Below are 288,358 nucleotides of genomic sequence, written 5' to 3' on the forward strand. Positions count from 1 at the left end.
CTTTCATTTATTGTTAAACAACCTTGTTAAATCATGAATTAACTGTAATTAACCACATTTTGGACAATTAAGCTTAATTTCTTTAGCTATAGCCAGGCCTGTTTAATACCACATCTGTAGAGTACTATTAATATAACCTATCTTATGATAAAAAATCTCAATTAGGATAAAAAGATCTCAAAAACAATACATCATACCTTGATCTAAAGAAATTAAAGCAAAGATGAGAAACAAAGTTACTGACATCAGTCAGTCTGGAAAGGGTTACATTTCTAAAGATTTATGACTTCAGCAAACCACAGCAGGAACCCATATAAAACTTGAGAACTCATCTAGATATTTACAAAAGAACCTAGAGCAACATCTAAGGCACTGCAGGGCTCCTCTGTCCCAGTTAAGGTCAGAGTTCATGATTCAAAAGTCAGTCAGCAAAAATAGCATTCATTGGAGAAGTCTGAGGTTAAAACCACTACTGGTCTGAAAGAACAAAAAGGTCCATCTCACATCTTGATGATCCTCAAGACTTTTGGCAAAATATTCTGCCTCCTGACGAGATAAAAGTGAAAACTTTGTTTCAAGGGGTGCTTCCTTTGACAGCTGGTGTAAAACTAAAACAGTTTCAGAAAAAAGAACATCAAAACCAAAATCAAACATGGTGGTGGTAGTGGTCTGATGGTCTGGGCCTTCTTTGCTGCATCAGATCCTGGTCGACTTGCAGTGACTGATATACAGGTCCTTCTCAAAATATTAGCATATTGTGATAAAGTTCATTATTTTCCATAATGTCATGATGAAAATTTAACATTCATATATTTTAGATTCATTACACACTAACTGAAATATTTCAGGTCTTTTATTGTCTTAATACGGATGATTTTGGCATACAGCTCATGAAAACCCAAAATTCCTATCTCACAAAATTAGCATATTATTAAAAGGGTCTCTAAACGAGCTATGAACCTCATCATCTGAATCGAGTTAACTCTAAACACCTGCAAAAGATTCCTGAGGCCTTTAAAACTCCCAGCCTGGTTCATCACTCAAAACCCCAATCATGGGTAAGACTGCCGACCTGACTGCTGTCCAGAAGGCCACTATTGACACCCTCAAGCAAGAGGGTAAGACACAGAAAGAAATTTCTGAACGAATAGGCTGTTCCCAGAGTGCTGTATCAAGGCACCTCAGTGGGAAGTCTGTGGGAAGGAAAAAGTGTGGCTGAAAACGCTGCACAACGAGAAGAGGTGACCGGACCCTGAGGAAGATTGTGGAGAAGGGCCGATTCCAGAGCTTGGGGCACCTGCGGAAGCAGTGGACTGAGTCTGGACTAGAAACATCCAGAGCCACCGTGCACAGGCGTGTGCAGGAAATGGGCTACAGGAGCCGCATTCCCCAGGTAAAGCCACTTTTGAACCAGAAACAGCAGCAGAAGCGCCTGACCTGGGCTACAGAGAAGCAGCACTGGACTGTTGCTCAGTGGTCCAAAGTACTTTTGTCGGATGAAAGCAAGTTCTGCATGTCATTCGGAAATCAAGGTGCCAGAGTCTGGAAGAAGACTGGGGAGAAGGAAATGCCAAAATGCCAGAAGTCCAGTGTCAAGTACCCACAGTCAGTGATGGTCTGGGTTGCTGTGTCAGCTGCTGGTGTTGGTCCACTGTGTTTTATCAAGGGCAGGGTCAATGCAGCTAGCTATCAGGAGATTTTGGAGCACTTCATGCTTCCATCTGCTGAAAAGCTTTATGGAGATGAAGATTTCCTTTTTCAGCACGACCTGGCACCTGCTCACAGTGCCAAAACCACTGGTAAACGGTTTACTGACCATGGTATCACTGTGCTCAATTGGCCTGCCAACTCTCCTGACCTGAACCCCATAGAGAATCTGTGGGATATTGTGAAGAGAACGTTGAGAGACTCAAGACCCAACACTCTGGATGAGCTAAAGGCCGCTATCGAAGCATCCTGGGCCTCCATAAGACCTCAGCAGTGCCACAGGCTGATTGCCTCCATGCCACGCCGCATTGAAGCAGTCATTTCTGCAAAAGGATTCCCGACCAAGTATTGAGTGCATAACTGTAGATGATTATTTGAAGGTTGATGTTTTTTGTATTAAAAACACTTTTCTTTTATTGGTTGGATGAAATATGCTAATTTTGTGAGATAGGAATTTTGGGTTTTCATGAGCTGTATGCCAAAATCATCCGTATTAAGACAATAAAAGACCTGAAATATTTCAGTTAGTGTGCAATGAAACTAAACTATATGAATGTTAAATTTTCATCATGACATTATGGAAAATAATGAACTTTATCACAATATGCTAATATTTTGAGAAGGACCTGCAATAATGAATTCTGCACTCTACCAGAAGATTTTAGAACCTCTAGGTTTTAAAGCACACTAGTAGGTTCAGCTCAGAATGGCTCACAAATGAAGGGTTTGGAGTGATCTAGTCAAAATATTGACTTAAATCTAACTGAGGTGCTGCAACATGACCTTAAAAAGGCTCTTCATGCTTGAAAAGCCTTGAATATGCCTGAATTAAAACAGTACTAAAAATGACTTGGCCAAACATTCTTTACATGGAAGTAAAAGGCTTATTGTCAGTTATGACAGTAGCTTGATGGCAATTGTTATTGGGCTCAAGGTTTTTTATTTACTCAGGTTATCCGTGCCTGATGATAAAATTAGTTTAATGATCTGAAACATTTAGGTGTAACAAAAATACAAAACCAGAGAAAAACATATAAGGGGGCAAATAATTTTTCACAACACTGTAATTCCCAAGAACCTATTTAGAACATTCGGCATTCATTTCAACTCTGGTCCAAAAAAAATATGAGGTACAGAGTAGGGTAAAGCAAATTGGTTCTGTATTATGACGGTAAATTTTATATTAAATTTTAACCATTCCTGTTGCTCTTGTTCACAGTGATCAACTGATTGCAGAACACCTGTGACACCTTCAACCCAAGGTTAATAAATCTGGAAAATTTAGTCACCGATTTTTGAGTATTGCTTTCTAAACAATGTTTCTTTTTTGCAGTTTTGCACAAAACTTTATTAATATCCCAGTCTAACCTATTTGAATGATATTATTAATGATTAAAAGTGAAAACTCTGCCTTCTTTGACAAAATTACAAACTAATAAGCACTTCTTCAGGTCTGATCAGTGTGAGAGTATTATCACTTACTGTCCAGTGAACTAGTGAGCTCTCAGTAAAGTCAGAGAAGGCACAAGGTGCTGATGTATGTGTTTCACTGAACTCCTGCTGTTGCTGAAGTAATTACCAAATGACAAGAGAGTTGATGTTAATTAATTTATAGTTTAAGGCCTGACAAAGGCTGATAAGACACCGACTGGAAAACACAGAGGTAATGGTGCTAATTAGTTTGTAAGCAGTTAATCAGCTAACACAGTGTGTGTGTAGGGTCGGGGGCTGAGGAGGACTTCAGGATGTTATCTTACAATAAGGTAATGGTTTTTCAAACATTCTGCAAGTCAAGGCAAAGTGAATCTAGTCTTTGACGTACAGCTGCAGTGCACCTCGGCTGTGATGATGAATGCCCCGATGCTGACCTCATATTAAACTTCCAAGATCACCGGCCAGAGACGGAGGCTTAAGTGCACTTGTTGGCCTTCATAGAAGAATGAAGATGCTAATGTCTGTCGGGTAAAAGCTTTGTGAAGGGTAAAAATAAACCGCACCCTATCTGCTGTTTACTTTTGGCTAAAATGAACTGAGCTTCCAGAAAGTATTATCGATCCCTGATCAATAACTGCTTCAAGTCCAGATATGCTTTTGTTTTTTATTCCTGCTCTACTACAGGATGATAGATGGTAATATTGGGCAAAAAGAGACTAGTAAAACTTCGTCCAGTCATCAGATCAGTGATTCAACGAGATGTCCATTAGCAAAGTTCTCAAAGATTTCAAGCTGTCAGAAAAGCCGGATGAGGTGTGTTTTTTCATTTATTTACTTTATTTTTTCAAATTGTTTTTCCCTAACGAGTGATTTCCAAATGTATTATTACATTATTATTACAACATTACTGCATAAAAGTAATTATATAAAAACTGTTTAACCTGAGGTTGTATGTACATCAGATGTCAGGCACACACAAAACCTAAGAACTAAAATCTGCTAGAATAATTCTGGGGCAGGTTTTGTTGATGTTTACTGCTTTACAACTTTTCAGCTGAGGTCTGGCGTGCATTACAAAGCTGAAAAAAATAACTGATATATGTTGAATTTTTGTGACGCTGCAAGGATATGTGCCTATAGACAATGGATGCATATGGAACATTTTCACATTTTGTCGTGTTACATCAACAAACTACAATACATTTTATTAGAGCTTAATGTAAGATAACCACCCTTTAAAATAATTAATTAGAGTCCACCTGTATGTAATTTAATCTCAGTTTAAATACAGTTGTTCAGTAAAAGGCTCTGAGGTTTTCACAAAGGTGAATTGGCCTTTTGAGATTTTTACATGAATTATCAAATTCAATTAGACAAATGCAATAATTAGGCATAAGGGATCACAGTTTTTCTTCACTTATTCTTTAAGTAGAAATAACGTAGTAACCAGTGCTGTTAACAGAAAAAACTCAGTATATTTTGCATTTTGTTGTATTGTTTACGTTAATGTCTTGAGTGGTCACTAGATGGCAGCACTGCATCAAGCGCAACTATTGCACACCAGCTGCAGGCGCACCTGATTTAGAAAATGTATACAGATGTTTTGAGCTCACTGATTCTAAATTATTTTCATACCAAGCACAGAGGTTTCAGCTCCCACTCTTATTGGACCTTATAAGCCCTCTGGGTGCATAGACCTAAAGAGTTTGTTTTAACTGAAACCCTGCTGCTGCCTGAACATTGTAGCAGTAATAAAAACATTTTTTTTTTTTTTACGTCAAGTAAAGTTCATTATTCAAAGCAACCTGCCCTCAGCAAAGCACTGAGTAACATTACCTCTGGGTCTCAGAGTTGAACCTCAGTGATGAAAATGCCCCAGGTCATGACTTTAACATCCCAAACTGGAGGCTCATAGTGTTTCCAACCATCTTTTAGCAGCTCTCCAGTGGCTAACCAGTCTGCCTAAAGAGCCATTAATGCCTCCTGAAGTGAACAGAATGGATCTGATGTTTGGTGTTTTGGTTGGAGGCAAAGCCATCTCCTTAATGACCTGACTCTCCCTTGGGCTCACAGCTCATGGCTTATAGATCACACCAGCTGTGTTGACTCAACTGTAAATATAATGTCGCTCATAAACACCACAGGAATATTATGACTTGCGTTTGTGTTTTCACGTGAAATATTGATGCATGAGGGTCAGCACTGGGTCTAAATTGTGTTGTTTTGATCTGAGAGTGGGGAAAAATAGATTACTGTGTTGTTATGGAAAAATAACTACCAAGTTGATGTATTCTAAAGTTCAAATGGTAATGAAGGTAATACCCAGATAGAGCAAATCTGAGATAAATGTTTTTTTACTCAGAGAAAATTATACTTTGGGTTCATAAGTCTCACCTCCCCATTGGACTCTGCTTAGGTTCATTGTGCTCAGAGAACTGTGGTTGCCACTTTATCTTATTTTAATGGCAGCATCTGTCCTTGTGTTGCATTATGGATCAGTATTCAGGGTAAGACTGAAGACTTTATGAAAATATGCATTATATGATCGAGACCAGGGAATGTCATCTGCTGATTTTAACATTAGGGGTTTCTTTTGTAATTGATTCAAATCCCAAAGGTGGTAAAATGAATGTTTGGATTTTATTTACTTATTCCTAATGTCAAGGTGTTCTCAACCATAAACCAGTAATCCAGTATATTAATGCTGTACAAGATCTGATCATACAGTGAAAAGGTTAAGCCTTGCACTGGTTGAGACTGACTTTTTGGTTAATTGTAGTCTCGTTTGCAAACTTAGAAAACATTAAAGATACATGTCAATTCTGACACAAAAAAGGCAAGGACACATGAACACATTAAATATAAATCATTTTATAATATACAAATTGTACAGATGTCAGGAACAGTAGGAATTTTGACTTACTCAGAATAGGAAAGATAAAGAATACTTTTTCTACATCAATGCAAGTGACAACGGCACATGATCGAAGATACTTAACATTCAAGATGGCAGCTGAGGTGATACAAAAATACATCAGAGAGAAAGAAAATCTAACAATACATTTTCCAGAGGCTGTGAGCAAAGCTAAAGTGACAACACAGGAAAAAAAGTGACTGCATCCTATTGTGTCATGTTCTGTCGTTTCTGCTTTGTCTGTTTCATATCTTTGTTGCACACAGGAAATGAACCATTGCATTTTTTTATAGCATTACGAAGAGCGATTGCACCAGCGCCACTAATCAAGCTCAGATACATTTATGTTGATATAAAACAGCAAGCTGTATATTTCTCACAGGTACTATAAGTGGAGGAGAGGACAGATGTATATTTAAGTCTAACATTAGTCAAAGGTCACTTCCTTTTCACGCATGGCAGAGTTAACATGGTTCAGCATCGTTTAACTGATTAAATGTCAGATTCTGTCTTGCTTTTCTCTCCCTGCCTGTGTTAACATAACACCAGGCAAAAATAATAAAAGAAAAATCCCAATTACCTATAGTCCCTTAAACATATTAATGCCAGAGATCAGACTGTGCAGCAACCCGTACAGTAAGTGCTTATCGAAGAGAGACGGCACCCTGAAGGGCTCAGGTACAGGATGAGCGGAAACAGGGTCGGATCTTCTGCCAAGGTTTCTGTTGTCCGGGCAGTCCAGCCGGAATGAAAGACGATCATATAACTTAGGCTTACCACATTATCTAATTTGTTGTTCAGGATATATTTCAGTATTGTAATATGACCTGTCTTGTACTCACAGAAAGCCAAATGGGAGTGTTTAAGTCACAGCTTTCAGATTGTAAAACAAAACATAAGAATGCAGGAGCACTGAAATAAATTTACAGCAGTTTAACTCTCAACATTTTTTAAGTATTAAATGTCATGAATAAATTAATTATACAGAGTAATATATCTGAAGCATTTCCTTTTGATGATTATGGCTTAACGCTAAAGAGAACCTGAAATTCAGTTTTTCAGAAATAAAAAATATTGCATTAGACACCAGTGGTTTCCAACTCCATTCCTGCAACTTTTAGATGTGCACCTGGCACACCTGAATGAAAGGACTGAATTAAATCCTCAGCATGTATTTAAGCTGTACAGAGCCCCACCAATAATCTAATTATTTGATTTATGTGTGAATCAAAGGCAAATTCCAAAGTTGCAGGACACAGGCCTCAATGACTGGAGTTTGCCACATCTAAAAAGGAATTTTAATGCTGAAGTCATGTATTATCACCATGTCATGGCCTAGATAATCATGGCAAAGACTGCTACCTTGATGGTTGAACAGCAGTTACTCTCTTTGCAACCTCTGCAAAGAGAGTAAGGTAATTTCTAAAGAAACTGATGTGTCAAATATTTTTATTGGAAAGGTGAGTGGATGGAAAAGTGGGAAGTTTTTACAATCAGTGAATATTTAGGGAACCATGCTGTCTGCTGATGTTGGTCCACAGTTTTTTGTTTAACATAAGTGCATCTGTTTATCAGGAATTTAAAAAGCACTTAGAGATTACAGAGGTTTCAGCCTTCATGCTTTATGGAGATGTTGCTTTCACGTTCCAGCAGAACTTGGCTCCTTCCCACACTGCCAAAAAGTACCAAAGATCTGCTTTGATGACCTTGGTGTCTACTGAGCTTTATTGTCCAGCAATGTGTTGTGACTTGAACCCGATGGAGAATCTATTGGCTATTTTCACAAGGAAGATAACAGACACTAGACCCAGCAAAGCAGACCAGCTGAAGGCAGCTATGAAATAAACCTAGGCTTCCTTAATTCCTCGGCAAAGCCACAGACTGATCACCTCCATTTCACAGTGCAATGATGCAGGAATCGAGGCAAAAAGAGCTCTGACCAAGTATTCATATGGACTTACTTTTTACAAACCAGATTAAGTATCAAAAATCCTCTTTTAATTGGTCTTATGTAAAATTTTAATTTCCATTGTATAAGCCATAATCATCAAGGTGAACAGAAATAAAAGCATAAAATGTATCACTCTGTGGGTAATAAATCTTGATGAATTAAATTAATGAAATAAATTAACTTTTTGATTATAGTTTAATTTAACGAGATGCACCTTTAAGTCACGTATGGAAGATAGGGAGAGCTCAAAGTTCTTTTGACTTTGTCTTCACTAATTCATGTTTGTCATATTCAGAATAAATGGACTTGGGAGTGTCTATTAAATCCAATAAAGTAGCCATTCATCATGATATGATCTTGCAATATCCTGCTTTTACAGCTGAGAAAAATCCATTCTCACTCAGAAACCTTTGACCTAGGCTGCCATTAGAGATGACTTTGTGGCCACAGTTCTGGTCTCCGTCATATTGGAGCACCAGAGGACAGGGAGCATATGTTTCCAGAGGTTGCACTTGCAGCTTCCCTTTAGCTGAAGGCCAACATCAACCCTGAGGAGGTAGCTCAAAGCACCAGTCCGCAATCCATTTTGCAAGCTTTAGCAGAACAAGCGGAGGCAACATGAAGCCTTTTTTACTTAAAAACCAAACATTCACAATCAAAAACATGTTCAAGAAAGAGATGTCAAAAATTAATACAAAATATAATACCTTCATATGAACATTTTTATCCCATCACTCTGAATTCTAGGAATAAGATCCTCAAAACACCAATTGAAGCAAAACTTTTCTGTTTGACTATAACAAACATATAACACTTAAATTACCAAAAACATTTCTAATAGCAGATTCTGGGCCATTTACAGTATAGTAATAAGGCTAAACTGGTCACAGTTTTATATTCTACTCTACACAAAACATTTGCCATTTTACATTAAAAAGAATCTCACTGGAGGCAGGACAGTGTTTAAAATTGAGGAGTTTCTTCTCCAGAGAAGAAAAAGTTTTCTTAACCACTTATCATTTATAATCACAACACGAAAGTAACAATCGTGACAAATTATACGAGGGCAGCAGGTACTTTTATTAGCCAAATGCTAACAGTTGACAAAAACTGGTATCACGATGAGATGTGAGTAATTTTCTGAATCAAGCTTATCCTCTCCGGTGCAAACGGATCCCCATGACATCCTAGTTAAACGTGAAACTTGACATGTTGAGGTGTTTTGTTGTCAATAACTCCCCCAATATGTGACCCCCGCTCGCATTATAAATGCATGATTACTGACAGATCCCCCACTGACAAAATCCATTAGCAATCCACAGAGAGCCCCGCTCTGTAAACGTCGCCTCCCTCTTTCTCTTGTTCCACCCCTAAAATGGAAAGCCACGCAGTGCCACGAAACAGCACATTATGACTAAATTAATGTCAGAAACTGTGTCCAGTAAAAGGCGAATAAAGAGCTGGGGATAAAGCAATGAAAGAAACGTCTGCGGTGAATGTTGCTGTTGCTTTAAATGAACCAATTCGTTTCTGTTATTTGAGTCTTTTAGGCTCTGTGTGGTTCCTTTTTTTTTACTACCACCTATTTCTTTGTCTCACTTTCTCCTTCACAATCTTCACTTACCACTTAACAGAACAAAGACAAGCCCTGACCACACATCGCATAACCTTGTTTCTGTACAGAAATCCTTACTCCTGCATGTAAAGCTAACAGCGTAAACCTCAATACTGATCCTGTCCTTGAGGTGCAAACATTCAGCTGAATTTCACATCCCGGTCTTACCGGGCTTGGGAATATTCTGGGGAACATTCTGTTTGCAAGGTAAGATTAGCACACCACACCAAAGAGTGATTATCGGCTCTCTTTGAAGCACTTGCTGGCTTAGAGCTCAGCGTAAACAATGATCTCCTCAGCCTTCTTTGGATTGCCTGTCGCAACAAATGCCTTTCCCATCACCTCTACCAGCGCTTTCCTATGAATTCCCTCTGCATCCCGGATCAGAGCGTAACAAGGAATGCTGATACAGGCTTGGGTGAACATTTTCTGGGAACTCGCTGCCTTTTATGGTATCTTCAGCGTGGAGAAGGCAGACATGTGTCTTGCCACAGTTTCAGAGCCAACTACGTAAACTAAAATAAGGTGGTGCTTTTTTAATGAAGAAATGGACACGACCAGAAAAGCTCACCAAGCTTTTCTGTCTCCATCAAGATGTCATGGTCTACATTGCTTTCACTGCTTTTTACCTCTTTAAAAGACATGGGCACACTAGAAAGTGGTGTGGAAAAACACATTTCCTCAAATTATAAATATTAAGATATTTTTCATATCTTATCTAATTGTAAGTAAACTATACTAGTTTCAGAAGGCAAATGAACATGGTAAATAGAATGTAACTTGCCATCTAAAATGACAATACAGGTCCTTCTCAAAATATTAGCATATTGTGATAAAGTTCATTATTTTCCATAATGTCATGATGAAAATTTAACATTCATATATTTTAGATTCATTACACACTAACTGAAATATTTCAGGTCTTTTCTTGTCTTAATACGGATGATTTTGGCATACAGCTCATGAAAACCCAAAATTCCTATCTCACAAAATTAGCATATCATTAAAAGGGTCTCTAAACGAGCTATGAACCTAATCATCTGAATCAACGAGTTAACTCTAAACACCTGCAAAAGATTCCTGAGGCCTTTAAAACTCCCAGCCTGGTTCATCACTCAAAACCCCAATCATGGGTAAGACTGCCGACCTGACTGCTGTCCAGAAGGCCACTATTGACACCCTCAAGCAAGAGGGTAAGACACAGAAAGAAATTTCTGAACGAATAGGCTGTTCCCAGAGTGCTGTATCAAGGCACCTCAGTGGGAAGTCTGTGGGAAGGAAAAAGTGTGGCAGAAAACGCTGCACAACGAGAAGAGGTGACCAGACCCTGAGGAAGATTGTGGAGAAGGGCCAATTCCAGACCTTGGGGGACCTGCGGAAGCAGTGGACTGAGTCTGGACTAGAAACATCCAGAGCCACCGTGCACAGGCGTGTGCAGGAAATGGGCTACAGGTGCCGCATTCCCCAGACCTGGGCTACAGAGAAGCAGCACTGGACTGTTGCTCAGTGGTCCAAAGTACTTTTTTCGGATGAAAGCAAATTCTGCATGTCATTCGGAAATCAAGGTGCCAGAGTCTGGAGGAAGACTGGGGAGAAGGAAATGCCAAAATGCCAGAAGTCCAGTGTCAAGTACCCACAGTCAGTGATGGTCTGGGGTGCCGTGTCAGCTGCTGGTGTTGGTCCACTGTGTTTTATCAAGGGCAGGGTCAATGCAGCTAGCTATCAGGAGATTTTGGAGCACTTCATGCTTCCATCTGCTGAAAAGCTTTATGGAGATGAAGATTTCATTTTTCAGCACGACCTGGCACCTGCTCACAGTGCCAAAACCACTGGTAAATGGTTTACTGACCATGGTATCACTGTGCTCAATTGGCCTGCCAACTCTCCTGACCTGAACCCCATAGATAATCTGTGGGATATTGTGAAGAGAACGTTGAGAGACTCAAGACCCAACACTCTGGATGAGCTAAAGGCCGCTATCGAAGCATCCTGGGCCTCCATAAGACCTCAGCAGTGCCACAGGCTGATTGCCTCCATGCCACGCCGCATTGAAGCAGTCATTTCTGCCAAAGGATTCCCGACCAAGTATTGAGTGCATAACTGTACATGATTATTTGAAGGTTGACGTTTTTTGTATTAAAAACACTTTTCTTTTATTGGTCGGATGAAATATGCTAATTTTGTGAGATAGGAATTTTGGGTTTTCGTGAGCTGTATGCCAAAATCATCCGTATTAAGACAATAAAAGACCTGAAATATTTCAGTTAGTGTGCAATGAATCTAAAATATATGAATGTTAAATTTTCATCATTACATTATGGAAAATAATGAACTTTATCACAATATGCTAATATTTTGAGAAGGACCTGTAAATTTGCAGCTTCATCCAAAGATGTCAGTGAACACTAATGTGAGTGTATGGTGAGTGAGTAAACGAGTGAACATTACAAAACAGCTGTGGTTTAACTGCCACACTTACTGGAGTCGTGACCAAGTCTTTTTGAGTTTTTTTCTCCTTACTGCTTTCTCTCTGATTCTCTGTGAGTCCTCTGCCTATCTCCATCCAGTGTTTCCAGTAGCTCCACATTGGCTTACCTACAGAAGCCTCCCCCTTTGTTAAATACATTCAGTATACATGGTTATACAGTAGGACTGATGTCATGATCTTCATTCATAGCTACACTGTTGCAGGTTTTTGGGGATCATATGGGGGTTTGGAGGATGTCACAGCAATGGGAAGATATCTCCCCTTTAATTTGGATTCAGGATAAGATCACAAACCAGTTTTTGAGATTGGGAATTTAAGAGGTAGGGTGGGGAAAAAGCTCGACTTAAACTGCATGGTGCTACTCCTGAGCCTCCTCTGGATTTGGGTGTGTGGTTGTTGGATCTGCCACAGTCTCCTTGGCGACAACCTCCACCGGTTCTTCAGTTTTGATTGTATTCTCCCCAGCATAATCTCTCTTTTCATCTGTCTCTATCCCATTTTCCATCACACATTCAACTTTCGAAGTGCCCTCAAGCTCCTTTTCTTTGGTATCACTTTGTGTCTCAACAGTCACAACTGTTTCAGCGACCTTCTCAACCTCCTCCTTTCCCAAAGACTCTGCGATTTTTTTGGATCCCTCTACATCTGGATCTTTCTTTTCTCTTTCTGCAGAGCAGTTTTCTTCTCCTTTGTCTTCACTTTTGTCTAGTCCATCTTTCTTTATGACCTTCTCGACGCTGATTACCATCCCTGCATCAACCTCTTTATCTTCCTCACACCTTATCTTCCTGTCTTTCTTGAATTCACCTGCAGCTTCTACCTGTGCAGCATTTGTGCTTTCACTCACAGTTTTATCCTCTTCCTTCTCAGCTTTTTCTTTGTCATCAGCAATCTTGAGATCTTCAGATTCCTTCTCAATCATTGTATTTTTCTTTTTGTTCTTTGCCACATCTTTGATGCAGTTCTTGTTGGGCTTGCTTCGGGCCTTGAAGATTAGTTTCTGAAACATTTATTGCATGTTAGTTATACAATATTTACGGCCACAAAGCAGTACACACAGACTTAATTAAGAATGGATCATAACAAACCTAATATTGGGATGGAATAACTTGGTAATTTAAACAAAACAGAGCAGGAAATTGGTGGCCATGTTGGGTGGGGGTTGGTATGGGCTGATTATTGGTGGCCAGGTGGATATTAGTTTGAACAAAGTCAATTAAATGCTATTCCAACTAACAAAGTAATGTGAAAAAATTCACACAAGCCATTACATATTCTTCTTCTTTATTAGGAAATGTTCACATGCTGATGTATTTTTTTTATTTATCTCTGAGAAAGAAAGTGGTTCAGATGTACTTAAACAACAAAAATCAACCTTAAGTTACCCATTAAACTATAAATACCAACAAAGATATATTTTCTAATTGGGGGAAAAGTAAGGACAAACCATCCCTCATAGCTGGTCTTACTTCCTTTGGCTGAAATAATTTCAGTGAGACAGTTCCTACAATCATCTACCAGTCTTTGACATCGGCCCGAGAAACGATTGCATCACTCTTCACTTTCAGCTGTGAGATGTTTGGTGGGTTTCCTTCATTATCTGATATTTGTCCACATTCTCTGTGGCAAACTCCAATCTGGCCTTTGTGTTTTTCTAAGAGAGCAAAGGCAAACCTCCCATGAAAGTTAAACTTGTGCCATCTCTTTCTGATTGTATAGGCATGCACAAAAGTGTGTAGGTCCTGTGTTGACATTTTAGAATTTTTAGAGACTTCCTAAAGTATCTTGTAAAGTATCTGCTTTCAGGTAGCACGTGCATGGATGAACAGACCTGGGCATGATGGCAGTTGTTTTGAATGTCCTGACAGGGGAATGGCTGACTTCAGTCCTGCTCTACAAATCCACTACCAGACTCATAAACTGCTGCAATCCTCTTTCTGAAGGCCTTAGACAGGTCTTTCCATCTTACCATGGTGTTTACTGTCACTTCAACTGTCAGGAGTATTGCAAACTAAATGTCAGAGGTTTCAATGGAAAAAATGGCCTTCAAAATGCGTAGTAAGAATTTTCTGTTCTTGTGCACCTGATACAATACATGTGGGTGTGATTTTGAAGTGAGAAAAGTGAGAAATGTTGGAGTGTCCTAATTTATTGCTCACCAGAAATAGCTTTTTTAAATTGCAGTTTACTTAAAAAGGTATTTTCTTCAGTTTTAATCGTTTGGTTATATTACTTGTTTGTTTTTTTTCCCAGTAAACATGTATTAAATATCCATATGTTCAAATATTTTAGCAAAACACACAGGTCCTATTTTTTCACATGATTGTAAAGATTTCAACATACAGCAAAGGCAGAAAGACAAGCAAAGAAATGATTTTATTTGCTGTAAGTATTTTACAGGTCTTAGATCCTACAAGCAAAGCTTTCATGAGGCACATTTAAACTAAGGTCACAGAAAACATGAACATGGATTCATTCCACTGCAGAAACAGGTGAGCTTTAGATGTTATCACAGCTTTTTGGAGTCGGCAAAAAAAAGTAATAACACCAAGTGGTTCCCAAAATAACTCATTTCTCAGCTGCTGGAGCGTTCCTCGTATCTAAAACAGAAATGTGCTGGTTCACTTTGTTCACACTGTGTGTGTTTATTTACATTAATCAAAAACAGCTGCTGTGTTGAAGCTGGAAAAAACAGTTATGCTGGTTTTAGAAGGTGATTAATGTACAGGAGGACTGGTAGTAGAACCTTTAACAGGTGAGGGCTCTGCAATCTCTAGTTCTAGAGCCAGATGTAGAGCTCCAAAGCTTTGGCTTAGCTAAGAGAGAAATAAACAAAGGTTATGATGTAAAGACAAGTTCATGTGACGGTATTTCAGTGAGTCAACTGATATCAGAGGTTGATGGAATGGGTATAATGACATTTAATGCAATATCAGTAGGGTGTTGTGCCCTCCTGGGCCTGGATTTGCTAGGGAACCAAATTATTCAGCCATTGTATATTCTCTTGTGGTAACTTATTCCACAGCTGTTTCAACTGGCCTTCAGATTTAAGCATATCAGGGCTGTGTTGGAAGTGTGAAATGTTTTCATGGATGTGCAATTAACTGGGGACCTTATTTTAAGGATCACATGTACCTTCTGTTGACCCTCCAGAGCACGGTCTTAGGAGAGGAGAGATATGGAAAAGGATGTCACGTTCCATGAGCTTTGCTGTCATTGTCTGTCCAAAGCAGTCCAAAATCATGATCCTAGGAACAATATCAGTGCATCTCTCCATAACATTGGTTAGACTGGTTGTCCCCCCTCTGCCTTGCTGCAGATTTTGTAACGCTTTCAGTATAACATGACAGTCCTCCCTTGGGGCCCCCTCAGTTGAGCAACCAAAAACTTCATGATATGTGCAGTTACCCTCATATAACCATTGATACCAACATGAGGGTACTGTGCCATCTGGTTGCTCCACATGCTAACCAGCAGAAAGATCTGAACACTTGGCCTCATGAAAACATGCAACCCCTTTCAATCTTCATAAAGAGCTGGTAGGGCCATCTAAATCTTTGAAGTAACTTTTGCTGTCCTTTGCACATTGCCTTTTTGCTGACTGTTTTGTGCTCTGGTATCTGCCACTGCTTATGTTCTTGGATGCATGTTGCTCCTTGTAAATCAAATCATTTACATATCCACCTCATACACCTCATACAAATATGACCTTACCTTCTGGGTGCCTAACTTTTTTTTTGTCAGTGAGTTTAACTTTTAAAATATGGTAATATCATCAAGTTTGATAGAAAATCAATCTAAATGAGGTTTAAAGGCTCTAGTCAAATTTGATTTAGTTATGGAAAGAGTAAGGTGATTCTTTTGATCGTGAAGGTTGCAAAAATTTTACAAATACACAGAAGAATCTTAGATTTTGTACCTTAGATTCCCTCTTCTTCCGGCTCATGACTGGTCTCTGCAGGAAAACAATCTGTTTGGTGGACAAACTTCCGTCACTGAAGGATATGGATAAGAAGGAAACAAAAAAGGAAGGAAGTAGAAATGATCAGTGCCTTAAATCAAACATCTTCTGCATGATTTACAGATTTTAAACCTTTGGGTGTTCATTTTTTGTAAGACTCTTTGTAATTTATTCTTGTTTTGTTACTGAAAATGTTTATCTAAGCCTCCAAGATAAATGCAGGCCTGTGACAACACATTTTGGCCATCCATCAAGATAGTCAATTGACTGCTCATGCTTCACACTTTTATCTGACAGATTAAAGACAAAAAGCTCAGATTTGTAGCCCAACCTCTTCACCACTGTCATCTGTCAGTGTCGCTTCCCCCCTTTATTGTACTTCATGTTTTAATGCATGAAAGCGGAGAGTGCAACTTCTGAGCATCTTCTTCTCTTTGTTGTTCCCCTAAAACGTAATCCTCCACCCTCTTTTCCTGTCACAGTCCTGCATTCTGAGAGGGATAATCTTCACAAATACTCCTGCTGAATGATTAATCATGGCAGCAAATGCAGATTTTATTTCTGAGTGGGCTTTCTTTGTCTCTCACACTCGTTCTCACTCTTCTGTTTGATCATCCTTGTCATGACTAGTCCTTTTTTCTAATTTTTGCTCAAAAAGTAAATGCCAGCTCAAGTTTGAACGTATGCCTTCAAAGTTGGACTTTTTTGTGACAGTTTCATTGTTTATTATGTTGGCCATTACTACTATCTGATGAAGGTTTAGTAACACATACAGTGCTTGAGCCTTGATAATTGTTTTTGTGACCCTTTGATGTGTCATCTTGTCAAATTTTTTATATTAGGCAAAAATAACCTAATTGAATACAAAATGTTGTTTATTAAGGGCATAAAGCTATCCAAACCAACTTGGCCCGATTTTGAAAAGCAATTGCCCACTTAACATAATCGAATATTTCACCTTGGTGACAGCAAATGCTGTCAAGGTTTTGCTTAAATGGAAATAAGTGTTTTACAATGATGTGGAGGAATCTACATCCACTCTTTGTCGTATTGTTTAAATCCAGCCACATTAGAGGGCTTTCAAGCATGAACAGCCCATTTGATGTCATGCCACAGGACTTAATTGGGATTCAAGTCCAAACCTTGACTAGGCCACTCCAAAACCCTAACTTAGTATTTTTTTGAGCCATTCAGAGGTACATTTGCTTATGTGCTTTGTCTTGCTGCATAACCCAAGTCTGTTTAAGTCATACAGGTCCTGAGGTAGCAAAGCAACACCAGACCGTCACACTATCACTACCATTCCTGACTGCTGGTAAGATGTTCATTTACTGCAATAGTGTGCCAGTTTTATAAAGTGTGCATCCCATAGAATGTAATGGGATGTACACCTTCAAATAGGTTCCATTATGGTCTCATGAATTCAGAAAAAAGTAAAAAAAAAAAAAAAACAATGCCTTGGAAAAAAAATGTGCTAATGTGCATTTATTTTCAGCATGGGTTATTGCCTTTGTCTTAGTGTCTTTCTTATTGTTGAATCTTCAACACTGGCTTTAACTGGGACAGCTAAGGCCTGCAGGCCGTTACATGTTGTTACGGGTTTGTTTGTGACCTCCTAAACAAGCGGCAGTGAGCTCTTGGAGGAAATCAGGTAGACTGGTCACTGTTGGGAAGGTTCATTGTTGTTTAATGTTTTCTCTTGTGGATAATGGCTCTCACTGTGGTTAACTGGAGTTAGCCGTGGAAAAGCCTTGGAAATGAATTTGTAACACTTCACATACTGATAGATGTCAGTAATTTTGTTCCTCAGCTGTTGTTGAATTTCTTTAGAGCAGGACATGATTCAATAATTTTTTCAGTTTTTTTAGCCCACCTCATTGTTGCCCAACAGATTCTTTTTAACTCCTTGTAGACCATTGTTGCGAATTTGGCTCAAAACACCTCACAGCTTGGATGGCCTATGTACTGTATGTGCCAAAAAAGGTCAAACTGAAGAAATCTGTACTTTTTCACAGTCCTGTACTGAGTGGGGACAAATTGGATCATTTCTAAAGCTAAGAAGCCTGCTGATCGTTGCACTGGATGAAAGATGGCAGGTTTTACGATTGCTGCAGATTTCTTTAAACCTTCAACAAATCTTCCTCCTCTCAACATGAAATGGACTCACAGAGGGCTCACTATCTAAACCATCCAAAGCCTTTTTCCATTACCTCCTTCCTTCCACCGTTTATCCATAAACTATTTTCTAGGCTGTCAAGGATGCTGGATGGATTTGCAGTGAATCAAAGCTGATAACTAAAGGGTAAAAAGACCCCTGGCCATTAAACTAGAATGGAGTGAGATGGAATTACAGGCCCTTACTATACCTAATCTTGGCTGTCATTGTCAGCTGCTGTTACAACTTAATGTTGCATAGAATAGCCACAGACTGTGGCCGTTTCTGGGTTGTAAATGTGCCTGTTGATAGTTTAATATGTTACAGAAAAAACACACAACCAACCTTATAAAAGACACTTGTAACAAACCTTCTATACAGAAAATATTTTATCCACAAAGCTTATATTAAGAAATAAGGTACATGTTGATGGGAAAGAATCACACCCTAATGAGGTAACGAGCAGGGTGACGCCTCAGTTGCACCTCTAATTACATGACTTCTACCCAGTTCAACCTTTTCTCAAACTCTGTCATGTTCTTTCAACCCCACCCTCAATAATATCCCGCCGGACATCATCTCAGCTCTTCCTCCTCTTAATCACCCTTCATAACTTTTCCTAATCCCTAGCCTCATTCTTCATCTCAATCCACTTCTCTTTGTTCTAGGTTTCATCAAGGGGGTACTAAGTCAGCTCGGGGACTAAGTCAACCCATTTCCTAAAGACTGCACCCCAACTTTGAGCCAAACCTGTGGCATAAAGAGGTTGAACGGTGGGGATGGAAATCAATTTAGATGTACTTTTCACATCCATGTGGATGACTGAGGTGAATGAGAAAAAACTCAGTAAGAAAGAGGGATGAGAAAGATGAGAGGGAAAAATAGTTGTAGAGGCAGATGTGGACAAGTGGGATAAAAAGGGGGCATAGAAGGATGGAAAGGAAGAGGAAGGTAAGAAGGGGTTGTAAAAGTGAATTTGACGTAGCTGATGATGAATGAGTTGAGAAAAGGGATGGGGAGGATGAGGTGAGAAAAATCAGTAAGAAGGGATCAAATATGTTAGGAATAGGTGAGGAGAAAAGATAAGTAGGTAGGAGAAAAGAATGAATGGATGGCTAATCTGGAACACGAGATGAAGTATGCCTGCCAGGTGAATTTAGGTGTAGTTAGGGGGTAGCTTTGCTCCCAAACCCAAGGTAAAACATTAACTTCATTCAAATAACAACTTTGTCTCAACTATTGCTCTTCTTTGTTTACTGGTCCTGAGTAATGCAGAGAAACTCACATTAACTGTAGTTAATGGCACCAAAATGTAATTACTATCTACATTAATTGAATATAGCGAACATGAACGCCTGCTACAAGAATTAATGTTGTGTGAAGAAGCTGCTGAGCTCCCCTTTTGCATTAATTTTAGCCACTGCTGAGATCACTGACACTTATTCAACCTCCTCCAGATGAAGTGCAGCTCTGGAAGCCTCTAAGACTACAAACAGCACACAAAAAATACTTCTAAAAATGAAAAAAACACATCAAAAACAAGTGTAATGACTCCAGCTAATCTGAAAACGATCATCAAGCATTACTTCAGCATGCAGAATATTTTTTTAGGCGCGGAGAGAAACGAGCTCCATCTTGTTCTGTATCTAGGACGAGTGTGATTAATTAACCGTGTTGTGCTTTTGTGTTGAGGCGTTTTGAAAAAGATGAGAGAAGGGGTTGTTGGGGAAAATAACAACAAAGGATGAAAATAAAGAAGTAATTAATCAGTTGTGCTCTAAAAGAGCAGTAAACATGAGCAGCTGAGCAGAGGGTTGGGCAAATAATCCGTCACAGTGCTGATGGAAAAACCGCCTATGTCAAAGCCTTACTAATTTGTTATGGCTGATCTTACATTTTTCTTATTGCTTATAGACAAGACAAAGTTACAACGATAATAGGTGGAAAAACAACTACTTTTTGTAAGCATCTGAGTAAAAGTGACATCTTGTATGTGGTGTTAAAGAGGGGTCACACATGAAAGGTTAGAGACAATATCTGGTATCAGATTCCACCTTAGACGTTCCAGGTCTTTCTTTTTTCTTCAGCAACTCCACAACAAAGGGTGCAAAGTCAAAGGATTGGTGGATTTAAAGGCATGCATACTGGCCTGCACTCAGTCTCCTTCTTAGAGCCTAAATACTTTCAGTAACATGCTTGGTTCCCAGTTTACTAGATTTACAAATGGATATGGGGAGTTACTGAAAGCTCCTCTTGAAACTATTCTCTCAAGTTTTTTGTACAGTATAATATATTTAGTATATTATATTTTCATTGACTCAATGCCTTACTTTTTTTTAGAGGTACCCCCTTTGTTGAATGCGTAAACTCTGACCTATGAATCATTCAGACATAAAAAGAAACTGCTGCTAGAATCTGATGAACCAATGTTGTGTCGACACCTACCAGGCAACTTAGAATCAATGCAAAACTCAATCTCTAGGCCCTACTTGCCACAAAGACATAATGTGCTCACATTTCTTTAGATAAATCTCTGACAAGCATGGTTTGACAGACATAAAATAGGATTTGAGCTTCAACAAGATAAACTCCAAACTTTTAGTTATTTGCTGAAATGTAAAGAATAATTTGTCTTTTATGTCTTTTCCAGGTCTCTTCATTGTGTTTCTTAAAGAGATGACTTTTAGATACTCTGATAATCTATTGTAGACTGTTTTTACAGATTTGACACATTTATTCACTAAGATCACACATACCTTGTCTCTGACAACTACAGCTAAAATCTGCCATTCATTGGTAACAACTGTTTCAGGGTTAAGAAGCGTAGTTTACGAGCAGGCTTGACTTTAGCTTTTGTGCTGTGGCTACAGGAGTTATAGCTGGATACCAACTTTTCAGATCTTTTCTAATATGTTTCCTTGAAAACCACAGCTAGGATGGAGAGGATCTGTGATTATCACTTTCCAAGTCTTGCCACAGATTTTCAACTCAATTTACGTCTGTACTTGGAACATGAAAATGCTGTGATCTAAACCATTCCCTTGTTGCTCTGGCTGCATGTTTATGGTTGCTTTCTTGCTCAAAGGTAAACCCCTGGACTAGTCTAACGTCCTATGAAGTCTCTTTTCTTCTAGTATTCCTCTGTATTTAGCTCGATTAATTTTACAAGTTTTGATTAATGCTTTCTTTGTCCAGCCTTCCAGTTTGGTGGATGGCCATGTTGTAGCAGGTTAGCAGTGGTGCCATACTCTTATTTTCAGATGATGGCTTGAATAGTGCTGCTTGACATGTTTAAAGCTTGGTATATTGTTTTATAACCTAACCCTGATTTAAAGTTGTGGAAAAGGTTAGGGATTATGAGTACCTTTTCAATGCCTTGTCTTGTCTTTAGGGCTAATATGCATTTGCTTCCGTCAACTAGTTTAAATTTGGTCACACTGGGCTAAAACATAAAAGCAGAAAAATTAAAACCTTTTATTACATTTTATTGTTATTGAGTATAAAAGAAGCTTCACGTAATGCTGCCGGCTTTGCGCATGAATTCAGAAAACAAGGAAGTAACTTTTCAGAATAATTATACATTTATTTCTTTATTATTTTTGGTTTACTTTTTAATTAATTCTTTCCAAGGTATTTTCAAAGCTTTCAGTGGTTATTGTTGTGGTTATTGTGTAGCTTAAGTTAATTTATGTGCAATGTGACACTTTGGTATATCTTATCATATTGTCTAATTTTTATATTTGTACAGCTTCATAGGTTTCTGAGGTCAACCTTTGCTGGAAGCTTCCTATTTGTTGCATGAATCATTTTCTTCTTGCTTCAAACTACATGTGTATTTTACTCTTGTTCTTAGTACTCTGCGTATACTGGACTACTTCATTTAATCATCACCATTTTGAGACAAAGTGTGTTGTCCTGTGTCTGACAACAAGCAAGGCCTTTTGACCAAAAGCAGATGTACACTCATATAGCAGCTGGGAGTGATGAGTCAGCGAAGGCTTTGCTGGGGAACCGTTACAGTTCTGTGAAGAGATTTTCCTCTGAACAGAGCTTCTGCTTGTCAACTGACACACAAAGCAGCTGCAGCAACTTCACAGCCCAGACTGACATAGATTTAGGTTAACGGCTCTAGCATTGCAAACAATGTCAGATTTGTCTGAGGAACTGACTTGTGCATATCACAGCTTTAGTTTTTCATAGAAATACTGACAGTTAGGTATAAAAATAGCTTGACATGGAAGGCCTACTTTTCATCTTTTATTTTGTTCTTGCAGTATTTATTGTTTAAGGACTGGGCTAATTATTGTCATAGAAGAAGTCAGAATTTATTTATATTTATGCATCTCAATGTATTTTGTAGATATATTTCATACAGGGTGATACATTTTATGTATTTATTTATTTATATGATATTCGTAATTATGAGCTTATGAAAACCTAAAAATTCAGTATCTAAAGAAATTTGATTACATAGGAACAAATAAAAACAGAAATGTTATTTATGAACATGTTATAAACACATCTTAATCGTGAAGACTACTGACTTGACAGTTGTCCAGCAGACAGACATAGTCTTCAACAAGACTAAGCCATAAAAATATAGTTGCTCAAGAAGTTGTAAAGTGGATTGAATGGTAACAAATATGGCAGAAAAAAACAATGCAGATTTTACTTTGTAGCAGGACTTGGATGATGCCTCCCACAGTGTCAAAAAGACCAAAACCAGCTTCAACCCTTGTTTATTGCAATGAGAAATGCTAAAAACCGGCTATTCTGGGAACCGGATGTGCTTGCAAACAACATGAGGCTCCGTATGCTATTGGTGGAAATCTGACATATTCAACCAAAAAGAATGGGAAGGATTTCGCTGCAAAAAGATGGAGGAGAGTTGTGCAAGTAACGGGATGAACAGAGTAATGCTGAGGAGTGACGTGCGAACGGAGTAGCTGGAAAAATAGAGATAGCGATATTGACTGTGAATTTTGATACTTAGGGAATTAGTGTCTTTCAATTTGTAAGCAGTATGTATTTAAGTGGTTTTTATTTTATATGTAAAGGATGATGCGGAGACTGAATGAATTTTTGAGCTGAAAGATGAAGAGGGAGACTCACACCTGCAAGGTCCCGTTCACCACTGGGCCAGACAGATCAGCTGAACATGTTCCTGTGGCCATTCCCACAGCCACAGATCCTGCCTTACACACCAGGCAGACTGAAATGCAAACACTGCCTTCTGAAAATAAAAGCTATCACACACCATGGAGGGGTGGGCCTGTGATGTGCTCCTCTGTTTAAAACAAAAACTGTTTTTTTTTTCGAGTGGCACAAATAATGTGTGTCTGGTTGTGACCCACTGAGCTTTTAGTAAATAACTGTGAATAGTTGTGCAAACATTAATAAACAAATTGCCAGCAATATAATTTTTCTGATGCAAATATAGATTTTTTTAGCATCTTGTTTTGAGCCATGATATTTTGTAAGTGGTTTTAAATAGTTGCACACAAATGAATAAGGAGTTGCCTTCATTTTTCTGCAAATAATATTATTTGACTGTGTTATTTGCAATATTTGTACATAGTTTTTAGAAATTTACAGTTTATACTTACTTTCTAGATTATAAAAGTGATTTATTATACATGTTTGTGGGTTTCACTCTGAAAAGGTAACATTTTTTCCAACTTGGATCTTATGTTTTGTGTGACTTCAGGTCCAATATCCAATAACAGTATGTCCAAATACAAAAGATAAGTATAGTTTTATACAGCTCAGGTTGTGCTGACAAATATTATACCATATAAGGCAATAGTAATGGTTTGTATTGGAAACTATGAAGGTAAAATTAAAATTAGTCAAAAACGACCACATATATCATGGACCCCACAGGGTTAAGTCAATGGTATCACTGTTCTTGACTGGCCACGAGACTGGCCTGCATTAACTCCATAGAAAATGAATGGGTATTGTCAAGAGGAAGATGAGAGACACCGGTTACATCAATGCACACCAGCTAAAGGCTGATATAAAAGCAACCTGGACTTCTTTAACACTTCACCTCCATGCTACACCACATGAATTTAACTTTTTGTACTGAATTATTGAAGTCAATTAACTTGTCAATTCTTATTATTCATTGAGAGGAAACTGTATGTAACATCTGATGCTTTTATTAAAACTAAGCAAAATTTCAGCTGATATATTTGTTTTGCAGTAAGTAAAATTATTCTACTCAGAACCCTAAATAGATCTTATGTGGGTATAAATTTAAAATATTGAGCTTTTTGTGATTGTAAGAGGAGGTCAGACAAGCTAAACACTCATTGATCAGTTAAACACTATCAAGTATCCTCAACAAAGAGTCCTTGCACTTCTTAGGGTTGCCAACAGATGTCAGTAGAGGTCAAAAATCCTTTGTTAAAAACAGTCTCATTACCTGTTAGTCCTTATTACAGGAGTCGGCAGCACGCAGGTGAGTCTCCATCCATATGTGGCCAGGGACTGAAGTAGAGGAACGTAATCAGTCTTCACCTGTAAACCCTGTGGAGATAACAAGACGTCTGTTACAACCTGCAATTAAAAAAAAAACATCCAAAAACTGGAGCATTATCATCACAGTTCTTCTCCTAAAACCCAAAGCACACAACACAACGTGTTGGATGTGTCCACATTATCTTGAAGGCCGCATTCGTACTATGATTTCAGAGCTATGAGAAACATGAGTATGACATGCAATCAAACTCTGTCAGCAGTGCTTGGGAACAGCTGAAAAAACAGTTCCTATCAGATGTGACAGCTTTAATATACTGAATACGTTCAGTCTGTTTTCAAAGCAAAAAGAATAAACCCTGCAACATAAATCAACCACCGCAGAAACTCCCTGGCTGCCACGAGTCAACATGGAAACCATCTTTATTCATGACAGGCATTTTGTCAGTGCACTGAGTCCTTCAGCAAACAGACTTCTCACATTGTGCTAAACATTTGAATGGTGTTTGCAGTTAAATGAGCCATAGATGCAATGCCTCATACATGTTACAGACTTAAATCAAACATTTTTAATAATTCTTTTGACTTCTGACTGAAAATAATCCCCACAAAAATAGAGCACACAAACCCAATCTGTTAAGACGGGAAGTGTGTGTGGTGTTACGCTGAAAATGAAAAACCGCAATGCGTGTGACTCAGGTTGCCTGCACACACATAGACACATCAAAAAGACCAGATAAATTATATTCTGATTAATGTTAACATTATGGATGATGCAAAACAGTCTTCATTTGAAAGACAAAACTAAAAGGGAAACTGAAGCATTTGGACCAATACATTTCTTTATATATTTCCTAAACCGTTAACACCCAGTGAAGCAATAAGAGTACTGAAATGAGTCATCAAGGCAGCCTAACAAGAGAACCATACACCACAAGAGTCTATTCATAGTCTGTAAAGCAACTGTAACAGGTAAACGATTTGAGAAACTGTCATACTTACACAAGCAAGATTAACAGTGACTATTCTACAATGTGTACAAATCATCATTATTCAAAGCTGCACCTGTCAAGGTTTCCCATAAATGTACTTGTTCACTTCCCCTTACCAGCCTTAGTGTGTTTTAACACAAAAGCAACCACCTCAGATTCCTAAAAATGCCTGGTAACCAACAAGTCAGGTTAATAATGTAGTGATAGACATGTAAGGATATTTAAAATCTAACAACTTGTAGTTGTGCTGCTTAATGATGGTACCTTAGTAACCAGGGAGCAGCGTTCAGATGCTAAAAGCTTTTCAGATGGTGATGTTCTCAACCCATAGTTTAGACTTGGTCTTACATGTTCACCGATATAAAGAGCTATGCTATAAAGGTAAATAAGAATGGTTTAAATACAATTTCCATCTAACTTACAGCTAAACAGCTGGGCATATTTGCAAAAATTAAAAAAAGATGTTTTTGCAAAAACAACAAAAACATTTATGACACTTTATATATCTTATATTATAGATTTATATATCACATGCGTAGCTCAATGAATAGAATACTTAATGGACATGTTTTGAGGTCTCGGCTAAAATAGGCCTGCATTTAGACATCTTATAAATGTCTAAAACCAATTCTAGACATAGAAAAATCAGTTTTAAGGAAAATATACACCATCATTTGTCCAAGATGTCCTAGATGTCTTTGAAGCTTTTGGATATTGTTTAGATGCATTCTTAACTAAAAATGCTCACTGACAAGGAAACAAACAAGTTTCTTGCAGAGAAAGAAAACAGATTATTTATACTTTTTAAAGGTAATTGCTTGAAGGAGCAAACACTTAATGAAGATATGTGAGTGAGGAAGGTGAAGAGACACATTAGCCTAATGAAAAGCTCCCATTATCAACAGCCACACTGGTTATACTGGCAAACAAACCACAGACAACCACTTCTCTAGAGACTGGGGCAGTGTTGCAGCAGCTACAATGCTATTAATTTACACCAATCCACCATCAGCTAAAGCTTTAGTAATTTACATTTCACAATATTTTTTAACAGTTTTTAAATAAACAATTACAAGTCCACACAAAATTACTCTGTTAGAGTAATTAAAATGATGTGCAAACGTTTAAAACCACTATTTATTTATTCACATTTTGTTTTCAAGGAGCCGGACTTTCTTGTAATATTTTAAAGTTCTCTGGGTTTTCTGGGTATTTTTCAATATATTTCTTTGAGACTTGGCTGCTTTTCTACAGCAGATCCAGCTTACAGTTTTGGTAAGAATTTAAAGTCCTTTTCTCAGCACTATGCACCTGTTATATGTTTTATCTATTTTTGACATAAGAACTAGATTTTTACACCTATTAAACACTTAGTGCACTGGTTTGAAAAAGGTCCAGCAAAACAATATCAGAGATGTGTGGTCAGGGATGAAGAATATCACAGGCTTCAAGCAGAAAGAAGATTGGACCAATGGATGTTTGGACAGAGCCAATTAACTAAACACATTCTTCAATAGGTTCAGTTCAGAAACAATCTCAGCATCCTCCTCTCCTGCTCACAGCCAGACAGACATCCAACCCTCCTTTGACCCAAAGCTTCCCTGTCACACCTTAAATGTCTTATCTTCAACCTCAGCCATGGACCCTTCTGCTTCTACGTTTACCTTTAACCCAATCAAAAGATGGTGATGCTCCATTTGCCTCCACCTTCCACTTGTGTGTCTCAAGAAGTCAGCCAAAGAGACAACTGGAAAGATTGAAACAAAATAAAGCTGCAGGTCCAGATCGTGTCAGCCCTAGAGTCTTGAAGGCCTGTGCAAAGCAGCTCTGTGGGATTCTGCAGCACCTCTTCAACCTTAGCCTGGCCCAGAAGAAGGCTCCAGTGTTGTGGAAGACCTCCTGTCTTGTTCTGATGATCTTCATGAGACTACTACAACAACAGGTCAGCCTCTGACCTCTTCAGTCAGAGGCTTCTTCAGATCTGCTGTAAGACAAACCTCTACAGGAGATGCTTCCTGCCCATGGCCATCAGGATCAACAAAGGTAGATGTTTTTCAACATTTTCTGAGGCTTATGTTGGACTCACTCCCAAAAGTCTGCCCTGAGAGTAAATTGAGGAATATTTTTTTGTAAATGTTTTGGAGAAGGTGAGATTTAATAATAGTCTCTGGAGTGTGGCTCTCTCGCTCTCTCTGACTTATTATTCAGGGGACACCTCACTGAATCAGCACTTCAGCAACCAAACCGGGAGTCTCAAAAACAAAGTCATCATATTTTGGCCAATGTTATCTGCATGGCAATGACTGCTCAGAAAGGTGACAGAATACCTGCAGCTTTACCATCTAAAGCTACTTTAAATCTTTTATGAGATTTCTGAAACCTTAATTTGACTTTCTTACTGAGAGTTATTTTTTCTGTCAAAGATGTATAAATAATACACAATAACTTATCTGATGATGAAGTTTATTCCCCTAAATACTTCTCCGATTCACAGACAGGGTAAAACTAAAAATTCAGTAAGGTTTGGAAAAACAAACGTGAGAGATGGTCATTGTCCTATGGCAGAGGGTCAAAGTGTGGTTTCATTTGCACTCTGTGATCCAGCATAACAAAAATATGAGTTGTTTTTCTTTTACTCGCCCTCCACTGGAAGACAGTCACAACAAACCACAATACCTCTCTCTGTGTGTTTTTTCAGACAGTCAGGGGTCAACAGGTTTGCAGACATACAAAGTCCAGTAAAGATGAAGCAAACCGCTTTAAAAAGAGGGCATTCAGATGCTGATCCAGACTGACTGGCTCAACAAGCAGCGTTGTCACAGCAACAAAGGATTCTGCGTTTACTTCTCAAAGGGCAAAAGTAGCCTTTAAGACTTGACAGCTTCCCTTTATGCTGTCAGACACATCATTGATTGAATACAATGATCTTGACATAAGAATAATCTTAAAGCTACTTTGGAATGTTTTGGTATTCAAAACATTCAATTCTGATCTTGAAAACATTCATATTCATTGTTTTTAACATCCCTGTGCAGTTATCAGATCCATCAAAATTCAATATAAAGAGCTTAATTTCAGCATTATGACATAGGCACTACTAAAGCTTTAAGTCTGGCCAAAATACCTCCATCAATTTAAATAACAGACAGATTGTGGAGTAAATGTGCTAGAAAACATCTTCCAGAGTTAGCAATGGTTGCCTCCGAAGAAAACTGTGCAGTCAACATCACCTTGCATCAAAATAACCTCTGAAATCAAAAGCATTTTTTAAGAACTTCAAGATGAGAGATAAAGTTGAAGTAATGATGGATACATGAGGTCTAAGATTGTCCAGCAATCTACATGATTGTCCAGTTTATGTTGCCAACAGTGCAGAGCTTTCTCAATACTGGAAGCAGGTGGGTGTGACTGGAAGTGCACACACTTGAGGTGACTTTTCATCATGAAGTGCAACAAAACAAACACTTTTTTTCAAGGACAGACTGAAATTCTGACGGAAGTACAAGGATGTCCAGCTGAAGACCTCAAAGCAAACATATATGCCCCTGACAAAATGTTGTAGTTATTATTGTATCTGTCCAGGATTTTTTTCTACCTAATCCCTCAGGAGACCTTTCACAAGCTTAAAACCGGATTACTCCAACAATAATAAATCTTAGAGTGCTTCCAGACTTTAGCTTTTACAAGCCATTATCCTGCATCTGAGTCAGGACGAATAGTGTAACAGGATATCACATGATGGGGTAGTTAAGCAAGCAGAGCATCAGCTGGTGGAGTTTTCACAGTTCATTAAGTGCGTCAGTAAAAAGCTTTTATTGTGCACTCTACTAGGAGGAACTATAACAGAAACATTTGATGTAAAATCAAATAAAATGAAAATAAAGAATTAATTTTCCCTCCAGGGCTATTATTGCTCAAAAGTCTGTCTCTTCTTTTGTCTTTCTTTCACTGCCGTGGCTATTTAGAAGAAACACAAACTATTTTTGCATGCTGGACCACATTTACAGCCGTTTATGTAATGGTTCATTCTTGAGGCTTCGATCTCCATTATTGCCATACAAAAACTAATTAAGTTCCTGTTTAATGTCTATCATCTAGATCTATCTGGATCTAATGTATAATGTTCAAAAATTCACCGCTAATCCCCCACTCACCTTAAACAGAAGAGATACAGTGAATATTTCACAGTGCGAACAGTGAAGGACCCATCTCTGATGAATGTTGGTTTTAATCACAAGATAAAAAAAAAAACATGGACCCCTCGTTGGAAGGCTGTGATGGTTTATGACAGCATATCAGGGTCGTGGAAAGACATGAGGGAAAAGTGGACGTTCATTAATTCTGGGGGGTAGGCACACACCTGCATGGTTTGGTCAAGAGAATTTGAAGTTAGACTGACTAGGCTGACTTTATCTTGCTCATACCAGGCTAGCAACTATTCACGCTGCTACCCACAGGGCCGCCCAGCTGGGAAAAAGAATACACAACTCCAAATTGCACCCAGACTCAGTTGTCCAGGCCACTGGGAGACAGAATCAGTTTTTCAGGCCCCAGGATTGCAATTAGCATTGAGGAATGAGCATAAGAAGTAGCATTTACAATTCATAATTAAAGCTGAAGCCATTTCATAAGAAAAATCAACTATGCAATCATAAATGATCACCATCTTTTTTCTTTAATTATGTTTTATTGTTAATTATTTTGTTTTGTGCTGTTGAATCTTAATGTGTGTTATGTTTGCTCTGTTTTGTATTTGTGCTCTAAACGTTTTCAGCATCTTTGTTTTATGTAACCAAAACCCAAACAATGAACTGGCATTACAGTGTTTATTGATACTGGACATAACGTTTGTCTCTGTACAAATTAACTAATAAACTATAATATAATTTGCAAGTATTTCAAATAATTAAAACCCAATTGGGGCTTAAAAACTATACAGTACAGCAGACTTAATGATGTGTGCTGTAGAAATCCTTTCATATCCTCCCATGCTAATGATAAGCTAAAGAAAATGCTGGTTTGTTCTTGTGCACTGCAAGGCTAAAACTGATGTTGTAGACTCACAAATCTCCCTTACGTATTTCTGTAGAATGTGGGAAGGTCAAGAAACATGATTTCAGTCAGTTTAAACATGATTTCTATAGACTATTTAGATGTTTTGCAAGTACACTTAAAAAAAATGCTCAGTGGGTTGAGTTAAAGTTGATATGTGTGGTGCTTTGTGAAAGCTGTCACGAGAAAAGTTTAAATAAATAATAATTCAAAAATTTTTCACTCAGCAGTGAACTTACATGGTCGCAGATTGATATGCATGTTTAGCTTCAATAACTTAATGTAACCAGCAAAAAAACCCAACAACATTTCGAATCATGTTCTGCCCTTTAATAAATTCACGTTCCAAGTTGGTTTTTATAAATAAATTCTAAGAAATGCTTTTCTGCTTCAGTCGAGCTTTGGATCAGATTTAATTGTTCTTCTGATTTATAAATGAGGCTTTTTGATTGTCACAGCACTTTTCAAAAGAAACCATCTAAAACATTTAGAAGGTGAAATCTCTCTTTGTTAGAAGTAACAATGCACATGTATAAAGTGGAAACTGGTGGTTTTTATGAGTCACATACCCAAAAGGTTGGAAATCAATGGTAATTAAACTTTAAATGCATAAAGTTATTTATTCACTTAAGTATAATGGATTGTTGTTTATTGTGTTTTCAAACACCTTATGAAATCTGTCTACCCATCCTGCAGCTACTGCATCCTCTGACAGAAAGGATGTGATCTCTCATTGGCAGGAAGAGTGCGAATTGCTCTCCTTCTATGTAGGTCAGCTTTTCTCTCACCTCGCTCGGGGAGAATAGAGATATGATGAACAGGCAACTCACCAGCTCTCTGCACAACATGATCGGGCCTCAGCGTTCATACACAGAACACAAACAGAATCACACAGGCAGTACATGATTTCATACCCTGAATAACAGCTGAGGTCTTACATTAAGCAAAACAAAACAGCATGCTGCCTTACGTGCAAACACAAACCACTGAAAATCTATTGAACCCAGTGCACTCTGTGGATTTTTTTTTTCTGAACTTGATTTGGAAGAGAAATAAAAACATGTTTGTGTTTACGTGAGGTGTCTTTGTCTATGTCCTAATCACATTTCTTCAAAGATTCCTCTGCTGCCACACTAATACTGTGATGTTGAACCCTAATCCTATTTTAGACATAATTTACTTTGTACAGTCTGAGAAATGCTACTCTTCAAAGCTGCCTGTGCAAGTAAATTCTTGGAATGCGTGACAACAATGCTGGAACTGTTAAGCTCCCTTCACTTGCTTTACTTTTGAACTGCAATTTCTTCAATTTTAACCATGTCAACAATAATTTTCAGGGTGTGTCTCCCTGCAGGGATATAAACATTATTTTAAATCATCCCTTGCAGATTTTCTGGTTTGTCTTTAGGGTTCAGACTTCAAGGTAACCCTGTGACTCTACCAAATGACATTCCTTTAAGTTGTAAGGAGAAGATCTTATGCCATCAGTTTTCTAAAGAAATATAAAGTCTAGATAATACTGAAGCTAGGTTTTCAGGATGAGAACTTAAAACTTCCCATGTTGAAAATTCATGTGATTATAATGAAATCCCAAATCACATAAAGATTTAACATGAAGCCAGAAGTAACGATTGTGCTAATCTCCACAACATTGCTAGGTTAACTCCTCCCCTGTCGGTGCTACTAAACATGCACATGTGATCAACTCTCCTGACAATGTCTCCCACTCATACCCAAGAGCCTACGCTGACCAACTGGCCCCCTATCTTCACTCAAATCTTTAACAAGTCTCTGGAGCTGAGTGAGGTTCCCTGCTACTTCAAAAGTCCCGGTCCCCAGGAAACGCACATTTAAAGGATGAAATAACTACAGACCTGTCACTCTGACGTCTATGGTCATTAAATCCTTTGAGCGACTAGATCCTGTTTATGAACTATAGCTCGGCCTTCATCATCATCAACCCAGACATCCTCCACCACATGCTCACCCAGCTCACAGTGCTGACCTCCACCTGTCAGTGGAACACCCAGCTTCCTGAATCACCACCAGCAGCAGGTGAGACTGGGGAGCATTTTGTCCCTCGAAAGAACCATCAACACCAGCTGATCTCTCCCCACCCTTCTCTCTGTACACATATGATTGCACCTCAGCAAATCCATTTGTACCATACCAAAACGTTATGTGCTCATGTGTTGCAGTATTAGATGACTTACATGCAAGTAGGAGGCAGGTAGAATCATGTAGAGAATAGATACTCTTTGAATGACAGGAACCCATCAAGGAGAGAGTAACAAATGGAAGCCTAAATACGGGAACAATGATTACTGGATCAAGGAAAAGGTGAGTGTAATCAACTGAATGGGGTGCTGCTCTGGTGGGAGCATAAACAGAAAAACAAAGGGAAAAGGGCTAAAATGACTCAGAATGCAAATAATTATGACTGAACAGGACAAAATAATTAAATGTAAAACAACCTTTAAGAATCTGCTCAAAATACTGACCATAATAACACATAACACAAAATCAAAGTACACTGTAAATGACAGATGCAGTTTGTCACTGACCAATGACCTTTTCCCTTTCTAACTGATTTAACTGAGAGGGTCTTTTGCTTTAAGATTTTTACACCCATTTAATTTAGTAGCTAAATTCATTAATGTTATATACAGGAAAGATCTTGTTAAAGTATAGCTCATAATTAATGTAGGTTTTGTAAAATGCACAGTAGTCTTATGTAAGGAATTATTAAACAGTAAAACAACAATGTGATAGGGAATGTTAGATACATTTTTTTGTCAAGGTCTGCAGCTTTACAAATATGCTATTCAGTGTCAAATGAAACTGAACAGATATTTGTTTGTGCAACTCAAACTGAGTCAGTTTCACTGAATCCAGTTAGTAGTACAAGCTTGTAAACAAGATTTTGTATATGACTTTCTGTCAGTGGTGAGCGCTAATGTGCTTCTCTTGGGATTAGGGTGAAGTCATCCTGCAAGATTAATCCTTTATATTGGCAGGGTCAGGTGCTTTAATATTGATTTTTGAACAGTTCTGTTCCTCACTTGTCTTTATTTTTATGACTATTTACATTGCACGTGGATTCTCACTGAAGGCATCAAAACTGTGAATTAATATGGAATTATTTAGCAAACTACAAATTGTAAAATAACTTTAAATATGTTTTAAATTTTAGATTCCTCAAAGTAGCCACTCATCACTTATTGCTTCGATTATTACATTTTTACCTCCGGCCTTGTCCCAATGCACCTCTGGGAAATTCTTTCAAGATTTTTGAAAAACCACCTTAGGTGAAGCTCACTGAGAGAATGCAAATAGTCCAGCGCAGCAATCAAAACAAAGAGTGGCTATTTAAAAAATCAAAAATATGAAAGATGTTTAGAGTTATTTTACACTAGTTTTATTTATGTGTGCTGATTCACAGTTTTGATGCATTTGCTACTGGGACACCTGAATTTCCCTGTTGAGGGATTTGTGTTTAGCCATATCTCTTTTCTGGCCTGAGCCATTAGTGGACCTTATCGCAAGCATTAACTTCATGCTGGCTTTGTTTTACATGCTCCTAGAAAGTGTTCCTATCCAGTGTTTCTGTGTTCTACAATGTTGCTTTCCTTGAATGAGGCATTGACTATGCTGCCATTAGCTTTGTGTACTCATTTCGTTTATTTTTCCCATAGAAAATACTGCTGGCCCAGTGCTTATGTGTCTAGCAGTGTTTTTTTTCCCCGGATGAAGCCATTAACAAAGCTATTACTGCCACTGAATTTGTGCATTCTCTTTGTTTTTTTTTGTTTTTTCATAGAATCTACTCCTTTGGACTGAATATTAATTGGACCCATATGCCTTGTAAAATGGCTTGATATGTCAGTTGGTATGAACTGCCACCATATAAATAAACAGAATTTCCCTGTAGAATGCTGTTTTACCAGGAACAGCTGCAAGTTTACATAAACACAAACATGAAATCTTTGCTTGACATCTTGAAGAGCTTCTTCCACCACTTCTGAATGTTTTCAGTTAATGCAGTCCTCACATTAGTGACCTTTTAAGCAGGAACAACACATGTGAAACTGTTGAGTGTTAAATTTCAACTGATGATGTTTCTCCAAACCCTAAAAAGCAGATGAGGCAGCAATAACAACAGACATTTTGAGAATATGGAAGAATCCCTGCCAAGTCCTTTAAGTAATGCCTAATCATTTGGCATTTCTCTTAAAAAGCAACAAAATAAGCATTAAAAGAAATGCAAAATGTTCCAGAAATGGCGTGCTATTTTTCTACAATGTCATGACAACATGTTGCACCATTACAATAAACTGTGTCTGATGCAACCCTTAGTAAATTATCATACATGATTAATCTCCAAATTTTGTGCTGTGAAAGAGGAACTGTAATAAATTCAAGAAGCAGAGATGAACATAATCCTTTTGGCCCAATCCTTAGGCACTAACTTCTCATTGACCCTTATTAGTAATCTTGTTTTGTAAAACTAAAAAAGTTTCCTTTATTTCCTTAATTTCACAATTCACATAACATTCTGAGTTTTTAACTTTTGCCTAAACAGTAGTTTAAAGTATACATTGAGCTCATATTTTGTTAAATATTCCAGTTCGAGAAGGAACATTTTGTTCGACCATAATCAGATATTTCGGAGGACTGTTTCTGAAGGATTTCTATCATCTTGAGAGATTAGAATAGAGCTTGTAGTCAAATGTGTTTTCAATGATGGATCTGACAAAGCTCAAGTGGATAATGGTACTTTCAAAAAATATTACTAAAAAAGTTGTTTGAAAGGGAAGCTTTTGGGTATGTTGACAACATCAGATTTTCCATGCACATCAGATACACAAAGTAGAAGATTTGTTCATGTTTTTGTAAAAAAAATCTAACACGTTTGGATGTTTTGTGCCTCCAAAGACAGAAATATAACACGTTCCTGTTAATGCACTTTGGCCATTTAGACAAATACATTTCCCTCCATCGACTGATGGTGAGCAGACATATTCATTCCATCCCGGGCTGAAGTCTAAAGGCGAATACATTTTGTGTGGTTATTGCTGCTGTGAAGCTCAGAGATAAGGGAGAGAACATTAGTTTCAGGAAAGCTCCTGTTTCCCTGTATTGATTTTTCCCACAGGACATAAGAGATGAGAAGCCAGGCCTAATTGGAGTTTCTTAGCAGAGCTTCTTGATGAGTTATTCATTTTCTGACACTTCACCATCTTTACTCTGTGATTCCTATTCAGGTCATTTTGCCCAGAAAAGAAAACAGATGCAACTTCACATGATGTTTTTAGGACATAAGGTGAGGAATCTCAGTAGTTTTTCAACAGAAAATCTCCGAAAACATCTCCTTTCATGTTGATTCATTCTAAATAATTGCAAAAGGTGGAACTCTTTATTGTGTTGGTTTATTTAAACTGCTCTTCAAACCATAAATATGTGCTCATGTAAGATAACACTGATATTGAAACAGGATATAAAAAAAGATTTCTAATGTTCTGTTTGTGTCTGTGTTGGGCTATTTATATTGCCTTGGTGGTGCAATTGATGGGCCTATTATTGTCATTGACTGTATTTCCTCTTTAAGAGGTTAACCTCTTTAATGGTGCGTTCACACCGAACGCAGATTCTGCAAATATTTCGCGCCATTTGTGTGCTTTTGCTTGCTTGACATTCCGGGTGAACTCTGCATTGCCATTTGGCAACAAGCGGCAACACTTCGCCGCGTCATCAAATAGGAGGAGCTTCTATCTGCTGCTTGCTGGTTTCAACTGAACATGGGGGACATGGATTTCACGAACCTAATTACAGTGTTTTACCTGTGGAGAGCCGAAAAACGGCGCCAACGTCGACGTCCCTGCGTTCACCAGATTCTTCAGGGACAGGAACAGTTCAGAGATTTCAACCACCTACTCCAGGAGCTGCGACTGGATGACGATCGATTTCAGTGGTACTTCCGTCTATCCAGGACCCAGTTTGAAGATCTGCTGTCCCGCGTTGGGAGACGAATTGGCCTCCGGGACACCAACTACCGGTGCTGTATCCCTGCTGCTGAAGGCCTGTCCATCTGTCTTCGGTGAGTAAATAAATCTCAGCTCAATAAAAAAACAGCCAATTTTTAATGTCCACATCTCCAAAATATAAGATATTTGATCCTAAACATAACCAGGCCAGGTCCTTTCTGTGCTTATCTCAGTAAAAGTAATTAGTTGAATCATAAAACTCTGGCTTGCCGCATGATCTGGTCCTCCATCTTCACTGAAAACCGCTTCTTCTCTGCTGCGGTCTTTCACCCTACGTCACAGCCAGATCCAGTCCCTGATTGATTGAAGCGACACGAATTTAGGAAAAAGATTTTTCAACTCGTCCATCGCTCTCGCTCCTCTCCCGCTTCGCTTGGCGCGCCTTCCGCACCGCATGCTTTGTCTCCTTCGCACTGCCTCGCGCCGCTCCGCTCCTGAACGCGCCTCTACATAGGGATAACATGTAAATCAGCCGTTCCTATCGCAGAATCCGCATTTAGTGTGAACGCACCATAAGGGGTTAACCTCTTAAGCACCCCTTCCCCGGAAACGAGGGAAGCTCCAGGTTCTTTTTTTTTTCTATGTTTATTGCTCAAACTTACCTTACTTAACCATAGATATATGTGTGGTATCCTCTGAGACATCAGACTCTTGGCTAAAAGCTGATATAAACCATTTCTTTGAACACCAAACACAATTAAAACTACAAGCAGTTAAATCAAAAAAATGCAGGAAGTAAAGGCACTCCACAAAATTGATTCACCGGAAGTCTCGGCCTCTGCTGATTGGTGGGATTGATGTGAAAGATGTGGGGATAACTTTATTCTAGTGGCTCTAAGGATGAAAAGGAGGGTCATTTGTGCAATTTGGCCAATTCAAACTTGAGTTATTGGCGTGCGCAATGTAGGTTGTTATTGTAAACACTGAGTATGCTGTAGCGCAAGGTGCAGTCGCTACAGCTGTTACACACCGGACCTTCCTACCTTGGCTGTTTATATGCTGTGGGTATCATTTTGCGTGTTTGAGTGTTTGTTTTTGAAACACAATGTCTTCCCGCACAAAGTTCTAGACCATCGCTGAAGCTATGGACCTAATTACAAAGGACTGCGGTAATGAAGTCTGTGCAGAGGATTTCTCATCTGAAGACAAATACCTTATTTATCCCGACAAGATCAATGATGAGCTGGATTATGCAGTTCTGCCGCTTGAAAGGTATGTAATTTTAGTTTTATTGCGAAGTACTTATAAAGATTGTCTTTTTACACCAGTGCTTCGTGATATTCCATAATAAAAGGATTTATAGGCCACACAGTGGAAGATAGCACTGAAATGCTTGCCACTGTAATTAGCCCCTACACACCCACCCCCACCTGCCGGTAAACAAAGATGTTGTTAACATATACATTCATTCCTAGTTGTCAATAAATAGATGTTATTTTATTTTTAGCGATGCTGTTACATATTTTATTGTGAAGATTGATTTTTATTTTTTTTTTTACACTGGTGCTTCCTCTTCAATAAATGTGCCCAATGTGATTCAACATAGCATTTTCTTGTTCTATTGAAAATTATAAAAAAATAGATGTAGGTAATAAAAACAAAAAAAATCAAAAACAGGCTGTTTTAGACATGTAAAAAGTAGTTTATTACATTTTTCAAGTAAAAACACAAGAAATCTCCACTTTTGCAGACGGTGCTGAATTGTGCCAAAGTGTGCCATATGGTGCCAAAGGTAAAAACGCCTACATATGTCTTTACTAAAACCTCTGCAACTTTGCTTTAGTTTACCTCAGCTGCATGAAACGTTTCACAGGTAATGTCCACAAGTGGATTTAGGGTTTTCCAAAGTTTGTAGCCTTCTTCATTATATTTTTAAAAGGTTTATATACTGTACAATGCAGGAAACATTCTGGCGAGGGAAAGACATTTCTTTTTTTCGTGTGCTATCCTCATTACCTCTGAAACAATAGCTGCTACTGTGATATTTACACTTCTGATTGAATCTCCAGAGTGTTACCTTTAATTTGACACCAAGCCTATTTAAATAGAGTTTGTAATTTCTGAGAAAAACTCAATTACATTTGGCCATGTAATTTTGAGCACAAACTTCACAAACATGCCTTAGGTTAAAGCAGAGAAAGTACAAATGGCTGAGTTCTTATATCCTTAAAGCCTCTCCATTAACAAATGTAGTACGATTTGTTCATAAATGTTTTGGCACTTGTTTCCATTTAAAATGTTAGAAAAGAAGCTTACCAATTGCAATTTATTCTCTTTCCCGTTGTTGCCAATCCATAGTGAACCATAACAACAAAACATTGGATTTATGTGTCCCATTAAAGTCCATCTACTAATGTAGTTTCAGACAAAAGTTTTGAGTTATTCTCTTTATTTTACTTTTCTGCTATTGCTATGATCATGCAACATTTTTCTGTGACTGGAATTCTCATTTTAATTTAAAACTGTTAAAGAGTACAGTCTTATACAGTGCTCATCAAGTCTTTGCTGTTTGGGTTGTATTCTTATGAATCAAATATGTCTGTTTTTTTATTTATTTGGTACAATAATTTTAAATGGATAATACAATTCCAGTGATATGCAGGAATTAATTAAACACCTGTGGATCTGATGCCATTTACAGCTGAAACTGTTTTAAATGCTAATTTCAAACTATAATTTATAACCAGTTTATGAATGAAACAATTATATTTTAATACGTATGTGCCATCTCTGACGAACTGTCTCCGATTAGGAGGTGACAAACTACCACTTGACAACAATATAAATAATTGCACACACTCTCCCCTTCTTCTGTAAGTTTCATACATTGAACCACCTGCGAAACTATTGGTTGCATAAAAGTGAGGAACATCCACAGGAAGAGATGATTTAACTAAAGACGAAGAAGGAAAAAAACAAAAAGATGAAAAGGGTAAAAAACTGACTAATTATTATTCTTTATTTTTTATCTTAATGATTACAGAAATGAAACAATAGGGAAGCTGTAAGGATGCTTTGCATATCAATTTTAGGCAGTTATTGTAGATAATGGAAATGACGTGCAGCCCTGATCAGCCATTGTGAAAGAGCAAGTGTCAATCTGAATTGGCAGCTCGCTCGAGTGGAACGGCTTTTGATAAAGCCTCCAGGAGAGAGGATCTGATTGGATCTTCTGGAACACTGTTGACAGTTTGGCATCATTCCTGGTTGGTGTTTCTGAGGAAACCTAGAAATCTATTGAACTGTAACATTATTACCATTTAGCTCAAATGAAGGGAGGACTGCAGGAGACTTTTTATTGGCACACCATCAGCGCCATGGTGGTCAGTCAGAGAGAGACACATTTTTTGGGGGGACAGAAGTCTGCTTTCACACTTGGACAGCCAGAGGCGACAAAAAAGTCCAAATTCAATTACGGAGATAACATCTCCACACACATGTAGGGACACAAAACCAAAAATCGGACACTCTTGAATAATGGACACAAACACAAGCACACTAAGCTGCAAGGTCCAACATAAAAACACACATGAAAAGATTAAAGGGCGTTAAACGCCCGCTAACCTTCTGTACCCATGAAAAATCAATTTCCAACTTGGAACTTGTTGAGAAGAGACACTTATCGGCCTTTTGATAAGGCCTTGTTTGCCTCCGATAAGATAAACCACCACAACACATTTCCCATAAAGTCAAATTTGCCAGATTTGCCTTCAGGGTTCTGGGTATTAGGTTGACTCATGAACGCTTTGGTGGAGGATGGGTAAAATGTCTGAGAATACGTCAATTTTAATAGTAAAGGGAACTGGGAATTTTGCTATAAAATAGACAACAGTTTAACAATTGCAAATTAAATCAATCCTCTGAAGTCTGAGGCCATGGTTCACAACTGCAATACAGAAGAACTTCAAAAATCCTGGTGTGTTGTTCACAAGCATGTATACAAAAATGAACCAGGCTTCCATCTGTAAAATGAAGGCATCTGTTATCATAAAAAGCTGAGCTGAAAGAAAAAGTTCTCAATTTGTTGGTCCATTTCATTCCAACCAGTACCTGCAGTCACTTGATAAAGTGACTGCAGTGATTTCCCAGGCCCTTGAGAAGACCTAGAACTCGATGTAAAGATAAGGTTTGAAACCCCTTTGACCTGGGATTGCCTTGGGATGCTCCTTAAAGTGGGAAACGTTGATAAGTAAAGCAATATCTGGGTTTCCCCCTGTGACCTGTTACCTTGACAACCTTATCTCAGATAAGTGGAAGACAGTGAATTAGAAGATGGTTGGATACAGGGGTGGATGGAGGTTATTACAGCAAAATAGGCAAGAAAAAATGGAAATTCTTATATTTTTACACTGCAAATAAATCAGAATTTGTAATTTATAATTTTGGGATCTCAGCTTGTTTTTCAGACTAAAAAGTTCCATCTTAAAAAGTTTCTGTTGTTTTTTTTTTGAGATTCAAATCACAACCCCTATAAAATTGTGTATAAGCCTTGCATTTCTACAGCATAGGCAGATATTCTGCCTTAGGTAAATAAGGCTACAGCACTGCCTTCCAATGCATCTGATACTGTAGCATATGTAAATTGATCACCAGATTTTGTTTGGACATTTCAAATAATTCTGGTTTAGGCAGCATTGCAACTGATGGTAAACATACATAATATCAATGGGCCCCACTGTTATTGAATCAATGCAAGTTCTACACATACACATTTGTTCTTAATGCAGGAAATAATTAATTGACCTCTTGGGGTACTAATAGAACATGTACAGAGCAATGACCTTTCATCAGGTATTGATTGGGTTACAAAAAACTGAATGAGGCAAAAGTAACGTATGCCACCCTGATACTGTAGAATGCTGAATTTTGGACCCTTCATCCCAATAGGCAGGTACTGTGCAAAGTAGGAGGTTCTTCAAGCTTAGTCCCATGCAAGATGCATTTTTAGATATCCCTACATAAATTGGTTGGATAAGAGTTGTTTAAAGTCTGTCCGAAGCCATGTAGGGATAATAAACATTTAGCAAACATATACTGATTGGCCCAGATATGCACAAACATTTGATTTCAGACCAAATTAGGCAAAATCGTAGAGTTGACATTTAGGGAAACTTTGATTATTTTCCCCTGGGCTGTGAACAGAGCACTGAAGCAAGAAGCCATAAACTCTGACTGAAAGACAAATAGCTCTACTTACATCAATGATGGTCCACTGTTCCACTACAATGGCATCATATGTTGCCACAGCAGTGTTTGGCTCACCCCCACTCGCCTCTTGGAAAATGAAAACACTTTCCACTGTCTTAGGCAGCAAATCTGCAGAGAAAGTAAAAACAAAATCTATCCTTAGGAAGACTAATAACTGGACAGAGCTGTTTTCTGTACCTTGGCATCCTAACAGGAAGAACATGGTGAGATATCTCCCAGGTACTTTCACAAACCATTGTACAACACAGTCAAAGTTAGGGCCATTCATTTAAGCAATGTGAACTTATGAATTATGCAACAGCACAACATATAACAAAACAAGCATTTCTGTTAGAAGATAAATCAGAAAGGTAGACAGGTTGTGGACCTGATCTAAAGCTGGGTAGAGTTTAGGGCTTGACAGCTACACAGAAGTTAATTAGAGCTCAGGATAATGGTGAGTTCTGCAGTGGATGGGATTTAAAAAAAACATTGTTCTATGTCCTGAGGATTTGGACTAAAAATACTTTCTTCAAAAATGATGAAGAACTTTGACTGGTCAAATAGAGCAACAGATTGAATGAGGTCCCTTAATTTTGGATAAACAAGAAATCATTTCACTATGCTTGCATTAATCACCTTACAAAACCTTAAATATAGAAATTCCTTGTTGAAAGAAAGCCAAATTTATGTTGCAAACCATGTAGGAATAGGTTGCTCTGGTCGGATAAGACAGAAACTGAACTGAACCCTACATGCAAAACTTCATATGTGCAGAACACTAATAATCTGAACACACCATCTTAGTGTTAAACAAAGGTAGTGGAAGCATAATGCAATGGGGATCACATTCTTCAGCAGGGACGAGGAAGCTTGTAAAATGGGGAGATGAAAGGAGCTTATAAATGGGCAGTACCAAAAGGAAACCGGTTAGAGGCTGTTAAAAATTCTGGGGTGGGCGTTCACCTTCAAACTTGACAATGACCTAGATTGTACAAGCTGATCTGTAGAAAAGTAGACACTTTGACCTAAGGCTGTGCAGTAATGAATGACAATATGGCTACAGTTCAGGATCCAGGTGAATCCTGTAGAAGAAAGTAATTTTTAAAGTAATACTTCTGTGTTTTCCAACGACAAGGACAAAAGTCTGATCCTTTGATACATTTAAGTGATGGATGCCACAAATCTAATGAAGTAAGTCCATAAGGGATAAACCATCATTTTGCAGTGCCTGCATTCTTCACCTTAAAAAATGCTCAAATGAGGTTAGCCACACAGCAACATTGACATTGATGCTAAATTCTGTGATAATGACCAACTACATTTTCTAAGCTACTCGATTCTGTTGGACAATCACAGGATTGGCAACCAACACAGAAACACCACTGCGACCTCTGAGAAACCTCTCTTGTTATTCATGTGATGCACTGGTGCACACATGCACGTATGCACACAATTCACAGGCTGAGGTCCGGTCTTCCCAGCTGTCCTCAGTGCTTTCTCGTTATAGCCACGGCATTTACACACTAATACAGTTTGCCAGAGCCCGGGAAACAACATGAGACACTCCACATTTCATTACCAAGCCTTAATAATAGAGGGATGAGAAGTGGCTAGAGAGCTGCAAAGATAGGGAAGTAAGACAGAGGGAGAGACAGAGTGGAGGATGACAGACTCTTTTATTTCCTTCCCTCCCTGAAAACCCATTTAGCACTGGTGCACGCTCAATTGAAAACATCTTTCCACTGGCTCCCTCAAACAAAGGCATTGTCCATGTTCACCTCCTCCTGCCCCCTTTGCCTCTTTTCTCTCCAACATCTTCTTCCCTATCTCAACCGTGTGCCTTCCCTGCCTGGCAGATCTAGTAAAGGGACCGTTTTAGGAAGTGTCAGACGATGAGGCTCAGTATAGGTTCCCTGCCAGCGCAACAGGGATCGCTCAAGTGAGTTCAGCACAAGGTTTCCGTCTTGCTGCTCTGCCCTGTCTCTGGTGATAATGCACACAGACTCTGAGCAGGGGAAAGAGAAGCAGGAGAGTGGAAAAGATGGGAGCAGATTGCTGGGGGCTCACACTCTGTCAAGGGAATCCACCAGGTGCGTGCACAAATAGACATTATCTTGCACCTATTGACTTGTGAGCTGAGCTAAGCAGCCAACGGGCCAACTGAGAATAAGATGTTTACACTTGCAAAAACCACCATTTGCTTTCAATAAAACTGTTCTCCCTCCCCAGTGACTCATATGCTTAAGGTCGCAGGCCAATGCATGCAAATGTGCTGAAAACAGGGAGTAACACTGTTGAACTGGTTGCAGATGCTACAGCAGAGAGTAGAGTGCAGGACAGTGGCAAGGTGACAGTAGCTGATATGTGGCATCAGAAATCAGCAGCCATACTATGCAGAAGAGAATCAGTCACAGATGTGCTGACACATACAGACTGTCTGGATCCTAAAGAGCTAAATGTACAGGGGTTGGATAATGAAACTGAAACACCTGGTTTTAGACCACAATAATTTATTAGTATGGCGTAGGGCCTCCTTTTGCGGCCAATACAGCGTCAATTCGTCTTGGGAATGACATATACAAGTCCTGCATAGTGGTCAGAGGGATTTTAAGCCATTCTTCTTGCAGGATAGTGGCCAGGTCACTACGTGATACTGGTGGAGGAAAACGTTTCCTGACTCGCTCCTCCAAAACACCCCAAAGTGGCTCAATAATATTTAGATCTGGTGACTGTGCAGGCCATGGGAGATGTTCAACTTCACTTTCATGTTCATCAAACCAATCTTTCACCAGTCTTGCTGTGTGTATTGGTGCATTGTCATCCTGATACACGGCACCGCCTTCGGGATACAATGTTTGAACCATTGGATCCACATGGTCCTCAAGAATGGTTCGGTAGTCCTTGGCAGTGACGCGCTCATCTAGCACAAGTATTGGGCCAAGGGAATGCCATGATATGGCAACCCAAACCATCACTGATCCACCCCCATGCTTCACTCTGGGCATGCAACAGTCTGGGTAGTACGCTTCTTTGGGGCTTCTCCACACCGTAACTCTCCCGGATGTGGGGAAAACAGTAAAGGTGGACTCATCAGAGAACAATACATGTTTCACATTGTCCACAGCCCAAGATTTGTGCTCCTTGCACCATTGAAACTGACGTTTGGAATTGGCATGAGTGACCAAGGGTTTGGCTATAGCAGTCTGGCCGTGTATATTGACCCTATGGAGCACCCGACAGACAGTTCTGGTGGAAACAGAAGAGTTGAGGTGCACATTTAATTCTGCCGTGATTTGGGCACCCGTGGTTTTATGTTTTTTGGATACAATCCGGGTTAGCACCCGAACATCCCTTTCAGACAACTTCCTCTTGCGTCCACAGTTAATCTTGTTGGATGTGGTTCGTCCTTCTTGGTGGTATGCTAACATTACCCTGGATACCGTGGCTCTTGATACATCACAAAGACTTGCTGTCTTGTTGACAGATGTGCCAGCAAGACGTGCACCAACAATTTGTTCTCTTTTGAACTCTGGTATGTCATCCATAATGTTGTGTGCATTTCAATATTTTGAGCAAAACTGTGCTCCTACCCTGCTAATTGAACCTTCACACTCTGCTCTTACTGGTGCAATGTGCAATCAATGAATACTGGCTACCAGGCTGATCCAATTTAGCCATGAAACCTCCCACACTAAAATGTTGGTGTTTCAGTTTCATTGTCCAACCCCTGTAGGTGATGCTGGAGAAGTTAGGAATGTGTGTGTTCCAAAGAAGTCGTCGACATGTAAGCAGATATACAGTCATGTTCAGTATATTAGAATGTGTTCCAATGAGGCTTGTTTGTCAGATTAAATGTACCTTTTGAATATAAAGACCTTGACACAGTTATTAAACATGCTGTTCACTGAGCCCACATTTCTGTTTAAAAATGTTTTTTTATTGGTCTGATGTAATATTCTAATCATAAATGTCATGTTTTCCTATAAGCAGACAGTCGTCATAATTAACAGAAATAAATGCTTGAAAACATCAATCTGTGTGTAATTAATCTAAATAATGTGTTTTACTTATTAATTTGAGTTACAGAAATAAAGGAACTTTTCAATAGTATTCTGAGTATAATTGATTTAATATCACTGTACATGGATTGCACATACACAGCCTCAGATTGAGTTATTTAATTGAATGTATGCACATTCTAGTGGCAAAAGTCCTGCATCTCCTTTAATACTGGTGACACAATAGTATCCATCTCCTTTCACTTTTTAAACACTTTTTGACTTAAGTCAAAAATGTAAAAAAAAAATCTAGATATTTAAATAGTTGTTTATACGCAGTCTTGCAAGTGCCATCTTATGTTTTAACATGCAATAATCCGTCCTCATTAATGCAGGTGCACTCAGACTAATATAAGCGTCATCAAATTTTCTGATGAATCAGGAATGTTAAGTTTGCTGTAGAAGAACGACTGCCTGTGGGTGTACCTGTGTCAGACTAATACCTTTGAAAACTGATTGTGACAGCTATCATCATTATTTTAAAGTGAGTTGAATAACATATTTGTGCATATTATTAATGTGTCCACACAGAGTGGCTGCACTTACTACTCTACTCTGCTGGGACTGGTCAAATGTCATGAGAATAATCTACACAGCAGTGCTGATTAGAAATTAATACAGTTTAGTACAGGTTAAAACATCCACAAAACAATGCAAAACCATGATTATAAACACCTAGATATGTGTGTAGATCATTTAATCCCTGTTGTCAGATGTCTTTTTTCCATATTTTATTCTTTGAGTTTGTCTGGTTGCTATCAGATAGACAATACTGCACTCACAAGTGAGAAGCGAACTGCCTCAAGCTTTGGTATCTTCTTATATCTGTTCTTCTACTGAATAAGTAAACAATCCGATCTGAGAACAAACTGTTCAAGTTTTACTGTGGTTTTTTTAACCGTCTTCCACCTTTTAGGATTCTTGCAGTCTTTACCCACAATTGTTTTATCTATCTTTTAATATTCTTTTTCTATTTCAAACAATTGTACAATGTGATGCAGCACAGTGAAGTTTTGTAGTGCATGGGAGTTTTCCCCACGAGGACAATAAAGCACATAATATCTAGTTTTATTAAAATGGCACCTAACCTAAAATCCCAGAGTTTTCAATTCATGGTCTTGTTACTTTTTCCCACAACCTCTTTTCACTGTAGACAAGAACATACACCTTTCAATGGGGGTTAGGTTTGCAAGGTTAAACCTCAATGAACCATTGGACTTCTCAAACAAGGTCTTTTGGACAGATGAAATCAAAGTATGGACGTTAGAGCAAAATGCACAGCACAATGTTTTAAAGAAAATCAAACATAGGATATCAGCACTGGCACCTCAAAGCAAGTGTCAAGCACGGTGGTGGACGGTCAAAATGACCATGTCATATGATGTAAGTCTTTGTCAGTCTCTTGCTTTGAGAGAAAACAACCACTGACAGCATTGATGTTGTAGGTGGTTCTATACCCTGCTGAATCATTAGGCATACTTTGTTTTAGCCATGAGTAGACCTGTGAAACAAGGTGGTAAACTATGTAGTAAAAATTTATTGGGTAAATGTTTTGGGTTTACTGAGTTTCTGGACTCCTGCGGTCACAAGTCTTCTTTTTTTTATGTCTAAAGACCGGTTGGCCTTTGGAAAGCTGGAAAGTAACCCTGCCCCAGGCTGTCTCTGGTGACATGCATGCCAGGCGCTGCCTCAGACAGCTGGAGGCCAGCTGCTGACAGCTTATCTATATTTCAAACAGGCAAGTGGACATGCACAGTCAGGACACAGCGAGGAAGAGGTGAGGGAGTCTAATGTGAGGACTGGATGTGACTCCTCCCTGTGGAGCCTGATGTTAGGCAGCTGGCAGGCTGTCAGGTGGATTTTAGCGCGCGAGGTAAAGCAAAAGAGGCTGGTGCCACAGAAGATGTTTGCTAATGTATTTTCTGATTTACCTTAAACTCAGCAAGACCAGATAAAGACCAAAAGACAAACTTAAAAAAAAATACTGAGCTTAACTGGTTAAAATTTTCTGCCCAACTCATAGAGTATTAGATGATCACAAATGTAGTCATACTCTTGGTCAGATATGCGCCTGCCAAAGTACTGATGCATGACTGAAAGATTACAGCCTGTTCATGAGATTTCCAGTAAGGAAGTGTCAGTTTTTCTGTTTATGCTACAGTTCATTGACAAAACGTGTGACATCCAGAATAAAAATCCACACGCCTTTTCATGAACCAGCCCTGACAGCGAATTACCATAATAGCTCAGTTCCTGCACAATAAATCTGCAGCCAAGGTGGCCCCAGTTATCGCTCTAAGCTGTGAATCTTTGAAAGGTTTTACTCCACTCACATGAGTGAATTTGACTTTCTTCCCTTTCCCAAACAAGCAGATATACATGATTATAACTGAGTGGATAAAATGAAAAGAACTTTAGAATGCATTTGAAATTTAAACAGAGGTTTGGGTTGAGTCAGATTTACAGTAGCCTGCAAAACAGGAAAATAAACTGCACAGCTATAGAAAAACAAAAGTGCATGAATGAAAAACACAAGCCTAAACACAAACACACGAATGGGGGAACACTAATTAGCTAACAATGGAAGTGTGTATCGGTAGATGTTGACAATAAAACAGCCAAACTATAATTATAATTAGGAAGAAAATCGCCATGTTTGCAAAGCAATTGAAACCTCCCTTATTCATCCTTTTCTGGGTTCCTTTTCAGTCTGGAAACATCTGGAAAATTTTGATTTTAGTTGCTTGGTTCTTAAGATAATCTTTACATGATATTCCTTCTGTGTGTGGTGTGTTGAGCGTCAGCTCAGAAGGATCTCGGGACCATTCCGATCTCAAACTGGAATATTCAACATGTTGGATTGTCTTGGCCCGATATCTTACCGTGTGGGGTGTCCCATGAGGACAAAGAGCATGCTGCCTGTTGAATGGGACATATAGCCAATCAAAAAGTAAGGTGAGAGAAACATGGAAGGGAACTACGATACTCTAAACTCACGTTTCATCTCAAGAGGTTTTGTGAGATTTCCTGTCTGACATCTGAATGTTCATGAGTGAAATCTGTTTGTGTGTGGGGTGTTGTGCTTGCCGTGTGGCTGTACACCACAAACCTATTATATCTCCGATTTTTTTATCATCACATGTGGGGTCTCAGGTTTTAAAAATCAGCTGACAATTTTAAAATCTTGCCATGTGAACCAGGCATAAGAGCAGATTAAGGTTGATTTTCTGTTGAAAAGTAAGTTATGTTTCTTTTATGGCGGGTAAATGGCTTCTTACGTTTTTATGCTGCAAACCGCAAGTTTGGGTTTTTATTGAAAAGAGTATATGTAATGTGAGACTATTTCTTCTAGTGATCATCATAACCTTTAATAGATGAGTGGGGTTGTATCTGTGTATTATCCCACTTAGATGTAAAAAATGATGTTCCTATGTGTTTGTTATGCATATATATACAGGGATTGGACAATGAAACTGAAACACCTGTCATTTTAGTGTGGGAGGTTTCATGGCTAAATTGGACCAGCCTGGTAGCCAGTCTTCATTGATTGCACATTGCACCAGTAAGAGCAGAGTGTGAGGGTTCAATTAGCAGGGTAAGAGCACAGTTTGGCTCAAAATATTAAAATGCACACAACAGTATGGGTGACATACCAGAGTTCAAAAGAGGACAAATTGTTGGTGCACGTCTTGCTGGCGCATCTGTGACCAAGACAGCAAGTCTTTGTGATGTATCAAGAGCCACGGTATCCAGGGTAATGTCAGCATACCACCAAGAAGGACGAACCACATCCAACAGGATTAACTGTGGACGCAAGAGGAAGCTGTCTGGTAGGGATGTCCGGGTGCTAACCCGGATTGTCTCCAAAAAACTTAAAACCACGGCTGCCCAAATCACGGCAGAATTAAATGTGCACCTCAACTCTCCTGTTTTCACCAGAACTGTCCGTCGGGAGCTCCACAGGGTCAATATACACGGCCGGGCTGCTATAGCCAAACCTTTGGTCACTCATGCCAATGCCAAACGTCGGTTTCAATGGTGCAAGGAGCGCAAATCTTGGGCTGTGGACAATGTGAAACATGTATTGTTCTCTGATGAGTCCACCTTTACTGTTTTCCCTACATCCGGGAGAGTTACGGTGTGGAGAAGCCCCAAAGAAGCGTACCACCCAGACTGTTGCATGCCCAGAGTGAAGCATGGGAATGGATAAGTGATGGTTAGGGCTGCCATATCATGGCATTCCCTTGGCCCAGTACTTGTGCTAGATGGGCGTGTCACTGCCAAGGACTACCGAACCATTCTTGAGGACCATGTGGATCCAATGGTTCAAACATTGTATCCTGAAGGCGGTGCCGTGTATCAGGATGACAATGCACCAATACACACAGCAAGACTGGTGAAAGATTGGTTTGATGAACATGAAAGTGAAGTTGAACATCTCCCATGGCCTGCACAGTCACCAGATCTAAATATTATTGAGCCACTTTGGGGTGTTTTGGAGGAGCGAGTCAGGAAACGTTTTCCTCCACCAGTATCACGTAGTGACCTGGCCACTATCCTGCAAGAAGAATGGCTTAAAATCCCTCTGACCACTGTGCAGGACTTGTATATGTCATTCCAAAGACGAATTGATGCTGTATTGGCCGGAAAAGGAGGCCCTACACCATACTAATAAATTATTGTGGTCTAAAACCAGGAGTTTCAGTTTCATTGTCCAACCCCTGTTTATATATATACAGGTTACAGAATATGTTGTTTTGGATTTTACACGATGAATTGACTTTCACCATAATGGTGACATAAAAGATCTAAATCCCCATACACCAACACACTCAGGGCTTTGTTCATCTTATTTCAAAAATTGTTAAAGTATGTAATGGTGAAGTTGCTGCTAAACTATTTTAGGTATAACAGATTCAGAATGGTAACAAACACAAATGTCTACAGAGATAAATTATGTATTTACATTTAAGTACTCATCTTATTTAAAGTGTTTTGAATAGGTTACAAACCAATATAGTAAGCGTTTCCAAAATAGTGTAAATGTTTGCTCATCTGTTTTGTAATCATAGATTTTTTTGTCTTGGTACATATTTAGATGCATCTGTATACAAACAATATTTTTTGTGACTGCAGGCTAAATCTCTAATGCATGAATTATGACAGCTGGAAATGTAAGCAGGTCTGGATCTGAAAATTTCAATCTCACTGTCACATCCAGCTCTGCTGAGCGGTCCTTCATCACAAAACCCATTCACATGTGGATGTCCCTCCGTGCTGTCTCATCGAAGCTCACCATGGAAACTCATCTTTAAAAGGATTACAGGTACACGGTGTGTTTTCATCTGTGTGTGTCGTTCTGAATCATGCTGAACAACTGACTGTCAGAAACTGAAGAACAGTACACCTCTATGCAGGAGAAAACATGAGAAATAGAAACAGGAAAATGACTAGTGAGTTTAACAAAAGGCAGATAATCTCTGCACTGCTATTTTGAAATATGAATTATAAAAGAAACACATAAATGTTTTATTAATTTTCAAATTTATCTCTATCTAAATTATTATGGGTGCAGAAGAACTGAAAAATACCTTTTTGTCCACATCAATCACAATGGGATTTTCGCAAAATTGGGACAAAACGTTGCCTTCAAGTTCTATAACTTAGAAATACTTTACCATCAAAATATCAACCAAATTTTAAATGGCTCAATAAAAGCTGCACTTTACCTGAAAAATTTCACATATATATATCTTTTTATGGTTTTTCCAAAATTTGTGTTTAGATTTTATTTTATTTTTAGATTTTAACAGAAAGTTTATTCTGAAGTGTAAAGTCAAATCACTGAAGCATGCAGTGTTCACATCAAAGCTCAAATTTACCACTAAAAGATCCTGCACCGGTACGCAGGAAGAGGGAAGAACGGCTGTCTGCTGTGAAGCCGTCATCCAGAATCAGGAACGGCTGCAAAAATTCACGAGCACACAAAGATCAGATCTGCTACCAATAGGCAGTCTAAAACACGACTTAATCTGTTTATAAATATAGGTTTTTTCCCCTCATTCCAAATTGTTTCTGAACAGTTTGTGCTATGCTGGAGCCTCAATGCTCTTACTTTGCTTCTCTCCCCTCGGAGCTCAAGGCTTTTGTGAACGGCCAGCCTTTAAAACGTGCACTGCTACGTTTAATGCCTGTCTGCCCGCTGCTAAATACCCCAGTTAAAAGCAAAGGGAGAGTAACTAGTTGTGTTTCATGTTATTTTGCTGAATTACAACAACACAGTACAGCTCGAAAACACCGCTTATGACCAGAGATTTCACATACACTACACGAGAGCGCATGCACGCTTACCTATTAATTGTTAAATAAGATTTTTCTCAAGAACTTTAATAATGCTGAAAATCAGCCTCTTATATTATCCATCACCCCTCATGCCACAGTCCAGAGCTGCATATCTTTAAGAGATTTCAAGTGCACTGAAATAGTTGTTACAGTTTAGAATTTATGTATCAAAAGCTTTGAGGTTAAAGGATATTTAATATCAATCAGCCACTAATTTAGTGCCTCTGCATAACAATAGCATGATTCCGAAAATGTTTGAGTGCACAGTTAAACTTGCCATGCCTCCAGCTGGCTCACAGCCAACAATCTTAGCACTTGAAGAGGAAACAAAAAATGAATTTGGTGCATTTAAAACAACTATTTTTTGTTACATTGATAATTGGCGAACATTTTGGGGAAAACCTGGTCTGATCCGTAGAGACGGCATCCATCCCACTTTGGATGGAGTAGCTCTTCTTTCTAGGAATCTGGCTGAATTTATTAGTTCTCTAAAACTCTGACAACCAAGGGTTCAGACCAGGAAGCAGGGTCGTAGTTTAACACTCCTCTCTGCAGCTTCTGTACTGCTACCCACCCATTACCCTATTAGGACAGTGTCTCGCCCACGGCCAAAATTGAATAGATTAAAACATAATCTAAAAGGAAGAAATCAGGAAAATCTCATAAAAATAAACACAACTCAGACTAAAAAAAAAATAAAACAATTAAATGTGGCTTACTGAACATAAGATCTCTCTCTTCAAAGACATTGCTAGTTAGTGACCTGATTTGTGACAATCAGATTGATTTATTTTGCCTCACAGAAACCTGGCTGCAGCAAGAGGATTAAGTTACTATAAATGAGTCAACTCCTACTAATTATTTAAATTTTCACATTCCTCGAAATACTGGGGGAGGAGGAGGAGTAGCAACCATCTTTCAGTCCGATTTATTGATTAGTCCCAGACCAATCAATAGCTACAACTCTTTTGAATATTTAATCCTTAGTTTTCCTCATCCAAATAGCAAAGCACATAAACCACTTCTGTTTGTTGTTTTGTACCATACACCAGGCCCTTACTCTCAATTTTTAGATCAGTTTTCAGACCTTTTATCTGATTTAGTGTTAAATACAGATAAGGTTATTATAGTGGGGGATTTTAACATTCATGTTGACACTGAAAGTCACTCAGTCAGTCATTTTCTACCGCTCATTCCATAGTGGGTCGTAGGGAAGCTGGTGCCTATCTCCAGCAGTCTATGGGCGAGAGGCAGGGTACACCCTGGACAGGGACACTGAAAGTGATAACCTAAATATAGCGTTTAATGCTATCTTACACTCAAAAGGCTTTGCACAAAACATTAACAAACCTACCCACCTTTGTCTTCATTGTCTGGACCTTGTGCTGACATATGACATTGACTGTAAAGACAGAACAATATTTTTTCATAACCCTGTCTTGTCTGGCCATTTTTTAATAACCTTTGAGTTTAATTTAACCGAGTACTCCACACCTGAAAGAAAATTTCATTATAGTAGATCATTATCAGACAATGCTGTAACAACCTTTAAAGAATCTGTTCCACTTTTGATTTCCTTATTATCACAGAAAAGCACAGTGGAGGGCAATAATTTTGTTTCTGCCCCATTCACAAATTGATTCTCTTGTTCATAGTATTACTTCATCATTGCGTGGTGCATCAGACAATGCAGCCCCCTTGAAAAAGAAGGTAATTATTCACAGGAGGCAGGCTCCTTGGTTTAATTTAGATCTGTGTACTTTAAAGCATAATGTTAGAAAATTGGAGAGAAAATGGTGTTCTACACACCAAAAGGATTCCTAATTAATCTGGAAAAATAGCCTACTGTTGTATAAAAAGACACTTAGCCAAGCCAGAACAGCTTATTTCTTATCATTAATAGAAGAAAACAAGAATAATCCTAGGTTTCTCTTTAGTACAGTTGCTAAACTTATACAGAGTCATAGCTCTGTTGAGCCATCCATTCCCTTAGCTCTCAGCAGTCATGACTTTATGGGATTCTTCTTAAATAAAATTGATTCTATTAAAAATAAAATATTTGACATACTCTTGAAGATGATTACTTCATCCTCAGCAAGTGAGACAACATTGGAAATAACTGTAGAACCTGATTTGTGTTTGGACTGTTTTGATCCTGTGGAGCTTCCTGAGTTATCAGAAATATTAGCTTCAACTAAACCTTCAACTTGTATGTTAGACCCAATCCCAACCAAATTATTTAAGGAAGTGTTCCCTCTGATTACCAGCCCCATTTTAGGTATGATTAACCTATCCTTAGTAAATGGATATGTACCACAGGCTTTTAAGGTAGCTGTAATTAAACCTTTACTTAAGAAACCTTCGCTTGATCAAGATGACTTGAAAAATTACAGACCTATATCCAATCTTCCATTCTTATCTAAAATTCTTGAGAAAATAGTTGCTAATCAAATATGTGAGCATTTACACAGCAATGACCTGTTTGAAGAGTTTCAGTCAGGCTTCAGAGCTCATCATAGCACTGAAACAGCTCTGCTGAAAGTCACCAATGATATTCTTATGGCCTCAGATAATGGACTTGTGTCTGTACTTGTCCTCTTAGATCTCAGTGCTGCATTTGATACAGTCGATCATAATATTCTCTTAGAAAGGCTGGAACATGTTGTAGGGATCAGGGGAATAGCACTAGGCTGGTTTAAATCTTATTTGTCTGACAGATTCCAGTTTGTTCATGTAAATTATAAATCATCTTTAAACTCCAGGGTTAATTGTGGAGTACCACAGGGTTCAGTACTTGGGCCAATTCTCTTTACTATATATATGCTTCCAATAGGTCAAATTATAAGGCAGCATAGGATAAATTTTCACTGTTACGCTGATGACACTCAGCTTTACATATCCATAAATCCTGATGAGCCCGACCAGTTAGATAGATTACAAGCATGAAGACAAAAAAACTTGGATGACTTTAATTTTTTTGCTTCTAAATTCAGACAAGACAGAAGTTGTCGTCTTTGGACCGGAGTCTTTAAAAAAAACCGCTTAGTCAATCACTTAACCTGGATGGCATTAAATTGACCTCCGGTAATAAATTAAAAAACCTTGGTGTTATTTTTGACCAGGACATGTCATTTAAATCCCATATTAAACAGGTTTCTAGGGTTTCCTTCTTTCACCTCTGGAACATTGCCAAAATTATAAATATCCTATCTAGGAGTGACCCTGAAAAACTAGTCCATGCATTTGTTACATCAAGGCTGGAATATTGTAATTATTTACTATCAGGATGTCCATAAAATGCATTTAAAAGCCTTCTGCTGATTCAAAATGCTGCAGTAAGAGTTCTGATGAAAATTAAAAAGAGAGATCATATTTCTCCTATTTTAGCTTCCCTTCAGTGGCTCCCTGTTAAATCCAGAATATAATTTAAAATTCTCCTCCTCACATATAAAGCCCTTAATGATCTAGCTCCATCATACATCAGAGATCTGATTGTTCCATATGTTCCTAACAGAGCACTTCATTCTCAGACTGCAGGTTTACTGGTGGTTCCTAGAATCTCTAGAAGTAGAATGGGAGGCAGCCCCTTTAGTTATCGAGCTCCTCTCCTGTGGAACCAGCTCCCGGTTTTGGTCCATGAGGCAGACAACCTGTCTACTTTTAAGGCTAGGCTTAAAACTTTCCTTTTTGATAAAGTTTATAGTTAGAGTGGCTTAGGCTATCTTCCTTATTTTTTACTTCTGCCTTCCTCCCTCCCTGTTGGACGGAGTAAGGGGGAGTCAGATTTAGCCTAGACCGGCTCAGTTATGGTTGAGGTGCAAACACTCCCTCCATTTCTGCTACCTGAATGACCCCTTCTCTTTTCCAATGGTTATAATCAGTCTGACAGAGAGAGGTATCCCGATCCTTGTGTTTTTTAGTATAACAATGGCCATCAGTGGGCTCTAGATGGACAAACTTTATCAGTTTATTATTTTACTTAGTGCCCCTACACATGGCCCGTTCTGGGTTGTCCGGGCTCTGGCACTTGATGGTTTGGTCTGGCCTCCCCATCTGCCCCGCGCCAGCCCCACGCGGTAGGTTGCCTTGAGATGGCATTGTTGTAAATAAGCGCTATATAAATAAATAAACTGAAACTGAAACTATCTCTGTAGTTATGCTGCTATATGCTTAGGCTGCTGGAGGACATAATGACCACTTTCGCCCTCTTCGCTACATTCTCACACTACTCTCTAATTTTGCATTATTTGCTGTTATTTCAGTTTTTAATTTTATGTTCTCTCTCTTTTCTCTTTCTAGAAGCTACACCTGGCCTGACTCTGTGTCTACCTGTGACACCTTTCTGGAGAGGAGCATTGTCCAAGCTTCTGCTAGCAACAACTTAATGCTCACCTTCTACAGATGATCCACTTGGCCCTGTCTTTCAGTGTTTAACCCTTTCTCTCTCCTAGATATAGCAATTGACTGAGCTTTTACTGTATCTAATTATATGTGCTCTCTTTCAGACTCTATCCTTGAAAACTGGCTCAAAGTTTATCTGTTCTTTCTTTCTAGATGAAACGACTAAAGGAGCTACATCCACTAACATTTACTTTTCCTTCCCATAGAAAGTACTCCTGGATCAGTGATTCTGTATTCGTTGCATGTCTCTGCTCTGTTCTCTCAAACCCCCAGTCGGTCGTGGAAGATGGCCGCTCACACTGAGCCTGGTTCTGCTGGAGGTTTCTTCCTGTTAAAAGGGAGTTTTTCCTCTCTGCTGCCGCTACATGTCTTCTCAGCATGAGGGATTGCAGCAAAGTCAACGGCAGTGACTGTCTATTGTCTCTACATGCTCATCCAGGAGGAGTGAATGCTACAAATCCCTGACTGGATGCAATCTGCTGGGTTTCCTTAGATATCAAAACTTTTTATCCAATTTGAATAAATAACTGAATCTGACTGCACTGTTCAATGGTTAGGATTAATTGGAATGTCTGTACTTGACTTTTGTGAAGTGCCTTGAGACAACATGTGTTGTGAATTGGTGCTATATACTGAATTGAATTGTAAATGCCTTTGACAAAGGCTAATAAAAAAGCAGGCCTGCTTGAATTTCAATCTAGTAAGTACATTTTATTTATATAACACATCTTTCAGACTGTTTTCAGAAAGTGCTTCATAGTAACAAAATACAGTTAAAGCACAGTTTAAAAATAAAATAAAAAAAATTTTCTTATAATAAATGAATTAAATAAAATACATTCTTCATAAATGCATTATAACAACAAACACTTGGTCATAGGAGCCCAGGGACCAGTGAGGTTAAAATGCTGAGAGAAATCCCTAAGTGTATACAATATTTGTTGTTATTAAAATATACGTATGTATGTATGTACATATACACTATTGGTCAAAAGTTTTAGAATGCCTTTCTCACTTAATGGGTCTCTTTATTTTTATGACAATTTAAATTGTAGATTCTCCACCGGAGACAACAAACCAGTGAATGAACACACATGATATTATGTAGTAAAGAAAAAGTGTGAAATAAAATTTTTATATTTTAGATTATTACAAAATACTTGGCACATATTTCACATAGAAAATAAAGGTTGAATTTTGAGTTGTGTTATAAAAATCCCTGTTGTGCAGAGAAATCCAGTTGAGCTTTGATGAAAGTATTTTAGAATTTGATTGAGATGATCACATCCAGTTCCGTGCATGAATACATACTACATAAATAATCTTTTTAAATACCAACTTCAGTGCCATTAGGCAGTTGGATTGTATGGTCATATCTTTTTACACAATGTAAAATACAAGGGCTCACCCATTGCCAGTTGACTGGACATGAAATAGACAAAAGACAGAATGGCACCCTAAATGGGAGCCATATCAACTCTTATCTTAAAGCACAACTGGAGGGCTAAATGTGTATCCATGTGTTACATTACAATGTCCTTTATGTAGTTCTATGTCATACATAAAATATGTGTAGTTATTGTTGTTAGGAATGCAGATCTGGCTGCATTTTGGACTTTTTCAACAAAACCCTAATGCCGTACTTTGTCAGTAACTATTCTTTGGTAGCCATTTCCTCACTAAACATAAACACACATCAGCCTCACTTGAATGACATGTTCTCTTGCCTTTCTTTTTTCTACAGTCTCTAAGAGAAATGGGCCTACTGACCTACTAGCAGGGAAGTAGGAAGCCCTTGGATTAAAAATTAAAAGTTTCTTGACATTCTGACCAATCTAAAAATGTGTAAAACATATAAATAAGAAAATGCTTAAATGTATTAGATAGGAATTGTTAGGGCTTTCTATAATTGTGAAACCAGTGATAAATAAACTATTACTTCTTGATATGGGTTTTTTGAGGTTTGCAGATTATGCTGCTGCAATCCAGGTGCTTAAAAAGGCAACTTGACTTCTTCTCTTGTTTCTTAAAGATGTTTCTTGGGTGGGAGGAAAATGTCTTTAAGAGGCAAGAGAAGAAGTTCAATTCTACTTAAGCGTTTAGAAGTGTCATATCCTGGATGACTGAAAATCAACAACAGCATATTGCATTGAAAGGTCTTTTCCAGGACTAGCCAATAGAGGTGGATGGCACTGTAGTTGGATGTTGATGCAAATTTGGTACTATGAAAGTCCAGCCCCTCAGCAGGCATTTAAAATTCAGAAATGGATAGAGGGGCAGATTTCCTAAATACCTGCGCGCATTAAAATATTGTAAATCAGAACATGCCAGGACATCCACAACTTTATCAGTATAGAGGTCCTGTAAAAGAGATCCCCAATAGGAATGCACTTATTTCATGTTGCTATTTATTATGAAAACACAAATTGAACCAGTGGGAAAATATATTTGATGTAGATGGGTGGTCATTGTTGGGAAATATTGCTAAAGCTTTTTCAAGTAAAATGTTTGAAGCATTCTAGTTGTTCCCTCCGGAGCAACCACTTCAAGTGTTCTCAACTCATGACCTATCCTTATCTCAGAGATGCACTATTATAGAACAGTGGCAGTGGGAATAACCAAAGTACACTTTTTAAAAGGACAATGCTCCAAACAGTTTAAATATTTCATTATTTCTAGAGGCTCCCCCTACAGCCATTCGATCTAAGTGTTGAATGGCACAACCCCCAAAGCAGAACCTATTCAGCATATTAGCCACTTTGTCATTTCTGAATTTAGATCATTGCTATGATGGATAAAGGTTATTTTCAGGTTACTTACCAGTAGAACCATACAGAAAGTGACTGCAGTAGTCATAATCAGCTATGTTAAGCTATGTTATTGCACACAAATTGTTCAATCTCATTATCTATCAAAAAGGAGGCAACATAAAGTGTACGATGCAAACAAAAGTGTTTGTCGCAACCAGATCTCGACAACCAATCAGACTGACTTTGTATTTGTCAGCTTCCTGCTGGTTCTGGTTATTTTTGTGTCTCTTTTGACGGAGTCCCCAAACTTGCCTCAGGATCTGCCAGCTTCAGGAGAAGGAGTTTTCATGAGCTCCTAATCAAACAATCAGAACCAGACTTTGGGAAACGTGTAAGTCTTGTCATTGTAAACAGGCAATAACAAATTGGCTTTATTTTTTTGTTTAATAAACACATTCTTCAGACCCGTGAGAGACCGAGAATGTAAGCAAACCATCATAAAATACTACCTGCATAGGTTGTTGTGGCTAAATCTAAAAGGTCCACAAAGACATTGTGAAGAGATAAATGTATGTGAAAGGTCAGAGGTGTATGCACTACACTGCAATAAAAAAAATAAAAAAAAATAAAACTGCTTTACTAACAGTTCAAGTCAGTCATTTTCTACCACTTCTTCCATAGTGGGTCATGGGCACAATCAACCTGGACAGGTCGACTGTGATGGACCCTGACAGTCCATCGCAGGGCAACACAGACATTCACCCCTAAGGGCTATGCAGGGAGATCAATTAACCTAACAGTCATGTTTTCGGCCTGTGGTAGGAAGATGGAATACCCAAGAGAACCTCCGCATGCAAACACTATGCAAAAAGAGCCCCAGCTGGGAGTTGAACCCTGAACCTTCTTGCTGCAAGGCAACAGTGCTACAAACTGATAAAACTAAGGCTGTCTTACTTCACAGCCCTGAAACATATAGTAAAAGGCAGACACCCACGATAAAACATAATATCCAAGAAAGAGGTCAGTCTTAAAAGAGCAAAATGACTCATTAAACATTTCATGTATTTATCAGAGCATGACAAGTTGTTTGTTCTGTGCTGCACATCAAGACTGTCACCGTCTTCTCCCATCCAACTACAAGTCTGCCTGTCCGTGTCCTTTAGACTACCGCTTTGCTGTCAAACATGTCCTTGATGTTCATGAGGCTGAGATGGTCCCCTGAATCATGTCAAGAGCCTCATCATCAATTCACAAACTCATCTGCTAAATATGGAGATGGCACGAATGGATGCCGATTCAAAAGCCTTGAGCTGCTCGGCTTTTTGATGTAATTAGCTGCTAACAACAAATAGGCTTCTGCTTTAATGTCATTCTGCCAGCTGGTCTCTGGAGAGAAAAATCCCAACATTTTAAAAGTGTTTAACTTTCAGCTCTGAAGTTAATCCAGTGGTAAAAGTCAATAAAGCACACACTCTCTGTTGACAATCCAGAGATTTTCTGCATATTTTCACAGCACATGAAATATGCTAAATACTTTAGAGGGCCCTTGTATGTGTAATCATAATACACTTCATTACTCAATTTTTCAGGACATAAAATATGCAAGGAGACAGCAATTTGTTATCAGGTTAATTATCTTTGTTTCAGAGTTGCTGGAGCGTTCACTTTTCCAGATTAATGAATTATGGCTCATTTTTACTCTGTCGGTTTATTTCTCTTCTGTCAGAGTGGAAATTACAGTGCTGCTGGCCTGTTGTAAGAGCAATAGTAGGGTGCCTAACCATCCCCTAAAATGAGGAATTGTCCTTTATTTGGCCCTTAAAACATTAATTTCATTAAGGGTTCCTCAATTTTGGAATAAATTATATCCCAGTTACTTTGGTCAGCATTGGAATCTCGCTATTTTTAAAACACTTATTCATCAAGTTTGGGAAAACAACAAATCTGTTGCAACTGAAAAAACTGTAAATATCCTTGGAACATTAAATTCTCACTGATTCATTCTGGTTCCTATATACATCATAAGCACAGTTTTAACTGTGCCTATGATGCATATAGGCACCTGCAAGAACTTAATATTATTTTTTTATTTTTTATACAATTAAGTTTACCAATCTGAAAACAGATAAAAATAGATACTAGAAATGTTGGGATTTACTTAAGCGGAGTGAATTATTTTAGACTAGGACATTTTTACATTTACTTCATGCTCTGATCCGGTATGGCTCCAGCTGGACTGAGTGACTGAGTGCGAGGACTTAGCCACCAGTGAGAGCTTTTGGATGGGGAGAAGCCCACAGCATCACCTGCTGCTTAGAACAGTGGAAAATAGAGCCTCCAAAAGTAACAGTAACATCAGAAAAAGTTGCCAGAATTGTCATTACTTAACAGCATAATTGCTAAGGTGTCTGAAAGGTTGGTAAATAATGCGACATGGCCCACCTGTGTGTTAGTCCACATCTCTCTTTAAGTTGACTACAGTAGTTAAAACTCTGAAAGAGGAAAAAGGATGTGTGCATCGGTTGGATGACATACAAAATAATAGCAAACTTAGAAAAGAAAATATGCCAGAAGAAGAATGTTTTGTGGAGTTTAGAGCCACATTTAAAATTAAATGTTAGCTGTACGTTTCCTGATTAATGGAGTTGAAATTCACTTTGCTCCATGTTTCTGAGAGTCAGTGTAAATCTGTTTGTAGCCAACAGTTCTCCAGAGTCAGTTGCATTATTCTCCAAAAGGTCTGCAGGTAATTTTCAGAATAATTATCAACCCCATTGACTTTACTTCAACCAAGAACAAAGATTGGTGACAGAAATTTACAGAAATACAGCCGAAAACATCAATTAAGTGGTCATCTACAAAAAGGTAAACTTAAGACTTTTGAGTCTATGTTCAATGAGTTTCATTAACTCTGTTTCCTTTATGCTACTTGTGGGTTCTGCTGTTTAAAAACATTATGACATTCAGGGCCTTTGAGAACTAACTACAAGGCTTTTGTAGAAATAACTGCAATGCATTTGAAAAGACTGAAGATAGCGGCAGAATTAAAAAACATAATTGGAATTTGTAGATAATAAGCATGACTAATACATAAAGACCATTAATATTTGAAATGCCAGGCCCGTAGGACTTCTAAAGTCCTCTTTATAGTATTCTGTGAGGTTAAGATGTCAAGTTTATTTTGTGTATATATACTGGAAAAATTTAAGCGAGAGTTAGATACCCTGAATGACTAAACCACTAATCCAAACAAAGAGGAGACGAATGGTATATCTGTAAGGTTTTTTTTTAATTGACATTTTTAATGACATTTTTGTTTTTTTCTGGAGGTAAACAAGTGTCAGAGAGGATATAATTATTAGTACACAGGGTAAGGTGCATCAGCTCTTGCCTCAGGCTTTAAAATTCATAGCGACTGGTGTGAGCTTAGAATCTGTTTTGACATTTTTCTGGTATTATAGTGAAAGAAAAAATGATAACCTGGTAAATAAATCCTAAAAAACAGCTAGTGTGAGCTTTGAGTGAACTTGCAGAGCCAACCAGAGGTCATGAATGTTTTATGAAAAAAAGGGACATAATGGTGTTGTTTGTTCTGTCGTTATATTACCAATTGTAATTTAGGTTGTAATATCAAATCAAAATCTGTACCGTTCGCATTCCCCAGGTGGAAATATCCGTCAATCAGCGAGGCTCCGTTGTTAAAATGTTGGGTCATGTGATCCAGCCAGTTGGCCTCCACACCTTTGATGCCTTCTTCGTAGCTTTGAACTCGCAGAGGCACTTTGACAGTGTAGTATCTTACTTGGCCCTCTCGGACTGGTGGGTTGTTGTACAAAGCCAGCAGGTCCACTCCTGTTGAAAGACGGCCAAAAAAAAAAACATTGTTACTGAATTAAATCAGGAAGTTTTAGCATTTGTGAAAGTTTTTCTGCCAAAATGGACCACCATTGTACACTTGCCAAAATCCAAAGTATTATCTATGTCTCTGAAAACTTGCACGCTCAAAATCCTACTCTGAATTTCTCAGTAAACGGTTGGTTCCACTACAGCAGAGCTTTGTTACAAAAGTTTTGTTTTTTAATTAGTTCTAATTCAGAGTTTGATATCCAGTGTTCAGTTCAACCACACACTTCTCTATTCTTCTGAGACATTTCTACAATAATTTGGTAATATTCCACTAGGTGCAGGCTCTTTTCTGTCGTCTGAGATAAAACCAGAGGATTTCAGCCAAAACGTGAATAGTCACAAACAACAGAGCCAAGAAAAGTTGGCCACACTGCTTGTAGTAATCAGCCATCAGCTGCTTATATGAGTTTGTGTGTTTCAATCTTTTTGAGTCAACTTAATTCCCCTTTTTTGTGTAAATGATGTTAAATCTGTTGCTGCAATGCAGTGGATAACATTGTATAGGCTATTTAAATAATCAGCACATTTTTATTTAAAAAATCAACCTACACCCATTTAATAAGCCATCAATCACGATATTAAAAACAGAAATGTAGGACATTTGCAAATAAAATGTAAATATTAGTGTAAAAGTAAATAAGATCTTAAGATGTTTATTTACCACATCTTGTAATTCTTGGCCATGGTATCTCACTGATTTCACTGCCTGTGTGTTCCTGGTCCCAATGATTTGACAACTGTCTTGACAAGCAGTTGTGCCTGTTTCCTCAAAGTGCGTAAATGTTTTGCTTACTATCTTTCTGAAGGATTTTTTGTCAATACATTTGGTGGTAAAAATATCTAATCTCAAAATGCTCAATATTGAAGTCCACAAAATATCTTTCCTGTCTCACCTAATGTTTCTGCATTAAATATGATAAAGGTTTACTGTGAACCTGACTGGCTTGTCTACAAAACATAAAACTAACCTTGGTGTTATTATAGTCATCACTTTGAGATCAGAGGTTAATTATCTCATGTTACCAAAACAATAAAACTGTTTTTGATTTGATGATGTAATTGTCTAGTAATCACTTTTATTAAAATAGAGGTCAAGGCAATGCATCTATATAATTTGTAGCTATTGATACTATCTTCCACTTAAACAGTCAAATGTACTATGAGGTTGTGTTTAGGCAACAGACAGTTGAAGTAGAAAAAAAGGGGACATTTTCTGCTCTAATTTGCTATCAGCAATAAACAAGACCACAATATTCACTGTCTAGATGTAAATCCTTTCTAAATGTCATAACAAAAATATTAATAGTTGCTCAAGTCTGAACTGTGTTACTGATTTTGAGAATTATCCATTGGAGTGACTTTATCTGTCATGCTGAGAGGTAAAGTTATTTGGCATTGTCTGCTGAATTATCTAGTAACTTCTGTCTCATCTAGAGAACTTTAGATGAGAAAAAAAAATCCCCTTTTTTGTTAAAATAACAAACAGATGACGCTAAAAGTTTAAAGCTGAAGAAAATCATCTGGTGACTTTTGTATCCAAATGTCACAGAAAATAGTTGATTTCTTAACATTAAAACAACAGAACAAGTATTTAAGGGGAAAAGGGTCATCTATTGATCAAAATGGTCACCATTTTTGATATATCTTTTCAAGAATCAAAAGGGGGGTGAGGGGCGTACATTTCTTTTAAAGTGATCTACAAATATTCGGTGTATCCGGTGAAATATTGGGAGACTTCCATGACATCTTGGGAGCTTAGTGTAAAAACATTTTTCGGCATAATAAAATATTTTAATATAAGGATGGTACTAAATTTTTGAATCAGCAGAAGAACAAAATAATTATTTTAGTCACTTAAAATTGTCCATTATCTTCAGTGATTCATCCAGTGACTTCTATCACAACCTAGGAGTTTAATTTAAAAAAAAAATGTCATGATGTAGGGTTGTTTGGTGTTTGGTTTCGGGTTTCTTCTTATGTTTTTCACAATTAAGGGTTTGACTCATGCTTTTTGTTTTGTCATCTTGTTCATGTTTTGTCAAGTTTGGTTTTCGGATCTGGTTATGCTTTTGCTTCATGTTTTTCTAGTTTGTGTTCAAGAGTCTGTTTTGCTCCAGTCACGTTTTGTTCTGTTAATTAAGTTTATTCAGTTCACCTGCTTCAAGTTAATCTGTCTCCTTGCTCCACCTGGTTTTCACGCCATATATTCACACCTGTTCTGTTTAGTCTTGGCGGAAACATCTTTCACTCTCATGCTCATGTCAAGTTTGATGCTCAAGTCTTATTTTTTGATCGTTTGAAAGTTTGTTTTGTTCCTGCCTCCTGTAGTGAGTGAGTTTTCGTTATTAAATCTTTTTCACCTACCATCACGCTGCCTGCTCGTCTGCATTCTGGGTCCAATTCCAAGTAAACCGTGACAGAACCGTGACACAAAATGTTGCAAATCTTTATGCCAAAAAATTTTTAAAAAACAACATTATTAAAAGGTGCAAAGAAGGTGGAAAACAATCGTCATGTGCCTTTCTTAGAGTCATTCAGAATTCCCCCAGGAGGTTTGGGATAAATGTTTGGTTCCTCCTAACTTGAAGGGCTTCATCTAGAGAAGGCCCTCTCTTTAAAAAAACATCACCTGTTTTAGAAGAATTCAGAATTAGCTGATGTATCTGGCAAATTATCCAGTCACGTCTGTCTCATCTCAAGAGCTTCACATTTCAATGATTTATTCATTTACTTGTGCATATAACATGTTACATAAAAAATATACCAAATGTTTAAGTTAGGTGGAGATAAAAATAGAAACACATTTGTCAAAGTCATCCAGTGTCTTGGGAATTATCTGGTTACTTCCATCAAATGTTGAGTTTCTTATTTCCCAAAAAGATTTCACCAAAATAACTCTAAATCTTAAAGTTTAAATTAGTTGAGGAAAAAAAGAATTACATAATTAAACTTTTTTGCAAAGTGCCTTAAAAAATAAACTAAATTGGATTGGATTGAATTGAACTCTACTAATCTTAGAGTTATTCAAATTTGCCTGATTTATCTGGTTAATCATCTAACGAGTTCTGTCTAATGTGCAGAACCTCATAACTTAAGGAGAAAAGGGTCCTTTCTTTAAAAAATTACATAAATGAAATTAACGAATATCAGAAGAAAAGGTTGATGCTGATAAAATAAATTTGTATGCAAAGCTCTGTAATAAGAAACCTCCACCTGACAGATGTGAAATCAATAGAAGAATGAAATAGAAATTCAGGATGAGTTGTATGATGCCCCAAGCCTGACTCACAAATACAGTGCAAATCTTTTCCAAGGATTTTGCCTTCTCAGAAAGAGACGTGAATTGAATCAAAAGCAATTTGATCATCTTCAGATTACATGTCATCCACCCCTTTTCTTTTAATGTTTTCTATAAATGATGTAACACTGCTGATGCAGAGCTTAAAAGGGACCATTTTATTGTAACCGAGTTAATTCATACTATAACCTTGAATAATGCATTAAAAGCTCTTCAGCTAGCTGTTGTTTACATCAAGAATAGATGTGCATAATGCAGCGAGCCTCAGGAGAGAGAAGCAGGCTAGGAAATTTGACTACAATACGTTTGTTACTGTTCTTCGCTCGAATCATACTAAGTCAAAGTGCAAAAGACTTTTAGTTGTTCTGATGTGAGTGAGAGAAGTATTTGCTCTGCTTAGCTTTAAAAAAGCAAAAAGCGTGAGATGTGAGCAGGGTTTGGATCTGTGAGAAAACATTGCCAATCATGCATGGGAACATTTCCCCTTTTCTTCAGATGCAAATGTCAGACTGTCATTCCCCAAGTGAACCAGATGGATGAGCAGAATGTGTGACTCTGCCGCCCACTCAAACACTTTAACTCACTATCCGGTTTTGGATGGTGGTGTTTGGTAATGGAACCATTGCTCCATCAATTTGGTTCCTCTGTCTGTCCATCCATCAGCCAGCCATCCACCAAGAATGAATCATTTATAACCATTTCTTGTTTGGCTCCACAGACTGATGTGACAGCTGGCCCTCCTAATTCCTTAAATCTTTTTCATTTGCCCCTCTTGAGAAAAATCAGATCAACTGCAACAGGAGAAACCTCACACATCCTTCCCATTATTCTACCAGCACTAACAATGTTACAACCGGGAACAATATGGAAAACAAATCTTAGACAACACCAGTAAATGCCCATTCAGTGTGCCTCTAACTTGCCAGAACTTCCTCAGCCTGACTTGTAGGAACTGCATAATGTTAACTGGTTTACTGCATCTTACGTGTACAACCTAGAGTTGATGTTTCACTGTTATAGTTCACCCACATCCATTAAAATATGGAAATGGCCAACATAATTTGAAAATTAAAATATGTGTTCCAATTAATGATTCTACCTCCTCAGGGGGGGAAGTAGCTATTGGCTGTCCAAAAACATGTTTGAGGTTATCAAATAATTTACTTATTTAGCACTGTGTACATAACTGTAATAGCTGCTTTAGGAGAGACAAAAAAGCAATTACAAAATCACAAAATACAAATTCAGTTTCTTCTGTTGATCCTTGTTTTTTAATATTACAATTCCAAAACAACATTCGGTGTGAATGTCACACCCTTGTTTCCAAGACAGGTGACAACTGCTTAATAATAATTCCACTATTAGTCCTTTATTTTCCTGCTAACAATGCAGCAGCCCTAATCACTATTGCTTGATTTAAGAGGATTTGAAAAACTCTACTATGCTACTAACTGATCAAAAAAACACATTAAATCACAGCTCTAAATTTCTCTTACCGTAGTGTAATTAGATAAGTAACTTTAAAACCAGATTCAGCATGGATAACTGCATTGCTTCTGATTTGACTGCCATGTGATTTAAATTGCAACACAAACCCAAGTAGAAAAGCCACTAAATTAAAACATGCTTTCTCTTTGTCTGCTTCACAATATCATCTGTTTTCTGAGTAATGTCTGAGGGATTTACATGGTCTATTTATGTTACAGCAAGGCAACTGTAATTCAGCCAGAAGGCTAGGTAGCTCATTTTCAGAATATTTGAGCATTTTCAGCAGTTCAGAGGAAATATACGGAAACCACAGGAGGCGGATTGAGTGCCTTGCCGAAAGGCAATTTCAGTAGGACACCATAAGAGGAAAAATACAGAAAAATAAGATAAGACGTCTGCCTTCTGATGTCCATCATATTGGACTGTGAGATAGTAACAGGTCAACCCGCAGCCAGGCTTTTATGTGAAATTCTGCAATAATTCTGATGGAAATCTGGACAGACAGGCATCTGCCATAACTCAACTCAAAAGCATCAATATCAAAGCATTGCTAATATAACAAGAAAACATGCAACAAGGTTTTTCTTTAGGTCGCATAGTGAAAAACAGATGCTAAAGTAACCTAAATTGTGAATAAAAACAAAATGGGATGAAAGGTCAGATTTTTGTATATACATAAAAAAAAAACTTGATTCACAGTCAGAGGTTTTACTACAGAACATTTCTTTCCCCAGACAGAAACTAGGTTCACTTTTTTAATCTATGGCAAATTTGGGATATATAAATTATTTTAAATCCTGTAATTTCCACTGCATCTGCAAGGGAGCAGATACTTTGCTGCATGGAATAACACAAGGCTAAATAATCTTTGATCTTTGAGATAGTACATTAATAGCCAACATAAATCTAAAACAGCCAGTTGCCAAGTTTCTTCCAGAGCCAGTGGGACCTCTTGTGTGAAGGTGGCCTGTATTAAACACAGTTTTGGCTCATAAAAACAACAGTGCTGCATCACTAGGATTCAGGCATTATACCAAGAGCAAGAATTGAAAGAGAGAAGTGTCACATTAAGGTTAAATTACTGTATCTCTCTCTTTTAACAACCTTTCAAACAATTATGGTGGTAGTTTCTTTTCTACGGTGTGAAAAATACTTCTTGTTCAAATCAGTTAATATCTATTGCAGAGACATTAGAGATGCAGATATGCACATTTACATCCTTTGTAACCAAATCCCCTTTACCTTTATACCCAATAATAAAGTCCAGTGCAGTTAACTGCCTGTAGGAGTCACCTAAATTAGTAAACTACTGCAATCCTACAAATATAGTTGGTATTATTCTGAGAAGCAACTAAGAAGCTAATAGAAACTCTGGAGGAGCTGTAGAGATTCACTGCTTAGGTGCGAGAATGTATCACAAGCCATGTATGGGACCCAGTAAACATGATGAAGAATGTGCTACCATTAACGTTGTACATCACCCTGAACACACCATTCCCAATGTGGAACATGGTGGTGGCAACATCATGATATAGGGATGCTTTTCTTCAGCAAGAACCATTCAGAGTTGATGGGAAGAATGTTTAAACAAAATACAGGGGGTTCTTAACTGGGGGAGGTTCATCATCTATCAGGAAACCACCTCTAAATTACAGCATGAGCTGCAATGGAATGGTTTATATTAAAACACATTATTCTGTTAGACATAAATCCAATTGAGAATTGGTTGCAAGGCTGGAAATTGATGTTTATAAGGGCAATTTAGAGAAACCAATTAATCTGGAGTACTCAGAGAGAGCCCACACATGCACAGAGAGAACATGCAAACTCCATACAGAAAGACCCCTGACCAGGAGTTGAACCCAGGACCTTCTTGCAGCAAGGCAACAGTGCTACCAACTCTGTCACCGTGCAGGTTTAAGGGCTCTATGTACTGCATGTTTGGGGTCAAGCTTCATTTCAAGTTTATTACAAATTCTGTTGTTTTCACTTGCCTTTAACAGATAAGACACACAAAACCAATATAAAAAATGATTTAGCTAGAAAAGATATACTAAGGTAGCAGTTCTACAGGCAACTGCATTATCAAATAAGAAAATAAATGTTTTTTTAATTTTTTACATTTTTTTACAAGGACTTTGAAAATATGGTCCTTCAAAATATAGTCCTTCCACTGCTGTGCTGCAGTGTTGATTCACCAAGATAAGATGTCTTCATTCAGTATTCTGACTAGCTGGATGCAGAGATTAATTTGTCTTTTTGTTTTTTTTTTTATTCACTCATCAGTCATTTTATTAGTTAAACCTTGCCAATACCAAGTAGGACCTATTTTTGCCTTCAATTCTTAGTGGCATGGATTCATCAAGATAATTTCACATCTATGATGTGAATATGTTCTATAGGATTAAGACCTGGTGACTGCGGAGGCCATCTGCGTACAGTGACCTCATTGTCATGTGTAAGAAACCAGTTTGAGATGACTGGAACTTTATGACATAAAGCATTGTCTTGGTAGAAGTCATCAGAAAACGGGCACAATGCAGACATGGTCATCAGCCATAATTATGTAGGCTTTTGTGTTTAAACAACAGTAAATTTGTACTAAGAGGATGAAAAGCCTGCCAAGAAAATACCCCCCACCACCATTACACCACCAACAGCCCGAACCGTTAATACAAGGCATAAATGGATCCATTCTTTCATGTTATTTATACCAATTCTAAGGCTACAATCTGAATGTTGCAGCTGAGAGTGAGACTCATACACAAGCATATGCATTTACAACCTGTTATTGTTCAGTTTTGGTGAGCTTGTGTGAATTTAAGCCTACATTTTCTGTTCTTAGCTGTAGACAGTATCACCTGGTATGGTCTTCTGCTGCTGCAGCCCATCTGCTTCAAGGTTTTACATGTTGTGCCTTCAGAGATGGCATACTACATTGCTTTTTATACCAACCATCCATTGTCCACTGATTTGAACAAGGCATTTTGCTCCACATAACTGCTGCTCACTGGATACTTTCTCTTTTTCAGACCATTCTTAGTAAATCTGACAGATAATTGTTTATGATGATCCTAGTTTCTGAAATTGCCCGATCAGCTGACTCCTACAACCATGCCACAATCACTCACTTAAATCCCCTTCCTTACCCATTTTTACCCATTCTGATGCTTGGTTTAAACTTTAGCAAGTCATCTTCACGAGATCTAGATGGCTTAATGCATTGAGTTTCTGCCACATGATTGGTTGAAAATGAATAGGTGTACCTAATAAAGTGATTGCTAAGTGTTAATCCGGTCGATTTTAAAATTAGATCTTTTTATTTGTGTTTTTTGTTGCTGAGTTTTTCTGTTTGCTCAGTTGGATTTAAAAGACATCCACACTTAAACTGTATTTATTTCCTACAGAATCAATGCAAATACATGGATTTTGCTTATTTTGAACTGAGTACTAAAGGTTATTTGGACAGAAAGAAAAATCCTTGTTTTGTTGTGTTTAATCTAATAAACATGGTTTGGAAAGCTCATGTTCTGATTTAATATGATAAAAATCAAAAACATCTTTTCAGAGCACTATTATATTTCTGCATCTCTCTAAGTGCTTTCAGTTGCCAAGTTCTCACCTGATTGCTCAGCATGATCAGCAGAAAATGACAACGTAACATTTTATTTCTTACAGACTATTCTTGCTCATTTAAATTACTTTGATCCCAAACCAAATTTCATGATAAGGAGTCATCGTTTTCCTCAAGTCATCCAAGCATTTGTTTCCAGACTTAGAGGATCTTGCTGAAGCTTAGATCTCAGTGGTGGTGTTTCTTTTTCAGCTGTAATCCATTGCTTTCTGCCATCCTCGGTGCCAGTATTTGCACAATGTTCACCTCAAAGATTAGTGGCTTACTAAGGACAAGCCAGCAGCAGCAGCAGAGACTCCAGGGCATTCACGGCAGACTGGGCATTAGTAGAGAGGGACATGGGATTTTGGCAGGCTCCTTTACCACCCCAACTGGCTGTGAGGCCGGCGCTGCTGGCGCTGTCACAGGGATTCGTGGAGAAGGAGTTGGGGGTAGAGTAAAAAGAACTGTGAAGCTGAGGGAGGTAGAGGACAAGTCTGTGGGGGATTATTTTGCCGCAAACGGCCCAGATGGACCACTGGGTGATGGTGAGCTCCCTGCCATGTTTGTGTTACTGCATGCATATGAACACGAGATGATAAAAACAAAAAAATTACACCGATTTGTTATACAACACCTAATGATTGGTTCTTTTATCTAATAACCTACATGCAGACATACAGGATATATATAGGTCCCAGTGGGACTGCCCATAACGCTGACATGTATCACAAATAGGTTTAGTGACAGTATGGGAGACTGAAGGTGCTGAAAGCAGTGGGTGTCTCCATCTGTTAATCCCAGACACTCAAAGAAAGCTGAAACTATAAATGTGCAGGAATAATAACTCAAAGGAGTGTAGCTGGCTAGCTTTCTGAAGAGACAAATCAAGCAGCTCCTAACAAAAAATAAAACTCCTGGCCTAATCATCTGAGCACAAATCTGTAGCTTCGTTTATAAGACAACTCTCTGTGTGTGACAGAGAGGGAGGATTATGTCCTGAGGCGACACATTGTTGTGTAATTCTAGCAGTCGCAGGAAATGACACCTCTGCAGACGCACAGTTTCAAGAGGAATCTGCAATGGTATTTTTTTAAACAAACAAAAGAACTAAAGTTGCATACTAAAATGTTACAATAACTGAGATCATTTGATGAGTCAATTATTTTTTCATTTTGAATATTTGTGAAGGACTGATAGCTCATACTCAACTCCCCTGGCAAAATGATGTAATCCACAGTAAATGTAGTTGCTCTGAGACCAGCTAAAAGAACTACACATTCCACAAAGTAAAGATTTGTATTTTTTTTTGATCTGGAAATCCTTTATTACTTCATAGTGAGATTCATCTACTGGACATAATCACTGACCCTGTGGTGATGTAACAGATACAATTCTCCTACAGTGAAAGTTGTGGCCTTTAATTATAATTCTTCATGATTTGGCCTTTTTATGGAATTTGTAAGAATTATAATTTGGTCATTTTAATGAACTTTGGAGCTTAGAGCTTTGAAAAAAGCTTTGGTGAAGTTTTACATTTTGACCTTTAATCAAAGTTCCTCATGTGGATTTAATAGTTCTGCCTCGTTTTAAAGAATGTATGTACCCAGCTGACTAAACTATGTACAAATGCTTTATCAACTTTAATTGTGGGCATCCACACAAGTATAATTTGTTTTATATGCTGAGGCTTTGAGAAATAACAGCAACTAAAATAAAAGCACCTGCTCCCTCTTCTGGATCAGTTTAGGCCACCCATCATATGTGGGGCCTATTTCCTCCCCGATACACTACCTGCTGGTGGTTGGTGTCTCTGCCCGCCGGTGTACTTGTGGTTCTCGGTGTCTGTGGCTGGGTGCTTTGGTGATATGTCCCGGGGTCCCGGGTCTCTGGGTCAATGGCTGGATCTGGTTGGGCATAGCCGGGGCTTCTGCACTGTGGCTGCTAGGTGGTTCCCCTGGGACTCTCCCCTGCTCTTCTCTGGGGGGTTGCGGCAGTCCCGGCGGTAGTTCTCCAGGGGTTCCTGTATTCTGGGGGGCCTTTGGATATCTGTGGCTCGGATCTCTTCCGTATCTGCCCCAGGTCTGGGGGCAGTTCTGTGGCTCCTCACACTCACTATTACATATTTTTATGGAGAAAGCTTGTATACACAAGCGTGCTCACACTCAGACCAACATATTCTGATTCTGATTCTGAACAGGTGTTTTGATTCAGGTGTTAACAGATACAAAACGTTTCTATAATGAGCAGCATTTACCAAAAATTACATCTTGCAATGAAAAGAACGGTGTACATTTTGGTAAAAAAGCTGTTAATATGAACGTTTGTCCAGGTGTAGAAGCAAGCAGGATGTTATCTTGTATTCTCTTCATCCTTCTTTCTTTCCTCCCTTCTTTTCTCCTTCTCTCCCCTTTTCCTTTTTGCCCCACCTCTCTCTCTTTCGTGCTTCTTTTTTTTTATCCTTTTCATTTTTGTCTCAGTGTCTGTAACAATTGAAATAATCCTAAACCAGCTTCTAATAAAGTTTATTTTACTTGTGAAAGTAAATCTGTTGGGCTTTTTCTTGGCACTCAGACAACAATTCTGAGCGCTTCTCTGCTGGACAGGACAAGGTTTAAAGAAAAAAAAAAGAGGTTTGTTAACTTAACTATGACCTACACTCACCGGCCACTTTATTAGGTACACCTGTTCAACTGCTTGTTAACAAATTTCTAATCAGCAAATTACATGGCAGCAAGTTAATGCATTTAGGCATGTAGACATAGTCAAGATGATCTGCTGCAGGTCAAACCGAGCATCAGAATGGGGAAGAAAGGTGATTTAAGTGACTTTGAATGTGGCATGGTTGTTGGTGCCAGATCGGTTGGTCTGAGTATTTCAGAAACTGCTGATCAACTGGGATTTTCACACACTACCATCTCTAGGTTTTACAGAGAATGGTCCGAAAAAGAGAAAATATAATAAAACGTTGCCTGGTCTGATGACTCATTTACCTGGTACATAAACTAAGGTTTTGTTGACACCTACCAGGAAATTTCCTCACCAATGGTCCTGGTGCTAAACAGGTACTAGTACTTGCAACACCAGCTGTTGATGTTTTCACCACCGCAAGCTGTTGTTCTGGCACAGATAAACTGGTTGTTCCTTAGCAGCAACTTTGAGCTTGGGCAGATGAAAGATGTTTAATTCATTTGCAGCCTTAAGAGTCTGAAAAAGTGTGGAATTTGCATTTATCATTTCCAGGACTCTAAACAACTTGAATTCCGATTAAACTGAAACTGGAGGTCTGGTTAAAGTGCTAAACAAAGCACATTAAACAAACAGAAAAAAGGTACCAGTGTTCATAAACTAACTTCTAAAGCCACAAGTTCCCAGTCTCTTTTATTAAAACTCTAACCCCCCCCACCTCTTCTTATCTAAGATAAGATAAGATAAGATAAGATAAGATAAGATAAGATAAGATAAGATAAGATAAGATAAGATAAGATAAGATAAGATAAAAAAATTCAGATAGGGATTAATTGTTGCGTTCATTTGCACGCTTATGCACAAACATTGTCACTTTTTATCAATTAGAATACACATTAGATCACGCCTATCTGTTAGATTAAAAGTACCTTTTAAAAATAACATATATACTTATCATTAAGCTCAAATTTCTGAATTAAAAAATTGTTTTACTGATTGATTTAATATTCTAATCCTAAATATCTTTTTTTCATTAGCTATACATTGAATCATGGTAATTAACAGAAATAAATACTTGAAAATATCAGTGTGTATTTAACCTATATAATGTGTTTAACTTCGTGAACTGATATATTCTAATGTATTGAAAGTGACTGTATGTGACTGTATGTCTGCTTAAAACTTACCCAATTAACAATATTGTTAATCCTTCTTAAAGTTTTTTTTTTTTTTTTTCCCTTAATAAACTAAAACTCACCCTTTTCTCTCAAACTGCTGTACAGGCATCAGATATTAGGATTTAGCAGCTTTTACAGACTTGTTCTTATTTTGTCTTCAACATGCCTTTTATCGTCAATATCTTTGTGGATGTTCTTTTCCCTCTGATTTATTTTAATTACATAAATCTACTCATAATAGTCAGATATATGTGTAAAACCACCTAATGACGAGAACTGATGCAAGTTTCAGTTTCCCTTTTGTTTCTCACAGTGTGTGTTTGATATGTGTAAAGCATGTTCACAGTCTCTTTGGCATTAAAGCCCTGGGCCGTTGGGGGGCTGCCACCCACATTGGGAACCCCTACTTTAAAGAATCTGTGCTTAATATAGGATAACCTAGTCCTTATTAACAACTCCTAAAGGGTGAGATAGTTTTAGGTTTTCAAATAGAGCTTATCTTTTTCAAACCTGGTGTCAAAAACACGTGTCATATATAAAATTCGTAAACACAGTTGGACTTATGAGATCATCAAGTGGTGTTGGTAAATCTTGCTCTAAACATATTTGACTCCCATTTTTCCGTGCTGCTGTTACGCATTAGATGCTACAAACAACACTTGCTGGTTAAAACGTCAGTAATAAATTCAGATGGTGATCATAGGGCATCTGTATAAATATTAAAATTAATAATACGATTTTTATGGTTAAAAATATAAAAAGACACATTGTGTCAGGGCTTTGTTAGATTGTTCCAGTTTTTAAAGAGATCATATTCAGATGCTATCCATCTTCTGTAGATGTTTTCTTTGGATCTAATGTGTATTTGTTTGTCATCTACTTGTCTACTTTCCCAATTTTTCTATGGATAACATTCACAAAATGCAGTCATGGTCAGCTATAATGAATAGACTCAAGATGAATAAAAAAGCTCCTAATGGTCAAAGAAAAACATTGAAATTCCTTTAGAGACAAGTTTAAGAAATTATAAGTAAGTGTGACTGCTGGGAAGCAAATAAAATAAAATATCCCTGGTGATTTAAAATTTTGCACAGTAATGTGCATGTATAACACAGTACTTGTGTGTGTAAATGTGAATCGTGTTCTTAAAGTAACAACAGAATAAGTTAAATAAGACTTTTCCATGGTACTATTTAACAACCATTGGTAATATGCACTGACTCCACCAGGACCCGAGTTTCTATGTGTAACTGTAACCATGGTGACCACTCACCATCACCTCTCCGATATCGACCCTTGTCCTTTATGTCTCTGATGATGTCCTTGTTGTTATTGTGGTACAACGAGTCCTCCTCGGTCAGCTCCTCGCTGTTCTCCAGGTCTCCTACTGATAATGGAGATGCTGCTGGTGAGATGCCATCCCTACTGCTCCCTACACCAGATCCCCAGTGATGTTCATTGTTGATCTCGTTTTGATTTTTCTCCCCATCCAGTCCGGATGCTTTCATGTTCCCCTCTTTGTCCATACTGTCACTCTTTGCTTCATGTTCTGCCTGGTTTCTAGGGCTTGAGGGGTTCAAGGGGCTGCAACTACCCAGGGAGCCAAGGACAGAACTGGGGCTGGAGTGGAGAGACAGGGAAGGGGTTTCTGGTTCTCTGATTCGACTGCACGGTGCTCCATATGGTTCCTGGACAAAACCCACAAACATCACCCCCTGGTCAGCGGAGTCCTGCATCTGCTGTTGAGAAGAAGAGCAAAGTAAAAGTTTTAAAAGTTAGAATAATTGACAAAGGTGAATCACAAGTAAACACAAACACAGCTATACACACAGTAAATTGGAAACAAAGCCATCTTGAAGGATTTATAGGTGGGGTAGGTTTCCAAACACACAAAACCGTTGACACCAAAGAGAAATGGTTCAATATGGAAATAATATGGACAACATGTAGACAATTAATAGGAATCCATATAATTCAGAAGTCATAAGTACAGAAACCTGACTATAGGTCCACCTCCCTATGCTTTGGGTCCTAGTAAAACTAAAGCAGAGACAGCAGCTTTTTGGCTGTAGAGTTGTGTCATATTCAGGAATTAATTTTTGTTCTGTAGCAACATGGATGTTGGAAACCCAGCCAACAGCATCGAGTCACAGACTTGGGGCAATCACTCCTGCATGAGCATCTAGTGACAGTGGACAGTCAATTGCATTGAGTCATTAACTTGCAATGCCTCATTCTGAGCATGCATGTAGCGACAGCCGAAAGGAAAAGTTGCTGCAATGTTGTGAATAGACATTGGTGTAACACTTGGTATGGCTGTGTGGGGAGCTATAGAGTGTTTGGATTCAGGTCACCCATGGTAATGTTTTGGGGGACCCTGTTGGCACATCACTATCCTGTGTGCATGTTTTACACTAGGGTTGGCCAGTAGGACAATATATATTGCATATTTCAGTATCCCAAATTAACAGCAGCATTGATTTTGATACAATGTTAATCAAAAACTGTGGTAAATATGATTTTCATTGTTCAACGACTAATTTAAAAGTGTTACTGTTGTTTTTTGTATGAAGGGTGTGCTTCCTGGTAATTCTTCTTCTGCAGCTCCCACTGTGCAGCAGTATTCTTTTCTCTACAGCAGGAATTTGAGTTTATTAAAGTGACTGCGGTAAATGTGATTCAAAGGTGCAATCTGCACTGTGATGATACTTCAGCTTGTTCACAATTACCCTGTTTATTGTTTCAGTTGAATAAAGACTTAAACCTGTCTTTATTACAAAAACGTCTATCAATTGCATTGTCTTATCTTTTTAAGGGGATATGCCTGTCTCATTTGCTATCAGAAAAAAACATCTTGGTTAAATAAAAATAAATATACATCTAAATATGCTAGGTGGTATATACATCTATATATCTACATATAGATAGATCTATCTATATCTATCTATATATGTATACTTCTTCTCTGTTTTTGCCAAGCCTCTCCTACAATGACATAGCTGTTGATTCGATCAGGTAGGCCATGATCCTGACCTGTGCCTCATCCGAATTCAAGCTCCTCTTTTTTCCCTGTTTGTCATGTGGCACTTTGTGTCAGCATTACGGTGCTGCTGCCGATTGAAACGTTAACTGTCAGGGAATGTTAATGATGCCATTCCCCATTTGTGCCTCCTATCTCCGAGCTGAGGTGGCCCCTGTTTCCATCTTGAGCCTCATTGGGGGGAAGAAAATAAAAATCAAATCAAACTGCAGGTTACTCACTATGAAATTGAATTGGAAAACAGTCACACTGTCTCCAGCCATATTGTTTAGCATCATTTAAATGCCATCTGGCTGCATAATATTCCCCATACTGATATGTTCAAATGGAACCGCTGACATAAAAGGGAGCAACTGCTGCATATCATTTTATGGTAATGCAGGCAGTCAGAGGTAGAAATGAATGGCTCTGACTGACTAATGTCAGTGTAGTTGATAGAACAATAGATCCAAGATGATGGGTTGTGATGATTGAATTTATTTTTGGTTCCGTTTTGGTTTTTGTCATCATCATTTCATTAAGTCCTGGCACTTGACAATTCGGAACAATTCAGAACAGATTTATTTTTCATCTTGGCAACACAAGTCAGCAGACAGGACAAGTGTCAAGATGGCAGTTTGACACAAATAAAAGTGAATGAGAAACAAAATGAGACCAAGAAAAAAAATGTCTGCACTACAATACTAAGCAGTCTGATGTAATGGAAGGAATTTCATAGAAATGGATAAATAGCTGGTTGGAAATAGGAGCAGCGATGTTCAGCTAAGTAGAATTACATTAGTGACACAATAAAACATGCATTTTTTAGGGAAAACACTAAGAAAATATCGAGAGAGGCAACAAAAATAGAATAAACAGGAAAGCATAAAGACAAATTAAAAGCAACAAATTAAAACATCTTCATTTGTTTCCTTTCTAAAAACAACTTTAAAGATACCTAAAATCTGTAAATGAATTTTAACAACATAGGTTGGCAATGGCAGATTGAATTTCACAAAAATATGCAATTTTTTGACAAATGTATTTGGTTCATATCCAATGACTGTAAGAAAAAGTGGGTATTTTGGTAGTGGCTGCATTTGATGTTAATCAAATTGCGCACACATGGCATGAAGCACATGTTAACCTGTCACCAACTTCATTGCCTTGAGCTTTGCCCAGATGTTAATTTTGGAGAAACAGTGCATTCATAAATACACTATGTCTCAGTGTGTACTATGATGGAAACAGATAAAAGAGAAGTAATTGTGGAACAGGGGTAGTTGTGGAACACAAGGTAGACCAGCAGAATTGCTAACTTGTGGTATAGCTGTAAGGACAAAAACTGCAAATTAAAGCAGAAAGCAAGTCTAGAAGACTTTATAGTAAGAGATTTGTTTGGAGTAGAAGGTAATTATAGGCTCTCACAGGTTAATGGTTCCTCTATACAGAAAAAAAAAAGGTCTGTGATGTTAGCATGGAGACAAAGACAAAGGTATTAGCCTCCCTGATCCTGAGAAATTCCAGTTCGTCCTTCTTTTCTAAGTTTCTCAAACTCTTTCAGATTTAATGGACCTCTACTACAGACCTCTGTCTTCAGTTCACCCCAGATGTTTTTATTGGGTTTCAAGTCAAGGGTTTGCGCAAGTCAGTCGATAAAATTCACATTGGTCCTTGGGAGGTGGTTCTTCACCAGCAGCAATGTCTATTTAGGGTCATTGTCAGGTTGGCAGACATTGCAACAACTCAGATCTAATTGTCCTGTTTATAGTTTTATTTTTATTTTTTTTTCCAAAATCTTCCAAAATCCTTTTTCATCATAATTTCTTTCACTGTTATTTCTAGTTCAGCATGCACTGAAGCCATGGTCATGTTTACTGTGAGGACGTTGCCCATTGGGTAATTGGCCTCTACCTTCTTTCTCCAAAACAAAGAAATTTGTCTATGGCCAAAGAGTGCTTGTTTTGTCTTATCTAACTTAAGGACATGCTTCTAATATGCATAATATTTTCCCAGACAGTCCTTAGTGTACCTCATTTTGTTTAGAAAGTGCCTCTTCTTCACAAGTGGGGTTTTTGTAGACTTTCAACCTTGTCTTCCATTCCTGTGCTGAACTTTAGTGATTGTCTTCTTTGAGACTATGATTCCTGACTTGACCTAGTCAGTTATTATTGTTTTGGTGTTTTTTATGTGATCTTTATAGGACATCTCTCACCAGTTTTCTTTCCAGGATCTTTGAAATATTTTTCTTCCTAGCTCTGCCAGGATTGTTCAGTGCTGTTTGATTCTCTTTGAATTTCTTACTGAATTTCTTAACTTTTCACTGCAGATCTTGACACTTGGAAATGCTGTGATAACTTTGTTCATCCTTTTCCTGGTTTGTAGGCAAAAATAATTTCTATATTGTTGCACAACAGTAGTGTGCATTATTTCTCAATAAAAAGTCAGTTTTTAAGGGGGCCACTAAGATTGTTGCTAGTAGTTTTTGGTTTTTGTGGAATAACATTTCTGGGTACAAAGTAAAATAATTATAATGTACAAAACAAATGTAAAATGTTTGCACAAGATGTGTTAAAACGTCTTGGCCCTAGCCATTAACTCTTGGGAAATATTTTACCATGATTTGATTTTTGAAGGGGGATTAATGTTAGTTATCTCTGATAACCAATGAGTGTTGTAACTGGAAAATCTGAACTTGTACAAACTCACATATTAACAATAGTCTTTCTATTGTTGTTGTTCTATTGCAAAACCAGTTTGCTCCATATGTTGCTCCATATCTTTCTTAAAGAAGGAAATATAAACTGCCATTGCAAATCCAAACTGTTTATTTGAGCAGGCACTGTAACTTAACTTGAACTGAGGATACAGAAAACAGTTCCACCAGAATTCAGATATCTTTAAAGACTTCCTGTCAATGGAATCTAATTTTAAACAAAACAGCTCTAGAAAAAGAAATGTAATCCCTTGAAATGGTTGAGTGGATCACTAAGTCAGTTAAACAGGAAAATAATGACAGCAAGAAAACAGCATCTACACATAGTGTAGTTCTTTGATTCCTTTGTTTTACCATTAATTAATTTATTTGTTAGTTTGATGTCTTATATCCACCTTTAGAGAGGTGGATGTGGGAGTTAAAAACAGGTATTAATTCTTCTGTCACATTCTGGCTTTAGGGATGTCCCGATGTGATTTCAAGAATGGGATCCTGGTTAAGGCCTTTTTTGAATGAACCATCAATCACAGACCACACTCAACTCCCAATTTCTATATATATTTACTGTCTATGTGGTTTTAAATCAAAATTAATCAGTTTGACAGCAAGGACAAAACGGACTCAATTGAAGTGTCCTATCTTGGTCTAGTAAGTCCAAAGAAGTCTTAAAGTTGAGCAGTTATAGTTCCTGTTTATATTGACAATATTTTGTGAATGTTCATTAGTAATGTTGATAGAACAGGTTCCTGTGCTCATTTGTAGTTTTGACCAATCACATTATTAGTCACATTAGTAAGTTACAGTAATTTTATTAAATATCTAGCAAGCTTTATAAGGAGTTCTTTTGTTTAAGTTAATTATTCCTGCATTTTGTGATGGATTAGTAGCAACACTAATATGGTTTTCCTGATGTTGGGTTAGCTCATACAGTGAAGTAAACTCTAAGGAAAATCATTTTAGGTGGGTTTTATGGATTGAGGTTGATTAAAGTTAGAATTATGGATGAGTCAGTTGTGCAAAAACTGCAAAGGTGTTATATTTGAAATAAGTGTAAAGCAGCTTAAAGGAAGCTAAAAGGATAACATTTTGGGGTAGTAATGACTTTGTTGAAGTTGACTCTTTTGGATAGAAAAATAAATGAAGGGTAAAATTTATAATTTGCATTTTTCAGAGTATTTTATTCTAAATGAACAGATAGGTTTCACTGGCTCAAAGGGGACCATCCTTTGGTCACAAAAATGAGGTTTCGAGGTTGAAATTGCATCATTTCTTTTCATTAACCAAAGTTATGCAGGGTACAAATTTGATGAAAAATATTCAGGGAGTAGCTTACCGTGTACTGCCACTGGAATATCAACAGCCTGTGGTGAAAAACCCATTTCAATTTTGACTTGAGACCACATTTCCTTTTTGCCCCGTAAGTTATTAAAGCAGCACCAGAAGGAGGTGTCTGAAGGTCAGGATGAAAACTCCAGAGACACAGAGGAGGCAGAGATGACAGAAAAAGAAGCTGAAATGATAATGACAGAGACTATGGCAGTAAGGAGGAAAAAGAAAAGAAAATGAGTGGAAGAATAAAAACCATTAGAAAGAAAAAATAAAGAATTCAAGAGAGCAAGCATAGAGGAAAACACTCTTTGTTCCTGACTCTACCACTCAGTAACTCATCCATGTCCACTTCCTTTTTAATAGATTTCTAGCAAGGCTTCCTGTTCCTCTTGCAGCTCAGAAGATTAAAATGATAACCAACAATAATGAGGTCCTACAGGACTGTGGTTGCATGACTATTTGAAGGGCAAAATGTATGTAAAGGTTCAGGAGAAAAGCCTTAAAAGCCCACATCCAGGTCTGTAAAATACAAATCAGGCAGGAGGTCTGAATCATAATAATGAAACATTAGCACAATGAAAAACACAGGCTATGTCATATAATCTGAAGTGCCATTTCCAACAGGCTTTTTGGCAACAGTGTGATCACTAAAGCAACAGCAGCTAAACAGCCAATTCATTATTAAATCACTGAAAGGGGATTGAGATCTATCTCTCCCACTTTATTCTCATCTAGAGTAAAAAACCCCCACAAATATTACATCCATTTTATGTGCTTTAATATGCTTAGCTACATAAAGGGAGTGCATTTTAGCAATATACTGTTTTTTTAAAGCCTTATAACACAATAATGACGCTTATTATCCCATAGAGAGTCTGTTTTAGTGAAAAAACCTTTTTTCTGAGCACTGAAATGCACCTCCATAAGTTAAATATCATAACATAATGCTTCCTATGCAAAAGTGTTGAATCATCTCTCCTTTCTTCATCTTTTACCACTAAAGCACTCAGACCTTCAGTACTGTGCAGCTGTTGCGCACAGTACTGTGATTGCAATTGCATTACTTTCATTTTATGAATTCAGCAGTATTGCAAATCTAAAATTTAAAGAAATATACATCTGTATATATATATATATATATATATATATATATATATATATATACAATACAGTACAGACAAAAAGTTTGGACACACACTCCTTCTCATTCAAAGAGTTCAAAGAGTTGTCTTTATTTTCATGACTATGAATATTGTAGCTTCACAATGAAGGCATCAAAACTATGAATCAACACATGTGGAATTATATACTGAACAAAAAAGTGTGAAACAACTGAAAATATGTCTTATATTCTTGGTTCTTCAAAGTAGCCACCTTTTGCTTTGATTACTGCTCCGCACACTCTTGGCATTCTGTTGATGATCTTCAAGAGGTAGTCACCTGAAATGGTTTTCCAACAGCCTTGAAGGAGTTCCCAGAGATGCTTAGCACTTGTTGGCCCTTTTGCCTTCACTCTGCGGTCCAGTTCACCCCAAACCATCTCGATTGGGTTCAGGTCCAGTGACTGTGGAGGCCAGGTCATCTGGCGCAGCACCCCATCACTCTCCTTCTTGGTCAAATAGCCCTTACACAGCCTGGAGGTGTGTTTGGGGTCATTGTCCTGTTGAGAAATAAATGATGGTCCAACTAAACGCAAACCGGATGGAATAGCATGCCGCTGCAAGATGCTGTGGTAGCCATGCTGGTTCAGTATGCCTTCAATTTTGAATAAATCCCCAACAGTGTCACCAGCAAAGCACCCCCACACCATCACACCTCCTCCTCCATGCTTCACGGTGGGAACCAGGCATGTAGAGTCCATCCGTTCACCTCTTCTGCGCCGCACAAAGACACGGTGGTTGGAACCAAAGATCTCAAACTTGGACTTATCAGACCAAAGCACAGATTTCCACTGGTCTAATGTCCATTCCTTGTGTTTTTTAGCCCAAACAAGTCTCTTCTGCTTGTTGCCTGTCCTCAGCAGTGGTTTCCTAGCAGCTATTTTACCATAAAGGCCTAATTCGCACAGTCTCCTCTTAACAGTTGTTCTAGAGATGTGTCTGCTGCTAGAACTCTGTGTGGCATTGACCTGTTCTCTAATCGGAGCTGCTGTTAACCTGCGATTTCTGAGGCTGGTGACTCGGGTGAACTTATCATCCGCAGCAGAGGTGACTCTTGGTCTTCCTTTCCTGAGGCGGTCCTCATGTGAGCCAGTTTCTTTGTAGCGCTTGATGGTTTTTGCGACTGCACTTGGGGACACTTTCAAAGTTTTCCCAATTGTTTGGACTGACTGACCTTCATTTCTTAAAGTAATGATGGCCACTCGTTTTTCTTTACTTAGCTGTTTTTCTATTCAGTAGGACTATCAGCTGTGTACTGTATCCACCTCCTGCACAACACAACTGATGGTCTCAACCCCATTTATAAGGCTTGAAATCCCACTTATTAAACCTGACAGGCCACACCTGTGAAGTGAAAACCATTTCTGGTGACTACCTCTTGAAGCTCATCAACAGAATACCAAGAGTGTGCGGAGCGTAATCAAAGCAAAAGGTGGCTACTTTGAAGAACCAAGAATATAAGACATATTTTCAGTTGTTTCACACTTTTTTGTTCAGTATATAATTCCACATGTGTTAATTCATAGTTTTGATGCCTTCAGTGTGAAGCTACAATATTCATAGACATGAGAATAAAGACAACTCTTTGAATGAGAAGGTGTGTCATGAAACCTTTGGTCTGTACTGTATATATATATATATATATATATATATATATATATATATATAAAAATTTTTTTTTTAGCTTAAATGTGCCGCTCACACACTATGGTTCATCTTTCACGAAGCCTTGATACTTTTATTTAATTCAAAATTGTTCTTCTCTATGGTAACAATCCTTCCACATTTACAATCAGAGCAAACCATTTGAAAAATAATACAAGTGGAAATGTGACAAACAAAGTTGGGAGAGGATCCAGATTTCTTTTGCCACCACACACAGCGTGGAGGATGGTAAGGAAGGTAAAAAAAAAAATCTATGCTAGCCTGTTGTTTGGGAGGCATGACTGGAAACAGCCTCTTCTGTCCTACTAAGTGTAAGCAACTTTAACTGGAACTGTGTGCTTTGATCAAATGAGATTAAGCTTTACAGCAAAAAAGGCCCAAGATAAATAGATGGAAAAGGACTTCACACTGTTAAGCTTGGTGGAACATATGTTACAGACTTCTTTACCTTCTAAAGGTAATAAGAACCTTGTTGGACTGTGTGGCTCAGCTAGGGAATTAGGAGGTAACATAAGAACTAAACAAATGGTATGGTTCACCAGACTTAACAGTTTTAATGTTGAATGTGAGATATTTTATTACAAAGATAAGTGAAAATCATAGTCTTATCAGGCAACATCAAACCAAAGAGAAACTTCAGGGCCCATGGATGCTACATAAATCAATAAAACAAAACACTTCTACCTTAATGTAGTTAAAACTAACTCAAGCTTCTCTAATGTCCTAAAAAACAAACACACAACAATGGAGCATCATAAACTACTAAAAATACTAAAGGCCAGGAAACTGAAAATGGGTTGTCATCGGGTCTTTCAGCTGGATATCGATCCAAAACATGTCACTGAGTCAATTCAAAAATGGTTCCCTGGGCACAAAACTAAGCTTCATGAACTCTTAAACCTTAATTATCTTTTTTTGTATTTCACATTGCCAATCTTTTCCTACTTTAAGCTAAACAGACTAAACATCTGCTGGTTTTAATCAAACTGGGACATGAACTAACATTGGTGCAATCTGATCAAACCAGAGCAGAAGTATTAAAAAATGTGTCACACATCATATTTTCTGAGTCACACCTGAAAAAGTTAAGGAAAAACGTTGAACTGAGTCCTCTAAAACAGAATATATGTTCATTGTATTTGTATGTTTTCTTGTTTTTCTCCTTTGAATTCCCCTTTTTAATACTATTGCATTGTTTCAAACTGCTTCTAATTATGAAACTGTGAATTAGACCCTAATCAGATAAATTCACAGCTAAAACACTGGAGCTCTGACATGTTGAAAACTGTGATTTATCTTTGAGGCTGATGGCTATTCTAAAAAAAAGGAGGGGGTCTGCATTTAGCCAGATTGGCAACAAAATAAAAGCCTTTAGAGTTCCCCTTTTTATTTATTAGTGACATCTCCTGAAGTACCCACGCTTTACAACCTCCCCCAAGTTTTGTTATGGTTAAAGTGGCAATTACATAAAATAATCATTATATTGTCACTCTTTTAAAATATTGCACTTCACTGGCTGCTTAACCCCTTAGTGTTCACAGATAATTTCACCTTCAGAAGGTTCAGCTGGAAACTATGCGGTAGAATATCTGAAAGATGCTTTAAAACATAGAGCAGGGAAAGAAAGTATTAAAAATATGTCAACATTTTTATCACAAATATATTGGGCCTATTTATATAGACTGCCACTGCCAATAACATCCGAAGCAATCCAGAGAAAACAGCACAGGTTAGTCCATAAACTTGGTAATTTAGCTTTTTCTTGTAATAAAGCAGAATGAGTATTGAAAAAATTTAGAAAATGAGGTGCAAAAAGCCATGAAAAGCCAATAAATCTGTTAGCATTTAGAAAGCAAATTCCCAGTCTGTGCAAATGAATATCATAGTCCATATGACTGACAGACTAAAAAAGGTGACTAATCACCAAGATATACAGGTCCTTCTCAAAATATTAGCATATTGTGATAAAGTTAATTATTTTCCATAATGTCATGATGAAAATTTAACATTCATATATTTTAGATTCATTGCACACTAACTGAAATATTTCAGGTCTTTTATTGTCTTAATACGGATGATTTTGGCATACAGCTCATGAAAACCCAAAATTCCTATCTCACAAAATTAGCATATCATTAAAAGGGTCTCTAAATGAGCTATGAACCTAATCATCTGAATCAACAAGTTAACTCTAAACACCTGCAAAAGATTCCTGAGGCCTTTAAAACTCCCAGCCTGGTTCATCACTCAAAACCCCCATCATGGGTAAGACTGCCGACCTGACTGCTGTCCAGAAGGCCACTATTGACACCCTCAAGCAAGAGGGTAAGACACAGAAAGAAATTTCTGAACAAATAGGCTGTTCCCAGAGTGCTGTATCAAGGCACCTCAGTGGGAAGTCTGTGGGAAGGAAAAGGTGTGGCAGAAAACGCTGCACAACGAGAAGAGGTGACCGGACCCTGAGGAAGATTGTGGAGAAGGGCCGATTCCAGACCTTGGGGGACCTGCGGAAGCAGTGGACTGAGTCTGGAGTAGAAACATCCAGAGCCACCGTGCACAGACATGTGCAGGAAATGGGCTACAGGTGCCGCATTCCCCAGGTCAAGCCACTTTTGAACCAGAAACAGCGGCAGAAGCGCCTGACCTGGGCTACAGAGAAGCAGCACTGGACTGTTGCTCAGTGGTCCAAAGTACTTTTTTCAGATGAAAGCAAATTCTGCATGTCATTCGGAAATCAAGGTGCCAGAGTCTGGAGGAAGACTGGGGAGAAGGAAATGCCAAAATGCCAGAAGTCCAGTGTCAAGTACCCACAGTCAGTGATGGTCTGGGGTGCCGTGTCAGCTGCTGGTGTTGGTCCACTGTGTTTTATCAAGGGCAGGGTCAATGCAGCTAGCTATCAGGAGATTTTGGAGCACTTCATGCTTCCATTTGCTGAAAAGCTTTATGGAGATGAAGATTTCATTTTTCAGCACGACCTGGCACCTGCTCACAGTGCCAAAACCACTGGTAAATGGTGAACTGACCATGGTATCACTGTGCTCAATTGGCCAGCCAACTCTCCTGATCTGAACCCCATAGAGAATCTGTGGGATATTGTGAAGAGAACCTTGAGAGACTCAAGACCCAACACTCTGGATGAGCTAAAGGCCGCTATCGAAGCATCCTGGGCCTCCATAAGACCTCAGCAGTGCCACAGGCTGATTGCCTCCAGGCCACGCCGCATTGAAGCAGTCATTTCTGCAAAAGGATTCCCGACCAAGTATTGAGTGCATAACTGTATATGATTATTTGAAGGTTGACGTTTTTTGTATTAAAAACACTTTTCTTTTATTGGTTGGATGAAATAGGCTAATTTTGTGAGATAGGAATTTTGGGTTTTTATGAGCTGTATGCCAAAATCATCCGTATTAAGACAATAAAAGACCTGAAATATTTCAGTTAGTGTGCAATGAATGTAAAATATATGAATGTTAAATTTTCATCATGACATTATGGAAAATAATGAACTTTATCACAATATGCTAATACTTTGAGAAGGACCTGTACATGAACACTGTTGGGCACATAATCCAGAAGTGGAAGGAAATCCATTCCCTCTCAAACCAGTTACAGCCTGGTAAGATTTCCGACATATGGGTTGAACAATTAATCAGAAGAGTTGTCCAAGAGCCAGTGAGCACTTACAGGCAAGTTTAAAAAGACCAGGAACAAACAAGTCCAGTTTTTCCATGACAACAATAATTGATGCACCCAATCGCAATAGCCTCTTTGCATACTCACAGCACAAGAGTTTAATGTTTGGTTTGCAATCGGACCCAAATGCAGATGGAATTACAGGTGAAGTTGTGAAGAATATTTAATGACATCAAGGGTCTAGTCAATGACCAGGCCTGGATATGATTCAAATTCAAATTGACATGTTTAGTATTTATAGTCTGTATTATTCTACTTTATTACATATAGCTTAATATATGGACTTATTTGTGTTGATTTATTTTCAGGGATGTATTACAATGGTTGTTACCAACATCTGGGGTCAATTTAATCTTTTTAACCCTATTAGAAATTGTCTGTTTAATGAGAAACATGTCAAATGCTCACTTTCCCAGCTGTGTGAATTTGTTCTTCTATGAGTATTCACACAGTGGGACATGCTGGTAAAAGCATTTTTCTTCCCATATTATTTGAGTTTATGGTATAAACATTATGTTTCTTTCCCCTGTTTAGGAGAGAAGATTTTATACATCTCGCACTATCACCATCATCCTTTCTTCTTGCTTCCCGATTTCCAGCTGAGCACAGATTGACAAAACCTTCAGCTTGGCATTTGTAAAGTAGCCCTACCTTCTTGACGTAGCCCTGGATGAGCTCGGGGGTGGGCATCTGCTCAGCAGTCAGGCACTCTTCCAGCAGTAGCTTGTTCGCTGGGCAGACTGGTTGGCTCCTTTCCACCCTGCAGACACCACAGTGGTGGTGGTGGTGGGGGGGGGATCACAATGAGTTTCAGCCTCTCAGTCAACCAGACCACAGGAAAATCCAAAGCAAAAGCATGCACATACATTTACACACATACTAATACATAATTGCAGGCTAGAATTATTGAATTGCAGTCATAATACTGCTCTGAACAGGCATCAAACATACAAAGAAACCCTGTATCAACAAATTGCAGGGCATAAATATGCTTTAATAATGTTATTGCTGCCCTGTGGGAGGTGGGAGGAAAAATACACTTAAGTGAAACAAAGAGCCACACCAATGAAAGAACGATGGAAATTCAATGCAAATACAATATTCCTGCTTTTCCCTCTCAGTTTTCTCTGCTGAGGCCAGAGCAATGTTTTGAAGAAGGGATAGGAGGTAAAATCTATTTATATAATGCTGCATTTTCCTTCTATGTACAGTGGGGGAAATCCCACAGCCAAGCCAGAGGAGAGTAATGCTCTAGCTTCTATCATCCCTGCTTCTCATCCTGTTGACAAGCGAAAAAGCCCCCACGCCCACACTGTCCCTTAGTGTTCAGCAGACCGTGTGTGTGCATACATATGTGTGTGTGCACTCTGCATGGCCTCTGGCTCTACATGGACACCAGATGTGTGAGAGGTTAGGGGATGCATGCATGCAGGCTGGTGTGACTATTAAAGGTCGAACTAGTAGTTTCCTACTGCACGCAAGGACTCCCCCAAGAGAGAACACGTCCCTCTGTCTTTCTCTGTTTCTACCAGTGGTTCCCAAATACTGTACAGCAGGGATTTTTTTCATACTACCTCCCGCATGCATTAACTGCCAACAAATATTGCAATATTTGTGATAAGTAAAAATTTAAATCCTATATGCTGTTGTCTGTACAGAAACTGTCAGCACACAAACCCTAATAGATAGATTTAGAAGGCTGATTTTCTCTACTGAATAATAATAAATCATCTGGATTTATATAATTCAGATGATTGCAGGTAAATCACATCATACTTAAGCAAAACATAATTTTTCCTGGTTATAGTCTTGATTCTCAACGACAATTAACATACAGTAAGGCTCTTAAATGTAAGAAAATAACATAGATGCATCTCTTTTCATTTATGCCTTGGCAAGGAACATAAACTTACTGCTGGAAAAAAAAGAAAATCAATGATACTATGTGTTTTTCACTCATAAATAAGTTTTGCACAGGTTTTTTTTTTTTATATAAAAGCTGTACAAAATTACGATGTGGGTGCTAATGGATCAGTTAGCAGGATTCATGATGCTTAAATCCTATTCAAATATTTAAAAGGGGAGTGGCACGCTGTTTGGTTTAACTGGCATCTTCTCTGGTCAATACAACATCTGAACTGGAATCCAATCAAATTCAGCACTGAGAGTGGAAACACCCAATTCTACCTTATTATTCATATAGACATAACATGCAATGTCAGAGATGTTGCTTTATTCCGCTTCTGTATTCAAGCTTGTTGGAGAAACCAGCAGGCGATCTCAGTTCATTTCCATCCATCCATCTGTCTATCCGTCCGTCCATCCGTCCATCCATCCATCATATTTCGATTATCTGTGTTGACTCAATACCAGGTCCAGCACATATATCCCTTTTCCTAGTGACACTCTTTAGTTCTAGCTGTTGGATCCCAGATTGTTTACGGGACAGAAGGTTTATATACATACAGTCCCTTTAGTGAGTCATGGGTCTGGTTCACTATGGTCTCCACCAAATAGGATGTGCCTTTTAAGGGCTGTAAAAGGAGGTTTCTACATTAACTGCTCGAGTTACCTCAGCGTTAACATCATGTAATTTAATTGAGCTCCCCCGAGAGGATGAAGCTACACACTGTATCTCTAAAGTAGAAAGCACATTGGGACATTTTGCATTGACCAATCAGTTTACGTGTCTGCTTTGCTTTCAGTCTTGAAAAGTAGACTTCAGCCATGGATAGTTTTATCAGAGGCGTCAACACTTTTGAACAGAACAAACTTGATAATTGTTGCATGTGTTGTGCCTCGGAATGTTGACTGCCAATCAGACACCACTGGTGTGGGCATTCATTTTAACAAACCTCATTTATGTTGCCCTTAAGGCTGAGTCCTTCCATCTTACACCAGCTGATTTTAGCTATGCATGTGATCTTAATCTTTTGGTAATGACCCAAATCCCATAGGTATAATAGGTGAGGGTTGGAACATAGATGGATCAGTAAATAAAGAGCTTCACCTCTCCAGACTTCTGGATCCAGGTTTTTTCTTCACCATAAGAGACTAGAGCAGTGGAGATAAAGCTCTGATTGTATCTATGCGCATTGCTCTCCATTCATTCATTGCTTGTGCACAAGACACAAAGATCCTTGAACTACTCTACTTGAGTCAACAATTTATCTCCAACCTGTAGAAAGCAGTTAATTTTTCAGGTTGGGAACCTTGGCCTGACGACACTAAAGGTCTTGGCTTGAAGATCCCATCACAAAGTCTGCAGAAAGTAGAAATCATGTTCGCTTTTATTCTATATAGATCATTTTTAACCACTTTGGATTAAAATGTATACACAATGTATTTATTGAATTTCATTAAACTTAGAAACACACAAGAACATTGACAATTATGTCTCCTTAAACTTGTATAAAATATAAGAAAAAACTAAAAATTAACAGGTGTTATCAGAAACTTTTTACTCCCATTTTTCTCTTCATGGCTGGTTCAACCTCTTATTGGTGAAATTGCCCTTTTCAAGTGCCCCTTTAAAGTCCACTCTGGAAGACTTTTGAGGCACAAATGACTCTTTGATATTGAAAGAAAACTGGCTTTTGTACTCCTCCTTTCAGTTCCCTTTCACGGATTTCCTTGATGAGCTTTTGCTTTCTTTTTTCTCAAAAAGCCTACGTTTGGCTGTACTTGTAAATTTAGGTCTATTCAACCGATTCAGGGAACAGTTTAGTCTCTAATGTCAAGCTGTCAGGGCAATTATTGGTTTTAAAGTTTGACGGTGATTGTGATTGCTCTATTGTCAATTCCAACCAGGAAAATGGACAGTCTCCGTTATAAAGTCTTAATTTTCTAAGAATACTTTGGAACAGTTATTATGATGACCTGAAAAATGGCTACCATTTTTCTTAGTTAGAATTAAATAAACAGCAGAACCTTCATGGCTCAGCCAATAAAGGTTTCTCTATTCCCAGTTGGTCATGAGATAAATCATAGCCACCTGGCTGAGCTGTGCCCGAGGCTCCTTTTGTTTTTAAGAAATAAAGCTGTAGAAGTGACAGAAATGACCTTAGTAATGTACAAACGTGGTTCCATTCTTTAAAATCTAAAAAATACCTTATATAATCAAGTTTATCAATTTATGCTGCATTTTCAGAGAACCTTCAATGGGTAAAATAAAATAAATTACTTTTGTCAAAATAATTAATATTTTTGTAGAGAAAGGAACACTCTAGTTAATCATTTCTAATCTAACAATGATGTAAAAATGATTCAGTCTGGCTCAGGGACTTTTTTAAACCCACAATTGCCACTTAGTCTTAATTCAATTTCCTTTAATGCAATCAATACTTTTACATGGAATAAAGTAGCTAATTAAAAAAAAAGTGGTGATTTTGGACTATATCTAATGGAAGGAAATCTCTGTAGGCTGAACATAAGAGAAATAGAAGAAAGACTTAAATGGAGCATGTGTTCCTGCAGGGAGCCTCCAGGTTAAAAATAGCAGCTGCATCACCTGCAGTCCATCTTCTCCATGTGAAACAATGACTTTTCATGCATCCTGCAGCACCAGCTGTCAACCTCTGAGGCCTCGTGTGGTTAGAAGAGTGTAAATGCCTGTTTGCCTGCCCACGTACCTGAAGCTCCCCTCTGGGCAAGTACACCTGCTCTACTCCCATTTCTCCTGACCCAGATGGGTCGTGTGCTTTGATCTGCCGTGAAACACCTTGTGACGTACTAATCGCTCCCACCGGAGCAACACGTTCACATGAGAAACTAATTGTTACCTGGTAATGGCTTGCTCTGGGATTTGTTCAGCAGTTTGATGGCAACCGTGTTTTTTTAATCGGTGGTTTTAAATTACAGTGTGTTTGAGTATGAAAAGGCATACTGTTGATGGATTATTGTTTTTTTTTATATACTCCAGGCCAACTAACTTTAGAATTAACCAAGAGAGCTTAATCTTTGTGTATACTTTAAACTCTATGGAGAAAGATCCCCAGCCAGGAGTTGGACCCAGGAAACTTCTTGCTGCAAGGTAACAGTGCTACTAACTGCACCACCATGCAGCCATAAGTTATTATTTGAAGAATTTCATCGATGCCTCCTCTGGTATGGTCACTTTTACCACTTTACCATCAACAATTTCCCAGGACTGAAAAATAAAGGGAGCACTAAGGTACATCATGTACATTTAGGTGCACCAATGAGTGCCATTCACAGACATTGAATGCATCATGCTGAAGTGCTCCAAGCTATAATAAACTGTTGGACTTCATCCATCGAGAGTTTTATCAGAAGAATGCTTCTGAAAAGAATAAGATAAGACAACCTTATTGCCCATCACCTTTTTGAGATAGAGATTTGTCTTCTGACAAAACAAGCACCCATACAACTTACACAGATAAAAACAAAAATCTGAAAACATTGTTAAAATAATATAGCTTAATACTGAATGCATTAAAATTATTGTATAATTAAAATCAGTGATCTAATCAGTGTGTGTCTAATTAAATTATTCCTTGTTCAGAATCAACACAGCTGAGGGGATAAATACATTTTTACAAGGGTTTGTTTTTTTTAGTAGGACCATCAGTCTTCTACCGAATGGATAGGCTTGAAAAGAATGGCTTGGCCCCACACTTTAGGGGGCTGGCCACCAATCAGAGATGTTCTGCTAGTAAAGATACCTAGTAAGTTTGAGAGAGATGAGCTCATCTTTAGCTATCAAAGATGATTAGAGAGCTAGAGACACATTAACCCAAAATAAGTAGTAATAACATATAACAGAATTTCAAAAGTTTAGGCAGGCTATATACAAGTATGCAACACAAAAGTCGAAGGCTAAAAAATAAGATTTGGAGTAAATTTAGTAATTTAATCCAATATTTAATCTGTAGAGTAGCTCTCTCTTTCCCTTTCAGTAAATTTCAGGCAGACATTCACTGAAATGCTTTAGATTTATTATCCTGTTACCCATCTCTGGAAATTACTTAAGGAGTGCCTAATTGCACTTTCTATATCCAACAGCTTTTCTTTCATGACAGAAAGAAAGTCAACCCTGGATTAAACCTTTTTGCTCACTGAATTAATAAAAACACACTTTTTTCTCTGGCCTTTCACATACAGAACAAAAATTATGTCAGGTCTATCATCTATTGCTATGACGACAGAGTCAGGGAGCATCTGAACTCATATTTAGCACTCTGCCATTGTGCCACTTTAATAATACAGAACACCTATTCTAATGTCACATTTTCCCAAATTCATGAATACTTTCAACCAAGCGAATCCACTCTAATGGTTTCTGAGTTGTACTTTTTTTATTTTTCTTCTCCTTCGTCTTTTCTCTGAACCAATCTTCTTCTTTCATCCTTCACTTTCCCACTGACGGGGCACACAGAAGCTTTTTGCAATTATCCATAATGATGAATATATGCCATCAGACACTGCCTGCTGAACTGTAACCTCAGAGCATCGTAACCAAATTGAACACTGACAAATTGGACAGCTGACATTTTAAAAATTTCATTCAGTCAAATCTATTCTATCTCCACTGCAAGTTTCTTTTTTTATTATTCCTCTTGGCAGTAGGTTGTTGCAGCGGTCGACCATCATCACGGACAAATGGCCATCAGAGTTTTTTGAGGTTTGTTGATGGTCTCTTTATATTTGCAGGAGACAGCTTCAGTATATTTCCTGCTTTGCATGAACTCTTATGACATCACATTCATCATGCTGAGTTTTTTGTTGACTGAGCTTTCAACACTAGAACACTGCTGGAGTCTTCTCTCTTATCATAGGAAGCAAAATGTTTTATGAACACATTATACAAAAATCCCATCTTTTTCACATTTAAAAATTACATAAATATAGCCTCAAGTGTACAACAACACAAACAAGGTCATTTTTTTTAAACAAAGTCTAAAATGAAAAGCTGTGTTTAAAAAAACTAAATACACCTTTTTTGCTTCTACTGGATTTCATAACAATAGTAGCATCAGTGGGCTACTATTTAAATGCACACAATCAACTAAACACACAATACATAAATAAATGCACACAATCAATTATTAATAATAATACCTGATCATCTGGTGTGACCACATCTGTACCATGTATTTGGCAGTTTGTTTGTCTAAAGCATGTGTGTTAACATAAGCAACTGTTGCTTTTCATAAGTCTGGGAAGGGGTTTAAGGCGATTTCCAAACAATTCGAAGTCTATCATTTTATAGAAAGTATGGCTATTCACAGAAGAGGAATGTTTACGACAGCTAAAATCTTCCTAGGAGTGGACATGCCATCAAATTCAGTCCAAAGTCAGAGATAATACTGCTTGATTCATATACTTGTTTATTATTCAACCCACCGCCCTTACATACAAAGTTAAAATGAACATAGAAAAAGATGAAAGGGCATTTACTCAAAAAACATGAATTAAATTTCTCAAAACATATCAGTGCAACAACAAACTTATTCTGATGTCTCTGACAAGTAAACTAAACCACTTCAGCATTACATTGAATACAAAATATTTGTAAACTGCAGCCCTGCCTTAAAAAAACTACTTGGTCCATTACTGCCACTTTGTGGTAGAGTTAACAGGATATTACTACCAGTGGGCAGAGCAAAAATGTGCTCACAATTTCCCTAATTTTAATGATTGTTTAAATATCCATAATTCATTGTCTATCCTGTGTATTATAGCATCATGTTAGAGAATACAGACGCTGACAAAATAGTTGAAACAGTATTATAATATATATTCAATTTTATATTTCAGTCAGCTATGCATCTGCTTGTTTTTTCTTGCTGTGACCCGCTTCCTCAGCTGCTTCAGTTTTTCATTGCAAGAGATTGTCCAGTGTCAACTTTGTTTGAGATTTTTGTTTGAGCTGATTCCTTAGCCTCTTCAGTCTCTACTTTGTTGCACTGCTAGGTTTGAGATGGTAGTAAAAGCATAGTGACATGTTCTCATTGATAGATTTTCCTTAGTTGTTCTTTCATCGCAAAGATTTTTATGAGATCTTAACAGGAAATAAAGCAAATGCATTTTTTAAACTACTACAGGGATGCTATTATTTAAATCCCTGGAAAACAATATTATTATAACCTAATATTATCTAGACTGTCCTCTTCAGTTTGTTATTCCTGGCTCTGCTAGTCAAACTGAGCAGGTTTAGGCTCCCCCTTCTGTCCACCCCCCTCTTTCATCCCTTGGTGGAGATTTGGATTCCCGTGGGCTGGTGCTGATGTGAGCAGCTGTCTCTGCTGTGACATATACTGGAGATAAAGCCTCTGCCCCGCATTTGGTCGGTTGGAGTCCTCTGCGCTTTTCTCTCAATCTCTGTCTCTCTTTTTTTGGTGATCACATTCATTCTCACACTGTCGTCTTTACTTAGTCTCTCAGTGACTCTCTTGGATTTCTGTTTTCCTTCCCACAGTGTCTTTTTCAAGCAAATAAATAAAGTAGAGATCCAGTTGATTCGGCTGTCGCTTTATTTTTTTTTTTTAGAATCAATGTTTTTGTTATCTATTTTTGTAGGATTGAGAGATGTGGGGATGAGTTTGTGTAACAGTGCATGATGAAAACGATTTCCAGCATAAGAAATGATTACAGACTGATACAGAAACTCAGCAATGAGCTGATAGGGTGTCCTTTGTTTTTATCTATCTATACTTATGTATGGCTTTCTAATATGTGGTGGTATGTTCTTCCGGCATCATAATTACTTAAATTTCACCTGTGTACTATTTATGAAGTTCTTTTGTAGTGGACTTTATTGTGATTACCCAGAGACTGAAATATTCATTTCTGCATTGATCATAGTTAGTGACATTTTAATTAGAGATGAGTTTAGAAAACTGTCGTCAAACAAAATTATTGGAAAGAAGCATACACTCCAAAATTATCTTTTTTGTCAGAAAAAAATTCAAGCTTGTCTTTGTTTTTGTTTTTTGCATACAGTAACTAGAAAAATAAAAATGGGGAACATTGTTAACATACTGTCACTGTCATACCGGCCACTTTATTAGGTAAAGCTGTTAGGTTAATTGTTAACACAAATAAAGATTTAGGTAATTACAATGAATTTAGGCATCCAGACATGACCGAACATTAGAATGGGGAAGAAAAGGGATTTAACTTACTTTGAACATGGCTATCAGTGCCAGACAGCCTAGTGTGAGTATTTCAGAAGCTGCTGATCTGCAGGACATTTCTTGCACTACCATCTTTTGGATTTACAGAGAATCTTCTAACAAAGAGACAATATCCAGTGAGCGACAGTTGTGTGGACATAAATACCTTGTTGATGTCAGAGGGGAATAGACAGTGCTGAGTTTAAAAAACCTCTGTTCATTCATTTATGTGAGAACATAATGTGCTCGCAGGAAAATGCCCCATGTCAAAGCCCAAATGATCTCAAACTGGTATTGTGAATATGCTAGTTCACTGTACACCAATAACCACCACAGTGACCAGATCCTATATCAACATAGCACAACTAAACCTATGCTGTGAAGAATTAGAAAACTTGAATGCGACAGAGTGTCCAACCTAATACTACTAAGTGTATGTAATTAAGTATCAAATGTGTGAGCATTTATACAGCAATGACCTGTTTGAAGAGTTTTAGTCAGGCTTCAGAGCTCATCATAGCACCGAAACAGCTCTGCTGAAAGTCACTAATGATATTCTTATGGCCTCAGATAATGGACTTGTGTCTGTTCTAGTTCTGTTAGATCTCAGTGCTGCATTTAATACAGTCGACCATAATATTCTCTTAAAAAGGCTGGAATATGCTGTAGGGATCAATTCTCTTTACTATATATATGCTTCCAATAGGTCAAATTATCAGGCAGCATGGGATAAATTTTCACTGTTACACTGATGATACTCAGCTTTACTTATCCATAAATCCTGATGAGCCCAACCAGTTAGATAAACTACAAGCATGTCTTGAAGATATAAAAACTTGGATGACTTTAAATTTTTTGCTTCTAAATTCAGACAAGACAGAAGTTGTCGTCTTTGGACCGGGATCTTTAAAAAAGAAACTGCTTAGTCAATCACTTAACCTGGATGGCATTAAATTGACCTCCGGTAATAAAGTAAAAAACCTTGGTGTTATTTTTGACCAGGACATGTCATTTAAATCCTATATTAAACAGGTTTCTAGGATTTCCTTCTTTCACCTCCGGAACATTGCCGAAATTAGAAATATCCTATCCAGGAGTGACGCTGACTAGACCATGCATTTGTTACTTCAAGGCTGGACTATTGTAATTCTTTAATATCAGGATGTCCACAAAATGCAGTTAAAAGCCTTCAGCTGATTCAGAATGCTGCTGCAAGAGTTCTGATGAAAATTAAAAAGAGAGATCATATTTCTCCTATCTTAGCTTCCCTTCATTGGCTCCCTGTTAAATTTAGAATGGAATTTAAAATTCTCCTCCTCACATATAAAGCCCTTAATGATCTAGCTCCATCACACATCAGAGATCTGATGGTTCCATATGTTCCTAACAGGGCACTTCGTTCTCAGACTGCAGGTTTACTGGTGGTTCCTAGAGTCTCTAGAGGTAGAATGGTAGGCAGATCCTTTAGTTATCAGGCTCCTCTCCTGTGGAACCAGCTCCCAGCTTTTGCCCGTGAGGCAGACACCCTGTCTACTTTTAAGGCTAGGCTTAAAACTTTCCTTTTTGATAAAGCTTATAGTTAGAGTGGCTTAGTTTATCAGGGAGGGAGCCTTCCTCCCTCCCTGTTGGTTGGAGTAAGAGGGAGTCAGGTTTAGCCTAAACCGCCTCAGTTATGGTTGAGGTGCAAACACACCCTCCATTTCTGGTACCTGTATGACCCCTTCTCTTTTCCAATGGTTATAATCAGTCTGACAGAGAGATGTATCCCAATCCTTGTGATTTTTAGTTAACAATGACCATCAGTGGGACCCTTTGTGGGGTTCCTTGAGACAACATTGTTGTAAATAAGCACCGTTTAACTAAATAATCTGAACTGAAACTATCTGTGTAGTTATGCTGCTATAGGCTTAGGCTGCTGGAGGACATAATGACCACTTTCACCCTCTTCGCTACATTCTCACACTACTCTCCAATTTTGCATTATTTGCTGTTATTTCAGCTTTTAACCTTGTTCTCTCTATTCTCTTCCTAGAAGCTACACCTGGCCTGACTCTGTGTCTACCTGTGACACCTTTCTGGAGAGGGGAATCGTCCAAGCTTCTGCTGGCAACAACTTAATGCTCACCCTCTACCGATGATCCACATAGCCCTGTCTTTTAGTGTTTAACCCTTTCTCTCTCCTAGACATGGTGATTGACTGAGCTTAACTGTAACAAACTCTATGTGCTCTCTTTCAGACTCTTACCTTGAAAACTGGCTCAGAGTTTATCTGTTCTTTCTTTCTAGGTGAAACGACTAAAGGAGCTACATCCATTAACATTTACTTTTCCTTCCCATAGAAAGTACTCCTGGATCAGTGCTTCTTTATTCTCTTTGTGTCTCTGTTCTCTCAAACCCCCAGTCGGTAGTGGCAGATGGCCGCACACACTGAGCCTGGTTCTGCTGGAGGTTTCTTCCTGTTAAAAGGAAGTTTTTCCTCTCTACTGTCGCTACATGCATGCTCAGTATGGGGGATTGCTGCAAAGTCAACGCCAGTGACTGTCCACTGTCTCTACATGCTCATCCAGGAGGAGTGAAGGCTGCAAGTCACTGACTGGATGCAATCTGCTGGGTAGATAGAAAAACTTTTTATCCAATTTGAATAAAAAGCTAACTCCGACTGCACTGTTCAATGGTTAGGATTAATTGAAATGTATGTACCTGACTGTTGTAAAGTGCCTTGAGATGACATGTGTTGTGAATTAGCGCTATATAAATAAAACTGAATTGAATTGAAAAGTAACCAGTGAGTGTTTATTTAAGTATTTGAAGTTCACTAATGAAACAAGTTAACTTTAATGATCCTTAGTTGTTTGAGATCTTTGTTTTTTGTGTCTGTTTTCTTCATTACTCTGTTGTTCATATTTTCCAGGGGGTTGCAATTTTAGTTAATTCCTTTGCGTATCGGTGTCTTGGTCAATTCTTGTGTTCTTTGTTCATTTAGACGTTTGCAAACCTCACATGACATTGGCAGGTTCAGATGTTTGGTTTATTTCTTTATCTCTTTTTTATGAAAATCATAACAGGCACCAAAGAGTGTTCATTTCATTTTTGTTGCCACTTTCTGTTAACTACTCCTGTCACAGCATGGGGAAAACCCATGAACAAAATACACCACAAAAGTGCAGTTCCCAGGGAAATAGAGTGGAATAGTAGGACTTTTGGTAGCAATAAATTGTACAGTGTTAAAAACATCTACACTAAGCTGTGACAACCAATCCTTCTTTGGACTCCATCATTTAGCCAATCTTTATAACAGAAACACAATCCAAAGGTAAATGGGTCACTGAGAGTTGCCCTTTAGATAAAGTTGCTCTTTCCATGACTGATTTGGAATTTTGATACCTTCAAATATTTTTACGAAACTCTGGATAAAGTTGAATATATTTAGAAAAATTTTAACTCTGATTCTTTAAATTGGAAATACATCTCTTGATTCAGACCCTGTAAAATATTCAGTAAGCTTTTTTTACTTAAACAACTCAAATACTCTGTTCAGTCTCCATGTGTACTATTTTTACATTTTAAAATATAGAAAATTTTCTCTCTTTTCAACCAGTATGTCTTCCACTTCTTTAGGACTTTCCCTACTGTGTCAATTTCATCCAAAGTACATAGCGCACACCCGTCCTCCCATTTTTCCCACTGAATCTTCTTCTCAAGACTGAAAATATAGGATATTTTTACCTGCCATATTTCCTCAAACAAACATAAGAGGTTGTGTGTGGCTTCAGAAATTTCTTCCACTCCTGCTTTAAAATGTTTTTCAATGTGACCTATAGTTTAACATGATCATTGTTTTTAAAAAAAAAGTTGATTTCTTTTTTGCATTTTTAAGGGTTCCCTCTACCCCTCTGCTCCGCAGGGAACCATGAGTCTCCATTGAAACTAGTAACTCTGCCTCTACTAAATTTGTGTGACTCTTGGATTTATACCTTATATTATTACATCATTGTTGCCTTCCCAAACATTGGACCATTAATGAAATTCTAATAAGAACATTTCAAATGGAGAATTAAATAGAAAGTGATGCAGAATTGAGGATTTACGGCCCTAAAACAAGAAGATGTTTTAGCATAGACCTTCAAAAAAACAATACTCTTTGAAATATGATTGTAGCTCTTTCAGTGGTTTTATTATTACAAAAGTAAGATCTAAATTCCTAATTGGCCTAAATCAAGATAATTGCTCTATGTGGATTTTTTGAACAGTAGCTACATTGACACCCTTCATCATTTTTTCCAGACATTTCCATTATTGAAAACTAACATTCCCATAAATAATGTTGATGCCTTAGATGATATTTGAGTTTTTTCCAGAGCCTGTTGACTGACAGTAAGCAGAGCACTTTGTAATGACTCGCAGTACTCAGGTATGGGAAAATTAATGACTAATCACAGAGTTTGACAAACCCAAATTAAGCTGTCATTCGTTGACATGAATAATCTCACACCCAGAAGGATATTTCTCACACTGTTCAACTGCTGTAGGAAATTAAGGAACTACTGTCTGCTGAAGAGTTGAAAACAAGTCCAGATTTCTGCAGCAAACACCAGCAGGGTTGAAGGTTTTTATTTTACTGTGCACTACGAGGGTTTATCTGCAGTTAAGTATTAGCATGCATTTGTTCAGACAAATAATTGCTGGATTACTTCCACTGCTATTAGGTTGTGGTCCTGTTCGTTTTTTATGTTAAACGATTATTGAGTTTCTGTTACTGTTTCCAGAGGATTAACAAGTTTTACATTACTTTATCTTATTTCAAATCCATTACCCTCTTGAATCCTATTTCTGATCCTGCTTTTATTATTATTGTTTTCAGAAAGTAATAAAAGTAATAAATTCCTCCCACAATAAGCCTCTTCATAGTCTTTTGATTTTTTTTTTTCATGATCCTCTTGGTTGCAGCAGAACTGTTAGGGCACAGAGATTTTTATTATTACGCTTTTTACTCTTGGTTTTCATAATATCAGGTATTGGTTTTTCAGTTGTTATTTCCTCTGCCACTGTGGGAGAAAGAGTTGAAGTACTGAATTGCCCATGCAGTTTGGGACCGGTTGGTTTTGTTGTCTTTCCTCAGTAGTGAAGAAGCTGCACAAACAGTTTACTGGCAATCAGGAATGTGGTTTCAGTCCAAGGAATCTAATTGCACTGAATTAAATTACACTAAGGGACATCAAAGTAACATAAAAGCACAGACAGTGAATGGCACATGCATTTTCAAATTTTTTCAAAGAGCAACCACAAACCTCAATGTATTTTATTTAAATATTAAAAATAAGTAACTAATTAAAATGAAGTTGTGGACTTTTTTAAACAAATGTCTTCAAACTTCATACTGGTCTACAATATAAAATGTCCCCTCAAGAATACAATGAAATTTGCGATTGTGCCACCATAAAGTGTGAAAAAGTTAAAACGTAATTGATAGTTTTGCAAAGCAGAGGACTCTACAAAGTTTGCAGAAAATAAGACATCCATCCATTGTCCATACTGTCACCAGTCCATCATAAAGAAAACAGGACATTACCTCAAAATGTTAATTGATTTAACTGTTATATTTCAGCTCCTTAATCAGAATCAGAATCAGAATCAGAAATCAGAATCAGAATCAGAAAAGCTTTATTGCCAAGTACGTTTTTGGACATACAAGGAATTTGTTTTGGCGTAGTCGGTGCAATACAATACAAATTAAACAGTATAAACATATCTACAATATAATATAAATATATGTGCACAGTTTTAAGTGAGTGAGAGTAAGTTAAAGGGCTGCTCAGGTGATAGAGTATTAAATCCAAACAAACAATACCTTTTGCTTTACATGTGAGCATGCAAATGTTTAGGTAGATTCTGATCAAGCAAAATGCAACCTTCCTGCCCTTCAGCAGCACAAGTCTAGCACCTCCCAGGCATCCTGCCCTAAATGAATTACCATCCACATAATTCGTAAAAAAGGAGCCTTAAAGAAAGAGATGGAAGGTGGATGTAGGGATGTAGGGATGGCTCTGTTTCTGTGTCATGCTGCCAATGTTGGCTAACACTGAAAGGGCAGACAAGACAGCTGACTGAGAAGCAAGCAGATGTTCTGTTGCTGTTGTATAGTAACAGTGCGATGCTGTCTGACCTCTGCTATTTTTTCTCCGGGATGAGGACAATCTTTGTTTTCCCTTGTAACTAATAAAGCAGTAATATTTCACATGCACCAGAGCAGTCATTATTCTGAGGCTTATGTCAGACACCATGCAGGCAGCATAACATTTTTGTACCATTTTCGATTTGATTCCCACCAAGTCCTCTGCATAATGACACCAATTAAGGTACATTAGTAATCTCAACATGCTGTCTTAAGTGACTGTAATGGCTTCATTATTTTGTACTTGCAAACGTCTTATTCCCAGGAGTGCAGCTAAGACGTCTGAGGCCCCAGAAATATATTTGCCTCGAGTCCAGACCCAATATTTAGTGCAATACATTCCCCTAATGAGGCTGCTCTGACTTCAGTTTTCACCTTTTGCCTGTCTAATAACAGAGAGGATTTGTGTTATCTCCTGGAAGGTAATATTGTTTTTATTTTGCTTTAAGTTTGAAAATAAATTACACACATTTCTAAATTCCCATTCGGAATGAAAGAGTTACTAGTTTAAACTGAACTATTAGAAACTAAAAAAGTGTTAAATTTTACAAGTGTAACGACTTTTTAAAGAAGGTTTTTTTTCGGTCTGTACAACATGCAGAACAGACATTAATGTAATGTAAGACACAGGGATTTAAGACAATAGAACAGCCACTCTAAACATATAGCCAGAGCTACATTGGAGTGCAGATCAAAGGAAACTAATATGGTTTACATTGCCCTGGTCAAATTCTATACTCAAATCCAATTAAGAATCTGTGGCAAGACCTGAAAATTAATATTCTCAGATGCTCTCCATCCAATTTGAATGAGGTTGCACATTTTCGCAATGACAAGGCAGAAATCCTTTGCATGTTTAAACTGGTAGTACTGGTAGTACTGGTAGTAGTACTACAAAAAAAACCTTAAGCTGGAACTGCAACCACAGGTGGTGCTATAAGGTATTGATTTAGGGGGGCTTGATAGAAAGGCTCCATACACTTTTCAGATTTTTTTTGTAAAAAAAATAGTTTGATATAAAATTATAATTTTACTCTACTTCACAATTAGGTATTCCTTTGTGTTGGTCTTTTGCAAGAAATCCTGATGAAATACATGGAAGACTATGGCTATAACATGAAAACATGGTCAAAAGTATTGTTGTAGAGGACTTTATACCAGGAGGAGATATTATTTAAATGAATTAATGCCAGAAATGTGTCACAATTAACATGTTAAATAATTTCGCCAAGTCATTCATAAAAATAATATTTTATTTATATCTATTGTCTTTTAACAAAATTATTTCCTTTAATATGTTTGAAAATGTCATAGTCGGACAAACTTGTGAGGCCCATGTGCTAAACTATAGTGTTAGTTTGCAACACTGAAATCACGGGTATTTAAAAGTAACAGAACTGTACAATATTAGTAAAATATGGCATTTTTTTAAATATTATTACTAAATATTGTAAAGATATGTTTACTCCAATTAACAGATATTATTCAGATTCTTCTCTTTCTTTCCAGTAATCAAATTGGCAACATCACTGTGCATGAGCTCTACTACTTTGGCCACCAACATCTACCTCAGCTGTGGTACTGATGGCAGAATAAACTCCATCTAAAAGGCCAAATGTATTATTGGAATGCAGAATGTGAATGCATAGAAATATAACAGATGTTAGATACCAAACATGCATCTAAGCATCTTTTGCAATTAAACACATTGATATTATGATGATACAATATTTTGTGCAAATTATCAAAAGAAAGCGGATTGAGTAGCTTTACTCTTGATTCTTATCATGTATCACAAAATGCATTGTTAAAACAAATTAAAACTTAAAATCCCATGCAGAGTTGGTAATTCCAAAGACAAAGGGAAATCCCAGAAAACCCAAACATGTTGCCTGGCTGCTCGCACTCAAAATCCTCTTAACCTCTTTTTTATGTACTAACAGCTATATTGTACAACTCTCAGTTTGAAATTTCAGTAAGCGATTTACGACAGTGAAATTTTGTTGTGTAAAATAAATGCCAGCCAGGTTTAACTTATGTTGAGGGAGCTTCTTTTTTGCCTTTTAGACAAACCAACCTGCTTCTATTTTCCCTTAGAACATTTTATTCAAACAATTAAAGAAAGTACAACACCAAACAAAAAAACAAGATCCAGCAGGATGTAAATTTTGCTATTAAAGCATAAAAAAAACACTCATCCACCACAAAAATATGCAAATAGTCTATTAAGATAAATAGATTTCTGCACAGAAGCTAATGATTTTATTCACTTTTTTCATTATACGTTAATTTCTGTCCTGAGGCAGAACTTATTTAATGGTCAGGAATTGTTATCTTACCCGTCATTGATTCGGACAAGTATTGCCCGGTAGAGCTGGTGCTGCGGGCTGTTGGACTCTGGACCACAGGGATGGATAAACGGATGAAAGGCTGCCAACACAAAACCCTGCTGGTAAAGCTCCTGGAGCTGATCAGGCAACTCCCGTACCGATGAGAGACGCAGCGTTGAGGTCCCACCTGAGAGAAACCAGAGGAAAGAAAGAATTATGGACAGTGAAAAGGTAGATGTGACTTTTAAATCCCCTCTACAGCAAGATTTGGTTTACAAATGGAAACGCTTTATTCTGTGTGGATTTCATTTTGTGTTTGCCCATCTGTGAATTATGGTTGTGGTTATTATTTGGTTCTTTTCAGCTTAGTCAAACAAACAATAATTTTCTGCAGGAATCTTTGTTTTTGTAACTGATATTGTTTTCCCCCCATGTCAAGATAAACACAACATTTTATTCTAGAACAGGAATGTTAAATTTCCTGTTTCATGCATTAATTTCAAGCCCTAAGTCCTAATTCCAAGCTTTTTCATTAAGATTTCTGTATACATGTGATTTCCCTAACGCAGCTTTTCATTTTTTATTCTTTGTGTTTTTGTGTTTTCAGAAACCTCTACATATTTCTACTCTGCAGCTGTTCATGAGATCTTGATTTCTTCATATTATTGATTCCAGTATCCCTGCAAACACATGCCCTAATATGCCTAGCTTAATTTATTAATGCTGTTTTAAACAACACACATATTTGTAAACCTTTTGCAGCCCCAATTATCTGATCTTAAATCTAATCAGGAGTATCAGCACTGAAACACATGAGCTAAATATTGGATGTAGAACAAGACTGATTTACACCCCCTGGGGATATTAAAAGATGGCAATGTTTATGAGATGACCCGGCATTTCCGGGTCAGCTCATAAACACGGTGACAGGTGAAATCAAAGATAAGAGAAAGGGACATGATAATATTGTGACTTTTTATCAATGTTGAAGTGTAGAGGTTTTTTGTTGTTTTTTGCTTTTATTCATAGTCTTAAATTAAGCAGATAAAAAACATAACTTCTTGAATTTTTGTTGGCCTTTATGAGCCTGCCCACTAGCTCCTGATGAAAGCAATTCTTTGCTTGGGCCCAGCTCAAAGTCGATCCTAAGAAACATCCAGTTTTTCAGTGCCAGAGACGGGTTTGTGTCAGTGGAAACGAAAAGTACTGGGGAAGAGCAAGCACTAGAACTAGTTTAGCACTGTAATTGGTTTGGTGGAAAAACAAAACATAAAGATAAACAGATGTTGCACAGTTCTACACTATTTATACCCTTGATTTACTTAAATGCAAACTAGTAGAGGTACAATTACTGCAAATTTAATCATCTTTTATATCTGTAGAAGCCATATTGGATTCAATATCTGGCTGGTGGGGAACCTCCACCCTGACATGTTACATGTTGGAACTCTAATACTAATACTAATACTAATAATAATACTACAACTACTACTACTGCTACTACTACTACTACTACTAATAATAATAATAATAGTAATAGTAATAATACATTGTGTTTGTATAGCGGTTTTCCAGGAACTCAAAGATGCTTCACAGAGGTACAACAATAAAACCCAAACAGTTTTTTTCAATTTTCATGGGCTCTTCTAGTTTGGTTTTCCATCTTAGAAATTTACATTTCTGGGTAAAAACAGAATATAATGTAAACAAGCAGTTAGCTTGACTCACACATTGAATTTTCTCATACTCTCAACTATGACAGCTGCCTGCAGACTAGCACCCTATATAGAATAAATAATTATTATTCATTGTTTTTGGCAGTTAGCTCAATGCTTGTTCACATCAATGTGAGCTTAATGTCAGTTGGAAAAAAATTAAATCCCTGTAAGATGCCAGCTAACCATAGTTTTCTATAGCCTTCTCTAGGCTCTGATTTCTTCTCATAAGTTTATAATGAAAGTGCAGTGTGTGGTTGGTATTTTAAGACTGTTTATCTATATAGCATCAATACACAACAAACCTTTCCTAAAGGCACTATACAAGACAAACAGATGCAATTAATTTCAGTTCATGGACAATCCAATCCAGTCCAAAAACATTAATGTGACCCCAATTCAATCCAAAACAAATAATTGTCTTCATGTAAAAGAGATAACCTATGGGAAGAAATCCTGCAGCATACAATTGTGACAGACTTGTCAGACAGTAAACAGCTGTGTTACAGTAAAGCACACACAGCTTCTGTCAGGCAATACCAGCCAATCTGGATGTATGGTAAAAAGTGCAGGAAGGGATGATGCTTAAGTTTCAGAAATGGAAACTGTTGGAAACTGAGCTATGTGCTGTGAAGAAGATGGATATGGACAGGGAAATGATCCTGGAGGGACCACCAAAAAGGTCATAAAGAAAAAACTACATTAACCAGAGGCATGTGAAGTGTAAATCTAAGGATCCTGTCAGGTCGAGTCCACCTAATCGTAATGTGGCAGAATACTTTTTTTGTTTTTTGACTAGATATGTCTGTGCTGAACGCCAGATTTCGTAAACATTGGGTTAGAATTCAACAAAACCCTTCAACAAACAAACAAATTTCTATCAACTTCTCAACAACCCTGAAAAGGGATCTCCAAGAATGTGGTTTCCAGCAGACGTTGGAGCAAATCATTAGGTAGGATATCTTTCAGTGGCTAACTATGATGCTGAGTAAACGTTTTTTTTTTTCTGCATGGACACATTACATTTTAGCACCACACCTATGGTTGTTCCTGAACACTGATTATGTTTTCTTGACCAAGAAGAACTTCCATCATCTCCAAGTATCAGAATCAGCTTTATTGCCAAGGAATTTGACTCCGGAACAAAAGTAACAGTGGGATGAAACACTGATGGCAAATGCAGACAGATTGAAACATCCAAATCAGCAATCAGGAGCTCAACTGAACCTTTGTAAATATTTTCTCTGCCAGTAGCAGCATCCTCTCCATTGCATCCATTCAAGTCACTGGCTCTGCCTCCCGGAACACCATCAACAATTAGTATATCTAGTTGGGATCATAATCCCTGCAATAATTTTCAGTTATAAGTGGTTCTTCACTCTAGATTAGGAGAGCATTGATGCATCTCTGGAAGCAACTTTCTTGGGTAAGTTGGGTAAAATGAGCACTGAAACCACCTCAATGTAAGCATGACTAACACTAAACAAATCTTCATTAGACACTTTCAAGGCACAACCTAGAGGTGTTCTGCACAGCATGGTGTGTGCACATTGCTGCAGGATGTGACATGTTGAATTTGTATGTTGTAAACAACGACGAGAGCCAAAAATGTGTTTATTGCAGTTTACTGTAGAACTTTCATTTGAAAAAGGCAAAAGATAAAGTTGTCCTCAGTGGCTTGTAGGAATGCATAAATCTTTTTTGGTGCAATAGAACGTTGGTGAAGAGAAAACATTTGACTGTTTGAGTTGGTAGTTTCAAGCTTTTTGGTGGTTACCTTTACACAAATTTAGCCATTTCTAAACTAAAGGGTATTTACAGAATGACATCTGTCCGTCCGTCGGACCGTCCGTCCATTCATCCATTCATCCATCCATCCATCCATCCATCCATCCATCCATCCGTCCGTCCGTCCGTCCGTCCGTCCGTCCGTCCGTCCGTCCATCCATCCATCCATCCATCCATCCCAGCATGTTCCTACACATGGTCTCAGGGAAGGTCAAAGAGGCAGATTTATTTAAATCAAATTTAATTAAAAGAACACTGCAGTATACTTTGCAAAAAAGTTAAAACAATGTGTTATGGAAACAAAATCCTTAGCATCCTTAGCTTGAATATGCAGCCTTTTGCATTACATAATAATTAACATTTTTCCTATTTCATCTTCTACTGATTTCTCTTTTATCCAGTAATCTAGTGATCACAGCTGTAAGTTCTAGGGAATGAGCTTATTTTCACCCTCTTTTTCTTCACATCTTGCATGTCCCCTTTGAGGCAGTCTCAACTAAAACTCATTCATGTGACACTGCAGTCTGTAACACAGTAATGTGGTCTGTTACTGCCACAGCCACCCAGAAAAAAGAGGGTTATCTGGAACAACTGTACTTGTGCCAATCAGGAGGCAGCTTTTCTGTGCAGTGGATACCGAGCTGATTCAGTCTGAACTCCTCCCCGCGGCTACAAATCCTGAGGTTTACGGTGAAACCACCAAAGTGAGCGCATGAAAGAAAAATAATATGCTGTTCCCTCAGGGCTGAGCGAATTCTTCGGCTAAAAATACTCCTCCAAATTTCTCAATCACCCTCTATCCTACTGCACCACAATGCAGGAGCTTTAGAACTTAAAAAGCATGGAGGAATTAACACAAAGAAATAGGCCGCCACTGAAATGGGTGTAATGTATTCGTCTTCTCCCCCCTTGATCATCCTCTTCCGCTCATCCTGCCTCTCTCCACCACTGCTTGCCTTCAGAAATGGAATTAATACTTCTGTGATCGGTGATTTTGCTTTTTCCTTTCCATCTCCTTTCATTTTGGTGCGACATGAACACCCCATCCTTATCCCGGAGGGATTCTCTTGCACATCTAAGTGGTTCTGAGGTGGTAGATACTGTATGTGGAAAATGAAACTTGCTCTCCGATCCCCCCTGGTTCATATGAGTAAATAAGGAATAGTTTCAATTAGGAGGTGGTAATGCAGCTGTTGGCGACTTCTTTAGTTAGTTTTAATCACTGTGTGAGTTCCTAATAATCTCTTCCAGAGGCCCTTGAATACACAAGCTCTATATTTATTTATCACACAAGTTTTTTTATCATGCCATCCCCAGAGCAAAGTGTTGCCCGCTGCTGAGTTTCTCTGAATCTAATATTGTAAGGATGTTTACTTTTCCCTAAAATCATGTTATACAAGGAGAATTGCTTTGTTTGTGCAGATCAGAGTAAATTAGCTGTTCTGTGCAAGTGTCAGGGTTGTTTTTAACAGCACACATTCAGACCTTCTGGAGCAATCTGGTTGATCACGGAGTCAGCCTGGTAAATCTTAAATGGCAAACTGGCACCCAATTACTTCACTCCATCTTTTTTGTTTACCTTGAAAGAAGATTCATGTGCATATCAGCAGTGAAGAGCTCTAAACTCACAAGAACAAATCACTTCATGACAAATAATGGAAAAGAAAGGCAATAAGAGGGAGGGGTGGAGAGGGAGGTCTTCTGGCTGTCAACCAACAAATTGGTTTTCTGGAGACTTGTGTTCGTGCAAAGCCATCAAACAGACACAAGCATTAAAAAGAGAGGAGGAGACAAAACAGAAGGAATGTCTGAATGACTGAGAGAGAATGACTACTGTGTCCAACAGGATGTATTTTCTCATGTTGTTATGCAGTTAGCTTTTTATCTGGACTGGTTGGTCTTTCTGCCCTTTCTGCCCTTTCACTATTTCACCCCTCTGTAGTTATGGCCCGCCAGGGGACACTCTGTACAAACCGTGTGTCCACCAGGGGGATGTTTTGCATCTACATTGACTAGAAATTTAAAGTTCCTATGATTAGTTTCAAATATATAATTAATATAATTAAACTGAATTGAACAATTAAATTACATTACATGTAAAATTTTAGAATTTTTAAGATAGTGTAAAATACTTTACTACCAAGAAAAGTAAACTTGAATTGGCAGAGTGGTGATTCGACCTTGAGCCAAGAAGGTAGCCCCAAATTAGAGTCTAATAAAGATGAAAACGGTTTGAATCTGCATAAGAGGGTTCAACTAAAGGGCAGAATAAGAAAACACCTGCTTAGATGCTCACCTTCCACTCCATGTCCCAACATATTTACCTGACTCCTCAGAAAAGCTGCTGCAGTGGCAATAAGCTTATGAGTCACTAGATAAACCCCACTCCCCACTGGACTCAACATACAACCAGTTTTATCAACAGAACCAGGTTTCTATCAGTGTTTTAGGGCAGAACCTTCGGGGACAAACATTAGCACCTTGTAAAGCCCAAAATAGGATACCAAAAACATCAGACCTATCAGACATTGTGGCTACCAGTACACCACGTACTAAAATGAATTTAAATGCTTTTAAATGCTTCAGGCAGTTATGCTGCCTATAGCTTAAAGACGAAAGAAGTCTTGCCTGCTGATAGTGGTCAGATGGCCCAGTGGAGCCGATTGTATGGCAGCCTCACTTCAGAATCAGAATCAGAATCAAAATCCTTTTTATTTTCATTGTGTAAAATATTCCCAATGAAATTTAAAAATAGCAACTCTCGATTGTAAAAACAATCAAATAAATAAATTTCTAGATAACTGAAATGCACTACCATAAACAATTGTTGAACTGTGTCAAGGACACAACATCCAAGGCATTAGATGCAACTGAATATGCTGAAGCTCCTAAATTCTTTGATTTTTACAACTCAAGCCAGAGAGGGAGAGCCAAATGGTACCAATAACAGAGTGATTACCCTAACACAAAAACGTGAGCCATGTAAGTGAAGCAAATGTTTCTTTAACTGGGGGTTGTTTATCTAATCAGTCTACTAAATGAGGCTGTTCAGTCTCAACAGACTGGACAAAAGAGCAGTGCCTTACAAAGGTTTAATGTCTCTTAATCTTTGAAGTTTAAGGGGCATTTATTCACTTGCTGCAAGGCAAATTTTACTACAGGGACAATATCAAAGAGACACTGATACTTTTTGTGGAATTGGAAATAAAAAGTAAAAGGAAATGGGTGCATGGTTTTCAGATTCTTTTTTAACAAATAAGAAAAAACTGAACTGTGGATTGCATTAGTATATTAAATATTATTTAAACTCAGCCTCTTTCATTCATTTACCTCTAAATAAAACTGAGTGCACCCAACTCACTTTAGAAGTCAACTAACAGAAAAAAACATGGTCATGGCAACATCACGCAATGGGAATGTTCATCTTCAATGGGACAGTAGGAGTTGATGGAAAGATGGGTGGTGCTAAATACAAACAGAAATACCATAAACTCTGTAAACTTCCAAAACAAGGCATGAGACTGTGACAAAAGGTTTACCTTCCAGCAGGTTTAAGCCCATCCCTGCTAAATGTACAATGGAACTCAAATCATAATCATGTGTTAGAATGTACTGTAACTAAATCTGATTGAAAATTTCTGGCCTAACTTGAAAACTTCTTCACCCAGTTTGCCGGAAGCTGAGGTATGTTGCAAACCAGGGCAACCATTTCAGTTTCTAGACATAAAAAGCTGGTAGAGACATACACCTAAGGACTTGCAGTTGTAATTGCAGAAGGTATTGACCCAAAGGGGTTACATGGTTATAGTTTCAAATCCAGTGATAGAAACATAGCAAAACAACATTATCAATATTTGCAAGCATACATGATACTCAGCTATTTATATTTGTAATCCCTCATTTATTTGAATTTTGTTTTCAAGCACTCAGTCTTGTTTGTAAATGAGTAAAAAGCAGAAAAGATGGAAATAAATTAGAAAGACCTTCAGAAAGGCTAGAGAACTACTGATGAAGCCCTCTCCTACAGCATTTAATGGCTCATTTAAGGAAAAGTACAAAGAACTTAGAGGTGATTTAAAACTTTTGCACAATATTCTAGGCATCTATGACAGACAAAATTGCTTGACCAGGCTTCAAGCAGAACAACCATAGCAACAACATGGGGGAGCACAGTACCATATCATGCTCAGTCAACTTTCTGAGGATTATTCTTGCTTTCCATGAATAATAAGAGAAAAAAAAACTCAACTTGGAATTGAATCTCTGAATCTGACACTGGCTCACTTCCCCTCATAAACCCGTCTGCTATGTAAGCACTTCTGAGCTGCAGCCTGACGCATTTCCATCACTCAGCCCATTTAAAATAAATGAGTAAATATGAAATTAATAAGCTGAAAGATTGACGCGCTCAAGCTCTGCACACACATGCCGCCTCCAGGAGAAACGGTTCAACCACATTTGCATGGGAGGGGGACTGGGCAGTCTGGCATATATTATCTTTCCACCCACAGCAGCTGATTTTTGATCCTGCTGCTCCTATTTGATACATCTATTTGGTTAGACTGCCTTGTCTCATCATGATTAGAGAACTGTTTGTTTCTTATAATAATAACAACTCCATTAGCAGCTGATGCATTCATGCTCTTATAGTGAACAGAGTGATTTATATACTTTTAGATAATAAGTTCAGGAAAAATTTTGTGCCGCTACACGAGATGGATACAAATTTATATCTGGAAGGAAAACAGCAGGATTTTTAACACCGCCACTTTGTTAACCACTTAAAAAACTTTTGAAATACTCAGATTTTGTCACTGTTGGTGGTCTATTTGAAATTTGTAAAAGGTGACCTTTATCCTTAAAGGTGGTTCATGTGCATATCACACTGGGTTCTTCTTGTTTCTTGAAATAATGAAGTCCAACACGTTCAAACCCTTTAACTGGTACAATACATTGAATACTGTTATACAACACAACATGAATCACAATTCTGCATTGTCCAATGATGGAATATTTGTTCTATTGGAAACTGCCATCAGCAATCCCAGCAACGGTGGGCCAGATCTGTGCCATCCATCCATCCATCCGTCTGACCACTGTATTTGTCTCATCTAACAATTGGTCTTAGAGACAGAAGGTCCAGGAGAAAAACCCAGAACTCCATCTCCTCAACAACACTTTTTAGGTCTCTTCTAATTAGGGCAGGCTTAGATCAATCTGCCTCTAGACTGCAAGCTAATCAGATTCAAGAACAACCTCTTCTGACTCCTTTCGATGCAGAGGAGCAGTTACTCTAATCAGAAGCGACAGGCTTTCACCTTATATCTAAGGCTGAATACTGCACTCACCCACCTGGTGCCAGTTCCTTGTTAATTGGTAATACTCATACTAGTCTGTATATGTGGAAAACGTATGTTCAAATTGGACCATTCCTTCTGCCTCAATTTGGTACTTAATCATTTTTGTCAGTGGCTGTATTCTTATGCTGAGGGTACATAGCAACAGGAAACTGGCTCATAAACTAAAATGAAATAAAAATTATCGAAAACAAATCTGATACTAATCTTTGCTCTCTCACAAAACCTTAATAAAGACTATTCAACATGAATATACTATAATTGGCCCTTTGAAACTGAAGGCACCATCCTGCTATCTCTCTGTGAGTCAGTCATATCGTTATTCAGTGTCCAATTAAAATGACCTTAGTCTCCCCAGGAGGTCTCCACTCTTGTGAGGACCACCTGCAGGAACCTCGCTCAGTCTCAGCAGCCTGCCTTGAGTCATTAGCCTTCATACAGGCTCAGAATGGAAATGACAGTGACTCTTCTGTAAGCTCCTTCTTTTATTTTTTCTCCTGCTTTTCTTCAGCTCTGATTTCTCTCACCCATCTGGACTTCATCCACATGGGTTCTCGGCACATTTAGCCTATTTTTCAGCCTCTGCTCTCAGTGGGAAATCTGTATGTCTCTGCACAGCACTCACTCCTGACTTCTTCTGCTTCTTCCACCACACAAAAAAATAAATAGAACCTACAACCATTCCCCACTGAGTTGAGAAGAGCAAAATCTTTGAAGGGTCTCTTCAGCTCTTAACCTCTTTTTCTGCATCCATACGTGAGAGACTATTTTCTGTATTTTTCTATCATCTCTTGTCATTTAATGTCAAGATAGTGGTTCAAATCGAGGCAAGATATCAGGAGTGTGATGGTGAAATGAAAAATCTGTGTGAGTTAAAACCAATGCTTTAAAACCCAATGATTACTGAATTATTTTTTGGTTTATTTTGATACATTTTATCCCTACCCAGTCCACAGCTGAAGCTTTTAACCATCCATCACATTTCTGATAAGCCAGTGTGGCAAATTCATCACGCTAAAATGACACCTTGTTTCATCTCCGTCTATTCTGCAAAAAAGTCTCCATGAATTTTATATCTATGTATTATGATTGGCCAGCTATAACAGCTGGCACCACCTTGTTACAGTGTTGGGCCTTTCGGACATTTCTGGTACAATTCTACAAATACAAAAAGTTGTACAGTCTGACACCTGTTAAATCTATAATTTCGCATTTATTTGCTTCTCAATACACAACAAGACAGTCTTTATTGGCAATGTACAGGGGTTGGACAATGAAACTGAAACTCCTGGTTTTAGACCACAATAATTTATTAGCATGGTGTAGGGCCTCCTTTTGCGGCCAATACAGCGTCAATTTGTCTTGGCAATGACAAATACAAACCCTGCACAGTGGTCAGAGGGATTTTAAGCCATTCATCTTGCAGGATAGTGGCCAGGTCACTACGTGATACTGGTGGAGGAAAACGTTTCCTGACTCGCTCCTCCAAAACACCCCAAAGTGGCTCAATAATATTTAGATCTGGTGACTGTGCAGGCCATGGGAGATGTTCAACTTCACTTTCATGTTCATCAATCCAATCTTTCACCAGTCTTACTGTGTGTATTGGTGCATTGTCATCCTGATACACAGCACCGCCTTCAGGATATAATGTTTGAATCATTGGATGCACATGGTCCTCAAGAATGGTTCAGTAGTCCTTGGCAGTGACGCGCCCATCTAGCACAAGTATTGGGCCAAGGGAATGCCATGATATGGCAGCCCAAACCATTACTGATTCACCCCCATGCTTCACTCTGGGCATGCAACAGTCTGGGTGGTACGCTTCTTCGGGGCTTCTCCACGCCGTAACTCTCGCAGATGTGGGGAAAACAGTAAAGGTGGACTCATCAGAGAACAATACATGTTTCACATTGTCCACAGCCCAAGATTTGTGCTCCTTGCACCATTGAAACCGACGTTTGGCATTGGCATGAGTGACCAAAGGGTTGGCTATAGCATCCCGGCCGTGTATATTGACCCAGTGGAGCTCCCGACGGACAGTTCTGGTGGAAACAGGAGGGTTGAGGTGCACATTTAATTCTGCCGTGATTTGGGCAGCCGTGGTTTTATGTTTTTTGGATACAATCCGGGTTAGCACCCGAACATCCCTTTCAGACAGCTTCCTCTTGCGTCCACAGTTAATCCTGTTGGATGTGGTTCGTCCTTCTTGGTGGTATATGCTGACATTACCCTGGATACCGTGGCTCTTGATACATCACAAAGACTTGCTGTCTTGGTCACAAATGCGCCAGCAAGACGTGCACCAACAATTTGTCCTCTTTTGAACTCTGGTATGTCACCCATAATGTTGTGTGCATTTCAATATTTTGAGCAAAACTGTGCTCTTACCCTGCTAATTGAACCTTCAGACTCTGCTCTTACTGGTGCAATGTGCAATCAATGAAGACTGGCTACCAGGCTGATCCAATTTAGCCTCCCAACTAAAATGACAGGCGTTTCAGTTTCATTGTCCAACCCCTGTAGTACCTTAACCATTTTTGAAATTGCTGACCTGCTTTTGGTCAGCTCGAAGTCTATAAGGCTGGGATGCCACCCTAATCTTACATCCCTCCACATATTCTGTATTGCATTCAAATTAAGAATCTGGCTGGGTCACTTCAAAATATTTGTATTACTTCCAGTGAAAGAAACATGTTGGTCAAATTAAAATACTACTTTTAAAACATTACGTTTCACAAAACAGCCCTTACAGCAAGTACCATGACAGTTAATGGAATTCGGGTTTAACTAAACTGAAATTTATATTTACGAAGCTAGAACTCATTAAATATACAGTCCTCTAAAGAAGCTGACTGTGGATAAGGCAACAAAAAATGTTTTGATTTCAATTCTGTTCTACAAGAAGATTCTCTTTGCGGGTTTATTGGAAAAGCTAAATGTCGCACCATAAATTCCTACTAACAGTGCTTTTAGCTGCTCTGTATGAGCCACATAGTTTCTCATTCTTTAATAGCAGCCCTATTCCTTGGCCAGAGCAACAATGCATGGAACAACGATTCCTGTCAGTGCATACAAAAAATGCAAGATGTAATCAGTGTAGAAATTTAAATGATTGAAAATCTGAACATATTTAAAATTTCAAAAGGCGAATTAAGACGTTCTGACTTTTTAAGTCACTAGAAAGACACTGGCCACTGTGCAGTGAACGTAATCGGCTCATACTTGCAATCAACCACCCTGCTAAAGAAGCAACTGAAATGCAAAAGATAGCTGCTGAAACTAATTATTTTGAAGTAACTAAGTAATTTCTTAACCAGAGCTTATCCATGTGATGAAAAATATATACATAAATAAACATGATAAGAATGAGATAAGATTGGGTAATGTTGCTTTGTACCATATTATTAATTACCTTGAGAACATTTATTCGAATGCATTGCCCAGCTAAGATGTGTGTGATGATCTACATGGAAATTTATATTTTATGTACTGTGATTTGCTATGAATTTCATTGTGCTGAAACTCTTAAATAAGCTCATAGAAATTCCATTTAACTTGTCCTGCAGCATGAATTTCCAGTGGAAATTAACAACAGAGAAATCTGGCACAGAAAAGGGTGAGAACAAGAGAAGTTGGGTCTTAAAATTAAACAATTTTGTCAACTGATATCATTACTGTTACTCTATAATAATATTATTTGTCTGATTTAGCAGAAAACAAGGAAATTGAAACTGAATTGCTCTAGGTTATTTATGTATTTATGCATTAAGAGAGTTGTGTTGCACATGTTTGTGTTACACGTCATTGTTTAAGTTAAACTGTACATTGCAATGGAGAAAAAAAAAAACTTCATCCCAAACAGCATCGACTCTTCAACCTTTTCAACCCCCTCTGCGTGAGGAGTCGCCGAGGATCCCGTTGTGAGAACTAATCTATGTTTCCTTGCCTCCGTCTTTGACTCTCTCGCTCTCCATCTCTCTGAGGTCCAGAACGCCATCATTAGTAGCTGTAGCTCAGAGTGAAGCTCTGTGGAGCCCTGGGGCCAAAGCTTTGTGCTTTAATTAACTACCTAATGAGTCAGTGGGAAAGTCACTGGGCCTCCCCGTCTTCCACCTCACCACATACACATTTACATTACACATTTACTGTACTCACCTCATTCTCCTTTGACTTATACACTTAATAACTCATTCGCTCATTGACACAGACACTCATTTATTCCCTCGCACTGGCTTCATCTACCAAATGCTTGCAGTTTTTCTCATTTCTCACATTGAGACTGATTTACACTTCCATATTTTTATTCTGTCTCTGCATTGTTTCTTTTCACACTGTGTTTTCACATAATTCTCCATCTCTAACACTTCTTCATTAGATTTTATATAAAAACCAGTTTGCACTTCACTTTCTTAACAGTTAGAGCTAAAGCTGACATATGGAGATCTGGACATGGAGGTGAAAAACCTCTGCTCTCTATACTGCTAAAGATCCATAATTGGTCATGTAATTTTCCTTTTGGGTTTTTAGTGGTTTATTCAAAATATTTTTCCAGGGTGGAATAACTATAAAACATTATTGCTTTTAAAAAACAAGAATAAATAAATATGGGTGTTGTAGATTTAAGGCCAAGGACTATCATAATCATAACCGACTGCACCTGATAGTTGTGTAAAAAAAGGATTTGTATTAAAAAGCCTCGGTAGATTGACCAGTAGTCAGAAAAATTAAATAAAAAAAAAAGCAAGAAATTATAAATAAGCAAGAAATAAGCAATTCTATAAAGGTCTAATGAAGCAGAATGGTACATTAGCACAAGCTAGACATCTATGTTAGAGTAATTTCCAAACAGCTGCAAAAGAACAATGTATTCACACAAAGCACATAGAAATTTTGCAACGATACGTACTCAATTTAAAAAAAAAAAAGTCTATTTTTAATTTAGTTTGTTGTTGCCTTAAACTAGCAAATCAAAAAATGAAAAAGAAAACATATGTAAAAAAAAAAAATGTATGTAATGACAACATCTACAGCAGATGATCAGAGTAAAAAGCTGATAAGTGTCTTTACTACTGTGCCAAACAAATTGAAAAAAGAGACTGTTTCCTGTCATCCAGATGTCTCTATTTTGAGTGATGAAAATGCAGCTTGAGTTTTGCCTTAGGGGCCAAACTGAAAAGAGAAAACACTTTTAGATTCATCCAGACAGCTCAGACTGGAATTTATTCATTTCTGAGAACAAAGGCTGAAATGTTATTGATCACATTTAAACTTTTTACTCACAGTATTACAGTAGTTTTGTTTTTTAACCTTTGAAAGCATGGAGCAGTCACAGCAGGAAGAAAACCTGGATTGTGTGTGAATGTAAAAGTCTAGAGAGAACGATATTTATTTGTTCAGTATAACGTAATAATAGAAGCTCCTTTTTCAATTAAAGAATTCAGCCCACAAACCAAATGCCAACATTTTTGATGGAAATAAAAACTTACAGAGCAGAATTTCCTGCTCGCTCGTAGACTGTAGACAAACACTCTCTGTGCCTTCACACCTCCTGCGCTCTGCCGCCTCTCATTTTTGCAGAAACACTGATGGGATCACACCTGCATGGCGAGGAGAACAGTCTGCTCCTGATGTCACTTGCTGTGCTTGTAAGGTGGGACTGAATAGCTTCAAAGGTTTTTTTTTTTTTTATCAAACCTTAAAATTCACACTAAAGAAAAAGTGAAAAAAATCCCTGTTCTGAAAACAAAAATAAAAGTACAGGTGTCTATTTGTGATTTTAGTAACCCTTAGCGAGATAGCTTGTAGGGTACAGCTTACCTGTTGGTAAAAAAAAAAACATGCAATCCTTTTCCATCCAAACCTGGCTAAAAGCGTGTTTATACTGTAACATACAGGTAATTTAGGAAAAATATGTTTGACACCATGTTTATATGGTTTCAATTCATCCATTTCCATCCTCTTAGCTGTGGTCAGATGAGGCAGCAGGTCACTGAGGAAAATCCACTCATAGCTCATTCAGAGGGATCCCACAGTGTCCCCATGCCAGAGAGGACATTACGTCCCTTCAGCAGTTTCTGGCAGTTCCCAACTTCTCTCTCCAGGATAGAGGAGTCTGAAATCCCAGAGGCCATTTTAAACTGAAGCCTCATCCACCTCCACCAAACTGTTTGATGTGTAAGAGCAGTGACTCTTCTTGAGTCCTTGACAAAGTAATATCACAGGAAACAGGTGATCTTATGCAAAACAGGGGATCCAAGACAGCCCATGACCACTGGGGCCCTGGTCTGCAAGAGGGACGAGGGAAAGCAACTGGTCTCCCAGCCTTATCTGCTGAGATTTAGCCACACTTAGCCCAAAGAAGCCATATGATGTCACCACTATGCTGGGCACACTACCACTTGTGAACAATAGGTATGGGAGAAACTCATATGAGCTGGACGTTGAGGTTGGGGTTCTGGTCATGTTGATTCTTTATGTCACAAACTGACTCTTGAAAGATGGAGAGGACGATTGGGGAGGAAAGAATCACTGATTGTCACAATTTCAACAGTTTACACTCAGAGACAACTGGTGGAAACTGCCTAACAGTCATTAGTGTTTTATAATCTAAAGGGCGCTTTAATTATGGTCCAGATTATTTAATTCACCTACTAATGAATTTTATAAATGGTTTGAATGTAAAGAAAGCAAAAGTATTTTGGTTTTATGAAGCTACACTGATAACAAATGTAAAAAAACAATTTTGGATTATAAATATAAACAGAGTCTGCAGTTAAGCTAAACTCATGACTGACATTGCAAACTTTCTGCCACCCAATGAAGGAAGCTCTGTTCAGCATGTTGTATTTTGGGTTTGTTGGTTTTTAGTCATGGCCCATATCTCATGAAATTAGGTGACTGTTAAAACATAGATGCAATTATAAGCTCTATCTTCACTACGACAGACCAGAGCATCGTTCACATTACTGTAGACAAAGCCCCAATCTGTTTAACCATTCCCTGCTATCTTGCTGTCTTCCTGCTGTAATTACCAACAATGACACATTATCTATAAAAGGAATGATGAGATCCTGATGTTCCCAAACCGGACACTCTCCTCTCCACAAGTAAGCCTTGGAGCACATGTGGATAAAAAAAAAACTGCCATTACTCCCTAAGCAACTACACAGTGGTAAAGATCTGGTCCACCATTCCATGGGTCAAATGTTACACTGCTCTACCAAGATCCAAGGTTTGACAGTTGGTCAGAGCCTCCATCCATGTTATTGGATGGAGAATCAGGTGGACAGGAAACGCACATAAGAGTCATTGGAAGGTGGAGACGGTGAAGGTGAGTCTTTCATTCTGAATTTTTGTCAGTTCGATATATCTGGCAACAGATATTGCCACACCTTAATTCTGGGAAAGACAATCTGCTTTCTTTGGTTTCGCTTTTATTGTTTTGTTTATTTTGATTTTGTTTTTTGTTTTTTGGAGGCTTTAAACTGAGCGTCGTACTCTGCATGAATGGTTGTTTGTATTGTGCTTCTCTTTGACAGATTAATGTTTGTCTAGTGAGAACAAAGAAAGGTTTGAGCATTAACACCACCCTGAGCAGGTCATAGTGGGTGCAAAAAATACATTTACATGCAATTAATTACTGAATTCAGCTAACAATTAAAGCACACTTCTAAAGTGTCCAGAATTGTACAGGTCCTTCTCAAAATATTAGCATATTGTGATAAATTTCATTATTTTCCATAATGTAATGATGAAAATTTAACATTCATATATTTTACATTCATTGCACACTAACTGAAATATTTCAGGTATTTTATTGTCTTAATACGGATGATTGTGGCATACAGCTCCTGAAAACCCAAAATTCCTATCTCACAAAATTAGCATATTTCATCCGACCAATAAAAGAAAAGTGTTTTTAATACAAAAAACGTCAACCTTCACATAATCATATACAGTTATGCACTCAATACTTGGTCAGGAATCCTTTTGCAGAAATGACTGCTTCAATGCGGCGTGGCATGGAGGCAATCAGCCTGTGACACTGCTGAGGTCTTATGGAGGCCCAGGATGCTTCGATAGCGACCTTTAGCTCATCCAGAGTGTTGGGTCTTGAGTCTCTCAACGTTCTCTTCACAATATCCCACAGATTCTCTATGGGGTTCAGGTCAGGAGAGTTGGCAGGCCAATTGAGCACAGTGATACCATGGTCAGTAAACCATTTACCAGTGGTTTTGGCACTATGAGCAGGTGCCAGGTCGTGCTGAAAAATGAAATCTTCATCTCCATAAAGTTTTTCAGCAGATGGAAGCATGAAAATCTCCTGATAGCTAGCTGCATTGACCCTGCCCTTGATAAAAGCTGACACGGCACCCCTGACCATCACTGACTGTGGGTACTTGACACTGGACATCTGGCATTTTGGCATTTCCTTCTCCCCAGTCTTCCTCCAGACTCTGGCACCTTGATTTCTGAATGACATGCAGAATTTGCTTTCATCCGAAAAAAGTACTTTGGACCACTGAGCAACAGTCCAGTACTGCTTCTCTGTAGCCCAGGTCAGGCGCTTCTGCCGCTGTTTCTGGTTCAAAAGTGGCTTGACCTGGGGAATGCGGCACCTGTAGCCCATTTCCTGCACACGCCTGTGCACGGTGGCTCTGGATGTTTCTACTCCAGACTCAGTCCACTGCTTCCGCAGGTCCCCCAAGGTCTGGAATCGGCCCTTCTCCACAATCTTTCTCAGGGTCTGGTCACCTCTTCTCGTTGTGCAGCGTTTCTGCCACACCTTTTCCTTCCTACAGACTTCCCACTGAGGTGCCTTGATACAGCACTCTGGGAACAGCCTATTCGTTCAGAAATTTCTTTCTGTGTCTTACCCTCTTGCTTGAGGGTGTCAATAGTGGCCTTCTGGACAGCAGTCAGGTCGGCAGTCTTACCCATGATTGGGGTTTTGAGTGATGAACCAGGCTGGGAGTTTTAAAGACCTCAGGAATCTTTTGCAGGTGTTTAGAGTTAACTCGTTGATTCAGATGATTAGGTTCATAGCTCGTTTAGAGACCCTTTTAATGATATGCTAATTTTGTGAGATAGGAATTTTGGGTTTTCATGAGCTGTATGCCAAAATCATCCGTATTAAGACAATAAAAGACCTGAAATATTTCAGTTAGTGTGCAATGAATCTAAAATATATGAATGTTAAATTTTCATCATTACATTATGGAAAATCATGAAATTTATCACAGTATGCTAATATTTTGAGAAGGACCTGTATAGCAAATTGATAAAACCTGCTCTTCAAAATTGTCTGTTTGTATTGTTGAGAGCTGAAATATATAATAAAAGGAAAAAGTCAAGGAACATCTGTCAGGTGAAAATTGTGAACTCTAAACTAGACTGTGAAAAATCAGATGTAAACAAAACTTGCTTTAGACAGTTAATGCCCTTGAGCAAGGTGCTTTACAACCGTCAGCACCGACAGAGACAATCTGCCACTATTTGGCAACAGACTGGGGTTTAACTGGGCAGTTTCCCGGTCTTTATGACTGTAACTGAGTCACAATCAATGATGTTGCTGAATGAAAGCAAACTGCTGATATTTTCTGAGAATATAAAGAAAAGTCAAAAAGCCTTGATTGCTCACTAAAACCTGAGGCAATTGCTTTATCTTTGTCTAGACAGAACCATTAAGGCTGCTTAGACAAATTCTGGAAAACATACACATCTTTAAATTTCTGTCCGGCGCTCCTGTAGAAGCTTTTATGAGAGATGGCGATTGAAAGCAAACCAGGCTCTGTTATGCGTTCACTTAATGACTGGACTGTATTTTGAAGCTGCATCGCTAAATGAAAAGGTACAGGATGTCTTGATGAGAAAAAACTACCTATAATTTGTTCAGCCAGTAAAATGGTTTATAGAGAGACTAAAAGGCCTGTATCTTTTTTCCCTTCTTCATTCTCTTTCTCTCTCTCTTTCTTTTTTCTGAGGAATTCGAGTGTGCCTCCATCAACAGTCTTCTGACAAGAGGCCTCCAGAGTGCGTTTTGTCCGCTCGACGCCACCTCCTCTGCTGACAGACTTCAGTTGCCTGGAGACGTCGCTGGAGAGATAAGCTTTGGTAATTGAGCAGGTTGTTTATCAAAGCCCATGGACTGCTAAACAACGGCACATTCAGGCACCACACGCTGCTCTTACTTTCTGTTCTCCGCTAACAACATGTTTCAGCCTTTTCCATACACCCCACCCCAACATTACCCTCCTGTCAAAATTGCATTTGCAGCATTCTCTGCCAAGATGTGTCTACTTGATTGGGCAGGAGGGAAGTTTCTTGACATTAGCAATGCAAAAGGGTGCAAATCTGAATTTTAAAACACAGATCTGGAATGAATAAGCTGTGTGATGGGCTTTAGGTGTTCCGGTGGTAGCGTAGGTCTGCCATTAGATGCTTTTAATGTTGATTGTGGTGCATCATTTCCTGTGAAGGCTGCAGTCAATGCACTATAGATGAACTGAAGAAAGTCATACTCAGGTCCCAGCTCTGTTGCAAAACTAATGCGAGAAATTCATTGTTTCTACTGATATCATTTGCATGGAAATCAAACCTTAAACCAGAACTCTCCAAACTTTCATTAACTAATCTTTTCTATGCTGGTAAAGATATAGGTATATACAGAATAAATATAATTACCAACCTTTGTCGTCTTACATCATTGCTAAGGCCAGTTTCAGGATAAAGTTTAATCATTACAATGTACAGATTATATTGACAATATTCTTTTTAGGCTTACCAGGTTACAAAAGTCTCATCGTATTATTAGCATCTTCAGAACATCCTCATCATACTGATATACAACAAGTAGTGCTGATAGTTGAGGAAGAAAAGGGATTTTTTAATAATTATTTTCTATTTATTTGAAATTGTTTACTAAAGCATGGAGGGAAGGAGACTAATTTAAATTTTCATACGCGCCAGGGGGACCCTTGTCATTTCCCAGCTCTGATTTCTCAAACATGAGGCTTATTTTAAAGTTCCAGGGAAGATGCAGGCAGAATATTTTCTGTTGATGTTGCAGCTACTCTTTTAACCATCTCTAGGCTGCAGATGAGATTTCCCAGAGTGGAAATTATATTGCACCACATAGCGGAAACAACGTCCAGAGGATATTACACTTAATGGGGCTTTTACCTTCTATAAATCCAGGTGCAAATCTTTAACATGTGAAGATTGAATGCCCATTACAATTCATCTTTTCTTCCATCCTGTCTTTGTTTTTTACAACTTTAAAGTATTCTCTTTTTTTTTAGTTTTCATGTTTTTAATTTTTTAGAAGGATAAGCAACTCAATCATTTTCCATGCAAGAAGAAACACAAATAGATGCCATTTATTCAAGTTATAATTTGAAAAGTTGAACAATGATATGATTAATTAATTTGTGCAGCATTTGTATTCATCCCTCAGGGACATTTTTAGATTTTAAATTAATGTATTCACACATTTATTGCACCAAAGGAGGATTTAACCTGTTTTATTAGCTCTATGCATTTTAACACCTCAAGTAATAATTAATTAACTACCGATACCGACGGTATGTAACTCCCTCTGCACTTATTTCCTCACCCGAAACAACTTCAAGCTGAATGTAAACATCAGTAGTACTGGAAAAAAATCAGCTGACATCCCAATGGCCACCTAAAGCCCCCAATCAGCCCAAATCTTTACATCTTATAAAACACAAGAGGAGTCTCCCACCTGCTGCTGCGCATGCTGCATTCAAGTACAGCTCCGACTATAGGTTGTTTAAATAACAAAACACCTCCAAATTGATGTTTAATTCTCAAATATTAAATAATCCGTATTTAAAGATTTCTAAACAAGTGCTAAACTAGTGCTATACTGTTGTATAATTTATCCATCCAGGTATTGACTATGCCTGCTTATACTGCTTTGTTCAATGAAACCAAATCTCCAGTCAGGTCTGTATTATAGGAGCCCAGGGTCTGCTCTAAAAACCTTCATGTAAATAATGAAGTGATTAGTTCTGGTCCTTTTGTTCCCATCATACTTGAGTGGCAGGTTACCTGAATCAGACCCCTTGTCTGCACATGGGCAGTGTGCATCCAACAAAACTGCCTTAAAGTGTTATTTCAGTGCAAGTCACGAAAGTCACATTTTGTCACATTATAGCCACAAACTTCAATGCGTTTTATTGGGATTTATGTGATTTTTGTAAAATCAGGGCTATGTTGGAATAAAGACAGTGTTAAGAGAGGGAGAGAAGTGAAATACTTGAGATGTTGGCCTTCCAGCAAGACAACAACCTTAAAGATGAATTATATCATATCATATTCATGTGTTAGAATGGCCAAATCCCAAATCCAATAAAGAATTTGTGGCAAGACTTAAAAATGTATGTTCACAGAAGCTATACATAGCGTCTCTATAGAATGACTGAGCTTGTAGATTGTATTCTCTAGATTTGCAAAGATGATAGAGATATGCCCTACGAGTCTCGCAGTTGTATGTGTGTAATTGCAGTAAAAAAGTGATTTCACAAAGCATTGACTGTGGGGCTATACATACAAATTAACATCACATTTAAAATCTATTAAAGCTTATGAGTGTAACATGACATGTTCAGGAGAGGTTCAGGAAAGGTTCAGGAGGTGTGAAGAACTCTAACAGCCCCTCGCTGTCCTCTGACTTTGTAGCATTACTTTTACTACCAAAATGATATCATCTCCTGAGGGAGTGACAGAGGCCAGAGAAGGATCTTTATTAGTCTGTTAACACGCGTCAATGAATCTGTTGAAGAAAAGGGTCTAAACTACCAATAAAAACCAGATTATAGGAGTCCCTTAACATCAGTGTAACACTGTAAATATGTCTCTTTTAAAGGCTTCACCAGCCAAACTGTTAGCCAGTCTGTTCTACAGTTGCTCTAAAACCAACTACAAAGTGCTAAATTGTCTCAGGCTTACAAATGGTTTTTCTCTATAAGAACTGTTTAAGGGTCTTCTGTCTGTTGTAGAGCAGTTTAAAGTTGGTATGAAGTTTGTTTCTTCTTGCTGCTGTCCAAATGTTCTGCTCACGTGTGCATTCAGGATCTGACCAGAGCACAAAACATTTTGAGTAGTTTTCTTTTACAGAAAAATGCAATTGCAGTAAAACTCTGTATAATACTGTATATTTGTCTTGCATCTTTCAATTCATTTTTATATGTAAAAGCACTGATCCATATTTCATTTCTTCATATTTTATTTCTAAGTAGTCAGACCTTCTTGATCAAATGTTTCCCAGGCTTTCTGAAGGTATTTCAAACACTCTTCCTGATTTTTGGCTGCTTTTTAACTTTTTACGGAATGTCTGTTTGCTTGACACTTGACTAATGGCTGAGGTTTATCTTGCCCCTTCAACAATTCATAATCCTATTTTGTACCCACACATTCCCATTTTTTCCTATCCTGCTCCAAATTCACACCCATGGACCTCTTACCCATAGGATATCCGTTTCTTTATTTTGTAGTCAGGTTTTTGCATGAGACATAGTGACAAAAGGTCATAAAAATGCTTGCATCTTACCTTTTATTTGTATAATGTTTTCTGAACATTTTATGTTGCAGCATTTTTCACATTTTTGTACTAGATCCTATCTACTATTTATGAAATATGACAGATAAAGCTAGAAAGAACATCCATGTCACAGCTCCATTGTCCATCTTCATAAACTGACTTATCACTGTTGCTTCATTAGGAAAATTGAATGCCATCAAGCGAGGTATACCAAGGTTTTTAAAATAGAACATTTTTGTATGGGATAGATCATATTATTATAACTACTTAAATATCATGAGAATTTCAAACTACCTGAATGTGCAGGCCCAGAGAGGCAGAAATATTTTTCATAAACCCATTAAACCTTTAGCATTAAAGCCTGATAAGTTATTGCATGTCATCCCATGAGGATCATTAACGTCTCCTCCAAGTTTATGACCAATCAGTTCAGCTGCTGTTTCAGAGTCAACTAAAGCTGCAAAAATTGTTAATTTCAGCTCTTTACTCATAAAGCTTCATATCATCGAATCCTAATTCCCTCTTTGAGGAGGAGGAAAATGGATGGCTTGTTTCAGATTGGGCTGCGCTGGCGGGCCACTGGGATTCACAGACAGAGGCATATGCTAATAGAAACACAGAACTAATCCATCACTGGCTCTCTTCAGAAATAATTAAGTCAAAAATTATAGAAAGCCCCCGCTCTGACACTTTAATCTCGCTACAGATGGGGACCCCACTGATCAACAGGTGGCCTCTTCTAGTATGAACCTCTGCCCCACCGCTGTCATTCGAGTCTTCTGAAACAATGGTGGACACACATCTGAGTGAAATACCAGACGGCTGTATAATTATGATGGAGCGTGTGTACGTGTGTGAATGATATGCGTTTCATAATTAACCACCTACTGTGACTCTGTGACACCTGTCTCTGTCTTTTGTCTGCAGTTATAACAATAGGCTGAAAATGAGATGCGTTCCAATGGCAGCCTCACATGTTAAAGGAGTTCAGCTTATCACTTTCATTTTAGGTGCAACAAAAACTATAAACCAAGAGATGATTTTTTTTTTTTTACCCTTTTTGTTTAGAGAAACATCACTTATTGGGAAGAAATGCTTTAAATTCATTGCAGCATAAAAATAATATTATTTTTCGATAATGGAAAGGACACCCACTTTTAATTCTAGATTTCCTCGTTTTAGGAAATAAAAATCATAACCTGGTGTTTTCCAGGTTCGAAACTTATTTAAATCTAACCTCAAATGTCCAAAGGCACAAACAAAGTAAAGAAGAAAAAAGAAAAAATGGAAATGTTGTTTGTGAAAAACTTAGTACCCCCCTGCTGCTTCCATTAAATTTTATGTTTTCTCCAAACATGGAGAAAACATTAAACACAGCATATTAGAAACACCTCATAACAGCTGTAAGACACGGTGGTGGAAGGGTGATAATGTGGGCTTGTTTTGCAACTATGTGACCTGGGTAAATAACTGTCATGGAGTCTACCTTCAGCTCTGTTGTATGTCAAAGAATAATTAAAAGTGATACTATCTGCAGTCTGCAACAGAGTACCTAAACTGCAAATAAATTAAAATAAAAACCTGGAAGTTAGGGATGGGACAATTACAAAGATGCAGAACAGGTATGGCGTGTTTGGAAGAGGACAAGAAGAAAGCCACTTCTGAAACCATATCCTTTGGATAGATTAGAACAAAGCAGAAATGTTTGCTCATAATTCAAAATGCCATGTTTCTGAGAAAGCCAAATACAGAATATCGACACAAACACTTTCTACCAACTGTCACATTGGTGGAGGGGTAATGATTTGGGTTCGTTTTGCAGGCACAGAATTGAAGCAAACAATGACATGAGAGACCCATAAAGACATACGGGGGCTGGACAATAAAACTGAAACACCTGTCATTTTAGTGTGGGAGGTTTCATTTCTAAATTGGACCAGCCTGGTAGCCAGTCTTTATTGATTGCACATTGCACCAGTAAGAGCAGAGTGTGAAGGTTCAATTAGCAGGGTAAGAGCACAGTTTTGCTCAAAATATTGAAATGCACACAAGATTATGGGTGACATACCAGAGTTCAAAAGAGGACAAATTGTTGGTGCACGTCTTGCTGGCGCATCTGTGACCAAGGCAGCAAGTCTTTGTGATGTATCAAGAGCCACGGTATCCAGGGTAATGTCAGCATAGCACCAAGAAGGACGAACCACATCCAACAGGATTAACTGTGGACGCAAGAGGAAGCTGTCTGAAAGGGATGTTCGGGTGCTAACCCGGATTGTATCCAAAAAACATAAAACCACGGCTGCCCAAATCACGGCAGAATTAATTGTGCACCTCAACTCTCCTGTTTCCACCAGAACTGTCCGTCGGGAGCTCCACAGGGTCAATATACACGGCCGGGCTGCTATAGCCAAACCTTTGGTCACTCATGCCAATGCCAAACGTCGGTTTCAATGGTGCAAGGAGCACAAATCTTGGGCTGTGGACAATGTGAAACATGTATTGTTCTCTGATGAGTCCACCTTTACTGTTTTCCCCACATCTGGGAGAGTTACGGTGTGGAGAAGCCCCAAAGAAGCGTACCACCCAGACTGTTGCATGCCCAGAGTGAAGCATGGGGGTGGATCAGTGATGGTTTGGGCTGCCATATCATGGCATTCTCTTGGCCCAATACTTGTGCTAGATGGGCACAGTCCTACATGCCAAGGACTACCGAACCATTCTTGAGGACCATGTGCATCCAATGGTTCAAACATTGTATCCTGAAGGCGGTGCCGTGTATCAGGATGACAATGCACCAATACACACAGCAAGACTGGTGAAAGATTGGTTTGATGAACATGAAAATGAAGTTGAACATCTCCCATGGCCTGCACAGTCACCAGATCTAAATATTATTGAGCCACTTTGGGGTGTTTTGGAGGAGCGAGTCAGGAAACGTTTTCTTCCACCAGTATCACGTAGTGACCTGGCCACTATCCTGCAAGAAGAATGGCTTAAAATCTCTCTGACCACTGTGCAGGACTTGTATATGTCATTCCCAAGACGAATTGATGCTGTTTTGGCCGCAAAAGGAGGCCCTACACCATACTAATAAATTATTGTGGTCTAAAACCAGGTGTTTCAGTTTCATTTTCCAACCCCTGTATATAATCAAGGTCGATTATTGAAGCTGATGGTGTACTTAGGTTTTCACACATTTGTATTGGTTTTGGCTTCATCTTTACTTATCAAATCATGTGGCTGTGGAAGCTTCTTTGTGTTTTCAAATGTTTGCTGTGTTTTTCTAGGTTTAAGATAAATATTTATTCAATCACGAGAATTCTAGGTTATTTTTATTATGTCCTGTGACATAAAATTTTAGATTTAAAAAGTGTGTTCTTTCTTTTTCTTAAAACTGTAGACAAAAATCTTTAATAATGTTCTGCTTTACAGTGAATGTCACACAGCCAAATAAAAAAAATAAGCTTATTCCCCCACTGCAGCACCTTGTGTACACATATAATCATGAAGCGTCAGGTCTACCTCATCAGGGGGGTATTGGCCTCATCACAGAATAAGAAATTCTCCCTACACATTGCAGCTGGGGATGATGAACTCTGATTGCTTTTCCCTCATCTCTCCTCCATCACTGAAAATTCATCACACTCACAAATCGCTTTCTGCATCCCCACGTGGGTGTTAGTGCAATCACACCGTAATGTGCGCACTAATCGACCCCAATCAGCACCTTGTTTATGACTGCCACCCCTTGATGGGATGAGTTGGAAACAGAAGCAGGTCTCTGTACCTTCTGAGTGCATACTGAAAAGAATGAAATACTATAATATGTACAACATCAGCTTCCTAAAGAGTCACAACTAACCTACATTTTCTCAGGATTTTCCAATCCATTTGTAAAGCAAAAGAAATCAAATAAAAGAAGTGCATCTTTTTTTAATCATTGAGGCTGTGAGGGGTGGTGCTTCAGAAACAGGAAAACTACATGCCTAAACAGTTAAACTAGAGTGAACTTTAAATATGCTTTTGATAAATGCTTGGCGCCCAGTTCCTAACACATCCACTGGGAAGGATGCAGGCATCCATAGAAGGTCTGCAGCAGGGAGCTGGAACGAGTTAATGGAAGTGGGAATATACTTTGGCACAGCCAAAGACAGCAACGTATTGTCAACCAAATCATTTCTCTGAACTAGTGTCTCTTTTCTAACCCCATAACACAACAGGTTATCAGAGCCATCATTACCAGGTCAAGCCCACGCCCCTCCATCTCAGTACTTGATTCTTGGCATGAGGTGTTGGTTCTGATCTGCTGCATTTGCTTTCCTCCAAACATGGTGTTTGCATAATGACCAATCATTTACTCAAACAATTTTTCTCTAGATGTCTTGTGGTTACTTTAGATAAAAGTTTGAAAACTTGAATCATGATTCCTAAAAAGAAGAAACTTTCTTGTTTAACATTTACAAAAAAGCCATATTTGTTCAGTAATGTTCTGATTGGGCTCTCTTGACCTGCAGCATTTAACACGGCCTTCCATTAACCAAGGCCTTGGTTAATGGAAGTAATTTGACCTTCAACATTTAACAGGCCTGCATGGTGGCGCAGTTGGTAGTACTGTTGCCTTGCAGCAAGAAGGTCCTGGGTTTGATACCCGGCCGGGGGTCTTTCTGCATGTTTACATGTTCTCCCCGTGTATGCGTGGGTTCTCACCAGGTACTCCAGCTTCCTCCCACAGTCCAAAGACATACCTGTTAGGTTAATTGGTCACTCTAAATTGCCCTTAGGTGTATGAGTGTGTGCTTGGTTGTTTGTGTGTTGCCCTGCGATGGACTGGCGACCTGTCCAGGGTGTACCCCGCTTCTCACCCGTAGACTGCTGGAGATAGGCACCAGCTTCCCTGTGACCCACTATGGAATAAGTGGTAGAAAATTACTGACTGACATTTAACAGTTCAAGTAATTTGACCTTGGAACTTGGAGGGACTTGCTGGGACTTCCACTCCTGCAAATATTGTCAACGGTCCTAAATGTTTTCCACTTGTGAATAATATTTCTCACAGTAGAGTGATCAACTTGAAATTGGGCTCCCACTGAGGACACAGCATGAAAATTCAATACCACACCTACACTGTGTTGTGTTATTGACAGTCTTAATGGAAACGCTCCTGTGAATGCTACAGATCTCATCAAGAAACAACCTTTGTTTTGTTGGCAGGGACTATTATTTCCAAAAAATGATGCCTTTCATTATTTTTTTAGATAACTGTTAACAGAAAAAGAGAGTTTCTCTAAAAAAAAGTGATTAATGTCAGGTAAAAAACAAGCAGTTAATGCCATGAGTCATGTTTGTTTACAAGGGTGTTGTGTTTGTAAGGACAATTTCTGTTTTCAGTCATGGAAATCATAATCAGGCTGTATCGTGTCCCCAGGTTTGTTTAAATGGCTCTGAAAAGGAAAAAGTTATAGAGGTGAACAAAATTCAGGCTGATCAAAATATGAAAAAGAGCAAAGACAGTATTTTCATTATCACAATTATTCTGCCAGAATAGTACGAGTCTAATTTAGCAAATTCTCACACTGGTAGGAATCTAAGAATTTAGGTTTTGATGATGTTTGTTTTCACTTCAGCTGAGGCACCTTTATGAGATGAGAAAATCGTTTAACCTTTTAAGCTCATAAAATCATTCCTAAACTCTGGATGAATGTCAAGCAGGTTTTTCCTCACAACATCAAATCTGTTTATGTTATGGACCTTTAACCGGTAGCATGTCTTTGCTTTCCCCAAACCAATTAAACTTCTTCATTCTATGAAAAATATCTCAAGATTTAACATCAATTCACATCTGAAGAGGGAGATTATGCCTGCCAGTTATATTGAGGTGGAAATGAAAGTTTTTAGTGTCACAAAGATGTCTACCATTAAACCATTCACTGCTTTTAACAATTAAAATATAATTATAACTAAACATCCAAATATTTAACCTTAAAAAGAACCAACTCTTGTTCTGTAGCACCATAGCTATGTGCTACAAAAAAATACCACAGACCAAGACAAATCAAAAATGTTACCAGCTGTTGCATGATAGGGGGCAGAGATAAATAAATGACATAGCTTAAACTGAATGTGTTTGTTCTCCCCATTTATGTTCACATTACAATTAACATTGCAACACAGCTAGCTGCTATGGGAAGCTAGAAGAGTAGCAACAAAGAGCACATGTTTTATTTTACTTGCTAAGAAAATGACATTATTAGTTGTGGCACGATAATGGACAGAAATACAAATAACACAGCTCAACAGGAATTTGTTTGTTTGCAGTCTTTGTATAAACTGCTGGTAGCATAGCTAGCTGCAACAGAAATGTAAAACAACAAACTTTAGTTTTATTTTTTTAAGCTTGGACACTAAGAAAATAAAGAGCCATTGTTTTTAAGAAGAAGAGATGTAAAAGAAAATTGAAACTGAAACATAATTTCCCAATCTTGTTTTAGTTTATGTACAAGGCAGCAATAACACTCTAGTGCAGCTACCTACTCCAGTAAGTTAGAAGCATCATTTATGGTAGAACAAAGTGAAGGAGAATAGAGTGATTATTCAGTTAAAATAAGCACCGAATCCAGTGAATAATTAATCCCAAATTGATTTCAGTCTAAGTTAACATATTGCTTTTCTACCAGAGCTTTTATGATTCTTAGCAAAGTTTCCCTACTATTTTGTGACACACAAAAACCTGCAGTTGGACTGGAGCAGAGAAAATAAAATCCAAACAATGGCCTGTGCACCACATTGCTATCACAATAATAAATTAGGTCGACACAGGCCAAATAACTACGCGGTTTTCATTGTTTGCAACTCCGTTAAACTGCTTGTCAGACTTCTAGTATTACTCTACAAAGATCAGAACAATAAAAAAGTAAATAACCTGCACAGAACGTTTACTTAAAAACTTGTACTAAATTGAACAGGAATTTATTCCATGTCTTCAACAACAACTAATTGTTTTAGCTGACACTTATTAGTATATCTCATTACATGAGACTGAAGAAGAATTTAATTTCTAATCGTTTGAACTGTTTATAGCTGGGAAAACTGATCTGTAAATCCCTACCATGATTTTATGAAACAGCTGATTCTCATTTTGAGACTGTCAATAGTCACCTAATAATTAAAATGTCATTTAGACATCATTATTGGAGGTGTGATAATATGTATGTTATTTTAGCAGCAGCATAATAATTGGCAATTTTCTATTTTAAATAAGAGTTTTGTTTTAAACTTTAAAATGTTTTAAACTGTATTTCATTTTTTCTTTTAGTTATATTGAATATGGAAACAAAATAGTCATTTGTGAGAGAAGGAAAACAACCTAGTCACCTCATCTATAGGAAGCAGTGCACCTTTTTCCAGTTCAGAACCATGGCCTCAGGCAATTGTTAACGTATATCTTTCACACTGTTTTTCAAGCAACATTTTTCTCTTTTCAAAGCAGCAGTTTTCCTGTTATAATTTCTACATTCTTCACACTTCTCTGTTCATGCAACCTGCTATTCCTGTGAATAACATGTTTGTGTTATTCTTTCAGAAGATATGGCAAATGGCGTGTGAAACCTCTCTTTTTAGTGTGGAAAAACAAAGAGCCTGAGGAGGAAAACCTCAGTTAAGATCAAAACTCCTATTGTTGTGATATCGAACCTGTGAAGAGTTTTAGGCATTGTCCAGCAGTAAACAGTAGCAAACTCCATCTGTTTCGACCTTGCCTAATTGTGTTACACCTCTGGGATCTGATGTTGAACCTTAAAACATATTTTCTTTTGTCCTATTGGCAGGAAGGGAGCTCAAAGCTGAGGTCATATCCTTTATATTCTCCTTTTGCCGCCTCACAGGCTTTTTGGCATCTAAAAATAACTGAGAAAGATCTTCTATCCTATTGCACAAACACATAAATACATTTGTTCCTCTTTGGGAGGTACTTTTAGGGGCCGGCTGCAGACCAACGGAGGTGTTTTGTTAAATTTAGACTGTTTGCTCTTCTGTTGTGGAGACCCTGATTGCATTTCGACACAATCAATACTGGCATATTGGATCTGAGTGAGAGGGCAATAAGAGCCAATAAAGCTTTGAGGGGGTACTCAGGCGTATTTTCTGTCAGGCAGGCAGGAAAAAACAGCACGTTAGGCCTACAGGCCATGTTAGAGGATGAAATAAGCAGGAAGGCTGAATGAAATGCAGATGCACAAATAGACCTAAACTCGAGACAAACCGACAAGCACGGAGGCACGGGTGTGCAGAGAATGTCACATGAGTACATTTGTAGACACAAACAGCCGCTATCGTGGCTCAAATCTCTCTCCCCTCATTTCCTTTCTACTCATAACACTCAGTTAGTTACCCTTCTAATGACGCACATTCCCCTCCCACAATACAAAGATCTGATCTGTAAATTAAAAACCCACAGAGCCCTGGGGTGTGTTATTATGTTGATGCACTGGGATTGAGGCTAAGATTTATTTAGAAATCCCAGTTATGACTGGAATCTCGTACAACTTGAAGTATTTCAGATAACAAATACTCAACACATCCCAAAGTGTCTCTGAATCTTATTTGCTGTTTTGCACCTGCTCTCCTGCTTTGTATTCCTCGATCCTTCTGACCCTTTATCATATTTCCAATAAAAACTGGCACACAGCTGCGAAACCTGTGCTTCTTTCAGAACCAAACAACCCGAATCAAATCATGGGAAATGATATCTCTCTGCGTGAGTAAAATTACATTTTGTTCACAAACAGAGCACATTTGAAAACATGACAAAATGAGCTAATCTTAAACATAGTGCGGAGAAGGGAAAGAGGAAGGAGCTGGGCAGAAAATCTGTGTTTCCTGTTACTGAAAACTTTGTCAGCAGTTGCAGCTGTTGAGCCTGTGGAGATCCGGCTCTGTCACACGCCTAAAACACTTCTCTGAAATCTGTTTCAGTAAATAACAGGTCTGCATTTTTCTGCCTGTGCAGTTTGAAACAGAACTGACTAATTTAGAGTGCAACTAAGTTTAGATTGAGCGAGAAACAAGAAGAGAAGAAGCAAGCCTGAATTTGCACCATCGCCTTGGTATTTCATATTAACACAGATCACTGTTTTAGCCGCTGTGAAGCAGAGATCTCCAGTCTTTTTTTCCCCGACGTCCAAGTTAAATTTCAAGTTTGCCCTCAGCCTGTTGTAAGTTTCTAATGGCTTAAGATAAAATTTTCACACCGAATACATGAAGTGTAATCTGCCTAAATCAAAACATTTTCTTTAATGCAACTTGTAAAACTAAAGTTATTGTCTGCTGTAAATTATTCACAAATTAACAGGGTATAATATTTACTAATATTTTTAAGATATAGGCATTTATGTGGTAAAGCAGAAATAGCTTAACAAAAGTTAATACTAAATATTTTAATGCGTCAGACAGGGGGTTCTTTTATTAGGAAGAAGTGGAAGGGCCTTTTTAATGATGCTTAATAGCAAGATAATAAGGGGAAAGTTAGGTTTATTTTGTTTAAAATTACTCTAAAATGACCCTTAGTCATTTGATAAAGTTCTACTGTGGTCATTACAGCAAATATGAACATGTTGCTATGAACCATTATCTGCCCATAGCCTCCTATGTCCCTGGCTAATAAATTAAATGCATTTTTTACAGAATAGTGAGTGGCTTACTTACTGTAAATACTCACTCAATGGCAGCATTAAAGAAGAACAAAGGAACTTTGAAGCTGCCAATACCTCTTTTCTCTGGCACATACTATAGAGAAAAATGACACAGAAGCCATACGCACTTTGTGCAATGTTGCCATGCCAACCAGTCACTGGGATGCACTAAGTAACTCAGATGGGAAAACATTAATCATTTTCTCTAATGATCTAGACATAACCTCTTACTCCACTGGTCATTGGGCAAAAGGCAGGGGACATCCTGGACAGGTTGCCAGTCCATCATCAGGGCAACACAGAGGCAGACAGGACAAATAACCATGCATAGACATGCCTAAGGACAATTTAAAGTACTCAATTGGCCTAACAGTCATGCTTTTGCACTGTGGGAGGTAGCCAGAGTACCCAGAGAGAACACATGCATGCAAGGGGGAAATGCAAACCCCACGAAGGAAGACCTCAGGCTGAGATGCGAACCCAGGAACTTCTTGCTGCAAGGCACAATTGCCACAAGTAGTTCAATCAGTAATCACAGCTCATTTACTTGAATTATTGTAAAAATATATATTCTGTAGGATATAACAAACAAAAAAATACATTTTAGGATTGTCCACATACTTGTCCACAAGAAAATAATTAACAGGAGAGAAACATGATATGCAGTTACAGTATAAGAATGCAATTAAAGTAGGTTGGAACAAAATAAAAGTACAAACAGGGAAAGGGGAAAATGACCATTGGATGATCAATTGATCATTTTCCTAGGAATGTTTTTCGTTATCGTTTTCTTGAGTTAGATAATTTAATTTTAGATCTTACAAGGTGAGTCCTAAAGAGCTAAGTGATCTGAAAGAAGAATACAGATGATAATCATGTGGAGGATGACACATCTCTGGTCTCTGGTGTTTTACGTTACATCAAAAGATGACATCAACAGATTACAAAGACCTCTTGCTTCTCTGAATCAAAATGTAAAGAAATTAGGAGTACCTCTAACCAGTTCTGTAAGTGGCTGCAATCACAGGCACCTAGTTTTAAAATTATGCTGGAGAAAAGTCAGAAGGGTAAAGGGAAGATGAATCATACCCATTCTGTGTTCAAATCTTGCATATGACTAGGCACCTAGATACTTAGTCCTGCATGTAGTTTACAACGAGGTTTAGTCTGCAAAAAAGCCACTGGAAAGCTGTTGCCACAAATGGGAAATTAACCTCTGAGTTGATTATGATGAGCTGAAAGTAAAACCTTTCAGAACAACAAAGATGTTGTCTTTAAACCTGACTCAATCGATCATCGCACTTGTGAACTGCTGTGAAACAGTATATGTTTAGACATTTCAATTAAATTATTTGTAGTCCTGCACAATATTAGGAAAGCATGTGATAATTAAATAGTGTTCAAGTCTTTTTCTCAAGGTTTTTGCAAACATATAACCTATATATGCATTCCTGTAACTGTAAAAAAATCTATTCTTTCTATTTCAACAACAAAGTTTTATTGAAAAAGTCTCCTCTGTGAAGATCTGCTGTTTTGGCAAATAAGTAAAATACAATGGTTGTAGTTTCTTGATGACTTTACCAAAACATCTTGATGCCCTCCTAAAGCATCTTCTGCTCCATTAAATGACAAGCATAACCAATTATATCCCTGGCATGGTAACTATTTAATCACCTAATATTTAAGCAAATATTTTCGATATTGATACCGCATGCAGTGATATGCAATACATTTGCAATGCATTGAGCAGCCCTAAAGTTCTGTAAAAAGCACCACCCTTTCATCTAAATTCAATTCAAATTCAAAAACAGAAACACTTTATGAATGAAAGGAGAAGCCTCTGGCTGAGGAACTGTTGTTGTATAAAAGTCTTGTGAACAGGATGCTCATAATTTTCTTCATTTGATGAAGACGTCTCTTTGTACAATCATCTCCATAGATTCCAGAGCAATCTCAGAGCCAGCCATCTTTATCAGCTTGTTAAGATTTTTAGGTCACTGTCTCTAATATTGCTATCCCAAAAGATGATGAAAGAATAGTTTGCATTCTTCACAACAAAGAAAGAAGATATGCAGCGTCTTGCTACAAACACTGAAGGACCTAAGCTTCCTCAAGAAGTACAGTCTACTCTGTCCCTTCTAAGATGTTCAAATATTTACATGTTTATAATAAAAGAAGGAATTTCTATTTTCCCTTATTTACATGCAATTGAGCATTAGTGCTGTAGCATAGCTAGCTTCTGCAGAACATTTGCAGTTAAAAACTTCACTGAATCATTGTGACTTGGTGATTTGGTTAAGGTTTTCGGTTGTTGGGTATACTTTTTGACCTACAAGGATACCATCTAAACCTACCGAAGATGAAGGAAGGTGGGAGCGGAAATTCAAATATTAGATTTTTAATTTTATTTAAATCAGAATAAATAGAGACTTTTTTTGACAAAAAGCGGAGCAGTGTCCACCACTCTCAAAAGTGGGGGACAGTCAACTTTCTCTATTGATTGATTGAAGGAAAAAATAAATTCAGCCTTCTTTTTACATCAGTATTCAGTGATATTTGCAAACCAAAGGCTTTTTTCTTAGAAATTATCCAGCCCTGGGATGTTTCTTGAACAAAAATCACAACATAATGAGAAAGCAGGGCCTTTAAACGTTTTTCTTTTCAGGTTTTTGAAATGATCTCTTAAGCTGTTTACAGTCCTCCCCACAATATCCTACAAATAAGAATAAACTGGTTCTATAGTTAGGCTTGGTTAATATTCCAAAGGTTTTTAGAACCCAAAATCACCTTTGGGGTTTATATTCTGCTCAGTTTGGATACCGAAATCCTGTTTCAATTCCAGCTGCAGTCAAACATTTTGCACCAGAGCTATAATGGAAATATAAGTAAAAAACCACATGACCGTGAATTCAGTCTTCAATGTCATTCTCCCCTTCAGTAACTGTGATTCAATTCCACCTCTCAAGCTGAGGAGCCGGAGGATAAATCCAGGCATCTCCTCTATACGGGTACTAATCTCCCCTTGGAAAGCAACTCTGTCGTGTGTTGTTTCTGCTGACCCATCCCGCAGCTCAGTCTTACATTTAAGAGGAATAATAGAGGAAGGATTGGGCCTGATGGGGGGGGGGGGGGGGGGGGGGGCTTCTCAGTCACCTGCCACCGCTGCTACAGCTCATATTAACAAGGAGACTCAGGGCTCCAGGGGCTTTGCATGTAAATGAGGTGTCTGGTTCCTGAGATGATATCAAACCTCTGTGTCTGGATCTGGATCCACGTGTGAGTGCATCCTAGGGAAACATCTTTATTTTGTAGTATTCTGCGTCCACACAAAGCTGCAAGCATCCTGCATATTGAGCAAGTTTTCAATGATTCAATTCCTCCTTGCGTTTTAAACATCTCAAAATCACAATGTGGAAAATAACATCCCTGAGTCAGCAGCGCTTGTATTTAGAGTGAAATGGTTACTTTCCACACCATCTAACACAGCAACAGTTGAGCGCTTTCTGGGCTTCCTGTGGGGTCATGATCTCAATATCAAACAGACTCTCTATTTAGGTTTTTTCCTGTTTTTCTTCTTTTATAGAGTCGAATGGAATGGCCATGAAACTGAACAGCAGCTCAATGGTGGGCCCACACTGATATTTAGAACGAGTTCATTACATGCGGCTCTTCACCAGTTTACCTCTCCTCTCATCAGTGTTTCTGCACTGAAAGGTATTATTTTTGTACATTTGGCGACTAGTGAGTTACCTACGGGGAGAGTGTGGTGGCAGCAGCAGCAACAGCAGAGCTATGATCTAATTATGTGGTAAGCAATTACAGCAAACATTATTCACAGTGCAGAAGTGGAGTGAACTCAGCATCATGAGGGCTCACTGTACAGTATCTGTGAACAAAACACGAAACAAAAGTTCCCTGTAAAATACGTTGAGGTAGACATCTGCTGCTTCACTACCTTTAGAGACATTATTTGCTGTTTATTAGCATGTTTAAAATGCTAAACAAATTTTGCTGAATTATGCTGTTTTTTATTACGGAATCATATCTTCTAGAGTCATAGTTCAAACCCTACAGGAAGTAGGCCATTTTGGACCAAAACCAACCGTTTTAAGAGTTTATACATTATACTGAGAACACCACAAAGAGTTAAAAAAAATTTCCACTTTGAAAGCAATATTTTTAAATCACAATTTTTATCACCAGTCTATTAATGGAAGGTAAATCTCAGCTTTCCAAAATACTTAGATTAATGTGCACATGGCATCAGACTTGTTAAAAATACCCCAGACATCAACTTCTTTTTGAGCTGCTGTCACATTGTTTCAAGAGGGGCCTTTGCCCACCCTGAAGTTCCCCCCCACCAGCCCCCTACCCACGCCGGGGACGGCTCTTTCCATCCAGGAGAGGGACGTCAACAAACTCTTCAGGAGACAGAACCCCCGGAAAGCTGCTGGACCGGATTCTGTTTCACCAGCCAGCCTGAAGCACTGTGCTGATCAGCTGTCTCCAGTCTTCACAGACATTTTTAACACCTCACTGGAGACATGTCATGTGCAAGCCTGCTTCAAGTCCTCCACCATCGTCTCTGTTCCCAAGAAGCCAAGGACCACAGGGCTTAATGACTTCAGACCCGTCGCCCTGACCTCTGTGGTGATGAAGTCCTTTGAGCGCCTTGTGCTCTCACACCTAAAAGACATCACCGACCCCCTCCTGGACCCCCTGCAGTTTGCCTACAGAGCCAACAGGTCTGTAGATGATGCAGTCAACCTAGCCCTTCACTTCATCTTCCGGCACCTGTACTCCACAGGAACTTACGCCAGGATCCTGTTTGTGGATTTCAGCTCTGCCTTCAACACCATCATCCCAGCTCTGCTCCAGGAGAAGCTCTCCCTGCTGAGTGTGCCCGACTCCACCTGCAGGTGGATCACTGACTTCCTGTCTGATAGGAAGCAGCGCGTGAGGCTGGGGAAGCACGTCTCTGACTCCCTGACCATCAGCACCGGTTCCCCCCAAGGCTGTGTTCTCTCTCCTCTGCTCTTCTCCCTGTACACCAACAGCTGCACCTCCAGTCACCAGTCTGTCAAGCTTCTGAAGTTTGCGGACGACACCACCCTGATCGGACTCATCTCTGATGGTGACAAGTCCGCGTACAGATGGGAGGTGGACCATCTGTTGGACTGGTGCAGCCAGAACAACCTTGAGCTCAACGCTCTAAAGACAGTGGAGATGGTTGTGGACTTCAGGCAGAACCCAGCCCCACCTGCCCCCATCACCCTCTGTGACTCCACAATTGACACTGTGGAATCTTTCCACTTCCTGGGAACCATCATCTCCCAGGATCTCAAGTGGGAGCCAAACATCAGCTTCCTCATCAAGAAAGCCCAGCAGAGGATGTTCTTCCTGCGGCAGCTGAAGAAATTCAACCTGCCAAAAACTATGATGGTGCACTTCTACACAGCCATCATTGAGTCCATCCTCACCTCCTCCATCACCATCTGGTACGCCGCTGCTACAGCCAAGGATAAGGGCAGGCTGCAGCATGTCATTCGGTCTGCTGAGAAGGTGATTGGCTGCAGTCTACTGCCGCTCCAGGAACTGTACACCTCCAGGACCCTGAAGCGGGCAGGGAAGATTCTGGCTGATCCCTCCCACCCCGGTCACAGACTCTTTGAAACTCTCCCCTCTGGCAGGAGGCTGCGGTCCATCCGGACCAAAACCTCACGCCACAAGAACAGTTTTTTCCCATCTGCCATCAGCCTTGTTAACAAAGCCCGGAAACCACCCTGACACTCTCCCTTTCCCCCACACCCCCCTTTTTTGCTGACAGGACACCTGTAACCTGCAACTCTATGCGTTACATTAACGCTCAGCTTGGACTCCTGCTTTACTTTCACTGCCACACTTGCACAATGATCACCTGCAATGTTGTACCGCTCTCGCATCTTATACTGCTCTACATTTACTCTCACTCACTTAAAACTGTGCACATATATTTATATTATATTGTAGATATGTTTATACTGTTTAATTTGTATTGTATTGCACCGACTACGCCAAAACAAATTCCTTGTATCTCCAAAAACATACTTGGCAATAAAGCTTTTCTGATTCTGATTATGTTGCCTGTGTGGGTGTCACCAATAAGGCATTTTACATGAGTCCAAAGATGATGAAATGAAACATCAACTCCTTCCATGTATATAAAGTAGGTATATTGCTTCATATACACCCCATTATAGATACTGCATGTGTATTGGTATGAAGGATGAAAAATATAAGGGCCTGATCTTTAATAGGTTTGCATGTATGAAAACAGGTGCAAACTGTTTACAAATCGAATTGTGTGTGAAATGAGTGGAACAGCAGACGCAAAGTTTTCAGAGTGTATCCTTTCATGAATATGTGAAACATATGCTAATGACTCAAAGGCGCAAATTTATGGGTGGAGGATAAGCGTTACCACCCCCAACACCATTTATCAAACTTGAAACGGATTGCGGGTGCTTTTGTGAGTCTATATTCAGCACACCTGAAAGGCAATGTTAACAGCCACAAGAGACCAGAAAACCATCACATAGCCAAAGGGACATTAAGCGAAAAACCAATTTCAAAAACTGTTCTGTGCACTTCTTGTGGTCAAGGCAGATTATTAATTTTTTTTCCTCCCCTAACGTTCCTTAACGGCTCATGTTGTAAAATTAAATTATAAATTAAGTTAATATGAGCCTATATCTTGGTTTGCAATGTCAAGCGAGTCTTATCCTTCAATTCGTATCACTTCACAGAAGAAGCACTCCCAACAGAGGGGACACCTCAGGTGCGTCGACTGAGTTGTCGGAGCATGTGTCGAGAGCTTCGTATTTGGAATCTTTGAAGATCAGGCTCACAGTGTGCTACTGTCTACGGACAGAGTAAGTGACTTTATTGTTACACAACCTATGAGTGCCCCCAACTAGTCAAATAATTATTAACAAGGCTATCTCCGCAGCCACATCAGCCTCTTCAAGTATTTTGTATGCCGAGGTGAATGAATCTTCATTTTTAGATCATTTGCCTAGCATTTAAATTTTATAGCAGTGGATCATATGTGCTGTATGTTAGGTATATCAAAGTTGCAATGCTTATACCAAAATTGTATGATAAAAAAGTAAAATGATGAAGAGGTATGCTATGTTCCTGCAGATGTCAGACCAAGCAGCACTCAGTGGACAAATTATAGAAGACAACATAAACAGCTGTAATGTGACTCATTTTATTTATTTGTACACTTGTTACAACTCTAACAGTTAAAAACACTAAGATATAAGGTAACATTTATCTTTTTTTATGTTAATGGCTGTCATATAGCCAAATTGTCCAAAGTGTTGCATAGAGGAATATCCTGTTGGTGTTTATTTGGAGGTAAGAAAATAACCAGAAAATAAGAAGCTAACACCACTGCTTTCCTCTTACATTTAGAGGAGAGCAGGTGTTTTTTTTTTTTTTTTCCATTGCGAAAACAGCTGGCTAACCCTACACACCACATAGCCATCTGTTTATACAATGAAGAAGACTGGATGATTTAGTAAGAATGTAATCAAAAATTTGAACATTTCAAACACAGTCTTTGAGTTATCAGCTGTAGAAATTGGGAAAATGACTTCTGATGTCCTGGTAAAGATTCTCTGTCCCCAGTGGTGATCTAATTTATTTAAGATTAGGCATAATGCCATCTACAGTATATGCTTGAAATTTCAATCAATCAGTCACACTTTATTTATAGAGCATATTAATACAGAAAAGTGCAACCTAGGGTTGCACTACAGAGGTTTTAACCTACAGAGGTTAAAAATGATAATATGATAATTAAAGGGTAAAGATAAAAAGAAAGCGCTAAGTCAATCAATTATAGGGGACAGGAATTGGGGAAACTGGTTAACAGCCTAGTAAGCACAGTGAAAAACTGAATAAAATTTCATCATAACATGACAATGCTGTTGAATATTAATGTTGAAGAGACTGGAGCCTGTCTTATTATCTAACTATAATATAATATATAATACACATGGCTACAGTCTTCAATAAGCTCATGTCTTGCTCCTGTTCATTGTGTTTTCATATGCAGCTGTTTGTTGATGTGCTATGCTACCACTGGCATTTTTGGGTTCCACTTTATAATGTGGAAAACAATTTTACCGACTTCAAAAGACAGAACTCAGAGAAGTTAGTAAAACTGTCCTGAAATGGAGTCATAATGTGTACACTGTTTAAACCACTTTTAAATTTAATTTGAAAAGATATTGGGTCTATATTGGACCTGTTTGTTTTGTAAAGTACCTTGAGATGATATTTATTTTAAACTGGCACTAAATATAACTGTATTGATTTTAACTGAGTTGAATAAATATTATAATGGAATGAAAGTAGAACAACATGGCACCCTGGTCATTTTAAAGCAACACAATTCCTTACTTGTCAAAAAAGTCAAGTCAAGTTTATTTATAGAGCGCTTTTCAGCAACAAGGCACTCAAAGCGCTGTAAAAAGTAACTTTAATTACCCAAAATGGGAAAAAAGAAATCAATTGGGGATTTTTATTTAGCTAACCATATGAAAGTCTGTATTTATGGCCCTCAAGCTCTACAGTTCCACCGTCTGTTTTCTTATTCATAATCTTTGACTGTGTTTAAATATTTTACAGGTTTCCTGTAGAAAAAAGTCAGACACATTAATCATTACCTTCACTTTGGTACATGGTACAGAGTAATTACAGCCACGAGTTACAAACTAACCCTTCAACCTGAAAATCTGCTGAATGCATGAAATATTTCATACTCTGGGGCCACATGTACATACATATTTCCTTAATTTAATGTGCTCCAGTGGGAAACCAGCAAATGCACACATTACAAAGACGAAAAAACACACCAGAGGTGTCCTGACAATGGCTAAAACGAAACAGATTACAGTAAGGCCCAAAGCCCCATCATTATAGAGCATACATGAAGCTAATAATAAAAATATGGCTATGAGCCACACACACCCACCCACACACACACACACACACACACACACACACACACAGATATTGTTATAATGAGACACCCAATCTGTGCCCCGCCCTCATGTCAGGTCCCGAAGGATGTCTCGCCCTCCGGACGTTCCTGGGCACTTTCATTCATCCACATAGGCCACCTAACAAAGTAATGAAGACTAATCAACTGTCAGCACAAGCACACAGCACACTACATCTCCCTCTTGCACTGCAGCACCCCCAACAACAAACCTCCACCCGACCCCCACGCACCACTACTTCAGCCGTAACTGTTGGGGGCAGTAATAACTGAGTGATGGCTATATATATAGCAGTCAGGCTTCTCCAAGGCCTGGTGCATTCATTTCCCATTAACTTACCTCAACCCGTGTGACCTCCATTATATGTTTAACCCTAATCTCACTCTAATACCATGCCTAAATCTATATTAACCCAAACCTTTATAACAGCTGACTTTTGTCTTCCGTAATAAAGGATAATCAGAGAGGAAAAAGAGGCTCGGTGTGTTTATCATTCCATCCATCTTTTCTACCTGCTTAATCCTATTCAGGGACCTTGGGGGTTGGACTCTATCCTAGGACTCAACGAGTGAGAGGTGGGGTACATCCTGTACAAGTTGCCAGTCCATCACACAGCTGACATAAAGGCAAACAGCCATGCACACTTTCACCTAAGGGTTTTCTGGAGTGGCCAGTTAATTTAAATAACCACAGGTGGGGAAGTACATGACATAGAGAAGTAGCAGGTGCCCCATATAAGATGGATATTGGGAGGCTATCAACGCAACAGTCCAGGGTTAAAATCTTGACTATGGGACCTTTGTCTTCATGTCTTCCAACAGGTGAAGTCCAGTTATCTTCTCTTGGCGCACTTCAACATGGCGCCTCCAACGTGTAATAAAGCCTCCAATTGTTGCGCAACTCTTCACGTGCTGTGGTACACTGTAATGCTCCTGATCTGCGGTGTCTTTGAGTGGAAAAAAACCGCTGGAAGACCCCTGGCAGTAGAAAGTTAAATCGAACGCCCAATTCCAGTGTAGCAAAGCAATCTTGGATACAATAAAAATAGAAGAAAATAGGAGGAAATGTTTTTTTTTTTTGGGAAAACTGCCAAAGGTAATAGCCTTTTTTTCTGCATTCCCATCACTGACAGGAGTGACATTCCCTAATGAAAAGGCAAAAAAAAAAAAGCTCCTAGCACATGTAACTTTACTAGTGCTACTTCTGATGAGCTAATGGCTTTATACCTATTTTGTTACATTGCAACCTGTTCTTTAAATGTTCATACAATAAAAGATGAATTAAAAAAACTAAAAAACTAAAAATTGGTATGTGTATACAGTATGTATTCATCCTTTTGCTATGAAGCCTCTGAAAAGTTCTGGTGTAACCAATCACCTTCAAAAGTCATATAATTAGTTAAATTAAGTCTACCTGTGTGCAATCTAAGTGTCACATGATCTGTCAGTATTAACACCTTTTCTGAAAGATCCCAAAGGCTATAACACCACTAAGCAAGAGGCTTCACACTATGAAGACCAAGAAGTTCTACAAACAAGTCAGGAACAAAGTTGTTGAGAAGTAAAACTCAGGGTGGGGTTATAAAAAATAGTCAATCCATCATCTTTAAATGGAAAGCACATGGTACTACAACAAACCTGCCAAGAAAAGGTCACCGACTAAAACTCACAGACCGAGCATGGAGGGCATTGTTCAGAGAAGCAGCACAGAGACCAAAGGGAACCCTGGAGATGCAGAGTTTGATAACACAGAACAGAGTATCTGTCCATTGGAGCACAATAAGCCATGTACTTCATAGAGCTGGGCTTTATGGATGGGTGGCCAGAAACAAAACATTACTTAGTGTTAAAAATAAAAAGGCATGACTCCCCAAATGTATGGAAGAAGGTGTTCTGGTTGCTGCACAATGAAAAAATAATACATCTTCAAAGTTGTAGGCATGTTCTGTCATAGGTGCAAACTCTCAAACAATCAATTTTAATTCCAGGTTATGAGGGAACAAGACATAAATAAGGCCAAGGGAGTGATACATTTGCAATGCACTGTACTTGTACTTGTTACTTGTGATAAGCGCCTTGCAGAAAATCTAATGTGTTTTGTTTTTACTCGAAAATTGAAATTTCTAAATTCGTAATCAAAACATCTATTGGAAATGACCAAAAGTCAGCAGTAATAAATTTTTCTTTCTTTGGCTAACATTTTGCTGCTTAGTAAATAAATGACTCTGCATAAACTCTATAAGTAAAAATGGTTCTACAGGTGTTTGAATGTGTAAAATGTTGAGAAATACATTTCTTATATTGCTAATAGTGTTTAGCCTGGTAATCAAGTGCAATAATAAGCTGATATTGGCAGTTTTCCAACTTGCAACTGAGAAGATACAAGAGCTGACTTTTGAGCTAAATGGATTGCAGCTTCAGTACCATGAACATTTTGCAGAAATATAACACAGTTACAGTTCTCCCTTATCTAACAACATCAGGAAGATTGGCACAGTGATTCTCAAACATTTGTACTACATACAACCTCAGTAAATATTAAAGGCTCTCCAAGAACCTTGGTAATGACTGACATTTAGATGCAAAAGTACAAACCTTCCCTTCCCAGACATAAATACTGCTATCAGGACTGGCAATGGACACCATAATGCTTCAATATGGTATAAAGGTAATTATGGTTGATATATATATATATATATATAGTGCAAAGACAGACTTTCAACACTTAAATTAGGTTGGATTTGGCTTGGACCATTACCTAGACGCCACAACTCACAGTGAAATTATGAAGTGAAATGTAAAATTCTGTAAAGAATTGAACTTTTTGAAATGGAAATTGTGTAGTAAACCTGCAACTTTGTTGTTCCCAAACCATTTTTCTCTGTACTTATCCTCCTTGGAGTTTTAGTTTGGAGTTAAATTTATAATGTGCTTGGATCACACAACCAGGGTATTTCTTTTTCTCAAACATGCAGATATGAACCATCTAATGTTGTTTTACACCTGTTGGTATTTGTGCCAGTACTGCTTATTTAACTGTGTATCTTTAAGTCATAAAAACATTTTCCAATCAAAGCTACTTTTGCTTGTTCTCACTTTAGCTCTTTAGTTTGTACTCACAACCAAAACTTTAGTTAAATCTAACCAAAAATAGTTGTTTTTCTCCTCCTGAAACAATTCCACTTTTCAAATAATTTAATCAAGCTCAATTCATAACATTGTCAAGGTCCATCACAAGCATACATGCGTGTTCCTCCTCAGACAAAACCAAACCCACATCTCAGGAAGCAATGGCCACCTTCCATCTCATAAACACTTCTGATTGGAGAGAAAAGGCAGAAAAGAAGTCTCAACAGGCTCCACTTCTTCATAACACCTTGGATATCTTTGGAAAGAGAGGTGTCACTTTCATATTGTCATGCAAAGAAAAGGAAGCCGTCAGAATCTCTTTACTCTGTGGTCAGTAGACCACAGTTTTCCCAAGATAAAACAACACCCTTCCAACCACTTAGGTGATGTTCTTTTACTTTGTGTTAATTCCCTACCATGGCAGGATGGACTCTGGTATTTATAATTTATGACCGCCAGCTTAATTTTTGACATGGATTGGTCTGGAAAGTTCTATATCATTAGCACAAATCATGACTGACTAACTGTCAGGAGTGAAATTATAATAGATGCTGGCGTACAGGCAACAAGCACTAATTAACACTCTGTTGTTACAAGAAAATTGTGATGAAAATTATAGCCAGCGTACTCTTACTCCATGAGTGACAGATCTCTTCTGCACTTGCGTCCTTAATGTTTTTTCTCCTGGGGATGTGGTGTAATGGCATTTTTAGAGGTCAAATTAATCATACTGGATGTTGCATTATTTGAATAACTTCAAAAACTGCATCAAGTTATACATTGTCGTGCAGATCAGCCTTTCACTCCCTGTTGCCTTATCATTAAGGGACACAATGCAGCACAAGCCAGGAGCTCTTCACACTATCTTTGCTGTGCATGCTTAAAAGAGCAGTTATTCACATTTTTACCACCTGGCAGAATAAAATGCAGTAATGTGTCTGCTTTATGAGCCTGTAAGGATAACAGATCAATAGCAGTGGAACCTCTGGAGAATTTATTTTCTCACTGAGGACATTAAGGGAAAACAGGTGGAAATTATCTGCAGGGAGTCAATAAAAGTCGATAGAAGTCTTACCGTCTTTGCCAATCAAGAAGTCCAGGTAGCGGTATGTGTAGGCCACGCCCACCTTGGTCTCCACTTGAGGTCTCTTCAGAGTCGAGTAGATCTTTCCCGGACTGTTCTCTTCTGATGCCGGTTTCATCTTGCGTAGCCCGCAGCCCATGACTCCACAGTTTGTCAGTCCTATGCAGATGCTTCAAAACACAAGAACCAAAAACAGAGGAGTTATTCAACAAATAGCTGTCTCAAAATATTTTTCTTTTTGTTTGCACAATTTGGGAGACTTCACAATACGTTGTCTGACTCCATCTCAACCCATTCCTAGCATCTACGTCTGTCACACCAGCCCTATGGAAGTCCACCTTCTCTGTGTCTCTCCTTTTCCTCCCTAGCAGCTCCACGTATAACACACTTTGTAAAAAGTATCAGTTTGTCGATCCTCTGCAAAGTTTCAAAATACCCTAGCCTTACCGCTCAAGTGTTTTCTCTAAACTAACCTGAGTTGTCCCACTGATGTACTCATTTCTAATTATTTCCACCTTCTGTCCTATTGTCAGTGCTACTGTCTCCAAACCATACAGTACTTTGCAAAAGTATTCATGCTCTCTGAACCTCCATTTTGTCACATTATAGCCTCAAATTTTACTATTTCTTTGGGAGACCAACATGATGTAGGGCACAATTATGACGTAATGAGAAAAGGACATGGTGCTTTCAATTTTTAAAAATGTATTTCTTAACTGTCATTTGTATTTAGCCACTCTTGAGTCAATCCTTTGTAAACAATCTTGTGTCTTTTGAAGTGTGTTTCTACCAGATATGTAGAGGCTTAGATTTTTCCCCTCAATACCATTTGCAAAGTAACTTTACATCAGTAAAACTGCTTAGAAATATGTGTGAACATGAATTGTCAATGCCAGAGATTCTAAATTGTATTTAGGTCTGGATTTCAACAGAACTACCTATATTCTAACACATTAATATGCTTTGATTAATATGCTTGATTGATATCAATCATTCTAATGAGGCTTTGTCTGTTTAGGGTTATTGTGCCTCTGAAAGGCGAACCTCTGCCCCAGTCTTAATTCTTGTGCATCTTCCAACAGGTTTTCTTCCAGAATTGCCCTGCATTTAGATCAGTCTGCCGTCCCCTCAGCTCTGACTGGCTTTCCTGTTCCTGTCATGTTTCATCATGGTGATGGTGTTCTCCTGAGCTGCTTTACTACTTCAGGACCTGAGCAGCTTGCCCTAAATGGTGGGACGATGGATTCTGCTCTCTACCACAAAATCCTAAGGGAGGATCTTCATCCATCAGATGATGATCTTAAGCTCAACCACACTTGGGTTCTGCAGCAGGACAGTGGTCCAAAGCACACCAGCGAATCTATCTCTGAATTGCTGTAAACACCCCCCAGAAAATGCTTTTGGAGTGGAAAAGTCTGCTTAGTTGCTCAAAAAGCTTCCTGCATGGTTGAACTAAAACAATTTTGCAAGAAACAGTGGGTCCAAATTCCTCCACAACATTGTAAAAGAGGCGCTGCCAGTACTACAAATGTTTGATGTCAGTTGTTGCTTTTTCACAGCGCTGTATCCTCACTATTGAAAATGGCAGTAGGCAGATATGATATGGCTGCAAAATTATTTTTGGTGCCCTTTTAATGATGATCATTCAATGATCATTCAATGGAGTCAGTTAAATAAGAAAGGCTACTCAACAACCTGAACATTTAAAGGTCAACAAATAACACATTTAGACTATATCACAGGATCAGTTAAGCTCAGTTATACTGCTGGTACTGATTGCTGTTTGAAAACAGGAAGATGCATTTAATTGGAAAGGAAATAGTAAAACTGCACAAAAACACTAAAACACTCGTCCTCTTACAGTCGGGCAACTCAATTTGGGGGATCCCAAGGCATTCCCAGGCTAAAAGGATTAAATCAGGGGTCTTAAAGTCCTCGAGAACAGGAGTTTCAGACCCCTGGGATATGTAAGTAAGTTCTGGATCTATCCCTGGATCTCTCAGTCCCAGTGAAACCTGCCAAGGCTAGTGTCCAGGGGCCATCCTAATCTGATGTCAGAGCCACTTCTGTTGCAGGTGAAAATAGGCAGTTAGACTGGATGCATAGTTTCAATGATTTTCTTAATTAGGACATTTAGGAGCAAATGGAGATAATCTAACTGCTGCTTTTCTTTTCAAGACAACCACCAATGCAAAACCTTTTGGAGACACAAAGATAATTAAAAAGTTCCACCTCCAAAAACAAAATACAATCTGTTAAAAGAAACATTATCATTACTGGAGGCACGAATACATTAAACCAATTCGTTCTCTTATATACACTTGTTGAATTACTGTTGATGGTTTGTGTAAATTGAGAAGAGAAGGGTTACTGAATCAACCGTGATATGTATGCCTTGCCACAGCATCCTATTGTGTGCTTCTGATTAAACTCCAGACAGAATGGATGGAAGAATGGCAGTAGTGCCCTCTGCTTTCACCTCAGCTGATGAGACACCCTCTCTGCTTCTTTATTATATTCCCTTCTAATTATGGAATGTTGCTGGGCCTCAGCAGGATCCAAAACGGCTTTTGCTTTAGAGACTGCAGGACAGGAAGTGTGGGGGGGGAGGGGGGGGGGGGTGTAGGAAGGAGTGGGTGGAAAAAGAGGAAACGAGCAGAAGGGGGCTCTGTTAATGAGGCGAGCAGCAAGAATGGAAAAGGTGAGAATCAATCAAGCAAGGGAGAGGAAGCGCTGGATGGCCAGGATGGAGACTGTTCATCTGAAAAAAGTATGCGTGTGTGTGTGGGGGGGGGTTGCTGCAGGTAATGCATGGCAAGCAGAGTCCAGAGAGAGAAAGAGCATGCAATTAGAGTGCACTGAATAGGAAAAGAGGTGATCAGCATATGACAAGAGTGCCGGGAGCAGCAAAAGGAGTGAGAGATGAAGCAAAAGATTCATTACAGTTGTCATGAAAAGCAGTGTTTCTTGTGGCTTGAACATGAATGTCTTTGTTGAGTTTTATGAATCACACTCTTATCTCTACATGCTCCAGAAATGGACTGAACATTGGCTGGTTTGTGGTTAAAACAGGTATGCAAGTATGCACCTGCCTCTGAGACTGTGCTCGCAAAGCATTATAGGGGGGGTTAAACATTTTCCAACATGATCTGCATCTTTTATGGTTTCAACGTAAAACAAGGTCTTTAAAAAGTCATGATTATAAAATCTATAATATCTTCCATCTTATTTTTCCTGCAGTTCAAACCATTTTTAATGAGATTCCAAAGAAATTAGGCGTGGGGGGTTCTCTGATAATATTATCCAGAGTAACACATCACCTCTCCCCTACCTGTAACTTCAGGAAATGCCAAAGAAAGGGAATGCTACCAAACGTATCCACTTGTTTAATAAAGGATGTAGGCTGTTGTCATTTGTCTGTATATAACAGCATGTAGTGGGCTCATTCATGGGGCAGGTAACACGGCGAATAATTAGCTTGTACCTCAAACATCATGTCACAAAGAAAGGAACTGCTGAAACAGACTGAACACAGCTGAACGTCCTTTAAAAGCAAGGCATCGGAAGGTGATTGGATGGAGAATCAGATGGACAGGATGCTGATTGGAAGGCCGGGAGACGCACAGAAGAGTCATTAGAAGGTGGAGTTCAGTGAAGGTGAGTCTCTCGTTTTGAATTTCCGGCTAAACTCAATATGCAAGTATCAATCTATACCACCATTTTAATATGTGATGGGTACAAAATCATTACCAATATTTATTTTCTTTCATTTGTTTTAATTAGATGACAGAGAATGTGCTGTAGTCAGTCATGACCTGCATATTCAAACACTCAATGCAGAGGATTTATCATTCTGAATAACAAATATGTTTACTTTGCAATAGGTATTGGCCGGCTTCCAGTATCATATTATACCAGTTTTCCAAAACCATACCTGGTCCAAAATCCCTAAAATTTCCCTCAAAATATTTTGTCGTATTGTTTTTTATAGCTATATTTTTGTGCTGATGGCAAGAGGGATGAGGTGAACGAATTATCCAACCTTTTCCGTTTAAACGTAAAACAGAATCAATTGGTTTGAAATGTGTCCTGTTTGGGAAATAAAATCATGGCTTGGTAACCAGATGAGTTGTAAAGACTATTTCTAAACATTTCGAAACAGCAGTCATTTTCCTAAACCAGGTAGCGAATCTAGTAACTAGGTAACATCAGTTGGTCAGGCTTTCATCATTATTTGACTAAGTGTAGAAAACATGTTATTCAGTGAAATAATTATGTACACTTTACAACAGGAATAAGTAAGTTTTAGCTTCAAAATATAGAACTTTTTTAAAAGTGCTAGTAAAATATGAAAGTGAATAGAATTTCATAGTGATGAATTTCTTAGACCTGAAGCTACATGCTATCAGTCATCTGGCTAGATGAAGGGAATTCCTGTAAACGTTTTATTTGAAAGACAGCTGGCTGTTTGGAAATGTTTCCAACCTGGAGAAATCCCTACAGTCATACTAATCCCTCTTTGAGATAATGTTTTGTTAAAACTAGTGAACAGACAGCTAGCAGATAGCATGCCTATCGGAAAAATAAACACCTGCACAGGACTTGTCCCTCAAGCATTTAACAAAGAAATTGACCAGCAAATGTCAATTTCTCAGGCTTCTAACTTTCTTTAGAAAGCTTGGAACAGCTGTGACTGTACATTTTAAGGGGTTTTTAAATCAGAAATTAGAATTTCTAACCTTTTCAAAATATCTTTAGCTTGCAGAAATATTATTTATTGCATGAAATATACTTGCGAATAATTTTGGTACTCAGAAAGCAAAAATTGTTTTGTAAATATTTTTCAAAAACAAAAGACTAAATGCAAAGTAAATCTGCAGATCCTTAAAAGCACTACTGTCTTCCCTATTACATTCACTCAGGATGCTGCCCTGTAGTTCACCAGAAAGATCATGAATTACTTTAGCACCAAGGACAGCAGAACCAAAGCATTCTCAAATTTTCCAACTGTTTGGTTTCCAACTGTTTTCACTTTCCCTGCAGTTCCTTGTAAATAACTTTAATAATTTCTCCTCGGCCCTGGAGACAGACGGCTAAACAAGAATGGTGGACAAGGCTCTGCCATGTAGCCTGCGGGAGATGGAGAACAGGTAGCTAGAACAATGGGGAAGAGAGTAAGAGGGGTCAAGGAAGTGCTGTGGAAGGAAGAACAAGTGGATGAGGACAAAGTGGAGAGGAATGTTTCTTGAAACTGGTGAGGGGGATATGTGAGGTGAAGATGAACAGTTGCATTTTTAGATCTTAGCTCACAGAGGAATTGTGTGGTGTTTATGACTTGCTGAAGACACTTTCTCACTTGGAAGCTCTCCTCTAAGGCAGGAGCTCCAGGCAGCATCAGAACTTTCAGGCTCAGCCCCACCTTAATGTTTCTGGAAACTGATGGGCAGGAAGTTATGGATGTCGAACATATATGAAAAAGAAGCAGGAAGAGAGAGTCATTGATTTGAGTTTTGCTGAATTAGAAACGATCCCTGTGCCATTTTCTTCTACCTTATGTCTCCTGCTAATGGCATTTCGGGTTTTATTCGATAAGAGGTTTTATTTGAGATCACAAGCCAGGGATTGAGTTGCTTTGTTGGGAAGGGGATGCACTTACCATTGGCCCTTTCAACCAAAAGATCCCAAAGCACTTTGGGTTGTCCTCTGCGTGATATACAACATCATTGCTGTGTTTTCTACATGTCAGTCAACAGCAGTCCATTAGTCTGAGGCCTGTCCAGCTTTCTGCTCCCACAGTAATCAAACAGGGCACAGCCTCTGGTAATTAGGCAGCATTAAACTGTATTAATTGATTTATTTCTGTGAAGGATTCTACTGATGTATTTTCAGTTTATATGGCTCAACTACTAAGAAGTAATTGCTCAATTACTTGTCAGAAGACATAAAGCAGAGGGAATTAATGCCAGATTTTAAAACAAAGCCTATTATTATTTGTCTTTAGCAAAAAAGTGTTCAGCCAGCATTGATATAAATTACATATACATCGAAATAAATTAAAACATCATAAAGGTGTTAATTTAGAAAGTAAAACTCTTTCCTTATAATAACTCATAATTCCTTACAAACAAATAAATTTATTTCAAGTGTCTATTTCTGTTACTTTTTAAATATTTTTTTTATGTACTTTTTTTATATTCCTTGTAGCCAATGCTGAACTAGAGACAGTGTCAGAAGCATGTTAGTTGGGCTAAGAACAAGAAAAAGGATGGGACTTCACTGCTCAAAAGTCTTCTTTTAAGAAGTAAATGTGTAAAATATCATTTGGAAATCAGTCATCCATTTTTTACTTCCACTCAATTTTCCCTTAGTATGCCTGGATACAGTTTTCCTTGGTCTTTCTTTAGCAATAACCTCTTGTTGCTTACCCTTCTTGTGGAGGGTGTTAATGAGTTTTTATCCGCATTGGTAGAAATTTGGTTTCTCATGCAAATCCTACAGTATTTGAGCATTGAAAATTAAACACAGCAACACACCTCTACCTGAAGTTTCTCACACTGAGACTCTTAAACTGACAGAAGCACCAAGCTGTGGCAATAAAGAGAAATGTCAAATTCATTTTAAAAGGCAGCACAACAGTTAGCAGCTCACTTTCCATTTGACTGTGTAGTTCTGACTCCTGCATTCAAGCAAACAAAAAAATTAAAAAACTGATTCTCCAGAGAGTAAGCCTTCAAAAATACTGTGATGGAATCCCACCGTTCAGGTGATCATCTGTTACCCTTTCCATTCATATAATATACTGGAAGAAAGGTATAAATCAGTGTTAGCAATGTTAGTCACTGTGTCTGGTTGTGCCTATGGCAGTTAGGATGCTTTATGGCAGTGCACTAGATCCATCTGCAGCTGAAAGGCTAAAAATGTCTGACAGGGCCAATTAGTTTTGAAAGTGTGTAGTTGTTCGGTTATATAAAAAAACACTAAAACTATATATATAAACCTTTATTTACCCAGATAAAGCCTTATTGAAATTTCTTTTCCAAAAGGGGCCTGGTAGGATAGCAGCCCCATTTACTATTAACATTTAGATTCAGACATATAGATCCATTTAGATCAATTTAATGTTGATGCAAAGAAATATTTTTGTGCATCAGTTACTCATGTTGCAGTAACAATTATAACCATGTGCACACAAAAAGCAGACCTGTTGTGTAGATGTGGCCGCTATCAACTATTATTGTTACATATCTGATTCTTAACACTTGGAGGAAACCATGTACGCTTTTTATGGTAAAAAAAAAAAAAAATGTGCTTGTTTTTCACTCAGTTGTTAGATCTGTTATCAGGTATTTCTTCTGATATGACCAGGTTGCTGACGACAGCAGTTTTCATCTTGTACAAAGTTAAAAACAATTAAAATTTTTGTGGTGAGTGCAGCATCTTTTCTGCCAAGGAAACAATAGAACAGGTTGCTAATTAGACATCAAAATCCATCTAAAGCTGTTGATTTTCACAGCAGGATTTTTTCTTTCTATCTGTCAATATGAGAGGCAGTCTTTAGATTGTGTCATTTGATTCAGTATTCATGTAGTAAAACGAGCTTGTGGAGCTTTGAATTAAAGTTATTCTTATCAGAAAATCGCACTTCAGCATAAAAGATTGTCATAAAAAGAGCCAAGTTGCAGTGTTAGTGACAGCACTTATTGCTGCCTGACTGAGATCTCTCACACATTACAGAACCACATTATAGCACTTTGATAGTAGCATTGGACAGATCAAACCCAGCAGCTTGGCAAGCTTCAGTATAGATTAATGGGCGAAGACATTAATTAGGACACTTTTTTCTTCTGTTCTTCCATATGTAGTCTTGCTTTTAAGCCTCATTTTTTTCAGCTTGCTTTCTAATACGTTATCTCCTCTGTGCTCTGGGCCAGAGGTTTTAGAGGTTTGATCTTTTTAATCTGACAAGAAAAGTCGAGCTCAGAGCTGATTTTGGTGGTGGACACGTATTCAAAGTGCATTCTAGGAAATGCCAGTGAATGACTGCAAGAAAGGGATCAGTAACAAAATGGATGTGACAAAGCTGGAGGCACACATCAACATTAAATCCATCCATCCATCTTTTCATTTTCTATACCTGCTTCTTCCATACATGGTCGCGGGGGAGCTGGTACCTATTTCCAGCGGTCTATGGACGAGAAGTGGGGTACACCCTGGACAGGTCGCCAGTTCATTGCAGGGCAACACACAGGACAAACAATCATGCACACACCAATTCACACCTAAGGGCAATTTAGATAGACCAGTTAACCTAACAGTCATGTTTTTGGACTGTGGGAGGAAGCTGGAATACCCGGAAACGACCCACGCATGCTCGGGGAGAACATGCAAACTCTATGCACAAAGACAAACCAAGGAATCAGCAGTAAATGTTGGATTAAAACTTTGAGTGAACTATAATTACTCTGACCTCCACACTTACGTAAAAAAAACCCTGGAAAACCCCTTAGAATAATGCCATAATTTATCAGAGTAGCATAATCTCACACACAAAAAAAAATTGAAAAATCTGCTCTCTAACAGGATACCCAGGGTTTTTACAAAAGAAACAGGCCCACAGCTCCACAGATATTCCACCTTACTTAACAGTGGGCCTGAAAGGTATACCCTGCATTTCCATCATTTTTTTCACACTAAACCCACCAGGGGTGTTTGTATCTAAGCTATACAGGTCCTTCTCAAAAAATTAGCATATTGTGATAAAGTTCATTATTTTCTATAATGTAATGATGAAAATTTAATATTCGTATATTTTAGATTCATTGCACATTAACTGAAATATTTCAGGTCCTTTATTGTCTTAATACGGATTATTTTGGCATACAGCTCATGAAAACCCAAAATTCCTATCTCACAAAATTAGCATATTTCATCCGACCTATAAAAGAAAAGTGTTTTTAATACAAAAAACGTCAACCTTCAAATAATCATGTACAGTTATGCACTCAATACTTGGTCGGGAATCCTTTTGCAGAAATGACTGCTTCAATGCAGCGTGGCATGGAGGCAATCAGCCTGTGGCACTGCTGAGGTCTTATGGAGGCCCAGGATGCTTTGATAGCGGCCTTTAGCTCATCCAGAGTGTTGGGTCTTGAGTCTCTCAACGTTCTCTTCACAATATCCCACAGATTCTCTATGGGGTTCAGGTCAGGAGAGTTGGCAGGCCAATTGAGCACAGTGATACCATGGTCAGTAAACCATTTACCAGTGGTTTTGGCACTGTGAGCAGGTGCCAGGTCATGCTGACAAATGAAATCTCCATAAAGCTTTTCAGCAGATGGAAGCATGAAGTGCTCCAAAATCTCCTGATAGCTAGCTGCATTGACCCTGCCCTTGATAAAACACAGTGGACCAACACCAGCAGCTGACACGGCAACCCAGACCATCACTGACTGTGGGTACTTGACACTGGACTTCTGGCATTTTGGCATTTCCTTCTCCCCAGTCTTCCTCCAGACTCTGGCACCTTGATTTCCGAATGACATGCAGAATTTGCTTTCATCCGAAAAAAGTACTTTGGACCACTGAGCAACAGTCCAGTGCTGCTTCTCTGTAGCCCAGGTCTGGGGAATGCGGCACCTGTAGCCCATTTCCTGCACACGCCTGTGCACGGTGGCTCTGGATGTTTCTACTCCAGACTGAGTCCACTGCTTCCGCAGGTCCCCCAAGGTCTGGAATCGGCCCTTCTCCACAATCTTCCTCAGGGTCCAGTCACCTCTTCTCGTTGTGCAGTGTTTTCTGCCACACTTTTTCCTTCCCACAGACTTTCCACTGAGGTGCCTTGATACAGCACTCTGGGAACAGCCTATTCGTTCAGAAATGTCTTTCTGTGTCTTACCCTCTTGCTTGAGGGTGTCAATAGTGGCCTTCTGGACAACAGTCAGGTTGGCAGTCTTACCCATGATTGGGGTTTTGAGTGATGAACCAGGCTGGGAGTTTTAAAGGCCTCAGGAATCTTTTGCAGGTGTTTAGAGTTAACTTGTTGATTCAGATGATTAGGTTCATAGCTCGTTTAGAGACCCTTTTAATGATATGCTAATTTTGTGAGATAGGATTTTTGGGTTTTCATGAGCTGTATGCCAAAATCATCCGTATTAAGACAATAAAAGACCTGAAATATTTCAGTTAGTGTGCAATGAATCTAAAATATATGAATGTTAAATTTTCATCATGACATTATGGAAAATAATGAACTTTATCACAATATGCTAATTTTTTGAGAAGGACCTGTAGTTAAGACGATCGAAAAAAGCAAAGTACAAGGCAAGAGTTATGCGGAGTATGATATGATTTGCTCGAATCATGAAGAAGTTTTAGGTAGTTTTTTTCATCTGCAGATAGGTCCAACAGATCAGGAGAAATATAAACATGGGTACTATATTTTTAGTAACCAAATTGTTCATTCACCTTTTTTTTTGCGTGTATGCTCCGTCTTTCAGGTACACATATAGCTACATGTACAATACTGAAAGGAGTAAACCAAAGTTGTACTCATTTAAGTGAAAAATATAAAGTAGATAAGTAGGACACACGCTCAGCACACTTCTGGTTTAACACAATCTTCTGCTCATGGTGAATGAGGGAAAATCCAGTATCAAATGTTCAGATAGCTGTGGGTGTAGAAAATTGGCCATACATGTGTGTTCGGTCCATCATCATCATTTTAACATTTGAAAGAATTGCTTATCATACTGCATCACCGTTATCTCTGAACTGGATCACAATCCTTGTTTATGTTCACATGATGTCAACTGAACTCTAAGTTATTTAGTTTGCACATTTACCTTGTTCTTCTTTGACAGCACATTTTCCTAACCATCGACACCCAACTTGTGTGCTACTAAGAGCTGCTGTAACAAGTTATTTTCTCCATTGTGAGATTAATAAAGTCTATCTTATCTTAAGTAACAGTTACTTTGTTTAGCTCATCAGATTTTACCAGCAAATGGGGTCAGAAAGAAACATCACAGGATGCTGATAAATCTTAAAATAATAATTATCCAATTTTTTGAGCATCAGTGCCACATATCAGCTAAAACCCACAAACAGCCCTGATGTTAAAGTTGGAAATCCCCCTCTTCCTTCCTTCCTTCTGTCCAACGTGTACATGTGTTGCATTATGTGGGTGTTGTGAGCTTATTTACAGATTCAGTAGATTTTAAATATAAAGTACTGGTCACGCTGTTTCCAGAGGGAGTATTTGGATGTTTCATTTACCTTACTGTGTCTTATTATAGGCATCTAAACTTTGGAGAAGCTTATCTGCAATCAAGAACCCATCAGTCTGGGTCATGATCTTTGCTTTTCTTAATCAACAATTAACTAGAGAACAGATATTATGAGATCAACAACTCTGTTAAATGTTAAAGAAGATGACTAAGTCCTGTCGTATTGACAAATTGAAGAAAAAATGTTTTATGTGAGATTTCCTCTCTGAATAAAATAATTCAAATTAAAGGTTAAATATTTCCATAGAAAGATGAATTTATTTTTAGGCTTCTTACTTATCAAGGGCTGCCAGTAAGTGTAAAGGACACTTATTCATTTAAAGAAACAGGAGCAAATTTTACTGTGCAACAAGTTTTTGGTAACAAAACATCTAAAGCTTCCTGCTAACCCCTTGAGTTAAAAAGCCTGCATGATTCATAGGTTGGAGTCAAATGGCTATACCAACTAAACACATTCATTTGTAAATTGTCAGAATGGACTATTAATTATACAAGCAGGTAATGTCCAAAGAAAAACTTTGGAGGAACTTCAGATTTTAAATGATTACAATAAAGTCTTGACTAAAGTAACGTACAAAGAAAAAAAGGACTTTGATTCACTGTTGCTCAAATCATTTAAGAGAAGAAGAAAAGCATAAAGAACATTGAAAAATTTCCCAAAAGATGGTCATGGCAGCTAAATGTAAAAATGTTTTTTTTTTTTCCTCATTGAGTTATTTTTGTGTCCAAGTGTCCAAGGGCGATACATATTAAAAAAGTAGAGCTATGAAGAATGTGAATAAACAATTGAGCCTGTCACAGGATACTCAGCTGTTTCAAGGCTTCCATAGTCTCTACAGAGCGCAATAGCCTTGGCCCACCTTCATCTCCTCTCAGTCTCAAGGCCCGGTTCATCCTCACACACAAATGCCTACATGCACACTCCCATCAAGGGAGATATTGCCATGGGAACAAACCCCTTTATGACCATCCTCATCTTTGGAGAAGAATAGGCACCAATCTCCACAACCTTGCCTGCTTTCATTGTGGGATTTTTTTCCCCTTTTTTTCTGGTTTCCCAGTCCCTGAAAGCTCTCCTTCCCTCCTCATCTCCTGGATAAATTCCTTGTTTCTGTACTAAATCTTCACATCCCTTTGCTCTCCCCATCTGCTTTTTATTTATTATGTCACATTTGCAAATTTGTGAAATATGAAAAGCAAAAAAAATATCTATATTGACCACAAACATTATATTTGACTTTAGCCAACAACCAACGAATGCAATGAAGATGTAACAATACAGGACAAAAATAGGAAATTCTCCAGGTTTCTCCCATCATTCCTATTTTCTCTATAACACAAGGGGTTTAGAAAAGATTTCCCATGAGTGACCCTTTGTTTTCTGTGGAATTGCTCTGGGCAGGTCATTCTTTATTAACGCAAGCTCCAGCTCAGTTCTTGGATTTTTATGCACCCTATTGATATGTCCATGTTGGACTTTACCCAATCAATACTGCTGCAATTTTCCTGACCAGCCATTACAATACAAGTCAGCTTCCCCTAAAGGAATATCTGGGAGCTCAGCTTTTATTTCTTTAGTGTGAGACAAAGCTGCACCGCTGCCTGAATATTGACTTTTATTTTTATATATAACAGGTAATCTCAATGTGCCATCATGGGTTAGGAGTAAAATGCCGGGATCATATAACATAATATCTATAAAACTGTGATGACTGATGCTTTGCAGTAAAGAAAAAAAAAAAAAAACTAAAGTTTAGCCCAGAATTATTCATACCTCTGGCAACTTAGATGTAAAATTACTTTCATTCAGCCAGGAAGACTGTTTCTGATAAGAAATGAGAGAGCTCTTAAAAGAGCATGAAACAATGCAAAACGAGTATCAATTAAAAAAATAATAATCTGGTTTTATTAAATAATGGGATGTCAAAGGTTTCTTGATATCCCTCTCAAAAAGGAAGGAACAGCCATTATTGACATTCCATCAACCAAATGTCTTTATATCCCACAATAGATTTGTTTGTAAGTGCTTCCTTGAAACTGGATAATAAAAACATTCTTAATGGTAAAAATTTAAATGAAACATGAAATCAGAAGAAAATTAAAAAAATTAAGAAATTGAAAATTTTCATAAAAAATGATAAGAAATAAGAAATATAACATAGCATGTATTAGTGTCTGTCTCCATGCACTGAATGCAGCAGAGAGCACAATATGGTTTACATGAGTCAATAATTACCTTAATGGAATTTCACATGCCACAGAGGGATTCACAGTGCTCAGATCAGACAGCAAACACAAAGTGATTAAAGTAGATGTTTGCTAAAAGACTGAAGCGAAAGAAAGTCAACACTGTCAGAAAACAAACAATGTAGTGGCTCACAGAAGATAATGGATTCAGAACCTAAACAAAGTACCTCACAGCAACTAAATGTAACAGATATGCAAATCCGTTGTCTTGCAAAAGTGTTCCCACCCCTTTAATTAGTTCATAATTCGTCATACTACAAGGAGCAACTTCAGTGTGTTAGATTGGTATTTTATACAACTACAAACAAACAAAAGGGGTTGACGCAAAAACAGCTCACTAAAAAACTACAAAACCAAAATCAATAACTAGAACAGGCTATATTGGTAGCATGAATGAAAGACAACAGGATGTAGCAAAGAATGACAGGAAATATGCTGTGGGAAGCTGATTGTTGCAATAGGCACCAGGTGAGTGTAATTTCTGATTAAATAAAGCTACCTGAGGACAGAGACAAAAAGTCAATCAAAGGGACTGAATGGCAAAACAGACATAAAGGCAGGGAAACCGGAGAACAAACTACAAAACAGAATATAAAAAAAACACACCTCATAATACATTGCGAGAAAATGACAAACTTAGAAGCCTTGGTAAAATAAAACAGGAATTAAATGGAACACTGTGCAGAGGAACCAGGCAAGGTACTAGGCAACTAAAATAAATGAAGGTCTACAGAGAGAAACATGGTGGGAGTAACTAACAATTAAAACTCTAAATGGACGCTTAATAAAAAGAGGACTTTAAGGTAAATCTACAAAATAAAGCCAACGCCCGATAATTGTTGTGTGCATTTGTATGCAGCCCCCATTTCAATCTGATACCCCTACATAAACACGAGTGAAACCAGTTGCCTTCAGCAGACTCTACCTGCTCTCCATATAAATAAATCTGTTCTTTTAAGCCCTCAACGGTTTGTTACAGAACATGAGTGAACAAATAAGTAGTGGAGAAGTGTAAAGCATGGTTACTTTATAAAACAATAAATCAATATCCTGTATCATTGGGAAATGGGAGGAGTATGACACAACTAAGAACCTACCAAGACAGGGCTGTCCATTTACAGTGAAAGACTTGAAGAGGAGACAATAATCAGAGAAGCAGCCAAGAAGAAGACAGAAACAAAGTTCAGGTGGGAGAATCTCCTGATGGTGCAGCTGTCAACACTCCTCAAACCTGGCATACTGAAGAGGAACAGGAAAAAAGCCATTGTTTGAATAAAACCATAAGAAATCCGGTCTGCAGTTTGCCAAAAACCAAGTGGTGGCCACAGTAAACATTGGGAAGACATTTTTCTCAGTCAGATGAGACCAAATTGTACAGTTTGCCCTTCGTACAAGCTACACTGCTCAAAAAAATAAAGGGAACACTTAAACAACACAATATAACTCCAAGTAAATCAAACTTCTGTGAAATCAAACTGTCCACTTAAGAAGCAACACTGATTGACAATCAATTTCACATGCTGTTGTGCAAATGAAATAGACAACAGGGGGAAATCTTTGGGGATTAGCAAGACACACTCAATAAAGGAGTGGTTCTGCAGGTGGGGACCACAGACCACTTCTCAGTACCTATGCTTTCTGGCTGATGTTTTGGTCGCTTTTGAATGTTGGTGGTGCTTTCACACTCATGGTAGCATGAGACGGACTCTAAAACCCACACAAGTGGCTCAGGTAGTACAGCTCATCCAGGATGGCACATCAATGCGAGAAGGTTTGTTGTGTCTGTCAGCATAGTGTCCAGAGCCTGGAGGTGCTACCAGGAGACAGGCCAGTACACCAAGAGACGTGGAGGAGACCGTAGGAGGGCAACAACCCAGCAACAGGACCGCTACGTCCGCCTTTGTGCAAGGAGGAACAGGAGGCCCGAAGTCCACAAATGGGAGTTGTGCTCACAGCCCAACACCATGCAGGACGCTTGGCATTTGCCAGAGAACACCAGGATTGGCAAATTCGCCACTGGCGCCCTGAGCTTTTCACAGATGAAAGCAGGTTCACACTGAGCACATGTGACAGACGTGACAGAGTCTGGAGACACCGTGGAGAGCGATGTGCTGTCTGCAACATCCTTCAGCATGACTGGTTTAGCAGTGGGTCAGTAATGGTGTGGGGTGGCATTTCTTTGGAGAGCCGCACAGCCCTCCATGTGCTCGCCAGAGGTAGCCTGACTGCCATTAGGTACCAAGATGAGATCCTCAGACCCCTTGTGAGACCATATACTGGTGCGGTTGGCCCTGGGTTCCTCCTAATGCAGGACAATGCTAGACCTCATGTGGCTGAAGTGTGTCACCAGTTCCTGCAAGATGAAGATATTGAAGCTATGGACTGGCCCGCCCGTTCCCCAGACCTGAATCAGATTGAGCACATCTGGGACATCATGTCAGACTGTCCACGAGTTCGCAGATGCTTTAGTCCAGGTCTGGGAGTAGATCCCTCAGGAGACCATCCGCCATCTCATCAGGAGCATGCCCAGGCGTTGTAGGGAGGTCATACAGACACATGGAGGCCACACACAATACTGAGCCTCATTTTTACTTGTTTTAAGGACATTACATCAAAGTTGGATCAGCCTGTAGTGTGTTTTTCCACATTAATTTTGTATATGACTCCAAATCTAAGCTTCCATTGGTTAATAAATTTGATTTCCTTTTGATGATTTTTGTGTGATTTTGTTGTCAGCACATTCAACTTTGTACAAAACAAAGTATTCAATGAGAATATTTAATTCATTCAGATCTAGGATGTGTTATTTGAGTGTTCCCTTTATTTTTTTGAACAGTGTATATGTTGAGGAAAACCAAGACTGCACATCACTCTGAATGCACCATGGCGACAGCAAAGCCGTTAATTATAACTTGACAAAATTCAAGTCCTGGGGATGTGAATACTTTTACAAGGCACGGCATGCTGGGCTGATTAGAAAAATATAATCTGAGTGGTATTTAGCTGTTAGAGTTAATAGTCACAATGTTTAATATGGGAGATAATCTAAAATGTTTAATAAAGGTCACAAACCTACTTTTGTAAATGTCACAGTCATCAACAAATGGTTAATAAATAGCTGAATTAGCTAATCATTACAAAACACCTTCTCTAATGTTAGAAGGAGCTTATTAATTGCTGCAATCATCCTTCATATTCATGTCAAAATGAGTAATGCTTATCAAGATGACCTTTTTAGAGCTTAGAATTAGATTTTAGAAAAATACAAAAAACTGGTTCAGTTCTGTACACCTAAAATGTGAACCCTAGACATGCACGGTTCTGGGTAAAAGTGACAGATCTATTAAATTGGGGTATGACATTAAAATCTGGTATAATCTTAGAGGGGACCTATAATGCAAAATTCACATTTTGATCATTTTTATACTTACATTTGGGTCTAAAGCTTCTGCAAACAGTCCAAACCCAAATAAACCAAAAAACATTCAGCCGTTTTTTGGCTATAAATAAATGTTTTATTTTTTCTAGAAAATGCGCGGTTTCAAAAGCTGTTTAATGGTGATGTCACCACTACACTGGCACCTAGCAACGTTACCTGAGTCCCCCGCCTGACTAGAAACTGAAGCGGAGCTCCACCCACTTGATTTTTAGTAGAGGATCACATCTCGCCGGCTGGTTTTACCTTATAAGGCGCTTTATAATGGCTACCCTCAAAGGCAGATGCTCTGTTGTTGGCTGCAAAGATCCACATGTGTCCATACACATTCTCCCGCTGTTGGATAACAGAGATTTGTGGCTTCATTTTATTTTTAAGGGCAATGATCCATTAGCGTAGTTTGCGCTAATCACTTCACCATGGACTGCTTTGAGAACTCACATCAGTATGCGTCAGGATTTGCAGAAAGACTAACAGGCAGAACATAGTTGAGCGTAGAGTGAACTTCGCAGACTCCAATTTCCTATATTTCTGATCTCAAATTCCTACATTTCCGATACTTTCTGCCAAGGTGTCATCGAACGGGGAGGCAGAACTAATTTGCCGTGTAGCTTTGGAAAGACAAAAAGAAAAGATGGTGGTTTTAAAGGCCATTAAACCACACTAGGGACGAAGAAGAGGAATACACCTCTCAGCGCGAGGCAGAGTGGCCGTGACCTTGCACGTACTTGCGACCGGCTACTCGGAGCAGTGTGTCACATATAAAACAGTTCAATGTGGAGACTTTTTCCTGCCAAGCAGTTTATTTTGTGGCACCTCGCACGCCTACAGGGTCGCAAAAATTGAGGTTTGCACGGATATGTCTGGCGGACATCCGTTTTGAGTTTGCGCTAAGTCCACGCCTACGTCCGTAGCATTAAGTACATGCAACTATGTTTTACCCTTTAGACTAAAGAAAGATTCAGTCCCTACTGTTCGTGGCAAATCTGCAGATGACACAAATATAAGTACTTGTTGTGTCTTATATGTTTCAGTTATGTGTACAAAGTGCTGGGCGCAGACAGATACAGCTAATTTGCAAAAAGTGACAGAGCCCTAAAACAGCTCATTTTGAAAGGAGCACAAAGGGTAACTGAGAAGGTGAAATCTCATTACCTGAGAATGATTTTATTTAATTAACATGTTTTGCATAGCCCATAGACCTATCCCAAATGTTTAAAAGGAAGTATAATAGGTCACCTTCAATTTTTTTACCATTTGTAACATTGCCTTCACCTTCAAAGATCAGGAATAAAAGTTTAGTAAAGACAAATACTGATTAGAATTTAAGACCCGGAACTTTAAATCAAAATCAGTTCAATTCAAAAATACTTTAATCATCCCAAAGGGAAATGAAATGTTGTTGTAGCTCATATTATACAGGTTTATTGAAAGGATCTCCTGTAGTGGTCTGTCACAGCAGATCTGAAAAAGCCTCTGACCGAAGACACTCTGTTGATGTACGACAGTCTCATGAAGAGGCTGGTCAGGGTTCTTTATAATATTCTTCATTTTATGAAGAATCCTTCTATAAACAATGATTTCCAGAAGAGATAATGGACATGTTCATATCCATTATTTTCTCAGTGTTAAGTGAGGCCCATATGTACCCTTGCAGTTGGGGTTATTAAATGTTGACATTAGTCCTTGTTTGAACTTTTTGTCTTGACTAATGGCTCCCATTTTGGTTTGACACTGTATCAGGGCAAGAACCACAACCACTTCCATGTTTCCATCAGTCCTGTTGCAGAGTGGCCTGCGAGGTGGCCATATGGAGTTTCAATAGAAAGCAGTTCCTCTTCTGCACGTGTGGATGTCTTAACAGTGTGTCTGTGGAAGCATACAGTGGAGTTTAGGAGGTCATCCATTTCTGCAGCGTTTATGCATGTTCATGTGCTGATCGGAAGGTGTTGATATCCTGTGCATTTGTAGTAATTGCTTTTCTATATACAGGGGTTGGTCAATGAAACTGAAACACCTGGTTTTAGACCACAATAATTTATTAGTATGGTGTAGGGCCTCCTTTTGCGGCCAATACAGCGTTAATTTGTCTCGGGAATGACATATACAAGCCCTGCACAGTGGTCAGAGGGATTTTAAGCCATTCTTCTTGCAGGATAGTGGCCAGGTCACTACGTGATACTGGTGGAGGAAAACGTTTCCTGACTCGCTCCTCCAAAACACCCCAAAGTGGCTCAATAATATTTAGATCTGGTGACTGTGCAGGCCATGGGAGATGTTCAACTTCACTTTCATGTTCATCAAACCAATTTTTTACCAGTCTTGCTGTATGTATTGGTGCATTGTCATCCTGATACACAGCACCGCCTTCAGGATACAATGTTTGAACCATTGGATGCACATGATCCTCAAGAATGGTTCGGTAGTCCTTGGCAGTGACGCACCCATCTAACGCAAGTATTGGGCCAAGGGAATGCCATGATATGGCAGCCCAAACCATCACTGATCCCCCCCATGCTTCACTCTGGGCATGCAACAGTCTGGGTGGTACGCTTCTTTGGGGATTCTCCACACCGTGACTCTCCTGGATGTGGGGCAAACAGTAAAGGTGGACTCATCAGAGAACAATTCATGTTTCACATTGTCCACAGCCCAAGATTTTCGCTCCTTGCACCATTGAAACCGACGTTTGGCATTGGCATGAGTGACCAAAGGTTTGGCTATAGCAGCCTGGCCATGTATATTGACCCTGTGGAGCTCCCGACGGACAGTTCTGGTGGAAACAGGAGAGTTGAGGTGCACATTTAATTCTGCCGTGATTTGGGCAGCCGTGGTTTTATGTTTTTTGGATACAATCCGGGTTAGCACCCGAACATCCCTTTCAGACAGAACTGTGCTCTTACCCTGCTAATTCAACCTTCACACTCTGCTCTTACTGGTGCAATGTGCAATCAATGAAGACTGGCTACCAGGCTGGTCCAATTTAGCCATGAAACCTCCCACACTAAAATGACAGGTGTTTCAGTTTCATTGTCCAACCCCTATATATGTCATGACATTGGTAGAATTATTTGAAAAGTTATTTTGTTTTGTTTATCTCACAAGCATGTGAGATGGTTTTTTGTCTGAAACCATCACAGGGAGGACATTGCTACCTATTTTCAAATTGTCACAGCCCTAAACGAGGGTTGAAATACGATTTTAACATTTAGGTTAAAGGGTTAAGAAACCTAGAGTTCAAATTACATTTCATTTTAAAGGCCATCATTTAGCAACAATGTTGGAAACTTCAGTATCTGTCATTTTGCTTGCCAATCTGACCCACATGCAGAAAACACTCACAGAGAAAATGAAGTTTAACGCTTTTATTTGTTCACAGGTCCGATGGAGGTGGGATCTGGGACTGGAACCTCTCGGCTACATGGAAGGGTAACAGGTAAGCACAGCATGTTGACAATGGGGGGTTTACGATGTGAGGTATCTTACAGTTTGTTGCAGGTGCTGGTTCGCCGGAGGGGAGTTATTCTGGGTCTGGTAAGTTTGTTAAGCCTGGTCACTTTGATGACTGATCCTTTCCTCAGATCAGAACTTTGATTCGTTGTTTCCTTACTGATTTGGTCCAGTGGTGCCGCTCGCTGGAGGGTGGACAGGTTTCGCTCAGAGAAGCTGAGGTTATGGAGTCCTACGGCTGCTAGCAAAGCCTGACTGGAAATCTTGGCAACGGAGGTGAGGTCAGGTAGGTTCTTCAAGGAGCTTGAACTGGGTCCAAAACTGAACCACAGAGGCAAAACACTCAGGCGTCGAAGTGCTGGCAGCATGCTCCTTATAAACCTCCTAGCTTGATCAAGGAGATGGAGAACACCTGTCCAAACCCAACAGCACACAAGCGACACCTAGAGGCGAAGCAAAGTAAATAGCAGGCACAAAAATACAAACAGGAACTCCCAGAGCCCGACAGTATCATGCGATGTGGCGGGGATGAAAGGAGCCACATCTGTAGTAACATGGACACTGCTCTGGTGTGTCATGGTGAAGAAAGGTCTGAGCCAAAATGTGAAGCCCTTGAAATACAAGTCTTTCTGCATTTTGACCCTCAGTAATCATATGAATCATGACTGAAACAATGAGATCCAGAATGAAACAGCTAATATTAGCTTCGTCTGTGGGTTGGCTGGACTCAGCTTTACAAATTGGAGTACCATCATTTGTGGGGAGCTTGGAGTAGAGCCGCTGCTCCTTTCCATCGAAAGGAGTCAGGGGGTTAGGGCATCTGATCAGGATGATATCCTCTGGATGTCATCTGCATGCCTTGTCCACAAGGCAAGAGACCCTTGAGCTGAAGAGCATCGCTGGGGACAGGGATCTTCTGGTATCTTCCTGGACCTTTTGCTCCCAACATCTAAGGTGACACATGTTAGGTCTCTGGTGTAACAAGTCCAGATGGTGCTTAAGATGAGTCAATAAATGTGAAAGGAATGTAAATAAATTCATGTTGGGGCAGAACATGAAGGGGGACAATTCTGATGGGTGAACTTTTAAGATTCAGTTTTGATGTAGCAGGTTGAGTTTTCTACAATGCTCATGAAAGAAACTTAGAAGTTTCCTTTGTTGACTCCTTTAGGAAACACTGGACCATACTTTCAAAAAGCAAAAAGATTTCTGAGTCCCATGATAGCCAAACATTTCTAATCTACACTCATAAAGTCCTGATGAATAGGATTCAGGTTAATACGAAGTCAGTTTAAACAGGTTTAAGTCTTTCATTTATTATCCCTTAGGTTAAAGTTACGTTGTATCTTGTTTTGATAGGATCTATGCAAAAAAGCTTTGATGATACCATATGATTAGCTGTATTACTGAAACGGCATGTGTGTTGTTTTTTTTTGGGGGGGGAGAAAACTCCTGACCCTCCTATGCTGTCGAGTTATCGCCGGCTATTCCTCCACATCTCACCAGCTGGAACCAATTAACAGCAGTTCATTGGCAATGAACTCTCTCACTCACTTTCTTCCCTAAACACTGACTCATTTTTTTGTTATTCACCCCAATCTTCCTCTCTGTCCCGCAAAATAGTCCTGAACTCCTCCTTCAACCCATGCCGTTTTCCCTTTAAACCTCCAACGCACGCACACTCGCATTACCGTCTAACTGCGAGAACATGTAGCGACCACCTAAATATTCACTGAGAGAAAGGGATATACCAGCAGGGATGGCTTGTAACATGACAGAAATAGAGAGTTTTCATGGCTGCCTCAATAGTCCTTGAAAATATAAGTTCACCCTAACTGCTTCTATATATCAAAAGTAGTACCCCCGTGTTGCTATTCAAATACACTTGGTGTGTGTTTTAAAACAAAGCCAGGGTGGAACAAATGCAATGACCTTAAAGAAGCAATTGTTGCTGATTATTAATCTGAGAAGGGTTTTAAGGCTGTTGAAGAACCTGAAGTCCTTCGTTCTGTAGTAGGGATTTGCGACCTCTGGCTCTTTAGGTTTTTCACTGTGGCTTTTCATTACTAACCAGAAATGCTGAGCAATGTTTTTATAAGAGGAAACAGGAAAGGCTAGTTTTAGAGTTGTCCAACTCACTGACACAAATAATCTAATAGAATATTTATTTGTTGTGCCAGTTTTATAGGCTCCAATTTTTAGATTTTATTTTATAGATTATCTACTTTTTTAATTTTATGGCTTTGTGTATATAAATAGAGACATAATTTTAGTCTAGACAATTGTATTTCTGAATTTAGATTCTTAGATTCATTTATCTTTGCTCTAAAACGTAAAAATGTGAATAAAACTAACAAGGTTCATTCAGTCCTGCCAATCTACGCAAGAGTGGACATTTCAACAAACTGACACCAAGGTCAGATTCTGCAATACTGAAAAACCCAAGGGCTATGTCTTGCATTCTGCAGGCCTCGCATAACATGTTAAATGTTGAATTTCATTACAAAATTTATAGAAAACGTCTAAAGAATGTATGACGTGTTTGAAAGGGTCAACAGAAGAAACCTCTTCTCTTTAAAAAGCATATGGCAGCATAACCAGTTTATCTCAGTGAACCATAAAAAAACTTCTGGAACATCAACCTTTAATAGATGAGACCATAGTAGAGATAATTGGTCACAATGCACAGCATCATGCTTAGAGACAGCCAAACACAATATCAACACAAACCCCTCATACCAACTGTAAACCACAGTGGTGTGATGATTTGTTTTTATGATCCAGAAGATCTAGTGTATATTTACCCAAACATGAACTCCTTCCTTTACCATAATGTACAGAAACCATCTATCAAACAGCTGAAGCTAGACCCAAACTGGGTCATTAACAGGACAATGATCCCAAACACAGAAGTAAATCTACAACAGAATAGCTAAAAAAAGAGAAGGTGTCCCAACGGGTCAGTCAACGTCCAGACTTTAACCTGACTGAAATCCTGAGGGCAGACCTTAAAAGAGATCTGCAAACCTCAGTGAACTAAGGAAAAGTGTGCCAGTTGCTTTTAAAAGCTGTTGAATCCAGGGTTGTACTTAAGTTTGTCTTCATAAATGCACAGTACAGCAGTTCACAAATCAACTTGTCTTTCTCATCACTGGTGACAGATACTGTTTCGGGGTTTAATCTGAGGCAACTTTCACACTTCAAAATCAACCAGACCTATTTATGTGCACCATGACTGGCTGTTTTTGCACATTTCACTGTCACACTCAAACATCTAGCATGTGGTGGCTGTGGATTTAAAGCCATGTGTCTGACACACTCATATATTGTAGTGTGAATCAGCTCTCTATTGCACAGTAAACACTTACAGCCATGTGGTTTAAGTTTACAGTGGCTGCTATCCAGAGAATCAGGAGGGAGCGCGGAGAGTGAAACATCTGTAAAGACATACACATGCTGAGAAGCTAAAATGAGAAGCAAACTTACCTGTTTCACAATCTGGTTGAGAAGTTCACTGCTTTGAGACAAATCCAAAGCTCCCTTCAGAATATTTCATTCTACTTTAGAGGTGTGAGAGAAAAGAGTACTTCTGATCTTGTCAAACAAGCTGATGGAGGCAGCAGAGGAGCTGGTACTATGAAAGGAAAACACAATCCTCCGTCTCAGAAACAAGCAGAAAGCAGAAACAACAGCTCCAGCGGTTGGCTTCGTCTTCCCCCTCTTCAGCACCTAACGGAGCTCAAACACACTTGTACACTGGGTGCCTTTAGGTCATGCTCAAAATATGTTGTGCAAGCTCAGGGAAACCACATCCTGTCACATATTTACCTCCCCCTCTGTCTCTCCCTCCCTCTCTACAGTCTATCTCTCTGTGTGGTGTTCTACCTCTTTTTCCTGTGCACCCGTCTCTCTCTGCCCTGTGATTGTCTGAAGCAAACTGAGCGCTCTGACCCAGCGTCTGCTCTGAGCAGTCTCTCTCTGCGTCTGTCTCTCCAACAGCCGCTTCGGTTCCACGCGACTGACTAAAGAATCCATCTGAGGAGAGGGAAAGGGAAGGAGGAGGGGGATGACAGGGAGGCTGGAAGGAGGAGGAGGAGAAGGAGGAAAGGCGGGGGGCTTTATATGGGAAATACCAGAGTTAGAGGAAAGGAAGAACAGCAGGAAGGATGGCCGGTGTTGTTTAGGGAGTGAAGGACTTAAGAAAAGGTGGGCAGATCAATAATTTGTAAGGGAGATAGATGTGATGTCGATAATGCAAACTTGCATGGTGCGGCGGAGGAGTTTCACATTGCAGTGAAAACTATTTTACTCTGTTTGGCCTTTTTGTCATGCTAAAATTTGTTCAGGTCATCAAACAAATTGTAATATCAAACAAGGATAGCATGATTAACTACAAATTTCAGTTTTCAGATGACGATTTTATTTTCATTTTAAGGAAAAAACCTTCCCAAACCAACCTGGTCCTATGTGAAAAGTAATTACCACCTGACCATAACTGGTTGTGCCACCCTTGGGGACCACAACTGCCATGAAGTATTTGTGAAAACTGGCATTGAGTGCTTTACATTACTGTGGAGGAATTTCGATACACTCTCCTTTGCAAAACAGTTTTAACTCATCAACACTATTGGGATTTCAAGCAAGAACAGCCTGTTTAAGGTTATGCCACAGCATCTCAATTGGTGTGTCAAGTGGCCTAGTGGCCTTGTCAAAATCTGGATATTGAGCCCAATTTAGATGTTGTTCTGGGTTCTTTTGTGATCTCCGGAATGAGTTATTAATAAACTCTTGGAGCAGTTTTGTAAGGCAGGAAACTCCTGGGAAGGTTCCCTAATGTTCCATGTTATTACCATAAGTGGATAAAGACACGATTTGTGGATGTTTGGTTTTTTGTTTTTTTTTCTTTAGGTTTGTTTTAAGCATCTCTTTATTATTTCTAGGTCTTTCCTGTGATCATTATGGTTAATATTCTCCAGGTGGTGCTTTATTAGTTCATTCTTTTGGGTTTGGTTTCTTACCTTTTCTTGTACTCCGTTGGTACATTTACATTTATGTTTTGTAATATTTGTTAGTTCATTTCTTTTATCTGTGTTCAGTTCCATTTATGTTTTGGTTCCCACTCTCAGCCACTTCCACCACATAATCAGCTTCATTTAGGTTCTATTTAGAAGATTTCATAATAATACAGGTCTAACAGTAATCAGGTCAAAGTGTTATGACTGAAACTGAACCAAAATATGTTTTTGATCACATTTAATGTATGGCTTAACCAAAGGGCAATTATAAGTTCACATAGGTCTAGGTTGGAGTGAACAGGTTTCTTCACTTAATGAAACCGTTATTTGAAAAGTGCAATTTGTATTTTCTTATGGTTATTGTTGTCTGATATTAAAATATATTTCATATGAAAAGGTTTTGTGTGACAAAAAGCAAAAACAGAAGAAATATGTAAGAAAGTGGTTTTTCACAGCACTGTAGTAGTTTGGTTTATTAAAATAGGTTGTTTGTCTGATTTCATAACTTCTCTCCTCAGTAGTGGTCATGTATATTCAACATGCCAGGGCCAAGACCACCAATAGCAGTATACAATCAGAAATCAAGCTTAACAATAAAACCACAAACCACAGTTGAAGTGAAAAACACTGATTATCTAGTCATCATGTTACATTTTGTCCTCAAAGTTGATGTGTTAGAAGCAGGAAACAAGTGGCACACCTTGTGATACTTGCTGAATTTGGAGGACCAAGACGTTACAAGGAGGTAGGCAGAATCATGACAATACATAGTTCAAGTCACCAACACAAAAAACATTACAAAAACTGAGGATACCACAGAAGAGCATGAAATGACCAACAGAAGATTCCAGCTTAGAGTGGTTAATTACAACATGTAAATGTAATACACTGCAAGTGTGATGGTAGCATGACAGGACAAGCCTTGGGAAAATTACTAACACAATGATTACACAGGATAGTTTCCCACTGAGGTGACTGTGGCTCAGTAGGAAGAGTAGTTGTCTTGCAATCGGAAGGTTGTGGGTTCAATTCCAGCTTCCTCCTGCTGTATGTGCACCGATCTGCATATCATGTGTGAGTGTTAGTGTTAGTGAGTGCGATTGGGTGAATGTGGCTCTAGTGTAAAGTGCTTTGAGTGGTCTGTATGACTGGAAAGGTGCTATATAAAATTCAGTCCATTTACCATTGGGATTAGGGGAATAACTAAATTAAGGGAATACAGTAAAAATGGCTGGGTGCCAAACTGAGAAACTAAACTCCTGACAAGCCTAGTTTGAACTAGTTTGACAAGAGTTAAACTGTGATGGTTAGAGGACTGGGTCAGAGCATCTCCCGAATTGCAGTTCCTTTGAGGTGCTCCTAGTCTGCAGTGGGTGGTATCTATCAAGGAAGGAGCTGTGGAAGGGTCACTGATGCATTTGTTGAGTGAAGGCTTGTCCACGTGATCCAAATAAATAGCAGAAGTTACTAGTGGTTTTTATAAAAATAAAAGATTAGAATACACAGAGCAATAAAGTTTGTTGTGTCCACAACAAAGCATCAACAATGGAGACTTGAGCATTAGAAATTGACCACAGAGTAAAAGAAGCCACTGTTTTTCCTTCATCGATGGGTCAGAACTGTTTTTGCAGCAAATAAGATACCACCATACTATAAGGTAGGAGGGGTCATAATCTAATGCCTCCACGGTGTATTATTTTGGGCCAACCTGGGCAAATTAAAGTACAAAAAGTAGTCATTTAGTGCATAAATGACTCACCGAAAATAACAGCAGCAGCAGAGATACACGCTTGTAAAGAACACACATCAGCATTGGCTTTGAAAAAATAAGATTACAATTTAGAAAGGTTTTAACAGAAACCTGTTTTTGCTCTGCAACTTTAGTTCATTCTCATTGCTCTTGCAGTCAAGCTATACCGTGATAGACCCATTAAGACATACAAGCACTGCATAAAACTGCCTGAAAGGTTTATTTAGAGTTCACTGAAGCTTAAAGTGGAGCAGTGAAAAAATGAAATGAAACATCAAATAGGCAGACAGATAATAATGTGCATCTACATGTTTCTCTGGATTTAAAGGTGTAAAGAGACCAATCAACATCTGAATGTGTGTTTCTGCTGCCCCCTAAAGGACCAAAAATAACATAATCAGGTTTTCTGTGCTATTAAAATGGACATAAATAACAGCAGGATAATAATGAGGTGTCAGCAGGCGGGGTTTGATGATGTTTTCCTTCATGTCTGATAAACACAAAGAGATCACATGTCTCTTAAAGACTCCCACATGCTGAAAGAGATAAAAAGGTTGGATCCAGTGAAAAACAGCAGAATATAAAATGTTATTGTTAACAATGCATATAATTTTAAGCTTAACCAGTTTCTCTTTTTAAAGATTTATTTTTTTCATAACATTCTTACTATATAAGTAAAAAATCCATGCTGAGAAAACTGGAAGGTCTCCAGTACAGGAACTTTACAATAATAAATTATTTATTTATTTGTTTTCTCTGTGTATATATAACACAACAAAAAATATCACCCAGTGTTACAGTCAAGGTAAAAATAAATGAAGAGAATCCACGAAAAACAGATTGTACCTGCAAATTTTTCAATTGATGACATAGACTCAGTTGTACGATATTGTGCTGGCAGAATGAGGATCTATCAAATATGAGTTTTAAGTGACATATTGATAGAGGTTTACTATGATATAAACATAGGACATGAGGACCTGAAATGAATATTAGGAGATTTTGGACAAATCTGCAGCCAGAATAGATTTTAAAAGATTTGTGAAGCATGGAGGCGGCAGTGTTATGATTTTGGTTTAAAATATAACCTGTCAACTGGATATTTAAAAAAAATACAGCATTGACTACCAAATGTTTTAAAAAACAATTAATTGTCAGCGTACTTAATGGAAGGCCACCATTGCTTTGGGGACTCAACCCAAACAATGTAGACATTCCTGCCAGTTTTCTGTCCTTACTCCTGAGTATAAAGAGGTTCACTTGTTAATAAAATTTGATTATGTGCTGAAGTTCAATTCAAGATAGCAGGTCTAAATCATATCCAATTATGTAAAATCCAGATTAGGTCCCTATTTAATTCAAATGAATCCAGTTCATTTTAATACAGTCTAATCACAGACAGACTCAGATCCAATTAACTACAGTAATGTTTAGTACTAACTATAATAACATATAGTCAAATTTAGTTTATCATATAATGTTAATTGCTAAAATGTTATCTATCCAAAACAGCTCACCTCATCCACTAGGACATTGACATGATGCCCATAACAATTTTATTAATTGATGATTCCAATTTGCCCTTATTGTGTGCAGATGGTTGTCTCTGCTGTGTGTCTGTTGATGTACCAAACATTTTACACGGAGATGTTTGGAGACGGGCATCAGTACCTGCAACCCTAGACATGATGTAACATGTATGGAAAATGGTGTGGACATTTTCAATAGTTCAAGTGCCCATTTTAATCTACAGGTATTGTTCTCGAAGTTCTGGTACAAGCAGTTAGTGTGAGGAAACCAATATCAGCAGACCTCCGACTGGGCTCACACACATTTAAATATTGTTATAAAAGGACAGATTTAATAAGTATCAAAAACATTTAGTTTCAGGAGTCCCTTAAAAGACATTTATTTTTGCAGTTTACATGTATGCAACATTCAAATGTATTTCACAGATTAATAATTTACAAATACATATTTGAACTGCTTTAGCAATATATGAGGAGAACACGTTAAAAAGATGTTTTAAGCTACATTTATGCAAAAATATTGAAACATGGGCATCACATTAAATGCAGAACAATGTCTAAATTTGACATTTACATTTAGCTTTAAATAATAACAAGCTACAGTATAATAAACATGGTTTTGTAATGAGGGATTGTAAATTCTTTCAGGATTTCATCAAGGAGATTCATTAATCAACTTCTAGGTTTAAAGTAAAACTGTATCTTGATGGTGCTTCATTCATTCGCACTGCAACCTATTTTCAGTTTTAAAAAGCAACCAAATCAATAGAGACAGATTATTCATTTATTTCAAAAGTATATTTCTTTGGATTCCGACATGAATTACAACTGGGTTATTCATGATGGCCACTGAATAGAGATCTTTTCAAATGGATACTATTTTGAAATGCGCAGACAACTCCTACTCAAGGATGCTAAGAAGGTTATGGATAAATAATGAAGTTTAGAAAGCAGCAAATAGCAAAAGAACTTATAGAAAACTATTGATTTGAATCTTTCCCACAGAAGCCAAATCTTAATATCAGAGGAACCTTTGGCATATATTTGGCCTATAAAGAATGGAGCCTTCTACTTCTTTGTGACTAAATTTGTGCTACTTATGGTTGTATTGGTAATTGAAGTGTTGCCAGTCGTTATCATAATAACGATGGTGAAAATTGCTTTTCAATTCACTCCATATGAATACTAGATATCTCCAGCAGTATTTTTAGATATTACATTGTTTTTGGACATTTCATTTTATATCTAAGAGGCCTGAAACAATTTTTCATCAAATAAATTTCAATGTCAAACAAAGATAACCTTAGTTAATAAGAATAGCAATTTTTAAATTATTTGTTTTTGCTTTTAATCGTTGTTTCCAAATTATTAAAAGCAAAAACAAATAATTTTTTCTGGGCTGTATGGTGTATGGTGGCAAAGTTGGTAGTACTGTTGCCTTGCAGCAAGAAGGTCCTGGGTTTGATTCCCAGCCAGGGGTCTTTCTGCATGGAGTTTGCATGTTCTCCCCGTGCATGCGTGGGTTCTCACTGGGTACTCCAGCTTCCTCCCACAGTCCAAAGACATGCCTGTTAGGTTAATTGGTCACTCTAAATTGCCCTTAGGTGTGTGAATGAGTGTGTGCATGGTTGTTTGTGTGTTGCCCTGCAATGGACTGGTGACCTGTCCAGGGTGTACCCTGCCTCTTGCCCATAGACTACTGGAGATAGGCACCAGCTCCCCTGTGACCCACTATGGAATAAGCGGTAGAAAATGACTGACTGACTTGTTGTTGTTTCCATGCTTTCCACCATAACATTTTTGTTTTTTCCGCTCTCTACTTAGTATCAGTGTCTTTTCATAAATTAAGTGGCCTCTCCAATTTGCTGCCTTAACTAATATATATTGTGTTGTCGTTAATTTTATGGAGTCATAACAAAATAAACTTTGCCACAGTTGAAATATCATAATTTCTTCCTTTTGAGGAGAAAATCTGTCACTTACACTGTAAGTTAACCAGTCCCACCATGTGTTTGCATAAGCTGTCAAGACAGGACAAAAACAAAAAAAACAGCAGCAAAACTGACTTAGTCCTTTGCTTTTTATTTGGATGTAAGTCATGGAAAATAAACTACAGCTCCATATTATTATTTTGTCATTTAACTAGTCAAAAATATACTCACCAACTAAAGAAAGCCCAAAAGAACTACCTGCTTTTCTGATGAGTTGTCGTCATTACTGGTGAAAGCTGAACATGATTTGACCTACCAGTCCCCTCTAATGTGGACTCAGAGTTCCTCATGAGTCATTTCTGGCCTCACAAGGATTCTGGTCCCTCATTTGCCAGTAAGCCCTAAGTGTCCTCCTCATATGTTGTTGTAAGAACATTTCTGAAGGCTTCAAAATTAACGATACGTTTCTTTTGAAGATGGACATATCCTGCCTCTGTTTGCCATCACATCAGGAGCCCCCATCAGACATTAATCACCAACCCTGCAAGCAGAAACTGCCAGAACATTTCTGTTCGGTTTGGACAAAGAGGCCAATTTTGGAAGGGCATTTCTAGCCCACCTCCAAAGATAAAACGTTCAAAGGGGCACTCTGGCAAATCGTAAACCACTGAGAGACCTGAAGCTGAAATGGAGCGGTTAATGTTGTTTTCTAACCATAGAAATGAGGAAAGAGCTCTTGGCACTAAAGCTCAAGAGCCACTGATGATCTCCCACTGTATAACATTCAACATTACTTACCTTGAGTTAAAAAAGCCAAACAGTAACTCTGAATGTCATTGTCAGTTTGTTCCTATTTAAAGGCTTTATTGGTGCATATTAGGTGTGTTTAACGGACCGTAACGGCATCAAAACCCTGACCTTACAGCCATAAATGGCCATGCAGCCAGATGGCTTCTTTTGATCTACTGGAGAACTGAAATGTGACAAATAGAGTGAGACCAGTTATGAAAACATCAGCCGAGCGTGGTATTTATACAGACTGTGCTTTATGGAAGCATCAGTCTGATCTGAGGTCCTAAGATAGACAGATGACTGGTTAGGAGAAGTAGTGGAACAAAACATATCACTGAATGTGGCTTTTAATTTCAGATAGACAATATTAAGGTTGTTTTAATTAAATGATTAGTTTTTATTATTCAAGGCGTCAGACTGTTGTGTTCTGCTGTTGGTTCACAATATCTCCAGTCATAGGAGATGCCACAGTGGCCCCTGCTGTCCAAAGAGGTAAAACAAGAAATGTTCTCCTCAAATAAAGAATAATCATCTTCCTGCTGTGTTCAGTTTTATTTTGACAGAGTAGTTGCATTTGAGATGTTATTGGCTTATTGTTATGATGTCCTCTGTTATTTATGACCATGTTGAACTAGTTTAAACAAGAAAGTTCCCATTGACATTTTATACTCCTTCCCATCACAGCAACTACTATTACTGTCCCTCATTTATATCTTTCTCTGACCAAAAGCAATTTGTTCCAGTCAAGTATTTCATGAAGAAAAACATTTTCCTTGAACTCCTCCTGACTTCATGGAAAAGGAGAAACATCTGAATGTATGCATAGCCATTGGTACATAAAGAACTACACCCATGACATGCATCGTTGCACTTTACATTTATTACCACTGACAGCAGAATGTAAACTGACTGAACGTTGCATTTTTCATTTAATGCAGAGATACACAGTAACAAAGCTAACCACCTGAGCCACAATAATGCCCATAGTAACAATCAGTAAAGTAAATAAAATGTTATTCAATTCAGTTATACTTTTCTAATCCTGAAGGGACATTAGACTGTAAAAATACATGTTCTTTTTTATTTGTATGTATTTGGCCTATGCAAGGACATGAATGTACCTGGAGAAAACAGGGAAAACATAAAACGCTCCACCTAGAGATGAATGGATCATTATTCTTTAGCCAAAGGCAGCGAACCACAAAAGACATGGCTAAATCCAAAACAAATATTGTTAGGTAATTAAACGTTACCCTGTGGTGTGTTTTGACTGTAAGAAGAAGCCTGAGTACTCTGAGAACACACAAGAAACTATTAAGTAAATAAAATGCCTGTTATAACTCTATTTATATAGTCCTGTTTTTGGACTGTGCAAGAAAAGTGGTAACTTCTAAAACTGTCTGTTGATAATTTATGGAGAAGTTTTTTGTGACAGATGAGAAAATACAGAAGTATTTCTTGCTGAAAATCTTGATTATTTCAGCTTTAAAACTTCACATGACCTGCATTATTATCATGCATATGATCAAGATAATATCTAAACAATCACTTGAGTTCAGTTTTTTTATTCTTTTTTTGTAGAAGGTTCTCTTGGTGAAACTTTGTGGTCGCAGGCAGGGTACTTCACCATAAAGGGCATTTGCTTTAAAAGTTTAAGTAAAGTATAACAAAACCCCATTTCACTATTTTTGCATGAAAATAACCAACTAACTTCATTTTAGTGTAGTCATGTCAAAAAAGGTTTTTGGCAGAAATACCCAAAGAAAAGCAGATTCATTGCTATAAAAGATAGACAAATGTGCTTGTAATCATTGTCTTCTAGACCCCGTTCACAAATGGCACTAACATGGATTCTGAGTGATCCAATTGTGTCAAGAAAGAGCTAAACACAAGTTTGAATGCACCCAGGATGCTTTGAGAACTGTTTTCTTCAATAGCCTGGTGCACTTGTTTTCGTACTAAGTGGGAAGCCAGGATGCAATCTGTCCTGGGACACCATGAAAGACCCACCCATTCCCATGATGGGACTTTTCTCAAGAAACAGTTATCTGGATGGTTAAAAGAAAAGATATAAAAATAAACCTCTGGAAACAGCTGTTGTCAGAATTAGCACTGCTATTGTCAAATTAAAAATCTAATTTAACTGCGGTTTTCATCAGTAAAAAAAAATAATGATCTTTTGCAAGTCTGGATTTTACTGATTGCATATCTGTTAAGCTACACGTGTGAGTTAATAAAGAGTTTGTAGCTGGAATAATACCCCAGAGTTTAACATAAGCCATGTTACTGCCTCAATAATAACTTCAAGTGGATAATATATCAATGATGTTACAGCAACATCAGACCTGCTGATTGTTCAGCTTGCAGCCACTGTGTTTGTTTGCATGTAAAGCAGGTAACTTTGATCTGATCCCCTAGGATGGATTTTAATGCCAGGGGTGTATATTTGTTCACTTAAACCTGGTTTATTCAGGAAGCATGTTAATACCAGGTCTGAGCAGGGTCCTAGTGGTAGAGTACGGAGCTTTAGAATCATGTCACCACCAGTGCAGAGCTTCCTAATCATTGGAAGCAGGTGGATGAGAGTGCAGCTGCACAAGTATGAAGGTGAAGAACATCTTCCACCAAGAAAAGAAGCCTGCATTCCTTTAAAACACAAAAACAAAACAAATAAAACAAACTTGATGAAAAAGTGAAATTCTGCACAAAGTACAATGGAGTACAACAATGGAGAGCAGGTGCAAAATGACTTTTTATGACACACCGTCTTATTGTTTGGTATTTCTGGGAAATCTTTTGTTCACAGCAGAAGAAAATGTGACATGTAGCATGAGTTAAACATCCTTTTATAGTGCATGTGTCTAAAGGTTCACGTTTCTTACTGGGGGGGAACCCACCAGGGAGAGGCACAGAGTCAGGAGAGGAACACAGTCTGCCACGTTCAGTCCTAGTCCAGGAAGGAATCTGCACAACAAACAGAGGTCTGGATCAGATCAGCCAGAGATCACACCTGGAACAGGTAACAGGAGGAAGTTAGTGTTTCAAGTTCAGAGAAAAGTCTTGCAATCTTTTTTCACAAATAAACTTGCAAAAAACAGGTTTCAGAGCTGGCCAGAAGATTACCACGGAGGGCAAAGCACTCAGGCAACGAAGTGCTGGCAATCCATCCTCTTTATGCTTCCCAGCTGATGAACCAATGAGCCACACCCGTAGTCTCCAGCAATCTCCTGTTGGCGGCACCTAGTATTGGAACAGTGTTAATAGCAGGCAGCAGGATGACTCCAGATCCTGACAGCAGGTCTACTTTCAGGATCGAGTACACGTGGTCAGTCCTCAAAAAGCAGGTGGGAAAATACATCTAAGGACACAAAAATGGAGCACCATTACTCAGGTTTCGATACAGCAAGTTTATATCCACTATGTGAGAGAGAATAGGTTATGAAAAAAGAAGGGTCAGTGGAAATGCTGATTCCTTTAATGAATGTGCTGTTTTTATTAATTAAGCACATCACAAAGTGTCTAAACTTCAGTTCTCACTCCTACTATGCTCCTCAGAATCATCTTTTACTTAACCTGCATAATTTGCAAAAATGATTACAGGGTGTGTCTTTAGCCTACAAGAGTTGTATCCACCTATAAACATGACATTTAGTTTAATAATGTGTCCTACCAGTTCTCCTTTACCTTTATTTACCTTGAACACAACAGTGTTTCCATTATCTGCTATGTAAATATCAGTTAATGTTTGAGAAATTCACTAAACCACTGGGCTTAGCAATCCCTTATGTACTCCCTGTCAGTTGCACCCTGCAGAAGAAAAAGCGTCTTTAGTGCAATGTGATAGATAGTTTTTTTGTTCAGTGTTCATTGTGTGAAGCCATGGGTCACGCTGCATTATCACCTGGAGTGGAATGTGTCAGATTTTTGACTACACTGACCACCGCAGCTGGATCTATAAAAGGAGGAGAAGAAAATGTTTAACTCAACTCCTCCTCCAGAAGAAGAAGAAAACCTAAGAGCAGGTATGTCAGTTCAGAGGTTTCCTTAAGTAACGGATGCAACAAACACTCTTAGCTAAGAAGAACATCCAGCAGCCAAGAAGACAAACCTGCTATAGGTTTCACTTTAACATAAAAATGTACGTATCTTATTGTTGTTATTTATTGTGCTCCATTAAAACAAATAATGAAAATGACAAAGTGGTCCATACAAGAATTGTATTGTTTTTCTCAAGTAATATTTGTTCTCAAAACAAGAAAAGTAAGAGTTAAGAATATTACAGTATTGCACTTCTTTTGCAGAGGCATCATCTTTGTTGTTGGGAAGATGTTTGTCATCTTGATTAGCATCTTAATGCTCCAAGATGTACACACGGTCTGTGTTGTGGTGAGTGCAACTCTATCACTTTGAAGTATCTGAGCCTGCAGTATAATGTTAAATCTTAAATTCTACTGGTCATATTCAAAACACAACCTAGCTAAATTATGCTTTGAGCTTTGTTGAGTGTAGGACCTTTTTGTGTTGAAAGTAACCTCTTGACTTCTTATTTTACCATCAAGCATTTTCAACAACTGGAATTTAACCTTTTTTACATCACTGCAGGGAAATTTAATCCACTCTTCTTTGAATTGTTTTAATTCAGCCCCACAGGAGAGTTTTCAAGCATGAACAACCTGTTTAAGGTCTTGCCACAGCATTGCATTCAGATTAAAGTCCAGATTTTGAGTAGACCACTTAATTTTGAGATTTATTTCCTCCTTAAATAAATTATAATTGAAATACTACATTTTGGATTTCCTCAAGTTACCTTTGTATGATGTAAAAATTGAGAAAGTCTGACAAAAAGCAAAAACAGAAGACATCTGTAAAGGGGTAATACTTTTTTTTTTTTAACCACACTGTACTTTGTATATACCCAACTATTTTTAAAGAATATGTTTTAAATATGTATAGATGGATTAACTAACAAAGATGTACTACCTCTATCTCTATTTCCCCATGGCTGTGAAATGTCTTGTGTTGTGGGTGCTCCTCATTTTACCAAATCCTCATTTCATATCTGGCATTTCAAGAAGAAAAAGGAGTAGTTTCGTGCATGTTTCAAACAACCATGGATCTCTACCTATCTGCCTAGAGGACATTTTACAACTACTTTGACACCAATCCTCTCATGTAGGAAATGTGACTATATGCTCTCAATAAGTAATATCACTCTAAGTCTCTTGATTTCATCAGGGGTCCTAATATGTCCAAATTAAAGATTCTATCCAGTGGTGTATTGTTTCACTTACAGATGTCCTCAGGCAATAAAATCCTAAAAAAGAGAAACACATATTAAACAAAAATACAAGTGGACATAGGCAGCTCAAAATCTTTTGCCTTGAGGCCTGTATTACAACACAAGAACAGCGAAATGTGTTATTTTAGTCGAGGTGAAATGAACAGTAATAAACTTCTTTTAGGCCAGGATATTTCATACTTCACGAGAAACAAGGTGCAGAACTGTGAGGAATTCTTCATGATGAAATCATTGATTATCATTCAAATCTGAATTTGTTTTCTGGGTGTTGAACATTTCTTGTCAGTAAATGTATATAAATATTTTATTAATGCGAGTTCAGGTTCAAAACAAAAGGTTCTAATAAAATATGGAGGCTTATTGTTTTTTTTTTTTTTCCTTGGATATATTGAAACATTTTCTTCATTTTAAAGAAGGAAAGGAAGGAACTTTTGACTTCAAAGAAGTTAAACAAGCACTAAAATCTCACTAAGAATCCAGATGTTTTCAGGAACAAATTACAGAGGATTCATGGTGTTAATGTGTACATTACTAAAAATCCAGCAGTTAACTGAGTTGTTAAAACACCTCTACTCAAATCTTTGTTTCACTGATGATAAACTAACCTAATTTTTTTCTCATTCCCTCATGCATGGGCTTCACATCATCATGTGTTCACAGCAAGGTAAGCGCCCTGTTAAATCCAGCAGGCGTGTTCAGCTACCCTGTTTTATTTTCGGCAGCAGCTGAAACCCTGCCAGCACGGCTCCCAATCAGATTAGTGGATTTAGCTCAGTCCTGTCTTTGTGCTCCTTTGTTACATTGAGCCATTTCAGAGCAATTAAACCAGGATGTGTTTGTCAGTCATATCTTAAGCTGCCAGAGTAAATGTCAGTGCTCATTGTGTCTTTAATCTGCTGTTTACGTTTTAATGTGTGTGCATGTTCTTCTGTGTGCGCGCAGATATTTGCCCAGAGAACACAACCGTGCAGGCCGAGATCGTAGATGTGCACAATGCCTTCAGGAGAGCGGTTGAGCCTCCTGCAGCTGACATGCTGATGATGGTTGGTCCTTTTTCAGCATCATTTTCAAGATTTGTTTTCTGCAACAAAGCAAGTCAAGTGAACAAAGTTACCTTACATCAACAAAATAACAAGTGAAAGGCCACTTTTTAGAATTAGAGTTGTAAAGATTGCAATTGTTCCACTGTTTAAAAATATTTGTAACATTTAAATGTGTTAGCCAAATAATAAAGCTAGACTACAAGTCTAGCTGAAGTCCTGACCACCAAACTATTTTTATTTTGACTTACTTTGGAAGTCACGATGTTCTGCTAGATGTGTCTAAACATTTGAAAAGCTCAAGCCCACAAACTCTACATAGTAGACGCCAACAAACCTCAAATAATTTAGGTGTAAAACCACAAAGAAACAAAAAAAAACTTTCTGATAATGGTTAAATATGGTTTATTGCCTCTTTTCTTTAGAGAATTTGCACAAGTTAAATTGGTTGGGCATAGCCATTCTATCATCTTCACCTTAGGTTTTCTATCCCTGTCCTGAATGTTTTTCGTCTCAGGTCATTGTCTTGTAGGAGGACCCTTTTCCCAATTCCGCAGATGATTTGAGAACAATTTTTCATGCACTGCGATCCAAACAGCAGAACAGCTTGAAAGCTTAAAACCACCACCATGAATAACTGTTAGCATTCATGGTGTTTTTTCTATAAATATACAACCTTAGGTCTTTGTAGTTTAATCAACCAATCAATCGACCACTTTTTATACCACTGTTCATACAATCATGTAACACATGTTTCTACCGAAGTTAAAACAAGAAACAAGAGGGGAAATAAACATTAACAAGTACCAAAAAGTACTAAACTAAGTAAAATACACAATTTTTAGACAACTACACTGCACAAAAACTATGGAAATTTGCATTTTTGTCAATTTATTTCTTTGTTGTAACAATTCTAGTAACTCAAAAATAATAATAATACTTATTTGTCTTTGCCCTGCGATGGACTGGCGACTTGTCCAGGGTGTACCCTGCCTCTCGCCCATAGAGATGCTGGAGATAGGCACCAGCTCCCCCGCCACCCACTATGGAATAAGCGGTAGAAAATGACTGACTGACTGACTGACTTATTTGTCTTTAAATTGTGCCACATACTTGGAAAATGAAGGTTTAGGAGCAGTCTAGTCAAAGCCTAAACCTAAATCTGATTGAGATATTTTGGCTCATTCTTCAAATAGGCTTTTACATTGGCTGAAAACACCTCCAGTGTGGCTGATTTTGAAAAACAGAGTGGCCCAAAATTCTCCAGCAGCCATATAAAAGACTGGTTACCAATTATTTAAAGATTTATGAGGTAATTACTTCTCACATAGGCACAGGCTGGTTTGAATAGCTCTTTACATTTTATAAATTTAATCATTGTTTGAAAACTGATTTTGTATTTGTTCTGGTTATCTATCAATACGTTTTTTATCAATACATTCAGCACTGTAACCTAACACAAGCAAACCGTCTGAAGGCAAAATCAGAAACAGAAACTCAACATGTCACCACAGTTGCTCATTTCCTGGTTAAGAAGCACAGTTCAACATAGGATGCAAGACATATTAGTTCATATGTTTGAGATAAATATCTTTGTGTGTCTGTTAATTATGATATATCACAGTTTTTGTAAATAGTTCTTTTTGTGTTTTATGAAATCAAAACTAAACTTTTGATTTATTTACTTTTTTATCAGGCCTACAGTTTGGAGTTAGCAGCCAGTGCTCAGGCTTGGGTTGACAGATGTATTCTTGGTCATGGACCCACCAGCACTCGTCTGCTTGATGGTACATTTGTTGTACCTCTTTTTAATTCTCTTTTCCTTTTTTTCCTTTGCTGCATCATTCAGGGCCGTAAATATTGCCTCCATTAGTGTAAAAGCTCATTTTGAACTGACTGCCCTTGTGATAAACAGTTACAGACACTGTGAACGTTATCTCATTGTCATTCCTAATGTCTTATAAATGACATTAGGTGAGCTATGTTATCATTAAGGAGAATATCTTCAATAAGTTTTTTAATGAAGCCAGTTTTATATAAATAGTGTAATCTAGTGGCAGATAAAAGCAATAAATAAAAAAAAGAGTATTTACAGATACTCATTAATCAGTGCTGCCATGTGTTTCCCTCCATTAACCAGGATATGAATTAGGTGAGAATCTGTTATTTTCATCTTCCCGATCTTCATGGACCAACATTATAAGTGCCTGGCATGATGAGAAGTTACACTATCGTTATCCCAATGGATCCACCAACGGACAACCCATCGGTCATTACACACAGGTACCCACAGTTACAAAACAGTGTTGTCTAACCATAAGCAAGCTAGTTTTTTTTTCTATAGACAGGAAGGTCTAAGGTTAAGGTTTGAAGCCTTTGCCCAATGCTGTCTCCACCTGTAACCATCTTGTACAGTGTTTCATCAGACAATTTTTTTTTTATGAAAAACACTTTAGCTCAATGTGGCACAGTTGGTAGCACTGTTGCCTTGCAGCAAGAAGGTCCTGGGTTTGACTCACAGCAATCACTCTAATCTCTTTCTGAATGGAGTTTGCATGTTCTCACCATGCATGCGTGGGTTCTCACCGGATACTTCGGCTTCCTCCCACAGTCCAAAGACATGACTGTTAATTGGTCTCTCTAAATTGCCCTTAGGTGTGTGAATGAGTGTGTGCATGGTTGTTTGTGTGTTGCCCTGCGACTGGCGACCTGTCAAGGGTGTACCCAGCCTCCCGCCCATAGACTTCTGGACATAGACACCAGCTTCCCCATAACCCACTATGGAAGACCTGCTATAGAAGATGACTGACTTCAGTACAATCACTCTAACTTCCCCTGCTCTGTGCAGGGGTCCTAAGTGCTACAACAAAGAATTTACTTGGAAGTTTTTAAAACATGACAGTGCCAAAAAATGACCAGTAATTGTTTTGTTGCCAGGTGGTGTGGAACAGCTCCTACAAAGTGGGCTGTGGACTTGCTCTATGTCCCAACAACATCTACTTCTACGGCTGCCATTACTACAGAGCGTATGTGACATCTCCCACACCCATTTAATTTGTTATTTTTACATGTGATTTTTAAAAGTCTTAACTTTATCTTACAGTGCATCCATAAAGTATGCACAGTGCTTATTCTACATTTTATTACATTAAAGTGTTGTTGCAAACTGAAATGAATACATTTAGTTTTTTTTAGAATTGTATACTAAGCACCCTATATTGACAAGTTTAAAAATCTGTTATTGGAACTTTTGTAAATGTATGAAAAAGGGAAAATAAAATCACATCTAAATAAGTATTTCCATCCCTTCTCAATACTTTTTTAAAGCACATTGGCCAGCAGTGACGGTCTCAGATCTTCTTTAGAATGCTCTCTTCAACCATGGCACACGTTTTGGGGTGTTTTCTACCATACTTCTGATCAGATTCGGCTGGATCATGCTCAATTCCATTAGATGGATAACATTGGTAGATTGACATTTTCTGTCTTTCCTGAGATGTTTGATTGGATTTATCTCAAGGCTCTGGTTAGATCATTTAAGGACGGTAACAGATTCACCTGAAGCCACTGTTAGTGTGCCTGTGTGCTTTGACTTGTTGCCATGTTGGAAGATGAATCATTGCATTAAGCTGTTTCAAAGCACGCCGGATCAGGCTATCTAAAAAAACATCTCTTCAAACCTAAATGATGTCATCCTTCCATCTTTGTGAAATAGTCACCAGTTCCTTCCACAAAAAAAAAAAAAAATCCCAACAGCATCTACCACCACTATGCTTCACAGTAGGAACAATGCTAGCCTAAAATGAGCAGTGCCTGTTTTTCTCCAGACATGATGCTGAGAGTTCAGGCTAAAATCTTATTTTTTAGATTAATCAGACCAGATTAATCTTTTGGTCTGACAAGATGTGTTTTGGCAATATTAAAGTGAGCTGAATTGTGCATAGAGCCACTGCCATAATGACCTGCTTGGTGAAGTACATTGGTGCAGGTTGGCCTTCTGAATGGTTTAATACTGGAGCTCAACCTAAGTGACCGTTGTGTTCTTGGTTACCTGTCTGAGCAAAGTATGTCTTTGATTACTGAGTCTGGATGGACGTCTGTATCTAGGGAGTGTTCTGGTGCTTCCAAACGTTTTAAATTTCCAAGGAATACAGACCAAATTGCTTTTTGGGACATTCCATGCTGCTGAAGGTTTTTTGCATCCTTCTCTAGATTGGTGCATTAAACAATCCCTGTCTTGGTTTCTGCTCTGATATGCACTGTCAACTGTAAAACTTTATATTCTCAAAGTTTCTTTATTTTTCTCCCTTAGGACATATTGTACACTTCCATAACATCACAAAGACAGTAAATACATAAATAAATAAATAAATAAAATCATTATTTAAAAAAAAGCACAAATTCATTAAAAAGCATTACTAACAAGGTTTTATTGTAAAAAGAAAAACAACATATAGACAAGCTTGTTCCGTCCCAGATGAACTCTAATAAACTAAGTTTAGCACAGGCAGATTCCTATAAAATTGTAGATATATCTGATTTTGATGTTTTCTAATTTTTCTAAATTTCACTATAGTTTCCAAAAAGCCTATTTCCACTCTGTCAATATATGGTATTGTGTGAAGTATTTTGAGGGAGAATTTGATCCATTTTCTTATTTACAAAATCTAAATGGTCTTTATCTCTCAGTGGAAACTTCAAGAGATGGCCACCTTACAAGGTTGGAACCTCATGTGCTTCTTGTCCAAACAACTGTGTGGACAACCTCTGTAGTAAGTAGAATAGCATAAAATTAGAGAAGAAACTTGTTCTTATATTTTAAAAGATGCCTTAATTGTTTTTTTTCTCTTTCTCAGCCAATCCATGTCCTTATATAAACAGCTTCATCAACTGTCCCAAATTGAAAGTCATCAATGGATGCAACAACCCGCTGGTGTTTGCCTGGTGTCCTGCTTCATGCAAATGTACCACTGAGATTGTTCCAATATATTAGACATGCTCAGCTTGTGTTCTTTATCTAGCGAATCAAATGCCTGATGCTGGCGGCTTCAAAGTACAATAAAGTTGATCATTTAAAATTGGGTTGTTTTTTGTGCATCCTGTCTCGTCCTTTTTAAATAGGTTTGTTCCCATTGCTTTAGGTAAATCTATTTAAGAAACGAAAGATAACTCAGTTTGACGGACAGATTTGCTCCAGCAAAGGGATCACTAAAGAGCTACTATCTGAAAACTTTGCATCTAGTATATGATAAGGTTACAGTATAAGTATATTATAGCATAAAAGTCACAGGAGTTTTTTTTTTAGGTTTTGGCATTAAGTATTTGGCATACATTACTTTCAGTTTTTTACAAAAGAAAGTTTTGGAAAATTTTAGGGTTCTTTGTCATAGTTTGTCATTTTTAGGGCTTTATTTTGGAGGGACATTGTTTTGTTTGTTATTCTTGGTTCCATTATTTGTATTAAAATGTTGTTTTCTTCTTAGATTTTCTTATCCTCAGGCCTTCTAATCTCCCATCTGTTCTGTTCCTTGTAAGATTACCTGCAGCCACAACAGGCCACAGGTCCCTTTTGTTTTTCTCAGTATATTATTTCCTTCATACTGTATCTTCCCAACACGTTTCCTCCAACTTTTATTCCAGAGGTTTTGTCTTTGCTGTCCTTTAGCCAAGCTATAAGTTGTTCAATTCTCACCCATCATCAAGCACCTTGGTTTATAAAGCACCATATATAAGTTGTGTTGTTTATTATAAGTCCCGCATAGATAATTTCAAGAGAAACCTGATGAACTGGCTTCTCAACTGGCAACCCTTCCTTTACACTACAGTTTCCTTCATAGAAGGAATAGAAAAGATAACTTTAAAGATCAATGTTGCTGGCTATGCAGCAAATGATAACAGCCATTTGATTAAGAAAAGAAAAACAGCAAAGACATGAGAGATGTGTCATCCTTCACTTGCTCAGCAACTGTATGGCACGTTTTCCACCAATAGCTGTTTGGGAATCTTCTTCCAAAGGCCCTGGGAATCATTGTTTAGAGTACATGGCATCATAAAATGGATGTGAGTTACTGCTTCTTTGAAAACATTCACTTTATTTAGCCAAGTTTAATAAATTCCAACTCTGCTTTTGAATAACATCTTTGATGACATAACAAATACAGTCAAAAACGTGGTATGTAAAAGACAAATACTGCCTGTTGTTCAAGATTTTAATTTGCCTGTGTCTTGTTTGAAAGGCTTTGCATCAGCGCATATTTGGCCCTATTTGTTGAGGTTTTTTTAAGGCTTCTATGTAGTTTAAAAAAGGATTATTTGGCTTCCATTTACTCTGCAAATACATTTCTAGTGGTTATAACAAAAAAGCACTTTATGGTTGTTGTAAACTACATTTGTAAATTCTAGTTGCTCAGAAACCTTTGCGCTAAAATAACTGCAACAATTTGAGTATTTATTTGAAAGGGAACATTGCAATTTAAAAAAAAAAACATGATAACTCATGAGTTAAAAAAACAGAGTTGGCCAAAAGGCAATTTTTTATCTGTAGTCCACAGGCCATGATATTAAAATAATGATAAAATACAAATATATAGGTACAACACAGACACACAATTAATAAAATTAGACTAAACAAATCCTAACACACTAGGAAAATAACAAACATTACTGCTGAGAAAATACAGACAATGCAATACAAATACAACACAGCTCAATATATAATTTTTTTTATTAATGTTGACAGATGTATGAATTAAAAATGACAGCAGGCAAGGGTTCGTAAAATAATTCTGGCACTAACAGTGAAAGTTATCGACATCCCCGCTCTTATTACTTTGTACACCCCTGTTTTTACAGTTGGTCAGCACTAAATCTTCCCCTAAAACATTTTAAAGAGTTGGTAGCGTACTGAGCAGGGGAGAGCTAGATTCATTCGTGACCCTCAGAATGATTTTTGTGCAGCCAATGACTGCAATTCAAGAATGGTAGTAATCTGTCCTGGCATCATTAGAGCAAAAACAGTACCTCTATTGACCAGCAGATGGCTCTGTCATTCAACTCATTTCTTTCTTCGATGTTCAGCATGTTCATCTGCTTTCTTCTGAACTAGGTTTTGAATAACAAGTAACAAATACTTTTAAGCCTTTTCACTCACACTGTGTTTTCTAGATTACTATAGCCTAAATGAGAGCTACACTTAGTTTTTACATGTGCAACCTTTCTATTGAACCACATGTCACTAATACTTTAATGTTCTGCCTTTTACCACAATTCTTAACGTCCTTTTGTTAAGAAGGGTGTGTTCTTATTTTGCAAAAGAAACCTGACACAACAGCAAAAAGAGACAGTTAAACTGATTACTTCACTTCTGAGATTAGTCATTTTTTTTCTGTGTTTACTGCCTACATAAAGAGGAAGATCAGCATGGCACACGATGTGACAGATAAGTGTCATGTGAACCGATCCTTTGAAATGACTTCATTAACATTCATCACATGCAGCTTCCAGTAAAACTGTCATCAACAACATTTGAAAATATTACACAGTCTCACTTTGAATCACAAAGTAGGAATAACGGATTTAGCTCCCTTTCAAAATAAAGGAACTTATATTTATAATCTATAAGGTCTAACTTGTTGATGGACCGTTCCTTCCCAACAATAGCAAACTTAAAAAAAAAAGAAAAAATAACAAACTATCCTGTAAAAACACCTGCAGCCATGGTCATGATTATAGCATCAGAGCTGAGACATTTTGCCCTTTTCCTGATTGACCTTTAGGTTGCATTTCGTTTAGTTGTGTTGTTTTGCAGCCTACTTCCTTAACCAAAACCATGGATTTGACAGAGTTGTGTATCCCGTTTCTAGTTTTTTGTTTGTTTGTTTGTTTGTTTTGTTTTTGTATATAAACCTTTAAAACAAGTTTTGTTTTAGACTAATTAGTAAGTAATAATTTTCAGGTCCATCACTGTGCTTTTATGTTTTTTTTTTTTTCATTGTTGCACTTTTTTGTCTGAATTATAGGGTTCTTCTGTTTTAGTTTTTATTTTATTTATTCAGTGTTTTCATGTCAACTGTATTTACCTGTTGAGCTTCTGTGTCAATTTGCAAATATTTTATTGAAATTAACTGTGTCCTATATTTTCAATATCTCAATGATATTACTGCTGTATTTTCTGTGTTAAATTTCAGACTTTTTTATTATTTTGCATGAAGCCCTTCTTTATAAGTCATGCAGTTTTTTGTATGATTTTTTCATTGCTTTTGGTAGAGTTTGTTTTGTTTTTCACTTAATCACAAATATAGTTCTGGCTAAACTGTAAAAATAAAAGTCTTGCTGCTTTGCCTTTTAAAGAATTTGGTTTGTTTCCTCACTCACATTAGGGCTGTTGTGTGTGTATTCTGCTCCAGATTCTTATGTTTTATTTTTATTTATGCAAGTGGATTACTTTATACATAGTATTTGTTTTTGTTACATTTTTATGCAATTTTGTTCACACTAATTCATAAATATAATTATGAACCATCGTTTTTCTCTAGATTTCTGCATTTGTTGACATTTATGCTAATGTCTGTATTTTTTGGAATTGTGTTGTTCCTTTAAGTTTAAAATTTAGTTGTGCATCTTGTAAATTTTTGTATCTCTTAAAATTTTTGACTGGATACTTTTATGTCTGTTTTAATGCACAATTTGTTTTGTTTTTGCACTCACTTATAAAGGTATATTTATTTATATTTTGTTTTTTGGCTCTTGTTGCTCATCTTTGTGCATTTGTGTAGAATTGTCTTTTTTATTAATTTCTGCGCTCTTATTTGTGTTTTATGTAGTTTTGAGCTTTCTTATAACTAATTTTTACAATTAATATTTTGCCAAATTTGAAAGTATTTTTGAAATACATAAAATAACACAAGTTACATACTAATGCCTATCTTAATGAATTGATATATCATCAAAAAGTTTATTTATTTCAGTAATTCAGTTTGAGAAGTAAAAATCACATATCAGCTGCATTCATTACACACAAAGGGATTTCAAATTTTAATAATTTTGTTGATTATGGCTTACATAAGACCTGATAAAATATTTTTCTTGAAACTGTCCTTGTACTGTGCAGTAAGGTGGCATGCCATGGAGGTGATCAGCCTGTGGCACTGCTAAGGTGTCAAGAAAGCCCAGGTTGCTTTGTTGGGCCGGGTTTTTCTCATCTTCTTCTTGATAATCCTCCATAGATTCTCTGCTGTTTTCTGTGAGGTGCGTTTGCCCCCCAATCAAGTACAGCGATACCATGGTCATTAAAGTAAATATTGCTACGTTTGGCAGTGTGGAGAGATGCCAAGTCTACTGGGAAATGAAATCAGCATCTCCACAAAGCTTGTCAACAGAGAGAAGCATGAAGTGCTCTAAAGATTTCTTGTTAGGGGCAGTGGCGGAGCCAGAAACGTTTCATTGGGGCGGCAAGACTGAGACCATTGCTCACTGAGCGGTGGCCAAAACCTGATTTTAGGTTTCTTTTTGTGACACTAGTGGCCTTTGTTTTTATTGTTATTTAAAAGTAGGGTAAAGAGAGGGCGAAGACATGCAGCGCAGGTCGATGGGGTCGGGACTCAAACCAGGGACACAGCTGTCCCTGGTTTGAAGGCTCTGTATATGGGTAGCAAACTACCGCTACGCCACACGCCGTGCCCATCTTTTCGTAGTTTAAGCAGTGGTGGTCGCTCTCTCTTGCAGAGATACAACTTTGTCTTCTCCCCCATAATTGATAACCACGATACACATAAATGAGTTCCAACAAGTTGTGTTTCATGTTAATATATCATCAATGTGGATAATTAACCTTAATTCAACTTAGAATTATAAAACTGCATTTTTTTTCTTCTTCTAAACAGCAGTGACCCCATGAAACTGTTTACAGCGTTTATGGAAAAGTTTTATGAAAAATAACAATGGAGCACAGCACTTGGGCACATTATTTCTCTTTCAAAACAAAAAAGAGAGAAAAGAGGTCCCTTCCACTTATATTAGTTGAACACATAGCACATTACCCTTTCACAATTGCAGTTATGTGCGGTGCACATAACACGTTAGTGAACATTGTCTCATTTTTTTCTTTCACAGGAAATATGCCATTTTTATATTATTTTAAATTAAGATGAGAAACTTTTCAAAGTAAATAAATGTTGTTGCCTTTTAACTTAACTCAGAGTCTGACCTCTTCTGCAGCAGCGGAAAATAAGAGAGAAATTGTACCATGCTCCAAGAAGTCCTTCTTTAGTTCCTGCATTTAATGATCTCGTGAACAGGAACCAAAACTTCTATTATAATTGTGTTAGTGGTTAAGAGCATTACTGCTGCCACCATCTGTTTTGTGGGGAACTGCTCGTTCCAGAGGTGCGAACTCCTGGTATATTATGTCCCCATGGAAACAACAAATCCCTTGGGGTGGCCAGAGATGTAGTTTATGGTGGCCATGGCCACTCCTGGCCACCCCTGGCTCTGCCCCTGGTTAGGGGTGAAGCGGTGGTGCAGGTGTAAAGCACGCAACCCACATGCAAAGACTACAGTTTGTGACGCAGCCGTCACGGGTTCGCGTCCCTGCCAGTTTACCTTTGCTGCATGTCTTTCTCTGTGGCCCATCTCTTGTTGGTCAACTTACAAAATAAAGGTCTCTAGTACAAAAAAAAAACAATTCTTGTTAGAAAGTTTCATTGAGTAGAAATAAAAAAACAATGACAAACAGCATAACATTCTGGTTTGGACAGGACATCCAGTGATGTCTAAATGTGGTTTAGCATCTTTACACTGAATTCGGGCTATGGGCTAAAAACAATTAACAATTTAAAATATTTTAGCTAGAATAAATTAAGACTTGGACTGAAAAAGATCGCCATTGACATCCAGTATGTGGAGACTGTGAGTTTTAATACTAAATGATACGTTACATATTCTCATTTGAAAACACTAATAATAATGATCAACGGAAATAAATGTTTGAATTATAGTTAAAGCCAGATTTTTACATGCACTATAAAAACAACATTTAACTTGTTTCACTATCTGCCATTACATAAAGCAAAACTTTTTCCCATTTTAGGTCAGTTGGGACTACCAAGATTATTTCTATTTGCTAAACAGCGATTTTTTTCTTTTTCTTTTTTCATATTCAGAAGTGTTGACCCATTCTTCTTTACACAATTTGTGCCCCTTAGTCAGGTTTGTATGCTGGCTTGTTTGCACACACCTTTTAAGCTTGGAACATAAATTATACATGAGACTGAGATCTGTTCTTTGTAATGGCTGCGCCAGAGCATTGAGTTTATTGTTCTACAGCCACTTTGTAACTAATCTGGAAGTATACTTAGGGTCATTATCCATTTAGAAGACCCATTTGTGCCCAATCTTTCACCTTCTAGAAACATTTATTACTTTATTACAGCCCGACTTGATTACAGTAATGCACTTTATGCTGGGGTCAGTCAGGTCTCCCTTTCAAGTCTCCAACTTGTCCAGAATGCAGGGGCCCGGCTCTTAACTGGTATTTGTAGTTTTGAACACATTGCAGTGATTTTATGCTCCCCTCACTGGCTCCCAGTGGGTCACAAAATAGATATTAAAATGTTCCTGTTGACCTATGAATGCCTCAATGACCTTGCACTCTTATATCTCTCCGATCTACTTCAACCTTACGTTCCTTCTTTGGAGCTGAAATCATCTGATCAGGTTGAAGCTCAGAAGACATCACGCTTTTTTAGTCGTGGTTCCTAAACTCTGGAACCCTGACTTTTGACACAGTGACAGAGTTATTTTTAGCATTTTCTTGCTATGTGTTCTATGTTTATTTGTCTCCTGATCCTTTTAAATAAACTTATTTTATTGTTTATTTTTTAATCTCTTAGTTTGCCTTTTATTGTTCAGCACTTAACAAGCTGTTGTTTTAAATGTGCTGTATAACAACAAATTGATTTTTGACTTGACTTCTGTCTTGAGATGTTGCTCTAGTATTTTCATATAATGTTCTTACCTCATAATGCAATCTTTTTTGTGAAGTTCACAACATCCTCGTGACATCATTGTGCCAACCCCATACTTCACAATTGGGATGGTGTTCTCAGGCTCTTTTTCCACCAAATGTATCATTGGTAGTAATTATAATGAAACACTTGAGTTTTAGTTTCATCAGACCACAGAACGTGTCACCAATACCTAAGGTCTCTGTCGCTGAGGGCATTTGAAAAATGGCAATCTAGTTTTTTATGTTGTTTTATGTTTTTTATGTCATGGCTTCTTCCTTGGAAGAAGACTTGTTTAACTGTGTTAAAACTGGATTTATTTAACTGTGCATAATGACACTTTCTTATAAACTTCAGCTAGAATCCTCGCCAGACCTTCTGCTTTTGCTCTAGTGTCAGGCACTAAATTATCCATCTCCTTTCTGATGGAGGAACATTCCCATGTTGTTTGTTCTTGCACATAACTGGATCTGGATACTGACTTGTCAAGGTCCACCATTCCCTTTCTGATGTCTTGGCTAATTTCTTTTGATTATCCCTTGATGAAGGACGGAGTGTGTTGGAGTTGTTGCCTTAAAATCCATCCACCGCTGTACCCCAGTGAGACTCAGATGTTATGGTAATTCTTTCTAATCTGAAACAGGAGAGGTTTTGTGTGATTATATCTCTGACTGTAAGGGAACATGTTTATTTGTTTGATATCTGATCTAATATCACCCTGTGTACAATAAACCCACAAGTTTTACGTTTTATTTTAATTACAGAATAAATCAACTTTTCAGGGTATGTTGTGATTTATTGAAGAGCACCTGCATTTGTTCGGAAACTCCCAGAAAAAGGAGCGGGTGTGCGCAATAATTCGGTAGAGGGACAACAAAGCTCGTGCGCGTTCACGAGACATACACAACTTTGTTCCCTGGAAACGACTCATTCAGTGACACGATTACAGATTCAACAACGCCCTTTATCTCGCTTTAAACCGAGCCGAACTGGTGCTGACCACCGCGTTTCACCGACGGAGACGGGTTTTTGTGTTAGCTAGTTCGTCCACCAAAACTAACTTCCCTCGACTACCGAGCGAGTGAGTGAGTGAGTGAGTGAGCTTTGTTAGCCTGCTAACTAGCTGAGCTGACAGAAAGCAAACGACAGTCCGCTCTGCTGGCTGCTGGAGCAACAACTTCAGAAGAACCAGGAGCGGTGACTATGGGGAGACCAAGCAGCTCTGAAGGTAAGATACAGAGTCGGGGGTGTGGGACATATCAAGCTAATTGTGAGAGGATTATTTTACCTGCAGAAAGGCTTTTTTTTTTTTTTTTTTTTTAGTAAAATAAAGGGGTGATCTGTGGACTGTAAAAGGGATCCTCATACAAAAAACCCCCAGTTTCCTTTAAAAATGACTGGCGCATGCTATGTTGAGAACATCCGCTTTCAGTGTAGACAAAATGTGCTTTCTTCTCAGGGTTCTTGCTGCTGTTAACATTAATCCTATTTGTCATTCACAGACGGAGCTCAGAGCACGGAGGAAGCCCCTCATTCCGGAGCACCAAGAGATGAAACGGCACATGTTACACCGAGATAAAAAAAATTTACAACAACAGTAGTAGTAATATTAATAAAAGACCGGGCGGGATATTTCAGTGACGCTGAAACCTTTGTTTTTGGGTAGTGTGTTGTTTGAGAGATCGAAGTGCCTATGGCGGAGTTCGGGGAGGACAGAAGGCTCCCTCCGGTGAATTTTGGGCACGCCACCGTGCCAAGCGACGAGGCTGCGGGGAAGACGCATTGCGAAGTCTCGGTTCTGAATGGAGACTGTGGGATTTCAGAAAATATGATGTGCTCGGACTCCCCGCTCAGACCTGGCAGCCAAACCGGAGCGGAAAACGCCAACACCACCGTGGGGCCGGATGCCAAATCTGATATACCACGAAGGAGCAGCATTATTAAGGTAATCTATGAAGTTGGGGTATATGCATTCTGGTGGTGAAGTTATAACCCTCCTGAGTGACTGCATGTGTTGAACAAGGTGTTTCCCAAACCACACACCAATAATTAGGTCATCGGGAACACACCCTGTGCTGTGTCCGAATCAGAGTTTGATTTCTTCACTGTTATTTGTAAGTGTGTATATTGTCAGATCCAAACACCAATGTAAATAATAGGACTGTAATTGAAACTACAGTCTTTGTGCTGATATACAAACATAAACAAATACAGTTATGTGACAGATCTGAAGGAGAAAACCAAAACTCTTGACCCTGACAGTAAAGAGATCCAGACAGCCTATATTATGGGGTGTTTTTATTGTCATATATCAGTCGAGTCGTTCCCTAGTAGAAGAGATGCACTGATTAGGCTAAACGTACAGATCACAATCTGTTATGTCAAATTTGTTATGTTACACAGCGTTTAAAAAAATTATACTAGTGATCTGAGTATGAACATAAATGTACTTTATGTTGCAGTTTGGAGAGTATGATGCACTCGGTACTCATGATAAAGGCTGAGATATTTTAGAGGGAAGCATGTTAACTGAGTAATACATTAATCTTTATTTTCTAATCTTCAAGCTTCTTACTTTAGAGTAATCAGTCTGTCTTAGGTACATAAGGATCAGTTCTGCTGAAATATCTAAAGCTCCTTTCAGATCACCCTTTAGTGTCTTGATTTACGCCTCACTATCAACTGTTAAGTACTGACATGGAATGGGGATTTGAAGACATTCCACCAATATTACATTCCTAATCCACTTTGGGAGGTAGTCACGAATTAGTAACTAGTATGAACTGTAATGGGTAATGAGGGATTGATGTAGTGATAGGATACAAAGCATAGACAGCTGCAGAAGCACCAGGAGTCCGACAAATTCACCTGTTTAGGAATACTTATGGTTGTGACCAACCCAAAACAGTCAATGTTACTACTACCCATCACTCTTATTGAGAACATGGGTTCTAGCCAAACAGATAGCCCAACTAATATCATTTTTATGTTTGTGTTAATGTATGATGAGCAGAATAGCAAAACAGCCCATTAAGCACTAATAAATCACTACTACATTTAGTAGGCATTTTTGTTTAAGTCCACTTTTAAAAATCGAAATAAAGAAAAATTAATGCTATCCATAACATGATTATAACTGCTATTATATTTTAGCATTAGAACAATATTTATTGCTTTAGAGTTTTTACTCTAAAGTTTGGTTTAAATCATGCAATACTGGGAAACCAAGAAGTTTTAATTTGAAGTTATTATCCCTGGATAATGTCGGACCATTATCCAGGGATAATGGATATCGGCCCATTACTTGTTACTAGTACCATTACTAGTTCTCAGTAAGGCCTGGATAAGTTTGGAAATAAGAAAATTGAGTATGGAGTTTTTTTCCCAGACCTTTTTTTGCTTCTTCTTTCTAAAGGATTAAAGTCTAAAACGTAACCAGTAGAGTGGTTTTCACGTTTATTTATTCATTTCACATGCCTATAATTAGGTTAAAAAAATCACACCTTGAATTTAACATTTTACCCATCATAATTCTGGATTTTGAGTTACTAAATTAAATTAAAAAGCCTCTGTACTACCTGTTTTGTCTTAAAATGGGTCTGAAATGCAAACAAAGCACTAAAACTACAATTTTTAGAAAGTTTTGTGAATGAAATAAAGGTACCAAACATTAGAGACTCTGCTTTTAAAAATCGGTATCTAGTCTAGGGTACTCTATATCATATTTGTCAAATCCAAGAGTTCTAGAATTTGAAATAAAGGTGATTTAAGTTAGTCCAAATGCAACAAAAGCAGTGAAACGACAAAATGCCAGACTCTAACAATTGGAAGCCAGTTTTAGCATTGCATTGTTTTGTTATTGTGGGACCTGCAGGAAAAAGGGCCCAACTTGAAGCAGGTTAAAAGTTAACTCTTTGTTCTCAGATGACCAGATTATGTCGCCACAAATGTGGGGGGGAAATCTAGAAGTTTGCATCTGGAAAAGTATATAACTTGGCTCTAAAAATGTTGAAGGACCCTGTATTTGGTCGGTATAGTTTTTGTTTGAAGTTTGAACTTCATACAGGGCAGAAACAGAACTAAACAAATACTGTACTGAGTTACCATTTAAAAGTATTAGGTCAAACCTGAAACAGAAGGTGTGTTACTTATTTACACAACTAACAATTTCCTGCAGTATGCTATTTTGTAGGCCAACGATTGATGGAGTTTAAGTGGAAAAAGTATTTAAATAAAGTTTAAAACACCCCTTTCTTGCATTCATGCGCACACAGCCTGGAGCGGAAAGTTTGACCTAACAAAGCAACAACATAACCACAGTATCTGATATTTCTGATGCAACTTTCAGTTGAGAGATGGTTGCATAAAGCTTGGGCAGGATCCATTACCTAATACTGTTTAAACTTACTTGAGAAATTCATGGGCACGTGGTATTATGGTCATCATGCTTAGAGAAGTGAGATAATGTATTATTACTTACTGTAATTTATGGCATATTAAGGCTTTCCAATTGATTTTTAACCTTACTTAATTTGATTAATGATACAATACACAATTTGACTAACGTTTCATCATGGAGCAGTGATCTAAGCATTGAACAAATAGATAAGGACTCAGTGAAAGTTATTAACCTCACAATAAGACAAAAGAATCAACACATGAACTCATTTAGGACAAAAAGGTTTGGGTCCTAGCATGCACTAGGACTTGATTGTGGCTACACTGTTAAATAAAGTTGATGGGCATAAAAGCAGAAACATTTGATGTTTGATCAATATGGCCTGTTTTCTGCCAATAAATGCACTTCTAAGTCTTTATCTGGCTATTGGCAGGCTATGGAATCAACATTTACACACGTGTTGCAGTATTTACAGTATCATTTCTAAACAAATAGACTTCCTGTCGATAAAATTAAAAACAGCCACAGGTCATTAATTGTAGCAGAAGAAGAGTGTTAGCAGTTAGTGGTGTTGGGTAGGATCCTCCTGCCATACACACAATAATCTTAAGCTTATTTGGACACAGACAACATGAATAGTTTTGTCTCAGCTATATTCAAAAACATAATGATGCTATTTGTAGACATATGTTTGATACCGATCACCCGCTTTTAATAAGCAAACCTTTTTGAAAATCTGTTTATTATTTTTATTAAAATTTTCTATATGGCCAGCTAGTGTCTTTTATTGAATGCAGGACAGTTCCAGTACTGCCCCCTGCTGCGCTGGAGGATTATCACTCAGATTGTGCATACAGTTGAGAGCTAGTCATTTGTTTTACATTAGATCCTTTAAAGAAAAACTATTCTCCACTGATTAAACACTTTTGTCCTGATGGAAGTGACCTCATCTGTGTGCCAATTTATTTGACAACTGTCTCAAGTAATATTTCCAAAATATCCACATAAGAATAAAGGAATTCTTAAAGAGTTCTGACCGGTTCCTCCTGGAGAGATTTTCTGTAGAGTCAGTCCTTTTAAGGAGTTTGGTGCTCACATTAAATGTGATAGGCCTTGTTACGAGTTTATTTAAATACCTGGGGATTTAATTACATTCTCGATTATGTCAAGTAACTTCTAATCTTCTCAGCCTCTGTGATTTGACCCAATGGAGACTGTTTAGGGCCATGGGTGCTCTGTTTACATGCCACAGCATCCTGGTTTCTATCAAATTACTTCAGAGGAGACACTTGGGCTTCTCAAAACAAAATGATAAGATCATATCCAGACTTCTAAAACAAGAAGATGGTGTGTTTGTGAGAGTATTTGTATGTGCAAAACCAAACTGGAGTATTTAACGAGGTGGATCATGGCCAGGCAGTGCTGGGCATTGAAACAACTACAACATTTAAATGAAAAACCCAGAGTGACTGTAAAAATAAGGACAGGCTTTGAAATTCAATAAGACAGACCATACATGTGGCCGATTAGGCAGCATGTGGAGCCAGCATTATTTATGCATTATTTACAAGATGGAGATGAGATTGCAACCAGTAGTGTAAATTTTATTTGCTTTATTTATGTCTTTTAAGCATTTCCACTCTTAAATAGTATTGCAAATGGGTTTTGTAGTTCAATATGTCACTAGCTGTGAATGTGGTAATTTTCTGACTCATTTGCCTATATTCCATGTTCTCCCATAATTCTGTCAAGTTTTGAAAAACAATCAAAATAAAGAAATTGTCCAGCTCTATTGTCAGCATGCTTTTTAGATACATTTAAGGATTCATTGCAAACTTCCACTGAAGATGTTCTAGCAGAATGACACAAAACCCATTTTCTTCTTACTGTCAGATTAAATCGTTTGCTGAATGTCAGATGATAATTTTTTTAATATTTTCTTTAAAACTTCTCACAATCATTTGCTGCAATTTTAAGTCTGGTTTCAAGTGTTTATGTTTCTATCGGAAGATGTGAATGGAAAATTAGATTCGGACATGATTAATGTGGACAAGTGTAGTTTTATTAAAATAGTATGCAGGGCTACAAAAATGTTCATGTGGATTTGCTCTCATTTATGATAGTGACACAGCACACTGGAGCTCTGACTGCCTCATACTGCTGGGAATAAAACAAAAACTTGACCTCAGAAAACCTCTGACCAAGACATGACTCTGCTGTTGAGCATACAGACGTGTAGCTCATGAGGATTATATACACAAGCTATATAAGGAGATCATAATGAAATGATCGTACAGTCTTAGTTTATAGTCTAAACTTGGTGTTTTACTTCTTTCACCTACTGTTGGAAATATTGCTTAAGGACACCATATATGATGACACTTCCTCGCATTGATTTAGTTGACAGTATGTTGAAAGTCTCGGAGAGATGTTGGTGTTGCTATAATCAGCAGCTTTGTAATGTACACCTTGTGAGTGCTGCTGTAGCTTTCACCGTGCAGTACAAAGAACGAGATGCAGTACAGGAAATGTCTTCATGTCTTTTAGTGATGCTCTCTGAGTGATTACAGGGAGCAGTGTGGGCTTTGGATAGACCATTTTAACTCAGTTAATTTATATAGCATCAGTTCACAACAAAGAATCATCTCAGTGAGCTTTACAGAACAAAATGGGTCCAATTCATATACAATTATAGACAGTGCAATTCAATCTAAACTAATCCAGATTCAGTTCAAAACAGTTAAATTATATACAAATCTAATTACACGCTGACCATTTCCACCCAATTACACCATACTTGGTCAGATTCAGTAGATATACAAGGCCAATTGGTACAAAGTTATCTAAGGAAACCAGGGCATGCCATTTAATTGTCAGTTTAATGCAACCTCCTTCTTAAGTAACCACAGGGTGACATTGTAGAATAATGACTCCCTTTTACCAAAAATAAACCTCCAGTAGAACCAAAACCCTGAGGCGAATACAGCATATCAGCATATGGCCAGGAGTACTTTCTATGAGAGAGGACAAGAAAGAAAGAATAAAAATATAATGGCAGCAGTAAATCATAGTCTCATAAGTAGACAGAGTGTCCTCCCTACAGACCAAAACTGGGTGCTGGTTTCACAGGAGGAGCCTGATCACTGAAAGATCTGCATCCCATCCTACTTTGGGTATCTGCAAGTAAACCTGAAGTCTGAGAGCTAAGATCTCTGTTCGGAAGATACGGAACTGTGAGTTCTTAAGGGTACAGTTATTTGCTATTTTGACTTAACCTTATCATTAGAAACTTAATATACACTGCTCACAAAATAAAGGGAACACTTAAACAACACAATATAACTCCAAGTAAATCAAACTTCTGTGGAATCAAACTGTCCACTTAGGAAGCAACACTGATTGACAATCAATTTCACATGTGCAAATGGAATAGACAACAGGGGGAAATCTTTGGCGATTAGCAAGACACCCTCAATAAAGGAGTGGTTCTGCAGGTGGGGACCACAGACCACTTCTCAGTACCTATGCTTTCTGGCTGATGTTTTGGTCGCTTTTGAATGTTGGTGGTGCTTTCACACTCATGGTAGCATGAGACGGACTCTAAAACCCACACAAGTGGCTCAGGTAGTGCAGCTCATCCAGGATGGCACATCAATGCGAGTAGTGGCAAGAAGGTTTTCTGTGTCTGTCAGTGTAGTGTCCAGAGCCTGGAGGCGCTACCAGGAGACAGGCCAGTACACCAGGAGATGTGGAGGAGGCCGTAGGAGGGCAACAACCCAGCAGCAGGACCGCTACCTCCGCCTTTGTGCAAGGAGGAACAGGAGGAGCACTCTCAGAACCCTGCAAATTGACCTCCAGCAAGCCTCAAATGTGCATGTGTCTGCACAAACGGTTAGAAACGGACTCCATGAGGATGGTATGAGGGCCCGACGTCCACAAATGAGGGTTGTGCTCACAGCCCAACAACGTGCAGAACGCTTGGCATTTGCCAGAGAACACCAGCTTTTCACAGATGAAAGCAGGTTCACACTGAGCACATCTGACAGACGTGACAGAGTCTGGAGACACCGTGGAGAGCGATCTGCTGCCTGCAACATCCTTCAGCATGACCGGTTTGGCAGTGGGTCAGTAATGGTGTGGGGTGGCATTTCTTTGGAGAGCCGCACAGCCCTCTATGTGCTCACCAGAGGTAGCCTGACTGCCATTAGGTACCAAGATGAGATCCTCAGACCCCTTGTGAGACCATATGCTGGTTCCTCCTAATGCAGGACAATGCTAGACCTCATGTGGCTGGAGTGTATCAGCAGTTCCTGCAACATGAAGACATTGAAGCTATGGACTGGCCCGCCCGTTCCCCAGACCTGAATCCGATTGAGCACATCTGGGACATCATGTCTCGCTCGATCCGCCAACGTCACATTGCACCACAGACTGTCCAGGAGTTGGCGGATTCTCTAGTCCAGGTCTGGGAGGAGATCCCTCAGGAGACCATCCGACGTCTCATCAGGAGCATGCCTAGTTGTTGCACGGAGGATCAGCAGGAGGATCTTTCATCGATCTGAAGTTCACTGAGCTCCTGGCAAGCGGAGCAGCGGCACTATACGGGATACTGCGTCAAAGGGAAAAGCGTGCTGGCTCGCTGGTAAAGCTCTGCAAAAGAGGACTTCGCACACCACTGCCTTCAAACCACCTGGCAAATGTCCGCTCTCTAAACAACAAGATGGACGAGCTGCTTCTCCTCACCGGTAAAAACACGGACCTCCGCGGATCAGCAGTTCTCTGCTTCACCGAGACATGGCTGAGTGAAAACATCCTGGACCGCGCACTGCTGTTACCGGACTTCCAGCTGTTCAGAGCGGATCGCAGCGTGGAGCTATCGGGGAAGAAGCGAAGAGGCGGAATCTGCTTTTATATAAATGAAGGTTGGTGCAGAGACGTAAAAGTGCTGGGAAAAACATGTAGTCCTGATCTGGAGTCATTTTCCATAATCTGTAAACCGTTTTATTCACCGATAAAGTTTTCCTCGTTTATAATAATCTGCTCATATTTTCCACCGCATGGCTGCACTTCTGCCGCGGAAAAACATCTTACTGAGCTGATTACAGACGTGGAGAAAAAATACACAGACTCTTTCATCATAATACTGGGAGATTTTAACAAAACAAACCTCTCCAATGAACTCCCCAAATACAAACAGCATATTAAGTGTCCCACCAGAGACAAAAACACACTGGACCATTGTTACACAGCTTTAAAGGACTCATATCATGCTGTTACCAGGGCTGCTCTGGGTTTTTCGGATCATTATCTAATCCACCTCATCCCAACCTACAGACAGAGACTAAGAGCTTCCAAACCCAAGGTTCACACTGTTAAGAAGTGGACTGAGGAATCAAAGCAGATGCTACAGGCCTGCTTTGAATGCACAGACTGGACTGTTTTTGAAACTTCGGCCACTGACCTAAACCAAGTAACTGATGGGGTGACATCATACATCAGTTTCTGTGAGGACATGTGTGTGCAGACCAAGACCTTCTGCACCTTTGGGAACAACAAGCCATGGTTTACTCCACACCTCAGGAATCTGCGCAGGGATAAGGAAGAAGCTCACAGCAGTGGAGATTGCAGGCAGGCCAGGAACAGACTTACAAAGGAGATCAAAGCAGCCAAGAGAAGCTACAGTGAGAAGCTTAAGAACAGCCTTTCTACTGGTGACACTTCGGCTGTATGGACTGGTCTGAGAAACTTGACTGCCTATAGGAGCCCCCCCACCCATACTGAACAGAGTCGTCTCCTGGCCAACCGTCTGAATGGCTTCTACTGCAGACATGACAAGAAGCCATTCACACCTCAAATCATCCCCTCCACATCCCATTCAGGAACAAATTTGACCCTAAAACAACCAACCCCCTACCTTCAGATCCTCCGCCTGCACTAAAGATCTCCGAGGAAGATGTAAATAGGCTCTTTCAGCGCATGAAAACAAAGAAAGCTGGAGGACCTGATAACGTCTCCCCATCATGCCTGAAAGCCTGCGCACATCAACTCGCTCCGTTCTACACAAGGATCTTCAACAAGTCACTGGAGAAATGTGAGGTCCCCTCCTGCCTCAAACAATCCACCATCATCCCGGTTCCCAAAAAACCCACCATTGTAGGATTAAATGACTACAGGCCTGTAGCCCTGATGTCTGTGGTCATGAAATCCTCTGAGCGGCTGGTGTTGAAGCACCTGAAAGACATCACAGGCCCCCTGCTGGACACCTTGCAGTTTGCTTATCGAGCAAACAGGTCGGCAGATGATGCTGTTAACTTAGGCCTACACTTCATCCTGCAACACCTCAACCGTCCAGGGACGTACGCCAGGATCCTGTTTGTAGACTTCAGCTCGGCCTTCAACGCTATCATACCAGACATCCTCCACCAGAAGCTCACCCAGCTCAACGTCCCAGCCTCCACCTGTCAGTGCATCAACAGCTTCCTGACGGACCGACAGCAGCAGGTGAGACTGGGGAGCATTTTCTCCTGATCCAGATCAATAAGTACTGGTGCTCCCCAGGGGTGTGTTCTATCCCCACTCCTCTTCTCCCTGTACACAAATGACTGCACCTCATCGGACACGTCCGTGAAACTCCTTAAGTTTGCAGATGACACCACTGTCATTGGACTGATCCAGGATGGTGATGAGTCTGCATACAGACTGCAGGTGGATCGGCTGGTACACTGGTGCGGTCAGAACTACCTTGAACTGAACCCACTCAAGACTGTGGAAATGGTGGTGGACCTTCGGAGAACACCACCCCCATACACCCCCCTCACCATCCTCAACAACACTGTATCGGCCGTGGACCACTTCAGGTTCTTAGGAACCACCATCTCTGAGGACCTGAGATGGTCTTCACACATAGACACTGTTTGAAAGAAGGCCCAGCAGAAACTGTACTTTCTGAGGCAACTCAAGAAGTTCAACCATCCACAGGAGCTGCTGGTTATCTTCTACACTGCCATCATTCAATCTGTCCTGTCTTCATCCATCTCAGTGTGGTTTGGCTCATCCACAAAACAGGACAGGTCCAGACTGCAACGAATAATCAGGACTGCAGAGAGAATAATCAGAGCTGACCTTCCCTCCATCCAGGACTTATACAGGTCTAGGGTCAGGAAAAGAGCTGCTAAAATGTCTGCAGACCCCACACACCCTGCACATAAACTGTTTAGAGTTTTACCTTCAGGCCGCCGCTACAGAGCACTGTTCACTAAAACCAGCCGCCACAGAGACAGTTTCTTTCCCCAGGTTGTTTCTCTGATGAACATTCAATAAAGTACAAAACAACAGCATACAGATGTTGCAAATGCACCTTTTTATTATATATGTGTATATTGTACATTGTAAATATGTATAGTCTGTAATGCAAAAACAGAACAAAAGAGCAAAGTGTACCGGAGTCAAATTCCTTGTTTGTATGTACGAACTTGGCAATAAAGCTGATTCTGATTCTGATACAGGCACATGGAGGCCACACACAATACTGAGCCTCATTTTTACATGTTGTAAGGACATTACATCAAAGTTGGATCAGCCTGTAGTGTGTTTTTCCACTTTAATTTTGTGTGTGACTCCAAATCCAAGCTTCTATTGGTTAATAAATTTGATTTCCTTTTGATGATTTTTGTGTGATTTTGTTGTCAGCACATTCAACTTTGTACAGAACAAAGTATTCAATGATAATATTTCATTCATTCAGATCTAGGATGTGTTATTTGAGTGTTCTCTTTATTTTTTTGAGCAGTGTATATGTAAAAATATAGCCTTGTGCCTAATTTTGTCTATTTAGCAACAGTATGGGTGTATAGTCAATACTTTCCACTTCAATGTTGTTCCATAATTGTAGTTAATTCTGAAGTTATTACTATGTCTTCAAATTAAAACTGTTTTTGGACACCTTAATGCTTCCAAAAGCAAGTGCCAACAAGTTATGTTATTACTTTTGGGTATTTAGAAGTATTGAATTCTAGCGCTGATTTAGTCTATACATGTCAAACAAAGCTTTACTCAAGTTTCTCCATCAGCCTAAAACCCTACTTTCTTCCTAACTACAGCCATGCTTCTTTTAAAAAGGCACGTGTGGTAAAACATATCACCAGATGTTGTACAAACTCCAGTAGGAGGACCATCAGGGTGAAAAGGCAGATTGTTCTTTATCCTAAATATAAACTCATTCATGTTAAGGCACTTGAAAATGTTGTTGTCGGTGTCCTATTACTGTTAGAATAAATGTGTTGCTGCTTTAGGTAAAAGTAGCTTCAGGTGAAGGGAGAGGAAGCATCAGTAACTTCACAATATTTACTTCAGTAGAAACTCTAAGATGAAAAGGCAGAAACATGCGGTATGTGAACCGTGGAGGTCACAGGTGTTTTCTCCCTCAGTTTGTGTAACGATCCTTATGTTGAACAGGTACAAAGCTTTGATTGATTGAGTTGGACTGAAGAGTTTATTGGACCTTGACTGATTCCATGTGCTACATTATCTTCCCTTTTTAAGTTCCAGCTCCACTCATGCAAACTCAGTGTAAACAAACAAAAACATTGTTTCTTTTAAGCAAATGATAATCCTGAACCTGGATTTATTGTTGATTTTTTTGGAGCTCTTGGTTATTATCATTGTGTTTACAGTATCATTTGAGTGCAGTCTGTCTTGTTTAAAGGCTTTACTTTAAGATACATTGTAAAAGAACACACGGAACCACTTTTACAGAAAAGAAAAGATGGTTTTTGTTTTCTAGCTGAAAAGCTTTTGGTTTATTGAGACGCTGATTGCAGTTTTGCTGCCAAATTCAGATTTTTGTGAAGCTCTGACCTACTTATACAAGTTTTAGCAGATTTCAATTTCCTTCTAAGAACTGTAAGTAAACAAAAAGGCTATTTAAAGATATTAAGATATTCTAAACTCAGCCAATACAGAAAACTGGATTGTCTTGATCAATAAAATGTTTATAAAAAACTAACATTACTAGTTAGTTCTAAAGATTTCAAGAGGACATGGCTATATATTGCTTGTTTGTTCGGACTTTATCAGAATGCATGTTATAAACAAAGGTTTCTTGTGTTTTCATGTTTAGAAACTTGATTGCCCAATAAGATTATCAAATATATGAGTGGATAAGTCAGGAAAATCTTTCTGCCAGCAGGTTTTACAGAAAATACATTTTTGACACAATGTTGTTGTTGGACCTTAACTCAACCTCTACCTGCATATTGAACGGGGCAATATTGACATTTCTGTCGAGCTAATTGTTATCTCATAAAAACCCCGTCTTAGTTCCCAGACTAATTAAGAGAGATTCATTTCAGTGAGTCAAGACACACAGATTCACCTTAATTAAAATAAATTGTCTTTTTCCACTTCTTATTAAAGACAGCTGGGGTTTAGATCAAGTCACTTGAGGAAAAAAACTGGCATACAAAGGCCCCCTAAGTTCAAAATATTTTTTTTCTGTTGCTGTAGGCTATATACCCTCTATAAGCACACGGGTCCAGTGCCAAAGGAGAAATCATGAAAATGCTTACTGACCTAAATGGTACTGCTGTCATGTCAGACTGCTCGCTGCAAGACGTCACAACGAGATACAAGAAAGAAGTGAAAGTGCCTTGAATCATTTTAACGTGACATTTGTTGCATTTGATTAGCAATGCAGCACACAGATGGGTTAAATGTTCATTGAGTCAGAGTAGGGACATATCGAGATCAATTGAAGCCAAAACGAATGTCTGTTTAAGCATAAAGGGAACTTGTTACCAAGGTCTGTGATGCGCAGCCCTTAATCATGATTGGAAACGGACCAAAACATGTCATCCATAACAAATGAGACTGATACTTCAAAAACCAAACCAAAAGGAGCTAGCAAAGCACACAACATCACATTGTTCTTTAAAGATGAAGCTGTTGGGTTGCTAAATGAATTTCTCTGCTTGTGAGAAACTGAGATTTCCCCAATTTGGAGCAGTTAAAAGCCGCTGCACACCATGCCTTCATCTGCATGTAGAGCAAGTGTTTTTATTCTTACCAGCTACAACTGTTTAAATACTTCAGCGAGATGGTGGTTATAAAGCTTAGATTGCAGTGGTAACAAGGCACTGTTATTCTTATCATCAGAGCATTCAGTTCTTAAAAAACAATTTCTCTGAAGTGATGGGAGGATGTGGTTGGGACAGTACCAACCACACTCACGTAGTATAACAGCTATTATAGTTAGCAGCTACCTGACTGCTGTATACCTTTCTGTTACGGGTGTGTACATAATGCTCTGTGAAGAGGCAGTACCCTATAGCACATTTATATAGATATGTTTGGACTTTAAATCTTTCTCCGAATGATGTGTTGCATCCAGGAAGTAACCATAACAAATCCTTCTAAATAATAACATTATACTTCAAACACATGCTGTTCACGTGTCTTTGTGTCCAATAAATCTTATTTAAACCATGTTGGTGACCCCGATGGTCATGTTATACTTTTGCTTTCCGTTAGCCCTTATCCATGCCTTGTTGTGCACATTGTGGTCTGCTCCCACTGCAATGTGCACAACAATCCATTTATCTGTCACTTAGTCCCACAGATTAAATAGGCTACAGTTTCTTATCTTGAAACAAAATGGAGAGAACCCGAGCAGGCTGGATAGTGCAAGTCGACATAAAGGCCAGACTCAGACATAAGTGATGAGTATACAAGCAGTGGAAAGAGCACTGCTAGGAAGGACTGATTGTTCTGAACCTGTGTTTTGTGGTGTAAGGGACTCTGTTTCTGCTGCATTTGCCCTTCCTGTCCCGTTTCTGCTGCATTTGCCCTTGTGGACAGGGTTGATGAGACATACAGTGATTTTTAAATATGCTTCACAAAGTAGAGATTTAAAAAAAAAAAAAAATCATTGTGTTGAGAATGTCACAGGCCAAACAAATGTAAAGTTCTGCATTTTTCCAGTCCAAACTTTATTCAATGCAGTGTTTATACAATAACATTGGACACCATGTTGCATCTGCATAACGTGATCTACATTAGTATTAACGTTCTAGATCCTATAGTGTTGATTTTTTTCACCAGTGAAAAACGTTTTATCCCAACCAGAGCCTAATATATCGCTCTACACACGGTTAACTGGATTAAAAATTCTACTAATGTTCTGAACCTAGCTTCATCATCTGTTTCAAAAGCTACATCTGACTTGACACACATGGCTGCACGTCTTGCTCCTGCTGATTATGTTTTTGTGTGGAGACATTTGCTAAAATGGTAAGCCAAGGCTAATATGTTTAGTCTGTCTTTTGAAACTACTAATTACTAATTTAGCTTATACCATATTTCCATGTGATTCCAATTAATTGTGTGTGGTGCTTTGTGTTCATTTTTGTAACGAGTTTTGACTATAGTGTTTCTGCTGCACTCTGTGCTTCTCTCCCAGGGCAGCTGGGAATATCTAAGCCATATGATCTCAGTAAAGCATTTTCTATAACTAAATAAATGACTAAGCAAGTGTGAAACAAACTAGTAGTGATGTTGCACGGGTGTTTGAACACATATCTTTTTTTCTTTCTTCTTTGAAACCCACTTTAATTGATGGGAATAGATTTTAACCATTGCGTAAACCTTAACAACCTAAACAACTCTTGACTTATTTAATATCGAAGCAAATGTGTCCCAATATTCAAATTAAAATGCATTAATAAAATGCTTTTTCATTTCAAAATGAAGCTGCATTTCTTGACCAATAAATAAAATTAAAAATAAATCATTCAAACTGCATTTTCATTTTCTTCTCCAAGACTTCTCAATTTGTAAATTAATTAAAATGATAAATAAAATAACGTTTAACATTTCATTAAAAAAAAGGTCTCAACAAAAAGTGACCAAAATTCATTTTGAAATGTCAAATTTCAAATGTATTAACAGAAATGATTTTTCATTTTAAAGTAGTGGCTGCATTTTTTGACTCATTAATGAAATTACTAATAGATCATCCAAACTGCATCTTCATTTTCTTCTTCAATCCTGCTCATTGTGTGACACAATTAAAGAGCAAACTAAAAGGAAAATGCTTTTTTGTTTTCATGCCCGCTTCCGCAAAATTGTTCCATAAATCAATTTGACTTTGCAATTCCAAGCACCGCACGAGAGTGATGTCAGTGGCAACTCTTCTTCTCCTGCCCCAGACCGCACCATTATGCATCTTGTACATTAGGGAGTGGTGTGCATTGCCCCTGAGACAAAATGAGAGCGCGAAGATTGTGTTCAGTGACGGTGGGAAATCACCATGTCCAGTCTGTACCAGAGCTGCTAAGGGAAGCCGCCACTGCCCTGGAACGGCAACAAAATCTAATAGTACGTCTCTGCAGACCGTAAATCTCAGTTTCAGTCCTGCACGTTCAGTCCTGCAGGTCTAGACCGCTTGTTTTTGCAACAGTCCCATTTTTCTGACTGAAATAAGAATCTTTCAATTTTTTTTTACACAAATAAATAGAAAGAATTTCCCTTTGGGTACCAATAGGCTACTTCTGATTTCAATTTAGCCTGAGGTATTTTTTAGCAGCAGCTATTAAAGATAATTAAAGCACTGATTGTAATAGTTTAGAGATTTAGTGCACCTCGATACCAAACAGTTTGAAAGTTTATTATATTAAACTATTAAATAGTAATAAATGCTTTATGCTTACACAGAAATATGTAATAATGTATATATAGAAACATTCACGTGCTTCAGCTGATAGCGGGAAAGTCAAGTCCTGAGAAATGTGAGAAATTCAGCAAACGATTTTGATAATACATGTATACATATCTAGTATAATACATGTATACACATCTATTACATGTAGTCACATCCCCAGCTAATACAAGTCCTGATGAACCTTGTATTATAATAACATCATTACTTCATGAAATTCAAACATGACTTCAGACATGCGTCCCTGATGGATTCAGAGGGAGGTGATAGAGAGACTGAGCAATCTCAGGCCATCTGCTTCATGGCACCTTGATGGAAAGAGAGAGCCTATGTAGTCCAAGTTAATATTTTTCTAAAATACATTCTCAAAATATAGGTAACAGAGTGATATCAATTTATATAGTTTAAAACATACATGGTAACATGAATATTGACTGAAATAATAACCTTTGGGCATCTCTCAATGAACCTCTGGGAAGTTCTTTCAAGGTTCTTTGGAAAGCCATTTCAGGTGACCGCCTCTTGAAGCTCATGGAGAGAATACCAAGAGAGCAAATCAATAGAGCCAAGGTTGTAAAAGTTCGTCATGTAACTGGTGGGTTGCCTGTTCGAACACCCATTCCATCTGTGTCGGTCGTCTCTGAGCAAGACCCTTAGCCCCAGAATGCTCCCCAGGCACAGTGGCAGCCCACAGTGATGGATTAAAATACAGATGTCGATTTCTCCCTTGTGAGATCAGTAAAGTCTAAATTATTATTATTATTGTTAATCAAAGCAAAGGGTGGCTATTTTAAAGAATCTAAAATATGAGTTACTTCACACTTTTTGTTTACTATTTAATTCCATACTTTATGTGTTCATTCACAGTTTTGTTGCCTGTTTAATACTTACTTTCCGTTCGCCGTCCATGTTAACTCAGACAAGGAAATACAGGTCCTTCTCAAAATATTAGCATATTGTGATAAAGTTCATTATTTTCCATAATGTAATGATGAAAATTTAACATTCATATATTTTAGATTCATTGCACACTAACTGAAATATTTCAGGTCTTTTATTGTCTTAATACAGATGATTGTGGCATACAGCTCATGAAAACCCACAATTCCTATCTCACAAAATTAGCATATTTCATCCGACCAATAAAAGAAAAGTGTTTTTAATACAAAAAACGTCAACCTTCAAATAATCATGTACAATTATGCACTCAATACTTGGTCGGGAATCCTTTTGCAGAAATGACTGCTTCAATGCGGCGTGGCATGGAGGCAATCAGCCTGTGGCACTGCTGAGGTCTTATGGAGGCCCAGGATGCTTCGATAGTGGCCTTTAGCTCATCCAGAGTGTTGGGTCTTGAGTCTCTCAACGTTCTCTTCACAATATCCCACAGATTCTCTATGGGGTTCAGGTCAGGAGAGTTGGCAGGCCAATTGAGCACAGTGATACCATGGTCAGTAAACCATTTACCAGTGGTTTTGGCACTGTGAGCAGGTGCCAGGTCGTGCTGAAAAATGAAATCTTCATCTCCATAAAGCTTTTCAGCAGATGGAAGCATGAAGTGCTCCAAAATCTCCTGATAGCTAGCTGCATTGACCCTGCCCTTGATAAAACACAGTGGACCAACACCAGCAGCTGACACGGCACTTCACACCTTCACTGACTGTGGGTACTTGACACTGGACTTCTGGCATTTTGGCATTTCCTTCTCCCCAGTCTTCCTCCAGACTCTGGCACCTTGATTTCCGAATGACATGCAGAATTTGCTTTCATCCGACAAAAGTACTTTGGACCACTGAGCAACAGTCCAGTGCTGCTTCTCTGTAGCCCAGGTCAGGCGCTTCTGCTGCTGTTTCTGGTTCAAAAGTGGCTTGACCTGGGGAATGCGGCTCCTGTAGCCCATTTCCTGCACACGCCTGTGCACGGTGGCTCTGGATGTTTCTACTCCAGACTCAGTCCACTGCTTCCGCAGGTCCCCCAAGGTCTGGAATCGGCCCTTCTCCACAATCTTCCTCAGGGTCCGGTCACCTCTTCTCGTTGTGCAGCGTTTTCTGCCACACTTTTTCCTTCCCACAGACTTCCCACTGAGGTGCCTTGATACAGCACTCTGGGAACAGCCTATTCGTTCAGAAATTTCTTTCTGTGTCTTACCCTCTTGCTTGAGGGTGTCAATAGTGGCCTTCTGGACAGCAGTCAGGTCGGCAGTCTTACCCATGATTGGGGTTTTGAGTGATGAACCAGGCTGGGAGTTTTAAAGGCCTCAGGAATCTTTTGCAGGTGTTTAGAGTTAACTCGTTGATTCAGATGATTAGGTTCATAGCTTGTTTAGAGACCCTTTTAATGATATGCTAATTTTGTGAGATAGGAATTTTGGGTTTTCATGAGCTGTATGCCAAAATCATCCGTATTAAGACAATAAAAGACCTGAAATATTTCAGTTAGTGTGCAATGAATCTAAAATATATGAATATTAAATTTTCATCATTACATTATGGAAAATAATTAACCTTATCACAATATGCTAATATTTTGAGAAGGACCTGTAGATGGCGCGGTTGTGGAAGAGATATGGAACTGCAGGTCTGAAACTGTGGTCTTCGAGTCTGCAAACACAAGGCTTGTGCGATGGTATGAGGGAGTGCCATGTTGTGTGCAGTCTCTGCAACCTAATGTACAAGATGCATAATGGTGCGGTCCGGGGCAGGAGAAGAAGAGTTGCCACTGATGTCACCCTCCTGCGCTGCTTGGAATGGCTAAGTCAAATTGTTTTATGGAACACTTTTTCCGGGCGCAGGCATGAAAACGAAAAAGCATTTTCCTCTTAGTTTGCTCTTTAGTTGTGTCACATAATGAGCAGGCTTGAAAAAGAAAAAATGAAAACGCAGTTTGAAAGATCTATTAGCAGTTTCATCTATGATTCAAAGACTGCAGCTATGACTTTAAAATGAAAAAGCCTGTTAATACATTTTAATTTTCAAATTTGATATTTTAAAATGAATTTTGGTCACTTTTTGCTGAGACCTTTTTTAAATGAAATGTAAAATGTTATTTTATTTATCATTTTAATTAATTTACAAATTGAGCAGTCTTGGAAAAGAAAATTAAATTGCAGTTTGAATGATTTTTTATTTTATTTATGAGTCAAAAAATGCAGCTTCATTTTGAAAATGAAAAAGCATTTTATTAATCCATTTTAATTTGAATATTGGGACACATTTGCTGTTATAATTTAGATTGTGTGACACTAGCAGCCTTTATTACAGTTTTCAATCAGGAAATGGCAAAGACAGAAAGGGGAAAACATGCAGCCTCAGCTTATAGGGCACCCTCTCTGTTTATTAGTCTCATAACAGTACAGTCATTTGTGAATTGTAATCACCCTGTAAGTGGGTGGCTTGTAGCAGAAGCAGTAATGACCCAATGGTTACAGTTTGTTTCTCACCTCACATCCTGTCAAATAAATAGAATGTCTCAGCTGCTTGGTCTGCATTTTTGCTAGTCTTTTCACAGCTCTACCAGAAGATATAACCTGACTGTGGAATCACCCTGTTAAAGGGAAAACAATGTGTTAATTATGGTGGAACCAGCTATGCCGAGAGTTTCAACAAGTACTTCACTGGCTTAACCGCGGTGCATTAAATTATTATGTCAGGTCAAGGCACGTAGATATGATGCGACTCTCCATTGCCCTGGAAGGGCTGTCAAAATGTCTGTCTTGCTTCTCTAGTGGATGCAAAAGGAATTTTAAGCAGCATTTCTTAAACAAGTTTGGTCTGATGGTGTGGTAAACTGCATCACTAGCTGTGTGGTCTAGAATTGTTGTGGGATACTTTTTGAAAAATAATCAACACCTCAGCCTAAATGTTTATGCAACCATTTTGGATGGCGCATTGGACAACAGGTAGCAGAAGTGTTGGTACACACTTGGTTGTGTTGTTATTGTTCTTAAGCAAATATTCTTTTTTAGCTCCCAGATATTTAATGAATATTCATTTTGAATGTAATAGGTGTTGATATATCAGAAATATTTGGTTTATGGTTGAAAGGATCTATACAATTTGCTGTTGAGGTTGTTCAGAGAGATTTTATTGAGTGCCATGGAGATGTCCTTGATTTCCTGTTCCTAGACCTCATAAAGTCTCATACTATACAGAGTTGAAGCTCTAAAAGGTTTATCCCCTGAGGTTTACAACCAGGCATTTGATGGTTAAATCGCATTGCTATATAGAAGGTTTTGACCAAGAGTCTTTTTTCTTGACATGGACAGAGTGAGTTGAGTGTTTATGTTTATTTAAACTAGGCTTAGCCTAAAAATGTACAGTGAAGTTGGCTTATTATGGGATCATTGTTGAAATTGTTTGCCAAAAAGATACTGGGAAGTACAGTTAAGTCCCAAATCCTGCACACTCCCCCAGTTAATTTTAGATTTTAAAATTATTTTCATTTAACCAAGAAGTCTGTTTCTGTTAGGAAAATCAGATGGGCATCTGTCAACATATGTTAGTCTGGCTGCTTCTCCAAACTACTGCTTACAGCAGATACTTCACACAGTTGTACTGTTACTGTTCAACTATCTTTTTTTTTTTTCTGTTTTAGAATTTTAAAAAATAACCCACACCGGACATGTTGCCAACCATCTTTCTAGAAAATTCATATTTAGATTTCAACAGCTGAGAAGGACTGAGATCACCTACATTAAACTGTCTACTAATCGTAAAGCATTCATTGATTGTAATTATATTGATCAGGTATTTACCTCTCATCTCAGCACAGTGTTTTGGCTGATAAACCTGCATACAACTGAGGCTGATCTAACTATCTGGTTCAGTGCATGAATCAGTCAAGTTGCTGTTAAAACATTGACAGTGCTGGCTGTTGACAATGAAGCTGCATGCGTTTGGCAGGTAAATGAGGTGTGAGTTTTGTGACTCACTCGGTGTTCAGCTTGTCTGTGAAAGAAATTATCTCACCTTGGATGTCTCACAAGATATTTAGCTGCATCAATGCTGATCACTCAATTTTATTGGTCTGACTGTTCCTTCTATTCTCTTTCTTAACATTGGAGCAGTATAGTGCAGCAGTAAAACCTAAGAAGGGAAAATATACATCTGCTGTAAATCGCGGTCTCTACCTCTATCAGAAACATTCACTGTTGTATAAAATTCACTCCTGACTGAGGGATAGTTTTCATAGATTGTCCAATTGAAACGTACTTGTGTAAGAGAGGTGTTTACTCTGCCATATAAGCCAACATGGTTTTACACACAAATCAACAAATTACTCTCTGAATCGTGCTTTTCATTGTTATTCATCTGACAAAAAGGATCAGAAGGACCATCTATGGTTAAAATGGAATTGGCCATTTTTTGTCATTTACAGGGTTGCAGTGAAATATTTACATCCACTTTGCTTTGGAATGTATAGTAAATGTCTATTTTGGGTATTTAAAGATTTAGTTAAACAAAATTTTTTCCATAGATATTTGATTTTATCAAACTGTAACAACTTTGAAAAACAAGAATTAGGTATAAAAGTTTAAATTTGTTGTGGATATTCTCTAATCCAAATAGGACCAAATTATATATGTATACATAAACCCTCAACTAACTTATTGAGCAGCGTAATTCTTAAATATATTAAAGTCAGTCAGTCATTTTCTACCGCTTATTCCATAGTGGGTCGCAGGGGAGCTGGTGCCTATCTCCAGCAGTCTATGGGCGAGAGGCGGGGTACACCCTGGACAAGTCGCCAGTCCATCGCAGGGCAACATACAAACAACCATGAACAAACTCATTCATAGACCTAAGGGCAATTTAGAGTGACCAATTAACCTAACAGGCATGTCTTTGGACTGTGGGAGGAAGCCGGAGTATCCAGTGAGAACCCACGCATGCACGGGGAGAACATGCAAACTCCATGCAGTATATTAAAGTAACACTTTGAAAACACATCAAATCTCAATTGAAAACACAATCATGCTGGATATCCATACTGATATGGAATGGGTAATGTGTTGGAAACAACAGGATGCCACATCATTTGATGCAAATAATCTGCCCAGAGAAGGCTTAATCTGAGGTCAATTTAAACTGAAAAACTGATGCGGCAGGCTAGTCCAATTTGCTGAAATGTCATTGGAGCAACCCAGAATGCAAATTCTGGTGCTCTCTGGCAAATGCCAGTCGAGCTCAGCGGTGCTGTGCAGTGAGCACAGGCCTTACTCAAAGCCGTCGGGCCCTCATGCCACCCTCATAAAGTCTGTTTCTAATGGTTTGGTCAGAGACATTGATACCAGTGCCCTGCTTGAGGTCATTTTGTAGGGTCTGGTAGTATTCATCCTGTTCCTCCTTGCACAAAGGAGCAGATACCAGTTCTGCTAATGGGTTAAGGACCTCCAATGGCCCTGTCTAGCTCTCTTAGAGTAACTCTCTGTTTCCTGGAATGTCCTCCATGCTCTTGAGACTGTGGCGGGAGACATGGCAAACCTGGTACTGGCATTGTAGCCACTGGCAGACTGACAGAAGCGAGGCTGCCATACAATTGGCATCACCGGGTCCTCTGATCACCATCAGCCACAGTCACCCCGATGATGTGTCATCCTGGTGGAATTGGACAACCTCGGTAGGGTCCAGGTATCGCCTCAAACTACAGTGGGGAGAACAAGTATTTGATACACTGGCGATTTCCACTTGCAAAGCATATAGAAGTCTTAAATTTTTTTCATAGGTACTCTTCAACTGTGAGTGACGGAATCTGAAACACAAATCCAGAAAATCATATTGTGTGATTTTTAAGTAATTTAATTGCAAGTGGGACAACCTGCAAAATCGGCAGTGTAAGTGTTAAATCTTTCTTTAGAAAGTTGCCCTTTCACCACTCACATGTTGTGTCCATCAATAAGCTTGTGGCACAAGTCTGGCTTTATTTAACAACTCTTGTTGGTAGAGTGGGTTTATCTGAACTGGTTGGTTTTCTTGGCACCAGCCTGGCTTTTGAGCATAGTCGACGCATTTCCAAAGGGGTTTAGGTGGAAGCTATGAAAATGGTATTACAAAAGCTTTATGTAAGCCTGTTTTTTATGTAATTCAAACCAAGTTTTGATGTGAGTTTTAGGATGATTGTTCTGTTACTATTAGTTGCTTTGTATACAGTGTAGTTGGTGAATGGTGCCTTTAAAGTATTATTTGGCCTTCTTCATATTTCTGCAGTGGTTTAGTGCAAGTAAATATAGTGGTTATATCTTCTGCTTTTTCAGTTCTACATATATCCACACCTACTTCCTTTATGATGTACATCGATCAGGTTTTTTTTTAAGATATTGTTTTGGCACTAGTGGCCTTAATTTTTGACAGTAGGTAGACAGGAAGGGGGGTAGAGAGAGGGGGAGACATTTGGTAAATATTGCCAGATCCGGGACTCGAACCCGGGACAGCCGCTTCGAGGACTGTAGCAAATGTACACGGTGGCGTGCTTAACCCCTACACCATCAGTGCCGTACCCATCAATCAGGTATTGAGTTCACCTTGACTTCACCAACTAAAATGGTGCCAAACTAGAGGAAGACCATCTGCCAAGTGTGTCCAATGAGATTTATAGTGTTCAAACTCTGCTCACACTGTAGTTAACTCTGACAGGAGAGAGAAAAGACAAAGTAAATTATGTTGTGTCCCAAAATGAGGGTAGTTTCTAAATATAGTGTTTAAACGGTATAGATATTGAATTTTTAACAAGGTCATAACAGTTTTCTTTCCTTCGTTATCTTGTGGAACTAGGTAAATAATCATAATCAGTTGCTATTTGAAAAATGTAAAACTTGAGAGACTTGGAAAATCCGGGGAAACAAAAAGAAAGCTGATGATATTTTTAGAAAAGCTTGATAAAGAGTTTTCCAGTTAAAACTAATAGTGAGCTGTTTAAAACACAAAATCCAAATTTTGTCCTGGTTATTAGTATTTATACCAGCTGTTACAATATTACCAATGAATATTTTACTTGTAAAAAAATTATTTTAACCATCTGTTATAATTTAAAGTTTTTCTTTTCAGTCCTCTACATTGCCCATCAACAATCCATCTTTTAATCCTTTTCTTGTACTGCTTAGTCCTCGCAGAGGGGCTGGTGCATATCATAGGATATGATATGAGATGTGTGTGCTTATCTTAGCATCATAGTTGTCAACAGGAGAAAGTTGGGTACAATCTGGACACGTTGCCAATCCATTGCAGGCCAATGATGATATCGACTGAATATTTGAACCCCCCCATAGTCGGTAGAGTGATATCTATTGTTGTTTAGTTTAAAAAAACTGATCAGTGGATGTTTGTCAAACTGCATTGGCTAAAAAGAACAAACCTGTACATTAATAGACTCTAAAATTGAAGACAAGAATTCTAATGAAAAATAATCAAAAGGACCAGCAAACAACACAAATGTTTTTTTTCTTGGCTTTAGCATCAATTTTTCTTTTTTTACCTATGGTTTTAGAAATTAATGAAGTTAGCTGTCATGTTCATTTCTTTAGAAATTTGCAGAGCTTCAATTTTTCAAGACATTTTAACATGATTTAATTTGTATCAAATGGCACAGAGAAGCAGCTGTATGGGGTAAGAACGCTGTCAAAAACAATGTGTATGTAAAGACGGAAATGTGTACATATTAGTCAATAGTTGTGCATAAGTAAAATCCAAAAGAGGTATTGTATATTTTCTCTATAAGAATACAAAATAAAATGTTGCAGCTTCAAGAAATTACAAACACAAAGTTCAAGTTTACAGTTGTGGTTTATTCTTTATGAATACAATATGCTATAACAGTTTGTGAATACGATTTCTTTTCTATGAGAATACGAATTTACATCAGCGACTTGGTGTCACGTGATCTCAGGCTCAGAATATAGAGGGTGGAGTTATACAATGATGTACAGTAGGTGGCAGTATGGCCCTCTGAATTTGTTGCGAACCGCCAGCAGAAGAAGAGAGGAAGAAGAAGAAGAAGCAGCACTAGCGCCAAATAAACGGACTAAGAGCATATATTAACGACATGAAGACATATATAAACTTTTTAACATTACCTGACTTTGTACCATAGTTTCTTGGTCCGTTTATTTGGCGCTAGTGCTGCTGCTTCTTCTCTTCTTCTTCCCTTCTCTTCGTTCGCAACAAATTCAGAGGTGTATACTGCCACCTACTGTACATCATTGTATAACTCCACCCACTATATTCTGAGCTTGAGATCATGTGACACCAAGTCGCTGATGTAAATTCGTATTCTCAAAGACACAAACTGTTATAGCATATTGTATTCATAAAGAATAAACCACAACTGTAAACTTGAACTTTATGTTTGTAATTTCTTGAAGCTGTAACATTTTATTTTGTATTCTTATAAAGAAAATATACAATACCTCTTTTGGATTTTACTTATGCACAACTATTGACTAATATGTACACATTTCCGTCTTTACATACACATTGTTTTTGACAGCGTGTCAAAAATGTGTTAATTCATAGTTTTGATGCCTCCAGTGTGAAGCTACAATATTCAAAGTCATGAAAATAAAGACAACTCTTTGAATTAGAAGGTGTGTCCAAACGTTTGGTCTGTACTGTAGGTTATAAGGATGCTTGCTTACTTCTCAAAAGGATTTTCATATGTACCAAAAAAATCTGATGAAAGATTGATCTGGGAGAATAACCTTTACACCAGTCCTTTGCTAACTATGTTTAGACATCCCGCAGGATTTCATTGGGTTCTTGTTTTTTTTTTTGGGGGGGGGGGGCAAAAGAGGCTAATTGGAAGCCTTTTTTGACATCTTCACTGTGACCTCATAATGTTGTTTGTTGCCACATCTTCGGTTTTAACCTGGGTTCACATAAGATTCCATCCAAGTTGCTGTCATCTTCCGTAAGATAAAACTGTTCAGAGTGTAAAGCTCTTCTGCTTCGCCTTGTTAAAGACATGCTTCAGTCATCCAGCTCTTGGTCTGTGACAAGTGCATTTTATACATAAGGTTCCAATGCAACCGAGAAAGTCTTTTACAGGTCTTAATCAGAATGGACAAATATAATAGAGTATGTAAACATCTTTGTATTTCCAGATTGTATTCCCCTTCTGGTGGTCTAAAAGCTCTGTCTAGAAATCCATCTGTTTTTTTTTACCATGTATCCATCCGACTGTCCACCAACCATCCTTCCATCCTTTGTTTGTTGCTTCCTTTCTTTTGTATTTCCTTTATTCCCTATTTTGTTTCTCTCCTCCTGCTCTCTTCATTCGTTCCCTATTTCCTTCCGTTTCTCCCTTCCTTCCTTTGTTTTGAACTTCCATGCTTCGTGTTTACATCTTTCATTATGTCCCTCCAGTTAGTTTTTCCAAGTTCCATTTACAAAGCTTGACCAATGCAGAAATGTCTGTCTTAAATTCATTTTTAATCTAAAGAAGATTGACTAGGATTTAGAGCTCTGGGATTTTAGTCTGGAAAAGAATGAAATTTTGACATGAAAAATGTATAGTAACCTTTTATCTTTGGACATAAATACCCAAACCTGTTGATGTGGAATTGAAATGTTAATGTTTTTGGAGATGTGCGTGCTTATTTATTTCTTTGGCCTGTTTATTCAACCATTTCTGGAGGAGAATGTATTGCTGCCATTATCATCTGTAGCAGTTACAAGATGATTCAGACAGCAGTACACACAAGTCACTCTTATTTTTTGTGCACTACATATTTCCATTAAAAAGGCTGTTTTTGAGCAGTCAAGTTTGGACCTAAAAGATGATGTATGGTGCAGTGTTATTCAGGTCATTAGTGTTGATGATGTTATAGGTGGAACAGTAGAGGAAAGAGTAATGAGTCCCATGTGATCTGTTCATAACTGCTCATTGAGCCAGAATAATGTGCTTTTCACTCCATAAGGGGATTCAGAGTCCCCCTTTGAGATCCATCAGCAGTTGGACATACTTCAACTATTTAATTTTCTTCAACATGCTTACTCATTATTTACTCCTCCCTTCACTCCACACGTGTATACTCCCAGCCAGTAAACATACAGTGAAGCATTATATAAAAAAAGGTGCATTTTTTCTGTTAAAGTGAATATGATTAAACTGTTTTGTAATTGCCAGTGTCTGTTTCTCCTGTACTGATGGCTTTCAATGAAACTCAAAAGAACAAATAACCTCTAAAAGGCTCTGAGCGCTTTGATGTGACGATCTGAAACTTTTAACAATAAAAAAATATTGGAGTCTATTACAAATGCTTAATTTGTGCTGAAGTTGTATAAATAGTTGTATTCCCATATTTTGAGATTGTTATTGCAGTTAAATTAATTGTGTATATATAGAGTTTGTAATCACAGAAAACATCTGTCACATTCAGAAAAAGTGGATAACATTCAGAGCTTCATCAGTGAGGAATTTTGCACCATAAAAACAAAAAACTGGAACATTTTATTGTCCAGTATTGCGATCCTATGGATTGGTATTGCTCACATTTTCATTGCACAATGTCCCCACCACTCTTCCTGAACCTTTAGGATTTTGTCCACTAAAAATGAAATCAGATGTTGGCAAATGTGTTGTTGGCCACCAGAGGTTGAGTGCATGGAACGTCAAACTATTTAGTCCATTAAATAATGCAGCCAAGCAGTGCTCTGCAAAGCCAGTATTGAACTAATTGTGATGACTCTTTCGATTTGATGTATTGTGCAGCTGTAATCGTTAGTGAGTTAAGTGTGATGAGGTCACAGTAATAGTCCATGTAATATTGATCAAATGTAGTGTGGTATTTTACAGCAGATCAAAGCTTGTATTTTCTTTATATTTTGGTGTTGACAATTGTTAATCCTCAGTGTCCTGGATCTTTATCAGGGGCAAATCTTAATCAGGACGATCCTGTTAGGCAGTTCAGCTACGCTGCTAAAAATTACACGATAAATATGTTCAGTCGTGCGTTAAAGCAAAAATGCTGCTTTATGTATGTTGTCATGAAACGGACAGTGGAAAAAAACTCATCTTTCAATCTTTTGTTGTCATCATGGAATGAGGGCGAGCGGTAAACGATATTGTCAATTCCTTTTGTTTTAAAACGAGGTTTTCTTGTGTTGAAGACATGATGGATGAGTTCATGTGTTTTTGACTTCAGTCTGAAACAAAACAGTGTTCTTTGTGTTGACTGTGTGTAACCGCTCTTTGCAAAGTTTGATCAATACTTTTGACTGAACATGTACTCACTGGTGCTTTAATTCCTGAGTTATAAAATGTTCTTTCCAGCTTGTACTCATGACAAACAGTACTCATCACATGCTTATAACCCATAAACATCATAACTTCTGTAAGGTCACACAGTAAAAGAAAGATCAAACTCCTACTTTAGGTCCTTTTTAAAAATGAATCTTGTTTATAGTTCAGTTGGATCTACATTAATCTAGAGTTCTGGATAAAGGGATGCATAGATAAGGTATGTTTGTGTCTAGAAGACTCTGTACCCTGTAAAACAGATATCTGACGAAGCTAATAATATTCTTTCCGATTGTGCAAATCTTTTATTTTAAACACCATTTTAAAAGAAACAGCCGAGGAAAACACCTTCAACCACCTGACTAACAAAAGACTGTTACATAAGAAGTATTCTTCCACTCATGAAATGTTAAGACAAAAATGGTGCATACACAATTGTTTTGAACTTTTCTTCTGGCTGAAGGAAATTCTGAAGTATGCCTTGAATAACACTTGTAATGTCGCAGGGAAATGTGACCATAACTCAATGTTAACAGGAAGGCCAAACATCCACATTTTTTTCTCTGTTCAAAAGGATTATCTGCAGTCATGCATTTAGATTGAAACTGCTCTTCTGCATGATGAAGTAGCAGAAAGTGTAAAAGAAGGAAAGAGATTTGTTTATTCCCCATCGTTGGTTCTCAGAGAACTTTTCAATCTTTGTTCTGCAGGATGTCCTCAGAACACCTGATGAGAATATAGATAACCAATAATGGATTCATCTGAGGACTTTATTATGTAACAGATTTGGACTATGCTTGTTTTCCTCACGGAGGCCCTCACTGACAGCTTCCTTGCAATGTTTTAATGTTTATTTCTGTTGCTCAGAGATGACGTTTTCTGAATTTTATAGAAAAAGCTGTGTTTTAAGCCCTGCTGGTTTACTCTCTCGCCTGGACCAAACCCTGTTAATTTAATTGGTATTTAACAAAGACTTGTAAACACAGTGTATCACAGCATTGCAGATCCCCGTGTGCCTCTGGCAGAAGCTGCTGAGTGATGATTGTGTGCAGAGATCACAGGGGGAAATGATAAGCGGGGGATTCAAATTTATAATCGTTAACATTGTCAGCAAATAAGTTAAAAAAGTTTTTATGTGTGGAGGGGCAGAAAGAAGGAAACAAAGTCCTGCAGAATGTAAAGAGTGAACATCTGAGTCTGATTACATGGGAATCTGAAAGGGTTTGAGCACTCCACTGTGCTCCCCAAAGACAATAAGATCAAGGGTTTCAGTTGGAGAGCAGTACAGGCTATTTTTATCCCAACATCATAGATAATGGATTCCTTCGGTATCAAGCAGCACCATTAGGCCCACACATTATGGTTAATATGAGATTGTCAGGATGTGCGTTAATAGTCCAGAATGTAAAATTGTGTTCCTGTGGTGAAAAGGAAAAAAATATTAGCATGCCTCTGCTGTAAATGGCTGGCATTGAGTGGGCGACACTCCTGGGGGATATTCCCTGTTGTATCACCATAATAAGCAGCGACAGCTACCTTAAGTCACCCTGCAGAGTCGGTGCTGTAATTCTGCAAAGAAGATATTCAACTGGATCAAAAAGGAACCAGGAAGGACGATGTTAGTGACTTCCAGAGGGGAAAATGCATGTTAAGTTTAAAAGTTGATCAAAAAGGCAAGATTTTATTTTAAGAGTTAAACCAAATGGAGAAAATAATGATACTTTATGAGAAAAGATGAAATACTACTTCTTAGTTAAAGTCTAAATGTTTAAACTAAAGTGAAAATAATACCTTTTTTATAAAAAAAAAATTCAAAATGCTGAAACTGTTGCGTTCTATCAAAGCATAGAAGGATAGCATGAATAATAACTGGTAACATTTGGTATAATGATTATGATTTTGACAGTTCATTCTCAAAATGTTGTATTTCTGGCTCATTCTGTCGTTTTGGTTTATGTCTCAAAAAAGCATTTTCACTTTCTTCTCAAAATTTAGCCATTTGTTTTTAACATTTAGACTTTTTTCTCATCCTTTCAAATGATAATCTTGAAATGAGTAAACAACAAAAAATACTTGTTCCTTTTTCTCCACGTAAAATTATGTTATAATTCCTCACAATCAGTCTGAAAGATAAAAATCTAAATAAAAATGTAAATTTAAAGACTTACCATGTCAAGCTGATATATAAATAGAAAGAATCGTAATTGTAATTTCATGTTGTAATTGTCATGGAGTGGAGGAATTTCTCCACTTTTAAAAGTAGGTGATCAAACATGTTCTTGTTTTTTAATTTTAACTAATCAGTCAGGGTAAATTACAATGCCTTTTGGTAAGTCTATTATTTTAACTCTAAACTAAAATTGTAATATTTGAAATGTTTAATTATCTCTAGAAACATCTTTCATATTCTTTAAGGATTGTTCAGTTAAACTCCTGCAGTAGGCAGCCTGGTGAACTGGTGAACCCACATAAGGAGCATCTGCTCACAGGTAACAACAGTTTGAATTCACCATAATAAATGACCATAAATAGAACAGCTGACAATAGGTTTAATTTAACAAACCTTTTTGGCTCAATGACAGCAGTCAACTTATCAATTAACTCAAAGCTCAACAAAACTGAAATGGAGAACAGATGTGTCCTCCAGCTGTGGAAACCAGCCAACTGTGGCCACTCATCCTTATGTTCGATAATCATGAAACATCCAGGCTTGTAGAGGAGATGTAGATAAACCAAATCGGAGTCGCTATTCGAAAGTGATACAGCAGTGCTGCTTCTGAAAGGTGCCGAGGGTTTGCAGTCTCCCTGAAACGTTTAGCACCTTTTCAGATGCAACCCAAATCTTTATACCTCTACTACTGCACTTGACACAGTTAGTATAAGATGTTTGTGCCTATATACTATCTTTGGTTTTTTCACACCATAATGCAATGCGTCATGGCCACATATCTAGACTTTGCTCTCATCTGCCCAAAGGAAGTAGTTCCAGAAGTCTGATGGTTCATTCGAAATCTTCTTTGTCGGCCTATTTTATTTCTCTTGTAACTCTTCCAAAGAAAGCCCTCTACACTAAGGAGATGTTTTTAGGTACTTATTGTACAGAATATTATATAACAAGCTGCTGTTAGGTAGTCAGGCTTTCTGTTCAGGTAGAGCTTACACCTGGCTGCATAACAGACATGCTGCTTGTAGCTTGCCAAGTTTTAAAATGGTGTTACCTAATAAGGGTAATGGATGATGCTCTTTTAGTTTTGAATCCATCAATATCTATGTTTTTTATGTCCAGAAATGTTTTCCAAACAGCTGAATTGATCTTTTGTTTTTTTAGAGCCAGCTGACTGTGAAAGACACATCAATAGGTGGGGGAGGGGCAGCTCTGTGTGTCTGTTTCTTTATGTTACTGTGTTACTATATAACCCATAGGAACCTAATGAGGACTAATTTTTGTGTTTTTAAAATTGTAACTTTATTAAAACATGGAATAGACTGATTCCAATGAAAATGTTTCTCATATTCAACTACTTTAAACTGATGTGTTACCAGTGTGGTTAATGGTTTACACTTATATATGACTATAGGTGTAAACACATTAACAATGCATAAATAAACACTCGGGAGATCCATTTTATAACATCTGGTGATGGTGTTGTGCATGAAATGAGTCTTATTTCTACAATGTTTTTCTCTTTCTTTACAGGATGGAAGACAACGAAAAGAAAGAAAGAAGACTGTCTCATTCAGCAGCATGCCCACTGAGAAGAAGATTAGCCGGGTCAGCGACTGCATCAGCGCCATGGTGGATGGCTCGGAGCTGAAAAAAGTGCGATCCAATTCACGCGTTTATCACCGCTACTTTCTTCTTGACGCCGACATGCAATCATTGAGATGGGAGCCAACCAAGAAGGAGTCTGAAAAGGCAAAAATTGATGTGAAGTCCATCAAGGAGGTTCGGACCGGCAAGAATACGGACACTTTTAGAACTAACGGCACATATGATCAGATATCAGAAGATTGTGCTTTTTCAATCATTTTTGGGGAGAATTATGAGTCCCTGGACTTGGTGGCAAACACAGCAGATGTAGCCAACATATGGGTGACGGGTCTGAGGTACCTGATCTCTTATGGGAAGCATACCTTGAATATGATCGAGAGCAGCCAGAACAACTTGCGCTCATCTTGGTTAAGTGACCTTTTCGATGAAGAAGACGTTAACCACAACAGACAGATAGCAATATGTACTGCCGTGCAGCTAATTAAGAAACTAAACCCAGGACTTAAAAATGTGAAAATAGAACTGAAGTTCAAGGAGTTCCACAAAGCTCAAGACAAAAGTGGGTCTGATGTGACAAAAGATGAGTTTGCCGAAGTCTTTCATGATCTTTGCACAAGACCAGAGATTTATTTTCTTTTTGTTCAGTTTTCCAGTAATAAGGAGTTTCTTGATACCAAGGACTTAATGATATTTCTGGAGGCAGAGCAGGGAATGGCTCAGGTCAGTGAAGACACCAGCTTAGAAGTCATTCACAACTATGAACCATCCAAAGAGGGCCAACTAAAGGGGTGGCTCTCTCTTGATGGGTTCTCTAACTACCTTATGTCTTCAGAGTGCCATATTTTTGACCCTGAGCACAAATCCGTTTGCCAAGACATGAACCAGCCTCTGTCTCACTACTACATCAACGCATCCCACAACACGTACCTGATAGAGGATCAGTTCCGGGGTCCTTCAGATGTGACGGGGTATATTCGTGCTCTGAAGATGGGTTGTCGCTGTGTGGAGCTGGATGTGTGGGACGGGTCTGATAATGAGCCCGTTATCTATACTGGTCACACGATGACATCACAGATTGTTTTCCACAGCGTCATTGACGTCATCAACAAGTATGCCTTCGTTGCCTCTGATTTTCCACTGATACTGTGTTTAGAAAACCATTGTTCTGTAAAGCAGCAGAAAGTCATGTTTCAGCATCTGAAGAAGATCCTTGGAGACAGGATCCACATAGATCCTCCAAAGCTCGAGGAATGTTACCTACCGTCTCCATCTGAGCTGAAGGGAAAGATTCTGCTGAAGGGAAAGAAGCTGGGAACAGCCTGCACAGCGTCAGAAGGTGAAGTGACAGATGAGGATGAGGGCGCAGAGATGTCTCAAAGGATGAGCATCGATTCTGCAGAGCAGCAGACCAATGCTCATAAAAAGATCCCACTGCTTAAGGACCTATCGGATCTGGTGACGCTGTGTAAATCCGTGGAGTTCAATGACTTTCCAACATCTTTCCAAAACCAGAAGCCCTGGGAGCTCTGCTCTTTCAATGAAGTGTTTGCCACTCGCTGTGCGTGTGATTTTCCAGGAGACTTTGTTAACTACAACAAGAAGTTTCTTGCACGAGTTTACCCGAGCCCAATGCGAATTGACTCTAGCAACATGAATCCACAAGATTTCTGGAAATGTGGCTGCCAGATTGTAGCCATGAACTACCAGACTCCAGGGCTGATGATGGATTTGAACATCGGTTGGTTCCGTCAGAATGGTAACTGTGGCTATGTTCTTCGTCCAGCCATCATGAGGGAGCAAGTCTCATATTTTAGTGCCAACACAAAAGATTCAGTGCCTGGGGTTTCCCCACAGCTCTTGCACATAAAGATAATCAGTGGACAAAATTTCCCCAAACCTAAGGGCTCAGGTGCTAAAGGAGATGTGGTGGATCCCTATGTGTATGTAGAAATACACGGCATTCCTGCAGACTGTGCAGAACAGAGGACTAAAACGGTCCACCAGAATGGTGACAACCCGTTGTTTGATGAGAGCTTTGAGTTTCAGATAAACCTCCCTGAGCTCACAATGGTGCGCTTCGTGGTTTTAGACGATGACTATATTGGGGACGAGTTTATTGGCCAGTATACGATCCCTTTTGAGTGCCTCCAGCCCGGTTTCCGCCATGTTCCACTGCAGTCTCTGACAGGAGAGGTGCTGCCACATACTTTGCTTTTTGTGCACGTTGCCATGACCAATCGTAGAGGAGGAGGAAAGCCACACAAAAGAGGACTGTCTGTAAGGAAAGGCAAAAGGAGCAGAGAGTACACTAGTATGAGAGTGTTGCAGATCAAGGATGTCGATGAGGTCTTTAAAACAGCCCTGTTGCCCCTCAGGGAGGCCACAGACCTCCGAGAAAACATGCAGGTAAGGCGCATAACTGAATCCAATTTTTGGGTTTTACTGAAAATTCTCTGGCTCCTTGTGAGAATTAGTTAGTCAGTAATGTCACAGATACAGATGATTGGCCACAGTCTCATTGACAGAATGCGTGACAACTTGAAATAATTTATATTTTAAGTCCACTTGTGTATGACATTTATTTTCTATAAATTTTAACATTGTTTTCTTCCAAACTGCTGTGAGGAGAGTCCCCTGGTGCAGTTTGCAGCAGTACGGGCCTTTCTGTCTGCTGATGCAGCACAAACAAATTCACAAAGGTACTCCAATTATTGGCTGGTTACAACAAAGCTACAGTTTCTACACAAACTTGGGGGTTGAAGCATCTGATTCCCTGCTAAATGAGGCAGGTTCCAAAACGTTTTCAGAGTTTTTAAAGGCCAAAATGGTCGAAAGTCTGGAAGGGCTTTAAATTATGCAATGATAAAGAGAGGTTAGGTACACTGTGAGTTTTATTATAAACTACAGTAGCTTAAGAGAACTAGGAGGCACTGATGAACCAGTAAAAAAGCCACCTTTAGAGCATCATCTTGAGTTTTCTTTCCTCCTATTCCCACTGTTGAAGCATTGTCTATTTGCTGGACTAGAAGAACAGCTTTCATCAGGGGCTATGGTTGGGCTGATACAACTGTGAGTGCCATGTTGCAGGCCAAATCCAGTTTCACTCCTCACCGCTCATTCTTTGCATATAGAACAATATCCGAAGCTTTGAGCATCTCACGGCACCATTAAATCCATCATCCCAAAATGTAAACCGTATGGAACAACTGCCAACCTACCAAGACATGGCCGTCTATCTAAACACCATGGCAGTTTAGGTCCTAGGCTGACAGACTGGAAGAAAAAATGTGTGTTGTGAAAATTAATGTTGCACCTTGCCACCAAGTGAAAGCTGGTCAGAGTTGATGGAAATATTAATTAAGCTAAATACATAGTTTAGATCAAAGCATTAGAATGGCCCAGTTAAAGTCTAGACACAAAACCAATAGAAAATCTGTGTCAGATTTTGACAATTGATATATTCATATATGCCATCGATCTAGCTTTGCAGCTATTTTACAAAGAATGGACAAACAGTTTCAAAAAACAGAGTTAATCATGGTAAAGTCATGATTTTAAAAAAGGAGCCATTACTTTGAACCAAGGACTTGGTTGTTTTGAATAGCCTGTTTTCTTTTAATAAATTAAATCATAATTTAAGTACTGTCACTGTCTATTAAAATGAGTTTGATCTTAATCATGCAAATGAAAAACAAAAAAGACAATTATAAGTGGACAAACAATTTTTCCCAGCACTGTATGCCTTTAGGTTAAGATATCGGTAGCAGCTACAGCTCAAGGCATTACTGCAGGCCCCGCACAGCCATCATTTTTCATTCTTTTCCACTAAATTGTCGATATTAATAGCATATTTAGAAAATAATCAATCTGTATATGAGTGCTTCTCTATTTGTCCAAAACGCTATCCTTTTCAGGATCTAATAGCTAGTGTTTAACCGCACTACTAATCCTGACTAGATTAACCTGGTGCAGTTAAAATAGACCATCAGAACAGCTAGTGTTAGACTACCATTTGACTGAAGGTTTAATGAGGAAACAGGAAAATATTGTCACATTTTTCCAGCAAACATTTTCCCATACATTTTAATTAGAATCTCTAATGGAATGTAAATCAGTTTAGGACATCTAGCCATACTATGTTTGGCACCATGTTACTTCAGGCGTTATTTTAGACGGTATTTTGATCATCCTTTTTATGTTGCTGCATTGTGAGATAACAAGCCAGCAGCTGTGAGACTCTAACACATCTTGATTGCTCCGTCACAGTTTGTCCCTGTGGTTGTTTATGTTGGGGTTAAATTTGGCCTTTCACAAGAATTTAGGGTTTTCATGGGTGTATGTTTCCTTTCCACTTGATGCATTTGTCAGTTCAGAAGGATTGTGTGCTTTGGAGCAGCTAACAAGTGCCAAAATGAAAGTTCTCACAGGCGATGACAGCCTCCAGCCTCTCCCTCTGTTACAGAGCTGCTCTTTGGAGACCTGGTTTTACTTTTTTAATACAGCTGAAATAAAGATTTTAGCCTGTATGAATGCAAATTTTCTTGTGTTACTCAGTTTTGCATGTTACAGGGGTTGGACAATGAAACTGAAACACCTGTAATTTTAGTGTGTGAGGTTTCATGGCTAAATTGGACCAGCCTGGTAGCCACTCTTCATCGATTGCACATTGCACCAGTAAGAGCAGAGTGTGAAGGTTCAATTAGCAGGGTAAGAGCACAGTTTTGCTCAAAATATTGAAATGCACACAACATTATGGGTGACATACCAGAGTTCAAAAGAGGACAAATTGTTGGTGCACGTCTTGCTGGCGCATCTGTGACCAAGACAGCAAGTCTTTGTGATGTATCAAGAGCCACAGTATCCAGGGTAACGTCAGCATACCACTAAGAAGGATGAACCACATCCAACAGGATTAAATGTGGACACAAGAGGAAGCTGTCTGAAAGGGATGTTCGGGTGCTAACCCGGATTGTATCCAAAAAACAAAACCACGGCTGCCCAAATCACGGCAGAATTAAATGTGCACCTCAACTCTCCTGTTTCCACCAGAACTGTCCGTCGGGAGCTCCACAGGGTCAATATACACGGCCGGGCTGCTATAGCCAAAACTTTGGTCACTCATGCCAATGCCAAACGTCGGTTTCAATGGTGCAAGGAGCACAAATCTTGGGCTGTGGGCAATGTGAAACATGTATTGTTTTCTAATGAGTCCACCTTTATTGTTTTCCCCACATCTGGGAGAGTTACGGCGTTGAGAAGCCCCGAAGAAGCGTACCACCCAGACTGTTGCATGCCCAGAGTGAAGCATGGGGGTGGATCAGTGATGGTTTGGGCTGCCATATCATGGCAATCCCTTGGCCCAATACTTGTGCTAGATGGGCGCGTCACTGCCAAGGACTACCGAACCATTCTTGAGGACCATGTGCATCCAATGGTTCAAACATTGTATTCTGAAGGCGGTGCCATGTATCAGGATGACAATGCACCAATACACACAGCAAGACTGGTGAAAGATTGGTTTGATGAACATGAAAGTGAAGTTGAACATCTCCCATGGCCTGCACAGTCACCAGATCTAAATATTATTGAGCCACTTTGGGGTATTTTGGAGGAGTGAGTCAGGAAACGTTTTCCTCCACCAGTATCACGTAGTGACCTGGCCACTATCCTGCAAGAAAAATGGCTTAAAATCCCTCTGACCACTGTGCAGGACTTGTATATGTCATTCCCAAGACGAATTGACGCTGTATTGGCCGCAAAAGGAGGCCCTACACCATACTAATAAATTATTGTGGTCTAAAACCAGGTGTTTCAGTTTCATTGTCCAACCCCTGTATGTTGCCTTGTATTCCAATATAAATCAGTTAAAATGAATTTTAGACCATCTGTAATTTGTCTCCTCAGAATGCCATAGTGGCCTTTAAAGAGCTCTGTGGCCTTTCAGCTGTGGCCAACCTCAAGCAGTGCATCTTGGCTCTTTCCCCTCGACTGACAGGACCCGACAACAGCCCACTGCTGGTGTTTAACCTGAATGACCAGTACCCTAACCTGGAATTTCAAGGCCTGCTCCCAGAGGTCCTGAAAAAGGTCGTCACCACCTACGATATGGTGAGTAATGGTCAGGACAAACAGTTCATTCATCAGCTCAGATTCACAACCTTAAAGAAATTAAGAACTCTAAAAAAAATGAAGCAGCAACAAATTCTTCTTCCTGTTTCTTTTGCAAGTATCTGTTAATGGAAAGAAAACAAACTGTCCTTGGAACTTTAGTTTGGTTATGTATGAATCTCCCACTTTGATTCCTATTCGATCGGTATCTTGCCTTCACCTAATATAATAGGGACATTAGGTAATAGGGCTGGAACTCGGTTAAGTAATACAATCAATGTTAAAAAGTTATATAACGTCCCACTGAGGCCATTACAAATATTACAGTTAACGGAACATGTTCTTTGGCTCATGGTGAACAAAAAAGAAAGACGATACGACTGAGCCAGGCACACAATTAAAACTAAACTGAACATGTTTGTTTCAATTAATTGTCATGTTTCAATTATCAGTTTTCAAGAAATTGAAATAAAATACTTTCATTAAAAAAATAACACTCTTTTAGTCATTGTTCAATGCATTAGGTCCCAACAAAATTATCTTTTTTTATTAAGTTATAAAACCTTTCAAATCCGACCAGTCTGACCAGAGTTCATACTGCTGGTATTAAATGAAGCTGTAATGGAAAGCAGCATGTCGTAAAAAAAAAACTTGCTGCTGCCTCAGACTTTAAGAGGGAAAGCACAACCAATTCGTTTTGCAACAGTTAATTGCTTGTAAAAGCTGTGAATAAAAAAATAAAACACAATTGCGTGCCGCCTATACTTACTGTGCTATTTTTGCATCACCCGTAGTCCCTTCAGGACTGAAAGATGAGTGCATTTAAAGATGTACAATGTTAAAATGACCTAGATGCAGACTGATTAAGGTGGCTCGCTCTGCTCGGTTCATACTTAAAGTGAAATGCTGGGTAATTAGCTTCGATGGTGACAACCTGGCAGTTGTTTCTAGGTAAATATCAAAGAGATATAAGAAAGTATTTCGGTGCTGTAAAGTTGCAGGCCTTGGTCATTAGCAGAGATCAGAATGTTATTGTGAAACAACCAGCAGCCCAAGGAAACCATATATACCATGAATGCCATCAGAAATAAGAAAAAGAGCTAAATAATTTACAAGTTTGGATTAGAAAAACCTTGATCATAATTTGGTGGCCAGTTTCCAAATCTTTAAGCTGACGATACAGATTCTTACCTATTTCTTATTCTCCTGATGATCGGCAAACGGGTTGTGTCACATCACTTGTGTCATAATGAAACGGGGTTAAACTGATATTTAAAAAAAAGGCGAAATTATTACAGAGGCAACATCTTAATTGGCTTTGGTCTCTTAAATTGGTGATTAGTTTATTTGTTATTGCAAAAACAGTGGCTCTGTGTGTATAGCTTGGAGAAAGATTCTTCCCTTAACTGTTTTCCAAAAGGTTGTCAACATTTCCAAATTTAGCATGTTCCACGACAGTTTTAAAGTTTAAAATGATAAAACAAAGCAACTTTGCTTTAACATGTTCAGCCTTCCTGTTGTCTGCTGAAAGTCTTGCTCTCTCTTGCTAATTTGCACGCTGAAAGTCTAAAAAGCATCATGAATAAAATTATGCAATATTACCACTCAGTGTTATGTTTGAGAACCAAGGTTCATCTTAAGGAAGTTGGACTTGGAACTAATTAAGATCAAACATTGGCATATCTCCAAACTACCAATCAGAATTCAAAACCAGAGATAGATAAAACATAATTTAATAAACATTTTAATAAACTAATATTTTAAAGAATGATTTGCTGAATAAAAAAAAACAACCTTCTGGGTAATTAACTCTGAGTGTTGTTTAATTAGCTGTCCTTATTCAGTAAAATCATATTTAAGGAAATATGTTCTAGATTGGAAACTAATAACATTTCTGGATGAGTGATTTTTAATGTCTTAACTAGCCATCACATGGAGTAACAGACTACGAAAATGATGACAATTAACTTATATTTACTCTCATAATATGGCACCGAGTTGTGTATAAAGATTTGACTTTACTGCCGCTACCCGTTAGCAGTTTTAACTAACAAAGGAAAGCATATAACTTTAAAGTGAAACGTGTACCTTGAAATACCATAATACAAAGATTAATATGCGTATGAGAGCTGACGATGCATTATGGCCGATTTGTGTTTAAAACAACCCATTAAATAAAGTTTTTCTTAACTTTAAAACAAAACAGAACAAATAACTAGCCTCAATGAAGTTGAACATCTCCCATGGCCTGCACAGTCACCAGATCTAAATATTATTGATCCACTTTGGGATGTTTTGGAGGAGCGAGTCAGGAAACGTTTTCCTCCACCAGGATCACGTAGTGACCTGGCCACTATCCTGCAAGAAGAATGGCTTAAAATTCCTCTGACCACTGTGCATGACTTGTATATGTCATTCCCAAGATGAATTGACACTGTATTGGCCGCAAAAGGAGGCCCTATACCATACTAATAAATTATTGTGGTCTAAAACCAGGTGTTTCAGTTTCATTGTCCAACCCCTGTACCTCTTCACGTTAGCTGAGCAGATAGCCTGCTTGCACTTAAAATAGCTTAGCTTTCACACCCCAAACAAAGAAAAACATCTTGAACTAATCAACATTTAGATTATTTCATCAAAAAACTTTCTCTGGCCAAACACCACCTCTTACATGAACCATTTTGAAGCAGGAGGTCCAAAGGCTGCTGGTTTGGAAACGATGTGGCGGGCAAGAACAAATAAACGTAGCAGCTCCTCTCAGTAGCAGCGGGGGTCGGGCTGCATTGGCGTGCAGAACTGCGGTTCCAATACCTTTTTCTCCAGGACGTGGGGGAAACCGCTTCCCTCTTTGTGATTAAAGATGGTCTCTGCTGGGAACTCTCTGCAACACAGGACAATGAGGTTCGGCCAGCAAACTGCTTTTGTTAGGGATTCCATGACAACACGGGAGTTCCAGCTGTGACTTCTCCTAGCTGGGCTGAGCTAGAAGTTTTTAGTGTTGTATTTGAAGGTGCAGAGAGGTTCCTACCAGCATCTTTGTGTACAGTTCAGAGTCCATGTTTTATCCATGTTTTTATCCATGTCTGGGGGCACAACATTAAGCAGCATCTCACTAAGGCTGGAATTGGTTAAGTTTGATTATTCTTTACTCATTTACAGTGTCAACACTGAAGAGCATTGTCGTTTGCATGGCCTAGCATGCCTTGGTATGGTGTCTTCACTGACCAGAAGAAAATGATTATTTTTATTTTGACCAGACCCATTTCACTTCAGGGCCAATCAAGCTGAAAACCATGTTTAACTTTCCATAAGAATACATAGGAGAAACACAAGTTAACTTTGTGTCCAAACTGCCTATTCCATTTCTAAAAGATGAAATCTGAATTTCTGAAAGAATTATGTTTGTAAAACAGTTATTTAAATGAGACTTGAATCTTTAAAGAAAAGCTTAGTTCTGTTTGGTTTTAGAGATGGATTGTTCCCTGTTTGTATTCAAATATAAAAAAAAAAAATCTGGTTTTCATGGTTTTTGAAGGATAGAGATAAAAAAGACCCGACCATAAGCCACACACTTATTTTAAATATACAGTGTAGGTTTTTTAATGAGACATGGAAAATGAGGAGAAAGTTAGAAAATGTAAAAGTGTCTGCATTTATTTCAACTTTGACTTCGTAGTTGTATGAACTCTGATTTAGGGATTCTGTTGAAGTATGTCATAAAAACTTGGTGGGCTTTCACACCCCGACTGTCACAAAATCTGGGCCTCATTTGTTTCCTGTTTCTTTTAAAAGGTGTTTATACTCAGTGAAATGTCAGATCATGGTTCAAAATAACATGGTCTGATTCATGTTTTTACTTTTAGTACATAATTAAAGTTCAGTCTTTGTAAATGGAATGAATTTTACAGCTTGCATCTACAACCTTTCTTAACCTTCTGCTTTACACATTCATATCACATACTGTTGGTGGCCAGAATCTTGTTGAGTTTTAGTGGGACTTGTGAAGTTGTAATGCCATCTGGACTGACTAACAGATTTTTACTGGTGTACCCTGCAAAGAAGGGGCAATTACTGTAATAATGAATATTGTGTATTAATGCTGTACATGGCAGCTACTGTATAGATAACAGCAGAGCTTGTTTCCAGATAATTATACTCACTGCAAAACCTATGCTCCAGTATTACTAGCTGCCAAAGACACGTTTTTGTTACCTGACATACGTGTGTAACTCTTGCTTGTATTTATCAATACTGATCAGAGATTTTAAATGCTGGTCGGTGTTGTTTAAAATTAAAATAAAAAATCTAATTAGACTGGTGTTTTTGAGACATGTATTTGTAAGACTAATGACTGTTAGTGTAGGTAAGTGCAATAAGTGCATCTGCACTGGAATCCCCCACAGACAACGATAAAGTGAAGATGTGTTTAGGAATGTAGGGATATTAGTCCATGGTATCCTGCATACTTTGTGTTAATGGATGATTGTTTGAACTACTGTTGCCTTTTTAATCATCTTGAACCAATCAGCTCATTTTCCTCTGTCCTCTTCCACTACCTCTCTTCATCCACACAACTGCTGCTCACTTGGTATTTTCTTTTTTTTTTGGACCATTTTCCTTAAACCTGAGAGATGGTTGTGCCTAAAAATTCCACCAGATTATTTTTCTCAAATTATTTTTGTAGTCTGGCTGTAAAAAACCAAACCAGTTCTTGTGTAGAATCCGTTAGGGCTGGCTCTGGCATCAACTCTGGTTTTGCACTGTAATTGGGTTGGTGGAACAAAAAAACAAAATGTGGTACACTGAAAGGGGTTTCTCTTTTGTAGGAAAATTCCACAGATATCGATTTACAATTAAGGACTAAGGGGTTCAACTTGAAGTCTAGGAGCTAAGGTAACACAAGGAAATGGTGCTGAAGTCAAGAATCTCTTACAAGAGATGCTCATTTATTAATAATTTCTCTTTTCCCTTGAACATTTCTTTACGCTTAGCCATTTGAACATTTGATTTCATACTTAAGATTTGGACTGTATGTAACATGTACTACTTAAATTAAGAATTGTATCACCAACCTAACATGTGAGTAATAACAGTCATAGACATGACCATAGTAGTTAAGGGGTAGTTTTTAGTTTCCAAATAAAGCCCTGTCCACCCTTACTTAAAAAACATGCCTCTTCTATATATATTCAAGACACTGCGTGTGCTGTGAAGACAGTAATTTCTTGACCCATCAGGAAGGTAATCACAGCTTCTAAGTGCTGCAACCGCAGCTGCTGAGATACAACCACTTTGTTATTACTGCTCACAGAATAACCCAGTGATTCAAGTTACAGGGCTTGTGTAACTGTCTGCCCAACAGCATCCAACAACTGGTCATGGACTGTGTAAATATACTGTAAAAAAAAGGGGGATGATGGGTTTGTTTTCAAAAGATGTTTATATTGTCTCAGCTGATTGATGTCAAGTTTAAAACTTTCACAATTTCAGTAGTTTTGAATACTTGGAAACCACATTAGTTTTCTCACACAAATCTAATTAGTGAAGTGATGGTCAAAACCAGTTGTTAAAACCAGCATTATTAAGTTTTGTTTATTAGGTTCAAAAGGAAACTTCTGTAGTCCAAAAAAGGAGCATAAAACAGCTTAGTCCTCTCTGGAATATAACAACCCTCTGGGTGTGGACTTTGAAACTTTCCACACCGTTTGCATGCACAAATGGTCATTAGACACACTGAGAATAAAAAAAAAAATCGAAAAGCCTATTGTAACCTTTTTAAATGTGTTTGAGAGAGTAACTAATTAGAGACAAACTAAATCCACAACTTCAGTTAATGACAGTCTCTTTTTCTTTAACAAGCCATTAGAGGATGTAGCTGCTGGTAATTTAGTGCATTGTTTCCTTTTTGTTAGCAGATCTAAAGAAAGACCAAAAAATATTGGAACAAATATTTTTAACTCCGCAAGTGATGACAGGCGGGGTGCAGCGCACCTTGAATGAAGATTTGTCTTAGTCGCAACTGTGGATTCCTGCATAAATAATTAGCTGAATGGAAGATCCTAAACATTCATCCCTAAAGATGTCAACAAAACATTATAAAGTTTACCTTTTCAATTGACTTGTTTGATATTCCCTTATTAATAAGACACCATAGCTCATAACACCATATTTGGTAACTTAAAGGAAAAAGGTGAGGCACCCACAGTAGAACTTTATCTAGCAATCTTTAATGAAGGACAAACTCAGTGTCTTCTTTAACTAAGGAGAGATTTAAAGGTGAATCCCATTTCACGACTTGTTCCTTATTCTTAGCTATTTATCCTCTGGGACACACTAAGAGGTAGTGTGTCCGGAGTGTCTCCCTCTCTCTCCACACCACTTCCTGTCGAAAAACAAAACAAAAAGAAAGGCTACTAGTGCAGCCAAAAAAAGTTAAGGAGTGTTTGTTGTCATTGGGTTTGGAACATTTCCATAATGGAAACATTTTATATTAGCATATTTCAGTCACTGGCTTATTAGTACATGGCTACTTTCATGGATTTATTCTTCAGTAAAATTCAGTTTTCTATCTCTAGCTCTTTGACATAACCTTGCTGTGCACTTCAGGAATAAACAAGTGCACGTGCAAGCCAGTTACTATGGTGATGTGAAGACAAGTACCACTGTACTGTACGGACATTAGTAATGAAGTAACATTGATAAAGATGTCATCCTGGGTACCATCAGAAAGCCTGATGTCACATTGAAGCTGTTCTTCAGATGATTTAAAAATAAAGATTCCTCAGGGTCTGTGTTTTTGTTTTCGTTTTACCTGTTTGTATTGGTCTACACATCCATCTCTAACCGGCTCCTAAAACAGTGTTGTGCTACCTTGCCAAAGCAGACAGCAGGTTATTTAAGAGCTGCATCCATGCTTAGGAAAAATTCTTAAATATGTAAATGGATCAACATGAAACCTCTGACAGTCTGCAGGTCAGCACACTGTATGCACTCAATTAGGGCAAAGCGCAGCACCAGAGGGGCTAAACTTAGCCTTCTCCACAGCTGCTCTGTCACAGATAGCATGCTAATGATGTGCAGCAAAGTGACATGTTTACATTTTAATCATTTGACTGTGATGATCAACGCTTCCATTTAAAGCCAAGTAGAGGGGTTGCCATTTTTTTTTTCTTGTCAAAGTTTGAAGGACATGAACACAATCTCAAATAAAAAAATCTAATTACTTTTGGTGTGCTGTCCTTTAATTTTGGTTTGCAAAATTGCAGTTAAGCAACGTCTCCCACAGACATCCCTGTAATAACATCTTATTTTTTTGGCCCTCCTCGAATGAAAATTACCAGTCGAAGCGACTTTCTGTGTGACTTAAATATTCCCCTCTCTTAAAAGCAGTTATTGAAAGATTCAATTATTTTCTTTTCAGATGATCCAGACCAGCAAGACTCTCCTTGAGAGCTCTGACAGCGTGTACGACAGGATTTTGCAAACTCAGAAAGCAGGTACGGGATAAGTATAAAAAACTTTGATTGCTGTTACATTTTTAGCAAATAAGTCCAGATTTTGACTAAAACTACTATCTTTCACCTGCAACTGAAGACTTTGCTTCTGTTTGTGCAAAACTAAGTACTTTTTTCACTCAGAGAAACGTAACCTCTGAGAGTTTTATCAAATTTGGCTCAGCTCAGCTTCACACAGTGTGTGCTAACAAACTGTCAGCTTGACATTAGAGATGTTTGAAATGAGAGCTTTCTGCTTGTGAGAAACATTTGTGTTTAAACATGAACTTCCTCTATGAGGCTTCCTCTGGTCAATTCTTGTCTTCTTGTCCCAAGTCGTAGGTGCCAAGAAGGAGGGTTGAATACTTTATCCCTTAAACACTAAATTACATTTTTGGAGAAATGATTGGTTCAATGAACCCCCCCCCCCCCCCATAGGTCATAGACAGTTTATTCAGTTCAAAGACTTCAGACGTGGTGAATACAATACGTGTCGTTACAACAGAGAAATAATCAAACACAAACATCCCCAATTTTCTGCTTTCACTACGCACATGTGTGAATGGAGGCCAACTAGCTCCTCCACCCTTTACATGGTCTACTGTTCATCTGTAGTCCAGCACAGGACCCATGCATTCAGACAACCTTATATTTGTTTCAGTCATATGGCTGATGTAGACCTATTTCCTATTTGCTGACATTTGAAATTTGCTCTGTCTGAAATATAATTGACCTAATGCAAACACTTTTTCCCAGTTTGTGAGCTGTTTGTGCATAAATGATAGACCCACCCCCTGGATATGTTGTTGCACATGCTGGAGAAGCTCGGTGTCACCAATGTGTTAATATTGAGATGTGACAGTCTTTTTTAGTCACTGCTCTACAATAGCAAGCACAGTTTTGAGTGGGCTGTTCTGTCTAAATGTTGGGTCAGAATGAACCTGTTTTATTTGTACCGGGTTTATGTTTCATCTTACTGAACCCAACTACAGACAGCTTGTGGTTTTTGTGCATCTGTTGAGCTTCCTAACTGTTGCTTATTTTCCATAGGATTCCTGTAGATAACACCTGCGTGAGATGTCTGTCATGTGCTATTAGATGGTTTTCCATTTTTACATATTTAGATTATCGAAATGATATTTCATTTTCAGCTCTGATTATTTCAATTGCGTTTCAGGACATAAAACCTTGCACATGTTGTTGATAGAAAAGTCTATGATATGTTACAGTGGCAGCCAACTCAAGTCCTCAAGAGCCTGTGCCCTGCATGTTTTGAATGTTAGCCAGGTTAAACACATGTAATTCCAATGAATGGCTTATAACCTGTGATAAGCTTGATGACATACTAACAAGATAATTCAACTATGTTGGAAAATGGGCACATCTAAAACATCCAAAACATTGGCCCTTAAGGACTGGAGTTAACTACACCTGATCTGTGTTTGATGCAGTGCTCTGGGTTGGTCTGCTGAACAATAAAGACCTGAAAGAGACTTCCACTTTTTGAAACAACTGGCATCTTGATAAGCTGACAGCAGAACCCTAAACAGACCAAACAACTTCTCAAAAGCACGCACCAAGGTTTTGTGGGCTTTACAGTTTCAAAGAGCCTTCTACATGATTATCTAACATCAGCTGGAGAAAATTCAACAGCTAACAATTCCAAAGTAGGACACGACAGATGGCACACCCATGAAGTTGAACAATGATATATTTTCCATCCGGAAGTGCCACGTTTTTCATCCAAACAATGTGTTTGGGTGCATGCATTGGTGCAGGAGGAGGTGCTCAGGCTGCTGCTTCTACCTCTGTGTGTGCAAGCGGTGTGGTTTTGTAGAAACTGGGTCAGTACAAACCTAATTCCCTGTGAAAAAAACACAGCAGACTGTTTCATCATGTCAACAACTACTAAGGTTGTGAATAACCCATCACATCAGGTCAGACGGGCCTCACTTTCCTCTCAGGAAAATATGTGGGATCGTGCACAGTCAGGTGTTGGTAGTACTAATGGGGGATGTCACTTCCTCTAACAGACTCTCACTAAGGTTCCACTTAGCATTCAGGGCATCTGGATGGCTGAAACTGCTGCAGAACAACAAAATCAGCACACAAGATGCTTCTAAATGCCAAGTGCAGAATTACTGTCTCCTCTGCAGATTACAAAGCAAAAAAACAACCAAAGATCAAACAGATGAGATCTAAATGCTTATTCAGTATGTGGGTAACCATTTTTTAACTAGCTGTAATTCACCTATTCATTTTGTAAAGAATAGTATAATCAGTTCTGGTGAACTTGGAGATTTTTTTATGGTGTGCCGACTCCTAAAATAACCCTTAAGGAAGGAGGTGGATTTGTGGCAGGAAGAGCTGTTTTTTCCTGCATTCTGCCTGTGTTGTTTAAAAGAAAGACAGCATGCTGTACACTCTCACATTGAAACCCGAACTAGAAAATAAACACTGTCACAAACACTGTCAGTGCTTTTCCGACAACAGTAACCAACAGTGGACAGAGCTGCCACACAACATATTTCACAGACAAAGATGTGTTCTTTTATTAAACACACATTACCTGAACTACTCTTTTTGTTCCTGTCATTTTCCCACCTCCTCCGCTTACATCTCAGCTGGATCGGACTGAGCTGAAGGAAAAGAACCAGGGAGGAAATGTTAAAATGTCCGAAGCTAGGAATGGATAGTTTGGTCTTCCAATTTTGTGCTGCATGTGTACATAATAAACATAAGCTGGAAGACACAAATGTTTTCATTCCATTCATTGTTACTGAATATTGAAATAATTCTCCCTTCTTGCCTGTAACAGGTGGTTAATTCACAAAGATTTTCTAGTCTGAATAATCTGGAGTTCAGAGCAAACCAAACCGCTGAGTGAAGTATCTGTGATTTATGGATGGTCATCATGATTTGTTCTTAAAGGAATATTGAAGGGCTTTAGTTAGGTATTATTGAGAATTAAAATCATGTACTTTCATGCTATTAGTTTAGTTTGCATGTGGGAACATTAAACTGAGATTTAACATGAGTGACCCTTGAGGAGGAATCACAGATCACAGCAGGAGTCAGGATGGAACAAGGGTGAAACAGGTTAAGAAGTTCTCAACAACTGCAAGCAGTAAATGCTGGCTGTATGGGCAATAAAGCAATAGATGTCAACGTTTGGGTATGGTATAGATACCACAAGGGAGCTTGGCTGATTTACAGCACCAGACTACATAAGGGGCCTCCCTCTTATGTAGTCTGGTGCTATATGTAGTCACAGTCAGTAAGCTTTGAAGTTGAGGGTATAAGATGGGCTGGCATTTGTAATGAGTCAGACATCTGGGTAAAGACAGCCATGCTTTGCTGAAACCTGCAATCTCTCCGTAAGGCCTTACGTAATTATCGTTCTTTGTGTTATTGTGTATGTATTCATTTTGCATTGGAAATCATTGGACTTATTATCTTCCAAATTAAACTTGTGTTAATCTTAATTTCCTGCTCTTCATCTGTTCTTTCTCACGACACCGGACTGGGTGAGGTTGAGGCCGCAAGGATATCAGTGATAGCATTATTTTACCTCAACAATATACATATACATTTTAATGATGGTTCGCTGATCAGACATAACATTTTGACCACCAATCTAATAGTGGGTTGGTCCCACTTTTGCTATCAAAGCAGCTCTGACCTGTTGAAAGTGTGCTGTTCTGTTTGACACTAAGATTTTAGAAGCAGGTCCGTTTTAAATAAATAAACAAATGGTAAATACTCTGAATTAATATAGCGCTTTTGTAGACTGACTATTCAAAGCACTTTACACTACAGCCACATTTACCCAACTGCATTCACTAACACCCACACATTCCTACACTGATACAGTAGGCAGTGTATGGGGAACCGGCCACCGCCATCAGGAAACAATGTTTCAATTAAAGAGTGTACATGGTCTGCAACAATCATTTGGTGGGCAATACGAAAGAAAACCATTATTATCAGACCAGGCCACCTTTCTTTCTTTGCTCTGTGGTCCAATTCTTATGTTCAAGCCTGGGCACCCTCTGCAGCTATTCAGCACCATACACAAAAAAAACTGTAATGCACTGTGTATTCTGGCACCTTTCTATCAGAAACAGCAGTATCTTCAACAATTTGAGCCATGGTAACTCGTCTGTTGGATCAGACCACACTGGCCAGCCTTCGCTCTGCATCGGCTCGTCTGTTCCCCTCTGTTCCTTCCTTGAATCCACTTTTGATAGATAATAACCATCATAGACTGGGAACATTCCAGCAGAGCTGTAGTTTTGGAGATGCTCTCACCCAGTAGTCTAGCTTTTGGCCTTTGTCCTCATGGAGATAATCTGTGTTTTATACTTCAGCTGTCGGTGTTCAAAATATTGAGCCTGATCAGTGTAGAAAAAATATTTAAAGTTCCAGATTTGCTTAGGTAAATTAATGGACTACAATAGGAAGTTTTTCATCTTGTTTAGGAATTTTCACTTGATTAAGTGGCTTCAAATCTGGTTGAACTGCATTATAAGAAAAGAAAGACATTAGACCACCCCCAGGTCACTGGGACATATTCTTGATGAGATGAACTATGTTGCCATGGATCTTTTGTTTCTACAATGAATCATTAACAGCGCCTTGGCCTTTTTTGTGTGCATTTGTTTTGTTTCATTATGCTACTGTGCTGCATTTAGATAAATCAGGCCCCCTAATAACAACTTTGAGGTCTACAACACGCACTACACTTCCTCAGTTACCTGTTAACTATTAACTTCCAGTTGTACTGGGGAAATGCCCGTCGCTGTTTGCAAACACAACATTTAAACTGAGTCAATCATGCAGCTTCAATCTGCTGATGAGAGATCATGTTCCCCTGCAGTGAGAAAAGAAACTCCAAAGAAAATGGTGAAATCAGACCAATAAAGCATTAATCATGATAGTTACAGTTTAAAACAGCCAGTGCAAACTTTCTGATAATGTGTTTCAGAAGCAGATTTTGGCTGAACAGACCAGTGTTTTCAGTTTTAGTGGTTGTGCTCTGTAACATAGAAAAATAACCTCAAACTCTAGAAAACTCTAGAAAACTAGAAATGCATAACTTTAACAAACCTTATTGGCTTTATCGTAATATTTGAATATTACTTGTTAAAAATGATTAAAAAGCTTTGACAAAATGACTTCCTTTCTGTCCTCCACTGAGTCTTATGTTTGTAGACAAAAATACAGATTGTTCTTATCATTTTGATGTTAGCAGAACATGTGAACTGTGGAGGAGATTAAAGTGGGAATGACTGAAACACAGTACTGAGAATATTTAACCAATCAGAAATGTTTTCCTCTAAGCGTGGGCCAGTAACAAGGTATACAGATGTTTTTAACAATATCTGTTTCAAAACAGCTAAACCTTTCCATCATAGGGTTCTGACAAGATTCCAGAGCAGGTGCCATAGTGCCTCCCCTCCCCTTCCTTACTGGTTGCTGCACAATGCTGGGTGGCTGGCTGAAAGAAAGCTACCTTGCAAAGGCAAATTCAACTGTTATGAAATATTTCTGCTGGTATAAAACACACAGATACTAGTCTGGAAACATAAAGAAGTACCAGCATCAGTTTTATGAAGGGACAACAGTGGTCGAGCCTTGAGCCAGAATATCTGTAAACCAGCTGACTCTAGGTTCCACAGTTAAGCCTAAAATTATTCATACACCTGGAAGAGTTAGATCTAAAGAGATTTCCATTCAGCCAAGAAGTTTGTTTCTGATGGTAAATGAGACGAGCATCTCTTTAACAATATTAAAACCAACCAGCTGCTATCAGCTTGTTATAGTTGTCTTACTTTATAAAGACAAAAAGTGCAGTGTTCTGTGCAGTAAGCACTTGAAAACTACCATCAACTTTACCATTATTTTTCTCAATGGTTTAATGTCAGTGAAAAAAAATACATTTTTGTGTAAATACTATTAATATGTGGTATTTTTACCCCAACGCTAGCACTCTCCCACCACAAAGATCCACCCAGGAGGTACTCAGCCATTCACACCTTTAAATGGTATTGTGTATTAAATTAAGTAGCGCTTTAAATTTAAGTCAACCAGTTTTACATGATTTGTTATTTAGGGCATCTGTCAAAAATCCCAAACATAAAGGATCTGGAATTTGTCAAATATAAGCAGTAATCCAAACTTCCATATGCATATGAGCTGTTCCAGACTTTGCTCGTCATATACATCCATGAATTAAATATCTTTGTGTGCTGGGCTGCAGGTTTAATGCAAAAAGGAAATTGTCCTGTGAAAAATGATCACCATCCTAATCTTCATTGTTTTACCAGTATACAGTAAGTCAGGAGGTTCCATATTGATTTTCTGGGAGCTCCTGCTCAGCTCATGTGCACATACTTGTCCAAAAAAGCAAAACAGTTAGGCGACTTTTTGTTTTTTCATTGTTGGTTGCACAATTATCTTGGTGTGGCAAGCTAATTGTTCCTCACTGACTAAATAGTCAATGAGGAACAGTTAAAATGACAAACCCGAGTCAGTTTGTTTATGCGGGAAAATGTCTAAAAACTGATACACATAAAAAAAAAAAATGCTCGCTGTTGTCCTCTCCACTAAGCTACAAATAAATCTGTTCAAAGACCTAAAATTTGAACTTGGAGCTTACTGTATGAAGAACTAATACAGAAAGTGACTTGAAGGTATTGAAAATATTTTGCAGGATCTTTCAGTTGCTGCACTAAAATCATAACAAATTAGTTGGTCCTTTTATAAATGAATAACTTATTGTGACCATTATTCATTTTCCTATTGTATTATAACATAGGCTATTTGGTAAATTTAGGTTTGTTCATATTTTTTATTTCATTTTTCAGAGGTTGTTGACGTATACTTCGTTTCTGGTTTCATTTTGTACTACCCCTAACATTAAATCTGATTTAAATTTTAATGTTATAATTCCCAGTCAGTTGTAAAGAGGAGCTCTAATTACTGTTTGTTATTTCGCCTACATGTAAAACATGTTGACACTTCCTCACTTGGAGAGTGACAACCGCCCCATGTCGAAAATTGCCAGAAGTCATCTTTGCTTGCTTTTCCTTTTCATACATGTTTGATGACATGTATGAAAAGGAAAAGCTGATGACATACGTGTCTGATGAAATTAGCTGGATCATTTGGTGTGAGTTCAGTAATCTCTTGATGAATTTGTAATTATTTTTTAAAAAGATGTAGGCCAGGTTCTGATCTGACACATTATTGTAGAGTCATCTTCCAGTTTGAGAATCCCATACTGTACAGCTGTCATCCTGCACCATTTCGTCATGCTTTGCTTAGAGAGAGCTTCCTCTTTTCCTCTCCACCAGACTCCATACAGCGTTGCTAGGCAGCCCCCGCTGTGTGTGTGTTAAAGAGAAACTGAAGAAGCTCTGCAACTTCCTCATGTCAGTCACAGCTCATATGCACAGCAGCTGCTGCATTTAGAGCTGTAAAGCTGAAACTGAAAGAGAGAATATTTGCATGTTTCCAGCAGGACGATTTCACATACATTGAGGCTTTAAGCAGCAGATGGTGAATTCGTCCAGGATGGCAGAAAATCATATGAGCTCCTCTGAGGTCAGAATCTGAAGCTCCTGCCTCAAAATCTGCATCTGTATTTTGATTTCCAATGAAGGGGTCTCTCTCTCCTCCCCCCCACTTCTCTATCACGCATGTGAACATGCTTGTTTCCATGGCAACAGCACAGACAGGGGCTGCGACCTGCTCCGAGCGGAAGCAGCTGTTGTCTTTGAAGGAGTTTCCGTCCAGAAGCCTGTCACCGTACTGTGATTTGTGCTGTCTGCTCTCAGGTTTGGGGTTTCTGTTCCTGCAGTCTCAACATGAAACATGTCCTCACTTTTGTTTCATCTTGAGGAAGCTCCTCAGGAGACGAATACGTCCTCTGTTCAATGCTGCGATGCTGAGTGAAAAAACGCCATGCCCGTGTCATCCATTTAGCTTTCATGATGTCCGCTTTACTGGTATGTTCTCACGTTGGTTACGATACACTCTGACAATCCTGGTTGAAAAATACTGGAGGATTTTGCAACTCATAAAACCGAAAAAATGTACCTGCAAGCCTCTCACATTGTCCTCCTAATTATATACAGAAGATCTGCTGTATTATAACTCTGTGAAGGCAGAAAGCCTCCCACAGACGGACCCATACTCGACCTCTGTGCTGCTGCAGAGTGTTACCGGTGCTCGCAGTGATCTTGGCTCTGATGTGTTTCCTCACATTAAAATAAACCTGGTTCCTCAGATCACAGACACCAAGCAGCTTCTCTTAGCAAACCATAAAAACTGACCTGATCCATTTTTATTGTTCTTTTTTTTTTCTCAGCGATGGAATTTCATGAAAACCTGCATGATCTGGCGGTGAAGGAAGGGTTGAAGGGCAGGAAGCTGCACAAGGCGGTGGAGAGCTTCACGTGGAACATCACCATATTAAAGGTGAGAATCTTTAACATAACAAGTGCAACATCCAGGGAGTATTGAGCTACATAAACCCACAACCTATCCAGCATATAAGAAGGGTTTAGCCTTTTTGGGTCTGAGACTTCTAGTGGATTACATTTGTCTCAGATAAAAAGCTAATTACATGAAACATTTTATTTTTATTATTCAAACATATGTCTGCATTCTGTGATGGTTGTATTTACATCAGCTTACATCTCGTTCCCCTTAAGCAATAGTAAAAAAAACAACCTTGCAGCTGAAAATTCCTATTACAGATGCACCAAATATGATTACCAACATATTTTGCCATTCATTTTAAAAATAAATTAGGGTGCTACCCTTGATTTGTTATATTTTGTATAAATTTGACCCAGTTTTCAAACGTTTTGCCTGTAGTGAAGCTTTGGCTGTTTGTTTAGGCTTATTGTTGCCCTGGAAGGATATCTCAAAAAACTGGAAAGTCTCAAGTCCTTTCCAGCTTCTTAAATGTTTTTTTCCAGGATTGCCCAGCGTTTAGCTTCCATGTCTGGGCTGAAGACCAGCATCCCTGCAGCAAGATGCTGCAGCACCACGGTTCACAGTAGGGATGGCCAGATGTTAGCTCTCCTTTACACATAGCACTCTGCATGTTGGCCAAAAAGTAACATTTTGGTCTCATTTGAACAGAACAACTTTTTTTCACATTTACTGCTTCCCTTACGTCAAGCATGTGGGAGGACTAATGGTTTTCTTGTCGATGGACTCTTCCAACCGAGCTGTGGATATCTGCGGCTCCTCCAGAGTTACTGTTGTCTTCTTGGCTGCTTCTCTGATTATTGCTGTCTTTGTCCGGCGTGTCAGTTTGTGTGGACGGCCATGTATTGACAAGTTTGCGGTAGTGCCATATTCTTTCCACTTTCAGATGATAGATTGAACAGAGCTCAGTAATAGAGTAGTTTTCTCTGGATTTTATTTTTGGGTGTCAGAGTAAAGGGGGGTGAATACCAATGTGCACACCACACGTTTTAGATGTTTATGTATGAAACGTTTTGAAAACCTTGTGTCCTTTTCCTTTCACACCAAAATTATGCACGAATTTGTGCGTCTGTCACATAAGAATCCAACACAACACGAATACCATGGAAAGTGGAAAATGATGGACTTGTTTTATGTGCTATGAGAATAAATGACTATTGGGACACGATTCAGAGCCATAGAATCAGCGTACATGGGGGGAGTATATTTGATTGCCAGACCAACTTATATAATTGTTAAAACAAGTGTTGAGAATTATTGAGAAAACCTTTTTTGAAGCACTGTCAAGAGAGTACTGCCTTGTTATGATAATTGCTTCCTCCACCCACTCCTCACTGTTTTTGTTATTTTTATTATTTTATTTTTTTGTATTGTCTGGATCATAATTAAAAATATAAAAATAAAATAAAAAAAAATAAATAAAAGTTCAACCGTATATAAATCAGTATCTGAAGTTCTGCAGCTGTGGAAGTATTTATGTGGACCAATATGATGTACTTTGATTCACATTTTGCACACAATCAATCATACTTGGGAAAAAGCTGCTGACAGGAGCAACATTTCTTGTGTGGCCATCCCTGGACTGGGATATAAATCTATCTCCTTTTTTTTTTAAACAGTGGTTAAATTTACTCAGTAAAAACCATTACAAACCATTTCATCAATATTCCTGGTGACAGAACAGCACAAAATGAAGGTGATTTTTTAAGAGATTATATTATGTTTTGCTTTTTGAAGTGGGGTTGTGCAAAGCACTGATTAGTTATCAGTATCTTACATTTAGTAGATTGCAGTCAGAGTGAATTATTCCCTAAAAAAAAAAAGCCCTCAAATGTAAGCCTTTGTTGGCAGTTTAATCATAAACTAAAATTTGTGTTGCGACATCTTCTCATTCTTACATAAGGCTGTTGTCAATGTGTTTCACTTAAATTGTTTTGCTGCGCTAACTGAGCTCCCTGCATGCTAATAATGTACTTGGCAAGAGGTGCACCAATCAATCAGACAGAGATCATAATCAGAGATTTTTTTCTGTTCCTTTAAAATTAAGAACAGCAGCCAACATGATGCAACTTTGATGCACTTTTTTTTAGTTAATAAAACACATCAGATATTTGTTGGGGACATGTGCTTAGATGCATGAATGGGATAATTCCTTCATCACCTGCGTCGAACGTGGTCAAAATAAGAATTGGCAGATCAGACGTAAAGAAAGACAATAGAAACTAGTATCAGTCAGGAAAGTTTGCATGTCTGTATTGATCTTACTGATTCTCCTTTCTCTCCTGCTGTATTCCCTCTGATCTGTGTCCTCAGGGTCAAGCTGACCTATTAAAACATGCCAGAAGTGAAGTCCAGGAAAACCTCAAGCAGATCCACTACTCAGCGCTCACCTGTAACCTGAGCAAAGGAGGAGCAGTGGGCGGGTCCTCTGGATCCACTGACTCCAAGAGCCGGCGCAGCATGGAGGCCATTCCTGAAAAGGCCATGGGGGAGGAGGAGCTCACAGATGAGGAAAACTGAAGACCTCAGCTTCTGTTGCTCTCTTACAGTCACATCTGTACTCTTTTCTTTCTACATCTCCAAATCTGGGGTTCCTCTGTCGGTCTTCACCCAGGTGCTTTCACTCTAAACCCTTCGTCATTGACATTCCTCAACCTAAAGCACAGTTAAAACTTCTTAGACCAGTAAAATTATATAAGGTTCAAGGTTCTGACTCCTAAACATTTATCCAAATATTAACAGTTTTGGAGAATGGAAAGAGATCATGCAACACTTCAACTTTCCCAAACATCTAACTGCTACCTTATGTTCCTGAGTGAATCAGAAGCCCCCAGGCTATCCCAGACTCTGACTTAAAAGATGAGCACTTCTATTTAGTGGACCAGAGGACACAAAGAAGGCCTTGGATTGTGGCAAGGACTTTTTAAAGCACAATTTTCCTGAGCTGTGAATGTAACTAAAGCTGTTTACAATTCTGGACTTGTTCGTGTTCTTGTCTGCCAAAACAGTAGTAAACTATGTGTATATACAGTTTCCTGTGACCTTTTTTCTGCAGAGTGGATCATTTTATTATTGTATACTTGGGAAGATGAGATTTATTTTATAAACGTTATACACACACATCGTGGAGAAACAAAGTTTTATTTCTGCGCAGACATTTTGGGAAGAGGCTGAGATTTTCCTTAGGGAAACTTCCAATATGAGGCAGCAGGACGAGACAAAGAGAGAATGTATCTATGTTGTTTTCCAGTGTCAGTATTCTGAACCAGCAGCTCCATAAAAGGATGTTGACACATCATTTTCCTTTTTGGTTTAGATGTGCTTCTATTTCAGGGCAAGTTTTAACAAAATTCACTTTATGTTAGAGCTAAAAGTTTATTTCAAAACCAAACCAATTTAACTTGTTCAGAAATATGTGAACACAAGAAATCGGTTGTTGTTGGGAAGAATCCTCACCCAGCTTCTGTTTTTCATGTGCTAATCATTTGGATTGTTAAAGCATTTCATAGAAAACAGATTGGATGAATGAGCTGCTCTTTTTAAAGGAAACCATATTACTTGTTTTTTTTTTTTACTTGACTTCCTATTTAAGAATACAGATTGTTGCTAATTTAAAAATTCCCAATTATGTTCAATATTTAGGCTAGTTACTATTTACTTAAAGTGCACACAATCAATTCTATTTGAAAGAGCTGCTCACAGGAGCAATTATTTTCTGTGTTAGACTAGCCCTTTACGGGATATAAATCTCCTTTTTTCAAACGATAGTTAAATATTACTCAGTAAAACCATTGCAAACTATTTCATAACTATTCCTGGTTACAGAACAGCACATAATCAAGGTGATTTTTAAAATGGGGTGGTGTGAAGTACTTATTAGTGATCTGCAGTCAGAGTGAATGGTACCCTAGAAAAGCCGTCATATTTAAGCCTTTGATGGTTTAATCATGAAAAAACGTTTGTGTTGCGACATCTTCTCATTCTTACTTAAGACAGTTGTCAATGTGTTTCACTTAAATTGTTTTGCTGTGCATATACAATATGTTTTGTATTTTCAAACATTCATTATACTTATTATCAGGGTTCGTACGAGTGCTTGAAATCCTTGAAAATGCTTGAAATTTAACTAGATGTTTTCAAGGTTCGGAAAGTGCTTGATATTCTAACTGCACAGTTTTGTAGTTACGAGCACTCTAACAACTAAAAACCTCAATTTGATATTTTTATGTTAAAGATACCAAATAGAGACTTTAATGACGTCTCAGAAAGCCTCGCTGCTACTCAGAGAGGGTTTGCTCATTTTCGTAATATCGGCGTGAGCAGCAGACATCACCTGAAAAGACCAGCCACTGAACCGGCGGCAACCTCTGGCATAGATATGAAGCAGACCTACTTTGAGGACCTAACTGTGGCTTGCTAGTTGTGCACGTCTCTGGTGAGCAGGTGAATACAACATGCCGGGCGATTGCTGTTTTAATAGCAGCTGGCTCGAAAATACTAGATACGAAACGTGGTTGGAACCAAATTCTCAAGTAGCTTCATGCAACATATGCAAGAAGGACCTGCAGCTTTTCGCGATGGGCGAGTCGGTGCTCTCGAGCGGTAAGCCGTGGTAGTGAAATGGAATCTTAAATTTGAACTAGTTTACAACTTTGCAGGTAAATTGTAAATTTATGGTTTGAAGGACAAATTATGCTAAGGGTTTATGTCATCTACTGTATTGTGCAACAACAAAACATTTTTTATTGAAAACGCTAGTAAAAGTGGTTAGCTAATGGTTAAATTATGCAAGAATTAGCTGTGGCTTGGCAATGTTCCATCATGTGTGCCATCCCTCTGATGTCTGTTGGGCTCCTTCTGCCCATTTGTCCATTTCATATTAATACCATAACTTACAGTGTTTTAATCAGTTGCACAGTATTTTAGATTGTTGATAGGCTCCCTTCACATAGGGAACACTGTGTGTGCCGTGGTTATAAAGCTCAATGGGAAATAAATCCTCAGAGATGAAGACTGCTCCGAAGATTGGTGCAGGAAATGTTTGAATATTTACCTTTTAAATGCTTGAAAAGGGCTTGAATTTTACTGTGGGAAAAGTGTACGAACCCTGTAATATAGTTAAGGTGAACATAATCCAGGATAAACATGAACTTAAATGCAAAACGATTAGCAGTAACGCTAATAAAGTGTTAGGACCTAATCTTATCCGTCTTTGAACACAGTAGGATACGGCTACATGTGTTGGTCAAAAGGCCAAAGGCTTCCTTCAACAGTTATCCTGGACTATCGTTTAAAGGTTCTGATCCACCTTGTTTGTATGTATACTTTCCGAAGCATTTGAACACTTTTAGCTAAAAAAGCCATAATATGAGGTTCTTCCCAGCCAGTCGTTGATTGATCATGGTTCAGAACAAACTACTAGATTAGGAACGGCCAATTAAGTTTCCATGTGGGGTCAGATACGTAACTATGGTTGTTGTTGATAGTCGGATCACTGGCTAAACTCTTACTTCAAACCAGCTCAAAATACGATTTTTATCCGTTGATGGTAACAGTAGTGATTGCAACTGAATAAAATATTACATGCCACACTGACACCTAAAACGTTTTTTATTAAATGGAAATTATTATTTTAGAAAATAAATTTTCAAAAAAAGAAAAATGTCTGAGTTCTAGTAGTTTTCTGTATGTTTGGTGTTGCAATGTTAATTCAATCTGTAATCCCCGAAAACAGCTGTCTGTTCTCCACACTTACCCTTTGACTTTAGTAAATCAATACTTTTGAGTTTTGCTGTACGATATTAGGGAACTGAAATGTGATATAATTTTTTCCAACAATCTCTGTGACCTTCAGCATTTCAAGCACTATTATTTGTGCGAGGTGTGAGCGCTCACAGCAGTAAGACTTCACCCAGCAGGCTGAAAACCTTGTTGACATGCAACGTTTGCATTCATAATACCTGGAACTAAGAGGCCAACAAATATTGCATTCCAAAAGGTTATTTGGAAAATGTTTTATTTCAGCCCTGACATTGATATGTTCTGTACTGCTAAAACCTCAACTTTCTGTATCAGTCTCTCTGCTTTTGGCATGAGCCAACATTGGCTTACACATGAGGGTGCTAACATGGGTACAAAAACAGAGAACCAACAGCAGTTTTCTTTCACAATAAAAGCATTGTATTTGGATCCTCATGCTGATTTAACTTTATGCATGTTTAATTCAGAATTTGCTGTTGACCAGCACAGGTCCACCTGGAACATTTAAGGGGCTAAATGTGGTCTGGGAGCCATACAATTCTCAGGTCTGTCCTAACTGGTGGTCTGGGATAACTGTTCAGAAATGTGTTTAGCTGTTGTAGCATACTGTGTCCATAACCAGTGATGAGATTAGTCCCCCAAACATTAATGTTGTCATGACTACACTTGTGAATGGTAATATCACCACCTGTCAATTATTACTGAAGTGCAGATATAGTCTAAGTAATGTGAACCTGCCTACTCACCTATTTTTGTGTTTATCTAATAATTAGACTATAAAGTTTGAAAATACAAAGAATAATGCTTCATCCGCATGTCCAGTCGCCATGCTAACTTAAAAAACATTATTAAAGTTATGCCTTTAGTTGTTACTCAGTGAACAATGAGCTAACTATTTGTCCAGCACCAAAAAAAATGCTGGTTTAGGTTGACAGCAATATTAAAGTTACCGACTGTGCAGAAAAATGCTCACTGTCCTTGTTTTTTATTAGTTTAACTGTCTGTAGGCTTTACATTTAAAGTTGGAGCACTGAAGGTCACAGCTGGTGAAGATCCTAACGAACATTCAGCTGCCTCAGTCCTTTTATGCATCACAACAGAGATCTGGTTGGTATAGAAAATAGTGTGAAGAAAATCAACGGAGATTGGTTCCTGCTTTGAGTAGCTGTAAGCCTGTTGTCTCTCAGACTCTCCAGCTGATTTTAAGTTTGTGATTCTGAGATTACTTTGATGTCTGCTGTCTTATCTACAGCAGACAGCAGTCGAAGATTAGGGAACTCTCCCTTTAACTTTGCCTCCTTAATGCCAGCTAGAGCCAACTGTCCACAACAATGAATTTGTTTTTTAATGACTGGACACTCATTAACAAATACCTGTATGAGCAGTTTTATGACAAACAAGGCTCCACAGAAGCAGTGTTGTCCTTTGACAAAAAAATTTAATTTAAAATCTTAAATTTGCTGTCTCTCAACAGTTTTGCAAAAGGAAAAAAAAAGTTTCAACTCATATAGTCCAAGTATGTGGTTGAGGAAGACAATTATGTTTTATGCTTGTGTTGCTGGGACAACAATTAAGGAATACCACTGAAATCATATGAAATGAATAAACATTTATATAATTAAGAAAAAATACTTTGGTTCACAATGCTTGGAAATATGTTAGCTATTTGAGACTGACTATAGGGACTTTAAGCTAAATGAATCTCAGATAGGATAAATAGAAAAATATCAAAAAGTATATGTTCAGTTCTAAAAAAAAACCCAACCTTAACACTATAAGGACTTTGTGTTCTAGAGTTGATCCATTCTGACCCGTTCATCTAGAAATGCTCATCCTTTGCATAGTTACATAAAAATATATATGTTTAGTTGTTCCTTAAGCTCAGATAAAAGATTAATGATTAAGGCCATCAGACTGGGTTTTGGTTTTATTTTGTATTTAGTGGCAAATAAGACAACTGACGTAGGATAAAAAAAAAAAAAAAATCACACTGTCTAAGTTTGACCCATTTCGAACTGTCATTCTGCAGGAAAGAAGCAAATCAAACACAAAGTAAGTGTCCAATGATGACAAACTGAGCAGATTTACAAATCCACATTCTCAGGATGCTTCAGACTGGATGAAGAATGGCCAACAGTCTTCATGACCAATTGGAACGTAGCTTTTGCATTATATTAAAAAAAAAAGTATCCTCAGTAGGTTTTTACCCTTACATGATCTCAACTCACCACCTTCTATTCAACAGCACCACAATACCATGGCAATCCTAAGAAGTACCACCCTGACCTGTGAAATGACTAATATAAGATGAAATTATGCTAGTTTACACCCACTAGAACCAAGCCACGATACACTGCCATTGTGATTAAAAAAACCTACACAATCTGACTATGGAAGTTCAATGCATGCTTTAAACTCTCTGTGAACCTTTATGCTCTATCATGCATCATAGAAAGCCCTATGGTTTCCTGTCCTCAAAAGACCTCACCAATATCTGGCTGATTCCGAGGCTTCATGCACTGTAGGGAATAATACGCTGACCTAAACAAAACATTTTTTTTTTTTATCTGGACCGAGAAAGCTTTAGCTAGCTTTGCTCTTTTATTGAAATTCTTCCAGTTTATTGTTTATTTGGCTGTTCTTGTTTTATAAATAACATTTTCTTCAGTTGTTGCCGCCAAGTCTTACTTTCCAACTTCAGCGCAGAAGCTGAACTAGCAGCAAACAGTCTTAAAAACAAAAACTCCCTGATTAACCCATGTTTTATGATGAAAAGAAATTTGATCATTTTCTATTATTTTGTTGTTTTTTTTGTTGCAGCACTTATTTTTGTATTTCAATCTGTTATATTTAAATATCTTATTAGAACTCAAAGTCCTTTAAAATAAATGTGTGAAGAATGCTAGTCAAGTTGAAACTAATAATAATGTTTATTAAATACTGATTAAAATGCATTCTATGTTTAATTTGTTTTAACTAGAACTTTTCCCAAGCTGAACGTTCATTACACTTAAAATTCAAAATGTTTATTTCTTTTTACATGACAAACTAAAGTCCCAAAATGCTGCTTCCAGCTTTACTCAAATGTAATTGAGACAAAAAGACAATTAAAAGCCCATCTGTTTGTTTCTGGTTATTCCACCTTTAAGAGTGACCAAAACAAATCTCCCAGCAGCAGTAAAAGTGAGCAATCACGGAGTAAAGTAAAGCTTGTGACACCTCTCAGCCCTAAACGTTTTGTTTGGAGTTGCTTTGCCCCCCCTTTCAAAATTGTGCTTTTTGTTTCCAAATGTTGTCCACACTTCTGGTGTTTCAAGCAAGCCATGTCTGAACGTCAGTGCTGTGCCAGCGTTCGTAATAATAAATGTCAACAAACAATTCAATTGTATTTCAAGTCTAATCTGTCAAATTTGAAATAAAGACATCAGAATAAACACTGTTGGATGATCATGTTTCTGATGCATTTCATTTCCTCACATTTTAAAGGGATCACATTTAAAGCCAACTTTTTACTCAGACATCCTGGTCTTTACTGAACAAATCATTTTTACTTCTGGTCTGAACTCAAAGTATTGTTTCAAATCATATTCATCTAAGAGATTCCAGTTAATTATCATGGTAAATCATCGTATCCACCATATATAGTCCTGGAGTTCCACAGGGTTCAGAACTTGGATTAATACTCTTACACCTGATAAAATTATTGTTCTCTGCAAAATAATTTTCCATTGTCATGCTAAAGCTACTCAGTTATATTTATCTATAAAGCCTAATACATCACATAATTTTGAAGACATAAAAGTCTGTCTGACTACTTTTTGTCAGGAGCAAAAATTTACATTTCATAGAGTATTGAATCTGGGTGGGGATTTAGAGTCTATAATAAATTTTGGCCGCTATTAGACATAGTTTAGTTGTTTTTGCCATCATGTTTAGAATATCAAATTTTCCCTTAAAAGTTACAGTTTTTCCATATTTCAGTTTCTTTTTTTCCATCCTCCTCCAGAGCGTTAGACTGATAAAAAGAAAGTCCATTTTAAAATAAAGGCAGTGTGCTATTTCAACACAAAGGTCACAATCTTATAAAACATGCAACTTTCTTGAAGGCCATCTTCAAGCTTCTGGTTAGAAATACGTGTTACGAGAATTAAATAAAAAATGTCCTCCCATTTCTGAGACAAAGCAAATAAGAAATGAAGCTGTCCATTTGAAAAATAGAGGAGTTGGATAATCCTGTTCAATAGGTTGCACTGAAAGATATGACAGTGAACTCACTTTCAGGCACTTCAGACACTACATCTAGCAGGGACTTTTTTTATGTCCATGAGAGGCTTTCTCTTTAGAGTGCAGCTCATTTGTGGTTACATCTGTAAAATCCAATCATCATTAGCTCTATGATTGGATCCTGATGCGTTCCCTCTGCCTGGTAGAACCCAGTCGATGTGCTACCCAGCATTGACCCTTCACCTCTCCTCTTGTGCAAAACTGAGCCTTCATGTTCTGTGTTAAAACGCTAGGCTGTAGGCGGCTAAGGTTCATATCAAAGTAACTGAGTTGCTTTCTTTGTTGATTACTAACTCAGTAACTCTAGTCTTAAACTAATTATTTCCCTATATTTCCTTCTTTCTCTCTTGCTATGATGTTTACCTTTCCTGCTAATCCAGTAGTCAACAACTGCAGGGGCCAGTCCCAACACATGATTTAGGAGGCTACCTGCCCAAATGCAGCTGAATTAAATGAATGGATCTGTTACAGGCATCTGCAGAACTTTGCATGCTCAAAGGGCAATTAATTAAATAGGTAATTTATAATTTGAAATAAGTGTCCTTGGAGCAGGGACAGATCTTATGGGTGCAGGATTTAGCAGGCCCCTTACTCTGATATTTCTACATAAAATGCTGTGCAATAAATTACCATCAGAAGAAACTGAAGTTGTGAAGTTTAAAGCAGGGTTATTAAACAATATCCCAAGCTTTGAACTTTTAACTGTTCAATTCATCACCTGAAAACAGAAAGAGTATGGCACAACTGTTTACCTACTAAGTCAAAGCTGTCCAGCTAAACTAACAGGCCAACCATGGTTACTTTGGAGAATCTGCAAAGATCAACAGCTCAGGTAGGAGAATTTAGACACCCATGAAATCCACAAATCTGGCATTTATGGAAGAGTGGCAGAAGAAAGTCATTGTTAATAAAAAGCCATAAGAAATCCCATTTGCAGTTTGCCAAAAGCCATGTAGGGAACAGAAAGCATGAGGAAGAACATTCTCTGGTCAGATGAAACTAGTGTTTAACTTTCTAGTATTCACAGAAAACACTAGATGTGATGGAAAACTAACAGTGCACATCACCCTCAACATACCATCCTCACTCTGAGATATAGCGATGGCTGCATTATTATTTTCTTCAGCAGGGACAAGGAAGTTTGGCAGAGTTGATGGGCAGATGAACAGAGCTAAGTAGAGCACAATTCTGGAAGACAACCAGTTTAGTCCTCCAGCAGGACAATAATCCTAGACATACAGCTACACCATAATGGACTGTTTTTGATGTTAAGCAGCTCTAGTCAAAATCTATACCCACAGTATATTCAATTGAGAATCCGTGGCAACATTTAAAAATGCCTGTTCACATACAATCCGACTGAGCTTGAATGAACTATAAAACTTCATTTACTGGTTTTATCCCTCATATTTTTAGTGATTGTTTGATGAACAGCACTTTAAAAGACAACAATAAAGTTTAGCTTACAGGAAGCATAAGTGCAAAAAAATGAGGGTTGGTCCAAAACGTTTGCACAGTTCTATGCACAAGTCACAATTGATGTTCAGAGCCACTCATCAATGTGGTTTTCAAGGGCACAGACCCTGTTCCAAGTGCAAGTGAACATATGCATTAGTATTGATTATGTGTGCGCGTGTTGAGCGGAGCAGAAAGAGCCTGGGGAAATAAAACCACGCTTTATTTCAGATGGACCACTGTCTGCACACTCACAAACACGGAGAGCTGATGCAGGAAACCCAGCTCCTTTTTATTGGCACACCAGCTGTTCAGCAAACCGCATAAACCTTATTTGTATACCAAGTCACCTCAGCAGACCTCGGACTGCAAATACAGAATCATCATTTGACTTTAATCCTGAACCAATGAGGTTTTCGATATTTTGTTAGGTTAAAACCGAAATATAACTTCTGTCCTATAAATGAGACAATGTTTAGATCCTTTGTTTTAAAGAATATCCAAAAGTGTTCAGATTTCCTGAAAGCAGGAGTTCTATGTGAAGCTGAAAGCTCACCTGCATGGTCTCTGCTGCTTCACTGCCTAAACACACACAGCTCTGCAATCAGTAAAATGTGTATAAAGAACATAAACGGACCACAATGGCCACCTCTAATGCACTCTCAAAGGAGCTTTTTAACAAGAGTTAGCATGTCATTGAATGTTTATAACACAAAATGGCTTTAAAAAAGCATAGCCAAGTTCAAATTGAGGGTAACCATTTGTAATCCGTAGGATGAACCACTTATTTTGCTGCAGACAGTATTTTAAACAGACACTCAGGAGATCAACGTGTATGGCTTCAATGTTTCAGCTGAGATTTAAAAGGTGTAGGTTTACTGCAGTAAATTTAAAGTAAGAAGTACTTAGCATTGAAACAGTTGAGATATGGTCTATGCATGTGCATCGGTTTGTATTAAAGGACATCACTCATAGTCATCTGCATCAGGTTTGAGCTAGATGCTAGAGAGGAGCCACGTTTTAAAGGATGAGAGTCATTGTTGAATGTTCTGACTGTAAACACTGTCTCTAAGCAGACATTTTCCCAGAAACAGTCAAGATTTAGATAAATGGATGTGTCTCGTCTGGAGCATCATGCCTTAACTTTAAATCATATTTTGTGTGTTTAAGAATGAAACAATGTTGCTTGATAGCTGTTGTAAAACAAAAGGCTGAAGCAGGACTCCCTGGAGATTCTTTAGGTTCAAATTATCCAAATATACAGGTGTATCTGAATAATTTAGAATATCATAAAAACAATTTAATGATTATGGCTTATAGGCTAATGAAATTTAATAAAATAATCCCAATCAATCATCTTCTTCCTTTCACGTTTTCTAAGGGTTATTGATCTTTCCTCAGCTTCTTAATTTCAGATTGTATGTGAATCTCTCATTTCTTCCATTTAGCTGTGTGAGATGTTATTTAAGCCCAGAACCCACCTAATGAGAAGGAGCAGAGGAATACTGAACTAATAATTTGAGTTTGTGGGGTGAAGGGTCGGGTCAAAACAATAGAAACTAAGCACAGAGATGCTTTTCCGCATGGAGAACAGGTTCAGGGGCTTCTGAAATTTCTATTCTCCGTGCAAGGAAAAAAAAATGCTTATATCTCCTATAGCTCTTTGCGCCAGTCTGTCAACACTAATACAGTCATAAAAGACAAAGCTTGCAGGTCAATGTTGCTGTTTCTTAAGAATGTTGAAGCCAAGTCATTCACGCAAATGTTGTTCTGCATACTTTGTGGTTTCAATTTCCATGACAATTATTTATTTTTGTGACAACAACAGTTAGCCCCGAAGAAAAGCTTCAGTTTCATCAAAATGGCATCAGATGCAGGACACCACTCTTTAAAATACTACAACTGAAAGAGCAGTTTTCTGCATCATTGGGAACTTCAAGGTGAGCGATTCAGCTGCATTGAAAAGACTTCACAAGGTCAAAGAGAGTCCAGGAAGCTTCAAGACTGTTTCCTACTGAGGAGGGTGGTATATGATCTTGCACCAGTGCAGAGCTTGCTAAACATTTGGAGCAAGTGGGCGTGAGGGAGTATAAATGTGCGATGAAAGTTTGGGGCAAGAAAAGCAGCAAAGATACAACTAATTTCCTAAAACACATCCAAGGACAGGTGATGATTCTACAGGAAGTACAAGCATGGAGATAAGAAGACTGGCACAGTTATTTTCTCTGATGAATCCTACTTCGAATTGTTTGGGGGATCAGGAGAATACAAAAATGAGAGCTACTATTTGTCAACAGTGAAGTATCTTGATGTGAAGGGTTGTGTGTTACTCAAAGAAATAGAGTTCCTCCCAATTCTCAGTTATGTGGTCAGGGAACATCCACAGATCCAAAACCCTACTGAGAACAAGGGCTCAGCTCTCAGAAAGCAGGTGGTTAGCAGAAGCCTTAAACACCTAATACTTTGCATCATAGACTGTGCCAGAAGTTTTCATGCTCTCAGCAAGAATATCATTAACTTTTTATGATGGATTGAAATCATTCTGTTTTCAGGGTTGTCTGATACTAACAATAACTTTTTTATAAACAAGAATTTGGTGAACAAATATTTATTTATTTGGGATTTTCTCAAATCCACACTGGGATAATATTAAACATACAAGGACAAAAAAAATTATTTGCCCCTCTACATAATTGTTCTGTTTTTGCTTTTTGTCACACTTAAATATTTCAGATCCTCAAACAAATTTTATTATCAGAATTAATACAAAGTGTTTTTTAAGTTAAGTTCTTGTACTCGTACTCGTCGTCTTCCGCTTTATCCGGGACCGGGTCGCGGGGGCAGCAGACTCAACAGAGATGCCCAGACGTCCCTCTCTCCAGACACCTCCTCCAGTTCCTCCAGGGGGAGCCCAAGGCGTTCCCAGGCCAGCCGAGAGACATAGTCCCTCCAGTGTGTCCTGGGCCTCCTCCCGGTGGGACGTGCCTGGAAGACCTCCCAAGGAAGGCGTCCAGGAGGCATCCGGTATAGATGCCCGAGCCACCTCAACTGGCTCCTCTCGATGTGGAGGAGCAGCGGCTCTAAGTTACGTTTTTAAGTTTTATTTATTAAGGAGATAATAAGCTTTCCATACCAACCAGACCAAATAAAAAATATGAAAAGTAATTGCCCCTCGTCCACAAAAAATGAATTAACTGTGATTAATCATTTCTTTTTATTCATTTTCACTGGTCACACCTGGGCCTGATTACTACCAGACCTCCAGGACTATCGAATCAAGAAATCACATACAAAAAGCCTGTCTGAAAACAGGAAGTTGGCTAAAAGATCTAAAAATGCAACATATCATGCCCTGATCTGAAGAAATTCAAGAACAGATAAAAAGTCATTGACATCTGCCAGCAGAAAAGGGTTACAAAGCCATTTCCAAAGCTTTGAGATTCCAGCAAACAACGGTGAAAGTCATTATCTACAAATAGAGAATAAAAATGGAGTAGTGGTATACCTTCCCAGTTGTGTCTGGCTTTTTAAAATGACTCCAACAGTGCAGGTTCTTTTGTGACCTCTTCATCCAGGAGGTCACACAAGGACACAGAAGAACTTTTAAAGCACTTCAGGCCTCACTTCAGTCCATGATTTAACAATAAAAAAGGGAAAAAACATGGAAACTCTGATGAAACATCCTGTTAAATGCGTTATAAACTGACAGAGCGTTTCATAAAAATAAATTTATACCGAGAGTCAAAGGTAGCAATAGAAGTGTCATGGTATGGGCCTGCTTTGCGACTTCAGGACCTGGACGACTTGGCATTATTAATGGAAGCATGAATTGCGCTCTCTTCTAGAAAATCCTGAAGGAAAATGTCTGACCATAAGTTTGGGAACTTAATATTGAGGATACTTGAATTATGCAGCAGGAAAATTATCAAAGGCATATCAGGAAGTTCACCTGTAAATGTAATATATATTTTTTTGACTTGACCAAAACAGGACTTACATTTAATTGAGATGCCGAGGTATTACCTTAAACAGGCCGGCCGTTCATGCTTGAAAATCTTCCAATGTGGCTGAATTAAAACAATTCTGCAAAGAAGAGTGGGTTCTCCTGGGCCATATAGAGGACTCATTTGCTATTCTTGAAAGACTGTGGAAATGGTGGTGGACTTCGGAGAACACCACCCCCATACACCCCCCTCACCATCCTCAACAACACTGTATCGTCCGTGGACCACTTCAGGTTCTTAGGAACCACCATCTCTGAGGACCTGAGATGGTCTTCACACATAGACACTGTTCGAAAGAAGGCCCAGCAGAGACTGTACTTCCTGAGGCAACTCAAGAAGTTCAACCTTCCACAGGAGTTGCTGGTTATCTTCTACACTGCCATCATTCAATCTGTCTCGTCTTCATCCATCTCAGTGTGGTTTGGCTCATCCACAAAACAGGACAGGTCCAGACTGCAACGAATAATCAGGACTGCAGAGAGAATAATCAAAGCTGACCTTCCCTCCATCCAGGATTTATACAGGTCTAGGGTCAAGAAAAGAGCTGCTAAAATCTCTGCAGACCCCACACACCCTCCGCCACAGAGACAGTTTTTTCCCCAAGGCTGTTTCTCTGTTGAACATTCAATAGATTACCAAACAACAGCATACAGATGTTGCAAATGCATCTTTTTATTTATATATGTGTATATTGTACATTGTAAATATGTATATTCTGTAATGCAAAAACAAAACCAAAGAGCAAAGTGTACCGGAGTCAAATTCCTTGTTTGTATGTACGAACTTGGCAATAAAGTTGATTCTGATTCTGATTCTGAAATGCTTCATGGCAGTCATTGCTGCCAAGGGACTCAAGGGTATCAGTCTTTGCCTTATAATAAAATGTGTTTATTGATCTGAAACATTTGGTACTGGAACCACTCTTATTAACCCATATCCGGTCCAAACAAATAATTTTTTTTAATAACTGACAGTGTTCAGACAACCATACACTGGCAGGTTAGATACTAACTGCTTATAACCTCCTGACAGAGCCTCTTCTTAAAAGAAAATCTGAACTAACCCTTTAAGCACTAACAAAATTGCACAGGAATTTCATGAATTACTACCACCACTTTACTGTATGTCTTCTGCATAGGAATGTTTCAGCCTGAAGGCATAATGGACAACATAAACTGCAGCACAGTTATCTCTTATCATATCTTCTTTCAGTAAATATTTCATGATCTGCTCCAAGCTTCACTGACAGTCCCAGAGCACCATCTCTACTCTGTCTGGGAAGCTCTTCAGAAGCACACAGAGCCACTACCACAGATATATCGCCGCCGTCGACATTGTGACCGAGTTGTGAGCCTCATAGAGGAGAGACTGAGGTGTATGCAGGCAGCATTCAGAAGACCTTCAGGGAGCGCAGACTCTCGGTGCTCATCTCAGGTCTGAATTACAGTCGTTCTCTGAGAGACTGCAGGGATAGTACTAGAAATTGACAGTAACCATGGATAATGCAGCAGCTAAGAACATGTTTTTCTTCAGTTGAAGAGAGGATTTTGTGTTAGACATGCTCATCTTAACACTTTTATTGGAGGGAACATTTTTATCAGCCTCCACCATCAGAACACTAAGCTTTAAGAGTTGCTCTTGATTAACCATGAAGTGCTTAATATCCTCACACAAAGAGTTTTTTAGTTTTAGGCACTGAACAAACTGACCAAATAATGGGTCACGCTAAAGTAGTGGGATTTATTATTTATTAGAACAAAAATATGTGACTGTAGGTGGACAGCAAATCTAAACCAAGACTGAAAAAGACAAAAAAGCTACTTATTTACTCATCTACTGTGCATACAGAAATACAAGTTGCAGGGTAAACTCTGGAAACTCAAGGTTATCAAGCTGGAAGTACAAGCAAGCCAGCGTGATTGAAGTTGCTGCGCTACATTTATAAAAAGTATATATTAATAAAATGTTTAATTTATAAGCAGTGAAAACTAAGCTATTTCCCCAGTCAGTGTTGGATTGTATCAGGGTTCAGGGGTCATATGCAGCTTACTCTGGGCAAATCAAGTCAGACTGTTGGTGAGGCTGACAAGTAAAGAAGCAAATGAACACATTTATTTTATTTTATATGTTTGTACAATGAACCTGCAGAGGGCAACTTCCTGTACTCATGAGAAGGGATGAAGTAGAGCTCTGCCCTTACTTCAGACTCAGACTTCTAGTATTTTCCTTCAGGTTTCCATCGGTTTTAAGGTTTAGTCTATGCATATTTCTTTAAACTGAGGGACACGGCTCAACAAATGCAAGAAAAACTACTCAATATACCAAAAACATAACATTTACATTAAAAGGCTGCTGGCATGGTCATAAGATCTGCTATGATTTATGGTTTTGGTAGTGACCAAAATGATACTGGACTGGTACACAGTCCTTTGAAAGTATTTATATCCAACAGACATTTTGCACATTCTATCAAGCTACAAACAAATTAAATGGATTTTACTGAGATTTTATATGATGCATCAACCCAAAGTGTCAGATCCTGGTTATCATCTGCCTGCTACTAACCCTTTTCCACCAGTAGGGACCGTTGGAGCTGAAGGATCAGGGTGGACAGGTGTGTCGCATCTTGTCATCAGCTGGAGGCCTACAAGAGGGTGGCAAGCCAGGCCTTTGACGCCTGAGTGTTTTGCCTCTTTGTGGTACTATTACCTGGCCATTTTTTAGTTTGAAAGAACCTTGAAGAAGCTTGATAACCTTGACTAATAGTTTGTATTTGTCTCAGGTTGCCCAAGTCACGCTCCAAGTAAAAGAACCTCTGAGGAACTCATCTGACAATAACTTGGATTCTGATCGTTTATTCCTCCCCGGCCGCTGGCCCTGGTGGTTCCTCCACAGCTTCTAGGCGAACCCTGTCCACCCTCCTCCGTCCTGCCAAGACAATCTGAAGCTCTGGCGGTTCAGCGTAGCCACGCTACCCCCCCCAGGATTGACAACCTCTCTCCCTGGCGGACCGACCTCCAACCAGACCGTAAGCCCCCTTACAAAGTAGTGTTCAAGGGTTGCATTTGCAGTTTCCTACCCGCATCCGTTCCTTTGCAGCCGGTCAACAGATTTTGGTTTTCCAGCCCCAGGTCACCTGTAAATAAAGTTCCTGAAACGCTTCTCTGTCTTCCGTGTTTTCTGCATGTGGGTCAAGTCGGCCTTCTCCAATATGACACAAAGTAGTGCTTAAAAATCAGAGAACCCAGAGAGAACCCACACATGGATAGGGAGAACATGAAAAGTCATCGCAGGCCCCAGGCTGGGATTAGAACCTGATTAGGACATGCTTGCTGTCGCTGGAAAGGGAGCCATTGACTTTTTACTGTGGGGTATTTTGATCGAAGCATTTCAGATATCATGTAAAACCCTGAACAAAGGGGACACACTTACCCTCTAAGAGATTAAATTGTTGATGCTAACATTGAAATTAGTTAATCATGGCAAACCCTTTTTATTTTTATGTTCGTCCAAAGTTAGTGTTCTGTCTCAGATCAGGGCTGCTGTAAAAGCACTGAGGCCGTAAGCAGTCAGGCATTTCAGGAAGGAAGTGGAGTTGAATGACCTGCTGTTGGGGACAATGTCACACTGTGGCCCAATGTATTTCTCACAGCGTGACACAATAACGACTTGTTCCTACCACTGAACATTGTGGCTCTGCTTGGACCGAAGCCATAACTGTACAGTCAGAACTCCCTATCCCTTCACCAACCCTCCAAACAAACTGTGATTATACTCCCCCTGCCTCTGCACACATAATGGCTCCTTCTTCTCCCTCAATGCAGGGATCAAAACATGTCAAGTGACAGCAGCCGATGTCACACTGAAGTCAGAGATGGCCTGCCTTGCTTAGAGGCACCTTGTCAGGGACTGAACACAGCTGTGGACTGCTTTGAGCTGTGTTTGAGTCCAACACCATAACTAATACCCCTTTTGCCTGTAAGGGTTAAGGAGGAACGGTGGAGGAATGACATCCATTCTTAATGAAAGTCGATTCAGGCTGCGCTGTCCATTAAGAAGAAGAATAGCTCAGTCTCTTTTAACATGATTAGAGAGGCAGGCAGGCCAATAAACTCCAAGACAGATATTAATGTAATAGCCATAGCATCTGGTTCCTGTCTGAGTTATGATCCATTGTTACAGGGGGGAAATCAGACAGGAGAGAAACAGTGGAAACAGAACAGTACAAAAAGCATTTGTTTAAAAGAGAGAAAAAGAGGAAGTTCATAAAACTGTGTTTACAGAACTGACAGACTGAGGGCTAATTAAGTTTATTCCTACAACTGGAAACCTCTTATTTAATAACTAATTCATGTTCATCACTCAATTTGCTAAATATTAAACAACTACAACAGTCCAACTTATATTTCCATCAGTTTGTTTCAGGATTCTCCACTTATTATAACTGCACCTCAAGAAATCACATTAGAGTATAATTAAACTTTTATTTCATTAATTTAATTTAAAACGCAAGACTCATAGATTTAAACACAGAGTAATGTATTTCATGCGGTTATTTTTGCTAACATATGATTAGGGCCTAAGCAAGTGAATGTCCAAAATTTGGTTACCAAAAGAACATTTAAAATGAAATAAAACAAATTAAAAAAGATTTTTAACATGTCATGTCTTATGGAATGATTGGAAAACACTGACAGCCTCCACTGGAAAGTTAAGTGGCTGTTTAAAGAGTATCCAAGCATATAATTGGAAAATTGAGTGGAACGAAAAACTGCTGTTATAAACGATAACTGCAGCCATAGGAGCACAGAGTCCAGGTTGCTTGAGTTCCAACGTGATGTTTCCACAGTCATTGATGGTTTGGGGATTTACATCATCATATTGGTCCATTATGTTTTATCAAATTCAAAGTCAGCACACTGGATTTGGCACCTGTCCACGCTGCTTGATGTATCAATACCAGCTTTAATGACCATGGTATCACTGTTGTTGATTGGTCAGCAAACAGATTTAACCTCCAGCCCATAGTGAATTTATTGATTACTGTTAAGAGCAAGATGTGAGACAGCAGACCCAACAATGTAGACGAGGTGAAGGCCACTGTTAAAGCCATCCTTCACACCTCAGCAGAGCCACAGGCTGATTGCCACCATACTGATGCAGCAGTTTATGCAAAAGGAGTGCAAGTAGTGACTGCATACGCCGTAGAGTACATGAAATCTTTTTAAACTGAAAAAAGTATTTGGCTGTTTACAGATTTCTACTTTTTTAGTTTACCGTTTGCACTGTTGCAAATGTTTCAGATCAAACAAATATCAGACAAGAGAACCTGAATAAATATAAAATGCAGTTTTCAAATAATTAAATTTATTAAGAGAAAAAACCTATTTAAATTAATCTGGACCTATATGAAAAAGTAATCAGTAAAAGTATTTCAGTTTTACTTGCCACACCAATGTCTGACTACCAGACCTGTTGCATCAAGAAATGCCTGTCTAAGAACAAAAGTAGGCCTACAAGATCTCAAAATGCAACGTACCATGTCTTGATCTAAAGAAACTCAAAAGTAGACAAGAAATGTCTTTGCAAAGACGTTTCTAAATCTTTTAGACTCCAGCAAACCACATTAGAGCCATTATCCTCAAAAGGAGACAACTTGCTGATCTACCAGAATTTCTCCAAGAACACATTGACAACTAATCTGAGAGGTCACAAAATGACCCAGAACATCTTACAGCACTACAGGCTGCACTTGTCTCAGTAATATGTTCATGGTTGAACATTAAGTACGACACTGGGCACAAATTCCAGTTGCTGGAGGATTCCAAGGCTGAAACCACAGCTGAACAAGATTAAAACCAAGATTAAGGATTAATGAATAGTGTGAGTTTCCAACTTACCCACATATGGTATATTTGTTCAAATGACTAATTTACAGAAACAATCAACCTCCGTGTTATTGCTCTGGTAATGTTATCAACTAAAAGTCAGTGTCTGTGCTAAGGATCATTATTTGTGCTCACTGGTGCACAGTCAGATGTTACTAGTTTGAGTCGTTCTTAATCCACATACCTGTCTTAAAAATAACTCAGCCATTTGGTATGATTATGAAAACAATAATTTGCCTATGAACTCTGAGGAAGAGAAGATAAAGGGAAGAACTTGTAGACACAACCCGGGTTCAGCAAACATGATCTGCAGCAGAACCGATCTCTATGCAAACAAAACAATTTAAGGCTACACCTCAAAGGAAAACTTTTATCACCGAAAAAGAAATAATTTAGAATCAGTTTCTATTAACGAGGCTGGCTTCTTGATCAGCATATTCCCAACCTAGAGATCAAGGAACCTGAAAAGGAAAGCAGATTTTTTTTCTGATATAGCTTCTATGGAGTTGTTTTTAAAATGTAATACCATGTAGTTTTCAGCTCTTAGAAGCGCCAGCTCTCATACGTATTATAGTTTTGTAACAAATATGCAACCACAACCCCCCTTTAAGTTTATCACATTCATAATCTCTAGAGGCTGCGCAATTGGGAACCCTGAACTAAAGGAGGCTTGTGTATAATACTGCAGCATCAATCTAAGCTATATGGATAAACTGTGTCAGGCATTTTCCCATGTACCCACTAACAATCATCATGCTGGTCATTCAAATACCCTCAGTACTTCAAATACACCACACAAAGTGACCACTTTGCTGAGATTCAGAAGAAGATGCCCCCCCCCCCCCCCAGTTGAAAGAAACTACCACCTGCTCCAAAATCAGCACCTTTAAACTTAACTGAAATTTCCACCTGCATTCATTGACAAGCACGTTGCCTACTGGAGAAAGTTTTAATGAATCAGATGAGAACGACTGAGCTGTTTGACCTCTATGACAAAAAGTAGGTTGGAAGAGTCAAGGTGAGGCTTTGAAAACTAAGAACCCTTGGAGGTGGTAAACTCAACTTATATCAGCAGCTTGATGGTGGTAACTTGACACTCTTCCAGCATTACATAAAAATAGTTTTAGGATTAACTGAAGAAGGACAACATTATCAGTATGTATAGCTTTCCCAAAGCAATGTCCTCGAAATCTGAGGACTATGCTTAAAAGCTTTTTAATGACTAAACAAAGATTACAATCAAGGTTTAGCTTGCTAACAGGTCCTAATTCAGATATTTATAGTTTTGATCCTATGTTGATTAGAGAAAATCCACAATAAATAAGGAATTTAGATTTGTGCAGATGATTATTGTTCTGTTTACAGTTGTGTGTAAAAAAAGTTGGAAAACATAAAAAAAATGCCACAACTAAACGTCTCAGATTTATCAGCATCTAGACACCTCAGATTATTTGGGGTCTGGTTAGAGTTTACCATTAAAACTAAAGAAGGTGAAATGTTTTAATTGTTTATCCTGCCCACCAGCAGAATTTTAAAACTTTTTAAACTAGAATTCAAAACAATATTTTTTTTTTCTTGCAGTCTAAAATGTGCAGAACTGATCAATCTAGTTTTGTCTCTAGGATGGTAACACAAAAAACACAAACACTTTAATAAAAGTAAAAAAATAAAATACAATGCTGTGGTTTTTCAACCAACAATGTGGCAAAAAAGTAATACTGAAATTTCCAGTTGTACTGTGGGTCTGTAAAACCAGGAACCCCTGCACTGTTTAAAGCGCCTTATATTAAACTGTTCGTATTAAATTCTGTATCAACATTACACCACTAAATTAAGCAGGCATGCCTCAACAATAGATAAAGAGTTGTCCTCTGCTGCTCTCTGGTGGTTATCAGCAATTACTGCACAAGTAACAGAGAGGATCTCCTTGAGCTGCGTCCTATCTACACAGCACTTCCAACTTCTAAATATAGCCATGACCTGCTTTAATGTTTCATGTCAGCTGATTTCCGGTCAGCATCAGCACCTTTCAGCATATTTCAGGTGCAGTTGAAATAGGTGGCAGCTGAGTTACCTTGCAGAAGGCTTTTACGTCCTGTTCTCCAGTCTATCAGTCTGGACCTAAAGCTGTCTCATTGTCTATTCTAATAGAGAAAAATACCATCCACTTTTCCCGAACGTTGCAGTAATAAAGATCAGGAATCGACCACAAGTTAAATAGCATTGTGAACATAAATGGAGGCTTTCCACTAGATGGCAGGTTGAGCTCAGAAGAAAAGCTGCTCCATTTTTCTTCTTCTTGCCGTAGCTTCTCTGGAGTTTTCATCAAATAATGTCTTATTCTGCTGGGAACACCTTACCCGATTATCACACCTGCCCACTTCCTTTCTGACTCCATGCCAGGGGAATGCAGTACCCTGCTCCCACAATGCACTGCATCTCCCCTCCGTGAGGAAACATTGATGCGGTGCTGTGAGCATATGGCACTATCTTATGAAAAAAGGAAAGAAATACTAGAATGAGTCAGAAATTAAGCTTTGTTTTGACAGGCTGTATGTAAATGCAAACAGTCCCACAGGCAAAAAAGGATGGAAAGATGGTGAACTCAAGTGACTCCTTTCTGTAGTTTTAGAGTTTACCTCAGAGGACATTGGCAGCATATTGTTATAAAAAATTGAAGCTGTGATTTGGACATTTTTGTGTCTGTATAATCAAGAGAGGAAGTTGGGATTAGTTATTTTGCCTACTGCAATTATCCTACAAAAATTACTAATTTTGGCTGGCAAAAAGGCCAAAATGAATAAATCAAAACTCTTTACAATTCTAGACGTTTTCAAGACATTATTGCCCAGGCAGAGGTGTGAAAATGAAACTGCATCTCCTCAAAGATCATGTGGCTGTATTCCTGTAAATAAGCCTGTACCTGTGTGTTGTCTCAGGGTTGGTAACATGCAGTATAAGGTTGTAGGAGGTCAATAGCATCCATCAGATTACTTCCATAGGTGACTCAAAGTCAGACTCTGCAGTTCCCCCCATCATAATGTCAATAGTAATCAAGTTTTTTTCTATAATACTGGCACGATCTCCCCTTAGCACTAGCATCTGTGCACACACTATACTCATCACTGAATATCGCATGTTGAATTTTGTTATCAGTCTATGTCACCTGGCTATAGCACCACTGTAAATGCAGCCATCTCTGCTCTGGTGTTAATGGTAGAGATGGTCACAGATTGTAAAGCTTCATACAGTCCTTCCAGTATTCGATTTTGACAAATGTTTGTTCAAACAAAAATAGTTTGGCTTCACATTCTGTGCTGTTGTCAATTTACTTAAATCAGTTGCTGCTACCAGGTGACTGCAATAGGAGTTGTTGCTATACAGGTCCTTCTCAACAAATTAGCATATTGTGATAAAGTTCATTATTTTCTATAATGTAATGATGAAAATTTAACATTCATATATTTTAGATTCATTGCACACTAACTGAAATATTTCAGGTCTTTTATTGTCTTAATACGGATTATTTTGGCATACAGCTCATGAAAACCCAAAATTCCTATCTCACAAAATTAGCATATTTCATCCGACCAATAAAAGAAAAGTGTTTTTAATACAAAAAACGTCAACCTTCAAATAATCATGTACAGTTATGCACTCAATACTTGGTCGGGAATCCTTTGGCAGAAATGACTGCTTCAATGCGGCGTGGCATGGAGGCAATCAGCCTGTGGCACTGCTGAGGTCTTATGGAGGCCCAGGATGCTTCGATAGCGGCCTTTAGCTCATCCAGAGTGTTGGGTCTTGAGTCTCTCAACGTTCTCTTCACAATATCCCACAGATTCTCTATGGGGTTCAGGTCAGGAGAGTTGGCAGGCCAATTGAGCACAGTGATACCATGGTCAGTAAACCATTTACCAGTGGTTTTGGCACTGTGAGCAGGTGCCAGGTTGTGCTGAAAAATGAAATCTTCATCTCCATAAAGCTTTTCAGCAGATGGAAGCATGAAGTGCTCCAAAATCTCCTGATAGCTAGCTGCATTGACCCTGCCCTTGATAAAACACAGTGGACCAACACCAGCAGCTGACACGGCACCCCAGACCATCACTGACTGTGGGTACTTGACACTGGACTTCTGGCATTTTGGCATTTCCTTCTCCCCAGTCTTCCTCCAGACTCTGGCACCTTGATTTCCGAATGACATGCAGAATTTGCTTTCATCCGAAAAAAGTACTTTGGACCACTGAGCAACAGTCCAGTGCTGCTTCTCTGTAGCCCAGGTCAGGCGCTTCTGCCGCTGTTTCTGGTTCAAAAGTGGCTTGACCCGGGGAATGCGGCACCTGTAGCCCATTTCCTGCACACGCCTGTGCACGGTGGCTCTGGATGTTTCTACTCCAGACTCAGTCCACTGCTTCCGCAGGTCCCCCAAGGTCTGGAATCGGCCCTTCTCCACAATCTTCCTCAGGGTCCGGTCACCTCTTCTCGTTGTGCAGCGTTTTCTGCCACACTTTTTCCTTCCCACAGACTTCCCACTGAGGTGCCTTGATACAGCACTCTGGGAACAGCCTATTCGTTCAGAAATTTCTTTCTGTGTCTTACCCTCTTGCTTGAGGGTGTCAATAGTGGCCTTCTGGACAGCAGTCAGTTCGGCAGTCTTACCCATGATTGGGGTTTTGAGTGATGAACCAGGCTGGGAGTTTTAAAGGCCTCAGGAATCTTTTGCAGGTGTTTAGAGTTAACTCGTTGATTCAGATGATTAGGTTCATAGCTCGTTTAGAGACCCTTTTAATGATATGCTAATTTTGTGAGATAGGAGTTTTGGGTTTTCATGAGCTGTATGCCAAAATCATCTGTATTAAGACAAGAAAAGACCTGAAATATTTCAGTTAGTGTGTAATGAATCTAAAATATATGAATGTTAAATTTTCATCATTACATTATGGAAAATAATGAACTTTATCTCAATATGCTAATATTTTGAGAAGGACCTGTACACACACTGTCGTATTCAATATATTAATATATGCATATATGCATTCCGATGTTCGTTTGTCAGATTAAAAGTACCTTCTGAAAATAATAACCTTTAAGCAGGTATTACACACAATTTTCATTAAGCCCACATTTCTTATTAAAATGTTTTTTAATGTAAAAGTTATGTAATATTGCAATCTTAAATGCTGTATTTTCACAATGCTGTGTTTCTGTAAGCAGAAAAGAGAGTTGAAAACATAACATATAATTAGTCTATATAATGTGTTTCTCTTACTGAACAGAGTTACCGAAATAAATTAACTTTTCAATTATATTCAAATTTCTTAAATATACATGTCCCACATGTCAAGCAATAGAAAAGGGCAAGTTCCAGCAACTCCAAACCAAAAACTCTATTTAAGAGGTGTGCTGGTGACCTTCACCCACTGGTTTAACTCACTGCCAGATGACAATTTCTACAATAGTGATGTCACCACTTATGTCCTACTCTGCCTATTCTAGATGCCCCATCTCCTTTACTCCAACTCCAGCTCATTTAACCGGCTCATTGTGGGTCTGCATAACTTGTACTGAAATCAGCTTATTCAGAATGCCTGACCCAAACCCAAGGAGCATATCACTAAATCACTGACCTCCAGCAGCTTTCACTACATCATCCTGTGTGCCATATAGGTCAGATATCAGATGTTTGATGTAATTACGTCCTTTAAGGAGATGGAGATTTTCCTTGTTTGTAGAGAGGAAAGTTTCAGTATCCCCTGTCCTTCATTGCAGATGACATCTACAGCTCTTTGTTTACTCCAAACCACAGTGTGCTGCATTGTTTGTCAGGCGGAGGAAGCCTTGATGGAATCAGACTCCATTAACATGGACGGCAGCATCGAGGTGACTTTAGCTCCTAATTAAAAACAGATGTGTCCATTTAATAGTCTTAATACTTTGTGGGAGAGCGAGACAATCACTGCAGAAATATCTATTTGCCTCATTAAATCGGGAGGCTTGATCATGATGAGAAGCAGGGTAATGAATGAAGACAGACATGTTTACCAGGTTGTTTAAACAGTGTTTGCTGGAAGGAGAGATTTGTTGTTTAGTGGTGCCATGAGGAGGAGGAGTGGGTAGGGTAGGGGTTCCTCAGGTGAAGACTGGTATGACAAATGGCACATGAAGTCAGTTAAAAACAAGGATACACACCAAGTATAAAGCACTCCTGGAAGTGATCCAGGCCTCAGAGTAGTTGGCAGTAATTTCAGGGCCATCTAGCACAATGAGAGACTACAGAATAGCCCTGTTTATTTGCTAATTGTCAAGACTGTGCAAAAAGCCTAAACACAGGTAATCAAAGTGTATCTATGAGTGGTAGTCCGGATCAGTTTTGCTCTGCTCGGCTGATTCATGTAATGAAAATACGGCAGCCCTTCTATATCAGTTAGTAAACCGTTATTAGGTACTTAATATGCATAATTTGGAATTTTTTTTTTTTTTTTGCAATTATTTTTGTAAATCTGCATATACAGTATATGTGTACAGAAAAGGTTTTAATAAAATGAATACGTTTTAACTTTGAGTCTACAGAAGCTTTAGTCATGTGCACTTAAATTAGATAATTCTTAGTTTCTTTTGCAAAAATGTCTTTCAGGGGGCTTGGCAGTGGTGCAGGGGTAAAGCACGGACCCATGTACGAAGGCTACAGTCCTCGACGCAGCCATTACGGGTTCAGGTCCTGGCCCGCTGACCTTTGGTGCATATTACCCTCTCTCTCCATCACATTTCCTGTTGGTCAACTTACAAAAATAAATCCTCCTAGTGCCACAAAATAAAAAAAACAGTATTTCAGGGTACCCTCATGGATGGATGGATAGTTTGACTGATGGACGAACGGACAGATGGATGGTTTGACAAATAAGATACAACTTTTAGACAACAGGATATGGAATGAGGACTATAAATAAACATTTTTGATCATCTTTTTCCCATATTGGACAAGGAAAATCTTGAATGAAATTCTACTCCAATTGGGTAGAAACACTGTGTGACTTATTGCTTTTTACCATTTCAGGATTATTGTCATATTAATGCCCATAATTTGCATGATCAGTTTAATTTCCAAACCCTTGTGCAAACTCTGCTGGCTGATGATGCAGTATGACGGCAATGTTGTACGATGGGGACAAAGACGTGTGTGGACACTTTAGATTTGCTCAGGGACCTGTTGTCACATCCCATCATCTAAGCAGTGCGTTAACACCACAAGCTGCTCTTGGACGGCTTGCTAAATGGATGTTGAACCTTAGGATCAGTGACGGTGTTACTGTCCCCAACTCTACTCAGCTAGAGTCCTGAAACATTTAGAAGCCAGAAAATTAATCTTGAAAGATTGGAAAGCCTCATTCTGTTTAGTTATTCGGAGGAAAAGAACAGCTGAGGGATGGAAAGCTCACATAATCTAAAAAAAAAAATATTACAATATAAAAGTTACAGTTAATAAAGAAAGTACAGAACCTGAGATGTGTCTCTGATGCTTGGTGCTGTGTATTTTAAATCACTAGTCAATGGTAAATGGACAATGGCTGATCAAGTAATGCCCGAATTTGAAAGGTTATCCTCCTACTAAACTCACGTTTTTATTTCTGACACCTCTGACTGATTAAAAAACCCTGCTAGTCAATTGAAAGCAACATGCATAGCTCCCTTATGAATCACAGGGAAAGATTGTGCTGTTCAGAGAACCAACCAAAGACTCCTGGTAGCCCTGGAGGAGCTGCAGAGATCTATAGCTCGGCTGGGACAATCTGTTTAAATAATAAAACTAATTTTATAAGAGTGGCAACTGTTGAAAGAAAGATGAAGGAAGTCCTGCATACACATGGGAAAAGGTAATTAGTTCAAAACAAATCCATTGACCTACGTGTAAAATGCTCAGGGTGCTACAAATCTAATGTTGCCCAACTTTAAGCCATGGTGGTGGCAGCAATATTATGTGGTGATGCTTTTCTGTGATGCTGGTCACAGTTGATACAAAGATAATTGCATCTAAATAATAGGCAATTCTCAAAAGATTCTGGAAAACTTCAGCAAAAGACAGGACATTAGGACAAAGGTTATCTTTCAAGAAGGTGAGTGATTATAAACATACATGCAGAGCTGCAACGGATTAGGTTCAGATGAGATATGTCTTGGTCAAGGCCTGCGTGACACATCCAGCTGCCAGTAGAATGGTACAAATGCCCATAGTGCACCACCGCAACAGGTACTAGCAGCTGTAAGCATGAGTGCACACATGCTGCAGTTGTGGGAAAATCAGATGGAGAAAAGGAACTTCCTGCACTCTCTTTGTTGCTAAGAATTGATAAACCAAGTTAGCTCTGCTGTCTTCCTAAGGGCATATTATGCTGCTAAACTGAGCATGCTGCGTAATGATTTCACAGCTTTTTGAGGCGCCAAACATAATATACAACTTTCCTGTAGTCCATGCACATTTTGCATGGAGTGCACCTGCAAACATCCAGATGGCGCTAATAGAGCTGCAGTGTAACCGAACAGTTAAAGGCAAGGCAAGGCAAGGCAAGTTTATTTGTATAGCACATTTCAGTAGCAAGTCCATTCAATGTGCTGTAGATGAAAAAAGAAAAAGAGACATAATAGGAAAAGTATATTGAAGAGGTATAAAGGTAATTAAATAATTAAAGGGAATAAAAAATGAATAATTAAAAAGACGATAATAAAACATATATTAAATAAATAATTAATGATAAAATGATTGATAACAAAATGAAAAAAAAGTTGGACTGAAAACTTAACTAAAAATGGTTAGATAGGATAGTCAAAGGCCATTCTACACAAATAAGTTTGTAATCTTGATTTAAAACAACTTAGGGTGTCAGCACTTTTACAGTTTTCTGGCAGTTTATTCCAGACTAGTGGAGCATAGGAACTAAAAGCTGCTTCTCCATGTTTGGTTCTGGTTCTGGGTATGCAGATTAGATTTGAGCCAGAAGACCTGAGAGGTCTGGGTGGTTGATACGCTGACAACAAGTCTGTAATGTATTTTGGTGCTAAGCCATTCAGTGATTTATAGACTAACAGAAGTATTTTAAAGTCTATTCTCTGAGCTACAGGGAGCCAGTGTAGGGACTTTAGAACTCCACTTTCTTAGTTCTAGTGAGGACCCGGGTAGCAGCATTCTGGATCAACTGCAGCTGTCTGATCGATTGTTTAGGCAGACCTGTGCAGACACTGTTGCAATAATCAATTCTACTAAAGATGAACGCTTGAATTCGTTTTTCAAGGTCCTGCTGAGACATTAGTCCTTTAAATTAATTATTTGATTTAAATCAGACGTTATGACAGGTAAAGCTGTCTTAAGAAAAGCTGTGGGTAAAACACAGAGACAGCAGGAAGAAGAGCTTAGTTGCTGTATGATTTCTTCAAAGTTTTTGAAGTTTATTTGGGGAAATTGGGAAATTTTGTAAAATCAGTTCTAGTTGGAGACAACTTTGGTACTGGAATTGATGTGGATGTGCTGACTGCCCCTCTGATCTTTTGGGTTTTTTCAGTGGAGAATTTAGCAAATTCGTTTCAGGCCCTGGTAGAGTGCAGTTCAGATGCCACAGTTACAGGAGGGTTTGTTAACCTGTCGACCATGTTAAATAAGGCACGAGCATTA

The 288,358-nt window shown here is 38.5% G+C and overlaps 3 protein-coding genes and 1 long non-coding RNA gene across 7 annotated transcripts; 2 read left to right on the top strand and 2 right to left on the bottom strand.

The window, feature by feature from the left end:
• Positions 1-11,900: 11,900 nt before the first annotated feature.
• LOC124863025 (raftlin-like) lies at positions 11,901-176,711 on the bottom strand. Of its 2 annotated transcripts, none has more exons than XM_047357273.1 (10): positions 176,215-176,711; positions 152,302-152,480; positions 106,939-107,116; positions 89,942-90,050; positions 76,982-77,444; positions 63,186-63,389; positions 41,994-42,112; positions 24,656-24,759; positions 16,029-16,104; positions 11,901-13,109 (listed from the first exon to the last, which is right to left on the bottom strand). In XM_047357273.1, exons 2-10 carry the CDS (start codon positions 152,447-152,449, stop codon positions 12,468-12,470), a joined length of 2,043 nt encoding a protein of 680 aa, XP_047213229.1. In that variant the 5' UTR covers positions 152,450-152,480; positions 176,215-176,711; the 3' UTR covers positions 11,901-12,467. The 2 variants fall into 2 exon arrangements, with proteins under 2 accessions (XP_047213229.1, XP_047213221.1); XM_047357265.1 differs by having other exon boundaries at positions 76,982-77,447.
• An 8,093-nt stretch (positions 176,712-184,804) lies between these two features.
• Positions 184,805-186,909, bottom strand: LOC124866272. 2 transcript variants are annotated; one of them, XR_007037766.1, is made up of 3 exons: positions 186,869-186,909; positions 186,643-186,755; positions 184,805-186,391 (listed from the first exon to the last, which is right to left on the bottom strand). It is a non-coding gene; the product is annotated as an uncharacterized LOC124866272 (long non-coding RNA). The 2 variants fall into 2 exon arrangements; XR_007037765.1 differs by lacking the exon at positions 186,869-186,909 and having other exon boundaries at positions 186,643-186,856.
• Positions 186,910-187,745: 836 nt separating this feature from the next.
• Positions 187,746-195,166, top strand: LOC124866319 (cysteine-rich venom protein). The gene is made up of 9 exons (XM_047362054.1): positions 187,746-187,883; positions 188,047-188,131; positions 189,705-189,708; positions 189,987-190,087; positions 191,781-191,871; positions 192,225-192,367; positions 193,022-193,110; positions 194,774-194,856; positions 194,941-195,166. Exons 1-9 carry the CDS (start codon positions 187,801-187,803, stop codon positions 195,075-195,077), a joined length of 816 nt encoding a protein of 271 aa, XP_047218010.1. The 5' UTR covers positions 187,746-187,800; the 3' UTR covers positions 195,078-195,166.
• Positions 195,167-202,949: 7,783 nt separating this feature from the next.
• Positions 202,950-260,337, top strand: LOC124865451 (inactive phospholipase C-like protein 2). 2 transcript variants are annotated; one of them, XM_047360541.1, is made up of 7 exons: positions 202,953-203,314; positions 203,589-204,031; positions 235,126-237,606; positions 241,105-241,308; positions 248,729-248,804; positions 257,176-257,285; positions 259,620-260,337. In XM_047360541.1, exons 2-7 carry the CDS (start codon positions 203,780-203,782, stop codon positions 259,824-259,826), a joined length of 3,330 nt encoding a protein of 1,109 aa, XP_047216497.1. In that variant the 5' UTR covers positions 202,953-203,314; positions 203,589-203,779; the 3' UTR covers positions 259,827-260,337. The 2 variants fall into 2 exon arrangements, with proteins under 2 accessions (XP_047216498.1, XP_047216497.1); XM_047360542.1 differs by lacking the exons at positions 257,176-257,285; positions 259,620-260,337 and adding an exon at positions 251,426-251,499 and having other exon boundaries at positions 202,950-203,314.
• The last annotated feature ends 28,021 nt before the right edge of the window (positions 260,338-288,358 follow it).

This window comes from Girardinichthys multiradiatus, chromosome 3, assembly GCF_021462225.1.
Source record: "Girardinichthys multiradiatus isolate DD_20200921_A chromosome 3, DD_fGirMul_XY1, whole genome shotgun sequence".
Taxonomy (NCBI): Eukaryota; Metazoa; Chordata; class Actinopteri; order Cyprinodontiformes; family Goodeidae; genus Girardinichthys; species Girardinichthys multiradiatus.

Coding starts and splice junctions, on each gene's coding strand:
- LOC124863025 (XM_047357265.1), bottom strand. CDS start 152,449: ATGGGCTGCGGGCTACGCAAGATGAAACCGGCATCAGAAGAGAACAGT. Junction 90,051..106,938: donor CTTGTCCGAATCAATGACGG/GTAAGATAACAA, acceptor TGGTGTCTGCAG/GGTGGAAAGGAGCCAACCAG. Junction 16,105..24,655: donor CCTGTAATAAGGACTAACAG/GTAATGAGACTG, acceptor CATATCCTTCAG/TGACGGAAGTTTGTCCACCA.
- LOC124866319 (XM_047362054.1), top strand. CDS start 187,801: ATGCAACAAACACTCTTAGCTAAGAAGAACATCCAGCAGCCAAGAAGA. Junction 191,872..192,224: donor CAGCACTCGTCTGCTTGATG/GTACATTTGTTG, acceptor TCCATTAACCAG/GATATGAATTAGGTGAGAAT. Junction 194,857..194,940: donor CTGTGTGGACAACCTCTGTA/GTAAGTAGAATA, acceptor TCTCTTTCTCAG/CCAATCCATGTCCTTATATA.
- LOC124865451 (XM_047360541.1), top strand. CDS start 203,780: ATGGCGGAGTTCGGGGAGGACAGAAGGCTCCCTCCGGTGAATTTTGGG. Junction 237,607..241,104: donor ACCTCCGAGAAAACATGCAG/GTAAGGCGCATA, acceptor TTGTCTCCTCAG/AATGCCATAGTGGCCTTTAA. Junction 241,309..248,728: donor TCGTCACCACCTACGATATG/GTGAGTAATGGT, acceptor TTTTCTTTTCAG/ATGATCCAGACCAGCAAGAC.